The sequence below is a fragment of the Nomascus leucogenys genome, chromosome 9 (genome assembly GCF_006542625.1).
Source record: "Nomascus leucogenys isolate Asia chromosome 9, Asia_NLE_v1, whole genome shotgun sequence".
Lineage (NCBI taxonomy): Eukaryota > Metazoa > Chordata > Mammalia > Primates > Hylobatidae > Nomascus > Nomascus leucogenys.
The window spans coordinates 34,248,470-34,486,911 of NC_044389.1; the positions used below are offsets into that span (position 1 = coordinate 34,248,470).

At 42.0% G+C, this 238,442-nt stretch overlaps 2 protein-coding genes and 5 pseudogenes across 9 annotated transcripts; 4 read left to right on the top strand and 3 right to left on the bottom strand.

Moving 5' to 3' along the window:
* Positions 1–10,769: 10,769 nt before the first annotated feature.
* Positions 10,770–213,673, top strand: ZFYVE9 (zinc finger FYVE-type containing 9). Of its 2 annotated transcripts, XM_003264425.4 has the most exons (19): positions 10,770–12,210; positions 84,255–84,360; positions 101,008–101,113; positions 102,902–104,997; positions 128,996–129,095; positions 131,875–132,051; positions 133,680–133,849; positions 139,643–139,763; positions 143,494–143,616; positions 146,349–146,504; positions 157,780–158,004; positions 160,190–160,272; positions 168,194–168,298; positions 197,505–197,655; positions 201,379–201,459; positions 204,442–204,604; positions 206,803–206,908; positions 211,760–211,936; positions 213,047–213,673. In XM_003264425.4, exons 3-19 carry the CDS (start codon positions 101,044–101,046, stop codon positions 213,206–213,208), a joined length of 4,266 nt encoding a protein of 1,421 aa, XP_003264473.4. In that variant the 5' UTR covers positions 10,770–12,210; positions 84,255–84,360; positions 101,008–101,043; the 3' UTR covers positions 213,209–213,673. The 2 variants fall into 2 exon arrangements, with proteins under 2 accessions (XP_003264473.4, XP_030674658.1); XM_030818798.1 differs by lacking the exon at positions 131,875–132,051 and having other exon boundaries at positions 213,047–213,630.
* Positions 33,051–33,640, bottom strand: LOC100606314 (annotated as a pseudogene).
* On the top strand, positions 44,598–45,595 carry LOC100605985 (annotated as a pseudogene).
* Positions 117,313–118,010, bottom strand: LOC100601267 (annotated as a pseudogene).
* Positions 118,907–119,520, top strand: LOC101177136 (annotated as a pseudogene).
* CC2D1B (coiled-coil and C2 domain containing 1B) lies at positions 205,635–233,200 on the bottom strand. Of its 7 annotated transcripts, XR_004031708.1 has the most exons (26): positions 233,062–233,200; positions 231,520–231,602; positions 229,888–230,032; positions 228,798–228,904; positions 228,281–228,436; positions 227,732–227,857; positions 227,382–227,541; positions 227,012–227,190; positions 226,765–226,840; positions 226,556–226,663; positions 226,333–226,463; positions 225,992–226,064; positions 225,638–225,768; positions 225,088–225,205; positions 224,833–225,005; positions 224,308–224,433; positions 223,686–223,744; positions 223,488–223,604; positions 223,067–223,140; positions 222,899–222,957; positions 222,689–222,740; positions 222,133–222,232; positions 221,901–221,991; positions 220,823–220,952; positions 213,738–213,904; positions 213,113–213,190 (listed from the first exon to the last, which is right to left on the bottom strand). XR_004031708.1 is itself a non-coding variant. In XM_030818801.1 (25 exons), the coding sequence occupies exons 2-24, from the start codon at positions 231,586–231,588 to the stop codon at positions 220,824–220,826; spliced, it is 2,559 nt and encodes an 852-aa protein (XP_030674661.1). In that variant the 5' UTR covers positions 231,589–231,602; positions 233,062–233,200; the 3' UTR covers positions 205,635–205,671; position 220,823. The 7 variants fall into 7 exon arrangements, 6 of the variants coding, with proteins under 6 accessions (XP_030674661.1, XP_030674660.1, XP_030674659.1 ...); XM_030818801.1 differs by lacking the exons at positions 213,113–213,190; positions 213,738–213,904 and adding an exon at positions 205,635–205,671; XM_030818800.1 differs by lacking the exon at positions 213,738–213,904 and having other exon boundaries at positions 212,710–213,190.
* Positions 233,201–235,480: 2,280 nt separating this feature from the next.
* On the top strand, positions 235,481–236,599 carry LOC100600586 (annotated as a pseudogene).
* Positions 236,600–238,442: the final 1,843 nt, after the last annotated feature.

Consider the following 238,442-nt stretch of genomic DNA (forward strand, 5'->3'; position numbering starts at 1 on the left):
AGGAATGTGAAGGACCTCTTCAAGAACTACAAACTACTGCTCAAGGAAATAAGACAGGACACAAACAAATGGAAAAACATTCCATGCTCATGGATAGGAAGAATCAATATCATGAAAATGGCCATACTGCCCAAAGTAATTTATAGATTCAATGCTATCCCTATCAAGCTACCATTGACTTTCTTCACAGAATTAGAAAAAAACTACTTGAAATTGCATATGGAACCAAAAAAGAGCCTGTATATCCAAGACAATCCTAAGCAAAAAGAACAAAGCTGGAGGCGTGACACTACCTGACTTCAAACTATACTACGAGGCTACAGTAACTAAAACCACAAGGTATTGGTACCAAAACAGATATATAGACCAATGGAACAGAACAGAGGCCTCAGAAATAACGCCACATATCCACAACCATCTGATCTTTGACAAAACTGATAAGAACAAGCAATGGGGAGGCCGGGCGCGGTGGCTCACGCTTGTAATCCCAGCACTTTGGGAGGCCAAGGCGGGCGGATCACGAGGTCAGGAGATCGAGACCACGGTGAAACCGCGTCTCTACTAAAAATACAAAAAAAATTAGCCAGGCGTGGTGGCGGGTGCCTGTAGTCCCAGCTTCTTGGAGAGGCTGAGGCAGGAGAATGGCGTGAACCCAGGAGGTGGAGCTTGCAGTGAGCTGAGATTGCGCCACTGCACTCCAGCCTGGGTGACAGAGCAAGACTCCACCTCAAAAAAAAAAAAAAAAAAAAAAAAAAAAGAACAAGCAATGGGGAAAGGATTCCCTATTTAATAAATGGTGTTGGAAAAACTGGCTAGCCATATGCAGAAAACTGAAACTGGACCCCTTCCTTACACCTTATACAAAAATTAACTCAAGATGGATTACAGGCTTAAACGTAAGACCTAAAACATAAAAATCCTAGAAGAAAACCTAGGCAATACCATTCAAGACATAGGCATAGGCAAAGACTTCATGACTAAAACACCAAAAGGAATGGCAACAAAAGCCAGAATTGACAAATGGGATCTAATTAAACTAAAGAGCTTCTGCATAGCAAAAGAAACTATCATCAGAGTGAACAGGAGATCTATAGAATGGGAGAAAATTTTTGCAATTATCCATCTGACAAAGGGCTAACATCCAGAATCTACGAGGAACTTGAACAAATTTACAAACAACCCCATCAAAAAGTGGGTGAAGGATATGAACAGACACTTCTCAAAATAAGACATTTATGCAGACAACAAACATGAAAAAAAGCTCATCATCACTAGTCATTAGAGAGATGCAAATCAAAACCACAATGAGATACCATCCCATGCCACTTAGAATGGTGATTATTAAAAAGTCAGGAAACAACAGATGCTGGAGAGGATGTGGAGAAACAGGAACACTTTTACACTGTTGGTGGGAGTGTAAATTAGTTCAACCATTGTGGAAGACAGTGTGGTGATTCCTCAAGGATCTAGAACCAGAAATACCATTTGACCCAGCAATCCCATTACTGGGTAATGGGATTTAAATCATTCTAATGAACTCCTGGCCTCAAACAATCCTCCTGCCTCAGCCTGCCATAGTGCTGGGATTACAGGTGTGAGCCACCATGTATGGCCACAGGTGGTAATTTATTAAAGGTGAGTTGCAATGCGGACTCTGCAACCAAATCAGTGAACTTTTCATACTGTTACATTGAATCCATTGGTCTATATTACATTTTAAATAGATATTTTATCTATATGTACTTCTTTTTTTTTTTTTTCCTTTTTTTTCAGACAGTCTCACTCAGTCGCCCAGGCTGGAGTCCAGTGGTGCAATCTCTGCTCACCACAACCTCTGCCTCCTGGGTTCAAGCGATTCTCCTGCCTCAGCCTCCCAGGTAGCTGGGATTACAGTTGCCCGCCACCATGCCCCGCTAATTTTAATATTTTTAGTAGAGATGGGGTTTCACCATGTTGGCCAGGCTGGTCTTGAACTTCTGACCTCAGGTGATCCACCCACCTCAGCCTCCCAAAGTGTTGGGATTACAGGCGTAAGCCACTGGGCCTGGCCTATATGTACTTTTGTAACATTATACATTCATTATTTGAAACAATAGTGGTTAACGGCCGGGTGCGGTGGCTCATGCCTGTAATCCCAACACTTTGGGAGGCCAAGGCAGACGGATCACCTGAGGTCAGGAGTTCGAGACCAGCCTGGCCAACATGGTGAAACCCTGCCTCTACTAAAAATACAAAAATTAGCCAGGTGTGGTGGCATGTGCCTGTAATCCCAGCTACTCGGGAGGCTGAGGCAGGAGAATCACTTGAACCTGGGAGGGAGAGGTTGCAGTGAGCTGAGATCTGCACCATTGCACTCCAGCCTGGGCGACACAGCAAGACTCTGTCTCAAGAAAAAAAGAAAAAATACTGGTTCACTAAGTTATGCAGATCTTCCACATGTTGACACATTTCATTATACAATATTAAAAAAAAAACACCCCACAACAGTTCCAACGGTTAATATCTCCACCCATCTCTTCAGAAAAGTTTAGAAAGCTCTCAAGTTCATAGCGGTGAATAAGAGTTTTTCAAAATTCTAATTTATTTATTTATTTATTTTTAAGACAGAGTCTCACTCTGTTACCCAGGCTGGAGTACAGTGGCGCAATCTCGGCTCACTGCAACCTCGCCTCCCTGCAACCTCGCCTCCCTGCAACCTCCGCCTCCTGGATTCAAATGATTCTCTTGCCTCAGCCTCCAGAGTAGCTGGGACTACAGGCGCCCACCACCACTCCTGGCTAATTTTCGTATTTTCAGTAGAGATGGGGTTTTGCCATGTTGGTCAGGCTGGTCTCGGACTCCTGACGTCAGCTGATCCACCCACCTTGGCTTCCCAAAGTGCTGGGATTACAGGCTTGTGTCACTGCACCCGGCCTCAAAATTCTAATATTCATTTGAAAACTTGAATTTTATCATTGGCAACAAACACTGCTAGTTGTTTTCCTGGAAGCGACAGTCTTATTTTGTCCATTTTCTAGAAAATGTCTGCCAAATTTCCAACTCTGGATAACCATAGCTTGTCTGTTGTTCTTTAAGGTAAAAATGAAGTTCAAATAAAACTGGGGCACGTGTGTGTGTGTGTGTGTGTGTGTGTGTGTGTGTGTGTGTGTGTATTTTCTAGCTCTGCTGAGTGAAAGCGCCTAGAAGCAATGACATTATAGCAGCAATGAGCACAACTAGCACATAGGTCTTTATTTCTAAAGACCATTCTCTACTAAATGGAACTTGAGCTTTTAGGGAAATGGGTGATTCCAGGGATGGAGCTGGGAAAGTACAAGGTGTGCCTGGGACACAATGCCAGAAAGTAAGGGAAGTCTTAAACAATGATGAAGAAATGTTAAAAGAACACAGAAACCAGCTGAATCTGACACAATTTGAGCATCTATATGTAATAATAATCATTACATAATTCATAGAATAAAAATCAATGAGTTTATCTGATATAAAGTAATAAATGAATAAATGAAGGAGAATAAAAAAGCTCTCCCATACAGTAGAAAGACAAATTTAAAATATATAAGGAATGATAATGATGGAATTAGAAAATTATCATTTGGCAACCATTATAGTAATAATTGTCTCAAGCAAGACTCACCAGTGAATGTTAAAAGTGGGTAGTCTCAAATTATCTCCCACAAGATATTTATTAATTACAAAGATAAAAATTGTTACTTTACAGTGGAGAAATCTGGCCGATACCATTTTTTTTCCTTTTTTTTTTTTTTTGAGACGGATTCTCACTCTGTCGCCCAGGCTGGAGTGCAGTGGTGCGATCTCTGCTCGCTGCAAGTTCCACCCCCCCGGGTTCACGCAATTCTCCTGCCTCAGCCTCCCGAGTAGGTGGGACTACAGGCGCCCACCACCACGCCTGGCTAACTTTTTTGTATTTTTAGTAGAGACGGGGTTTCACCATGTTAGTCAGGATGGTCTCGATATCCTGACCTTGTGATCTGCCCACCTCAGCCTCCCAAAGTGCTAGGATTACAGGCGTGAGCCACCACACCCAGCTGCCGATACCATCTTAAGTGAACAAAGTCACTCTCATCAGTGATGAGACATACAAGTATCACATGGCTCTGGATAAGACACACTGAGAGGGACACAACTTCAATTGTGCAGTATCACTGCCCAAAATGCATAAACTGAATTTAATAATGAAGAAAAACCAGAAAAACTCAAATCGAGGGATATTTTACAAAATAAATGGCCTGTATTCTTCAAAAGTGTAAAGACTGTAAAAGAAAAAATACTGAGAAACAGTTCCAGATTAAAGAAAATAAAAGAAACTTGAAATTAATTATAATGTGTGATCCTGCACTGGATCCTGGACCAGAATCAAAAACTTATTTTCTTTTTCTATAAAGAATATTAGGCGAGGCATGGTGGCTCACACCTGTATCTCCAGCACTTTGGGAGGCCGAGGAGGGTGGATCTCCTGAGGTCACGAGTTTGAGACTGGCCTGGCCAACATGGTGAAAACCCATCTCTACTAAAAATACAAAAATTAGCCAGGTGTGGTGGCACATGCCTGTAGTCCCAGCTACTTGGGAGGCCGAGGCAGGAGGTGGAGTCTCACTCTGTTGCCCTGGCTGGAGTCCAGTGGTGTGATCTCAGCTCACTGCAACCTCTGCCTCTGAGGTTCAAACAATTCTTGTGCCTCAGCCGCCCGAATAGCTGGGACTACAGGTGTGAGCCACCAGGCCTGGCGAATTTTTGTATTTTTAGTAGAAATGGGGATTCACCATGTTTAGTATAAATTTTGTATTTTTAGTAGAAATGGGGTTTCACCATGTTGGCCAGGCTGGTCTTGAACTCCTGACCTCAGGTGATCTGCCCACCTTGGCCTCTCGAAGTGCTGAGATTATGGGCATGAGCCACTGTGCCTGGCCAAAAAAAAAAAAAAAAAAAAAAAAAAAGCAGGAGAATTTTTTTTTTTGGAGACAGAGTTTTGCTCTTGTTGCCCAGACTGGAGTGCAATGGCACAACCTTGGCTCACCGTAACCTCTGCCTCCCAGGTTCAAGTGATTCTCCTGCCTCAGCCTCCCAAGTAGCTGGGATTACAGGCATGTGCCACCACACGTGACTAATTTTGTATTTTTAGTAGAGACGGGGTTTCTCCATGTTGGTCAGGCTGGTCTCAAACTCCATACCTCAGGTGATCCGCCCTCCTCAGCCTCTCAAAGTTCTGGGGTTACTGGTGTGAGCCACTGTGCCTGGCCAAAAAAAATTTTTTTGTAGAGATAGGCGTCTTGCTATGTTGCCCGGGCTGGTCTCATACTTGTGAGCTAAAGTGATCGTCCCACCTTGGCCTCCCAAAGTGCTTGGATTACAGTTGTGAGCCATCATGCCCATCCAAGGTCACAGATTAGATCACAGTACTGTATCAATGTTAAGTTTTTAATTTTGATAATTATAATGTGATATATGTACTCTGTCTTTGTTCTGATGAAATACACAGAAAAATCTTTAGGGATAGATTAGAAGATTACAACGGGCCAGGCATGGTGGCTCAGGCCTATAATCTCAGTACTTTGGGAGGCTGAGGCAGGAGGATTGCTTGAGGCCCGGAGTTTGGGACTAGCCCGAGCAACACAGTGAGACCTCACCTCTACCAAAAAAATAAATAAATAAATTAGCCAGGTATGGTGGTGCATGCCTGCAGTCCCAGCTACTCAGGAGGCTGAGGCAAGAGGATTCTTTGAGCCCAAGAGTTCAAGGCTGCAGTGAACTGTGACTGCACCACTGCACTCCAGCCTGGGCAACAGAGCAAGAGTGTCTCTTAAAAATAATAATAATAGGCAGGGCATGGTGGCTCACGCCTTTAATCCCAGCACTTTGGGAGGCCGAGGTGGGCAGATCACGAGGTCAGGAGATCGAGACCATCCTGGCTAACATGGTGAAACCCTGTCTCTACTAAAACTACAAAAAATTAGCCGGGCATGGTGGCAGGTGCCTGTGGTTCCAGCTACTCGGGAAGCTCAGGCAGGAGAATGGCATGAACCCGGGAGGGGGAGCTTGCAGTGAGCCGAGATCACGCCACTGCACTCCAGCCTGGGCAACAGAGCGAGACTCCATCTCAAAATAATAATAATAATAATAATAATAATAATAATAATTAGGCTGGACACAGTGGCTCATGCCTGTAATCCCAGCACTTTGGGAGGCCAAGGCAGGTGGATCACGAGGTCAAGAGATCGAGACCATCCTGGCCAACATGGTGAAACCCCTTCTCTACTAAAAATACAAAAATTAGCTGGGCATGGTGGCGTGTGCCTGTAGTCCCAGCTACTCGGGAGGCTGAGGCAGAATCACTTGAACCCAGGGGGCAGAGGTTGCAGTGAGCCGAGATCACATTACTGCACTCTAGCCTGGGTGGCTGAGAGTCCGTCTCAAAAAAAAAAAAATTACAATAGCCTCTTTATACATCTGATATGGTTTGGCTGTGTCCCCACTGAAATCTTGTCTTGATTTGTAATAATCCTGTGTCAGGGCCAAGCGCAGTGGCTCACACCTGTAATCCCAGCACTTTGGGAGGCTGAGGCAGGTGGATCACTAGGTCAGGAGTTCAAGACAAGCCTGGCCAAGATGGTGAAACCCCACCTCTACTAAAAATACAAAAATTAGCCGGGCATGGTGGCGGGCGCCTGTAGTCCCAGCTACTTGGGAGGCTGAGGCAGGAGAATCGCTTGAACCTGGGAGGCAGAGGTTACAGTGAGCCAAGATAGTGCCACTGTACTCCAGCCTGGGCAACAGAGTGAGACTCCGTCTCAAAAAAAGAAAAACAAAATCTCGTGTCAAGGGTGGGACCAGGTGGAGATAATTGAATCATGGGGGCAGTTCCTCCCATACTGTTCTCATGATAGTGAGTTCTCATGAGATCTGATGATTTTATAAGGGACTTTCCCCTTTGCTTGGCACTCATTCTCTCTCCTGCTGCCCTGTGAAGAGGTGCCTTCTGCCATGATTGTAAGTTTCCTGAGGCCTCCCCAGCCATGCAGAACTGTGAGTCAATTAAACCTCTTCATTATAAACTACCCAGTCTCAGATATTTCTTCATAACAGCAGGAGAACAGACTAATACAATATCTATATCTCTCTATAGAGATAGAAGAAACATAGAGCAAGAGTGAGAGACAGAGAATGAGAAAGCAAATGTGGTTAGATATGGGTGAAAAGTATGTGGGATTTTGGGGAACTATTTTTGCAACTTTTCTTTAAATCTGGTATTATTCCAAAATAAAAAAATCAAAAAATTCCACAAACATATAACATTTTGAACTATTTCCTTCTAAGTATCATTTTATATATTTTGTAAGTAAATAAAGCACCTAATTAGGATAATAGTCTTTTGTACTTTACACTGTTTTTTTATTAACGATATTGAATCATAAGCAGTTTTCAATGTCATTTAAAATTATTTAAAAACAATTGTTAATGGATGCATAATAGTTCTTTGTGTAGAGGTTTATTTCATTTTAGTTTTTGATGGAGTTTCCTTCTTGTTGCCCAGGCTGGAGTGCAGTGGCATGATCTCAGCTAACTGCAACCTCTGCCTCCCAGGTTCAAGCAATTCTTCTGCCTCAGCCTCCTGAGTAGCTGGGATTACAGGCATGCACCACCATGCCCGGCTAATTTTTGTATTTTTAGTAGAGATGGGGTTTTGCCATGTTGGCCAGGCTGGTCTCAAACTCCTGACCTCAGATGATCCACTCGCTTCAGCCTCCCAAAGTGCTGGGATTACAGGCTTGGGCCACAGTGCCTGGCATGTGGAGGTATTTTAATTTACTTAATTTATTTAGGGTTTTCCTCACATTATGTTATAAACTTACAGTAAAACCTACAATTAACATTTTTGCATATATCTTTGTCCATATATTTATATTTGATTAATTACATATCTTCATCTCCTAGAATGAGAACTGCTTTGCTAATTTTTAAAAAATAATTTTATTTTTAGAGGCAGAGTCTCACTCTGTCTCTGAGGCTGGAGTGCAGTGCGGCAATCATAGCTTACTGTAACCTCAAATTCCTGGGCTCAAGCGATCTCCTGCTTCAGCCTCCCAAGTAGCCAGGACTACAGGCTCTTGCCACCATGCCTGGTAATTTTTTTTTTTTTTTTTTTTTTTTTGAGACGGAGTTTCGCTCTGTCACCCAGTCTGGAGTACAGTGGTGTGGTCTCAGCTCACTGCAACCTCCGCCTCCTGGGTTCAAGTGATTCTCCTGCCTCAGCCTCCTGAGTAGCTGGGATTACAGACACACACCACCATGCCTGGCTAATTTTTGTATTTTTAGTAGAGACAGGGTTTCACCATGTTGGCCAGGATGGTCTTGATCTCCTGACCTCGTGAGCTGCCCACCTCGGCCTCCCAAAGTGCTAGGATTACAGGTGTGAGCCACCATGCCCGGCCGGGAGTCTTATTTTTTGTGGGCCCTGAAATTTAAAGGAAAAGTCCTAAAAAGTCACTGAGCATGTGGGATGCAGGCTATCTACAGTCTGATGAGGGAGGTTCAGTTCAGCTTAACATCCTCTGGGGTGTACTTTGTGCTGAGACTGGTTCTAGGGACACAGATATGAATCAAACACTGAACCTGTCAAACAGGGGCTTACAATTTGGTAGGGGAGACATATAAGTAAATAGATATTGACTCTAGAGTGATGAGTAGTTACAAATTGGGAAGCGCAAAGGTTAATAGGAGCATGCAAGGGGTTTTGTGTCTTCCTTTAAACAAACTTTTATACAGTATTTTTTTTTTTTTTTTTGAAACTGAGTCTTGCTCTGTTTGGCGCGATCTTGGCTCACTGCAACCTCTGCCTCCCACGTTGAAGCGATTCTCCTGCCCCAGCCTCCCGAGAAGCTGGGATTACAGGCACTCGCCATCATGCCTGGCTAATTTTTGTATTTTTGTAGAGATGGGGTTTCACCATGTTGGCCAGACTGATCTTGAACTCCTGACCTCAGGTGATCCCCATGCCTCGGCCTCCCAAAGTGCTGGGATTACAGGCATGAGCCACCGCGCCCAGCCAGTATTTACTCTTAGATCCAAACAGAATACGCATTCATCAATTCTTCCTTTTTTTCATTCAGTTCACCTATAATTTATTGAGCATATATCCTAGACCAAAGTGAGTGGCAGTGGAGTTGGACAGGAGAAGAGAAATTCAAAAAGCAAAAAAGTAAAATTTATCAGGCTTTGTAACTACTTGCCCAGGAGAAAGACACAAGAGTTAAGAATGAATCCAAGATTTTTGGCTTGGGCACCTGGGTGGATGATGGTGCCATTCACCAAGTCAGGAAATGGGTATCTTTTTGGCCTGAATTTTAAAAACTAATTTTAAAGAGCAAAGAATATTTTGCTTGGGGTGCTAGAGCTTAAACTCAGTTGAAAAAAAATTCTTAGAATATTGTCTTTCTACAGGATGTAGACAGTATAAAAATGAAAGTGGGGAGGTCTACCAGGTTGGGAATAGACATTTTACAGTTGCTAGCTAATAGGGGAAATCAGTGCAAAATTGAGAGGAGGGTAGCCAAATCAATTGACAGAAGCCCAAGGTAGATTAAAATGAACAAGAGATTTACAGTACAAGAGAGGAAAACAGGTGAGAGACATTTCAGAAGCAGAGGGCCAACTGAAAACGATGGAATGAAATTGAAGAGGATGAAAGGATTTAAAGTGGACTACTCTGATCAGGGAGGAGGTGGTGATGATAAAGGCAGCTGCTTTCAGCAACAAGGAGAGAAAGTGTGAAGCAAGAGGAAACTGGTCTTGGGAACAAATGAATAATCTTCTTCATGTAGTAGCTATGCCCTGGGTTGCATGATTGTTCATAAACAAATGCAGGTTTCCTGTGGTGGCAGTGATCTAGGCATGAAAAATACAGTGCTAATATTAGGTTACAGCGCTAATGATCTCAGTTGAAGGGCCCATTTCTCTTGACTGAAAATTTTTTAGCAACAAATGACCCTTACAGCATTTTGTTAATATTTCTGAAAGGCCTGTTGCGGCATCAGGTTGGGGACTGAAGGGAATCTCAGGGTCTACTTCCAGCTTTTCCTTAGGTTGGATGTATTTCACATGTAAAATGGTGGTAGCATAGGACCTAACTCATAGAATCACTGCGAGAATGAATCATGGTTTCCCTTTGAGCCCCAGTGTCTCTTGTTACAGAAAGGGTATAGTGATTTTTTTGTGACTCAGGAGTATGTGGCAAAGGCACACTTAGGATTACACAGGAACAGCTTTCATTAAGAGAGCTACTAGGTGACATCTTCTCCATGGTGGCTGTTCAATTATTAAATGAATGATTCCTGGAGACCTTTTGTAGTTTCTCATTATTATTTATCATCATTAGGCCATAACCTAAGGTAGGGTGAGATTGCCTTATAACATTTTTTATACATAAAAAATACTGGTTGCATGCTGATATCTGCTGTGCAACAGAATGTCATAGGATCCAGTGTATGAGGCTCTATTCTTCCATGGAGGGGTGTTACATAAACCCATTAGTAAAATTTAGGGAAGTTTCACCCAGACTAGGGAGGATGAAGAATGGAGCATCTATCTTTTGATAGGAATACAGTTACACACACACACACACACACACACACACACACACAAGAAGAGAGAGAGAGAGAATGAGAAACAAAAACAGATGAGTACAAAATTGAGCCTAAGAACTGGAACCAATAAAAATTGGAACTAACATTTATTGAGTATCTTCTATGGGCCAGTCTCTTTATCTCCAATCTTCAACAACCAGCAAGGCAGGCAGGAGAAAACTGAAGTTCAAAAATGTTACATAACTGCCCCAGGGTCATAAAGCTATACATGACAGAACTGGAACTGGTAGTGTCGGTATGTGTCTGACACCAAAGTCACTACACATTCTAGTAAACCACTCTGTTAAAAAAGTGTATTTGGAAAATTTGGGGATCAGAGGATTTGGAGAATTTTCTTTTCCTACTTCCCCTCTAACAGTCGTGTTTGTTTTTTGTTCTGACGTTTGCACCCTAGAGGCTGACTGGGATCAAATATGGGGCATCTGTAAACAGAATGATTCCATAGCCCCCACTGTGTAATAATTTCCTTCCTTCAGAGCCTTACTAGGATTTGCCTGGGATGAGGGGTGGAGAGGTGGGAGAGAAGAGGATGGGACGGAGAGGGTGTTAGTAAAAGATGGGTGATTCTTTGCTTACCTTTAAGTTGTTTATGAATTTCAAGACAACCCGTTGGCTATTCTCTTCTCTGGCTTGGCATATATATATATATTTTTCATTTTTGTTTTGTGGGGGTGGTGGTTTAGGTGTTAAGGGTTTGGTTGATATCTGCAGAAAATTTCTTAATGATCTACGCAGTAGATAAAAAAAAGTTAAGGTCAAAGACAATTCCTTCGTCTGTTTTGGGAGAGAAGTGTGTATGTTTGAAAAAAAGGTTTGTTCTGGGTCACTCTTCTTTCATCCAGACGCATTAAAGGAATTAGAAGGGGTCTCCCCGCCACCCCCGAAACCGTGAGAGACAAACGAACAGATTCCCTTACATTCCTGCTGTCAGGTGCGGGTCCGAGTGACAAGAACATTCACGTATCTTTGAGAGAGAACGAAAAGGTGCTCGGGTCTGGCGGGGGGCGGGGAACGCCAGGGGTTGGTGGGAAGTGAGGGGCTTCCGGTTCCCGGGAAGTGGAGTCCCGGGCCGGCCGCGGGCTGCTCAGGGAGCACTGGGCCCTCGCCGCCCGCAGGCCGCGCTCCTTAGCGTTCCCTGCGGCTCGTGCCCGGCGCGGCCGCCGCAGTCCCGACGCCGTAGCCGGACGTGGGGTCCAGGGGGCGCTGTGGCCCAGCGGCGCCGGCGGCAGGAGCGGCCACCCGACGCTGGAGGCTTCGCTGAGGATCTCCGCCTGCCGCACCTCGGTAGTCCCGCCGCAGCCTTGCGCCCCCGGCCCAGCTCGGCGGCGCTCCTCCGGGATCCGCGTAGCTGCCGCGGCCCGGGCGCCGATGCGGCTGGGCGGGTGCCGGGCCTTAGCAGCAGTAGCAGCCGCAGCTGCAGCTACCGCAGCTCCTACAGGAGTGGGAGGTTTCGCGGCGGCGCCTGGGGCCGCGCCGGTGCCCTCCGGAGGAGGCTTTCGGCTCAGGGACGACCCCCCTGGCCATGCTGAAGCGGAGGCGGCTGCTGCTCGAGGTGAGTGTGGCGCGCCATGGTCCGGGGCTCGCCAGCCTCCCGCTGCCTGTGGGGGCCCTGGCGGCAGATCTCGGACCGGGCGGACGGGGCGTCCTGCCACTGCGGTCGCCTCCCCCACCCTGCAGTCCTGGGGCCTCAGTCCGTTCTCCCCGCGTCCCCCGGGAGGCTGAATGCCGTGGGGGCGACTAGGCCCCGCGCCGTTGGGAAGCCCTCGCTCCGGCCTCGGTTCCGGCGCGGCCCGGTGTGTGGAGTTGGGGGCCGGCAGGAGCACGGCTGCCTTTCGGGTTTGCACGGGCCGGGGCCGAGCGCAGCCTCTTAGCCAGGGCCCTGCACGTACATCCCAGAGGGAGGCAGATGACGCCTGTTTGCAAACAGCTTTGGTTTCCACGCGTCCCATACCGAGTCCCTCAGAATCCCGGTTGTGGCGGGGGAAGGGGGAGGAGAGGAAGGCCAGGGTGAGAATTGGGGGTGCAGAGAGTGCAGGACCAAGAGAGCCCCGGTACTCCTGGAGTGTCATTCATGGATCTGACTTGCTCGAGAACAAGCTTTTGCGTCTTATTTGAGGTGAAATCTCATCACCTGCCGGTTGCTCATCCCTGCCTCATATCTTGCCTCTAAGCGTGGTCTGCCTTGGAGAAAGCCCCATCGCATCTTTGCTATGCTGAGTTTTGTAGATAAACACTCACAGTTATAAAAACGTCTTCTACAAAGGTCTGTCCCCCGTCCTCCCCCGCCATAGGAAATATTTTTATGCTTCAGTGTTCGGTACAAAAATGTTCCACTTAAAGAGATCCAGAGAATTGTTGGCAAAAGGATTTTAAGTCCTCTTTAAGTGCCAGCTACCCTAATAAATACCTGAAGGAAATGGGATACATGCTAAATTTTAGAAATAAAATGATTTGTTCTGACATTAATGTTGAAAAATGTTAGTGATTACAGTTTGATACCATAAGTCAGATACTTATGTTTTGTGAGAAATGTGATTTAAGGTTATTCTTGTTTTCCTGTTATGTATGTGAAAGTTATAAGACTTACAGGTACTTGCAAAACTTTTATAATCATGAAAAAATATGCTTATTATAGAAAACTTGGGAAGTATAGAAAGGTACCGTGTTGGCTCTTAATAAATATTTAATAATAGGAGAAATCACCCATAATCTCACAGATTGTAAACAGTACAGGTTTATAATGGGCTTGTACTGACAGTGATTTTTAAAATTACTATTTCTGTATATTAGGTTTAAAATTATCTGACTGTTCCATTTTACATTGTCATTTGTATAAGACCTATAAAAATATTTTACTAAATTACATTGGAACCATAGTTGAATTCATCAGTTAAAACAGAAGAATATGGGTAACTTCCTAAAAGATCCCTGACTTAACATTCTATGCAGCATGGGGTCTCCATCTAGGGAGAAAGGTTGGCATGGTACACGTTTTTGAAGACCTACTGTGTTAGATGCTGTAGCCTTGCATTGTTTTTGTCAGATTTTAAGTATTTCTGTTAAAAATTGGCTTGATTACCAGTTATTTGGGTAGGTTAATTTAGATTTTTAAAAGTCTAATTCAGGCAAAGTGTGATGGCTAGGCCTACTAGGGAGGCTGAATGGGGAGGACCCCTTGATCCCAGGAGTTCCAGTCCTGCTTGGGCAACGTAAGCAAGATGCCCCTCTCCGAGGCGGGTGGATCTTGAGGGCAGAAGTTCAAGACCAGCTTGGTCAATATGGTGAAACCCCGTCTCTACTAAAAATACAAAAATTAGCTGGCATGGTGGCGCCCACCTGTAGCCCCAGCTGCTCGGGAGGCTGAGGCACAAGAATCATTTGAACCTGGGAGGCAGACGTTGCAGTGAGCCAAGATTGGGCCACTGACTCTAGCCTGGGCAACAGAGCGAGACTCCATCTCAAAAAAAAAAAAAAAAAACTTGAATACAGTTCTCAGTGTGTCCCTAAAGACCACCAACATTAGAATCAGTTGAGAGTGCTTGTTATATATAGAACATAAGTATTATATGTAATATGCAGATTCTTGGCCCCTTGAATTGAAATTCTAGGGATGACAATGGCCCAAAGAACTTTATTTTTATCAGTCTCCCTGATTATTAGACCTACTAAAGTTTGAGAATCACTGATACAGTAGGTTTAAAATTAACCTTGCTGAGCCGAAGGAAGGTGTCTATTTTCTAGCAAAACTATAAATCTTTAGTAGCAATAGTCATTTTTTTTTTTTTACTTCCTTGCAGCTCCAGCTCAAAGGATGTCATTTTTCGTAGTAAATAATCTTAGAAAGAAAAGTGTTATTTTGAGGGACAGCTGATCCAATCAGCAACCATTTATTGAGAGCCTCCTGTGATAGCTGTGGTGTGATAGAAGAATACCTCGTCACTTACTTTGGCACTTAATGGACACCAATGTCATTGTCTGTAAAATGCATATACTTCAGTTATTATGCTTACCTTGCAAGGCTTTTAGGATAAATAAATCTGAAAAGGTATTATAATCTGTAAAAGATTTTTATACAATTTTGGCTTTTAAGTGCCAGGTCCTGTTGTAGGTATTCCAGGAAACACAAAAATGACCAAGGGCTCTACTAAACTTGTCCTGTGGAAGCAGGATACCTTTAATTAACTGTTACAAGGTAGGTCAGACAAGTGTAATTGAGTAGAACTTGCTAAATCTCTGTTGAAGGCTTCTGTGTCTCATCTTGCCCTTTAAGGACATTGATAATACATTTTATATATGATTATTCCTTTCTCTTCCAATTCCTGATTCAGTGTTTTCTTTAAGGAAATAATTGTTTATATTGCCTGGCGATAGTTTCGTATTAACTCTTTTAGAAAGGTAGAGTGAGTAGAGATGGTAATTCCTTCCTCTGTTGCTAAGCTACCACTGTTCATTCCATTCAGTAAACTTTTATTTGGCACCTTGTTAACGTGCTAGCCACAGACTGGTTGCAAGGCACAAAGCTTGTTTAAAAGATAATTGCCTGGATTTTAGCTTAAGTTCTTATGTTCCTAAAGAGATGGTGTATATATGTGTGTTTTATGGTTGTTAATTGCATAATGTGGTACAGAGTATGGAGTCAGATGTGAGCAGGAATCCTTACTACACCTCTTAAAGCAATGTGACATTTAGATTCTGAGTTTCTTATGTACTATTGGAGTAACACTACCCCACCCAGCAAAGTAGAACAGGTTCCATGAGATAAAAGTAACCGAAAGCAATTAGCTCAGTGTTTGTCATGCAGGAGGTGCTCAATAAATGTACATTTCTTTCTTCCTTTTGGGAAAAACAAAAATCAGGCATTGGGATTTCTGCATGACTTAAAACTTGGTTGCTTTATTTTTTTTAGACTAAGTCTACTTTTGGGATTTGGAATTTTTTATGGAAAACAGTTTCGATTTTAGTATGTTTTCCATTTCATTTTTGGCCAATAAGTTAGTATTCCCTTTGTATAGGGTACACTTGTTGCAAATTATTTATTTTCAGAGTTTTACATTGATCTTTAATTTTACTTGTGTATACTTGACCTGCATTATATAGAGCAATATTCTTAGTACAGTCAGATCTCTGTATCTGTGGGTCCTACCAACCAAGGCTCAAAAATATCCACACACACACACACACACAGAAGTAATTATACAATAATAAAAATAATATAAATAAAAACCCAATACAGTATAACAGTTGATTTGCATAGCACTTACATTGTATTTGGCATTGTAAGTAATCTAGAGATTATTTAAAGTATACAGGAGGATGTGCATAGGTTATATGCAAATACTGTGCCATTTTATATAAGGGATTTGAGCATCCCCAGATTTTGGTATCCTGTGGGTTCCTGGAACCAATCCTCCACAGATACAGAGAGACAACTGTATATAATAATCATTGGAAAATATGTAGTTGCAGGCACTGAATAGAAATAGTTCATATATTTAGTTTTCAAAAAACTCAATTTATTACATTTACTTAAGAACTGTTTTCAGAACGTAGATTTTTCCTTATAAACTACAGTAGGCTAGAACTAGATTTTATAGCCTGTCAGTCTTTTCTTATAACCTTGGACAAGTTTGTTACCCTCTTTAAGTCTCAATTTTCTTTTCTGTAAAATGCAACTGATAATAGTCACCTTACAGTATTATTGTAAGTATTAAATGATATAATGGGTAAATCAGAGCTATAGTTCAGTCCCATGAGTCCTGGTAAATTCAGACTCTGGAAGTGGAAAATACATTTCTCTGAGTTTTGAAAAAAAGAGCTTGAAAGATTGTTAATTATTTATATAGTTTACTATTAATAAGTAAAATCAGCATGATCCAATTTTGAAGTATTAGAGATTGCTAAATTAAGGAGGAACCAAGGTGTCAGTAGAATTAGTATTTAGTTATGTAGTAGAATACCTTGTACTTTATAATGGTAAAATTTATTTAATAAAATAATTTGAAAAGTGCTGTTTTTACAGGTTGAGCATCCCTAATCCAAAAGTCTAAAATTCAAAATGCTCAAAGGTCCAAAACTTTTTGAGCGCTGACATGATCTCACAAGTGGAAAAATTCCACGCCTGATCTCATGTGATGGGTCACAATCAAAACGGTCAAAACTTTGTTTCATGTACAAAATTGTTAAAAATAGTGTATAAAGTTACCTTTAGGCTATGCGTATAAGTATACATGAAACAAATGAATTTTGTGTTTAGACTTGTGTCACAATTCTAATCTGTCCCAAATGCTTCTGTCCCAAATGCTTCTGGTTCCAAGTATTTTAGATAAGAGATACTCAACGCATAAACTATTTTCTATTTTACAAATTAATTAGTACTTATATTTTTCTTTTAAATTATGGTAAATAGCCCATTTACGGAACTGGAAAAGTTAGAACAGTATTATATATTCACAGAGTTGTGCAAACATCACTGCTGTCTAATTTTAGAACATTTTAATCACTCCAAAAAGAAACTTGTGTCCATGAACAGTCACTCCCAGGATCTCCCTAATCCTCCCAGCCCTAGGCAACCACTAATGTACTTTCTGCCTCTATGGATTTGCCTATCTATTCGGTACATTTCATGTAAGTGGAATCATAGATATATGATTGGTTTCTCTTACTTAGCATAATAGTTTTAGGGTTCAGTAGCAAGTGTCAGTACTTCATTTCTTTTTATTGCTGAATAATATTCCATTGTATGGAAATACCACATTTTATTTATTCATCAGTTGGGGCTGTTTCCCCTTTTTGGCTACTATAAATAATGTTGTTGTGAACATTCATGTGCAAATTATTGTGTGGAAATATGCTTTCATTTCTCTTGGGTATTTATAGGGATGGAATTGCTGGGCCAAATGGTAGCTGTATGTTTAACCTTTTGAGAAACTATCAGATTGTTTTTACAAAGTAGCTGCACCTTTTTACATTCCCACCTGCATTGTATGAAGGTTCCAATTTCTTCACGTCCTCACCAACACTTGTTCTCTGTTTTTTTTTATTATAACCATCCTAATGAGTGTGAAGTGGTAACATAAGGCTCTGTTTGCGGTTCATTAATTTTTTTTTTTTCAGTAGTGGCGAGGTTTCATTACGTTGGCTAGGCTGGTCTGGAGCTACTAACCTCAGATGATCCACCCACAGCCTCCCAAAGTACTGGGATTACAGGCATGAGCCACCATGCTCCTGGTTAATAACTTTTATTTACAGTCATTAGGTAAATTGTTGAAGCTTTTACTTGCAGATACATTGCCAGATTCTTTGATGATAAGGAATGTTTTTGGCCTGAGGATAAAAGTTGTAGACCAGGCGCTGTGGCTCACGCCTGTAATCCCAGCACTTTGGGAGGCTGAGGTGGGCTGATTGCCTGAGGTCAGGAGTTCGAGACCAGCCTGGCCAATATAGTGAAACTCCGTCTCTCCTGAAAATACAAGGCCTTCGATTCAAAATCACCACTGTATGGTGGTGGATACCTGTAATCCCAGCTACTTGGGAGGCTGAGACAGGAGAATTGCTTGAACCGGGGAGGCAGAGATTGCAGTGAGCCGAGACTGCACCATTGCACTCCAGCCTGGGCAAGAAGAGCGAAACTCCATCTCAAAAACAAAAAAAAAAAGCTGTAAACTTTCTAGTTTCCTGTTTAGTAAACAGTGAACTCTGGTGGATAGAACTGATTAACCACATTGGGTGGTGATAGGAACGGTGGTGTGAGGACTTCAGCTATATAAAAAGTGGTCTTCTATTAATATGAATATTTCTTTCTTTTTTTTTTTTTTTTTTGAGATGGAGTCTTGCTCTGTTGCCCAGGCTGGAGTGCAGTGGCACAGTCTTGGCTCATTGCAACCTCTGTCTGCCAGATTCAAGCGATCCTCCTGCCTCAACCTCCCTGGTAGCGGGGACTACAGGTGCGTGCCACCATGCCTGGCTAAGTTTTGTAATTTTAGTAGCGATGGGATTTCACCATGCTGGCCAGGCAGGTGTCGAACTGACCTCAAGTGATCTGCCTGCCTTGGCCTCCCAAAGTGCTGGGATTACAGGCATGAGCCACTGTGCCCAGCCTTAACATGATTTTTTTTTTTTTTTTTTTTTTTTGAGACAGACTCTCGCTCTGTCAATCAGGCTAGAGTGCAGTAGTGTGATCTTGGCTCACTGTAACCTCTGCCTCCCAGTTCAAACAATTCTCCTGACCCAGCCTCTCGAGTAGCTGTTGCTACAGGCGCCTGTCACTATACACCGCTAATTTTTGTATTTTGAGTAGAGATGGGGTTTTGCCATGTTGGCCAGGCTGATCTTGAACATGTAGAATGAAGGTCTAAAACTTGCACTTTGTTTACTCAAACAGTGGTTCCCTGTAGTATTTCCTAACTGGTTTGAAAAAAACTTTAGAAACATTAGCAAGTAATTATTGCTGACTTTGAACTGTGTCCTAAAAAACCTCATAGGAAGGCTTTAATACCTTGAATGAGTGCTGGGATTATAGACGTGAGCCACCGCGCCTGGGCAATATGAATATTTCTTAAGAAAAGGCAATTGTAATGCCTAAGTTTAGTTTTTCTTTAACTCTACTGAAACGTTTCTAAAAATTTACAGTCTAGTTTCATATTAACATTTCTAGGCAGTCAGGCATGAAAGATTTTAAGAATTGCCGTTACCTCTCAATGATACATAATTTTATATAAATACAAATGTCATTGTCTTGTATGTAGAATATTACCCGATGTTTTCGTTACTCATTCAAGGTATGCCCCGCCACCATGCCTGGCTAAGTTTTGTATTTTTAGTAGAGACGGGGTTTCACCATCTTGGCCAGGCTGGTCTTGAACTCCTGATCTCGTGATCCACCTGCTTTGGCCTCCCAAAGTGCTGGGATTACAGGTGTGAGCCACTGTGCCCAGCCTGTAGTGGTGATTTTGAACTGAAAGACTTGTTCTGGTTTATTATACAATCCTTTAGTTCCTTTGGATGGTATAGTTTCCGTATAAAGTTACAAAAACAGAAGTTCTGGAGCCTCTTTGGTAGGATTAATGAAAAGGTATGCATTTCTGTTTGCAATATAGTTTGGTTCTTTTCTAACCTTTCATGATTAAAGTTTGGTGTTTATCTGTGAGATTTCATTTTATTAAAATGAAGAAAGAGTAAATTGTACATATTTTTATGATTTGTTTCATAGCCCAACAGAGTCTATCTCAAAATTCTCTTTATTAAAATAAACTGGTGTGGTGGCATGTGCCTGTAGTCTCAGTTACTTGGGAGGCTGAGATGGGAAGATTGCCTGAGCCCAGGAGTTCTGGGCTGTAGTGTGCTATGCTGATCAGTGTCTGCACTAAGTTTGGCATCAGTATGATGACCCTCCTGGGAGGGGTTGACCTCCTGGAAGTGGGAGACCACCAGGTTGCCTAAGGAGGGGTGAACTGGCCCAGGTTGGGAATGGAGCAGCTCAAAACTCCCATGCTGATCAGTGGTGGGATCATGTCTGAGAATAGCCACTGCACTCCAGCCTGGGCAACATAGTGAGACCTCATCTCTAAATAGGTAGATAGATAGATAGATAGATAAGAGATTAGATAGATAGATAGATAGATAGGGCCAGGCACGGTGGCTCATGCCTGTAATCCCAGCACTTTGGGAGGCCGAGGCAGGTGGATCACGAGGTGAGGAGATCGAGACCATCCTGGCTAACATGGTGAAACCTCGTCTCTACTAAAAAATACAAAAATCAGCCAGGCGCGGTGGCACATGCCTGTAATCCCAGCTACTTGGGAGGCTGAGGCAGGAGAATGGCGTGAACCCGGGAGGCAGAGCTTGCAGCGAGCTGAGATCCCGCCACTGCACTCCAGCCTGGGCGAAAGAGCGAGACTCTGTCTCAAAAAAAAAAAAAAAAAAAAAAAAAAAATTGGGCGTGGCGGTGGACCCCTGTAGTCCCAGTTACTCAGGAGGCTGAGGCAGGAGCATCGCTTGAACCTGGGAACCCGGAGGGGAGGCTGCAGTGAGCCGAGATCGTGCCACTGCACTCCAGCCTGGGCAACAGGGGAACATCCTGTCTTAAAAAAAAGAACAAGCAATGTTAAAATTTTGTAAAAACACCCTGTCAGGATTTATACAAACTTTAGTCTCCATTTTTCATTTTCAGTTGAGCAGGAGAAACAGCCCCTAAAAGGTAATTAAAATAAAACACTGCCAGTTTGAAACTTGAACTTCACAATACATCATGTAGGCCTTTTTGTGATTCTGGTAATAATTGTCTTTTTTTTTTAGTAGTAGTAGCCTAGGTAAATTATTTTTGAAGTTATTGTGAGGTCACTCTTGGAAATTTCTGCTCAGTGTTTAAAACGCAAGGTTGAGATTCTTTAACCTGGCATACAGCCTTCATGATTTGGTTGCAAGGTGATCTTCCTCACTCCTGTTTTTGCATCCGGTTCTTCCAAGATTCCAGGTTTATGGAGTTTTCCTTGATTCTTTTACCTTGTATTACTTTTTGTGGAATATAAAAGCTTTCCCCGTAGTGTGCCATCTTTCTGGTAAGTGTTTCACATGTGTTATTTCTAACTCTTACTAAGGATATTATAAGGTCATTGTATTATTATGCATTTTACAGCTGAGGGAACTGAGGCTTGGAGAATTTTATTGCTTTTCCTAAGCTTAAGCCCACATTCATGATTCAAACTTATATATCAAGCTCATATATCTCTGACTAGAAAGTCCACACTTTTTTCATCCTGTGAATCTTGTCATGTGTCTATGTGTGTGTGTATGTGTGTTTTTTCTTTTCTTTTTTTTTTTTTTTTGAGATGGAGTCTCGCTCTGTCATCCATGCTGGAGTGCAGTGGTGTGGTCTCGGCTCACTGCAACCTCCGCCTCCCGGGTTCAAGCAATTCTCCTACCTCAGCCTCCTGAGTAGCTGGGACTACAGGCACCCACCACTACACCTGGCTAATTTTTTGTATTTTTAGTAGAGACAGGGTTTCACCATGTTGGTCAGGCTGGTCTGGAACTCCTGACTTCAAGTAATCCACCCGCCTCGGCCTCCCAAAGTGCTGGGATTAGAGACATGAGCCACCGCTCCGGGCCCATCCAGGATTTCTACAGTATGTTCCCTAGGAGCAAGGAAATGTTCTTTAGTCAAATAAGTTTGGGTTTTCAGCTTACTATATCCCTCAGGTAGAAGTTTGCAAATGCACATTAGTATTCTAAAGACTGAAGAGTAGAAGAAACTTGTTTAACTTTGTTCAGCTATGTATTACCCCAATTTTTTTTTTGAGATGGAGTTTTGCTCATTACCCAGGCTGGAGTGCAGCGGCACCATCTTGGCTAACTGCAACTTCCGCCTTCCAGGTTCAAACAATTCTCCTGCCCCAGACTCCTGATTAGCTGGGATTACAGGCATGCACCACCATGTCCGACTAATTTTTGTATTTTTAGTAGAGATGGGATTTCACCATGTTGGCCAGGCTGATCTCGAACTCCTGACCTCAGGTGATCAACCTGCCTCAGCCTCCCAAAGTACTGGGATTACAGGCATGAGCCACTGTGCCTGGTTATATTACCCAAACTTATTTGGTTGTGGAACCCTTTTTTTCCACGTAGGCCTTAGTAATTAACACCTTTTACTGTTGTAGGTCAACTTTTATCTGTTTTTTAAAGTCTCACCCTCACCATATCCAAGACTTTGAACTCTCAGATGATAGGCCCTGATTACTTCCTGAAGGTGCTCATTCTGCACGTTATTAGAATATTAGCAGTATTATTTCTTTTTATATTCAGCCAAAAATCTAGCTTTTCCTCTAGTGTATATCCTTTTGCTCTTTTACTCTTTAAAATTACACAGAATAAATAATCACTCTTAATATCTAAAGATGACAAGACAGTATCCTGTCTCTTCCAGCATAGTGATTAAATTACAGGCTCTAGAGTCAAACTGTCTGGGTTCAAATTTAATTCTCCTTTCACTTTGTGATCTTGGGCAAGTTAATAACTTCTTTGTGCCTCAGTTTTCTCACCTGTAAAATGGGACTAACAATAATACATCAGTGGGTTAAATGAACAGTTTACATGTAAATAGCTAATTACATAGTGTATTGGTTCAGGTCCCCTGGGAAGCAGACATTGAAATGGATGTAGTAGCGCAAGAGGTTTTATGGGATGGAATGCCTATGAAAGGAAATGGGGAGAAAGCAGAATTGGCTAGGGAGAGCCTCAGTCTGTGATGCAGATCTGAAAGCTCAGTCAACCTAACAAGGAACTTCAGAGCACATATTGCCTGTTAGAGGAGTCCTGCATGGGCAGAAATGGCCAGATTTTAGTACACCCACCATGTTTAGTCACTGGCTAGAGCTGCCCAAGGAGAGCATGGTCATGACTGGGAAGCTGAGATCAATTCTGAACATGCTGCAGCTGGAGGCTGTTAGCTAACCAAACTTCTTGGCCCTGAATGGCAATTCTTTTTTGAAGGAAGATCCAAGTGATTGCTACAGTCCATTTCTTATGATGCACAGATCCATATCTTCACAGTTTCTGAGAGCAGCTCCTCCAAGGGAGGAAATGTAGAAAGAGATTAGTGAGACAGGCCTCAGGCTCATCACCGTAGCTGGTCTCGGAGCCACAAGGTTCTAGAGCCATCTCCACTATGTAGTCTAAATTGCCCTTGCCCTCAGCTATCATTTCTGCTGGTGCTGGTTGTTTACCTAGTGGTTTGACCCAAACCCTCATTTCTGAGGAGTCTGAGACTGGAGTGGTTGCATTTGTCCGTTCATAGTCACTACTGGGCAGGGAGTATTAAGTGGTATTCTAGGGAATCATCTGAGTCCCACACATATTCCTTCTTGTTCCCTTTGTGTAACAGCAGCCCTACTTCCTCCTGAGGATGAGGGTTAATTAATCTTGCCAAGATGGGCATTCGTCTTACTGCTTTCTAGTCCTTGGACACAAGGAATACTCAATATTCAGGCTGCAGCTGTAAATTGTAGTTCACTGTGACCTTTCATGTGTCTCCTGGCAAAAGTTTGCCCGCTTTGGGTACCAGGACTTCTAACTCCACAGAGCCCCACATTGCAGAGATGGGAAGCACAAAGTAGATCATTGGGAATGATGGCAAGTAGGGGCTATTTCCCTTTCCACTTCTTGGTTCTCAGACCCATGTATTCTTACTGGGAACCTAGCTCTAAATCAGTGCATGTACTGCATACAAGAGGATAGCACACCGTTTTTGTCTCTGAGCTAGTACATTAGCTGTGCCTTCAGCAGACCATTCCAATACTCCCTAAGACTGGTCCTTTTGTATGGAACTGTTATGGATATAACTGCTGGAGCTTATGGATATGGGCCTACTGCCACAAATCTTTCACTGTGAAGTGAGTCCCTTGGCTGGATTCCATGTCTGTTGATTAAGTGCTGTATAAGTCCATATTTAGTGGTACTGGCTAGGTCTCTGGACAGGAAAGGCAAACCCATACCTGGAATAAGTGTCTAATCCTGTGAAGATCAATCACTGGCCCATCCAAGATGGAAGAGGCACAGTGTAGTCAGCTTGCCACTTAATAGTCTGTTGGTCTGCCTGAGGCATAACGCTATATGGGGGCTTGTTTTTGGTCTTTGTTGCTCATAGGTTGGATGTTCAGAGTTGGCCTTGGTAAATGGGAGTCCATGTCTCCTTCTCTGCTTCCATCTCTATTTCTGCCACAGTGACCTCTCCATTTATGTCCCCATCTTGCCACTTCTGGGTGACTTCTGGTCAGCTAGTTGAGTCATTTTGTCTCCTTGGCTGTTCATTGGCTCTTCTGTATTGGATACTTTCTGGTGGGCATTAACACATGAAACAAAGATTTTCATACTTTCCACCCACTCCCATATGTTCATTCATTTGCCTCCATCCATACCTCTTGCCTTTGTCCTTCTTCTTAAAGGCCTCTAACCAGTTGGCCAGTCTACCTGCCATTGCCTGTGAGTCTATATATTCTCACCCTAGGCCACTTTTCTTTCTGCATAAAATTCATAACCAAGTGCACGACTCAAAGCTCTGTCTGTTAAGGTTTTCCCTTTTCATTGTCAAGGTCACCCCTAAGTGTGGCTATAATGAACTCCGTTGTTTTTTTCAGCTTGCATTCACATACTGAGCTGACCTACTTATAAGCAAAACTTTGGCTTTTTTCTCCTTCTTAAGTTGGTCTTATAGGATACCCCAAACAGCTATAAATGTGAGCTGAGGAAATGGTGCTGGTATGGTGAGTGCCAGGGAAGTCTTGGCTGCCTGCTTATAGCAGTCTCCTTGTGCCTTTTGGTTCTGTTTCATTTTGATCCTTGATGTGCCATTCCTATCTTATAATGTGTTGCTGCTATGCTCACCTGGCTTTATGACCTGGCGAGTCCTAGTGAATGCAGATCATTATGGAAAGTCTGGACACATGGTGCCCAGTGATGAAGCATTGTATCTCTTAATAGGACACAGTTGCACACCAGGAGCTGTTTTTCTAATAGCATGGCCTTCCTGCAGAACTCTAGGGGCCTGCATTTTGATTCTCTTCCTTGCTATAAACGCTACACTGCATCTTTTCTCACCATTGGTACCTCCAGCAGCATAGAGATTGCTTGCACTACAGCCTGGACTTGCTGCAGAGTTGTTGCCCCTACTCAGTACTGGCAGCCTATCATGTCAACCAGTATATGGGCCACAGCAGTATTCCTGGGTATAGAATGTGTTACTTCTAGAATCTGAAGGAGCCTACCAGACATTGTGCTTCCTTTTTTGTAGCTGGGGATGCAAGATGCAGCAATTTGTCTTTTGCTTTGGAGGGGATGTGTTGGCATGATTGCCACCACTGAACTCTTAAAACTTCGCTGAAATGGTAGATCCCTGAATATTTGTAGGGTTTTTCTTTACTCTCTTTGGAACACATGTACCTCAGCAAGTCTTTCAGTATGTTAGCCACCTCTTGCGCATCTTGCAAGATCAGCATGTATCACTGACGTAGTGGATCTATATGCTGTTCTGAGTCCAGATCTCTGCAGACTGTATTATGATAGAGTAGAGTTAACATAGCCCCTAAGCAAAACCATGAATGCATTTTATTGTTTGTTCATTGTGAAAGTGAGCTGCTTCTGATCCTCTTTTCTGATTAGGATAGAAAGGAACTTACTTGCCATATAAATGGCTGCATGCCGTGTACCCAAGGCTATATTTATCTGCTGCAACAAACATACTACATCTAGCATGGCAATGTGGTCATGGCTGCTACTTGTTTGAGCTTGTGGTAGATCCAACTGGTTCCTGCAGGGGCCAGACTTTTGAATTACATGGATATATTTAGGGACTACTGCCCTTGAATCTTTGAGATCCTTAAAGGTGACACTAATCATTGCCATCCCCTTTACCTCTGCCCCCTACACGATTTTGGTTTTGATTTACACCCAGGGGATGGAGAGCTATTTTCAGAAGGTTTCACTTGGCCATTCTGTGTCTGTTAGCTCTTATTCCTCAGGTCAAAGACCCGGGGTGGGAGTTACCCCAGCTGCCAAGTATGCCAATCCCATTTATACATTGAGGGACTGGGGAAGTGACTGCTGGGTAGGTCTGTGGACCAGTAGACCCATTAAAAGCTAGACTTTGGCCAGGACTCCATTTATTACTTGGTTCCTGTATTTCTACTGCTATAATAGGGCCACAATGATGCTCCATGTTTCTGTATACCAATATCAAGTCAGACTCTGTGACCCATAGTCTTTGAAATGTCTGGGTATTTTCCTTTCCCCACTTTATAGTTGCCTGAGTAAATGACCGTAGGTTCCTTTCGGGATGGACTTGGGAATAATTTTACATATATATATGAGTTTAGATCTGAAAACTGGCTCAGGTCCAGGAACTGGGAAAGGGATGGTAGGTTTTTATTGGTGTAATCACCCTCAGCCTCCTGCTTATCCAATTCTTGCCTTGTTTTGATTGTATATATTAAGCAGCACTGATTTTGACTACCTGTCTGTTTTTTTCCTTATGGCACCATATTCTCTTTTTTTTTTTTTTTTTTGAGATGGAGTCTCACTCGGTTGCCCAGGCTGTAGTGCAGTGGTGTGGTCTCAGCTCACTGCAATCTCCACCTCCCGTGTTCAAGTGATTCTCCTGTCTCAGCCTCCCCGGTAGTTGGGATGACAGGTGCCCACCACCACACCCGGCTAATTTTTGTATTTTTAGTAGAGACGGGGGTTTTCACTATGTTGGCCAGGCTGGTCTTGAACTCCTGACCTTAAGTGATCCACCCACCTCAGCCTCCCAGATTGTGCTGGGATTACAGGAATGAGCCACAGTGCCCAGCCTGCACCATATTCTCTTAACTATCTCCACAGCTCCCTGAAAGTTAAGTCTTATTGGCTGTCTTTCTGCATGAATCATAATGGTAAGAGTTTACTAGCTTCTGGTGTTTAAGTGCCACCACCTGGCCCCTATTGCTAACAATGAGCCTTTCCTTTAGAGGAGCGCCACCACTGAACTTAGTGATGCTGGTGCCTCTCTCCCCAGTATATTCCTGATGGCTTTGATGAATGGTCTTCTCTCCTCACATGGTATACACAACTCTATCATACCCACTTTCCTGAGCCTTTTAATCCTGTCGTCTGCTCTCTGCTATGTCAATTCAGTCATTTCAGCCTGACTTAGGTTGGGCCATCATTTTCTCCAGGCTGCTAGGAGCCACCCTGACAGCAAGTTTATACCATCTCCCAGGTCCCTGCCACAGTGTTAATTCTCATATCCTGAGACAGCCCCTTTCTTAACCAGTAAACTTGACCTTAGTCAGTCTAATGTTCCTGCTTGCTTGATTAAGCACCTTGAAAATCTAGCACTGTGGTTTATGCCAGTCCTGCTGGTACCCTGGCTAATTCTTGCCATTCTTTTGGGGATTATAGTCCCTGTTCTCCTTTATGAGGTCCAAGATGTCTTTGGCAGGGTTAGCACTAGCTATTATCATGGCATCTAGGAATCCAGATAGGGACAGATCCTGAGGGAGCCCCTGTGTTGCCTTGCAGGTGACAGACCTGTGAAGTGTGCTTCTGCACAGCAGGGAGTGCTAACTCATCCCTGAAGACTCAGAGTTCAAAGGATTTGGAAATGACAATCTTTGGGGGCAGCCATCTATCCCTAACCAAATCAGGATCCTGACCTTGGCATAACAAACCTGCCTTGGCTGAGCATTCAGCCACCGTGAAGCAGTGGTCTGTAGCCATCCTGAGTTTGTTCTTCATCTTTTACTGCCTCCCTTCGTAGGTGATAAGGACCTGTTTGTCAGCTACCAAAGAGCCCTCTGACCTTCACGTGTAGTTTTCAGTTGTTTGTTAGCTGCCCTTTCTAGGGAGCCTGGGCAATCTAACAGCTAGCCAACTTTATTGTTCTTGTATTTTTTTTTTTTTTTTTGAGACTGAGTCACCCAGGTTGGAGTGCAGTGGCGTGATCTCGGCTCACTGTAAGCTCTGCCTCCCAGGTTCACGCCATTCTCCTGCCTCAGCCTCTCGAGCAGCTGGGACTACAGGCGCCTGCCACCATGCTCGGCTAATTTTTTGTATTTTCAGTAGAGACAGGGTTTCACCATGTTGGCCAGGATGGTCTCGATCTCCTGACCTCGTGATCCACCCGCCTCAGCCTCCCAAAGTGCTGGGATTACAGGCGTGAGCCACCGCGCCTGGCTATTCTTGTATGTTTTATGTTCCCCTTCCCAAATATCTGAATCTTTACACCAGTTTGAGTGTTCCTCTCTGGGAACATTCTCCCAAGTCACAACTTGTGTGTTAACACTTGGGTCACCAGCTTGTGCCAGGGCCTATCATGCCTCACGTACCACCTGGGATGAGAGCTTCATTGTCAGTTGGGCAGTAAGTTATCTAGTTCCTAAGCCCCATCTTACCTCCTGCTTTCTCAGTCAATTTCTAGTACCAGCTGTGCCAGTTTGAATCCTTCAGGAAGCAGCTGCTGAGACAGGACTATAAGAGATATATGAAGTAGGAGAGGACTTCTGCGAAAGGAAAGGGGGAGGAGGCACAATTGTCAGGGAGAGTCTCAGAGTGCGATGCAGGTCTGACAGAGTCTCAGACAACACAGTGAAGAGTCGAACAAAAATTGTTCAGTAAAGGAGTCCTGCATTGGACAGAAATGGCCAGGCCTTAGTGCCTATGTTATGAGCAGTCATTGGGTGGGCCTGCCCAGGAAGAGTGTGACTTCAGCTTGAAAGCTGGGCATCCTGAAGGGACTGCAGTAGGAGGCTGTCAGCTAACTGTGCACCTAGAAGCTTATTGGAAAGTTATTTCTTAAAGGTTGATATAAGCGACATACCTCCATGGCTGCCACATGTAATAAGCAAATGTTAGGTATTATTGTTAGGATGATTTTGATGACATTTTTCTTTTTCTTTTTTTTCTTTTTTTTTTTTTTTTTTTTGAGATGGAGTCTTGCTCTGTCACCCAGGCTGGAGTGCAGTGGCGCGATCTCAGCTCGCTGCAACCTCCGCCTCCCAGGTTCACGCCGTTCTCCTGCCTCAGCCTCCCGGGTAGCTGGGACTACAGGCGCCCGCCACCCCCGGCTATTTGTTTTGTATTTTTAGTAGAGTCGGGTTTCTTTTCTTTTTTTTTTTTCTTTTGTAGAAATTACTTTTATGTTAAAATATTCCTTAATAAGCTAGCAATTATTTATTTGGAGGAGCGTCCAGAAAACAGGTTCATGACTGAATTATCGTTGTCCTTGATTATAGAGATTCATGAATTACACACATAACACTATTCTCTGGAGTAGCTGTGAAGCTCTACGAGGCTATGAGGTTGGAGGCGCTTCTCCCTGCCTGTTAAGCTGCTCCCATCACATCACGATAGGATGGATTTTATTTTTCTCTTTTCAATTAAATCTTTACAACAGTTCGAATGCTCTTTCCAGAATGCATCAGTTCAAAGACTTTGTTGATTTCATCAAAAGACAGATTGTGAGTCACAAATTCATCAACATTATCTTTTTGGACATATATTCAGACACCAACTTTGGGACACTTTCTACACTCTTCCATCCTCCAAAGGCAGTGCCTTTCCATGTGCGACCTGTTACCAGTTGGAATGGACGAGTGGCAATTTCTTCACCTGAAGCAGCTACTCCAACCACCACGCTGACACCCCAGCCCTTGTGACACGCCTCATGTGCTGCTCTCATGACCTTCACATTACCAATACATTCAAAGGAATAGTCCATAGAGTCGGGGTTTCACTGTGTTAGCCAGGATGGTGTTGATCTCCTGACCTCGTGATCCGCCTGCGTCAGCCTCCTGCAGTGCTGGGATTACAGGCGTGAGCCACCGTGCCCGGCCTTGGTAACATTTTTCTAAGTTGCTTTGATTCTTTATGAATAAAAACCTTTTAGACATGTTTCTTATTTTCTCTTGAATATGTTTTTGTTTGTTAATATGTAATATTAACTGAAATTGAAAACAATATTTCAGTGTGGTCTGGCACATAGTAGGTGTCCAGGGAATGTTGGTTGAAATGAACCATGCAGTTGATCAGTATAGCATAGAACATTATAATCCCCACTCTCCTTATTCTGGACATTTTCTAGCGCAGTTTGAGATTGCATTAGGCTGTTTCCTGATGACTTTTTCTGTAACAGACAATTCAGTAGTTTGGGTCTTTTTATTTTATTTTTTCAAATAAGTTAACTTTTATTTGAAAGGAGACTACTTTTCCCCACATGTATCTTCTGAGGATTCTATACTATATGATAACCTGCTTATCCATAGTTCCAATACCAAAATTTCTAACAGCAAATTATATAGTTGCTCTAGGTAATAAATAAGGGTTGTCCTTCACTGATTAAGGGAATACTTAAACTTCAATAAATTTAACAAAGAAATCACACTTTAGTTTTTAAGTTTTGCCAGATGTATTTTATTTTTTTTGGAGACAGAGTCTTGCTCTATCACCCAGGCTGGAGCAGTGGCGCGATCTCAGCTCACTGCAACCTCCGCCTCCCGGGTTCAAGCGATTCTCCTGCCTCAGCCTCTTGAGTAGCTGGGACAGCAGGCAGGCACTACCACGCCCAGCTAATTTTTTGTATTTTTAGTAGAGACAGGGTTTTGCCATGTTGCCCAGGCTGGTCTTGAACTCTTGAGCTCAGGTAGTCTGCCTGCCTCAGCCTCCCAAAGTGCTAGGATTACCGGTGTGAGCCACCGTGCCTAGCCAAAGTTTTAACAGATGTATTTTAAATACATGTTTCATAGGAGTCTGCAAGCTTTTTATCTCTAAAAAATGACTTAATTTTTAGGGCTCAAAAATTCCATTCTTCAAAAGAAATGTCCAAGTGTTTTCTTTTATAGCTTCAAACTTTCTGCACTTAACTACTTGACTGTTCCATGCCACCCCAAACATGACATGACTGAACTACTTTATGTGTTACTGTCTTCCTCAAAAGAAAGTTTAAAAAGGAGTTATTCATAAATGCAGTTCTCTAATACAATATCTAAGACAAAAGAAGCTTTAAAAAGATAATTTCTTATTTGATTAGCTAGGAGTTTATGTTAGTAAAAGCAAAAAAAAAATTTACGGAGTATAACACTAGGGTTGTTTTTATACTCAAGATTTTTTTTTTTTTTTTTTTTATAAATTACCCAGGCTCGGGTATTTCTTTTTTTTTTTTTTTTTTTGCACACAAAACAATAAACATTTTCTAAAAGTACATACAAACAAAAAGATGCATATCAAACATATTAGGAAGGTTGCCCATGGGAAGATGGGGAATAGAAATGGGGGGTGGGAATTAAAGAAAATAAATGAGAGAGAGACTTTGTATGGATCAATGATAATAACTCAATCCTCTATTTGACAAAGAAGAAGGAGAAGGAAGAGGAAGAAAAAGTGGGATAAAGGATCAGAAAGGGAGGAAAATAGAAAAAATTGGAGTACGACTCCAGGGTAGACCTGTTTTGTTGTCGCTTGGTTGGTTGGTTGGTTTGTCAGTTGTATTTTTCATATGTTTCACCATGTTGGCCAGGCTGGTCTCGAACTCCTAGCCTCAAGTGATCAACCTGCCTCGGCCTCCCAGAGTACTGGGACTACAGGCGTGAGCCACCACGTCCAGCCCCCACATTGCTTCTGGCCTCTGTGGTAGACCTCCCAGAGGAGGCGCCGGGCAGAGGTGCTCCCCACATCCCAGACGGGGCGGCCAGGCAGAGACGCTCCTCACTTCCTAGACGGGGTGGCGGCCGGGCAGAGGCGCTCCTCACATCCCAGACGATGGGTGGCCGGGCAGAGGCGCTCCTCACTTCCCAGACGGGGCGGCCGGGCAGAGGCGCTCCTCACTTCCCAGACGGGGCGGCCGGGCAGAGGCGCTCCTCACTTCCCAGACGGAGCGGCCAGACAGAGACGCTCCTCACTTCCTAGACGGGGTGGCGGCCGGGCAGAGGCGCTCCTCACATCCCAGACGATGGGTGGCCGGGCAGAGGCGCTCCTCACTTCCCAGACGGGGCGGCCGGGCAGAGGAGCTCCTCACTTCCCAGACGGGGCGGCCGGGCAGAGGCGCTCCTCACATCCCAGACGATGGGCTGCCAGGCAGAGACGTTCCTCACTTCCTAGACGGGGTGGCGGCTGGGCAGAGGCTCTCCTCACCTCCCAGACGGGGCGGCCGGGCAGAGACGCTCCCCACCTCCCAGACGGGGCGGCGGCTGGGCAGAGACGCTCCTCATAACCCACACGATGGGCGGCCAGGCAGAGACGCTCCCCACCTCCCAGACGGGGCGGCGGCCGGGCAGAGGCTGCAATCCCAGCACCCTGGGAGGCCAAGGCAGGCGGCTGGGAGGCGGAAGCTGCAGCGAGCCAAGACCACGCCACCGCACTCCAGCCCGGGCAACACCGAGCACCGAGTGAGCGAGCCTCTGTCTGCAGTCCCAGCACCTCGGGAGGCCGAGGCGGGCAGACCATTCGAGGTCAGGAGCTGGAGACCAGCCTGGCCGACATGGGGAAACTGCGCCTCCAGCCAAAGGAGAAAAACCAGGGAGGGGTGGTGGCGCGCGCCGGCAATCCCAGGCAGCCCGCAGGCCCGGGCAGGAGAATCACGGGAGCCTGCAGCGAGCCGAGTGTACTGCAGCCTGGGCCACAGAGGGAAGAAAAGAAAGAAGAAAAGAAGAAAGCGAGGAAGGAAGGAGGAAGGAAGGAAGGATACTCAAGATGTTTACTCAAAATGACAACAATTACATCTTTAGGAGTGTAATGTAGATATTAAATAAACCAAAAATTTTTTTTCTTAAAGACTGGGAAGAATCAGAAGCTTGGGGACATCCAGAATTAAAAAAAGGAGAGAAAAAAGAAAATAAAGAGGAAAAAAAGTCCTTCATTGCAACCATTTCATTATCAATAGTGTCTTGGGCTGTAGGAATGAGATCTTGATTGTGATCTGTATCGACTATAATAAGGAGAAAGTGATCATCTTCTGTACTGGTAATCATAGTCTTCATATCTGTCATATCCACGATCATATCCTCTATCATAGTAAGAATCTCGACGTCTGTGACCACCTCCACTGCCGCCTTTACCACCACCTCTGCCACCACCACTATGAGTTGTTCTGCCCATATAGATGCCTGGTGTAGGTGTGTGCATTCTCTTGGTAATAGAAAAATCCACCCGAATTTCTTCTGTCATCCAGCTCCTTTCTATTTGCCCTTACCATAGCCTCCTTTGAGTCATCTATTCCCTCAAAATACACAAAAGCAAATCCTTGAGATCGCCCAGTTTGCTGATTGTAAACCACATTGGCACCATTCAAAGTTCCATATCGAGAACATACTTCACGAAGATCTCTGTCTGTTGTGTACAAACTAAGGCCAAACACTCTAAGGCAAGTGTTGGGATCTGGATTTGCCCTTCTGCCAGTATGTCTTCTCCGGTTAGACATTGGAGAATGACTTCGGCTCCTTCGCTGTCAGTATTCTGGTATATATGAGCTACTTCGTCTCTTGTGAGAGTGGGATCTGGATCGAGAGTGGGATCTGGATCAAGTGTGTAATGTTGATGAGAATGCCTCCTTGACATTTTGATCTTGATCAAGAATGGGATTCAGAGTGTTTGGAAACTCTTGAAGGACTACAAGATCCTGATCATCTCTCTAATTTTACACGAGCAGGAGTTCCTGTTGGAGATTTTGACTGAGAGTGAAGACTCATTTACTTAGGACCCATTTATTCTTCCAGATTATTTTAATTCTACTTCACTTTTGCTTTCTACTTCATTCTTGAGTTTTTCACTTTTTGTACTTTGTGTATTCTTCCCCAATTCAAACAATTCAAAATAGCCTTAAAAAAATTCAAGTGCTTCTATCTGACCAATCTTCTGTTCAGTTTTTTCCCCCATTCAATTTTAACTTTCTGATCCTTAATACTTTCCATTAGCCTTCTTTTATCTTGATTTATCTTCAACATTCTTAGAAAAAACTCTTCAGTTTCTTCATGAACATTAACTATGCCCTTGAAGTTGTTCTCCTCTACATCACTCATGTCTATGAGGTGCTCCCCAGAATTAAATATGAGACAAGTCTTGGCTTGAGGGCCAACGGCCTAATCAACCTGCTGACCAAACTGTGGGAGAGAGGAAAGAGCTGGCAACAATGGCCGCTCCACTCCACTCCCACTCGGTTGCAGGCTCCAGCAAAATGGTGCTGACCTATTTTATTTTTATTTATTAATTTTCTTTTAGTTTAGGTCTATTAGAGATGATTTAGTTTAGTATTCTAATATTCTAATTTGGTTAGATCTTTCGAATACTGATTCTTTGATCCAGCAGATTCAGCTGTCATAATTTTCTTTATATCCATCACATATTTCATTATTGTGCCATAAATGGCCACATCCAAATCATTAATAAAAATGTTAAACAGGACCAGGTGTGGTGGCTCACATCTATAATCCCAGGACTTTGGGAGGATCACTTGAGCCCAGGAGTTTAAGACCAGTGTGGGCAACATAGTGAGACCTCATCTAAATTATTTTAAAAAAAAAAAATGTTAAGTAGGATAAGACCAAGAATCAAGCTCTAGGCCATGCCATTGGTGATGTGCCTTCAGATGGATAGATATTTATGGTCAACACTATTCAGCCTGTTAAAAATTGACCATATTGAATATGACCCAAATTTCTACTTTTTTTTTTTTTTTTTTTTTTTTTAAGACAGGGTCTCACTGTTGCCCAAGCTAGAGTGTAGTGGCTCAATCACTGCTCACTGCAACCCCTGCCTCCTAGGCTCAAGCCATCTTCCCACCTTGGTCCCCCCAGTAGCTGGGACTATAGATGTGCACCACCACACCTAGCTAATTTTTTTTTTTGTAGAGACAGGTTTTCACCATGTTGCCCAGACTGAATTTCTACATTTATTGCTTAGAAGACAATGAGTATATATCTGTTTTTTTTTTTTTTTTTTAAAGATGGGGTCTCATTCCATAGCCCAGGCTGGAGTGCAGTGGCATGATCTCAGCTCACTGCAACCTCCGCCTCCCAGGTTCAAGTGATTCTCCTGCCTCAGCTTCCTGAGTAGCTGGGATTACAGGCATGCACCACCATGTCCAGCTAATTTTTGTATTTTTAGTAGAGACGGGGTTTTAACACGTTGGCCAGGCTGGTCTTGAACTCCTCACCTCAAGTAATCCACCTGCCTCGGACTCCCAAAGTGTTGGGATTACAGGCATGAGCCACTGCGCCAAGCCGACAATGAGTATATATCTTTATACATCTATCTATCTGTCTATCTGTTTGCACTGAGCCGACAATGAATATATATCTTTATACATCTGTCTGTCTGTCTGCGCCCAGTTGACAATGAGTATATATCTTTGTCCATCCGTCCATCCATCCATCCATCCATCCATCATTTGCAGACATGCACTAGACTAAGGCTAACAAGGCATTGAGGCAGAAAAGGAAATGAAGCTATTTGGTTATAGATGATTGCTGTTTTCCTTTCTAAGTAAGCGCTTGCTTTTGGCTTTTATCTGCCAGTAATCAGCTGGGTGATCTTGGAAAAGTGACTCAGCCTTTCAGGATTTGAGATTCTTAGCAGTAAAATAATATGATTGGGAAGTTTGTAGAGACAAAGCTGTGGGGAAGGGGAAATGGGGAATCACTGTTTAATAGGTAGAGAGTTTCAGTTTGGGAAGATGAAAAATTTCTGAAGATGGATGGAGGTAATGGTTGCACAACTGTGTGGACATATTTAATGCCACCAAATTGCACCCTTTTAAAAATAGCTAAAATGGTAAATATGTATATTTTACCACAATAAAAAAAGAAATCCAGAAAATAAATTAAGAGTAGGCTGGTATTGAACAATAGTAACAATAATGTTAAGGAACCCCACTGTCTGTCTTGTTTTTAATTATATAAATATAATAAAAAACTCATATCAGGCTTAATGGTGAAATACTGAAAGAATTTTTATTAAAGTCAGAAACAAAAGAAAATGTCCACCTTCACCATTTTCAGAGGAACTGTCAGTGTAATTAAGTGTAATAAAGAAAGAAAGAGATCATTAGAAAAAGGCAAGTGGTTTGGTGGAGGGGCCTCACTGAGATCTTTCAATATGAATTAGAGAAACGGAAGGGGAAGGATAATGGGACCCCTGAACAGTCTGTGAGGGAGTGTTGTGTGTGTACATGCATGTGTATGTATAAAAGGGAACAGAATAAATCAGTTGAGACCTGGGGGAAAATATGATTGAATTAGATGGCCTGTAGAATCACCATTGAGAATAGGTAAATGGGAGATAGAAGGCAAGTTTATGGGATGTGTGTATCTGAACTTTTCTATATGCTGCTTCAATCAGAGCACTTTTCTGTGAGCTCCTATTGGGATTCTGCTGTTAATAGAGGTTTTGCTGTTAAGAGTTTAGAACCATTGGCTTAGAACTCTGAATTCTTCTGACAGAAAAGTTTACTATTTCAGGTTCAATTCAATAGTTAGTGATCAGCATAGTTCCTAGAACATGGCAAAGTGATTGCAATTGTCAGAACAATCATTGAAGAGATGGGCATATAAATAATAACAGCAAATTTGTCTTCTAGACTGTGTCATCAATTATTGGAGGATTGGAAGCATATCTTGTATCCTACTTAGCTCCTCTTTGACTCTCCTGCTATTTGTGCTCTGTTTTAAGGCCCTCTATTCTTTGAGGCAACAGTAGTTACGTGGAAAAAGGGGTGAGTTTGCATACCATCACACTTTGGTATGCAGTAGAAGTGCCTTCATATTTCCATTTTGTCACACAATATTAAAAAGGCTTTACTCAAGAGTTGAGATTTAACAAAGTTAATAATTTTTATTGCTTCATCAGTCAAGTGAAACTGACATTTTAGAACAACTGAATGCATGGCAGTGAAGAATAAGACTACCAGTATTGTTTGGTATTTGCTGCCTTGATTAGTGCTAAGGTGCAAGCAGTTCTACCCATCATTGCTATTGTGCTTTCACTGCAGTTGTCAACATGGTGAAAAGGGCATACATACTAAGATGTGGATTCCCACGAGTCTGTGGACTACAATTTGAGAACCACTGGAGTAATCTGAACTCATCCCATTTTTTGTTTGAATGTTGCAACCTGCGCTTTACCTTGTAAGATTACCTAGCCTGTTTAAAAGTTTTTATAAATTCAACAACCTGGTTAGGTAAACTCTATTGAGTGTTTAACTGACTTAATCATTTAAAAATGTTTTAATAATACAGTGCTTAATCTATATCCTTCATGATTTTTCATCTGAACATTTTATTGTTTGCTTATATATACTAATTCTACCCTGATGATTAAAAAAAAAAAGTTTTAGGCTGGGTGCAGTAGCTTATGCCTGTAATCCCAGTGTGAGGAGGCCAACGTAGGAGCATTGCTTGAGCCCAGGAGTTCGAGACCAGCCTAGACAACATCTTGTCCCATCTCTACAAAAAACAAAAAAGTCAGGCATGGTGACACGCACCTGTAGTCCCAGCTGGAGGCTGAGGTGGGAGGATCACCCGAGCCTGGGGAGGTCAAGGCTGCAGTAGCTGTGATAATGCCACTGCACTCCAGCCTGGGTGACACCAGATCTTAAGAAAAGAAAAAAAAAATGTTTTAAGGCTTGCATTTCATACTTACTTACTCTGAACAAATCTTTTTTAAAAATGTATCAATTGATCTTTATAAAAAATAAGTCCCATTAGCAGAATAAAAATTACGTATTGAATATGATTCCAATATAATTAAAAAACATTTTGCAAAAGGAGTCATAAAAAGAAATGTCTGCTTTATTAAAGTTGCAGATTAATACAAACACATGTTATCAGTAAGAACTCTGCCATTGTCAGGATTGCTATAGTTTAGGCCTCTTGTTTCTAAGTCCTCAGGCAGCTGCAGTTCCTCTGTATATGACATTACATAGCTCACCTTCTGTTTCCCATTGAAGAAAAATGAGGCATAGGATGTGCAGTGATCTAATGTTAGGTACTTCCTTGACCCCATCAATCTTGGTGGATAAATAAGAAAAATACGTTTTAAGCTTTGAAGCATGATTTCAAGCACTTGATAGTGTTTCAGCAGTAGTCTTGGTAAGTGGACGAAGCCAGTGATTTGGCCTGCCTTGGATGGATAAATGAAATTGCAGGTTGCCGTGAAGACCCATTTCACTCAACAGCACATGAGATACATATGAATCCTCGCCTTGGTAACGTTCTAGAGGTGAATATTAGCATAGATGTAAAAATAACCTACCCTTTTACCCTGATATATGATGCCACAGTCACTTGTAGAGTACAAAAATGTATACAAATCTTGCCACACGTTGGTTACAGGACACCCACTTCTCAGAAACACCTCATCAGAAAGCACATGCAAATCATCAACTGTCATTGCTTTAATTTTGATGTGAAGCCAATCAAGAGTACAGTAATACTCTTGATTCTGCATATCCAAACAAAGTCACAGCAACAAGCAGATGAACTGAAGATAACTTCAAGAGAGCCTTCATGATACCAGGTCCAAAGCAATGACTTCTCAGCGGGCAGACAGCAGAATCACAGTTGATCTTTGGAACATTCAGATCCTGTGAGATGCTTGCAGCAAAAATCTTTGTTTCTGTAGCTTTTTGGAGAAAAGGCAAATATATTTAGGATTAGTGAAATATTTTCAGCAGGCTCTTGAAAGGAGTTAGAAGTAAGTTGCATTATAGTATTATATGCATTTTGTCATTGTGTAGATCATAGAGTGGTTTCTGTGTGAAATTTGGGGCTTCCTTAGGAGTTAGGAGGGACTGCTTTCATTTAGTATACTCCTTATTTAAGAAAACTTATTAAAATCTGTCATAAAGCAAATTTGAAAATAGAAACAAATTAAGTTTGTGTTACAGATTAGATTCCTCCTCCTCCTCCTCCTCTTTGTCGTCTTTTTTTTTTTTTTTTGACAGAGTCTCACTCTGTCATCCAGGCTGGAGTGCAATGGTGCAATCTCGGCTTGCTACAACCTCCACTGCCCAGGTTCAAGCAGTTGTCCTGTCTCAGTCTCCTGCGTTGCTGGGACTACAGGCGCACGCCACCACACCTGGCTAGATTGTGTATTTTCAGTAGAGATGGGGTTTCACTGTATTGGTCAGGATGGTCTCAAACTCCTGACCTCAGGTGATCCGCCTGCCTTGGCCTCCCGAAGTGCTAGGATTACAGGCGTGAGCCACTGTGCTTGGCCCTTTTTTTTTTTTTTTTTTTTTTTAAAAAGCAACAAGGTCTTGCTCTGTAGCCCAGGCTGGAGTGCAGGGGCTTGATTGTGGCTCACTGTGGTCTTGACCTCAGGCTCAAACAAGCCTCCCATCTCGGCCTCCCAAGTAGCTAGGACCACAGACACACACCACCATGCCTGGCTAATTTTTTACTATTTTGTAGAGACAAGGTCTTCCTATGTTGTCCAGGCTGGTTTTGAACTCCTGGGATCAAGCAATATTCCTGCCTCAGCCTCCCAGAGTACTAGGATTACAGGTATGAGCTACCACACCTAGCCAGATTAGATTCTTTAAAAGCAAATTCTAGATGCGGTATCAGGTTTCTTTTAATGTATTGAAATTTTGCTGTATTGATTTTTGCTGGAAATAAGTGGCAGTTGGCCAACCCTAATCTGACCCCCCTGGAAACTCCTTTCCTATCATCTGCTACTCTTTCCCTCCCTTAATCTCTGCTTTGTTCTTGCTGTCCCTCTGTTTTTAACTACCTTCCTCTGAATTCCAAGATTGCTCCCTGACATGCAGATCTCGATGTGACTCAGTGAGACTTTCTCTGGCTGTCTTATTTAAAATTGTAAATCCGCAGCCGAGTGCAGTGGCTCATGCCTATAATCCTAGCACTTTGGGAGGCAGAGGCGGGTAGATTGCTTGAGCCCAGGAGTTTGAGACCAGCATGGGCAACATGGTAAAACCCAATCTCTACAAAAAATACAAAAAACTAGCCAGACATGGTGGTACACACCTGTACTCCCAGCTTGGGAGGCTGAGATGTGAGGTTCACAGCCCAGGAGGTCAAGGCTGCCACGAGCCATGATTGTGCCACTGCTCTCCAGCTTGGGTGACAGCAAGACACTGTCCGAATAAAATAAAATAAATTTATAACCCTCAAATTTTCCTCTCTCTTTCTTTATTTTTCATCTTAACCCGTCATCTAGCATATCATATGTTTTACATGTTTATCTTGTTTATCATTCATTTCCATCCATTAGAATGTAATCTCTGCGAGGGCTCAGATTTTGCCTGTTTACTTGCTGTTTCATCTCCAGTGCTTATACTCAAATTCAACAACCTTGTTGGATAAACTCCACTGAGTGTTTAACTGACTTAATTATTTAAAAATGTTATAATAATAGAAGGCTTAATCTGTACCCTTGATTGTTGAAGGAACACAGTAACCAGGTGCTCAAGTATTGGTTGAGTGAATATTTATATAAATATGAATTATGTGGAGATTTTTATTGTAATTGTGTTGTAATGAGATTTGACCCCAAAACTTGCTATTATGAAGTATTTGTACCCTAACTCCTTGCTATCCTCTTATTTTCAACTTGATCTAGGCCTATAGTAAGCTAATACATTTGTTGAATGGATTTGTCAATCAGAAAGCCTCAATTTTTTTCCTGCAGGAATACATTCTTGTTATATGATGTAACAGTTATATACATTGAAACAGCCAAGAATTTGTTTTGACCTTTTGTAGACTTTACTTAAGAAGATTTTGAAAAACTTTATTGCTCTTTTTAAAAAAATTCTTCCTATCTTCATTTAATATTCAGTTCAAAGCTTTTCATGAAGTCTTGTCAGATAATTCTAAGCTGTAATAATTGTTTCCTCTTAGTTTCTATAACAATTTATGAACATACTAATATTTGTAAATCCATTGCATCGTTTATTCATTTGACAACACTTATTGACCCATTTACTCTAATTTGCTGGCATATAGTTGTTCATAGTAGCCACTCATGATCCTTTGAATTTCTGTGGTGTCAGTAATAATGTGTCCTTTTTCATCTCTGATTTCGTTTGAGTCTTCTCTTTTTTTTTCTTAGTCTGGCTAAAGGTTTGTCAATTTCACTTATCTTTTCAAAGAAACTGACATTTGTTTCATTGATCTTTTGTGTTGTTTCATTGATTTTTTGTGTTGTTTTCATTTTGAATTCATTTCTTTTTTCCTTTTAATTTTCAAATTCATTTATTCTCTGATCTTTATTACTTCTTTTCTTCTAATTTTGGGTTTGGTTTGCTCTTGCTTTTCTAGTACTTTAAGATGCATCATGTTATTTATTTGAAGGTTTTTCTTTTTTGATGTAGGCACTTATAGCTATAAATTGCCCTCTTAGTACTGCTTTTGCTGTATCCCATAGGTTTTGGCATATTGTGTTTCCATTATTATTTGTTTCAATAAAATGTTCAATTTCCTTACTGGCCATTCAGGAGTATATTGTTTAATTTCCATGTGTTTGTATAGTTTCCAAAATTCCTCTTGTTATTGATTTGTAATTTTATTCCCCTGTGGTCAGAGAAGATGCCTGATACTATTTCCATGCTTTTGAATGTTTTAAGGCTTGTTTTGTGACCGAACATATGGTCTCTGCTTGAGAACGATCCACATGCTGAAGATAAAAATGTGTATTCTGCAGTTATTGGATGAAATGTTCTGTAAATATCTATTAGGTCCATGTGTTCTATAGTGCAGATTAAGTCTGATGTTCCTTTTTTTTTTTTTTTTTTTTTTTTGAGACGGAGTCTTGCTCTTGTCACCCAGGCTGGAGTGTAATGGCACTATCTCAGCTCACCAACAACCTCTGCCTCCCAGGTTCAAGCACTTCTCCTGCCTCAGCCTCACCAGTAGCTGGGATTACAGGCATAAGCTACCAACCTGGCTAATTTTTGTATTTTTGAGTAGAAATGAGGTTTCACCATCTTGACCAGGCTGGTCTCGAACTCCTGACCTCATGATCCACCTGCCTTGGCTGCCCAAAGTGCTGGATTACAGGCGTGAGCCACTGCACCCAGCCCAAGTCTGATGTTTGTGTGTTGATTTTTTTGTCTGGGAGATCTGTCCAATACATGACCCATGTACTCTCTCAAGACTGTGCTTAAGTGCTAGATATAGAAAAAGGAATAAGACATCTGTGCCATCAAGGAATTAAAGGACTGGTTGGGAAGGCAAATATGTAAATGAGTAAATACACCGAATTCTGTGAAGATGATCAGTTCCATCTGGAGAGATCGAGGAAAGCTTGACTGAAATGGTGACACTTTTGTTTAGTATTGAAAAATTAACAGGAGTTCTCCAGATGGATAAAGATGAGAGGGGCGTTTTAAGCAGAGGAAAACCTGAGCACAAACGTGTGGCAGTATGTGGAGCAACATATGTTATCTAATTTGGGGAATTGCAAATAGTGTGTTATGCTAGTTTTGTAGGCTGAAAGGAATTGAGGGCAAGAGGTGAAGTACATACTTAGACATAGGAGCTAGATTATGAAAGACTTCATATACTATCAAAAGTAGTTTTGTTTTTTGTTTTTTTTTTTTTTTCAGCAGGGCATGGGGAACCAATGAAGAATTTAAAATAATAGGCCGGGCATGGTGGCTCATACCTGTAATCCCAGCACTTTGGGAGGCCGAAGCGGGTAGATCACAAAGTCAGAAGATGGAGACAATCCTGGCTAACACGGTGAAACCCCATCTCTACTAAAAATACAAAAAATTAGCTGGGTGTGGTGGCTGGCGCCTGTAGTCTCAGCTACTTGGGAGGCTGAGGCAGGAGAATGGCATGAACCTGGGAGGCGGAGCTTGCAGTGAGCCCAGATCCCGCCTTTGCACTCCAGCCTGGGTGACAGAGCAAGACTCCGTGTCAAAAAAAAAAAAAAAAAAAAGGCTACTTGGGCATATTTGGGCTTTTTTTTTTTTCATTTTTGAGACGGAGTCTCGCGCTATCGCCCAGGCTGGAGTGCAGTGGCACGATCTCAGCTCACTGCAACCTCCACCTCCTGGGTTCAAGTGATTCTCTTGCCTCAGCCTCCTGAGTAGCTAGGACCCAGGCGCCCACCACCATGCCCGGCTAATTTTTAGTAGAGACAGGGTTTCACCGTATTAGCCAGGCTGGTCTCGAACTCCTGACCTTGTGATCCACCTGCCTCGGCCTACCAAAGTGCTAGGATTACAGGCGTGAGCCACCTCACCCGGCCTATTTGGTTGAAGATTTAGAAAGATTATTTTGTTGTCTGTGTAGCAGATGGGTTGAACGAGGGCCAGAATGGATACAAGGTTATCATTGGGGAAACTTGAAGAAAACAAAGCCAGGGAAGATAATACAAATTAGAGTAGTAACATCTAGAATGGATAGGAAGGGATGGATTCAAGAGATAATTACTTATTTATGAGACAGAGTCTTGCTCTGTTACCCAGGCTGGAGTGCAGTGGTGTGATCATGGCTCATTGGAGCCTTGACCTCTTGGCCCAAACAATCTTCCTACCTCAGCCTCCTGAGTAGCTGGGACCACAGGCATGTGCCACCATGCCTGGCTAATTTTTTTGTTTTTTGTAGAGACAGGGGCTGCCTTTGTTGCCCAGGCTGGTCTTGAACTCCTGGGCTCAGGCAGCCCTCCCTCCGTGGCCTCCCAAAATGCTGGAATTATAGATGTGAGACACTGTGCCTGGCCACAAGAGATATTTAGGGTTTGAATTGTTAGGATTGATTGGTGGGTAGAGTGGTTCTTAGATGTCTAGGTTTGGATGATTGAGTGTGTCATTCAGGCTTAGATGAGGTGATGGAGTGCGGAAGACATACTAGGTTTTAGGGAGTAGTTAAAGCCACAAGGGTGAATGAGATCATCCAGTGAAACCATGTAGAGTGAAGAGAGAAGAGGTCATGAGAGAGAACATGAGACTGGATAAAAGTCACATTTAAGGCCAGGCGTGGTGGCTCATACCTGTAATCCCAGCACTTTGGGAGGCTGAGGCAGGCGGATTGCATGAGGTCAAGAGTTCGAGACCAGCCTGGCTAACATTGTGAAACCTGTCTCTACTAAAAATACAAAAATTAGCCGGGCGTGGTGGCGCATGCCTGTAGTCCCAGCTACTTGGGAGGCTGAGGCAGGAGAATCTTTTGAACCCGAGAAGTGGAGGTTGCAGTGAGCTGAGATCATGCCACTGTGCTCCAACCTATGCAAGATTGTGTCTCAAAAAAAAAAAAAAGTCACATTTAAGTGACACAGTGGAATAAAGTCCACAAAAGGAGACAGAAAGAAAAGGAGGAAAATCAATAGAAAGTATCAAGTTTTTATAGGAGCAGAGGAGGAGAGTTTTAAAAAGGAGTGTTCCTGTGGATAGGCTAAATAAGAAGGATTTAAAGTGTCTATTAGGGGGCACAGCTGGCTTGAGCAATTGGAAACAAGATGCGGGACCCCAACGCAGACACTGAATGGAATGATATCTTACACAAAAAGGGCATCTTAAAGTCTGAAAGAATTGGAAGAGGAGGCAGAAGAGGAGCAGCGCATCCTCCAGCAGTCAGTCGTGACAACATAGGAAGATATGACTTTGGAAGAGCTGGAGGATCATGAAGACAAGTTTAATGAGGAGGATGAACGTGCTATTGAAATGTACAGACAGCAGAGACTGGCTGAGTGGAAAGTAACTAAATTGAAGAATAAATTTGAAGAAGTTTTGGAGATCTCAGGGAAGGATTATGTTCAAGAAGTTACTGGCCGGGCGCGGTGGCTCACGCTTGTAATCCCAGCACTTTGGGAGGCCGAGGTGGGCGGATCACGAGGTCAGGAGATTGAGACCACGGTGACACCCCGTCTCTACTAAAAATACACAAAAAAAAAGCTGGGCGTGGTGGCTGGCACCTGTAGTCCCAGCTACTCGGAGAGGCTGAGGCAGGAGAATGGCGTGAACCCGGGAGGTGGAGCTTGCAGTGAGCCGAGATTGCACCACTGCACTGCAGCCTGGGTGACAGAGCGAGACTCCATCTCAAAAAAAAGAAGTTACCAAAGCCGGTGAGGGTTTGTGGGTCGTCTTGCACCTTTACAAACAAGGAATTCCCCTCTTTGCCCGGATAAATCAGCACCTCAGTGGAGTTGCCAGGAAGTTTCCTGATGTCAAATTTATCAAAGCCATTTCAACAACCTGCATACCTAGTTATCCTGATAGGAATCTGCCCATGATATTTGTTTACCTGGAAGGAGATATCAAGGCTCAGTTTATTGGTCCTCTGGTGTTTGGCGACATGAACCTGACAAGAGATGAGTTGGAGTGAAAACTGTCTGAATCTGGAGCAATTAAGATGGACCTGGAGGAAAACCCTAAGAAGCCAGTTGAAGATATATTGCTGTCCTCAGTGCAATTCTCTGTCCCCATGAAGACGGACAGTGATTCCGAGGGTGACTGAGGCTGCAGCTGCTATCACTTTCTTGTGACAAATTGTCTGGACTTTTTAAAAAAGGAAAAAGTAAGAATGAATTCTTCTGATTTTTAGTTTTGTACAAATTATGTTTCAAATCTTTACATTTTAGAAATAATCATTGCTGGGCCGGGCGCAGTGGCTCACGCCTGTAATCCCAGTGCTTTGGGAGGCCAAGGCAGGTGGATCACCTGAGGTTGGGAGTTCGAGACCAGCCTGACCAACATGGAGAAACCCTGTCTCCACTAAAAATACAAAAATAGCTGGGCGTGGTGGTGCATGCCTGTAATCCCAGCTACTCAGGAGGCTGAGGCAGGAGAATCACTTGAACCCAGGAGGCAGAGGTTGTGGTGAGCTGAATCACACCATTGCATGCCAGCCTGGGCAACAAAGCGTAAAACTCCATCTCAAAAAAAAAAAAAAAAGAAATAATCATTGCTGGAAATTCTGTTAAATATTTTGGAACTCTTTTTAAAATTATAGTATTTCATTTAAAACCAGCTATTGGTATGGCACATGTGTATTTTCCTTATTTATATTTTAAGTAAGCCATAAAACCTAGGCACTATTTTTTGACATATAACTATAAAAAGAAATATTTAGTTTTAAATAAATGTGAATAAATAAAAATAAGCTATCTATTAGGATTGGCAATTAGAAAGTCATTGATGACCTTAGGCAGAGCAGTTTTAGTAGATTGGAAGTAAGAATTGAAAGTAAGTAAGGGTCAGTAATTTTTTTCTTTTAAAAGAATGTGGCTGTGAAAGGAAGGCGAAAGGGCAGTAATTAGAGGGAAATGTAGGGTTGAAGGAGAGGTTTTAATGTTTGTTATCAAAAGACGTTGAGGATGTTTACAGGCTGTAAAAGGGAAAGGGTGAAAAGACAGAGGACCCAGGCACTTAGAGTATGTTGTAAAGTAGATTGTTTCAAAATTAATTAACGTATATATTGGTAAGTAAACCAGCTAAGTAGACTATGAATGTTTGGGATATATGTTTGTTGTAACTTATTAGAACAGCAGTCACCAACATATAGAATACTCAAACTCAATTTTAGAAGTCATAGGAAACTAAGAGATTTTCTAGACCAGTTTCTTTATTGAACGTATGAGGAAATTGAGACCTGTGTTTGTACTTTTGCCTTTTAAGTTATTTTATTCAAAATTATTTATGTATTTATTTGATTGTTTTTGAGCCGGAGTCTCACTCTGTTCCGCAGGCTGGAGTGTAGTGGTGCGCTCTCGGCTCACTGCAACCTCTGCCTCCTGGGTTCAAGTAATTCTCCTGTCTTAGCTTTCCGAGTAGCTGGGATTACAGGTGCGCGCCACCACACCTGGCTAATTTTTTTCGTATTTTAGTAGAGACAGGATTTCACCATGTTGCCCAGGCTGGTCTCAAACTCCTGAGCTTAGGCATTCCACCCACCTCGGCCTCCCAAAGTACTAGGATTACTGGCATGAGCCACCGCGTCCAGCCTCAGCTGTGTCTTTAATGTATAAGCTTGTCAGAGCTTTTCTTTTCTTTCTTTTTTTTTTTTTTTGAGATGGAGTCTCACTCTTTCGCCCAGGCTGGAGTAGAGTGGCATGATCTCGGCTCACTGCAATCTTTGCCTCCCGGGTTCACGCCATTCTCCCACCTCAGCCTCCCGAGTAGCTGGGACAACAGGCGCCCGCCACCACGCCTGGCTAATTTTTTGCTTTTGTATTTTTAGTAGAGATGGGGTTTCACCGTGTTAGCCAGGATGGTCTCAATCTCCTGACCTTATGATCCAACCACCTCGACTTCCCAAAGTGCTGGGATTACAGGCGTGAGCCACCGCACCTGGCCGAGCCTTTCTTTTTATAAAAATAATTTTTAAAAGACACAGTAAAGTAGAGTAGGGCTGCAGAGAGGACATCATGGAGTTATGTCATAAATTCACACAACAGTCAGGTGATTTGATATAGTTCACCTTTTTAGCTGGCAGCTTTAAATTAGGTCATTTCATGGTTCTATTTGTCCTTTTGGCATTTCTTTAATGACAAGTGTCATTTTATATATATATATATATATATATATATATATATATATATTATTTTTTTTTTTTTTTTTTTTTTTTTTTTTTTTTTTTTTGAGATGGATTTTCACTCTTGTTGCCCAGGCTGGAGTGCAGTGGCATGATTTTGGCTCACTGCAACCTCTGCCTCCTGGGTTCAAGTGATTCTTCTGTCTTAGCCTCCCAAGTAGCTGGGAGTATAGGCGCCTGCCACCAAGTCCAGCTAATTTTTTTTGGGGGGATATTTTTTAGTAGAGATGGGGTTTCCTCATGTTGGCCAGGCTGGCCTTGAACTCCTGACCTCAGGTGATCCACCCGCCTTGTTCTCCCAAATTTCTAGGATTACAGGTGTGAGCCACCGCATCTGGCCAGGAAAATAATTTTGAAGTCAGCCTTTTCCATTTTTGGGTGGCGGGTGGCTGGGTGGGGGTGGGTCCTCAATCAGATACTTAATGTAACAGCAAAGAAACAAATTCTTCCTTGACTATCCAGGACAATTATTCCAGATGACCATCCTTTAGATTTAAATAGCTACTAATGTTCAGTGTAAAAGAATTGAGAAACTGAGTGCGGTGACCTATAATCCCAGATGCTTGGGAGGTTGAGGAGGAGGGATCACCTGAGGCCAGGAGTTAGAGATCGGCCTGGACAACACAGCAAGACCCCATCTCAAAAACAAAACAAAGACTGGGCATGGTGGCTCATGCCTGTAATCCCAGCACTTTGGGAGGACAAGGGGGAGGACTGTTTGAGCTCAGGAGTTCAAGACCAGTCTGGGCAGCATACTGAGGCTCTATCTCTAAGCTAAACAAAACAAAAAAAGAATTGATAAAATGTTTTGCAAATCTGATGACCTACAACATTTTTTGTTTGTTTGCTTGGGAGTGCAACCTTTGGGTCTGCCTCCCCATTGCAGTACTATCTCCCCACTTGCCAACACTCATCCCAGGTTTATGCTTTTCTTAAGAGGTGTTCCACAATTTAATACCTACTAGTTGAGCTTTTTCATTGAAGAGGGAGTAATAATTACACCTTACAGAGTGCTTTCTTTTTTGATTTTCATAACAAAGGGTTGGAACAGATATTTTTATTATCCTCATTTAAGAAGAGAAAAAAACAGGTAGAAGCTAAGCAAGTTTTCTAATGTCACACCATGCTAAAAAATTGTAAATTCCCATGGAAAGACTTATTCTGACAAAATTATCAATGGTTAGTGTATTTTTTATGAAATTAAAAGTGAAATTATAAGCCTGGGAAATGTTATTGAGGAATGTCTAAAATTCTATTGCTTAGCTCTGTTAAGTAGTTGTAGAGTATTAGTCCCTAATTAATAAACCAAATAAGTAAGATATGCTGTTTGAGTTGGAAGTTTTAATATAGAGTATTGCTAAGCACTTTTAAATCCTTTGTTAAAAATAAAATTGGTTAGATGCAGAAAAGGCTCTTGATCTCCAGGCACGGTGGCTCATGCCTGTAATCCTAGCACTTTTGGAGGCCAAGGCGGGCAGATCACAAGGTCAAGAGATCGAGACCATCCTGGCCAACATGGTGAAGCCCCATCTCTACTAAAAATACAAAAATTAGCTAGGCATGGTGGCATTTCTGTAGTCCCAGCTACTTGAGAGGCTGAGACCGGAGAATCACTTGAACTTATGCCTGGGAGGCATAGGTTGCAGTGAGCCAAGATTGCGCCACTGCACTCCAGCCTGGGGACAGAGCGAGACTCTGTCTCAAAAAAAAAAAAAAATGCTTTTGATAAAATTCAACATCCTGTCTGGGTGCAGTGGCTGATGCCTATAATCCCAGCACTTTGGGAGGCCGAGACGGGTGGATCACTTGAGGTCAGGAGTTCAAGACCAGCCTGGCCAACATGGTGAAACCCCATCTCTACTAAAAATACAGTATTAGCCGGGCTTGGTGGCAGGCACCTGTAATCCCAGTTACTTGGGAGGCTGAGGCAGGAGAATTGCTTGAACCTGGGAGGCGGAGGTTTCAGTGAGCCAAGATCATGCTACTACACTCCAGCCTGGGTGACAGAGCAAGACTCTGTCTCAAAAAAAAAACAAAAACCCAAAAAACAACAACAAAAAAGCCTCTCAGTAAACTAGATATTGAAGGAACATACCTTAAAATAATAAGAGCCATCTATGACCAACCCACAGCCAACCTCATGCTGAATGGGCAGAAGCCGGAAGCATTCCCTTGAAAACTGGCACAAGACAAGGATGCCCTTTTTCACTACTCCTATTCAGCACAGTATTGGAAGTCCTGGCCAGGGAGATCAGGGAAGAGAAAGAAAGGGCATCCAGATAGGAAGAAAAGAAGTAAAACTATCCATGTTGGCAGATGACATGATTCTATATCTAGAAAACCTCATAGTCTTGGCCCAAAAGCTCCTTCAGCTGATAGCTTCAGCAAAGTTTCAGGACACAGAATAAACACAGAAATCACTAGCATTCCTAGACACCGACAACAGCCAAGTTGAGAGCCAAATTAGAAACGCAATCCCATTCAAAATTGCCACAAAAAGTATAAAGTATTAATACCTAGGAATACAGTTAACCAGGGAGGTGAAAGATCTCTATAATGAGAATTACAAAATATTGCTCAAAGAAATCAGAGATGACACAAACAAATGGAAAAACATTCCATGATTATGGATAGGAAGAATCAATATCATTAAAATGGCCATACTATCCAAAGCAATTTACAGATTCAATGATATTCCTATCAAACTATCAATGGCGTTCTACACAGAACTAGAAAAAAAATTTTAAAATTCATATGGAACCAAAAAAGAGCCCAAAAGCCAAGGGCATCCTAAGGAAAAAGAACAAAGCTGGAGGCATCATGTTACCCCACTCAAACTATACTACAGTGCTACAGTAACCAAAACAGCATGGTACTAGCACAAAACAGACACGTAAACCAGTGGAACAGAATAGAGAGCCCAGAAATAAGGTCCATACCTACAACCATCTGATCTTCGACAAAAGCTGACAAAAACTAGCAATAGGGAAAGGACTCCCTATTCAATAAATGGTGCTGGGATAACTGGCTAGCCATATGCAGAAGATTGAAGCTGGACCCCTTCTTTATACCATGCACAAAAATCAATGCAAGATGGTTTAAAGACTTACATGTAAAACCCAAAAGTATAAAAACCCTGGAAGATAGCCTAGGCAATACATTTTGGACATAGGAACTGGCAAAGATTTCATGACGAAGACACCAAAAGCAATTACAACAAAAGCAAAAATTGACAAATGGCATCTAATTAAACTTAAGAATTTCTGCACAGCAAACTACCAACAGAGTAAACAGACAGACTACAGAATGGGAGAAAATTTTTGCAAACTATGCATCTGACAAAGGTCTGATAACTAGCATCTAAAAGGAACTTAAACAAATTTACAAGAGAAAAACAACTCCATTAAAAAGTGGGCAAAGGACATGAACACTTTTCAAAAGAAGACATACATATGACCAACAAGCATATGAAGGAAAGCTCACCATCACTGATCATTAGAGAAATGCAGATCAAAACCACAATAAGATAACCATCTCACACCAGTTAGAATGGCTATTGTTAAAAAGTCAATTAATAACAGATGCTGGCAAGGTTGTGGAGAAAAGGGAATTCTTATACACTGTAGGTGGGAGTGTAAATTAGTTCAGCCATTATGGAAAATGATTCCTTTCCACAGCGATTCCCTTGTTTTGTGATTCCTCAAAGAGCTAAAAACAGAACTATCATTTGACCAAGCAATCCCATTACTGGGTATATACCCAAAGGAATATAAATTGTTCTAGCATAAAGACACATGCATGCATATGTTCATTGCAGCACTATTCACAATAGCAAAGACATGGAATCAACCTAAATGCCCATCAATGGCAGACTGGATAAAGGAAATGGGTACATATACACCATGGAATACTATGGAGCCATACAAAAGAATGAGACCATGTGCTGTGCAGGAACATGGATGGAGCTGGAGGCCATTACACTTAGGAAACTAATGCAGGAACAGAAAACCACATACCACGTGTTCTTACTTATAAGTGAGAGCTAAATGATGAGAACACGCGGACACAAAGAGGGGAACAACAGACACTGGGTCCTACTGGAGGGTGGAGGCTGGGAGGAGGGAGAAGATCAGAAAAAATAAGTATTAGGTACTAGGCCTTTACTTGGGTGAGAAAATAATTTGTACAATAAACCCCTGTCACACGAGTTTACCTATATAACAAACCTGCACTTGTACCCCTGAACCTAAAATATAGGTTAAAAAAATTTTTGAATAAAATTGCCTAGTTTATCCAACAGTTAGAATTGGCATTTGATGAATATTTTGAATAATATGATTTCATTAAAAATAATGGTTTTGTTAATTTTGTACAAAACATAGTTTTGTAGCCTATAAAATGAATTTATAGGTATGAGAGGACTGGCTGCTAATTTTTCTATCTTATAATTGAAGATGAATTGCATTGGTTTATGTAGTAGACTGATGGACATGGTAGAATACGCATGTTAAGGTCAGACGGATCAGAATTACAGTATTTCTAGTTTTAATTCTTGTTTTTAAAATAGCTTTATTGAGATACACACATAACATAAAATTCACCTGTTCAAAGTATAGAATTCAGTAGTTTTCTGTTGTGAATTACTTTCAGTAGTTTTCACAGAGTCATGCGGTAATCACCACTGTCTTATTTTATTTTATTTTTATTTATTTATTTATTTATTTATTTATTTATTTATTTATTTTGAGATGGAGTCTTGCTCTGTTGCCCAGGTTGGAGTATAGTGGCATGATCTTGGCTCACTGCAACCTCTGCCTCCCAGGTTCGAGTGATTCTTCTGCCTTAGCCTCCCGAGTAGGTGGGATTACAGGCACCTACCACCATGCCTGGCTAATTTTGTATTTTTAGTAGAGATGGGGTTTCACCATGTTGGCCCAGGTGGTCTTGAACTCCTGACCTTAAGTGATCCATCCGCCTCAGCCTCCCAAAGTGCTAGGATTACAGGCATGAGCCACCATGCCCAGCCTATTTTTTTTTTTTTTCTTTAGATAGGATCTTATTCTGTTACCCAGGCTGGAGTGCAGTGGCATGATCCAGGCTCCGTGCAACCTCTGCCTCCTGGGTTGAAGTGATTCTCCTGCCTCAGCCTCCCAAGTAGCTGGGATTATAGGCGTGCTCCACCATGCCCGACTAATGTTTGTATTTTTAGTAGAGATGGGGTTTTGTCATGTTGGCCAGGCTGGTCTCTAACTCCTGACCTCAAATGATCCACCCACCTCGGCCTCCCAAAGTGCTGGAATTACAGGTGCTAAGCCCAGCCTAATTTTTTGTATTTTTAGTAGAGACGGGGTTTTGTTGTGTTGGCCAGGCTGATTTCAAACTTCTGGCCTCAAATGATTTGCCTCACTCAGCCTCCAAAAGTGCTGGGATTACAGGTGTGAGCCACCGCACCTGGCCTTAGGTGGTGGTGGTGGTGGTGGTTGTTTTTTTTAACTTGTGCTTTTGGTGTCATATTGCTTAGTGCAAGGCCACAAAGATTTGCTTCTGTGTTTTCTCTGAAGAGTTTTAGCTCTTATATTTGGATCTCTTACCCATTTTGAGTTAATTTTTGTATATGGTGTGAGGTAGGTCCAACTTCATTTTTGCGCATGTGAACATCCAACACCATTTGTTGAAAAATGTTCTTTCCTTATGGAATTGTGTTAGTATCCTGGGCTTGAGATACGAAACAGGCAACACCTGGCCGCTTCTGAAACCTGCAGATGTATTTTTCACCCAAGAAAATTTGAATTTTGAGACCCATTCTCTTGGATAACTATGTTGATGAGAAGTGAGTATATATAGACCTCATTTTGGAAGCCCAGTGATCATGTTCTGTACATGACTACAAAAAGTGCAAATGGTAGCCAGTTCCCATTTTTCTACCACTTAACAACTTGGAGCTGCTACTTTTTGTTTCCAACAAGATTTTGTTTTACGTTGATGTCCCTCTGCAGGGTACCTTGGGGTTCCTTCATAATACCTGTGTGTTTCTTCAGAATGATGTTGACATTTTCTGGAATGTCAACAGCCTGATTGCTGAGAATTATTTTCATTCTTGCAGTAGATGTGGCAAAGCTTCAACTGTTATTGTTGAATTGTCTATTTCTCACTTCAGTTCTGTCAGTTTATGCTTAGTGTACTTTGGGGCTCTGTTAGGTGCTCTGGTTTTAATTTTATTGTGCATCAAAATTATGCACAATATGGATTGGATTCTCTGTATGTTAGTACTGTTGATAACTAAATAAAACAATGTTTCTGTCTCATGTGCTGTGACCAATAAGTGGAGCTTGTTTTGATATGGATTAGATGCTTAAAAGATTTTCAGTTTCATCAATAGTAGATTGTCATATCTGGATTACATAAAGAAGCACTTGTCTCTGAGAAGGCTCTTGACTTCAGTGGGGCTGTGGTTCATCATAAGGGCCTGTGTGTATGTGAGTTACAGTGAACTGCAGCACTTTAAACACGGCTGAGATAAAGTACTTAAATAATCACTTTGTCAGTATATTAATTTTTATTGAGATTAAAGGGTAGATGATAGTAATATTTCTTGACTGTCCCTAGAAGAATTTGTGTCAGTAACTATTAATAGCATCTACTTTTTATACAGCCAAGTCATAAACTATATCTGGCTTGACAGGAAGAAGCAAATAGATAAATATCTATTATATTTCATGGATATTCATTCATTCCCTCCCTCCCTCCCTCCCTCCCTCCCTTCCTTCCTTCCTTCCTTCCTTCAGCTGTAGTGCAGTGGCATGATCCCAGCTCACTGCAGCTTCAACCTCCGTGGCTCAAGTGATCTTCCTGCCTTAGCCCCCTAACCCCTCCAGTGGGTGGGACTATAAATGCATGCCACCATGCCTGGCTAATTTTTGTATTTTTTGTAGAGTCAGGGTTTCACCATGTTGCCCAGGCTGGTCTTGAACTCCTGGACTCAAGCAGTCCACCTGCTTTGGCCTCCCAAAGTGCTGGAATTACAGGCGTGAGCCACCATGCCAAGTCAATGAATATTATTTCCTTTTAATCTTCATAGCAATCTTTTGAGGTGGGAGGTAGTGTTCTTACTTTACAAATGAGGGAATTGAAACCCAGAGCCCAGAGATTTATTAATTTGGCTAAGGTCACTGATAAGTTCTCTTTTCATTCTGTCATTCTTTCAACAAATATGCCAGGCTTTGAAGGTGCAGCCATGACCCAGTCAGACACTTGCCCTCAGGAAGGGACTTGTCTGGTGGAGCCCTTTTACTGATACTTCTTTGAGCCATATTTCATATAGTAGTGACATATATTTGTAGAATTCTTTATGAAGTATTTCTGCATTGTCATCTAATTTTCTAATCCTTACCGCAGTCCTGTGACCCAGATGGGTTAGATATTATCCCCATTTGAAAGTAGGGAAACCGATACTTAGGGTTATTAAGGTCATATAGTTAGTAAATGTCTGAACCAGTACACAAACCCAGATCATTTGGCTCCAACAATCCTGCACTTTTTCCATTACACCACATTGTCTCATGATTTCACATGAAACTGTAAGCCTAGATCACCAAGAGTGATATCCTGGAAAGAAACCAGTCTAGCGGCACTTAGCAAAGGAGAGCTCAACCAGGGAATGGTATGTGGGAAAAGAATAAAATCCAGAGACCCAAAAGCTGTGTCTAGTGTGCTGAAATGGACTTATTGTTAAATAATGGTAGTGAGAAGAAATTTGGAGAGAGACTAAAACATGAAAAATATTAAATGGACTTGGTCTTAACAGCACCTAGACAGGCTTAGGACACAGTAATCGGCAGGGGCTTTTTTTTTTTCTAGAACAAACACCTGAAACACAGTGAATTTAAGAGGAAGAGGCCCAAATATCAGACTCTGTGCAGAGCTACATGCCGCTGCAAATCAGGGTGTAATCTTAGAGGAGGGAATTGCTTTGTTTTACATTGTTTACTTTGGCTACTTTCATGTATGTTCAGAGATGGTAATCTATCCTATAAAAACATTCGAGTGCTTTTTCTGTGTAAAAGCACTTTTAGGCATTGTGGGAGTGATACCAAGGTAAGTTTGACACCATCATTGCCCATAAGAAGTGTGTAACCTAGTAAGGAGATTTTGCTGCATGCAAATATGCTTGTTCATCTGGAGTCTATTATGTACAAGATCGTGTACCAGGTATTTAGGAGACAAGGGTAGATAAGTTAGAAATTGCTCCTGAGCCTTTGGCTTATACTCTCAGTTGCTTAGAGAGTATTTGCTACCTCCTTCCCTTAATCTAAGTAATTACAGACCTTTTAAAGTAGAAAGCAGGACTTGAAATTCTCTTGGCAAAACAGTAGTCAATTCTGCCATCCTTGTGATTTGGCCACAAACAAAACCTGACAGCCTATGGGTCAGAGCATAGGTGTCATACTAGAAAATATTTGCATCATATTTAACAGCCAAAGGATTAATGCACAGGATATGTAAAGACTCTGACAAATCATTAAGGAAAAATGCAAACATCATAACAGAAAAAAATGGACAAAGAATTTGAACAGGAGGTCATCGAATGGGAAATTCAAAAGGCTAAAAAAGTAAAAATGTATGTTCAGTCTTACTTTTTATCAGGAAAATGATGATTCCATAATGAAATATTATTTCTGCCTCTCATTGGCAAAAATAATAGTAATAGCAAACTTAAGTAATAAGAAATCTTTGAGTACTTTCTAAACTGTAGGCAGAACAATCCACAGCAATCCTGTGAGATAGGTACTATTATTATTATTACTGTTTTATTGATAAGGGACTTGAGGCACAAGAGTAGATGTCCAAGGTCAGACATCTCATGCTTATTGAACCCCCATTTGAACTCAGGCAGTCAGTGTCTAGAGCCTGCACTCTTTTTTGTTGTTGCCTAGGCTGGACTCGAACTTCTGGGCTCAAACAGTCCTCCTGCCGCAGCCTCCTGAGTATCTGGGACTACCCGGCATAGTTTAGAGCCTGCACTCTTCATCACCAGAGTAGTGCCCTTGTCTGGGTTGGCTATTATGCTGTGTACCCAGCCTCTAGAACAATGCCTAACAGAAAGAAAACATTTAAATATCTGTTGAATGAATGGATACAGGTAATTAATTTTTAAAACAAAAGCATATTAGGCACATCATTTTGGAGGGTAATTTGTCAGTATCAAAAAAAAAAAAAAAAAAAAGCTACACATGGCCGGGTGCGGTGGCTCATGCCTGTAATCCCAGCACTTTGGGAGGCCGAGGCAAGTGGCTTACCTGAGGTCAGGAGATCGAGACCAGCCTGGCCAACATGGTGAAACCCCGTCTCTACTAAAAATACAAAAATTAGCCGGGCATGGTTGCAGGCGCCTGTAATCCCAGCTACTCAGGAGGTTGAGGCAGCAGAATTGCTTGAACCTGGGGATAAGGAGGTTGCAGTGAGCCAAGATCGTGCCACTACACTCAAGCCTGGGCAACAAGAGCAAAACTCTGTCTCAAAAAAAAAAAAAAAAAAAAAGATACACACTAATGACTCAGTAATTCTGCATCTTAATGTCTTAATGTTTATCTTGCGTGCACGCACACACACACACACGTGTCCAAGGAGGCATATACAAGGGCGTTAATGGGAGCATTCTTGGCGATCATTGAAAAATAGGGGAAAATGTAAATGCTTATTCGTGCTTTATATAACTGATAAATAACAAGAAAACTACGATATGGTTATATTTTAGAATTCTATGTGTACAATTAAAACAAAGTAGTTGTAATCCCAGCTTCTCGGGCAGCTGAGGCACGAGAATTGCTTGAACCTGGGAGGCGAAGGTTGCAGTGAGCTGAGATCGTGCCACTGCACTCCAACCTGGGCAACAGAGCCAGACTCCATCTCAAAAACAAACAAAGTAGCTTATCTGGAAAGATATCTAGTATATATTATTGAGTGAGAAAAACAAGTTATAGAGCCTTCTCTACCAAAATAGATTCTAGATGATGAAAGAGTGAAGCAAACAAAAGTAACATGAAAATAGCATAGAAAACATGGGCTAATGTGTTCCTAATGTTGGTATAAAAAAGGCTTTTTCTAAGCATGATGTGAAATACAGAAGCCAAAAATGAAGATTGATGAATTTGACTACATAAAATGGAAGAACTTCATATAAAAAAACTCACTCAAACATTAAACTGAAACTAAGATTCTAAACATGATACATATAAGGAATATTTGTAGGCAATTTGCAGGAAGGCCAATAAACATATGAAAGATATAAATAGATGTTTAGCTTTTATTCATAATGAAAAATACAAATTAGAAAATAAAGTTCCATTTACTACCTGTGAGATTGGTAAAAGATTGATTTTATTCAATAATGATTAGAGCATGAAGGAAAATTCTTGTATATACCCCTTTGAGGAAATAAAAACAAACAGCATGTTTGGTGGAAAACTTGGCAGTATTTATTAAAATTTAAAATGTGCACTACCTTTCTCTCAAACTTTGCTTTTAGATATTTATTGCACGTTAAAGGGTAAAGATACAGGTACAAGGACATTCATTATATTGTTGATATGCATAAAAACATGGAAGCAATCTAAAGGCTTATTGATAGGGATAAGAGCTAAATTGTAGTATTATATGTCTATTTAATGGAATGCTATTCAGCTGTTTAAAAAGACAACAAGTCTAGATGTACATGCATAACTTATTTAATACTGCACTGTGTAGTGCTGATTGATTATAATGCTATGCTAAACAGCATGTATGAATATATTATAATAGTATATAACAATAGACATGTATATATTTTTAAAATCCATAGTAGTAACCTGTTAACCTATACCTCTCTCCCTGCTCTGTAGTGCTTACTGCCATCTGTAGTGGGAGTATTAATAAATTCAGATATACTATGGTGTTTATATGTTATTAAACTATATTTTTTTCTTTTCCTTTTTCTCTTTCTCTTTTTTTTTTATTAATTTTTTTTTTGCACACAAAAACAATAAACATTTTCTAAAAATACATACAAACAAAAAGATGCGTATCAAACATATTAGGAAGGTTACACATGGGAAGTCGGGGAATAGAAATGGGGGGTGGGAGTTAAAATAAGGTAGAGAGGTACTTTATGTGGATCAGTGATAATAACTCAATCCTCTATTTCACAAAGAAGAGGGAGAAGGAAGAGGAAGAAAAAGAAAGTGGGATAAAGGATCAGAAAGGGAGGAAAATAGAAAAAATTAGAGTATGACTCCAGGGTAGACCTGTTTTGTTGTCTCTGAGTTGGTTGGTTGGTTTGTCTGTTGTATTTTTCATGTTTCGCCAAGTTGGCCAGACTGGTCTCGAACTCCTAGTCCGAAGTGATCAACCCGCCTCGCCCCCCAGAGTGCTGGGACCACAGGCGTGAGCCACCACGACCAGCCCCCACATTGCTTCTGGCCTCCATTGTAGACCTCCCAGACGGAGCGGCCGGGCAGAGGCGCTCCTCACTTCTTCCCAGACACGGGGCGGCCGGGCAGAGGCGCTCCTCACTTCCCAGACGGGGCGGCCAGGCAGAGACGCTCCTCACTTCTTCCCAGACGATAGGTGGCCGGGCAGAGGCGCCCCTCACTTCCCAGACAATGGGTGGCCGGGCAGAGGCGCTCCTCACTTCCCAGACGATGGGTGGCCGGGCAGAGGTGCTCCTCACTTCCCAGACGGGGCGGCCAGGCAGAGGCGCTCCTCACTTCCCAGACGGGGCGGCCGGGCAGAGGCGCTCCTCACTTCTTCCCAGACGGGGCGGCCGGGCAGAGGCGCTCCTCACTTCTTCCCGGACGGGGCGGCCGGGCAGAGGCGCTCCTCACTTCTTCCCGGACGGGGCGGCCGGGCAGAGGCGGTCCTCACTTCCCAGACGGGGCGGCCGGGCAGAGGCGCTCCTCACTTCCCGACGGGGCGGCCGGGCAGAGGCGCTCCTCACTTCTTCCCGGACGGGGCGGCCGGGCAGAGGCGCTCCTCACTTCTTCCCGGACGGGCGGCGGGCAGAGGCGCTCCTCACTTCTTCCGGACGGGGCGGCCGGGCAGAGGCGCTCCTCACCTCCCAGACGATAGGTGGCCGGGCAGAGGCGCTCCTCATTTCACAGATGGGGCGGCCGGGCAGAGGCGCTCCTCACTTCCCTGACGGGGCGGCTGGGCAGAGGCGCTCCTCACTTCCCAGACGGTGGGTGGCCGGGCAGAGGTGCTCCTCACTTCCCAGACGGTGGGTGGCCGGGCAGAGGCGCTCCTCACTTCCCAGACGGGGCGGCCGGGCAGAGGCCTCCTCACTTCCCAGACGATGGGTGGCCGTGCAGAGGCGCTCCTCACTTCCCAGACGGGGCGGCCGGGCAGAGGCGCTCCTCACTTCTTCCCGGACGGGGCGGCCGGGCAGAGGCGCTCCCCACGTCCCAGACGGGGCGGTGGCCGGGCAGGGGCTCGGGAGGCTGAGGCGGGCAGAGCACTCGGCGTCAGGAGCTGGCGAGCAGCGTGGCCAACATGGCGACCGCGCGCCTGCAGCCAAACGAGAAAAAGCAGGCAGCGGTGGCATGTGGCGGCAGTCCCAGGCAGTCCGAGGCGCGGGCAGCAGCGAGCTGAGTAGATTGCAGCCTGGGGCACAGAGGGAAAGAGAAAGAAAGAAAGAAGGAAGGAAGGAAGGAAGGAAGGTCTCTTTCTCTTTTCTTTGCAAAACAGTGAGCACAGCTTCTAGCTCATGGAAGCATTTTTACACTGAAAATATTTCTAAAGGGTGAAAAGAGGTAAAGGAGGAATGTTGTTTCCTAATAGATACATACCTAGTGGTTAAGAATCTGAGATGTGAAACCAGATTGCCTAGATTCAAATTCTGGCTGTGTCACTGTGTGTGACCTTGTGCAAGTCACTTAAATTCTTCTTGCCTTAAATATTTCTTCATTATCCATACAACAAATATTTGAGTGCTTACTGTATATCCCAGACACTGTTCTGGGTGCCAGCAATACAACAAAGAGCATTAAGAGAAGATCTCTGCCCTCTTGTAGTATACATCTTGGAGGGCCTAATTATACCCACCATTTAGGATTGTAAAGAAGAGTAAAAGTTTAATACCTAAAAAGCACTTGGAAGAGTGTCTGGTACATAGTGGTCAATAAATGTTATTATTCCCTCTATTCTTTCCTGCAAAATAGACACAGAGTGTTTTTTACTTTTATTTTGGACACAGAGTATTAATGTATTAACTAGTTTATGAAAGTTTTTGATAAATGCAATAGCATTAAAAGATATATGAAGTCTGTTTCAGTATGGTCTTTTTTTTTTTTTTCCTCCAAGACAGAGTCTCACTCTGTCGCCCAGGCTGGAGTGCAGTGGCCCGATCTCAGCTCACTGCAACCTCCGCTTCCTGGGTTCAAGCAATTCTCCTGCCTCAGCCTCCCGAGTAGCTGGGACTATAGGTTTGCGGCACCATGTCCAGCTAATTTTTGTATTTTTTAGTAGAGATGGGGTTTCACCATGTTGGCCAGGCTGGTCTCGAACTCCTGACCTTGTGATCTGCCCACCTTAGCCTCCCAAAGTGCTGGGATTACAGGCGTGAGCCACCGTGCCCGGCCCGTATAGTCTTATATTTGTCCACAATCTGGGTGCTCCCATACATTGTTTGTCATTGAGCTCTAACTTGGTAGACTTGTACACTACTGGCCAGTAAATCTTACCATATGCCATGTTACAAAAGCTCTCAAACAGTGAGTGCTCTGTCACATATTTAGAATGTGTTAATGTCGAAGTGAAAATTTTACAGTGGTTCTTTTAAGGAGTCTTGATGGAAATGATAGAGAAGTCAAGAGTGTAAAGATCAACACATTATAAAAATTGGTAAGTTGGCTGGGCTCACGCCTGTAATCCCAACACTTTGGGAGGCCAAGGTGGGTGGATCACTTGAGGCCAGGAGTTCAAGACCATCCTGGCCAACATGGTGAAACTCCCTCTCTACTAAAAATACAAAAAATTAGCCGGGCATGGTGGTGGGTGCCTGTAGTCCCAGCTACTCGGGAGGCTGAGGCAGGAGAATCGCTTGAACCCAGGAGGCAGAGGTTGCAGTGAACCAAGATCACACCATTGCACTCTAGCCTGGGCAACAGAGCAAGACCTGGTCTCAGAAAAAATTAGTAAATTGGAGGTCATGATAAACATCAACAAAGCCTAGAAGGATTGATTATTAATTGTATAGCATTTAATAGGAGAAATTTTTTAGTGGTATTTATTAACTTGTAAATTTATAAAATCTCAGCATTTATTCACATGGATAAAGAATCAGAGGGGGGAAAGAACATGATACTCTTGAGGAATAAGATGTCAGTGTAGATGTAGAGAAGTAAGCAAAAAAGAAAGTGACAAAAGTATAAACTGGAGAGGTAGGCAAGTGTTAAAATTGTGCCAGACCTCATAAGGTCTTAGTGAGGAGTCTTGATATTATATTTAATTATATTAAGATATATTTAATATCAAACAACTGAAGAATTTCAGGTAGAAGAAATCACTTGAATAGATCTTTCAAAATATAAGTTTAACAGCTGAATGGAGAGTGGATTGGAGGAGGAGGCAGAAGTAGATATAAGAATATTATTGAAGATAGTATTTCAGTATTCCAGATGTGAGATAATAGTAGCTTGGACGAAGATAGTAGTTGTAGACAGAAAAGTAAATTGGTTTTCATTAAATGAGGACGTGATTGAATGTTGATTGTGAGCATTATGGGGAGAGGGAGTGATAAAGAATTACTATAGCATGAACAACTGGGTAGATGATATAGAGAATAGAGAAGAAAACATTGATTAGTATGAAAATAGATGTACGTGTTGAGATGTGTGTGGGGCATGGAGACATTGAGTAGCCACTTAGATGTATAGCTTTAGAACCCAGAAAAGAGGTCACTCTTTTAAATTGGAATTTCTTAACAGATGGTGTTTGAAGCAATCATAGTAGATACAATTCTCTTGGAAAACAGTATAAATTGAGAAAAGAAGAGGACTGAGTACAGAACTCTGAGGAATTTCAACATTTAAGATTGGGTAGAAGAGGAGTCAGGGATGAAGATGAGAGATAGATGTCAAAAAAAATAGAAGAAAGTAAGAATTTGTAGTATCACACAAGTCATGGAAGAAGAGTTTCATAAAGGAGGAGGATGTGATCTAATGTAATTGAATGTTGCTAAGATGTCAGATGAAATTAGGACCAAAAAGTGTCCATTAGTTTTAACAATATGGAAGTTATCAGTGACTTGAAACAAGAATGGTGGGGAAGCCAGAGAAGAGTGAGAGCATAAGTAGAAGGTGGAGAGGAGGATGCATGGAAAGTAGTTGAGAAAATATTCCTTTTGAATGTGAAGGGTTCACTGTTTGAAATTTGAGGTATAGTGGAACAACCAGATGGAGAAGTATTTCACATCAGATAGGTGAAGCTGTGGCCTCGGAATTTGAGTGAGAGGTGATGTTTATAGAAATCTGAGTCATTTGAATGGAGGTGGTAAAGACTTTAGAAGAAAAGGGAGCCAAACTGGTAAGAGCACCTACAGGCAGAGATTTTCTTTGGGATGTCATTAAATAATACTGTAGTTTTTTTTTTTTTTGAGATGGAGTCTCACTCTGTCACCCAGACTGGAGTTCAGTGATGCTGTCTCGGCTCACTACAACCTCTGCCTCCCGGGTTCAAGCGATTCTCCTGCCTCAGCCTCCACAGTAGCTGGGATTACAGGCACCCACCACCACGCTCAGAAAATTTTTGTATTTTTAGTAGATACAGGGTTTCGCTGGTCCTGAACTCCTGAGTTCAGATGATCCACCCTCCTCGACCTCCCTTACAGGCATGGGCTACTGTGCCCAGCCTGTAGTGTTCTTTAATACAAGTAATTTGAGCATGAATTTGTTTCATCTATTATCCTAAGCTTTGACTGAGACAATTCAGGTTATGTTCTTTTCACATCTGATGTGGTTAAAAGTTAGAAACAATGCCCTAAATGCTCGCAAAGAGTTGTCAAGATAGGAGCATACATAGGATCTAATTTTACTGCAAGTGTTAGGCTATATGATTTTGTGAACCTACCAATTTGGCTAGTTTTCCAATTGGTACTTTGTAAGTGAAATATATCACTTGCATTGACTGGATTAGTAGTGACTCATAACGCTGCTTTATATATACACTCTGTCTTTTTTAGTAGACTTTGTTTTTTTAGAGCAACTTCAAGTTCACAGCAAAATTGAGAGGAAAATAGAGATTTCCTGTGTACCTCCTGCCCTCACACATGTATAGCCTCCACCATTATCAATATCCTCCACAATTGTTTCAGCTTAAGAACCTACATGGATATATCATTATCACCCAAAGATGATTATTTACATTGGGGTTTACTCATTGGTGTTGTATATTTTATGGGTTTAGACATATGTTTAATGTTGTCATTTATCATAATGATATAATACAGAGTGGTTTTAACACCTTAAAAATCTTTTTGCTCTGCCGATTCATTCCTCTCCCCTAGTCTTTGACAATCACGGATCTTTTTTTTTTGAGATGGAATCTCGCTCTGTCACCCAGGCTGGAGTGCAGTGGCCTGATCTCAGCTCACTGCAACCTCCGCTTCCTGGGTTCAAGCAATTCTCCTGCCTCAGCCTCCCGAGTAGCTGGGACTATAGGTGCCGCCACTACGCCCGGCTTTTTGTATTTTTTTTAGTAGAGACGGAGTTGCACCATGTTAGTCAGGATGGTTTTGATCTCCTGACCTCGTGATCCGCCTGCCTTGGCCTCCCAAAGTGCTGAGATTGCAGGCATGAGCCACCGCACCCGGCCAATCATGGATCTTTTTACTATTTCTGTGGTTTCGACTTTTCCAGAATGTCACATACTTGGAATCATACAGTATGTAGCCTTTTGAGATTGGCTTCTTTCACTTAGAAGTATGCCTTTAAGGTTCTTCCATATCTTTTTGTGGCTTAATAGCTCATTTCTTTCTAGTGCTGAATCTATTGTATGGATGTACCACAGCTTTTATTTACCTACTATTCACCTAATAAAGGACATCTTAGTTGCTTCTAAGTTTGGCAATTATGAATAAAGCTGCTATAAACATCTATGTGCAGGTTTTTGTGTAGACATGTTTTCAGGTCCTTTGTGTAAATACGGAGGAGCACGATTGCTGGATCATATTGTAAGAGTGTATTTAGTTTTGTAAGAAACAGCCAAACTGTCTTCCAAAGTTGCTCACAACAATGAATGAGAGTCCCTGTTGCACCCACATCCTCTCTAGCATTTGGTGTTGTCGGTGTTCCTGATTTTGGCCATTCTAATAGGTGTGTGGTGGAATCTCATAGTTGTTTTAATTTGTATTTTCCATATAACATATAATATGGAGTATCTTATCATAATGCCTGTTTGCCATCTGTGTACCTTCTTTGGTGAAGTGTCTGTACAGGTCTTTGGCCTGTTTCTTGATCCAGTTGTTTGTTTTTTTATTGTTGAGTTTTAAAAGTTCTTTGTACATTTTGGATAATAGACCTTTATCAGATATATCTTTTTCAAGTATGTTCTCCCAGTCTGTGGCTTGTCTTTTCATCCTCTTAACAGTGTCATTTGCAGAGCAGAATTTTTATTTTTTATTTTTTATTTTTTTTAGACAGGCTCTCACTCTGTCACCCAGGCTGGAGTACAGTGGTGCAATCACAGCTCACTGCAGCCTTGACCTCCCAGGCTCAAACCATTCTTCCACCTCAGTCTCCTGAGTAGCTGGGACTACAGGCACATACTACCATGCCTGGCTAATTTTTATATTTTTTTGTAGAGACAAGGTTTTATCATGTTGCCCGTGCTGGTGTTGAACTCTTGAGCTCAAGCGATCCACCCACTTTGGCCTCCCAAAGTGTTGGGATTACAGATGTAAGCCACTGTGCCTGGCCACAGTGCAGAAATTTTTAATTTTAGTGAAGGTGCAGCTTATCAATTCTTGTTTCTGTAGATCATTCCTTTGGTATTGTATCTAAAAATACCAAATACCAAATACTTTGTATTGCCAAATCAAAGGACATCTAGATTTTCTTCTGTTGTCTTCTAGCAGTTTAATAGTTTTGTGTTTTATATTTAGTTTTCTGATTCATTTTGAGTTAACTCTTGTGAAAGGTATAGGGGTCTGTGTCTAGATTTATCTTTTTTTGTATGTTGGATGTCTAGTTCCAGTACCATTTGTAAAAATACTCTCTCGGATCCATTGTATTGCTTTTGCTTTTTTGTCAAAGATCAGCTAACTATATTTGTATGTGTCTATTTCTGGCCTCTCTATTCTGTTTTATAGATTTGTCTGTCACCAGTTTGACGCTGTCTTGATCTACAGTATGTCTTGAAGTAGGGTAGTGTTAGGCTTCGAACTTTGTTATTCTCTGTCAATAATGTGTTGGTTATTCTGGGTCTTTCTCCTCTCCATATAAATTTTAGGATCAGTTTGTCAATGTTTATAAAATAACTTTCTGGGATTTTGATTGGGATTGTGTTGACAATATTAAGTCTTTCCGTTCGTGAACATGGAATATCTTCTCATTTATTTAGTTCTTTTTGAGTGTTTATCAGAGTTGTTTTGTTTTTTCATATAGATCTTGAACATATTGTGTTAGATTTATACAGAGGTATTTTGTTTATTTTAGTGCTAATGTAAATTGTGTTTTTAATTTTAACTTCGACTTATTCATTAGTGGTATATAGGAAAGTGATTGGCTTTTATATATTAACCTTGTATCCTGTAACCCTGCTATAATCACTTATTCCTGGAGGTTTTTCGGTAATTTTTTTCAGATTTTCTACATAGATGGTCATGTCGTACGTGAACAAAAATAGTTTTATTTCTTCCTTCCCAATCTGTATACCTTTTATTTCCTTTTCTCGCTTTATTGCATTTGCTGGGAGCTTTCAATATGATGTTGAAAAGCAGTGGTGAGAGGGGACATCCTTGTCTTGTTGCTCAGGCTGGAGTGCAGTGGCTCCATCTTGGCTCACTGCACCCTCTGCCTCCCGGGTTCAAGTGATTCTCGTGCCTCAGCCTCCCAAGTAGCTGAGATTACAGGCATGTGCCACCATGCCTGGCTGATTTTTGTATTTTTAGTAGAGATGGGGTTTCACCATGTTGGTCAGGCTGGTCTTGAACTCCTGACCTCAGGTGATCCACCTGCCTTGGCCTCCCAAAGTGTTGAGATTACGGGTGTGAGCCACCATGTCTGGCCAACTATAGGTTTTTTTTTTATAGGTATTCTTTACCAAATTGAGGAAATCCCCCTCTATTCCTACTGTACTGAGAGTTTTTCTTATGAATCGGTTAGAATTTGCCATTAGGTTTTTCTGCAGCTGTTGATACAATCATGTGATTTTTCTTGCTTAGCCTATTGATGTGATGGATTACATTAACTGATTTTCAAGTTTTAAACAATTTCTTATTATTATTATTATTATTTTTTTTTTGAGACAGAGTCTTGCTCTGTCACCCAGGCTGGAGTGCAGTGGCGCAATCTCGGCTCACTGCAAGCTCCGCCTCCCGGGTTCACGCCATTCTCCTGCCTCAGCCTCTCCGAGTAGCTAGGACTACAGGTGCCCGCCACCACACCCGACTAATTTTTTGTATTTTTAGTAGAGACGGGGTTTCACCGTGGGCTCGATCTCCTGACCTCGTGATCCGCCCACCTCGGCCTCCCAAAGTGCTGGGATTATAAGCGTGAGCCACCGCGCCCGGCCTCTTATTATTATTTTTTATTTTGAGATAGAGTTGTTCCCTGTCACCCAGGATGAGTGCAATGGCACGATCTTGGCCTGCTGCAACCGCTGCCTCTTAGGTTGTTGTGTTTTCTTAGCCTGGCTATAGGCTTGGGTTCAAGTGATTCTTGAGTCTCAGCATCCTGAGTAGCTGGGATTATAGGCATGTGCCACCATGCCTGGCTAACTTTTTGTGTTTTTAGTAGACACGGGGTTTTGCTGTGTCGGCCAGGCTGGTCTCAAGCTCCTGACCTCAAGTAATCTGCCCACCTCGGCCTTCTGTGGTGCTGGGATTACAGGCGTGAGCAACCGTGCCCAGCCTGATTTTCAAATGTTGAACCAGCCTATATACCTGGAATAAATCCTTCTTGGTTGTGGTCTATAATTCTTCTTACACATTGTCAAGTTTTTTTGAGACGCAGTTTCACTCTGTCACTCAGACCCTGAGTAGCTGAGATTACAGGCGTGCGCCACCACGCCTGGCTAATTTTTGTATTTTCAGTAGAGATAGGGTTTCACTATGTTGGTCAGGCTGGTCTCAAACTCTTGACCTCAGGTGACCCGCCTGCCTCCTTGGCCTCCCAAAGTGCTGGGATTACAGGCGTGAGCCACTGCACCTCGCCCATTGTCATGTTTGATTTGCTAATATTTTATTGGAGATCTTTGCATTGATATTCATGAAAAATACTGGTGTTTAGGTTTCTTTTCTTGTAATGCCTTTGTCTGGTTTTGGTATTAGGATAATGCTGGCCTCAGAATGAGTTAGGAAGTATTTCCTTTGCTTCTGTCTTCTAAAAGAGATTGTAGTGGCTTGGTATAATTTCTTCTTTAAATTTTTGGCAGAATTTATCAGTGAATTCATCTGGGCCTGGTGCTTTCTGTTTTGGAAGGTTATTATTGATTACTTTTCTTTAATATAGTCCTATTCATATTGTCTATTTGTATTCTCGGGTAAGTTTTGGCAGGTTGTGTCTTTTAAGGATTTGGTACATTTCATGTTGTTATCAAATTTGTGGCCATAGAGTTATAAATAGTATTCTTTATCCTTTTAATGTCCATGGGATCTGTCCTCTCTTTTTCTTAGTTAGCCTGGCAGTAGGCTTTTGATTTCATCAGCCTTTTCAAATAACCAGCTTTTTCATTGATTTTTCTCCATTGATTTTCTGTTTCTGATTTCACTGATTTCTGCTATGATTTTTATTATTTCTTCAACTTAGTTTGGATTTATAGTGCCCTTATTTTTCTCGTTTCCTAAGGTAGATGCTTAGGTGATTGATTTTAGGTCTTTCTTTTTGAATACTTGGATTTAATGCTATAAATTTCTAAGTGCTGCTTTTGCTGTATTTTACAAATTTTGTTGTGTTTTCACTTTTATTTATTTCAAAATATTTTAAAGTTTCTCTTGAGTTTTCTTTTTGACCTTTGTGTTATTTAGAAGTATGTTTTTAAATCTCCAAGTATTTTGAGAATTTCAAGCTTTCTGTTATGGATATCTAGTTTGATTCCTTTGTGTTCTGAGAGCAGACATTGTATGATTTCTGTTCTTTCTTTTAAATTTGTTTCAAATTTGTTAAGATGTATTTTATGGCCCAGAATGTGATCTGTCTTGATGAATGTCCCATGTAAACTTAAGAAGTATGCATGTTTTACTGTTGTTGGATGAAGTAGTCTACAAATGTCCATTTTATTTATAGTGTTTTGAGTTCAACTGATTTTCTGCCTGCTAGATCTGTTCATTTCTGATACAGGGGTACCTGGTAGAGCTGTAACAGTGGAGACTGTTATTTGTCTATTTCTCCTTGCAGTTCCATCAGTTTTTGCCTCATATATCTTGACACTCTGTTGTTAGGCTCAAACATGCTAAGGATTTTTTTTTTTTTTTTTTTTGAGACGGAGTTTCATTCTTGTTGCCCAGGCTGGAGTGCGATGGTGCGATTTTGGCTCACGTCAACCTCTGCCTCCTGGGTTCCTTAAGCGATTCTCCTGCCTCAGCCTCCCAAGTAGCTGGGATTACAAGGCATGCACCACCACCATGCCCGGCTAATTTTGTATTTTTACTAGAGATGGGGTTTCTCCACGTTGGTCAGGCTGGTCTTGAACTCTCAACTTCAGGTGATCCACCCGCCTTGGCCTCCCAGAGTGCTCGGATTATATGCATGAGCCACCGCTCCTGGCTTGGATTGTTATGTCTCTTTTTTTTTTTTTTTTTTTTTTTTGAGATGAAGTCTCTCTCTGCCACCCAGGCTGGAGTGGAGTGATGCGATCTCGGCTCACTGCAACATCTGCCTCCTGGGTTCCAGCCATTTTCCTGCCTCAGCCTCCCGAGGAATTGGGATTACAGGTGCCCACCACCACTCCTGGCTAATTTTTTTGTTTTGTTTTGTATTTTTAGTAGAGACGGGGTTTCTCCATGTTGACCAGGCTGGTCTTGAACTCTTGACCTTAAATGATCTGCCTGCCTTGGTCTCCCAAAGTGCCGGGATTACAAGCATGAGCCACCGTGCCCTGCCTGTTATGTCTTCTTGAGAATTAATTGACCCCTTTGTCATTATGTAATGCTCCTCTTCATCTCTGATAACATTCCTCAATCTGAACTCTGCTCTGTCTGAAATTGATACAGCTACTCTTGTTTTCTTTTGATTGGTGTTAGCATGGTATATGCCTCTCCATCCATTTACTTTTAATCTATATGTGTGTACACTTGAAGCAGGTTTCTCGTAGATAGCATATAGTTGGGTCTTATTTTTTATTTATTTATTTTTGAGACAGAGTTTCACTCTGTTGCCCAAGTTGGAGTGCAGTGGTGTGATCTTGGCTCACTGCAACCTCCAGATGCTGGGTTCAAATGATACTTGTGCCTCAGCCTCCTGAGTAGCTGAGATTGCAGGTGTGTGCCACCATGCCCGGCTAATTTTTTTGTATTTTTAGTAGAAGCAGGGTTTCACTGTGTTGGCCAGGCTGGTCTTGAACTCCTGGCCTCAAGTGATCCACCTGCCTCAGCCTCCCAAAGTGCTGGAATTACAGGCACGAGCCACTGTGCCTGGCCTAGGTCTTATTTATTGATGCATTCCGACAGTCTATGCCTTTTCATTGGTGCATTTAGACCATTGACCTTCAAAGCAGTATTTTTTTAAATTTTATTTTATGTATTTATGTATTTATGTATGTATGTATGTATTTATTTATTTATTTTTTTGAGATGAAGTCTTACTCTTTCACCCAGGCTGGAGTGCAGTGGCATGATCTTGGCTTACTGCAACCTCTGCCTCCCAGGTTCAAACAATTCTCATGCCTCAGCCTCCCGAGTAGCTGGAATTACAGGTACGCGCCACCACGCCTGGCTAATTTTTGTATTTTTAGTAGAGACAGGGTTTTGCCACATGGGCCAGGCTGGTCTCGAACTCCTGACCTTAGGTGTTCTGCCCATCTTGGCCTCTCAAAGTGCTGGGATTACAGGCGTGATCCACCACGCACAGCCCAAAGTGATTATTGATATAATCTCCTTCACTTTTGAAGGACAATTTTATAGGGGTACAGATTTTTAGGTTGGTCTTTTTTTTCTCTTTCTTCTTGCTTATATGGTTTCTTCACTCCTCTTTCTTGTTTAGGTTTCTTAGGATAAATTGGTTGTAATTCTTTTCTTTACTCCTCTGTAGGTATAGTGTTTTTTTGTTTTGTTTTGTTTTGTTTTGAGACAGCATCTCACTCTCTCGCCCAGACTGGAGTGCAGTGGCCCAATCTCAGCTAACCTCAACGTCCACCTCCCAGGCTCAAGCAATTCTCCTGCATTAGGCTCCCAAGTAGCTGGGATTACAGGCTTGTGCCACTACCGTCCGGCTAATTTTTGTATTTTTAGTAGAGACCGAGTTTCACCATGTTGGCCAGGCTGGTCTTGAACTCCTGACCTCAAATGATCCACCTGCCTCGGCCTCCCAAAGTGGTGGGGTTACAGAACCATCTTTTTTTTAAAAAAAAAAAAAAGATTAAAAAATTTTTTTTTTATTTTCTATAGTTTGAATATAAGTACCTATAGGTTTTTTTGGCATTTTTCATGCTTGGTGTTCTCTGAGCTTTCTGTATCTGGGAATTGGTACGTGGCATTAATTTGGGGGAAATTTTCAGTCATTTTAGTTACAAGTATTTTTTCTCTTTCTTTTCCTTCTGGTATTCTTATTACACGTATGTTAACACCCTTTGTAGTTGTTCCACAGTTCTTGAGTATTTTGTTCTATTATTATTATTATTATTTCACTTTGCTTTTTCAGGTTTGCAGGTTTCTGTTGAGATATCCTCAAACTAGAGATTCTTTCCTCAGTCATGTCCTGTCTCCTAAATAAGGCTATCAAAGGCATTCTTCATTTCTGTTATCGTGTTTTTGATCTCTAGCATTTCTTTTTGGGTCTTTCTTAGAATTTTTCTATACTTTCATTGCCCATCTGTTCTTGCATGCTGTCTACCCGTTATAGCCCTTAGCATATTAATTATAGTTGTTTTAAATTCCTGGTCTGATAATTCCAGCATCTCTGCTATATCTGAATCTAGTTCTGATGTTTGCTCTTCTCCTCAAACTTTTTTTTTTTTAACCTTATGCCTTGTAATCTTTTCTTGATAGCTGGACATGATATATTGAGTAAGAGGAACTGCTGAAAATAGGCCTTTAGTAATGTGATAAGCTGTTGGGGGCAAGGGGCGCATTCTATAGTTCTACGATTAAGTCTCAGTCTTTTAGCAAGCCTCTGCCCCTGGACTGTGAACTTCACAACTGCTTCTCAGTTTTCTCCCCTGTTTAGAGGGGACAGGATAGCAGGAATGGGCTGGAGCTGGGTGTTTCCTTTCTCCAGGTCAGTTAGGCTCTCATATAACCCTAGCAGGTTAGGCTTTGGTCAAATAGTTTCTGCTGAGGGCAGACCGTATTAAGAATAGAATGCTCTTAGGCCGGGGTGGCACATGCCTGCTAATCCCAGCACTTTGGGAGGCTGAGGTGGGCAGACCACTTGAGATGAGAAATTCAAGACCAGCCTGGCCAAAATGGTGAAACCCCGTCTCTACTAAAAATACAAAAATTAGCTGGGCATGGTGGCGTGCGCCTGTAATCCCAGCTACTCAAGAGGCTGAGGTGGGAGGATCACTTGAACCCGGGAGGTGAAGTTTGCAGTGAGCTGAGATCTCGCCACTGCACTCCAGCCTGGAAAACAGAGCGAGACCCTGTCTCAAAAAAAAAGAAAAGAAAAAAGGGTAGAATGCTCTGGCTTATTTCAAAATGGTTCCCTTTCCCCTTTCCCTGCCAGAAGAATGAGGGGATTTCCCCCTTGATGCTGTGAGATCTAGGTCAAGCTTCCCACAAAAGTGTGGGAGCCCCCTTGAAGTTTTTAACTCACAGAGTTGTCCACACTAAGCCTCTAGCAATTTGTCAATTATAATTCAAGCTTTTCTGCCCGACCTCTGATTCCCACAGAGGTTCCTGCTTGTGGGTTTCTGCTCAGGTAATTTGTGACTTTTTTTGTATTCACCTGTCTGTCCGTTCAAATTTGGGTCAGGGTTTGTGCTGTGATTTTTTTTTTTTTTTTTTTAGAAGACAGGACCTCATTCTGTCACCCAGGCTGGAGTGCGGTGGCATGATCTGGGCTCACTGCAACCTCACCCTCCTGGGCTCAAGCAATCTTCCCACCTCATTTCCCCAAGTAGCTGGGACTACAGCCATGCGCCACCACACCCGGCTCATTTTTGTATTTTTTGGAGCGATGGGGTTTTGCGAGTGGCCCAAGCTGGTCTTGAGCTTCTGAACTTAAGCTGTCTGACCACCTTGGCTTCCCAGAGTGTTGGGACTACAGGGCGAAGCCACCAAACCCAGCTTTTTTTTTTTTTTTTAAGAGATGGGGTCTCACTTTGTTGCCGAGTCTGGAGTGCAGTGGTATCTCACTATAACCTTGAATTCCTGGGCTCAAGCGATCCTTCTGTCTCAGTCTCTTGAGTAGCTAGGTCTACAAGTGTGCACCACCATGCCTGGCTAATTAAATTTTTTTTTTTTTTTTAAATAGAGACTAGGTCTCGCTATGTTGCCCAGACTAGCCTCAAATTCCTGGCCTCAAGCAGTCTTCCTACCTCGGCCTCCCAAAGCACTGGGTTACAGGTGTGAACCACCATGCCTGGCCACCTCACTTCTTTTATGCATCTAAGAAGAGTTGTTGATATTTCAGTTTTTTTACTTTGTTGTTTGGACAGAATAGTGACTTCTAAGCTTCTTAAATGCTGCACTAGAAACTGGAAGTCTATGTATACTCTTGTTGTTACTCTCGGTTCACAAAATTTGTGGTATACAAATTCTATCTCCCTGTTAGACTGCCACCTAGAATGATCCGAAATATAAGACCCATCCCTCTTTCCATGAATTTATCCCTTGTTTATTATCTACTTGTAGAACATAGACTATCTCAGTTTAGCATCTGATCTTTGAAAGTATAGGTGCCCTATTAAAGTTGAAACTGATTTTGATGCAATTTGCCTCAATTTATATCATACTATTGGGATATATTAAGATTCTTGTTGTAGGTTAAGGCAATCCACTGGAGCTAAGTTAGAAAAAAAATAACAGTTATAAGGATATGACAATATCTCACAGAATCTAAAGGCAGCTATTGTATCTGTATCAGGCACAGCATAGAAGGGTCTGTAATTCATTCAGCTTAGGTCAGGAGCTCACACCAGGCCAATAAACTGGTTAGGTGGATAGGTTTCCCCTGAACATGGCATTTTATCTGTTGATGAAAGTGTATGTGTGTGTGGGATGGCGGTAGACAGTTCTATAATTCTATTGGCAAAGATAATCCAAGAGATGTCTACCATCTCAAAATTGGAGATACAGACTTTGGCTAATATGGTATTAATTAATATTTCAGTCATGGACAAACAATCTATATACTACCTTAGGTTCTCCAGAGAAACAGAACCAGAAGGAGATAGAGGTTTCTGGTTTTTTGTTGTTGTTGTTCTTGTTTTGTTTTGTTTTGTTTTTTTGAGACAGTCTTGTGGTGTCACCCAGGCTGGAGTGCAGTGGCATGATCTCGGCTCGGCTCACTGCAACCTCCACCTCCCAGGTTCAAGCATTTTCATGGCTCAGCCTCCCGAGTAGCTGGGACTACAGGTGCCTGCCACCACACCTGGCTAATTTTTGTATTTTTAGCAGAGGCGGGGTTTTGCCATGTTGGCCAGGCTCTTCTCGAACCCCCGACCTCAGGTGATCTGCCCACCTCGGCCTCCTAAAGTGATGGGATTACAGGCTCGAACCACCGTGTGCGGCCCGGAGATAGAGGTTTCTAGCTTGCAGACAGGAAATCATTAGATGTCTCAGCCTCCATAGTTTTGTGAGTCAGTTTCATTTGGTAAGTCTCATTATGTGTGTACACACACAGAGAGAATTATATATATGTATGTAGGCATGTATTTATATCATGGGGAGGGTAATCCGGTGTACTCAGTTCCATTCAAATACTAATTCTTCCGGAAACGTTCTCCCAGACACACCCAGAAATAATATTTAATCAAATGTTTAGGCATTCCTTGGCCCAGTTAAGTTGACATGTAAAATTAACCATCACAGGGATGTTGTATATCTCAATAGTTTCTGTCCCTATGACATGTATATACAAATTTGTGTCATTTTGAGTCTGATTACTCCAGACATGAGAATTAAACATGCTCCTTCTTTTAGTCCCAATCGCAGATCAGTTGCTGTTCTAGCGATTTCAATGCCTATGTATATTTGATACATCTGTTATCACATTTTCCAATATTTGTTAAACTACTCTGCTTTTTGTTTAGTGTGAACTAGGTGAAAACAATCACCTTGTTCTTTATAGCTCTTGACTGGGTATTTGATGTTTGTGAAAGATGCCAGATGGATATCCTGGAAATTGAAGCCCTGTGTGAATGTGGGGAAGCAACAATGTCAGCTTCCCAGATCCTATTCTCTTAATGTATTTTGGTCTTGATCTGCAGGAATAAAGCTCTTTTCAGAGCTTATTTCATTTCTTTTTTCTGCCACTGTGAGTAAGCGTGTTCATATTCAAAGGGTGCCTTTTTAGGATCAAATTTACTTAGCCTCTTCAGAAAGTTGAACATCAGGTTACTTTTCTGTTCCTAGTTTTCTGTTTCATTGCTCAGACTTGAGTTGATCACTTAAGACCAGTTGCCCTAATGGATTATTAATTGTATAAACAAACTAGTCCACTGGTTGGTTTCATGGTTCAAATTGCATCTTTGCCTTTCTGTTCTAATTCTTTCACACAAATTGCTTTTTTGATGATGAATAATAATAGCTATCATTTATTGAGCAGTTACATATCAGGTCTGTGCAAGGCACTTTATATAAATACCTTCATCATCATTAAAAATATCCTGCAAAGTATAGTTTTCATATAAAGTGTAAAGAAACAGATTCAGAGAGGTTATCTTGCTCAAAGTAGCAACAGCTATTAAATAATATAGCATGGGCCGGGTATGGTGGCTCATGCCTGTAATCCCAGCACTTTGGGAGGCCAAGGCAGGAGGATTGCTTGATCCCAGGAGTTCCAGACAAGCCTGGGCAACACAGCAAAAACCTGTCTCTATTAAAATATAATAATAATAAATAATAGAACATGAATTCAAGCCTGGATCAGCCAGATTTTTGTACCAGTGTTCCTTCCACCAAACTCCAGTGACTCTTCATAAAAGATGTTCATTTGGATTAAATATCAAGCCAGGTATGTTACATATTGCTAATGGTTGATTTAAAATTTCAGACTCAGTTTTGCCAGATATTCCATTGCTGTAGTCACACTCTTGAATCATACTTTTTCTTTCTTTAAAGGTACAATATTGAACTAATAGGAACTTTCTGATAACTTGTGATTGTGAATAGACAGCACAAAACCTTGAGAAAACATGGTTTAAGTCTGAATTGTTCTTTTTTTTTTTTTTTTGAGACGGAGTTTTGCTCTTGTTGCCCAGGCTGGAGTGCAATGGCGCGATGTTGGCCTGGCACAATCTCGGCCCACCACAACCTCTGCCTCCCGAGTTCAGGTGATTCTCCTGCCTCAGCCTCCTGAGTAGCTGGGATTACAGGCATGCGCCACCACCCCTGACTAATTTTGTATTTTTAGTAGAGATGGGGTTTCTCCATGTCGGTCAGGCTGGTCTTGAACTCCCAACCTCAGGTGATCCACCCGCCTTGGCCTCCCAAATTGTTGGGATTACAGGCGTGAACTACCATTCCCGGCCTTGAATTGTTCTTTAGTATGTGTTGGCATTAATAAACTTTGAAATAGTAAGTACACTGAAGTTTTAGTGGTCCCGGTACAACTCTTGGGATCCTTTGTATGGGACTGTTTCCTAGGTGGAAGTTCTTTGAAAGTAAATCCTTTAGTTATTTTAATTTGATTCACAAGTAGTGAGCACATACTCTGTGTTATATGTGGTATCGTACACTAGGGATACAATGACAAAAGAAGCAATCTCTATCCTGGGAAACCTTAATAGCCTGGAAGGAAGAGACAGTTTTAGAAAAATCATGAATCAGTTGATAAGTGCTCTGATAGGGGTAAAAGGTACACAAGATCGAAGGGGTACCTATCTCAGACCTAGATCAGAAGGACTTAATGGAAGAAGTGATGTCTTGGATAGAATGAGGAGGACAAGTAAGAGTCAACTGACAATGGCAGGGGCAAAGTTTGGAGAGGGTTCAAGGCTTAAAAATAATAATATGGATGAAGACTTTTTTTAACTGGTTTTTAAGATATAATTCATGTATCATAAAATTCACTTTTAAAGCATACATTCAGTGGTTTTCAGTATATTCAGAGTTGTGTAACCATCACCATTTATAATTGCAGAACATTTTCATCACCCCAAAAACTCCCTACTCATTAGTAGTCACACGCTATTTCCTCTTCTCCCCAGCCCCTGGCAACACTAATACACTTTCTGTCTCTGTGGATGTGCCTATTCTGGACATTTCATATTAGTAGAGCCACATAATATGTGGTTGTTTATGACTGGCTTCCTTCACTTAGCATAATGTTTTCAAGGTCCATTCATGTTGTAGCATGTATTGGTATGAAGGTGTGTTTTGGAAAATAGAGATAGGCAAGATTGAGAATTGAGGGTTTGTGTTGATCAAGATGACTACTGCATAGAGTTAAGAATCTGAGAATAGAGAATATGATGTCATACTAGAGAAGTAAGCCGAAACCAAATCAAACAGAACAGAACATTGTCAGCTATGTTATGGAAGTACGGACTTTATCCTAAGGGCAGTAGGATGACATTGAATGGTGTTAAGTACGGAAATGATACAATCAGATTTGGGTTTTGTATTTGTGTGGAGAATAGGCTAGATGGGTACAAAACAGGAGGCGGGGAGACTAGGATTGTTGCAAAAATCTAGGCAACAGAAAGATGGAGGCGTTATGGGATATGGCAGTGGGAATGGAGAGAAGTGGATGGATTTGAAAGATTTAAGAGGTAAGATTGATAAGACTTGATGTTTGATTGAATGTAGAGTTGGGAGAAGGAGAGATCCTCTAGAATGGTACTTAAGTTTCTGAGTTTATGAGACAAGTGGATGGTAATGCACATACTCATTAAGGAGCTGGCTGCTAGGTAAGTTCCTGTGGTGCCAATATATAAGTACTAAAATGGCACTGGAACATTAATGAGTCGGAAAAAATCCATTTACTGGAACTCTTTACTTAGTAGTAGTGTATGTGGGTTGGAGGAAAACTTTGATAAGCCACTGTAGATGGAGTAAAACCCCCTCTCACCTCGCTTTTTGCCCGAGTAACATTAGTTGTTTCCTAAACTGTACTCTTAAGAGACCCAAAGCTTGTTTTATTGAGTGGCTACCATCTGTGGGTCTTCTTTTTTTTCCTGTCCCTATTAAGGTTTTTATTCTTTTCTTTAAAATGTTTATATGAGATTGGTTTGAAGACGATCAGATTACTAACCTGCTGTTCCATTTGAATTACACCAAAATGTAGTCGCTTAAAATAACAATTTAATTATCTCTCATGGTTCTGGGGATTGATTGGGCTTACTTAATTAGGTGGTTCTCTCTCTGTGTATTTTTTTTTGAGACAGAGTCTCACTGTGTCGCCCAGGCTGGAGTGCAGTGGTGTGATCTTGGCTCACTGCAACCTCCACCTCCTGGGTTCAAGGGATTCTCATGCCTCAGCCTCCCAAGTAGCTGGGACTACAGGTGCCTGCCACCACACCTGGCTAATTTTTGTATTTTTAGTAGAGACGGGGTTTCACCATGTTGGCCAGGCTCTTCTCGAACTTCTGATCTCAAGTGATCTGCCCACCTTGGCCTCCCAAAGTGCTGGGATTACAGGTGTGAGCCACCGCCCCTGGCCAGGTGGTTCTCTCTTAGGGTTTTCATGCAATTGTAGTCAGACAGTGGCTGGTCTAGAGTCATCTTGAGGTTTGCTCATTCACATGTATAGAGATTCATGGGGCAGATCACCGAAATGTGGGCTTTCCGTGTGGTTTCTCTGGCATGGTTACTGGGTTCCAAGAGTGAGTGTCCCAAAAGGAGCGGTCAGAAACTGTATTGCCTTTTATGACCTGGCCTTGGAAGTTACATAGTTTCCCCCTTTGTTATGCTCCATTAGGTGAGGTAGTTGTGAATGTCTGCCCAGGTTTAGACATAGATTTCACCACTCAGTTGAAATCTCCCATCTCACATTATCTTCTTACTGTGACTGTGACACCTGAGTCACAGGTGCTATGTCACAATCACATTAAAAAATCATGTGGGATGGGAGATATGGTAGCAGCCATTTAAAAAAAATACAATCTGCCATCCCTACCTGAGAATCCTGCTCAGACTAAGATTGGGAACAGAAAGAGAGGACTTGGAAGATTGAATGTTATTTTGATTTTGTACCTGTTGAGTTTGAACACTTGGTCAGACTTCCTGGCAGAAATGTTAAGAAGTTTCTTAACTGAGCCGGGTGCAGTGGTGTGTACCTGCAGTCCTAGCTACTCCCAGCCTCAGGAGGCTGAGGCCGGAGGATCACTTGAGCCCAGGAGTTTGAGTCTAGCCTTGTCAACACTGCGACACCCCATCTCTAAGAAATAAAATTTAAGAGTTTGATTACTGGTCAGATACTGAATTTGTTTATAGAGAATAGTATTAATCACAGCCAAGATAGGAAACATCTTTAACTGATAATATTTTCTAATATATCATCATTTTATTTTCTTTTTGAAAATCTATGGCCAGGATTTTGGAAATTTTCACCCTCACAAAATAATTCTTCTGTTATAAACATGTTCATACCAGAGATTCCTATGAATTTCTTGCATTTTACATTTTAAACATCATCTTTATACCTGTCACCTTTCCTTAAAAGTTTATGTAAGAAATAAAATCTTTGTTTCTTAATTGTAAATGATGGTTCTTTAACGTTCCTTCGTATTACAGTTAAAATTTTAGTCTTCTGTTATACATCCCAGGGAGATAATCTTTTTAGATCCTTATCTTTCCCATTCCCTTTGCTTTTCAGTTTTTATATTTCAAAGTAAAACATTTATTTATTTATTTTTTTGAGACAAGGTCTAACTCTGTTGCCCAGGCTGGAGTGCAGTGTCATGATCACAGCTCACTGAAACCTCTACCTCCCAGGCTCAAGCTGTCCTCCTGCCTCAGTCTCCCAAATAGCTGGGACTACAGGCACATGTGTGCCTGGCTAATTAGCCACTATGCCTGGCTAATTTCTGTATTTTTAGTAGAGATGGGGCCTCGCCATGTTGGCCAGGCTGGTTTTGAACTCTCCTGGCCTCAAGTGAGCCCCCACCTTGGCCTCCCAAAGTGCTGGGATTAAGGTATGAGCCACTGCACCTGGCCAGATTTATGATTTATGATTTTAGAAAGCTATTTCAGTTAAGATTATGAAGGATATATTTTATAGAGAAATGAAGGCAATAACACTAGTTTGTTAACTATATGAACCACTCTAGACAAGAACTGATGAGGCAGTTGTAGAAATGGGATGAGGGTGATGAAATTAGGAACTTCTTTGGAATCCTTGCCATGGTAGTGTGTTTGATGCTATACTTAATTAAATAATTAAATCATTCCACATATTTTGAATACTACTATGTGAAAAGAATTGTGCTGGGGCCTTGGAATAAAAGGATGAATAAAAAGGGTTTCCTATCTTGGGTGAACTTATGGTTTAGTGTAGTTGTTTTGTAAAGAGAGAAATTACATGTAATGTGAAATATAAACATTATAAGAACACGGAGAACTATGTGATTAATTATTGTAATTATTAATTTCACATTGAGAGATGACATTTGAGTGGAATATTAGAGGAGTTCTGTGAAATTCTTTGTTTTCTTCTCGTGTATCTTGAACCGTATTTAAGACATTTGTACTGTTTTATGTTGTGTACCTATCCATCTATCCATTTACTAAACTTCTTTTGTTCCTTCCAAAAAATGATTCTATAAAGTCAAAAGGCAATGAATAAGTCATTACTGTAATGCTCATTCTGGGTAAAAAACACTGGAGTATTTGTCTCTTTACCTAAGAAGCATATTCTCCATGGGAGGTGATAGAATTCTTCTTTTCACTACCTATTGTTTATCTGTTTCTCTCTGTGTCTCCCTTTCACTTCCTTTATTTTTCTGAACTATTTCTTTATTTATTAGGGCATTAGCAACTTTAAGTCTACTTTTAAGAATGAATGCAATAATTTTATTTTATTATATGTCACTTCTCAAAGGTAAGAATGGAGACTTATAATTAAACAGGATGAGGCCAGGTGTGGTGGCTCACGTCTGTAATCCTAGCATTTTGGGAGGCAGAGGTGGGCGGATTGCCTGAGCTCAGGAGTTTGAGACCAGCCTGGGCAACATGGTGAAACCCTGTCTCTACAAAAAAATTAGCCGGGCGTGGTGGTGTGCATCTGTAGTCCCAGCTACTCAGGAGGCTGAGGCAGGAGAATTGCTTGAACCTGGGAGGTGGAGGTTGCAGTGAGCCGAGATTGTGCCACTGCACTCAAGCCTGGTGACAGAGCAAGACGCTGTCTCAAAAAAAAAAAAAAAAAAAGAGGATTTATTGACCCTTCCTCACACACCATTTATTTTCTTTCTGTCTTGAAACCCTCATAAAATGGTAAGAAGTAAGAACAGAAGAGGAGATAACAGTGGATGAGAGATTTCAGTAAATGGAAAGAGTGAAGGTCTTCAAACTGAAGACGCAATAAGCTGCTTGCCTGCAAAGGGAGATATGTTGAGAAGCCCTACAGCACCTTAGAGAGATTTGTGATATAGAGACTCCAAGGATCTCTAAGGGCTTAGGTGAGGTGTGGTACTGAAAGTAGATTGGTTGGAATATGATACAAGGAATGATTAGTTTTGCAGAATCCTATGTAGCCAAGTAACTTTCCCCTTCATCCTGCAGGGGTCTAGAAGTTTATTTTCTGGAAGAATTGAATAGAGGATACTTTGAATTGAAGGGTACCAAGCATATCAGGAGGGGATGAGGTGCAGGTCGAAAGTAGATTAAAGAAAATGTAAAGTTGTAAATGTGGCCGGGCGCAGTGCCTCACGCCTGTAATCCCAGCACTTTGGGAGGCCGAGGCGGGCAGATCTCTTGAGCTCAGGAGTTTGAGACCAGCCTGGGTAACACAGTGAAACCCTGTCTCCACTAAACATACAAAAATTAGCTGGGCGTGGTGGCAGATGCCTGTAATCCCAGCTACTCAGGAGGCTGAGGCACGAGAACCTCTTGAACCTGGGAGGTGGAGGTTGCAGTGAGCCAAGATTTGCACCATTACACTCCAGCCTGGGTGATTGAGTGAGACTCCATCTCAAAAATAATAAAATAAAATAAAATAGTAAAGTTGAGACTAGCCACTAGTGGTCTTGTGTGATTTTCCTCCAGCCAGATTTCAGCTACTTAGGGGAATGTATGTAGTAGGTGGTTGGTTGGATTTAGCTAGAGTTGAGGCTTTGCCAGCTGAGACTGGAATATAATTCCAGTAGAAAAGCCTATAATATTATTTGTATTAGTCAGGGTTCTGCAAAGAAACAGAACCAATAGTATATGGAGGGGTGTGTGTGTGTGTTTAAATTTATTATAAGGAATTGGCTCATGCATTTATGGAGGCTGAGAAGTTTCCCAATCTGCCGTCTGCAAGCTGGAGACCCAGGAAAGCTGGTAGTGTCATTCTGAGACTAGAGGGCCAATGATGTAAGTCCCATTCTGAGGGCAGAAGATTGATGTCCCAGCTCAACCAATCAGAGAGAACTCCCTCTTCCTCAAGCCTTATTTTATTCACGTCCTCAATGGATTGGATCATGTCTGCTCACATTGGGGAGGGCAATCTGTTTTATTCAGTACACTGATTCAAATGAGATTAGCTCATCCAGAAACACCCTCACAGACATACCCAGAAATAGTATTTAATTTGAGTACCCCATGTCTCAGTCAAGTTGATATATAAAATTATCTGTTGTATTATTGGACTTGCCTCACATATTGAAAAACTATATATATGATTTGACCTTGAATCTATAGAGTTAACTTTGTTTAAGAAAATCTTTAATTGGCTAGGTATTAGAGGAGTGGTTACTTTACTTTCATTCTCATTTTGACCTTGGTTTGTATTTTTATTCTTTCATACTTCTGATATGACTTAGTCCTTTATTTAATAGATATAAATCTTTTTCTTAGTGTCAGTAGCTCTTCTCATTTAGAGTATATCATAGCATGTGCATATTTTTCTAGTTCTCAAGACAGGGAAATCTTTTACCAGTGATTTTCATTCTTTATTCTTTATTGGGTCTTGGAAACTTGAATTTTAGGCCTTTTTCTTATTCTCTTATTTTTTTATTAAGCACATCATTTTCACATCTGATAATAGAATATTTGTAATGTCAGGAAATTTTTCTTGCTGCCTCAGTTTATCTTTAAAATTAAGTAGTGTTCATTAAATTATCTCCAAGATACTTACCTGTTCTGAAAATACTATGATTATGTGTTAGATATTTTATACTGATAATATAATATTCATAGTCTTAGTTTTATTCTGATTAGCTTCAACTACTAATCTTGTTCAAGGCTAAATTAGGCCCTTAAAGAATTTTACATTGTCTCTAAGCAGTTATAGTTGGGCTACCATAACTTAATGGATATTGTCGTATTTTCACAAGAAGGAAGTAATATTTGAAGAGCCTTTGTCTTTTGCATACACCCCTGATAGTGAAGGTTAATACTGGGTTAATAGATCCATTGCTTCTAAGCAGTTGGAGGAGGACTGGAATCAAGAGACTCCATTTGGAGAAAAAAAATAGTTTGGCAATAAAAATCACAACAGGAAACTTGTGAAACTCAAGAATTCTGTGTGTATAGAAAAAAAAGCGCACTAGAAGGACATTCTTGTGAAGCAGCAGTTTTCTTAGCTTTGGATTCTTGGAGGGCCTATTATAAGGCAAATTATATACTTAAGAATTAACATAATTAAAGTCATTGGGTAGAAAGTGCCTGCTGTTGATGTTTCACTTTGCATTATCCATTGAAAATAAACATGCAAAAACTCTTCTTTGTTGAAACATTTAACTTTTGGCCTTTTCAGACAATAAAATGTCTCTGTTGCTGCCTTGTATGCAAGCCAGGTCTTTGAATCCAAAGGTATAATTGTATTTACTGTTTCAGCCCCATTGCTTTCATTTGTCTGGCTATGATAGATTTATATGAAGAAAATGAGGGCTTATTGTTTCAGCAAGTGTAATAAGCCATGTGTTTTTCCTTTAGGATCAAACAGAGCTTACTGAATCAGCAGGACTGGCTGGTGGTGCAGCAAACATCATGAGTAAGCACCGAGAAGTCTGTTCCTTATCACGTGTATAAGGGGAAAAAGGTAAGAAAATGTTTTTATTTCTCTTAGAGATTGAACTTGAGAAACCAATGAGATCTATAGAAGATAATGCTGATGCATATATGTTACTTGCTTCATTTATAACATTGTATCTTATTAAATCAGGAGTATGACTTTTTTTTCAAAAAGATTTGACTTAAATTCAGAGGAAAAGGGTATTTAAAAATCACTGTTAGTTTGTGTCACAATGGTCACAATGTTAATTTCCCTCCCAGTGCTGGCTCCTTTGTTTTAGAGTTAGTTGACCATAGAAAGGTAATTTCAGAAGAAATATGGATTTGGGCAATATTTTAGCTCATGCAAGAGCTAAACAAGTAAAGCTAATTTGGGGATGGGGAATCAGAAATGTAAATTTAATTACGTTATTTTATTTTGTATTTTTAGATAAGTTATTATGTAGAGCAATAATTTCCAGCAGAAAACTGGAAGTATTCTTGTAGAGCAGGAATCCTTGTCTTTTTCCTAACTGGGAGTCATGTTGTTTTTTTTTCAAGTCTTAAGGTTACTTAAGGGTGTGAACCCCCAATATCTGTGTTGGAAACAAGTGCTTGGTGTAGCCAAAAGAAACCCACACTTAGACAGAAATTTTCTCAGCAAGGCACTTTTACTTCTGCAGAAGGGTGCTGCTTGCACCTGTTACAAATGCAAGAGCACACCGAACAAAGGAAGGAAGGGGTTTTTACCCTAACACAGTTCCTGTTTCTGTGTCTTTTCCCTATTGGCTGGGGTTGGATTGCACAATCTAAGCTGATCCCAACTGGCTAAGGCTTAAACTTTTCCAAATAGGGTAAATGTGAGATTTGTGAAGGGGCAGGGTGGGTAAAGAAGAAACCGTTAGGCTTAACAGAAGCGGGGGTAGGATTGTTTACAACTTATGACCAGGAAGTTGAGTCTTTGAAGAGGAACTCAGTTGTCCCAACAATTTCCCCTCTTCTGTCTTATAGTTCTTCATCTTCAAATTTCTTTAACAGGATCTGGCTTTGTTGTTCTTCTTGATTATCAAGGTGCAAGAGCTTATCTGAGTATGGAGGGGGAGAGGTTGGGGAGGTTTTTGTGAGAGCTGCTTTTATGAGCCTTTAGGTTAACCCATGAATACAAGGTATGATACAACAACTGACAAGGATGAGTACACCTGTAACAACTGCAAGGGAGGTAAAGATTGAGGTCATGAGTCCCTTCCATTTTCCAAACCACCTTTCCATTAGGCCTGTAAAGGGGTTGTCTATTCCAGAGTTTTTGGCTAATTCATTTGCTAGGGTGGTAAGGCCTTGTAAGGCTTTTATGATTGTCCCGTCGGGGGCTGTATTATTAGGAATAAAAGTAGAACACTGGACCGTGATCATGACATAGACTCTGCCTTTTTTGGCCAACACCATGTCAAGAGTTATTCTGTTTTCCCAGACCATCTGGCTGGTGGGGCCTAATTTCAGCAATTCCTTTTATGGCATCTTTGATATAATTGATGAATTGCTGCTGATTGTAGTATATGTGATTTATCCAGTCTACATTTTTGTTTATAGTGGACCACCAGAATAAGATAGACTCGAACCCGGTGGCTATTTGGTTTTGAGCTTTGAATTCGTTTGGTACCCTCCACAGGACCCTGATGCTGTCTATGTAAACTTGAGGGTCAAAGGACCCATTTATTGGGGCTTCCTTTTTTCTTCTGGTTACCTGCTTCCTGATGAAATGCCATGGTGAAAGGCAAGGCCAACTGGATCAGAGCACAAGTGCCACTCCAGTCACTTGGCAGTGTACCAAATATTGGTCCCCCACAATACCACCATACATCCTCTCAGGGATGGACTAGGGCTGACTGATTGGTTAGCTTTTGAAAAGGTTTAGGCCCACTACATCCCATCAGGTTTCCAAGGAATGTCAGATTTTCCCCTTGTTGTGAGAGACACGAGGTAAAATTGGCATCGAGAGCTGGAAGTTGAATGGCCCTTGGGGGCTGTCCCATACGGCTCCTGACCTTTGGGGAAAATAGTGAGTGAGTGGCACATGACATGTTTCCCCAGGCTGTGGGGTGCTGGAAGAGAGCTACCATACAGTCTTTGCCTGATGTATTGGCCCATCCGAGTGGGAGGGGAACAGTTTGGGTTTCTGGCCTGTCTGTTGCACAAGCGTAACAATCGGTTTTATTTAGGGTGCAAATGGAATATTTAATCAATTCCAGCTAGGCATTTACATCTTGATAACCGGTTTCTATGGCTAAGGTTTGCTGTAAATCCTTAACTTCTCCTATAGCTACTTTGGTTTTGTCTGTAGGCATGAAGCGAGAAATGGTTTGATTTTTGTGGTTTTGGGAAGCGAGTAATGGGGGGAGATGGAGGAGGAGGAGCAAACCTCATTTCAAAGATGCCTGTAGGGTCTTTTGCAGTGACATCTGCTCCTAGGCCATAAAGGTGCTCTAAAGTGGGGGATAGGGTCAGTGGAGGTGGGGATAGGAATAGAGAGAAGTACTGGGTTGCACTGGTCGTTTTGGCAATTTGAGGGGGTGGTTCCTTTGGTGAAGTGGAGGTAGGGTTTTAGGCGGTGCACCCCTCTGAGGAGGTCCAGCCCTGATATTTCGTGGTCCGGTAACATCTCCCCAACTATAACATAACCCCTGGAAGGCTTGTGGTTGTCGATTGCAAGGGTCGGGGGTGGTGCTGGTTTTTCTGGGGATGAGGGGCAGAGGTACTTTTCTGAAGAAGCTAGCTGTCTTTGACTGTGGAGGTTTCCGCAGGGTATGACAAGACAAGCATCGAATGTAATTGTTTGGGGGGAGGGTGATCGGGTTACATTGATGATAAGGTATCCTTGGGTAGCTAAAGGAAGAATAAAAAGACAGATTAAACCTTTTTGAATATTAGTTTGGAGGGCGTTGATCCCAGAATGATGGTCCATGACTTTGCAAGGGTTGCGGCCCCTTTTACCCCAGTGTGGTGGGTCCACCCTTTTTCGGCCATTCGGGTTGCTGTCTCAGTGGTTAGGAGTATTAGATAAGGTCCTTCCCAGGTTGGTTCAAGCTTTCCTTCTTTCCAACATTTGATAAGGACGTGATCTCTGGGCTGGTGTTGGTGAATTGGGAATTTGAGGGGTGGAGTTTGCGCTAGGAGGATTTGAGTCCTGAGGGAGGAAAGGGTGGAAGACAGACCAAATATATATATTTTTAGAAACTGATCTTTTGTTTCAAATGTAGGAAGGTCAGTAGTGGAATTTAGATAAGGCAGCCCATAGAGCATTTCAGGCCAAGATCTTTTTTTTTTTTTTTTTGAGACAGAGTCTCACTCTGTCGCCCAGGCTGCAGTGCAGCGATCTTGGCTCACTGCAACCTGCACCTCCCAGGTTCAAGCAATTCTCCTGCCTCAGCCTCCTGAGTAACTGGGACTACAGGCACCAGCCACCACGCCCGGCTAATTTTTGTATTTTTAGTGGAGACGGGGTTTCACCATATTGGCCAGGCTGGTCTCAAACTCCTGACCTTGTGATGCGCCCTCCTTGGCCTCCCAAAGTGCTGGGATTACAGGTGTTAGCCACCACACCCTGCCAGGCCAAGATCTTTTTGAGGGGCAGTTTGGATTCTTAGTAAGGCAATGGGAAGGCATTTTGTCCATGGTAACTGGATTTCCAAGATTAATTTGGTTAGGTGATTTTTTAGAGTTTGATTAATTCTTTCTACCCTCCCTGATGAAGGTGGATGCCAGGGAGTATGATATTCCCATTTTATTCCTAGTGCTTGGGTTAGCCCCTTAATGTTGTGTGCAGTGAAATGGGTCCCATTGTCTGAATCAGTGTTCTCTATAACCTGGATATGATATGTTCCAACAGTGCTTTGACTATATTACTGGCAGTTGTGCTTGGGAAGGGGATGGCTTCTACCCAGTGGGTGAGATGGTCTACTATGACTAGTAAATACTTGAGGCAGCCTGTTGGGGGCATTTCAGTTTAATCAACTTGGACGCTTTGGAATGGCCTTAACCCTGGGTTTCTTCCCGTGGGAGGCTGCTTCTTTAGGGTTTGCGTATTAGTTTTTCTGCACACGATGCAACCATCCTCCACTTGCCTAGTGAGGGTATATATCTCTACACATGCATAGACTCTGAGGGCTACATTGCACATAGCTTGAGGACCCCAGTGAGTTCCTGGATGAAGCTGTGACAATATTTCCCTCATGAGGGGCTTAGACAGCATTTCCCTTCCATCTGGTAATGCGTGCTTTCCCTCTGGGCTCTCCTGAGCTCCTGTTTTCTTTAGAGAAAGGTATGCATGGGAGAAGATGGGGATTGCAGCTGGAGGGGGAGACAAAGGGATAGATGGAAAATGGGTGCCTCTTTGGAAGAGGCAGCTTGCTTAGCTATTTGATCTATGAGGTTATTTCCCTGGCTTTCAAAAGATGGGTTCTTTAGGTGTCCTGGGACATGGACAACTGCAGTTTCTTCTGGCAGCTGAAGATTTTCTAATACTTGCAAAATTAATTCTTTATGGACCAAATCTTGGCCCTTACTATTGATGAAGGCTTATTCAGTCCAGAGTTTTCCAAAGGTATGGACTACTCTGAAGGCATACTTGGAGTCAGTGTAAATAGTTCCTTCTTGATTCTGCAGAGATTTTAAGGCTTGGTTTAATGCAAATAATTCACGTTTGGTCGGACCAGTTATTTGGCAGTCTTCCTGACTGTACCTCTGTGAGGATTTCCCCATCAACTATGGAGTACCTGTTGTACCTTTTTCCTTCAATGATCCAGGGGGAACCATCTATAAAGAGGTGATGCCCTGTTTGGAAAGGGGTTTCGCTTAGATCCAGTCTGACTCTAGTTTGAGAACTGATTAGATCTAAGCATTTATGCTTAGATTCTTCTGGGTTTGGATTTCCTGTTAGGAAAGCAGCGGGGTTGAGTGAATTGTCAGTGGTTAGTGTTAGGTCATCCTTCTCTAATAAGATAGCTTCATATTTTAAAATTCTTGAGTCAGTGAGCCATCTCCCTGCCTTCTGATTAAGAATAGTTCTGACTTGATGAGGGGTACTTATGATGAGGTTTCCCTCAAAGGTTATTTTCCTGCTTTCTTCTGTTAGCAAGGCAGCTGCTGCTATGGATTGGACGCATTCAGGCCATCCACGGGTTACGGGGTCAAGGATTTTTGACAGGAAGGCTGTGGGCCATCGGTGGCCTCCATGTTTGTAGGTGAGTACTCCTAAGGCCACCCCTTTGCTTATATTAACAAAAAGGTAGAATGGCTATTCTAAGGAGGGCAAGGCCAGAACGAGGGCTGTTACAAGTAGGTGTTTTAATTCTTCTACCTGTTGGATCTCTGATGGGGTCCAAAGGAGAGTTTACAGGGTCTGGTCTTTCTTGAGTGAGTTTTTGATATAGGGGCTTTGTTTTTAAGGTATAAGAGTTAGTCCACAGATGACAATATCCAACCAATCCTGAGAATTTCCTAAGTTCCTGCTTTGTTACGGGTAAAGGCAAAGATACCATACCTTCAATTTGTTTGGGTCCTATCTTTCGTTTGCCTTTACTGATTAGGTGTCCTAGGTATTTCACCTCAGGTTCTACGAATTGGAGTTTATTCTTTGAGACCTGTAACCCTTGTTCCCTTAGGAAATTTAGGAAGTTAACTGAAATTGCTCTTACTTGATTCTTGTTATCTCCTGAAATGAGCAGGTCATCCACATACTGGAGAAGGCCTATGGATGAAGGCAGGGAGAAATTTTCTAGAACTTGTTCTAATATTTGACCAAATAGATTTGGGGACTCTGTAAACCCTTGGGGCAAGACTGTCCATTGGTACTGCTGTTTTCTACCAGAGTCAGGGTCCTCCTACCCAAAGGTAAACATGTCCCGACTGTCCTCTGCTAAAAGGCAAGCCCAAAAGGCATCTTTTAAATCTATCACCATGAACCATTGGTGGTTGTATGAGATTCTACTGACAATGGTGTAAGGATTGGGAACAACAGGGTGGGCGGTTTGAACTATTTGAGTAATAGCCTGGAGGTCTTGCACTAGCCGGGATGACCTGTCTGGCTTCCTTACAGGCAATATTGGAGTGTTATAAGGGGGCATACAGGGTTCAAGGAGTCCATCGTGGACAAGGCTTTCAATTATACGTTTTAAACCTATCCTGGCTTCCAAGGGAATAGGGTATTGTTTTGTTTTTACTACTTCCCTGGGAGTTTTTAATTTGGCATGGATTGGAGGAACCTGTAGCTTTCCTCGATTTCCTTCCTTTGACCATACATCAGGATAGATTTGGCTTTCTTCCAAAATGGTGACCAGGTTTAAGGAAGGTAAGGAGTTTTCCCTAATTAACGTATAGGCCTATGCCTAATCTTAACATTAAGTCCCTTCCTAATAAGTTCCTGCTTTGGGAATTAACAAGAACTTAGTAGTGGTCAACTTGTTCTTATATTTGACTTTGGTTTCCTCTAGAATTTTTGCCCCAAATCCTTCCCCTATAAACCCTGAGACAGTATGGTTTTCTGCTGAACATGCTAAGCCTGATGGGAGAAAACATAGGGAAAGCGAGCTGCTCCTGAATCGACTAAGAAAGTGACTATCTCTGATTTGGGTCCCACCATTAAATTTATCAAGGGCTCTTGGTGGGACTCAAGATGGAAGATGTAGAGTCCCTGACCCCCCTATTCTTCTTCAAATGTCATGAGTGGAAGGACTTTCTTTTCCCTCTCCCATTCGGGACATTCCCTCTTAAAATGTCCTGGCTTTCCACACTAGAAACATCTGTTTTCCCTTCTCCCCCTCCCTGTTCCCTGACTCTCAGGTTTCATCCCTTTGCTTCCTGTATAGGGGTCAGACAGCCAGGTGCTTAGAAGGTCTACAAGTTCTATTTTCCTGGGCTCCCTGTTGAAGAGTTCCTTGTTGTAGGGTGGACAGCATAATCTTTGCCTTTTTCTTCTGCCTTTCCTCATCCGTCTGTGCATATACCTTTTGGGCCTCTTAAAAGTTCCTCTATGGGATGGTCTTTCCAATTTTCTATCTTTTGTATTTTTTTTGTAGTGTCCGGCCAACTATTGGTGACAAAGTGGAGCTTTAACAACCCTTGTCCCAGTGGGTCCTCTATGTCTAAACCTGCATATTTTCTTATCTGTTCCTTAAGTCTGTTTAAGAATTATATGGGCCCTTCATCTTTCCCTTGTTGTACATTAAATGCTCAGGAAATATTAGGATTCAAGGAGGTGATTCCTGAATCCCTTTAATTATCATATCCCTGAGATCTATCATGTTTTCTCAGTGGGCTTCGTTGTTGTTATCCCACTGAGGGTCCTGGGCCAGGAATTTATGCTCCGCTGCAAGGACATTTTGAACAGGAGGGTGTTTGCGCTCCCAGACTATCATGGCAGCCCTGAAGATCATGGTTCTTTCCTTTCCTGAGAAGAGAATACCTAGGATAGACATTAATTCAGCCTAAGTGTACGATTGTAGCTCCAGAAATTGTCCAATTTGATCTGCAACTCCAAAAGGGTCATCTAACAGTGATTTGAGTTCCTTTTTTAGATTTCTAACCTCTGAACTAGTTAAGGGGGCATTTACAAAGCCAATATCCCCTCCTCCTAGTGGTACTTCCCTTAAGGGAAAAAGGGTTAGGGGCAGACTTCTTTGAGGAAGAGAGGAAAGGAAAGTTTTGGATATCCCTTTGGCATTGTTCTATTTTCCACTGGAGCTTTCCTGAGGAAGGGGCATGTTCAGGTGGCTGTCCAGCGGGGATGTGGGGTGGCAAGGCCCATGGGGCAGGGTTATATGGGGGAAGAACTGAGTGTTCAGCTTGGGGTGGAGGGGTAGGCAGGTGAAGGACTGAGTGTTCTGCTTAGGGTGGAGGGGTAGGCAGGGGAAGGTGGTCTAGAGGATCCCATGCATCTTTAGATACAGAATTTGACTTAGGTAGGTCGTCTTTGGGAGGTATGGAGTTTGGCTTTGCTTTCTCATCCTTTAGGGGATAGAGAAGGACAGGTCTTTTTCTCTAACATAGAGCATCGTCTGTTTCCTCTTGAGAAACTGGACTTTTATCATTGACCTACTGGATCAGGAGTTGACATATCCAGTCCTCATTTTACCCAAACTCTGGCCAAAAGACTGAAGGTCTGAGGATGGGTTCCTTAGTCCAAATAAAACAGCAATACTTTATCATACGCTGTCTTTTCTTGTGTTTCGTCCTTTCATTATCCTTCTAGTATTTTAACATAAGGCATAGGGGACTGTCAGGGGGAATTTTATTGTCTGCTTGGCCTTTTATAGTCCCTGTCTTACTTGGGATATTTCCCATCCTGGCGGTTGGTGAGGCTAAATGTCTTGTATTAGAGATTTCTTGCGCTCCTGTGTCCTAGAAGCTGAACCTCCCCTTTTCCCACTGGAAACCACTGGAGGTTTCTTGCACTCTTGTGAGCACCCACTTCATCCTTATTGGCTGCTGCCCTCGTCGGAATTTTAGGTTCCTCTTAGTATTGGCGGGTTGTTGTAATCCCCTGACTGGAAAACTGCCCTAAGCTGTATAAGGTGACCACAGAACCAAGTCCGGACTCCACACTCGCTTCACACCCAATGGCGTGTCTCACTCACACACTTTCAACCTGCAGAGATCCCAACCACCAAGGAATACTTTGTCGCCCCAATAGCGACATTTCTTACCTTGGTCTATGCACAGAGTTATCTGGTCGCTGCGGAATTCTTAAGGATCCTCCCTATAGCCCATGTTGCTGAGAGTCTGGATTTATTCATCACCTTGGGTGGGAGTCGATCCTCCACTCCTGGGGCCACCACAACGAGGCAGTGGGATGCGTCTCCCCATGAAAGATAATCACTAGCCCCTCCCAAAGGAGAATGGGATCCTGGACAAGCTCCCAGATTTGTTGGAAACAAGTGCTCAGTGTAGCGAAAAGAAACCTGCACTTAGAAATTTTCTCAGCAAGGCACTTTACTTCTGCAGAAGGGTGCTGCTTATGCCTGTTACAAATATAAGAGCACACCAAACGAAGGAAGGGGTTTTTAACCCTAACATAGTTCCTGTTTCTGTGTCTTTCCCCTATTGGCTGGGTCGGACTGCACAATCTAAGCTGATCCTGATTGGCCAAGGCTTAAACTTTTCCAAATAAGGTAAATGTGCGATTTGTGAAGGGGTGGCGGTAAAGACGAAACAGTTAGGCTTAACAGAAGAGGGGGTAGGATTGTTTACAACTTATGACCAGGAAGTTGAGTCTTTGAAGAGGAACTCAGTTGTCCCAACATCTGGGACAGGTCTCAGTTTATTTAGAAAGTTTATTTTGCCAAGGTTGAGGACATTCAAGAGGTCGTGATGAAGCAACTGTGTTGTCTGAGGTATATACCCAAGGTTCATCGTCTTGTGCCAGGAAAATTTAGGACACTGACACACACAAGGAGTTTAGGAGCGGAGGTTTAATAAGCAGAAGAAAGGAGAAAGAAAAACAGCTCTCTCTATTGAGAGAGAGGGGTCTTCTGAGGGAAAAGACTGGCAGGTGGTGAATGCACCAGATTTTATAGTCCAGCTTGAGGAGGCGGTGTCTGATTTACGTAGAGCTCACAGATTGGTTCCGTCAGGTATGAAGTTTACATAGCATGCAGGGAAGGCTGGTTGCCCCACCCTAATCTTATTATGCAAACGAACTTTCTCCTTGGCAGGTGCCGTCTTATCTGCTCCTTACTGTACATGTGGCTGGCAGAGAAGGGAAGATGGAGCCTCCATCTTGAGCATGTCTAGTCCCTAGTTCCTGCTGGCATTCACCCATGCAAGCTCCCAGCTTGCTTGTTTATGTCTGCAGCTCGACTTCACAGACTGCTCTTTGTTAGAAAATGATTTCCAGCCTGGCCAACCTGGTGAAACCCCATCTCTACTAAAAATACAAAAATTAGCCGGGCATGGTGGCACAAGCCTGTAATCCCAGCTACTCGGGAGGCTGAGGCAGGAGAATCTCTTGAACCCGGGAGGCAGAGGTTGCAGTGAGCCGAGATCACGCCACTGCACTCCAGCCTGGGTAACAGAGTGAGACTCTGTCTCAAAAAGAAAAAAGAAAATGATTTGGGGCAGCTTTTCATTAAAAAGAAAAGCCTTACCGAGGACTCTCATACCCTTACTATCTGCGTAAGTGATTTCTTCTTAACTCCTGTATCACTGACAACATGTACCCAGGGTTCTCAGAGCACAACTTGGTTTTATACATTTTAGGGAGACATGAGACATCAATCAACATATGTAAGATGAACATTGGTTCTGTCCGGAAAGGCGGGACAATTCAAAGCAAAGGCAGGACTACTGGAAACAGGGAGGGGGCTTCCAGATCATAGGTAGATAAAAGATAAATGATTGCATTCTTTTGAGTTTCTGATTAGCTTCTCCAAAGGAGGCAACAGATGCGCATTTACCTCATTGAGCAGTAGGGTAACTTTGAATAGAATGGGAGGGATGTTTGCCCTAAGCAGTTCCCAGCTTGACTTTTCCCTTTAGCTTAGTGATTTTGGGGCCCCAAGATTTTCCTTTCAGAAGGGGTAGAAAATGGTGGAGGGTATATAGGTGAGAAAGGTTACAAAAACTGATTACACTACTCACTAATGGAATGTTGCATACCCTGGTTGAGTTATCTGACTTTTCCATGTAAGCTGTAAGGAAAGGCATGGGACCAGCAGTGTTTAATAGGAAACTGAGCCCCTTTTCTCTTCAGTTGAGGATGGAGCAGAGGTATTTGGCAGCAATGCCTTCTTCACCAAAACTCTGAGTCTGCAGTTGGCAAGCTATTTCTCCTCCTTTAGCCTTTTTACATGGGAGTGTGAGAAGAGAGTGCCCTTTTCTGCCTTCACTTGCCAAAATCTCATCCTTCAGGCGTTGCCTTTTTAGGAAGTTTCCACCCATTGTAGCAAAAGCTATCAGTTATCCACCAAAGTCACAAAAATCCATTTTTCCCTTCTATAGTAGCTGCAGCTGTGATGTCGCAGTCCAGTCAGCCTTCTTTGCAGCTGTGTATTCACCATCAGAGTTAAGATACAGCATAATTCTATCACCCCAGAGATCCTTATTGCTACTCCTTTGTAGTTGCATGTACCCTCTCCCCTGCCTATCTGATATTTAATGACTTTTTAAAGTTAAAAACATTGTTAAAACTCATAGGAAGAGCTGGGTTAGCATAAAGACAAACCCTGTTATGTTCCTGGATGAGAATACTTAATATCATTATTTCCCCTGAGTGAGGACTAGGTTAGGAATTCTAATTTCTCATGGTTGATTTTATTGGCACTCTATTCCATCCTGCTCCATTGCTGAGTCTTGGGACCATGGAGGGGACTTTTTCTGTAGCTCCTGGCTTCATGTAGAAAGCTCAGTTTGGCCCCTCTGGTGCATAAATTTCTATGTTTGCAGCCAGTAATTCTTATTCTTCCTGCTACCTTTCAAAACCCAGGCTTAAAGGTTGCTGTCTAGTTTTGATACTCCTATGGACTGCCACTCTTTAGTTCCTGCTTTTCTTCTAGGTTTATGGCATCTGTGTATTTCTCTTTCTTGCTTTTGAATTTGACTGTTTAAACTCTTTTAAAATATTTTATTTAGAATTTTACTTATTTATTTATTTTTGAGACAGGGTCTCACTCTGTTGTCGAGGCTGGAGTGCAGTGCTGCCATCGTGGCTCACTGCAACCTCCATCTCCTGAGCTCAAGCAATCCTCCTGCCTCAGCCTCATGAGTAGCTGGGATTACAGGCATGTGTCACCACACCCAGCAAATTTTTAAAATTTTCTGTAGATACGGAGTCTCACTATGTTGTCCAGGCTGATCTCAAACTCTTGGCCTCAAGCGATCTCACACCTTGGCCTCCCAAAGTGCTAAACTCTTTAAAATAATTAGTTTTGTCTAGAATTTTTTTATTTAGAGTAGGAAGGAATGTTTACCACCCATCAGCTCAGTGTGCCCTTTTTTCTTTTAAAAAATCTTAAGCCTACAGAAAAATGGAAAGACTAGAACAATTAAGACCCATATATCCTTCAGCTAGAGTTATCAGTTTTTACCATTTTGTCCCTTTTGCACACCTTTCTCCCCTTCCCACACATACACTCTCACATCATTTAAAAGTTAGTTGCAGACAACACAATGCTTCTTCCCTAAACACTTCAGCAGGCATCTCCTAAGAGAACAAGTAAGGGCATTCTCCTACAAAATCAGAATGCCATTATCACATCTAAGAAAATGATAATTAATTCAATGTGTCACCCAATGTATCGTCCATATCCAAATTTCTTCTGAGATTGTTCTCAAAACGTTATTTTATGCTGTGTGTGTGTATATGTGTGTTTTCTTGGTCCAGAATCAAGTCAGTGCCTGACACTTGGTTGTTTAATATTTTGTCTGTTCTAGTTGAGAATAATCTTTTTTCCTTTTTTTTTTTTTTTTTTAAAGACAAGGTCTTGCTCTGTCACCTAGGCTAGAATGCAGTGGTGCAGTCATAGCTCACTGTAACCTCGAACTCCTGGGCTTAAGCGATTCTCCAACCTCAACCTCTTGAGTAGCTGCACCACCATACCTGGCTAATTTTTATTTTTATTTTTGTTGATGTTGCCCAGGCTGCTCTTGAACTTCTGGGCTCAAGTGATCCAATCCTCCACCTCAGCCTCCCAAAGTACTGGGATTACAGATGTGAGCCACTGTGCCCAGCCACATTTAATATTTTGGAAAGTTCAGATCAGATATAGAATGCCTCACATTCTAGATTTGTCTTATTGTCTCCTCATGATTAAATCGGCTAAATATTTTGGCAAGAATACTGTATAGGTGATGTTTTATATTTCTCATTGCATCATATTGGAAAGTGTATAATGTCATCTTGTTAAACTGTTGTGGTGGTACTGAGTTAAATCATTTAGCTAAGGTGATGATTGCTATATCTCTTCATTGTAAACATACATTTCCTTCTTTGAAATTAGTGATTTACCTGTGGAATGATAATATGAGGCACTGTGAATAGTTTCTTCCCCAATAATAATTTACTTAATAGTTTAGCATCTCTTTTTAATGCTTGTTTGAATCAGCTGTTGTAACTGGAATTCAGTACAACTTATTGACCAGCTGCTTATACCCTGTTCATTTATTCACTCCGCAAGTATTAATTGAAATAGATACCACATTAGCACATCAGGCTCTATGTGAATCACCAGGAATACATGGTGAACACAGTCTGGTGGGTGCCCTTGTGGTGCCTACAGTCTGGTGGGAGAGATTGACAAATAATCACACTGATGTGTATTTATAGATGGTGATAAATATTTTAAGGATCAAGAATGGGGTGCCATGAGGGATTGTTGTTGTAGAAAAAGCGGGTTCTTGTCACACAACCAGGAAAGATTAGGCTCGCAGACACTTTTTTTTTTTTTTTTTTTTTTTTTTGGAGACGAAGTCTTGCTCTGTCGGCCAGGCTGGAGTGCAATGGTGTGATCTCAGCTCACTGCAAGCTCCGCCTCCTGGGTTCACGCCATTTTCCTGCCTCAGCCTCCTGAGTAGCTGGGACTACAGGCGCTCGCCACCACATCAAGCTAATTTTTTTGTATTTTTAGTAGAGACGGGGTTTCACTATGTTAGCCAGGATGGTCTTGATCTCCTGACCTTGTGATCTGCCTGCCTTGGCCTCCCAAAGTGCTGGGATTACGGGCGTGAGCCTCCGCACCCTGCCTAGGCTCACAGACACTTTGAAGGGTGAGGGGGAAGGCAAAAAAGGAAAAACTCAGCAAAGCGAGAGGGGTTCCTGTTAACAGGCCCCCATCTCACAGATTGAATCCCATGTTACCGCACAGGAACAGGAGAGGCAAACGGAGTGAACTTCCCAAGGCCCCACCCCGACCTCCCAGTGCGAAGTGCACAGAAAGAATCAAACAGGGAGGTGAACAACACACACCAGGGCCTGTTGCGGGGGTGGGGATCGTACTTAGAGGATGAGTCAGTAGGTGCAGCAGACCACCACAGCACACATATACCTATGTAATCTGTGTGTTCTGCACATGTATCCTGGAACTTAAAAAAAAAAAATCAGTTGGAAAAGGGCAGGCTTCATACAGGATGGGCAGTTCGGTTTTTCGGCCTTCATGCTGTTTTAAATTTGAAGGCGGGGTTTTGCTGGGGTACCCTTGGCTGCCTCCTGTCTCTATCTGTCCCCTTATAAGGGGAGCCATCACCTTTTCTGGGGGTTCACATAACACTTCCCTTTGAAAGTGATATTTGAGCAAAAAGATCAAATGAAGAATGATGAACTTAAATAACCTCTTGAACTTCTGTACTACTTATTCTGTAGCACTTATCTATTAATTTTATCTGACAGATTAATCACTTGCTATCTCCTGTGCTGAGTTATTAAAATAATTTATTATTTAAATTTTCCTACTTAGCCTTGTTTACTGTTGACTAAATTATAGGCTTTGTAATGTTAGGGATGATATCTGAGACTTGATTACCGTATAGATGCATATAGTAGATGCAGTAGGTAAATATGTTAATCTGATTATTTGTTTACTAATATTTTTATAATGACCATAAAATGCTGTTAAATATTGTAGATGTATATTGAATGTGTCAGATTGTGCGTTGTGAGAAATTTCATTTGCTCTTAGCATTAGTAGACAGATTAAATGTGCAACCTATCTGAAATGGCATGCATATGAAAATGATTTTGGCCTATAAATAACTAGACAACAAAGGTAGATATTAAAAAAATTCATAGATTATGGGCTGGGTGCAGTGGCTCATGCCTGTAATCCCAGCACTTTGGAAGGCTGAGGTGGGCAGATCACTTGAGGTCAGGAGTTTGAGACCAGCCTGGCCAACATGGTGAAACCCCATCTCTACTAAAAATACAAAAATTAGCCAGGCATGGTGGCACACACCTGTAGCCCCTGAGGCAGGAGAATCGCTTGAATCCAGGAGGGGGAGGTTGCATTGAGCTGAGATCGAGCCACTGCACTCCAGCCTGGGTGACAGAGTGAGACTCCGTCTCCAGAAAAAAATCATTCACAGATTATGTAGCTTATTTGCCTACCTATACTTAAATAACCTAATAGGAGCCAATCTATAAATGTTAACCAAGTTAATACTCTTGGGAAAATAGTCTTTCTTTTTTTGAGATGGAGCTTCACACTTGTTGCCCAGGCTGGAGTACAGTGGTGCAATCTCGGCTCACTGCAACCTCTACCTCCCGGGTTCAAGTGATTCTCCCTCCTCAGCCTCCTGAGTAGCTGGGACTACAGGCACACGCTACCACGCCTGGCTAATTTTTTGTGTATTTTTACTAGAGACAAGGTTTCACCACGTTGGCCAGGCTGGTCTCAAACTCCTGACCTCAGGTGATCTACCCACGTTGGCCTTGCAAAGTGCCGGAATTACAGGCATGAGTCACCACGCCTGGCCGGGAAATACTTGAATAAGTCAGTTAAATTCCCTGATCTTGTTTTTGTATTTGTAAAATGAGGGAAATATCATTGACACTTTTATATACCTCAGAGAAGAAGAAACTACCTTAGTAAGTCAAAGAAAGTTAATCACTTATTATATTTGACTTAAAGTTTACAAAGACAGGCTATTACATTTCTGATTTTCTCTCTTCTTCATGTTTCTTACTCAGACTTTTTGGAGAATTTGTAATTTGACCTCCCCTGCCTGTATTATATCAATAAGAAGCCAAGCAGAATTTTCAGTTTGGAAAGAAAAATTTGAAACACTAAGGAAATAGGTGTGGAGATCATGGTAATAGATGGAAAAAAGGAGATAATAGGTAGCATTTACTTAGCACCTATTATGTGCCCTTAGCATCTGTTAAGTCGTTGACACACCTAGTGTATCATCTAGTGTATGCCCGAGGATGCTTTTGGATCGATTAACATTAAAGAAATGGTTTAGAAATGGTACTCGAAGAGGGTTACAAGAATAACCAGGTCAGGGCCAAGTGCGTGGCTCATGCCTGTAATCCCAGCACTTTGGGAGACTGCGGTGGGTGGATCACTTGAGGTCAGGAGTTTGAGACCAGCCTGGCCAACATGGTGAAACCCTGTCTCTACTAAAAATACAAAATTAGCTGGACGTGGTGGTGCTTGCCTGTAATCCCAGCTACTTGGGAGGCTAAAGCAGGAGAATTGCTTGAACTCGGGAGGCAGAGGTTGCAGTGAGCCAAGGTGGAGCTATTGCACTCCAGCCTGGGCAACAAGAGTGAGACTCCGTCTCAAAAAAAAAAAAAAAAACGAATAACCAGGTCAGAGTCATCATTAGCATTTTGGAACTAGTATCCCTTACTCCTGTACTTAAACTTTCCTGTCATTTCCCATTTGGAAAAAATTCTGTAAGCTTTGTTCTTTAACAGAAACACAATTTTATACCAAACAATGATTCCTTTCCCAGCATCTGAAATGTGTCTGTTGAAGCATGAAATGATCACCAAGTCAGCCTTTTATATTTAGTTATATTTTGTTGATTGTCAGCTTACAGGTTTTTAGAATTTATTAGCTTAAAGATCTTATAATTTATCCAGTGGGATGCCAGGTTTTATAGTTTACCATTACCTGGAAAGATTTATAAGAGATTTTATCCTTGTGTATATACTTAAGATTTATAAATTATATTTTAGTAACTCAAAATGTAATACGCATTTACTTTTTAGGTTTAAACAAGTCTCTTAAGTGGTGTTTCCTCACCGATGGAGAATTACTTCCAAGCAGAAGCTTACAACCTGGACAAGGTGTTAGATGAATTTGAACAAAATGAAGGTGAGAATTTATATTGGTGAATCTGTTTGCATATGTGGTATAGAGAATGTGGGGATATAAGAGGATGCAGTATTTAAAAAAATAAAACCAGGTCTGATGACTTAATGATAGTAATATTAATTAATAATAATACAGGGGAAGAAATAACATTTTTTAGCACTAAATGCCAGATACTTAAAATCCCACAGACCTTCTTTTTTTTTTTTTTGAGACGGAGTCTCGCTCTGTCACCAGGCTGGAGTGCAGTGGCGTGATCTTGGCTCACTGCAAGCTCCGCCTCCGGGGTTCACGCCATTCTCCTGCCTCAGCCTCTCCGAGTAGCTGGGACTACAGGCGCCCACCAGCACGCCCGGCTAATTTTTTGTATTTTTAGTAGAGACGGAGTTTCACCGTGGTCTCGATCTCCTGACCTCGTGATCCGCCCGCCTCGGCCTCCCAAAGTGCTGGGATTACAAGCGTGAGCCACCGCGCCCGGCCCCCACAGACCTTCTAATTGCCATTTTATAGATAAGAATAGAGGCACAGAGAGGTTAAGCACTTTTCTCAAAGTTATCTTGCGAACAAGTGGCAGGATTAGAATCCAGGCAGTGTGACACTAGAGCCTGAGCTTTACCTACCCAATACAATGAATGTATGGTCAAGAAATGTGCTTGCATTTCCTAAACTAAGAAAAATAGCTCGTTCCATATTGATTGCCCAATAAAGTAAAGATACATTTAAAACTATTTACATCACAACTGCCTAAATGGTTAATTATATATTCTCAAGCATCAGTAGAAATGTCCACTTAAGATTCATTTCTTTTGTTTGTTTGTTGGTTGGTTGGTTGGTTGGTTTGTTGGTTTGTTTGTTTTTTGAGAAAGTCTTGCTCTGTCTCCCAAGCTGGAGTGCAGTGCTCACTGGAACCTCTGCCTCCCTGGCTGAAGCAATTCCCACGCCTCAGCCTCCAGAGTAGCTGGGATTCCCGCCACCCGCCACCATGCCTGCCCAATGTCCTCAGATAATAATATAAATATGAACCTGATTAATAATGTATTGTGACATGGTTACAAGCAGAATTTCACATACTGTGGCAAACGTTTTTTTTAACATGTGTTGGGCAAATTTAAAATATTTTTAAGTAAAAAGTATAATAAACCCCAGTGTACCCATCATCCAGCTTTTGCAGCATTTCATATGCAGCCATTTTGTTTCATTTATACCTTTATCACCTTCTCACTCCCTGCTTCATTCTTATTTTTTTACAGCTTTTTAAAAGGTAAACTTTATATACATTAGAATGCATAGATCTTAACTGTCCAGTTTTGGCAAATGGGTATATCTCGCAAACCCACATCCCAATTATGATATAGATTGTAGAGCATTCAGTCTCTACAGAAAATTTATTCATTTTCCTTCCTGCTTAATTACTTATCCTAGCCACTGTTCTAATATTTTTTCCATCTAATCCATTAAATTAGCACCTGTCCTGGCTTTGCTCAATCCAAGGGTGCTTTCCCCTTTTCTGGGTCCCATTCACCTGTGGGTCAGTTTAATTATGTTGCTAGATTGAGGTAGAATTCTTCTGTTGTTTGGAATAGTCTGAGATACTACCATTTGGTGACGTATAATTGCAGAGAATTGTCTGAAATATATTTTTTAAAATATATTATTTTTTAGCCCCAAATTAGAAATCTAATATCCTTGGAATATTTAATTTTCAAAGGATAATTAGAAATGTTATTAACTTAGTCATAAGCTTTTCCAGTGTTACAAGCAAACTTATTGTAATTACTTATTTTTTTCCAGATGAAACAGTTTCTTCTACTTTATTGGATACAAAGTGGAATAAGATTCTAGATCCCCCTTCTCACCGGCTGTCATTTAACCCTACGGATGAATCTGCAGTTTCTAATGAGTCACAACCACAACTGAAAGTCTTCTCCCTGGCTCATTCAGCTCCCCTGACCACAGAGGAAAAGGATCATTGTGCTAATGGACAGGACTGTAATCTAAATCCAGAGATTGCCACAATGTGGATTGATGAAAATGCTGTTGCAGAAGATCAGTTAATTAAGAGAAACTGTAGTCGGGATGATCAGTGCAGTGCTGTTGAAGTGGGAGAGAAGAAATGTGGAAACCTGGCTTGTCTGCCAGATGAGAAGAATGTTCTTGTTGTAGCCGTCATGCATAACTGTGATAAAAGGACATTACAAAACGATTTACAGGATTGTAATAATTATAATAGTCAATCCCTTATGGATGCTTTTAGCTGTTCACTGGATAATGAAAACAGACAAACTGATCAATTTAGTTTTAGTATAAATGAGTCCACTGAAAAAGATATGAACTCAGAGAAACAAATGGATCCATTGAATAGACCGAAAATAGAGGGGAGTTCTGTCAACCATCTGTGTCCTACTTCATCTGATAGTCTAGCCAGTGTCTGTTCCCCTTCACAATCAAAGGATGATGGAAGTATAGGTAGAGACCCCTCCATGTCTGCGATTACAAGTTTAATGGTTGATTCAGTAATCTCATCCCAGGGAACAGATGGAGGTCCTGCTATTAAAAAGCAAGAGAACTATATACCAGATGAGGACCTCACTGGCAAAATCAGCTCTCCTAGGACAGATCTAGGGAGTCCAAATTCCTTTTCCCACATGGGTGAGGGGATTTTGATGAAAAAAGAGCCAGTACAGGAGAGCACAACTGAAGAATCCCTCCAGTCTGGTTTACCTTTGCTTCTCAAACCAGACGTGCCTAATGGGTCTGGAAGGAATAATGACTGTGAACGGTGTTCAGATTGCCTTGTGCCTAGTGAAGTTAGGGCTGATGAAAATGAAGGTTATGAACATGAAGAAACTCTTGGCACTGCAGAATTCCTTAATATGACAGAGCATTTCTCTGAATCTCAGGACATGACTAATTGGAAGTTGACTAAACTAAATGAGATGAATGATAGCCAAGTAAACGAAGAAAAGGAAAAGTTTCTACAGATTAGTCAGCCTGAGGACACTAATGGTGATAGTGGAGGACAGTGTGTTGGATTGGCAGATGCAGGTCTAGATTTAAAAGGAACTTGCATCAGTGAAAGTGAAGAATGTGATTTCTCCACTGTTATAGATACACCAGCAGCAAGTTCTCTATCTAATGGTTGTGATTCCTATGGAATGCAAGGCCCAGGTGTTTCTTTTGTTCCAAAGACTTTACCCTCCAAAGAAGATTCAGTAACAGAAGAAAAAGAAATAGAGGAAAGCAAGTCAGAATGCTACTCAAATATTTATGAACAGAGAGGAAATGAGGCTACAGAAGGGAGCGGACTACTTTTAAACAGTACTGGTGACCTAATGAAGAAAAATTATTTACGTAATTTCTGTAGTCAAGTTCCATCAGTGCTTGGGCAATCTTCCCCCAAGGTAGTAGCAAGCCTGCCATCTATCAGTGTTCCTTTTGGTGGTGCAAGACCCAAGCAACCTTCTAATCTTAAACTTCAAATTCCAAAGCCATTATCAGACCATTTACAAAATGACTTTCCTGCAAACAGTGGAAATAATACTAAAAATAAAAATGATATTCTTGGGAAAGCAAAATTAGGGGAAAACTCAGCAACCAATGTATGCAGTCCATCTTTGGGAAACATCTCTAATGTTGATACAAATGGGGAACATTTAGAAAGTTATGAGGCTGAGATCTCCAGTAGACCATGCCTTACATTAGCTCCAGATAGCCCAGATAATGATCTCAGAGCTGGTCAGTTTGGAATTTCTGCCAGAAAGCCATTCACCACTCTGGGTGAGGTGGCTCCAGTATGGGTACCGGATTCTCAGGCTCCAAATTGCATGAAATGTGAAGCCAGGTTTACATTCACCAAAAGGAGGCATCACTGCAGAGCATGCGGGAAGGTAAGTTGCATGTATACGCTCAGAAATCGGGCATGCGCATTTTGTAATGCTGTATTAGATAGTAATAAAGGCAATGTAAGGTGAATATATGTCTGGTTGAGTTGACAAAAATAGCATTTTTGAAAACCCAGTTCTAGTAAATTTCTATATAAAAAATGACGTCACTGATTCTTAGATAGTATATGTAATTTTTTTTTTGTTGCCATGATTTATGCTGAATCAGTTTTTATGAAGAGATGAGAATTGAGGAAGTGTAAACTTTGTGGTTTCTGTATTGATAGCTACTTGGTTAATGTAATAGCTTGAAATAAGGAAGTTATTCTTTCAGTTTAGGAAATATTTGTCATTAACTTATTGCATTATTTATTGAAAAATGCATTTAAATACAAAAATAAAAATAAAAATTACATTTAATTTTTGAAAAATATTACACGTAGAATCTATCCCACTTTTTTCTGTGAGATTTTTGCCATTATACAAAACATTCTGGAACTCTTTATACACATGCACACATATTTTTGTCTTTTCTCCCATATAACTTTGATACAAAGTAGAGTTGAAGTCTGTAGATTTTTATGACAAGGTTGTAAGAATATTCCTTAGCTCTCCCCAAATTTTGTTAGCTAAAAACACATCTTTTTTTGTTTGTTTGTTTGTTTAGAGTTATAAATAAGGAAGGAAGGAGATTTTATATTTTTGAGATTTGGTGTCAGGTCTAGAATAAAATTTCAGCTTTGTTGCTATTAATTATATAACTTTACTAAGCCTTAGTTTTATAATCTGTAAAAACAAACCAAAAAAGATTAATAACTTTTATTGGGCTGTTGTCAAGATTAAATGAGATCTCAGAAGTCATAGTGCTCAATGATTAATCTCTATCTCCCTTCTTGCCTGATTTCTTGGTCCATCTGTATTAATTAGGGTGCTTTCAACTTCAAGGAACAGAGTGTTTGACCCCCAGTGACTTAGGTGAAAATAACATTTATTTCATGTAAACAGAAGCTATGAGACTCAGTGATTTATGTCTGGGTGCAGAGACAGGATCGTGGAAGTTCTCTTGGTCTTCCCCTCATGTCAGAAGATACTATCTCAGTTCTGATTATCAGGTCTCAACCTGACAACTTCCTAAGCACAAAGAAATTGGCTGGGGGGCAAAAGAGCCTACTCTACTCTTGCCACACACTTATCAGGGAGGAAGGGATCTCCAGCAACTTCCTTTAATTTATTGGCCAGTTTTAGACCATGACCAATTACAGGCGAAGGGAACTGGGATTATCTGATCAATCATGATTTATCTCCTGGGGCTGAGCACAATGTTGCCTGAAAAAAAGTGGGATTCTGTTAACAAAGGAGAAGGGGAAGTAGTAATATGTAGGATGAGTAAGTCTAGACGTCTAATATACAACATGAGGACTATGCATAATAAAATCATACTATATTTGGGATTTGTGCAAAATGAGTAGATTTTAGTTCCTCTTGCCACAAAAATGGGTAACTATGTGAGAATAGATAGGTTAATTTGCTTCACTATAGCACCCTTTTTACTATCTGGATGTGTCTCATAACATCATGTTGTATACCTTAAATGTATACAATAAAATTTATTTTAAAAAAAGGAGAGGCGGAAAATGGTTCCTAGGTGGGCAGTCACTAAGGTTTACTAGAAGATCCTAGCACAAAAGAACCAAATTACAGGGAGCAGAAAGAAGCTAAAGCTGACCCTGGGCTTGTTGGTTTCTGATTGCTAAAGTTTGAAGAAAATAATGTGTCTAATTCCTAAATATTTTCCAGTCTTCTTGTTGTTAGCTGAAGTACTATTTGGAGATTAGGTTCATCATTTTTATGTTGTTCTGTATTTTGCTTACTGTAACACTTTCTGAAATTTTTGCTTTCTTAAGTAAATAATGAAAACATTTTTGGTATAGGCCAGCACATCCAGTTATAATGAGTAAATAGGTACCTTAGATGGATTCAGAAAGAAAATGATGCACAAAATGCATCATAAATTGCAAAATGGTTGGAATTTTTGCTGAGTGGAATTTGTGGAATTTATGAATTCATGGATTCATGTGGCTTATGGATTCATAATTTCATCTTTTTCCCTCATTTACCTTGGAGATGTTATAAGTATTAATGAGATAATATCTGTAAAAATCCTTGAGCTTCTCAGAAGAAAAGGGCTTATAAACAGATACTAATTGGATTATGCTGAGAATGCAATTAGAAAAATACCCCAAGCGATGTGATTTTGTCAAATAATGTTATATATCGAAAAAAAGAAAGTTTGTTCCATTTCAGTAGAAATTAAGCATACGTAGTAATTACTTAGTATTTATAGCTATATTCCCTTTACTGCAACAAGCATATATTGTGTCTAATATATAAAAGGTTCTAGGCTAGGTATTGGGGATTCAGAGGTATATAAATTGGAATTTATGATGTCATGGGAATCTTTTTTTTGAGACAGAGTCTCTGTTGCCCAGGCTGGAGTGTGTGGCGTGATCTCAGTTCAGTGCAACCTCTGCCTCCTTGGCTCAGGTAATTCTCCTGCCTCAGCCTCCTGAGTCGCTGGGACCACAGGCATGTGCCACCAAGCATGGCTAATTTATTTATTTCCATAGTAGCGATGGAGTTTTACCATATTGGCCAGGCTGGTCTCGAACTCCTGACCTCAAGTGATCCACTTGCCTTGGCCTCCCAAAGTGCTGGGATTATAGACATGAGCCACTGCGCCCAGCCGATCTACTGACTTTCTAATTATGATTTCATTTATGTCTTATCTTAGTTTATTATTTGTTTTTGCAATTCAGTTCTAAGCTCCATGAGGGTAAGGATTTTTTCTGCCTTGATTGCTGCTGTATCCTGAGCCCTAGAACATATGGGTGCTCAGTAGATAGTTGTTAGATGAATGAAAAAATAAGTGAATACTATTTCTTAATGCAGCAGTACTTTTTTTTTTTTTAATCCAGTGCCTTCAATCTTTAGATGATGGTATCAAATTTAGATATAACGGGTGTAAGAACTTTGGAAAATATTTTAAATTAGTCATATGTATTGTTCCTACTTAAGAACAGATTCAAACCAAAATGTTTCTTTCCCTAGTTTCTTATTTACTTATGTACTGATGGGAACAAATAGATATGAGAGTAGTAAGTAGCTGCTTTAGAATATTACATGGCAATTCACAGTTTCCCTCATACTTTGCATGAAAATCTGTCTTGCCTTGTAATTATTGTGATTTTAGCCATCTGGCATGAAAAAAACAGAACCAACATTTAGATTAATCTTGGGTTCTAGTGAAGCTGAACCCAGGGAAGTATTTTCCATTACACACCCTCCGAAAACCTGTATTGGTTAAAAGTGGTCTCACCCATGTCATAGCACTTATCACGTAGTATTGTCTTTGTCTTTGTTCCCCATTAGGCTGTAAAGATCTTGAGATTGCCTCTGATTTATCTTTGTATCCAGCATCCAGCACAAATAACCTGGCACCTATGAAGTACTCAATAAATGTTTGTTAATGAGTGAGTAAATGAGTCTCAGATCATTGATTAATTTAACAAACACTGAGTGCCTGTTATTTGTCTGTCACTGTGCTGGGTGCCGAGCTTACACCAATGATGTTGTGCTCCCTACCCTCATGGTATGTACAGATTAGGCCAGTGACAAAAACCAAAAAAAAAAAAAAAAAAAAAAAAAAAATGACTTGTGGCAAGGGCTATGAAGGAGATAAGGAGGAATACTATAAAAAATGGGGGTGGGAGAAGAAGGTATGAGAAGACATCTGAGAAGTGACATAGATGACACATCAAGGTTGAGTCAGTTCTTCAAAGAACAGAGAGAAAAATGCTGCAGGAAGTAGAACAGCATGGACAAAGCCATTGAGGTTAAGAAGGCACCTATTCAACCAACTGAAGGAACTCCAGTATAGTGAACGAGGGAAAAGTCACATAAAAAGAGATGGGAAAGCAGGTGGGGTGGCACAGGCCTGTTGTCCCAGCTACTCGATAGGCTGAGCATGTTATGATCATGCCTGCGAATAGCTGCTGTATTCCATCCAGCCAGAGTGGCAGAGCTGAGACCCCATCTCCATTAAAAAAAAAAAATGCTGATGAGGAAGTTAAGGAATAGATGACGTAGAGCTTTGCAGGTCATGTAAGGAGCACAGTGGGAAGCCATGAGAATGGATGAGATTACCAAGGGAAGAGAATGGACTCAGGGCTGAGCCCTTGTGGTCAAGCAGAGGAGGACCCAGTACCAGTTGCCAAGGAGTGAGCAGAGAGGTACATAGAAAACCAGGAAAATATGGTCTCTTGGAAGTCAAAAGAGGAATGTAGTTTGTGAAAGGGGTTATCACCTTTATAAAATACTGTCAGTAAGATATGGGTAGGAAAGGGACCATTGGACTTGGCTATAACAGGGTCATTGAAAAAAGCTGATTGAGTGGAGCAATGTATACAGAAGCCAGATGGGAATGGGTTGAAAGTGGAATATGAAGGGAGGAAGTGGAGATGGCTTTTTCATGAAACTTTTGCCATGAAAACAGAAAAAAATTGTAGCCATTATTAGATGGAGATGGTGGTTATGGATGCCTTTTTGAGGATGGGAAATACTGTTGTATTTATGTAGTGGCATGGGTGATTCTCTAGAAAAGAAGTTTTAGGAGAAAGGTAGGATTAAACAAAGGAAGAGAAAAATCCTTGAGAAGGCCAAAGGAATGGCATCTACAACATGTTGAGGATTTGCGCTTCAGTGGGTAGGGCCAGACAGAGGTTGGTTTATGAAGTTAGTGGTGAGAGCATGAAGAATTTACTCCTGATTGGCTCATACTTCATTTAGAAAATATAAACATTGTGAAGGGTGAAATAGGGATAGATGATGAAGGTTTGAGGAGAGTGAGATAGTTACATTGGAGGGGGAAAGTAAAGCCTAATAGTGAATTGAAATTTCAAGAGCCCTTTGTGCTTGGCATCAAACTTTCAGTCAGTTAGATGAATTAAAAAATAATCTAGTCCAGTCCTGACTTAATGGGTTAGATTCAGTATTTGTCCTTGGAGATATGGTGAGATTGTTATATTATCTTTGCAATACATGCATTTTAGGTTGGAGAAGCAAGAAAAGTTCTGTAGGACCAGTCTGTGCTACTATGTATTTCCATGTATTTGTTCTTTTTTAAAAAAATTTTAGCTGGATGCAGTGGCTCACGCCTGTAATCTCAGCACTTTGGGAGGCTGAGGCAGGTGGATAGCTTGAGATCATGAGTTTGAGACCAGCCTGGCCAATATGGTGAAATCCCATCTCTACTAAAAATACAAAACTTAGCTGGGCGTGGTGGCAGGCGCCTGTAATGCCAGCTACTTGGGAGGCTGAGGCACGAGAATTATTTGAACCCAGGAGGCAGAGGTTGCAGTGAACCGAGATCGAGATCACACCACTGCACTCCAGCCTGGGTGACAGAGCGAGACTCTGTCTCAAAAAAAAAAAAAATTATGACATATTATTTGTTCTTTCATTCAGTGAGCATTTACTTATTGCTTGGTATTCTGTTTTTTACTAAAGAGAAGTGAAAAAAAAAGGAAAAGAATGGGCCTCCTGGTAAAACATACCACTCATGTTTCTGTAGATGACTTAAAGATATGAAATGAGAAATGAACAGTTACAAAGCTGCAGATGCTCTGCAGTGGGAAGCAGATAGATTGTGGTGGTGGTGGTGAGAATGAGATACTAATATTTATTGAGTGTTTACCATGTGCCAGGCTTTTCTAAATCCAGACTTACAGACTTTATTTAATACACATAACAATCCTATGAAGTAGCTAGCTACTGTTAAAATCCACATTTACAAGTGACAAAATAGGCCTAGAAAGATTAAGTAACTTGTTCAAAATCACACAGCCAGTAAGTGGAGTTAGGATTCAAACTCAGGGACTTTGACTTCTAGAAACAAAAGAGAGCTAGCATTTGTTTAGTGCCTACTCTGTGCTTTATTTATTATCTAACTGTAAACCTGTGTGATAGTTGGTGGTATACCTAATTAACGTTGAAGAAACTGATATGGTAGGACCCTGATGCAGTCTTGCTAGCTGTATAACTCATGCTCTTTCCCATAAATAAAGTTAAGAGAATAAAACAAATAGGTTTCTTTATGGTGATTTTTATGTTATTTTCTTTGCATTTCTGAGAGGAATGTCTGCATTTATACCATAATTTTTATTTTTATTTTTAATTTTTGGAGACAGGGTCTCACTCTGTCGCCCAGGCTGGAGTGCAGTGATGCAATCTCAACTCACTGCAGCCTCTACTTCCTGGGCCCAGGCAATTATCCCACCTCAGCCTGCTGAGCAGCTGGGACTACAGGCACACACCACCACACCCAGCTAATTTTGTGTTTTTTTGTAGAGACCAGATTTTGCCGTGTTGCCTGAGCTAGTCTCAAAACTCCTGGGCTCAACTGATACATCAGCCTTGGCCTCTCAAAGTGCTGGGATTACAGGTGTGAGCCACCATGCCTGGCCTTTATGCCATAATTTTTAAAACAAATGCCTTAAATACTATTTCAAAAAGAAAGATGAAAAATATCTAATATTTATTTTATTAGATATAAATTTCTTATTTTGAATAGTTATGTGTTAAATTAGTTGCAGTTTATTTTTGGGTAACTTGAGTTGAAGTCATTTTTGTTTAACATTTGAGAATTTAGATGTGAACAGAGAATAACCTTCATAAAACCTGAATTAGTAACACATTAAGACAAATAATGTTTTGGCTTATACCTTCAGAGATCAGTTTTCTTAAGGATTTTTTTTATCCTGTTTTTTTTCCTGGTTTTTTTTTTTTTTTTTTTTTTTTTTTTGAGACAAACTCTTAGTCTGTTGCCCAGGCTGGAGTGCAGTGGCATGATCGTGGCACACTGCAACCTTGACCTTCCAAGGTCAAGCGATCCTTCCACCTCAGCCTCCTGGGTAGCTGGGTCTACAAGCATGTGCCACCACGCGTAACTAATTTTTTTTTTTTTTTTTGAGATGGAGTTTCACTCTTGTTGCCCAGGCTGGAGTGCAGTAGCAAGATCTTGGCTCACTGCAACCTCCGCCTCCTGGGTTCAAGCGATTCTCCTGCCTCAACCTCCTAAGTAGCAGGGATTACAGGTGCCTTGCCACCACACCCAACTAATTTTTTTTATTTTTAGTGGAGATGGGGTTTCATCATGTTGACCAGGCTGGTCTTGAGCTCCTGACCTCAGGTGATCCACCCACCTTTGCCTCCCAAAGTGTTGGGATTACAGGCATGAGCCACTGCGCCCAGCCACTAATTTTTTAAAAAATTTAGTGTTTCCTAGGCTGGTCTCGAAATCCTGGGCTCAAGGGATCCTCTTCACCTCGGCCTCCCCAAGTGTTGGGATTATATGTGTGAGCCACTGTTCCTGGCTTCCTTTGATTTTAAAACATGGCCACTGGTTGGACTCCTTGGGAAGCAGAAAGGTAGTAGGCTCTCACTCAGTACCAAATGTTATTAACAGATAACTTAGGTGCAAAGTGGGATAAAACACATGTAGCTAGGAAATGTTTGCACTAAGTTCATGCTATTTTTTGTTTTTTGCATCTCTTCTGAAAGCCATCTCCCTCTCAATATCTAGTCTGCTGATGCATTCTAAATACTAGTCACAATTTTTTATTGTAAAATGTACGTAACCTAAAATTTACCAGTGTATATGGGTTTGAGGGTATATGGTTCAGTGGCGTTAAATGCATCACATTGTTGTACAACCATAACAACTATTTCCAGAATTTTTGTTTTTTTTGAGACGGAGTCTTGCTTTGTTGCCCAGGCTGGAGTGCAATGGCGCGATCTCGGCTCACTGCAACCTCTGCCTCCTGGGTTCAAGCGATTCTCCTGCCTCAGCCTCCCGAGTAGTTGGGATTACAAGTGCCCATCACCACGCCTGGCTAATTTTTGTGTTTTTAGTAGAGATGGGGTTTCGCCATGTTAGTCAGGCTGGTCTCGAACTCCTTACCTCAGGTGATCTGCCCGCCTCGGCCTCCCAAAGTGCTGGGATTACAGGCGTGAGCCACCATGCCCAGCCATTTTTATCATCTCAAACTTAATAACTTCCCATCTTTCCTTGCCCCTAATGCCTGGTGACTGCTATTCTACTCTCTGTATGAATTTCACTATTCTAGGTACCTCATATAAGAGGGGTTACACAATGCTTGTACCTTTATGTCTATCTTCACATTTCATCCATGTTGTAGCATGTATTAGTCAGAAGGACAGAACCAATAGGATATGGAGATATATATATATATGACTTTAATAGGTAGGATATATGTATATATACAAGAGTTTATTAGGGAGAATCAACTCACATGGTTAGAAGGTGAATTCCCACAATAATCTATTGGCAAGCTCGGGAAGGAGAAGCTAGTGGTAGGGCTCAGCCCAAGTTTGAAAGCCTGAAAAGCAGAGAAACCAACAGTGCAGCCCTCAATCTGAGGCCTAAGGTCTGAGAGCCCCCAGGAGGCTGCTAGTGCAAGTCTCAGAATCCAGAGCCCAAAGAACCTGGAGTCTGATGTGAATGGGCAGGAGGAGAGGATATAAGCGTCTGGCAAGGAAAAAGAGAAAGCAAGCCAGAAGACTCAGCAGGCAGGCTTATCTTTGCTTCTTCTGCCTGCTTTGTTTTAGTGCACTGGCAGCTGATTGTATGGTGCCCACCCCCATTGAGAGTGGTCTTCCTCTCCCAGTCCACTGACGCAAATGTCAGTCTCCTCTGGCAATACCCTCACGGACGTACCCAGAAACAATACCAGCCATCTAGGCATTCCTCAATCCAGTCAAGTTGACACTTAATACTAATCATCACATAGCGTGTATCAGAGTTTCATTCCTTTTTAAGTCTGAATATTTCATTGTATGTATGTACCACATTTTGTTAATTCATTTAACCATCAGTGCACACTTCAGTTGTTTCCACCTCTTGGCTATTACCAATAATGCTACTATGAACATGGGTGTACAAGTATCTATTTGAGTCCCTGCTTTCAGTTCTTTGTGTATATACCCAGAAGTAGAATTGCTGGATTATACGGTAGATCTGTGTTTAATTTTTTGATTAAGCACCATATTCTTTTTCCACTGCAGTTGCACAATTTTCCATTCCCGTCAACAATTCACAGGAGTTCCAGTTTCTCCACATCTTCTTTGGCTTTGTGTCCCCACCCAAATCTCATCTCGAATTGTAATCCCCGTGTGTTGGGGGAGGCGCCTGGTAGGAGGTGATTGAATAGTGGGGGCAGATTTCCCCCTTGCTGTTCTCATAATAGTGAGTTCTCATGAGATCTGGTTGTTTGAAAGTGTGTGGCACTTTCCCCTTTGCATGCTGTCTCTCTCCTGCTCCACCATGGTAAGATGTGCTTGCTTCCCCCTTTGCCCTTTGCCGTAATTGTAAGTTTCCTGGGGTCTTCCAGTCATGCTCCCTGTTAAGTCTGTGGAACTGTGAACCAGTGAAATCCCTTTTCTTCATAAATTATCCAGTCTCCAGTAGTTCTTTGTAACAATGTGAAAACAGACTAATACACTCGTCAACACTTGTTTTCTATTGTTTTGATAATAGCCATATTAATAGGTGTGAAGTGGTATCTCATTGTGGTTTTGGTTTGTATTTCTCTAATGATTAGTGATGTTGAGCATCTTTTCATGTACTTACTGATCTCTATATTAAAAATCTTTGGAGAAATGTCTATTCAGGTCTTTTGCCCATTTTTAAATTGGGTTGTGTTTTCGGTTGAGTTTTAGAGCTCTTTATATATAATTCTGGATATCAGTCTCCTGTCACGTAAATGATTTGCAGATATTTTCTCTCATTCTTGGATTTTTCACTCTGTTGTCCTTTGATGCACCAAAGTTTTTAATTTTGATGAACTCCAACTTACATTTTCTTTTGTTGCCTGTGCTTTTGGTGTCATATCAAAGAAATCATCTCCAAATTTGATGTCATGAAGTCTTTCCCTTATGTTTTCTTCTAAGTGTTTTGCAGTTTTAGTGCTTGTGTTTAGGTCTTTTATCCATTTTGAGTTAATTTTTTGTATATAGTATTAGCTTAGTTTTATTCTTTTGAATGTGGATATCTGGTTTTCTCAGTACTATTTGTTGGAAAGACTGTTCTGTTCCTATGGAATGGTTTTGGCACTCTTGTCAAAACTTACTGGACCATATAAGTGAGAGTTTATTTCTGGGCTTTTTTCTATTCCATTGGTCTTTAAGTCTGTCTTTAATGTCAGTACCACACGGTTTTGATTACCGTGCTTCGTAGTAAGTTTTGAAACCATGGAACATGAGTCCTCTGGGGTTGTTGTTTGTCAAGATTATTTTGGCTATTCTGGATCCCTTGAGATTCAATTTGAATTTGAGAATGGATTTTTCTGTTTCTGCAGAAAACATGGTTGGGGTTTTGATAGAGATTGCGTTGAATCTGTAGATCACTTTGGGCATTGTTGACATCTTAATAATAAGCCTTCTAGTCCATGAACATGGGATGTTTTTCCACTTATTTATATGTTCTTTAATTTCTTTTAGCAATCTTTTGTCTTTTGTAGTTTTCACAGTGTAAGTATTTTACCTCCTTGGTTAAGTTAATTTCTAGGTATTTTATTCTTTTTGATGCTATTGTAAATGGAATTGTTTCCTTAATTTCGTTTTTGGATAATTCATTATTACTACGTAGAAATGCAACGGACTTTTTTGTTGATTTTGTATCCTGAAACTTTGCCACATTTATTAGCTCTAACAGTTTTTGTGTGTTTGTGGGGAATCTTCAAGGTTTTCTAAATGTAGCATATGTTGTCAGTATACAGAGATAATTTTACCTTTTCCTTTCCAATTTGGATGCCTTTTATTTGTTTGTAATTGCTCTGGCTAAATTTCCAATACTATGTTAAATAGACATGGCAAAAGTACATATCCTTGTCTTGTTTCTATCTTAAAGCAAAAGTTCTGTCAGTCTTTTTTTTTTTTTTTTGAGACAGGGTCTGTCACCCAGGCTTGAGTGCACTGCCACGATCTCAGCTCACCACATCCTCAACCTCCTGGGTTCAAGGTATCCTCCCACCTCAGCCTCCTGAGTAGCTGGGACTAACAGGCATGCACCACCACACCTGGCTAATTTTTTTTTATTTTTAGTAGACATGAAGTCTACTGTGTTGCCCAGGCTGGTTCTGAACGCCTAGGCACAAGCAATCTGTTTGTCTGGGCCTCCAAAAGTGCTAGGATTGCAGGTGTGAGTCACCATGCTTGGCCAGCTTTCAGTCGTTTTTTGTTGTTGTTGTTGTTGTTGTTGTTTGTTTTTGTTTTTTGAGATGGAGTCTCGCTCTGTTGCCCAGGCTGGAGTGCAGTGGCGCGATCTTGGCTTACTGCAACCTCTGCCTCTCAGGTTCAAGCAATTCTTCTGCCTCAGCCTCCCGAGTAGCTGGGATTACAGGCACATGCCACCATGCCTGGCTAATTTTTGTATTTTTAGTAGAGACAGGGTTTCACCATGTTGGCCAGGCTAGCTTTCAGTCTTTTACCAGTGCATATGATGTTGGCTCTGGGTTTTTAATATATGGCCTTTATTATGCCGAAATAATTTACTTCTGTTACTAGGGGTTTTTTTTAAGTTTTTTTTAAATCATGAAAGAGTGTTGAATTTTGTTAAATGCTTTTTCTGTAAGAATTGAGATGATCATTTGGGGTTTTTTGTTTCATTTTGTTCAGGTAATGTGATTTCATTAATTGGTTTTCATATGTTGAATTATCCTTGCATTCCAGTAATAAATATCACTTGGTCATGGTGTATAATTCTATTAATATGTTCAATTCAATTTGCTATTATTTTCTTGAGGATTTTTGTATCAATATACATTCATACAGAATATTGGTCTGTAGTTTTCTTATAATATGTTTGCCTTGTTTTGGTATCAAGATAGTGCTGGCTTCACAGAATGAGTTAGGAAGTGTTTCCTCCTCTTCAATTTTTTGGAAGAGTTTGAGAAGGATTGGTGTTCTTTAAATGTTTGGTAGAATTTGCCAGCAAAATCATCTGATCTGGGGCTTTACTTTGTTGGGAAGTTTTTGATTACTGATTCAATCTCCCCACTAGTTATAGGTTTATTCAGATTTTCTGTTTATTACTGATTCAGTCTTGGTAGATTTTGTGTTTCTAGAAGTTTATCCATTTAATCTAGATGAGTCACATTTTTGTTGTAGTGCTGAGGCATTTTTTTTTACAAAAAATTGGTACTCATATACATAAAGTAATATGAACTTAAAATTCATACATTTACTTCATTTTTTAGCTTGACATTCTAGTAAATCTTTTGCTCCATTGATTTTTGGTTATGATAGAAGAAGATCTACCTGGATGATTTAAGAGTGTAATTTGTCAATGAGCACCTCTTATTTTCTCTTTATTGGCAGTAGTGCTTACAGCTACTATTAATGCTGCTTTCCATTTTGTCATTTCGGGTTCAGACATACTTCTGTAATAGCCACCACCAAAGGCAGATTTTGGTAGACTTTGAAAAATTTGGTTTTGGTTGTTGTTGTTGTTTGTTTTGGGGTTGTTTTGTTTTGTTTTGTTTTGTTAGAGACGGAGTCTTGCTCTGTTGCCCAGGCTGAAGTGCAATAGTGCAATCTCGGCTCACCGCAACCTCTGCCTCCCGAATTCAAGTTTTTCTCCTGCCTCAGACTCCCAAGTAGCTGGGACTACAGGCGTATGCCACCACACCCGGCTAATTTTTTGTATTTTTAGTACAGACGAGGTTTTACCGTGTTAGCCAGGATGGTCTCGATCTCCTGACCTCATGATCCGCCCGCCTTGGCCTCCCAAAGTGCTGAGATTACAGGCATGAGCCACCATGCCTGGCCGAAAAATTTGTTTTACTTGAGGTTCCACATGCCTTATATAAGGGTTGCAAAACATAACAGCCTGCAAATCCTGCAGCAGCAATGGTCAGTCCAACTGCTACCACTGTACTGGCCATGGCTGGGCTCCCCTGCTGCACCAGGAGCATGGCTCATCTCAGCCCAGAGGTCGTGGCCAACAATGACACACCTTTGCCAGAGAGTGACACAGGCACTGATGGCAAGCACAATCCACTGGATTATAATTTTTTTAAACAAGAGAATTATTTGGAAAACAGTTTAGGTGCGGTGGCTCACAGTTGTAATCCCAGCACTTTGGGAGGCCAAGGCAGGCAGATCACTTGAGCCCAGGAATTCTAGACCAGCCTGGGCATGGTGGCATATGCCTGTAGTCCCAGCTACTCAAGAGGATCACCTGAGCCCAGGGTGATCGAGGCTGCAGTGAGCTGTGCTCACACCACTGCACTCCAGCCTGGGTGACAGAGTGGACCCTATCTCAAAAAAGAAAGAAAAACACAGAGTTTATGTTGTTGTTGCATGTTGAGTCTTAAATCAATGCTTTCTCTGGCGGAACGAATCAGAAGTTGGTTATACAGTGTCAACTGGCAAAGTATAAATAATAAATAAAATAATAAATATAAATAAATAAATAAAATAAATAATATAAATTATTTATAATAATAAAAATAAAATAAATAAACTGTATAAATAAAGACACTAGCAAAATGTCTTTATTATTTACAGCATCTACATTAGTTGTTAAAACCATCACATTTTCAATATATAAATGGGCAAAAAGATGTTTAGGTGGGTTAGTAAACAATGGAGAAATTTTAATTTGATACTAAGAGGTAGAAATTAAAATTTTATGCCTATATAACAAAAAATTGAAAATATTGATAGTATTCAATGCTGGTGAAATTGACACTGGCATATTTACACATTTAGAAAGACACACGTGGGTCGCTGGGGAACCCAGGCTGTCCTAGGAAGCCAAGTGGGAGTGGCACAGAGCTGCTGGAGATCCTGAGAACCTGAGTTTTTTCAAGCAGCCAGAATATTTTAAAAATGACCACACCAAACAAGACACCTCCTGGTGCTGACCCTAAGCAGTTGGAAAGGACTGGAACAGTACGGGAAATTGGGTCACAAGAAATTGGGTCACTCTCATCTTGCAAACCAGGATTTGGAGTGGATCAGTTACGAGATGACAATCTAGAAACTTATTGGCAATCAGATGGCTCCCAGCCTCATTTAGTGAACATCCAATTCAGAAGAAAAACAACAGTTAAGACATTATATATTTATGCAGACTACAAATCTGATGAAAGCTATACTCCAAGCAAGATCTCAGCCAAAGTAGGAAATAATTTTCACAACCTTCAAGAAATTCGGCAACTTGAATTGGTGGAACCAAGTGGCTGGATTCACATTCCCTTAACTGATAATCATAGGAAGCCATGCACGTTAATGATACAGATTGCTGTTCTAGCCAATCATCAAAATGGAAAAGACACCCATATGAGACAAATTAAAATATACACACCAGTAGAAGAGAGCGCCATTGGTAAATTTCCTAGATGTACAACTATAGATTTCATGATGTATTGTTCAATAAGGTGGCTTTAAAATGATATGGAAGTCATTAAATGTATCTTTGTTTTATCCTGTCTTTAAATAGTATATCAGGTATCTGTATTGAAAAAAGCATCAGTTATTTGCAGTTTTGTATATGCTTAAAAATATTTTATTGTAATTTTGATAAATTTGGGTCATATTATCTTTCTTTAACATGTAATAAAGCTCACATATTTTACATTACTAAAAAAAAAAAAAAAAAGCCATATGTGTGGCTGGGCGTGGTGGCTCACACCTGTAAATCCTAGCACTATGGGAGGCCGAGGCAGGCAGATCGCTTGAGCCCAGGAGTTCAAGAGCAGTGTGGGCAACATGGCAAGACCTGATCTCTGCCAAACAAAAGGGGACGTATGTTCCAATTTTTTGAGCTAATGATTCCTTTTTTGAGTAAATAATTCTTAAAACAAATGCAGTAAACAAAAAGATGTGTATTTTAGTGTTACTAAACTAAATAGCAAATACATTTAAAGTAATTTGTGTCCAAAATCGGGCCAGGTGTGGTGGCTCATTCCTGTAATCCCAGCCCTTTGGGAGGCCAAGGTGAGAGGATCACTTGAGCTCAGGAGTTCGAGACCAGCCCAGGTAACATAGTGAGACCTCATCTCTACTAAAAATTAAAAAATAGATGGATGTGGTGGTACATGCCTGTAGTCCTAGCTACTTGGGAGGCTGAGGTGGAAGGATTCCTTGAGCTTGGGAGTTCAAGACCAGCCTGGGCAACATAACATCTCTGCTAAAAATTAAAAAATAGCTGGATATGGTAGGGCATGTCTGTAGTCCCAGCTACTTGGGAGGCTGAGTTGGGAGGATCACTTGAACCCAGGAGGTCGAGGCTGCAGTGAGCTGTGATTGTGCCAGTACACTTCAGCCTGGGTGATAAATGAGACCATGTCTCAAAAAAAAAAAAAAAAAGGTTAATGGTAAGTTAAATACAATACATACATTTGCTTCAGCCATTAAAAATTATTACAAGGCAGTGTGGAAAATGCTTATGATGGCATATGAATAGAATAGAATAGAATGCAAGCTTATGCTTTGTTTACAATTAAATTATTCTTGGGCATAAAAACAGATATGTCTGAAGGAAAACATATTTTTAAAAAGTAATTTTAGGGCCAGGCACCTGTAATTTACAGGTGGCTCACGCCTGTAATCCCAGCACTTGGGGAGGCCGAGGCAGGCGGATCACCAGAGGTCGGGAGTTCAAGACCAGCCTGACCAACCTATGGAGAAACCCTGACTCTACTAAAAATACAAAATTAGCCAGGCATGGTTGCACATGCCTGTAGTCCCAGCTACTTGGGGGGCTGAGGCAGGAGAATCGCTTGAACCTGGGAGGCGGAGGTTACGGTGAGCTGAGATCGTACCATTGCACTCCAGCCTGGGCAACAAGAGCAAAACCATCTCAAGAAAAAGTAATTTTAGGCTGGACACAGTGGCTCATGCCTGTAATCCCAGCACTTTGGGAGGCCGAGGCAGGTGGATCACCTGAGGTCGGGAGTTCAAGACTAGCTTGGGCAACATGGCAAAACTCCATCTTTATTAAAAATACTAAAATTAGCTGGGTATTGCGGCGTGTACCTGTAGTCCCAGTTACTTGGGAGGTCGCAGTGAGCTGAGATTGCGTCACTGCACTCTAGTCTGGGTAACAGAGAGAGACTCTGACTCAAAAAAAAAAAAAAATTTTAATTCATTGAGTTTGAGATAACTACGCTTTTCTCTCTTTTCTTTCTTTCTTTCTTTCTTTCTTTCTTTCTTTCTTTCTTTTTTTTTGTTTGAGATGGAGTCTCGCTCTGTCGTCCAGGCTGGAGTGCAATGGCGCGATCTTGGCTCACTGCAATCTCCACGTCCCGGGTTCAAGTGATTCTCCTGCCTCAGCCTCCCAAGTAGCTAACAGGCATGCGCCACCACCACACCTAGCTAATTTTTGTATTTTTAGTAGAGACGGGGTTTCACCATGTTGGTCAGGCTGGTCTTGAACTCCTGACCTTGTGATCTGTCCGCATCAGCCTCCCAAAGTGCTGGGATTACAGGCGTGAGCCACCATGCTCGGCTCTTCTTTTTTTTTTTTTTCTGTTTTGAGACAGTTTTGCTCTTGTCGCCCAGGCTGGAGTGCAGTGGCACAACCTCAGCTCACTGCAACCTCCGCTTCCCTTCCCAGGTCTAAGCAATTTTCCTTGCCTCAGCCTCCCGAGTAGCTGGGATTAAGGCATGTGCCACCATGTTCTGCAAATTTGTATATTTTTAGTAGAGATGGGGTTTCACCATGTTGGCTGGGCTGGTACAGCCTCAGTTGGGTATAATATTGAAAGTCTGAATTAGAGCCCTCTTTAACCCTTTCTGTAATGGACACTTAAAATGACTCTGATAATTGTTATTGTTTTCTATTAATAACAGTGAAGTTTAAACAGGTGTTTAGACAGAGGCAAGGGTCTGGATTTGTTTGAACTGCTTTAGATCTTATGATACTGATTTTTGCTATGTGCTAATAAGTGGAGGGATAAAGTACTCTTTGCATTTGACAATTTTTATAAGTTGTTACTTTCACTGGTCTTTGTGAACAGCTGGACATTGGTCAGTCCTATGTACTCTCCTCTCCTGTTTTTATTATTCTCACATCACAGTTATTTTTGTCATAATTATAGGGCTTTTTGAAGACCTGGGACATCATTTTTTGCATTTTCTAATTTGGAAAGAAATAAGTGAGCATTTGATGATTTGAATTTTCAAGAATTGCAAAGGAATAAGTGTTATTCACACTGTAAGAAGGTATAAATAGGCACAAAGTGGTACTTTGAATATAAAGCATGTTCACAGATTTAGCAGTAGGATTTGTTATGTGGAAAGCCTGCAGTGGGAAATTTTAAAAGGAAAGGAAAGGGAAATAAGAAAGGTACCAACATACATTTAGAACCTATTATATGCTACATTTTATACATATAATCTCATTTAATCTTCATAAAAGCCTTATGAAGGGAATACTGTATTAGCATTTATATTTTACATATGAGAAAAACTAAGACCTAGAGAGTTTAAATTATTCCCATAAGCTCATCTGACTAGAGAATAATCAAGTTGAAATAGGAACACCGAAGTACCGCATTAAAGAAAATTACATATAAACACACAAATGGAACCTTTTAACCAGTACTTAGCTGGAACATCGTGTAGAATATATATTATAAATTACCTTACTTTGTCTCTTTACACTTAGGCAGGTCATATAGATCCTGCCATATGATGTCAGCCGTAACCATTAGGCATACAAATCTTGAGGTCATTCTTATAAACAGATTAAAATGTGTTGTTGCAAAAGTTGAGTGGCTCTAAATTATTTTCTGAATTTGGATATGAATCATATAGTCCTTCCCAAAAAAGATTACATTAATGTTTGTTTCTCTCCATTCATACATTTATGTATTTATGTATTTATTTTTTGAGATGGAGTTTCGCTCTTGTCTCCCAGGCTGGAATGCGGTGGAGGGATCTCTGCTCACTGCAACCTCCACCTCTTGGGTTCATGTGATTCTCCTGCCTCAGCCTCCTGAGTAGCTGGGATTATAGGCGCCTGCCACCACTCCTGGCTAATTTTCTTATTTTTAATAGAGATGGGGTTTCACCATGTTTGACCAGGCTGGTCTCGAACTCCTGACCTCAGGTGATCCACCTGCCTCGGCCTCCCGAAGTGCTGGGATTACACACATGAGCCACTGCACCCAGTCCCAGTCATACGTTTATTTATGCAATAACTTTACTTTTCAAGGAAGCAATAAGCAAATATTTACTGAGTACTGTGTTTTAGACACAACATTGAAGATACCAGAATAATTTAGCTCATTATTCCATGGAGTTTACATTCTAGTGTGGGGAAATGGAGAATAAGTTCAATCAGTGCAGTAGACTGTGTTGTGATAATAAAGATATATGGCATATGGTAAGATATTTCAGCAGTATAATTTAAGTTCAGGTGTGCAAATACGTAATTCTCTTAATTTTTAGAACTGACTTTACTTTTTTACTCTAAGCCTGTAGTTTAGAGAACTGGAGAAGATACTTAGATGGTATTTGGAATATAGTGGGGTATTTTTAGTTGTCAGAATGACTGAGGTTGCTACTGGCATTTAGCAACCTGTGCATACCAAGACTGCCAAACTTCTTGCTATGCACAGGACAGTACTGTCCTATGAAGAATTGGCCCACCTAAAATGCCAAGAGTGCCCCTGTTGAGAAGCACCGACTAACCTGGCTCATGGTAGGCAATTTCATCTTGATCTTTTTAGGCAAATTGACTATTAACCAGTAATTTCAAATTCAGGTTTATTAAACTATTCCAAGCCTGGCTCAAATCTCTTAGATTCTGCCCATCTCCTCTGTGATACTAATTCTTATGACCTATGAATCTCACTACGTCATAGTCTGGCTTTGAAGAGTCATCTACTTTTCTAGCTAACTCCTGTGCTTTCCTCTAATCCCATTGGAAATGTAAAGGATCTCTCTATACTGTTCTTTGGCCTGTGGGATATTGAGAAAGATGGGTATTCTTGGGTTCTTCTTGTTTACTCTATTTGCTGCTCCCTTGCTTGCTTTTTTTTTTTTTTAAGATATTTTGTTCTTTCTTAAAAAATCATTCTTATTTGAGATTATTGTCCCAAAACCTAACTCACTACTTCTGACTGTTCCCAACTATATTAGTTTGCTAGAGTTAGCAAAATACCACAAATTGGGCAGCTTAACTAGAAATTTATTATCTCACAGTTATTAGAAGTCTGAAATTAAGGTGATAGCAGGGTTGGTTCCTCCTGGGTACTGTACGGAAAAGATCTCTTCCATGTCTCTCTCCTTAGTTTATAGATGGACATCTTCATGTTCATATGGTGTTCTTCTTGTATGTATACCTGTGTCCATATTTGCCCCTTTTATAAGGGTATCAGTCATGTTGGATTAGGAGACTACCCTCATCACTTCATTTTGATTACCTCTGGAGAGACCCTATCTTCAAATAAGGTCACATTCTAAGGTGTTAGGAGTTAAGACTTCAACTTAAGTATTTGTGGGGGATACAGTTCAACCCATAAAAGCAACTAATTTTATTTTTTTCTAATTTAAAAATAATAAAAAAACTAATCAGAATAAAATAAAAATATCCCAATACAACATTTAAAAAATTATATAAAGTAAAAGGAGAGGAAAAGATAGCCAGCTGTGGTGGCTCATACCTGTAATCCCAGCACTTTGGGAGGCCCAGGTGGGCAGATCACTTGAGGTCAGAAGTTTGAGACCAGCCTGGCCAACATGGCAAAACCCCATCTCTAATAAAAATAAATAAATAAATAAAAATCGCTGAGCGCAGTGGTGCACACCTGTAATGCCAGCTGTTCAGGAGGGTGAAGCACCAGAATTGCTTGAACCTGGGAGGCAGAGTTTGCAGTGAGCTGAAATGGTGCCACTGCACTCCAGCCTGGGTGACACAGCAAGACTGTGCCTAAAAATAAAAAAGAAAAAGGTCCTACTTCATTCCAATCTCATCCTCCAACTTGACTATATTTTTCTTTTCCATGTCAGTCAGTACATACAGAACTATCTCATTCTTTTTATGGGAATGGGATTCCATTTTATGGGTATATTGCAGTTTAATTAGCTGTTACACTACTGATGAACACTTGGGTTTACAACTTTTATTATAAACAATATGGAGATAATTCTTGTGTAGATCTCTTTGCACATGTGGATGTTTTCAGTAGGGTAAAATTTTAAAACTGTGTGCTGAGTCATACTGAATAAACACTTACAATTTTAAAAGATATTGTCAAATTAACCTACCAGCGTATATTACTACCAGCAGAATATGAGAGCTATACCCTTACCACTGTTAGATGTTATCAGTGTTTAAAAAAAACCTTTGCTAGTCTCATAGTAAAAACATACCTCATTGTTTTGTTTTATCATGAGTGGTATTTACTATATCTGTTGGCCATTTTATTTATTTTTTCTGTGTATTTACCAATGTAAGTTCTTTGCCTTATTTCCTTGGAGGTATTTATTGGTCATTGAAGCTCATGTTTTTATCATAAATTAATTTTTTTATAATAATTGCAGTAGCTCATTAAGGTTTCCTGAATCTATTCTTGTTCTCTTCCTTTTTTTTCCCCTTACACTGTGGCCATACAGATCTGATCATGTCTTTCTCTTTGATTAAAACACTCAAGTGGGGGCTGGGCACGGTGGTTCACGTCTGTAATCCCAGCACTTTGGGAGGCTGAGCCAGGTGGATCACCTGAGGTCAGGAGTTCGAGACCAGCCTGACCAACATGGTGAAACCCCATCTCTACTAAAAATACAAAAATTAGCTGGGCGTGATGACACACATCTGTAATCCCAGCTACTTGGGAGGCTGAGGCAGGAGAATGGCTTGAACCTTGGAGGCGGAGGTTGCAATGAGCTGAGATCGCACCATTGCACTCCAGCCTGGGCGACAGAGCAAGACTCTATCTCAAAGAAAAAAAATGCTTAAGGGCTTTCCCATTGCTCTATTAAAAAGGTCAAAACAGATCCTACAGAGCCTTTGCTTGGTCTGGTCTCAGCTTATTCCATGCATCCCTTAACTCTTGGGGCCTCAAGCCATATTAACTTTTTTAAGTTATTTGGTGGGTCCATGCTTCTTCCCCTAATAGGAACTGTGTACATTCTGTTTCCTCTACTATTACTGTCTCTTCTTGGCACCTCTTTGTGCACAGAAAACTCTTACCCATCCTTCAGATTTGATGTCTTGTCATTTCCTAAATAAAACCTTCCCTGACCTTGCCAATCTAGGCTAGAGCCTAGATTACATTATCTTATTTCACCATTTACCACTTTTGAAACACGTAATTTTATATTCACTTGTGTGGTTTTTCTTTTTCTTTTTCTTTTCTTTCTTTTTTTTTTTTTTTTTTTTGAGACAGGTTTTGCTATGTTACCCAGACAGGAGTGCAGTGGCTATTCACAGGTGCAGTCATAGTGTAGTTTGTCTTCAAACTCCTGGCTTCAAGCCATCTTCCTGCCTCAGCCTCCCATGTAGCTGGGACAATAGGTGTACTCCTTTATGCCCAGCCTTGTGTTATTATTTGATTTTAGGTTATAACCTGAAACCCTTGCCCTGAATTGCATTGCATGAAGGCAAGGACCATGTCTGTTTTGTTTTCTGCCACATCCTCATTGGGTAGCTTGGTGCCCAGTACATAGTAAGAGTTCATATATTTGTGGAATAAATGAGCGAATGATGGATTCTTGGTTTTGTCTCTTTATTAGAAAGGTTATTGAAGGATTTTAAGAAATTTAACATTATTAGATTTATTTTTTAGAAAGTTCAGTCTTTGTGTGGAAGATTAATTGGAAAGGCAGATGTGAAGATTAGGAGAACAGTTAGGTTATCATCATGATCGTTTAGTCCTCAGATAATAACAGCCTGAACAGAGGCAGCAATGTTAGAGATAGGAGAAGATGTGATTTTGGAAGAACAATTTCAGAGGAAAAACTAACAGGACTTAATGACTGACTGGATGTGGTCATGGTGAGGGAGAAGGAAAAGTCAAGACTCAAAATTTAAATGAAATATGTAATTTAGTATGAAGTAGTATTACAGAGTAGTTAACTACAGAGCCATTGCAGTCATACAGATTAATCATGTAATTTACTAGCTGTATGACCCTGGTAGTTTTACTTAATGTCTTAGTCCATTCGGGCTGCTATAACAAAATACCATAGACTGGATGGCTTATAAATAACAGAGATTTACTTGTTACAATCTGGAGCCTGGTAAGTCCAAGATCAAGGCAACGGTAGATTTGGTATCTGGTGAGGGCCTGCTTCCTTATAGACAGCTGTGTTCTCACTCTAACTTCACAGGGCAGAAGGGTGAGGAGTCTTCTCAGGCTTCTTTTATAGGGCACTAATCCCATATGCCCCACTACCTAATACCATCACTTTTGGGATTAAGATTTCAACATAGGAGTTTTGGAACATTCATCTGTTTACCCAGCTGCTAATTGTAAATGAGTGTCTTCATGGAATTTTTGAGGTTAAATGTAACACATGTAAAGTGCATAGTAGTCATATAGTTTGCTGTGAACTTGAGGAAGTCATTTAACCATCTAAACTCAGTTTCTTCTGATAGAAAATAAGGATAATATGTATACCCTTTGTTCTCCCTATATCACAGGGATATCTCCCTATATCACATTTAAGAATGTCAAGCCCTATAAAAATTGTAAACTGATAACAGTCATAGTAACTAGATATTAATTATACATAGAAGGATGGGAGATATCGAGCTTAACTTAGACTTTAATATGACCCCTCATCTCTTGGTTCAACTTTGTAAGGTATAGGATGCTTCTTGGCTGTAAAAACTGCAGAAGTAGAATTTATCCTACTGGGAACAGGCTTTTGCCACTGTAAGGCTCTATGTAGTAAATGACTGATGAGTTCTCAAGAAAATAAATCCGGCCGGGTGTGGTGGCTCACGCCTGTAATCCCAGCACTTTGGGAGGCTGAGGTGGGTGGATCACTTGAGTTCAGGAGTTTGAGACTAGCCTGGCCAACATGGCGAAACCCCGTCTCTTCTAATAATACAAAAAAAAATTAGCCAGGCGTGGTGGCTTACACCTGAAGTCCCAGCTACTCAGGAGGCTCAGGCAGAAGAATCACTTGAACCCAGGAGGTGGAGGTTGCAGCAGTGAACCAAGATCGCACCACTGCACTCCAGCCTGGGCCACAGGGTCAAATTTGTGTCTCAAAAAAAAAAAAAAAAAAGAAAGAAAGAAAAGAAATCTTAACAGGAACAAAGGAGATTGTTGTTGCCTGGTGTAGAAGGGAGAAGGAAGTGAGATTACCAGGAACCAAGCCCAGAAGGTGGAAATTGGCATGGCAGATTTTGATTGCCTGCTGTGATTTCCTGTAGCTAAAGCAGTGCATTTGTTTATGATCGAGTTGTATATATTGACCCTTGGCCTTCATAGCAAAAACAGTGAAAACAGCTGCTATGGTTATTATTCCACATATAAGGATAGTAACAAACAGAAGTTAAAACGCAGAAATTCCTATCTTTGTTTATTTCATGCTGCTATAATTTCTTTCCAAACGGAAATAGCAGATGTAACTATCTTTCAATACCCATGTTAGGTGATTGTGTGCATAGAAATCTTGCCCAAGGGTAATTCAGGTGGTTTTTTCCCCACTACTGTATATTTGCCACGTGATCTTAGCTAAGATTTTTATTTTCAGCCGACGTTTTCCATTTCTTTATTGTTGACAGACTTGTCATCTCACTCTTGCTTTTGAATTATCCAACTTCCTGAACTACATTTTCTTTGAAACTTTAGTATTGTAGTTTAATAAGTTTCACTGACAATCAGTATTTGTCAGTATTGGTTCACTCTCTTTGCACAGTAATCCCAAGTAAATTTTGTGTGTTCTTTTCCCCCCACAGGTTTTCTGTGCTTCCTGCTGTAGCCTGAAATGTAAACTGTTATACATGGACAGAAAGGAAGCTAGAGTGTGTGTAATCTGCCATTCAGTGCTAATGAATGGTAAGTATTAAAACAGGTTGATTTCATAGTTATTGAGACAGAACAAGGGAATTCCGATGAGAAGACTTTTTTTCCCCTGCCTTTCTTTACAAGTTGCTCACCTTCTCAAATGTCATAACTTTAACTGAAAATATTTAGCTAAATTTCCATGTTTTGAAAGTATCTTAGCATTTCAGAATTCCTATGCCTAATTTAATGAATAAATGCTAAAGCCAGGTAAGTTTTGCAGGAATAATGGAAGTTCTTTGGAAATCTGGTGCGAGATAGTTATTTGTGTTCCTATAAAATAACCAGGGTGAAGTGGGAATGGAGAGCTTTTGATCACCAGATGATGAGATGTTAAAATTGGGCTGAGATTTTCCTTTTAAGAGAAGCCATCTCTTTCTAAGGAACAACTTAATAACTTAGCATGCGTTCTTATCGACACCTTGTTTCATTCATCTTGTTGAAAATAACTATTTCAGCATCTAGGACCAAGTAGAAAATGCATTTTTAAAGCCCGTTTATCTCTTTAATGCTAGTTAGATTTGCTATGAGAATAATGGTTTAGAATCTAGTTGTCACGTGGTAAAAAGAATATGGCCGGGGAAAGAAAATAAAACTTACCCAGTGTTCATCTTTTGCTGGACTGGAAATGATTTTAAGGGCATATTAATTAAAAACCCTGAGTATTCTTGTACAAAGATACACTAAAATTGTTCAGGTTATAGTATTTTCTCTTTGAATGCATCTTTGTACGGTTGCTGGAACAATTACCAATAGACATAAAATGTTGAACTTGAACACCAGTACTACCTGTGCCAGGATAGTGTGCCTCCTGGAGGCTGGAACTTATCTGCTCTGAGACCCCTCCTGCTCTGTCTGTCTGCATTGCTGATGGTGATGTTTTCCTGTTGCTGGCTTATTAACCTATTGCATGACAGTTAATCTGATCTGTTCTAATTTCCTATGATCCACCCAGTTTCCTCCCATTTCTGAATTCTTACAATTTTGACCAAATATGAATCATTCTCTCCACTCTTAAGGGTTACTTTTTAAATAGTGGTTATTTCACTTGGTTGCTCAATTGATGATTTTTATTCTGCTGCTTTCATTTTCGGGCACATATTCACAGATAAGAGCATGCTGCTTAATTATAGTACCTAATACCTCTTTTATTTGATGAGATCTTCCAACTTGATAGCTAATTTTTTTTAACTTGGCATAGCTAAAGATGAAGGAAATGGCAGAGGATTCACATGGAATACTTACTTTTTATTAAGCCAAGGAGGCCCTTAACAGGGGATCCTAAGGTAATCCACTTTTCCTGGTTTTTCCAGCGTCTTTCCTCTCGCATGGCTTAGCCCGGTCTTTTTCTTAATATTTAATTTGATGCTTTTCAGTGTTCCCTATCCCTTTTTCCCTTTCTCCTTTTCTCTTCCTCCCCTCTTCCTGCCAGTGCTTTCAAAGGAACATAGTTTTTGTTACTAGCCTTGTCTTGCAGTTTGGAGGCAATAAATATTCCAAATCCCATGGATCATTCTTTGATGTTGAATGAGATTTTTGAAAGGATGCTTAAAAAGAGGGTGGCTTCTATTTCTGGGCATGTGGTATCACCTGAACCTAGAAGATAAAATTTGGTATCTTTCATTTCTGTAGCACCTTTCCTCCTATTTGCTTTAAAGACAATAGGTGATGTGTCAGTATTTAGTGAAATTATAGGGTACACAGAATCTTAATGTATTTGTGATCATTTATATTGGTTGATCACACTTATATGATATTGGCACATTTTCATGTTCAAATAGGTCCTGTGCTTTTGAGACACACCAAAGATGTGAAATGGTTGTTACTGATGGATACTTTTATACAGGGTGATGATTACATAAAAGCAGAATTCAGAAAAAGATTTGAGATGTGTCCTCCTGAGCTTTAGGCTTTAGAAATTTTTAATGAGATTTTATTTTAACTAACAAGAGCCTTAAAAGTTTAGAAATGAAACTTAAAATTATACAGTAGAGTTATGCTATTTTAGCCCCTGATTTTGCTTTTTGATAGAACTTTATAAAATGCATTAAATATTAAATGAAAAAAATGTCTAAATGCTATCCAAGTTTCAAATTCTTAAAGTTTGATGTTGTTTCACTCCCTCTTAAGGAAATATTTGGTCTTCTATAAAGAAGCCAGGCTCCAACCTTTAACTCAGACTGATCTGCTGTCAGTCTATCAGAAGTATCCTATAATTCTTTTTTCTTTTTTCTTTTTTTATTTTTTTGAGATGGAATCTCGCTCTGTTGCCCAGGCTGGAGTGCAGTGGTGCAATCTTGGCTCACTGCAAGCTCCACCTCCCAGGTTCACACCATTCTCCTGCCTCAGCCTCCCGAGTAGCTGGGACTACAGGTGCCTGTCACCACACCTGGCTAATTTTTTGTATTTTTAGTAGAGATGGGGTTTCACCATGTTAGCCAGGATGGTCTTGATCTCCTGACCTTGTGATCCACCTGCCTCAGCCTCCCAAATTGCTGGGATTAGAAGCATGAGCCACTGCTCCCAATCTAATTCTTTAAAAAAAAAAAAAATTCATGTTATTCTTATTTGCTCCAACCAAATAGTTTACTTGGCTAAATGGTCTCCTGTATTACATGAAATCACCTATCTCTTTAATACCTTCACTAGCTGGAAGAGAGACATACTATGAGTATTAATTAGGAGAAGCTGCATTATTTATCCAATATTGTGGAGGTCTTGATGTCCATATTTTGCAATCCATTCACATTGATTGTGTCTGTATTTGCTTTAGCTCAAGCCTGGGAGAACATGATGAGTGCCTCAAGCCAGAGCCCTAACCCTAACAATCCTGCTGAATACTGTTCTACTATCCCTCCCTTGCAGCAAGCTCAGGCCTCAGGAGCTCTGAGCTCTCCACCTCCCACTGTGATGGTACCTGTGGGAGTTTTAAAGCACCCTGGAGCAGAAGGTAGGGGATCATGTGCTATTCTCTCTCTTTTTCCTCACGAAGTTCCTCTGAAAAGGTGCTGATATGACTTTACAGCACAAGTCTTAAAAAAACACTGCAGATAAGTCTCTTTGGGTGGTTATTAAAATGGAACAACAAGGTGAGAAATGTGTCAAGACTATTTCTGGGCAAGTAGAGAATAATATTGTGTTGCTTGGTATTTTAGAGGCACCTCAGAATATATGTCAGTCTCCTCTCCAACTTAAGAATGGAGTAATTACACTGCTTGTCCTTAAAAAGAGGTGCAGAATTTGAAGTCAGTCTGTAAATTCCTAGCCTACCTCATGCCTGTCTTAATGTTCTTTGTAGGAGTTTAGTAAGTGATAAAAATGAGAGTTCTTCTTTCTGACCAGCCCATTCAAGTATTGCTTTTTGGAGTATACATTGCCATTTTCTCTTTTCATTTTTAATCTGTCCATATAAAAATATGAACATTTTTGTGTTAGGGACATAGACTTTAAATCTAGAACTTTAGTTCTGATTATATCATATGATAGGTAGAAAATTATAGGCTCAACTTACGTTGGTTTATTATATCTTTATGATGATAATATTGTCAGATGAAAGGCACTGTGTAAGTGCAGGGGATTATGAATAGTAAAAATAACATTTATTTCCTTAAAATGATCTTATCAAGTTTCCCTTGGTAATTAAAATCAGTCTTCCTTCATTAATTTTATCTTTTCATCTATTAATATTCCCTTCCCCTTGCTAAATAACCCACCTTCCCTTTTGAAGATCATAGACTTCTATTGACATTATCATACTCTTCCCCATTTTTTCTCTTTTCAGATCATCCCTTAGTCATACTCCTTGTATTTTTATGAATTAGGCTTTCTTAAAATCTTTACTCTCTTCATTTGTTGTTTTTGTTGTTCTTCCCTAGTCTCTGTGTTTTGGCTGTTTGAATTGATTTCTAAAACTGGACTTAAAGGGATCATTTCATCAGACTCAGTTTTCCAGCTTTTTCCCTGTCTTTTTACTAAAACACAAATTACTTTTGCACTACCAGATCAGTCTTTTTCTTCTTTAGTTACACTTCAGGCAAAGATCTGGTCAGTTTGCTTCCCGATTCTTACGTATCTGTGCCAGCTCTTCTGTTATAAATGAATTATTCTTTAACATTCTTCAGGGCATCTTTTGCCCTTTAAAAGTACCATATCACTTTACCAGATGTTTAATTTCTTTGGAAACCTCATACCTTTAGAAAATGTGAATGTCTATTGCTTTTTTCACCATGCTATTAATTTATTTCTGAGGCCCTTGAACACTTTCCTTAGTTTCTCTGTCAGTGATACGGGACAGAGTATGTGACATAATCATAGATGTATTTAAGAACTCTTACCATTTCAAAGCAAAGTATTTTACTCTTTGCATATAAGTTAAAGAAATAAAGAATATATTTAAATTTGTATTTTTAATTCATTTATAACCACTTTTATATACAGTTACATTTCTGATGTTTCTGATTGTAAGTTGCCAAGTAGTGATTTCTTTGTACATCTGGAATTGGTGACCTTCTCTTCTTTGATGTTAGAAAACCTTCCAATGTCACATTGATGCCTGTTTTATTTTTCTGGCCCCTCAAGTGGCTCAGCCCAGAGAGCAGAGGCGAGTTTGGTTTGCTGATGGGATCTTGCCCAATGGAGAAGTTGCTGATGCAGCCAAATTAACAATGAATGGAACTTCCTCTGCAGGAACCCTGGCTGTGTCACACGACCCAGTCAAGCCAGTAACTACCAGTCCTCTACCAGCAGAGGTAAGAAAACAAAACAGCAACTAAAATTGCATAGCTACTTTACTCAGCATTGTGCTGCCTCTGTCTTGCCTTTTTCTACGTTGAATTGCTTTTGTGTAGAACTCTGTAGGTTTTGGATACAACTTAGTGTGTAAAATCAGCTGTTGTTCTTTGCTGTATATTTAGAAGTTTTTCAGGAGAAAGGTTCTTAATGAAGATTGTTCTCAGATGAGCTCAGGTGCTCCACTTTAGCTAGCAGTTGGGCTGTAGGGAATTCTGTCCCCTTGCTACATTGGTTTTTAAAGCATGTTCCCCAGGTTCCATGGCAGCCTCTCAGGAGTGCTATGGTGAAGAAGAGCAGGCAACATGAAGGGGCCTGAGGAGCTGAGTTGAAAACCCTGGCTTATCAACATCCCCTACCAGAGTGGTACACTTGTTACACTTGTTGAACCTACACTGACACATCGTAGCCAACCCAAGTCCACATTTTACATTAGGATTGGATACTTTTTTTTCTTTTTTGAGATAGAGTCTCTGTTGCCTGGGTTGCAGTACAGTGGCGTGATCTTGGCTCACTGCAACCTCTACCTCCCAGGTTCAAGCAATTCTCCTGCCTCAGCCTCCAAAGTAGGTGGGATTACAGGCGCCTGCCACCATGACAGGCTAATTTTTGTGTTTTTAGTAGAGACGGGGTTTCACCATGTTGCCCAGGCTGCGTCTCGAACTCCTGACCTCAAGTGATCCACCCCCTCAGCCTCCCAAAGTGCTAGGATTACAGGTGTGAGCCACCACACCCTATCAGGATTGGATAAAAATTTTACTCCTGATGTTTTCATAGAATCGTTAGTTACTAATTATTTATATTAATGATAAGTAATATTTTTTCAGACATTTACATCCTATATAATTTGTGAGTTTGATTGTAATTGAAATTGCATGTTGTTAAGATTAGATTTTTTGACATGCAGAGCTGACTTACCTGTTTGGTGAGTTAATGAATCATGTTAATATCTGTCTTCAACTATTTCTATTTTTTGAATTTTTCTGTGGCTGCAGAGGGTGACAGCCAGAACTATGTCTTATCCTTCTTTGTATCTCCACAATGACTTTGTCAAGAAAGTTTTTTCTTTATTCCCCCCAACTGTTTTTTTGTTTGTTTTGTTTTTTTTTTTTTGAGACAAGGTCTCACTCTGTCATGCAGGCTCCAGTATGGTGCCGCAGACATGGCTCTCTGCAGCCTTAACATCCCAGGCTCAAGCGATCCTTCCGCCACAGCCTCCCAAATAGCTGGGACCGTAGGCAAGCCTGGCCACAACTGTTTATTTGGAAAAAAATTCAACCTACAGAAAAGTTACAAGAATAGTACAGTGAATACCCATATACTCTTCACCTATCTTCATCAACTGTTACCATTTTGCCACATTTACTTACCACTTCACAGTACACACACATTTTTTTATGACCCATTTAAGGATTGGTTGCACTTCACCACTTAATAGTTCAGCTTGTGTACCCTAAGAAAAGTCATTTTCTTCTATAACCACAATACAATTATCACATGAGATGGAAACTTAACATATAATTCTGGTTTCCCCAGTTGTCACAATAATGTTCTTTATAGCTTTAATTTTTTGTTTTGTTTTGAGACGGAGTCTTGCTCTGTCGCCCAGGCTGGAGTGCAGTGGTGCGATCTCGGCTCACTGCAAGCTCCACCTCTCGGGTTCACGCCATTCTCCTGCCTCAGCCTCCCGAGTAGCTGGGACTACAGGCGCCCACCACCATGTCCAGCTAATTTTTATGTATTTTTAGTAGAGATGGGGTTTCACCATGTTAGCCAGGATGGTCTCAATCTCCTGACCTCCTGATTTGCCCTCCTCGGCCTCCCAAAGTGCTGGGATTACAGGCGTGAGCCACCGCGCCTGGCCTATAGCTTTCATTTTTACATATATGTGTGTGCACAGATATATTAATTTTTTAAATAAAATTTATTTTTAAAAATCAAGATCTCATTAAGGACCACAGTTGCATTTAGTTGTCATATTTCTTTGGTTTGCTTTAATCTTGAATAGTTCTCTTACTTTTTTTTTAAAAAGTTTTTATATCATTAATATTTAAGTATTTGGGCCATGTTTTACATGATACTCTCAATTTGTATTTGTCTTTTTTTTTTTTCTCATGACTAGTTTCAGGTTAAACATTTTTTGGCAGTAATGACAATCCTACATAAGTGAGGGTGATTTCTTAAAGGATCACGTCAAGAAGTATTAGTTTGGGTTGGGTGCAGTGGCTCACATCTGTAATCCCAGCACTTTGGAAGGCCAAGGCAGGAGGATTGCCTGAACCCCGAGTTTGAGACCAGGTTGGGCAACATAGTCAGACTCTGTCTCTATATAAAATTAAAAAATTAGCTGGGCATGATGGCACATGCCTGCAGTCCCAGCTACTCAGGAGGCTGAGGCAGGAGGGTGATGATTTTTTTCTTTCTGTTAAATTTCTTTCCTATCTCTTAGTTTGTATGATGGGTTCTTAAACTGTAAATATTTTTGAAAGAATGAGGAAGGTCTAGTGAGTGAATTGTTATAGGGAAACAATTTTCTGCTCATTATAAGACAAGCTAAGCCACATTATTTTGTGCTCTCACATTGTGCAACACTCTAATATTTATGTGGTAAAATGAGAGAAAGCAAACTCTTTAATGTCAGACTAGAAAATATTAGTATTTTTCTTATTTTTATGGTCTAGTAGAGTGCCTGGCACTTAACAAGTGCCCAATAAATGAAGTAAATGTCTTATTATTATTATTATTGTACTTTAAGTTCTGGGATACATGTGCAGAACCTGCAGGTTTGTTACATAGGTATACATGTGCAATGGTGGTTTGCTGCACCCATCAACCCGTCATCTAGATTTTAAGCCCCGCAGTAAATGCCTTTTCACAGAAGGCATTCAAGTAGAGACCAACTGACTGCTTCTTATGATATTAAAAGGAGGATTTTGCACCATTCAGTAGTAGGTTAGAATAGATTATTTTCTGTACCAGGCCTTCAAGTCAGTTAATAGTAGTTTGCCAGTAAAATTTTATAAAGTTCCTATATGATGCCATACTGGAAAATTTTAGAAATCCCACTAAAAATGTATAGTCCTAAAAACTTTGTCCTAAGTAGAGACAAAAGTATGGCAAAACAGGGGCATATTTATTTTATTTTATTTTATTCTTTGTTTGAGTCAGAGTTTTGCTCTTGTTGTCCAGGCTGGAGTGCAGCGGCATGATCTCAGCTCACTGCAACCTCCGTCTCCTGGGCTTGAGTGATTCTCCTGCCTCAGCCTCCTGGGTAGCTGGGATTACAGTGCCCACCACCACACCTGGCAAATTTTGTATTTTTAGTAAGAGACGGTTTCACCATGTTGGCAAGACTGGTCTTGAACTTCTGGCCTCAGGTGATCTCCCCTCCTTGGCCTCCCAAAGTGCTGGGATTACAGGCGTGAGCCACCATGTCCGGCCATATTTTGAAGAAATAGTTTTAATGTTTGTTCAGGTATAAAATATATATAGCAAAATGCATGACTAAGGAGCATGAATCTTTGGGAAACACCTTGAATTTATACATGGTTTTATATATATGTGCATGTGTATGTTTACACACACACACACACACACACACACATATAAAATATGTAACCACCATCAGGTGAAGATACAGAACATCTCCAACACTCCATAAGGGTTCCTTATGCACTTTTTCTGTCAGTACCTTTTCCTTTCATTAAGGTAACCATTGTTCTCTCTTCTGTCCCTATAGATTAGTTTTGCTTATTCTTGAATTCATATAAATCGAAACAATAGTATATAATGCTTTCTGTTTAGCTTTTTAAGCTCAACTTAATATTTATGAGATTTATCAATATGCATCAAAAATTAATTTATCGCTGAGTAGTATTCCATTGTATGGATATACATAATTTATGTATGTTCTCCTGTTAGTGGCCATTCAAATTGTTTCCAGTTTTTGCCTATTACGAATGAAATGAAGCTGCTAGAAATACTCTTTTTTTTTTTTTTTTTTTTGAGTCTCTCTCTGTTGCCCAGACTGGAATGCAGTGGCAGGATCTCGGCTCACTGCAACCTCCACCTTCCAGGTTCAAGCAATTCTCCTGCCTCAGCCTCCCAAGTAGCTGGGATTACAGGCACACGCCCAGCTAATTTTTATATTTTTTGTAGAGATGGGATTTTACCATATTGGCCAGGCTGATGTTGAACTCCTGTCCTTAAGCAATCTGCCTTCCTTGGCCTCCCAAAGTGCTGGGATTACGGCGTGAGCCACTGTACCCAGTCGTATTAATATTGTTATACACGTTAAAAACAGCTTTTAAATATTTTTCTTTCAACTTTTTTTTTTGAGATGGAGTTTTGTTCTTTTTGCCCAGGCTGGAGTGCAATGGTGCGATCTTGGCTCACTGAAACCTCCACCTCCTGGGTTCAAGTGATTCTCCTGCCCCAGCCTCCCTAGTAGCTGAGATTACAGGCATGCACCACGCCCAGCTAATTTTTGTATTATTAGTAGAGATGGGATTTCACCGTGTTGGCCAGGCTGGTCTCAAACTCCTGACCTCAGGTGATCCACCCGCCTCAAACTCCCAAAGTGCTGGGATTACAGGCATGAGCCACCGCACCTGGCCTCTTTTAACTCTTTAAAAGCTTCTATTTCATATTTAAGTTATAGAGAATATACATCTGTATAGTTTGGGAAATAAAAGTTACAGAGAATGTAGAGAGGAGAGCATCATTTTAATAGATATTTGAGCATGTTCTATTTAATAATTAAGTGGATTTAACGCCAACCAACATGTTTTGCAACCTTATACTTCATTAAATATAGCCAATGTGATGTGCCTACTAATGAACTTCAGGCCAGGTGCGGTTGCTCACACCTGTAATCCCAGCACTTTGGGAGGCCGAGGCTGGCGGATCACAAGGTCAGGAGATTGAGACCATCCTGGCTAACAGGTGAAACCCTATCTCTACTAAAAATACAAAAATTAGCCAGGCGTAGTGGCACGCACCTGTAATGCCAGCTACTCCGGAGGCTGAGGCAGGAGAATTGCTTGAACCCGAGAAGCAGAGGTTGTAGATAATGCCATTTTACTCCATCCTGGGCGATAGAGCGAGACTGCTTCTCAAAAAAAAAAAAAAAAAATGAACTTCAAGATTTATTTTATTACATAGTAAATGAAAAATGATGACATTTTATCAAAGTTGATTTTTTTCCCTTTTTTATTGTGGAAAAATATTAACATATATAACATACGATTTACAATTTTAACAATTTTTAAGTGAATTCATTGGCATCAAGTACATTCACATTGTTTTGCAACTGTCACCACTGTTTTCAAAGTTAATTTTTAAAAGCAATATAAATTAGACCTTAAGTAGTTCCCAAGGTATTAAAGATTAAGAAATTATGAAATAATATTGAAATTTTGTTTCTTTGGCCGCTGCAGTTTTTAAAAAATATTTTTCTCTTATGGCAAAAGAAACCTGGGTAAAGGAAGCTTTAATGCAGGTTTTAAGGCCTTTTCTGTCATTACCATGATTTGATGGTACCAAAAGGAGAAACTTATACATTTGAAAACATTTTCATAGCATAAGCCTACTTTTTTTTTTTTTTAACCCACGGGTTAATGAGTATTTTGTGCTATCTTTCAAAAAGTATGAATTTCAAATTTTCACTTAAGTTCCCATTTATATTTTTAATTATGTCCTGCCAAAGTCTTGAATTCTTTGTAGTGCTCACTTCGTTGATTTGCTTTTCTTAGACGGATATTTGTCTATTCTCTGGGAGTATAACTCAGGTCGGAAGTCCTGTTGGAAGTGCAATGAATCTTATTCCTGAAGATGGCCTTCCTCCCATTCTCATCTCCACTGGTGTAAAAGGAGGTATGTGGACTACATATTTAAACAGTGATAGTTCTATCTGCCAAATGTTACCTTCTAATTAAGGTAGAGACAGAATTTGAGTGACATTCACCTTTCTCTTATCCAACAAAACAAACTCCCCCAAAACTATGAAAACAGTTGTTGCTGTTATTATTTTAGAGTAGATGCTTATGCTTTTATATTATGTCATTTTTATTTTTTGAATGGATATAATATTACTTATAATGTAAATGTAGTTTATTAGCAGTTTTAAAACATATTTCAAAGCACATAATATTCTCAAGGATTGCTTGTGGTTTAGGATGAACCCACCCTGATACAGTCATTTATTTAGCTTTTCATTTTGAGGTATAATATACATTCAGAAAGAACGTATGGTAAGTGTGAAGAGCACTGAATTTAAATGGCAATTTTACTGTTAAAAATATTTTTAGGGATCTTGGTAAGAAGTAACATTATTATCTAATCAAAAAAATCCTTAATATGTGAAATTTTATTTTTATAATTTCAACTTTTATTTTAGATTCAAAGGGTACATGTGCAGATCTGTTACATGGATATAGTGCATGATGCTGAGGTTTGGATTATGATTGATCCTGTCACCCAGGTAGTGAGCATAGTACCCAATGGGTAAATTTTTTTTTCTGTTTTTTTTTTTTTTTTTTTTTGAGACAGGGTCTCTTTATCCAGTCAGCCACTGATGGGCACTTAGGTTGATTCTATGTCTTTGTTGTTGTGAATAGTGCTGCAGTGAACATTCAAGTACATGTGTCTTTTTGGTAGAACAATTTATTTTCTTTTGGATATACACCCAGTAATGGGATTCCTGGGCTGAATGGTAGTTCTCCTTTAAGTTCTTTGAGAAATCTCCAAACTGCTTGCCACAGTGGCTGAACTAATTTACATTTCTATCAACAGTGTATACATGTCCCCTTTTCTCCACAGCCTCACCGGCATCTATTGTTTTTTGACTTTTTAATAATAGCCGTTCCGACTGGTGTGAGTTGATATCTCATTGTGGTTTTGATTTGCATTTCTCTGATGATTAGTGTGAAATTTTATTGCTGACATATACGGATCAGAATACAATTACTACATTTTTAGAAGGTGGCTTATTAATTAACTTCTCCTGAACTTTGTCCTAGGCTTTTACCTGGTCTCCTTGCCTTCAGTCTTTCTTTCCTTCATTTTGTCTTCCACACTGTTGCCAGTTATGTTTTTAAACATAGATATTATCTTATATTGCTTTTACTTAGAAATATTTAACAGATTCCCAGTGCCTTTAGTGTAAATTACTTATCTTAGCAGGCAATTTTTTTTTTTTTTTTTTTTGAGATGGAGTCTCGCTCTGTCGCCAGGCTGGAGTGCAGTGGTACAGCCTCGGCTCACCACAACCTGTGCCTCCCGGGTTCAAGCAGTTCTGCCTCAGTCTCCTGAATAGCTGGGACTACAGGCACACGCTACCATGCCCGGCTAATTGCTGTATTTTTAGTACAGACAGGGTTTCACTATGTTGACCAGGCTGGTCTTGAACTCTTGACCTGGTGATTTGCCCACCTCGGCCTCCCAAAGTGCTGGGATTACAGGCGTGAGCTACCGTGCCCGGTCTGACAATGTTTCTTATAACCTTATCTCAGCCTGTCTTTCTAGCCATTTATTATTAACTTTATTTCCAACCATTCCCCAGCACCTTACATGTATACTGCAGATTATTTGCTATTTTTTGAATATTTACTTTTCATTTTTCTGTACTTTTTCTTGTGCTGTGGAATAAAGGGAAAGAATGGACTTCAGAATTGAACAAACCTGACTTTTAATGCCAGTACCATTCCATTCTAGCTGTGTGATCCAGTTGGCAAGTCATTCATCCTCTCTGAATTTGTTTCCTAGTCTGTTTTATTTAAAAAAATTATAAAATTACACCTACTTAAGAGTCATTGTGGGTATTAAGTTAGATATCATACCTGAATAAGTACATACCAAGAAAGTATCTGGCATAAAGTAGGCATGTAATTAATATTTTCCATTTCTTCCTTTCTTCTGCCTAGAATACTCCTCTCTACTGTAGACTTCCTGAAGACCTCAACCTTTTAAAATCCAGCTTAATGGTTAACTCTTCTCTGAATCCTTATCTGGGCTGCTTAGAAAATAGTGTTTTGCTTCATTATCTCTGTTCTAATAGTGGTTCCGATAGACTGTTGGCTACATTAACACTTTTTCTCATTGCAATTTAGATACTGTATTTTCAGATCGTATTCTTTCACTTAGACTGTGAATTTCTTCATCTTATTTTATGCTTGCGTTTATTGCTCCTTGCATGGTGCTAGGCCCGTAGTAGGCTCTCAGCAAATGCTGTCTGTATTGTACTCTCAAATGCAGCTATGTCCCAGATAGTTCAGCAGTGAACTTTCACATACAGTTAAGCATTCTTTTGATTGCATAATGCTTTTGCTCCTTTACCAGGACCCTGTAAAAATATCTATTGTTAGTAAAATTGCTGCTTAGGGTTCAGATTTTTATTTTAATAAATCTTAGATTAACAAGGAACTAAATTGGCCTACTCTGTTGTTAAAAAGAGTCAGATTGTTGGATTCCATTTTCATAAAAAATTATGTCCATTAAATCTAATTGTCAAAACTTCTCCTACCAAGAAAGAACAGTAAATTATCTATATTACTTAATTAAACTATATTACAGTCTCTTCATCAAAATGTTGCAATTTTTTATTCCAGTGGGATGACTTTACTTAAAAAATTTTAAACTCAGAATTTCTCTTTCCAATAAATATTTGTAATAATGGGGTAGATATTTCCCATTGTAGCCAAAAAATCCATTTTAAAATTTCCATTAGAAAATAGGAAATGATGTTACTTTGTTCTACCTGACTGTCTCTCAAAGATGCATTTTATATAAGACCAACCAAAGCAACATTCAACTTTTAGGTTTTCAGTTCCTTTCCCATATCTCTAGATTCTGCAGTGATTATTACCCATGATTTGACTTCAAGCTGAAAGGACCACTGTCATTCAAAATGAGATGCTGAAGCACATACTGTGCTTCCAGAGATTAAATGGGAAGAATTACATTCAGTATTAACTTGTTCATGTTCAGAATCTTATGTGTGATTTACTGGTGATTTTAGTGACATATGTACTAAACTCTTGAATTATACTTAAAGGAATTGTTTTATGAAGCCAATCATGTACGATACTTTTATTTTCTGGGTTCATTTTTTAAAGTTTTAAGTTTTTAATTGTCAAAAATGCCAAACGGTACAAAAGGTCATAGAGTAAAAGGTAGGGCTCTCTTCTACCCCAACTATTTGACATCCTTTCCAGAGGTAACTAGTATATTATCACTTTCTTGTATATCATGAGTTATTTTAAATGCTGGTCTTGAACATTTATTATGTGAAATTCTTGTTACAATAGTTGGAAAATTTTTATTAAATAGAAAGATAGTCTTTAGATTGTGGCACAAACCACTGTGGGGAGAGGTCTATATAGAGGATAACCACATCCTTTAAAGTGGACTGGGTCACTTTTGAGAGTAAAAGGGGGCACTATTAATATGATACTGAGCCAGCAGATACAAACCATGCTCTATATGCACCTATTGATAAATCAAATGCATGTCTCTTTTCTGTGAATAATTAGTTCATTTCTCCATCTGATCTCTTTCTTGATTTGTCCCTTTAACCAATCTATTACATTGTTTTCTCCCCTTTCAGACTATGCTGTGGAAGAGAAACCATCACAGATTTCAGTAATGCAGCAGTTGGAGGATGGTGGCCCTGACCCACTTGTATTTGTTTTAAATGCAAATTTGTTGTCAATGGTTAAAATTGTAAATTGTAAGTTATAAATTTTTAAAAATTAAAATCAGATGGTTTACTGACTCATAGATAGTACGTAAAACTTTCAGATTTATTACACACAAGTATTTTTATATAGAACCACATCTTTTTTTTTTTTTTTTTTTTTTTTTTTTTTTTTTTGAGACAGAATCTCGCTGTGTCGCCCAGGCTGGAGTGCAGTGGTGCGATCTCGGCTCACTGCAAGCTCTGCCTCCCGGGTTCACGCCATTCTGCTGCCTCAGCCTCCTGAGCAGCTGGGACAACAGGCGCCTGCCACCACGCCCGGCTAATTTTTTGTATTTTTTTTTTTTTAGTAGAGACGGGGTTTCACCGTGTTAGCCAGGATGGTCTTGATCTCCTGACCTTGTGATCCGCCTGCCTCAGCCTCCCTAAGTGCTGGGATTACAGGCGTGAGCCACCGCGCCCGGCCTAGCCGCATCTTACTGAACACTGAGTTCTGAAAAAGTTGGTTTGTATAAAATAATGTATCCCAGAGGACAGCTGTGGAACTAACCGAAACTCTTACATTTAGTTACATGGGTGAGGTAGGTGATTTCTCCATGGACGAAAGCCAAACAAATCTTGAACTTATCTGAGTTAAGTTCTTCTTGAGATGAGTATGTTAAATCACAACTTACCACCAGAATAACTGGTGATAGATAAATTATACAGGCTACTCAAATAATTTACATGCTGTGTTTTAATCCCAGAAACCTCAATTATGGTGCAAAACTTTATTTAGGAAAAGTGTTAACTAACACACGGTAAAGCTTCAATACATCATAAATTGAGATTCAGAAGAAACTTCTCAATTGTTGGTGCTAGCATCGTGGGCATCAGGATGAGAAAGACGACAGCATTTCAGAATTTTTTGAGACAGAGTCTCCCTCTGTCACCCAGGCTGGACTGCAGTGGCATGATCTCTGTTCACTGCAGCCTCTGCCTCCTGAGCTCAAGCAGTCCTCCCATGTAGCTGAGACTACAGTTGCGCACCACCATACCTGGCTAATTTTTTTTGTATTTTTTTGTAGAGACAGGAGTCTCACCATGTTACCCGGGTTGTTCTTGAACTCCTGAACTCAAGTGATCTGCCTGCCTTGGTCTCCCAAAGTGCTGGGATTACAGATGTGAGCCACCGCGCCAGCTAGTAATTTTGAGAATTATTTAGAGAATGCATTTATTCTGAATGAGTGTTAATAGGCAATTTTAAAGGAAGGAACCTGTGGGGAACCATCCTGCAGTTCTCCATGTGTGCTTAAGTTGATTTTGGAAACCAGAAACATATACTACTTCCTTAGAAGTTCTACATTGATGAAATGTGGGTTTCTGGCTTATTTGCTAATCATACTCTTGTATATTTGGCCAGTTATTAATGCTTGCTACCTTTCCTTCTAGGATCAGATTTAAAATTAATTTGCTTGAAATTTCAATTTGCCATATCTAGTTTATAAATTATGCTTAGAAATTAGCTAACCTAAGACCAGGCACCATGGTGCACACCTGTAGTCCCAGTGCTTTGGGAGGCCAAGGCAGATGAATCACTTGAGCCCAGGAGTTCGAGACTAGCCTGGGCAACATGGTGAAACCTCATCCCTACAAAAAAAAAAAAAAAAATTTGGGCATGGTGACATGCTCTTGTAGTCCCAGCTACTCTCGAGGCTGAGGTGGGAGGAGTCCTTGAGCCCAGGAGACGGAGGTTGCAGTGAGCCGAGATCATGCCACTGCACTCCAGCCTGAATGACAGAGTGAGACGTGTTTCAAAAAAAAAAAAAAAAAATTTTAGCTAACCTAGATTCTTGAAGTATATACCATCATTAGGAATGTCCTATTTAGGTACATAAAGCAGGGATTCCCAAAGTAAAATAAAGATGTCTTTGTTTTTTTGATTAACATTTGTTTTGATTTACATGGTGGTATTCATAATTTTATTTGTATCCTTTTTCAGTTCCTTTGGGGATCCCATTGTGTTGGGGTATGGAGAGTAAAAATGTCAAGGATTAAACATTGTTTTTGACCACATACGGTTTCTGCTGTTCATACTCTCCGTATAGTCTTAAAGTGAAGGAGTGGAACTAAGTAGTTCAGAAAAGCCATCCTTTTCACTAATTTTTACAACATGAAGCCAAGTAAAGTCATGTTGCTGATTATCTAGAATTTTTTCCTGGAAAGCACTATAGTTAAAATACCTAGAATCTCTTGATCATATATTAAATTTAATAAATATACATAAAAATATATTTCTTTAGGTCACAACCTGAAGACAAAGCTGTATTATTGGCTTTTATTGTAATTACTTCTAGCCTTACATAGGTAATTACTTCCTTTGATGATGTGATTTTTTAAAATATAAAGGTGGAAGACTATGTTCTTCAATCACATTTGGCTATGTTTGGCTTACAATACATAATTTGGTTTTATTTTAGTATTAATAGAATGTTGCTTCTTTTAATAGGAGTTAAAAGTTTTAAGTGCATTTTATTATTATTTCTTTTACTTCCATTTCAATCATTTTTCTAAGTGTTCAGAAAAGAGCCAGAGGCATTGGCATGTTTTATTTTCTACAATAGGTTTTTGGCTCAATGCAGTGACAGTTCACAGTTGAATTATACAGACTCAGTGTGATCTATTTTAATCTTTGCTGTATTGTAACATAGATTTCTGTGCATCTTTTTTTAAGAGTAAGGATTGATAGGAATGTCTTTATTTTTGTGTTTTTATTCCATCTGTAGATGTGAACAGGAAGTGCTGGTGTTTCACAACCAAGGGAATGCATGCAGTGGGTCAGTCTGAAATAGTCATTCTTCTACAGTGTTTACCAGATGAAAAGTGTTTGCCAAAGGATATCTTTAATCACTTTGTGCAGCTTTATCGGGATGCTCTGGCAGGTAGGAATGCTTTATGGCTTAGTCTGCTCCCTTTGTAGATGACAAAAAAATTTTGAATTCGAATACAAAATAATAGTCTTAACTTTGGACTTAAGCATGGCAGGGGACTTTGATATTAGTGGCAAGCTAGAGCTTTCCATGGTTTGAGGAAATTATAAATTTTAGTATTGTACCTGGCATAGTTTTTATTTTACAGAGGCTGGAATCAAAGCTGTAAGAGAATCTGGTGACCTAAATGTAAGAATATTTTCTTTTTGGTGGCCTAGGGGTCAGGATATTGGTACCTGGTAGAAGGAAGCATATTTGTAACTTACTTCTTGTTTCTTTTGTTAACAATATTTATTTAATCATAGTGTAAATGTGAATGAATATTCAAATTTCAGAAACAATGAGCATAGATGACTTTATGGCTTCAAAATAAATTGTAAATATTAACTGTAACAATTTAAAAGTAAAGGCATAGAGGTTAGAAGTTGGGAAAGACTAAGGATATTAACATAAAAAGAAACTAAGAGAAAAGAAACACATTATTTATTTGACGTTACAGTTATTTATTATGACATTGTGTTATTTGACATTACAAAGTCAGCCTCCCTTTGATTTGACAAATGAGGTAAAAAAAATGGTGTAATTGAACTATTCTCATTTATTGTAACACGAAGTCAATATATAATATCTGTACTTGATAAGCAGGGTTTATCTTGAGGGTGACCAGGGTATTAAAACTATTTTCATGTATTATTTGATAATATTTCATACATATATTAAAACCATAAATTATTCAGACTTAATGCAATAATTTTCATTGTGGGATTCTGTGCCAAAGACGGTATCCAGAATATAAAATGCGCGTCTGTGAATGAAAGTGTTTATTGCAGCATTACCTAAATTTAACACAAAAATTCAGAAGCAACCTAAATGCCTTAGCTATAGGTGAAAAGTTTAACTGTGTTATACTTATTAGATGTGAGCATCTTTTTGAGAACTTTTTTTGACCATTAAAACAATATTTATGAAAAGAATGTAGTAACATGGAAAATGCTCTTTAAATAATTACAGAAGCAGGATATATAATTGTATTTTTAATGTGATGTAGATTATGCGTAAAAGATTGTGTCTTTATGTCTTCATTAGTCTACAATAAATTAGGTGTAGCATTACATAAGGGCAAGGTGATACATTGAAAACTGACCACATGATACCTGTGAAGTAACTTTTAGTGTTTACCCTGCCTGTTCCAAAATGTATAGAGTTAAATCTGAAATCACCCAGGTCCTCTAGGCCACATAATACCCTGGAGCTGAATTTAGTCCTGGAAATAACTGGGGACTTTCACTTTTCTCCTCAATCTGAATGTATTCACTTTTAAAAACTAGAAAAATGGCATTGGAGGTTCCAGTAATTGTAGATTCATGTGGGTTTTGAGAGGGTGTCAGAGACTAGGGTATGGGAGGTTCATGAATGTCTTATTTAGGAGCCCATGCTTTATTCTGTAGGCAATGAAGAACCATTGAAAGAATTTGAGATGATAAGTGACATAATCAGATTTGCATTTTAGAAAGATGACTCTGGAAGCAGGGTGAAAAATGGATCAAAGTCTGTGAGTCTGGTGGCAGTTAAGAAGCAATTTCAGGATAAGCAAATGTATATTCATACACTAGAATACTGCTCAACAGTAAAAATGAACTAACTGCTGATGTACACAACAACGTGCATGAATCTCACAGACATTATGCTGAGCAAAAGCCAGGCACAAAAAAGTACATATTGGATGATTCCATTTATATGATTTTCTAAAACAGGCAAAATTAATCTGTGGTGATAGAAATTAGGTCAGTGTTTGCCTAAAGTGAGGTGGGGGTGCAGGTGCTAGAACTGACTACAGAGAGTCCCAGAAAACTTTCCGAGATGAGAGCTCTATATCTGGATTAGGCTAGTGGTTACATGGGTGCTTGCCAAAACTCATTAAAATGTACACTTAAAATCTATTGCTTTTATAATATATAGATTATACCTCAGTAAAATTTATATTTTAAAAAGATATTGCAGGAATCCAGCAAGAAATTAAGAAATTATCAGGATTTAAATTAAATAATTGCAGTGGAAATAAAGAGTTTTGGAGAAATATGAAAGATGTGGTGCTTCAGTTCAGTAGGATTTGGTAACTAACTGGATATGGGGGGTTAGAGGGGACAAGTCAAGGTTGGTCTCAGATTCCTCGCTTGAGCACCTAAGTGTATGTTGGTCTTATTCATCAAGATGGTGAATAGAAGAACAGATTTGGCAGAGGAAAGGGAATTCTTTTTCAGTGTGCTGAATTTGAAATAATGACATCAGGTGAAACATGAAAATGGCAGATGAATATATGGGTATGGATCCCAGAAGATAGATCTGAGTTAAAATACAGATTTGGGAGACACAGCTTCCATGTGATAGTTGAGAGTATGGTTGTAAATGGGATAGGCTCGTGTGAAGAGACTACGGCTGTAGATGGAATCCTGAGAGACAGACATCCTCTCAAGGAGAGGATGTGAATTATTGCATGAATTATTAAAACATGTTTAGCATAAATGGTTATTTTTTAAAAAGGATACTTATATATCAGTTGAGTCCATTTTGAACTATTAAATTGCAAAAATTTTGAAACAACAAAAATACTTGGAACTGATTACAAGATACCAATGATAGTCTAAGGTCAGACTATAATACATCTAAGCCAACTAAAAGTATTTTCTGTAATGTAGGATAGGGACATGAACATATATATGTATATCTAAGGAAATAACATTTCAGAAGCATAAATGAGATGAAAGAGTTTTTCCTTGAATAGGAATCATTTCACAGCTCATCAAATATTGGGACTAGAAGGCATTTTAGATAATTTAATACAAACTCTTCATTTTTTAGATAAGGAAAATCAGACCTAGAAGTGTTAATGGCTCACCTAAATCACAGACCAAGTTGGTGGCAGAATTGGGACTATAGCTCCCAGATCAGTATTCTTTACATTATGTCAGTTGCCTCTGTGTATCCATTAATAATATATCAGTTCTTAAAAACACAGATATATTATCTATATACTATACATATTTATTAAGAATCCTATTTTTAGATAATCAGGGTAATAGCTTGATATATTTCACTACAAATTTTTTAAAAAGTAAAAGCATATTTTGAGTGTTCTAAAACAGGGGTCCCCAACCCACAGGCCGTGGACTGGTATTGGTCCGTGGCCTGTTAGGAACCAGGCCACACAGCAGAGGTGAGGGGCAGGCAAGCAAGTAAAGCTTCATCTGTATTTACAGCTGCTCCCCATCGCTCACGTTACCGCCTGAGCTCTGCCTCCTGTCAAATCAGCAGCGGTATTAGATTCTCATAGAAGCGCGAACCCTGTTGTGGACTACACATGTGAGGGGTCTAGGTTGTGTGCTCCTTATGAGAATCTAATGCCTGATAATCTGTCACTGTCTCCCATCACCCCCAGATGGGACAGTCTAGTTGCAGGAAAACAAGCTCAGGGATCCCACTGATTCTACATTATGATGAGTTGTATAATTATTTCATGATATATTACAATGTAATAATAGAAATAAGGTGCACAATAAATTTAATGCGCTTGAGTCATCCTGAAACCATCTCCCCTTCCCCACAGTCTGTGGAAAAATTGTCTTCCACAAAACCCATCCCTGGTGCCAAAAAGGTTGGAAGCTACTGTTCTAAAATGATAGCAGGCTGGGCACAGTGGCTCACGCATGTAATCCCAGCACTTTGGGAGGCCAAGCCAGGTGGATCACCTTAGGTCAGGAGTTCAAGACCAGCCTGGCCAACATGGTGAAACCCCATCTCTACTAAAAATACAAAAAATTAGCCGGGCATGGTGGTAGGCACCTGTCATCCTAGCTACTTGGGAGGCTGAGGCAGGAGAATTGCTTGAACCCTGGAGGCGGAGGTTGCAGTGAGCCAAGATCACGCCATTGCACTCCAGCCTGGGCAACAAGAATGGGACTCCATCTCAAAAAAAAAAAAAAAAAATTATCGCAATTTATTATTTTTCTCTTTTGTGTAGCACATTGAGTGAAATTGACAAATTGTATCTTAAATTTCTCCTGAGTGTGAAACCTTGAATACTGTATCACTAGCTTAGGGTTATTCTGCCCTAAATCACAGAAAAGCCTTAGGAGCTATTGAATGAACTTTTTTATAATTTCCTGTGAATTTTAAAATCTAAACTACAGGTATTTAATAACCATATGTGTGTTGTATATCTATATATGTGTGTGTATCTATGTTTCACATATATATACACACACACTTTTTTGTCATACACAGTTTTTGCATTCTGCAGTGGAGGGAAACATTATAATTTGTGAGAAATTATGTTCTGAGAGTTTCAGAATGCCTTCCAGTTATGACAGTGCCATCAGAGGTTCTAGATTATATATTGTTTCTCCCCATCTCCTATTCATTCCTCCATATTTTGTACCTGTTTTTTGCAAACAATCTATTCAGAACATAGACTTGAATGAAATTGGACTTGTTCTACCAGATTGTTATTTCTGGAGTTAATCTCTGGTTGTTTCCCTATCTTACTCAAAAGCTACTTTGGCTTCGTATTGCCTTTAGAATAAACTGTGCTCCAACATTCAGTATTCTGCATGATCTGTTCCTATATTTTTAGTCTCATTTCCTCCTAGTCATCTCTCCATACTTCCATTGTAGCCAAACGAAACATTTCTTGGTTCATTTTATGTATATTCTGATGATTTTCTATTCTGATGATTTTCCATTTCATTACCCATGGTTATGCTATTCCCAACTGTGCTATTTCCCAACACCCCAACTGTCTCAATCCTATCAGTTGTCCTAAATCTTAAAGACCACTTTCTCCATGAATTCTTTCTTGATGATCCTCCCAGACAGAAGTAATCTCTTCTGAACTCCCTTAATCTTTTATTTTTAATTTAATTAATTAATTTATTTTGAGGCAGAGTCTTGCTCTGTCGCCCAGGCCAGAGTGCAGTGTTGCGGTCTTGGCACCTTGCAACCTCCACCTCCCGGGTTCAAGTGATTCTCCTACCTCAGCCTCCCAAGTAGCTCCCAAGTAGCTGGGACTACAGGTGCCTGCCACCACACTTGGCTAATTTTTGTGTTTTTAGTAGAGATGAGGTTTCACCATGTTAGCCAGGCTGGTCTTGAACTCCCAACCTCAGGTGATCCACCCACCTGGGCCTCCCAAAGTGCTGGGATTACAGGCGTGAGCCACCATGCCCAGTCTAACCTTTTATTGTTAAGAAAGTGTTTGGTATTGTTATGGTTTCAATGTTTGTCCACTCTAAAACTCAGTTGAACTTTAATTGCCATTATAACAATGTCAGGAGGTGGGACCTTTAAGAGGCAATTAGGCCATGAGGGCTTCACCCTCATGGATGGGATTAGTGCTGTTATAAAAGGAGGGGGTTCATTCCCCTCTTGCTCTCTCTTTGGGAAGCTGAGGCAGGAGGATTGCTTGAGGCCAGGACTTTGAGACTAACCTGCTCAACATAATGAGACCCTATCTGTACCAAAAAAAAAAAAAAAAAATTAACTAGGCCTAATGCACATCCCTGTAATCCCAGCTACTTGGGAGGCTGAGGTGGGAGGAGTCCTTGAGCCCAGGAATTTTTGAGGCTGTAGTGAGCTATGATTGTGCCACTGCATTACAGCTTGAGTGACACAGTGAGACCCTATCTTTAAAAATAATAATAATATTAAGTCACGGTTCATGTTTTATTTTTCAAATTGTGAACCTTTTGGTAAATTTATTAGAATTATGGTATTGTAGCTTTGCAAAGTAATTTTTCAACTGATGAGAAAGTTATATGGAACTATTTATGAAGAAGTGATTTAAGACAAATCCCTAACATTTTTTGAACACTTAATATATGCTAAGCAGTGTATTCATTGCCTTATGTACACTATTTTATTTCTTCTTAAGTACAACTCAGATTCATACTGTTACTGTTTCTATTTACACAAGAGGAAAATGAAAGGCACCAAAGGCCTAAGTAACTTAAGATCACACAGTTAGGTGATAAGTGGCTGAACCCAGGTTTAAACTCACCTATGCCGTCTGTAAATCTCATGTTTCGAACCATAAGAAGTACTATAGTGTCTCTTGAGCTGTTTGTTTAAGAGATAGGGGCCTTGCTCTCTGTCACCCAGGCTGGGTAGCAGTGGTGCCATCATAGCACACTCACTGCAGCCTTGATCTCCTTGGGCCCAAGTGATCCTTCTTCCTCAACCTCCCAAGGGGCTGGGATTACAGGCATGAGTCACCTGACCTGGTTCCTCTTGAGCTTTCATGATCAATGTCAGAGATACACTAAACTGAGGACTAAACTGAGGACACGACACTAAACTGAGGACAAACATGCATAACTGCAGTTTGCTGCATTACAAAGAACTCCAAGAAACTTTCTAAATTCTTTTGATGGCTTGAGTTTTAGTCATATTAGCACTTAGAAATATTAGTATTTATTATTATTACAGGCCGGGCGTGGTGGCTCATGCCTGTAATCCCAACGCTTTGGGGAGCTGAGGCAGGCAGGCAGATCACTTGAGGTCGTGAGTTTGAGACCAGCCTGGCCAACAATGGCTAAACCCTTTCTCTGCTAAAAATACAAAAATTAGCCAGGCATGGTGGTGAGCGCCTGTAGTCCCAACTACTTGGGAAGCTCAGGCGGGAGAATCACTTGAACCCGGGAGGCGGAGGTTTCAGTGAGCTGGGATCACGCCACTGCACTCCAGCCTGGTAACAGCGAGACTCTGTCTCAAAAAAAAAAAAAAGAAAAAGAAATATTAGTATTTCTTGAAATGAATGAACCATTTGCTTGGAAATGGTTCCACTTGAGTTGATGTGAGGATTAATATGCTTTGAAACAAAAGGAAGCTATTGTCACATAGATATTTAAGTTATATTTGAATTGAATTTAAAGATGGCTGGTTACTTGTAAGCATTTGAAAAAGCAGTTTAAATTCCAAATTAAAGATGGAAAATTGTAAATTACTGTATCTGTACATTTTTTGAAAGGCTGTGTGACATACAAAGACTAGGAGATTGAAAGATCTGCTTTCTGCTTTCTAGGTTTTACTTTGCCACTTATTTATCTCATGTCTTTTCAGAGTCACTTCACCTCTACCTCTAAGCTTCAGTTTCTTTGTTTGTTGAATAAAACCCCAAATTTCAGGGAAATGGTACCGTTCTGCTTACCTACTAGCACTGATCTGATGATTACCTCATTAATGTTCTGTAAAATTACTTTATAAACCATTGATATAAAGCATTTAACACCTTTGACAGGTCACTTAAACTCAGAAGCAAGATTTGATATCTAGTTATATGGGTTCTTCACTAGTATTGGAGTATATATAAAATTAGTTCTGTGGATTCATTGCATTGAATGCAGTCATCGAGAAGTACCTATATAAATTAGTACATAACAGACTTTATGAGTTCAAGAGCCTCAGATTAGGTCTTCAGACGAAAGTCTTTCTTTCTTTGTCAAATTCTTATACCCACTGTTTTATTTTTGCCAATATCTATACCTGTGCAGTGTTACTTGTTTGTAGATGAGATGGTATGTGATAGTCTAAATCAGTTATTATTGGTAATCTACATTTTTTAAAGTGATTAATATTTAAAGGATAAAACATACATTTTATAATGAGAGGGGACTTCGTGAAGAATCTGTGATTGGGATGAAGAGAGTGTTAAATGGAAGAGGCGGAAAGGAAATCAATATCTGTGGAAAATAACTACCAATAGATTCCAGGCTCTAATAGGGAAATCGCAAAGGAATAATGAGTGAATGCCTTGAGTACTAAGCCAACATATTTTTCACCTCTAAGCTATATTTACTAGGACAATCTTTGTGAAATATAAACATTACGCTGTGTCTTAGTCTATTTTTGCTGCTATAATGGAATACCACAGACTGAATAATATGTAATGAACAGAAATGTATTTCCTATAGTTCTCATGGCTGCAAAGTCCAAGATTGAGGGGTAGGCATCTGGTGAGGACCTTTTTGCTGCATCATCCCGTGGCAGAAGGGCAAATGGGGTGGGGAAGAGAGAGAAAGAATGTGCATGTGCATGAGGGCATGTGCACAAGGGAGGCCAAACTTGTTCTTTCATAACAAACCCACTCCCAGGATAACAGCATTAATCCAGTCACCTCTCATGAGGCCTTGCCTCCCAGCACCAAGTTTCCAACACATGCTTTTTGAGGGATATATTCAAACCATAGCATGCCGTTGATAGAGTTAGAGGAATGCTGTCATGCACCCTACATTGTGGCGGGAAAGCATCTCTATTTAATTCTCTATTCTCTTCCTTATTCACCAAAGCTAGATAAAGAGATGAAAAAAAAATTTTTTCTCTTTGACAAATTATCTGTTGAATTTTGTACGAAGTGTCTCTTACATTGTATCCTAGAATTCCAGGATCTAGAGAGGTGGTAAAGAGGCAATGGTGAATTTGGGGATCTTATCTCCCTAAAGTTCCTGACACTCTATCCCTGATCCTGCAGTGGCTGCCAGAAAAAATTTAAATTTATCTAAATCTTACTCTAAAATCATTGAAAGTCCCCCCAAAGATCGTATATTTGGCTGATCAATATATGTATATTTGCATTAGAATAATAATAGTTATAATTTTTTGAGAATACAATGTTGCTGGTCCTGTTAGGCATTTTATAGATTTCCTTTCATTTATTCTTTATAACACATCTGGAATTTAATATAGTTTCTCCTCCCATTTAACGTGGACATTGATGCTCAGAGAAGTAACTTGCCCCAGATCCCACAATAGTGAATGATCAAACTAGCATTCAAACCTATATCTCTGGGACTCCAAAATCTGCAATTTATTTTTCAAAATGCCATACTGCTACATTGATACGACAATTGTTTTGTTTTTATAGATCTGGCCTAGCAGCTTAATTGTGCATCCAGACCTGGGTAATCCTGGAGCAAAAGTACTACCCCTAAATTCCTGAATGTACTACCTTAAATGTAAAATGTAAATGATAATGTTTAGGTGAACATGACTTCAGCCACAAAGCTTCCCTGAGTTTAATGGGGAGGTATTCCCTTCACTTGTGGCTCCTACTGTCAGGATACCTATCCGCTAAAATCAAGGATGCAAAGACCCATAACCATTATAAGAATAAACTCTAGTTTTCAAGAAAAGTAAGCATTAATTTCTCTGATGGAGATTGCTTCATTTGGTGTTATTGCTTTCAAAGGTATCAAAGGAAGCTCTTATGTGGCTAGTGAACACATTTGTTGTTCCATCATTGAGCAGCTCTTGTCAGAAAGTCCTTTAGCAATTCTAAACTGAGGAAAATGTCTCCTTAATGAAGGGTTGATATGTTTGTTACTGTTTCATTCACAAAAGTATTTTGAATTATAAAATGCCTTGGCCAGGCGTGGTGGCTCACACCTGTAATCCCAACACTTTGGGAGGCCAAGGCGGGTGGATTACTTGAGGTCAGGAGTTCAAGACCAGCCTGGCCAATATGGTGAAACCACATCTGTACTAAAAATACAAAAATTAGCCAGGCGTGGTGGTGGGTGCCTGTAGTCCCAGCTACTTGGGAAGGTGAGGCAGGAGAATTGTTTGAACCCGGGAAGGAGAGGTTGCACCGAGCTGAGATTGCACCACTGCAATCCAAGGTGGGTGACAGAGCGAGACTGTCTCAAAAAAAAAAAAAAAAAAAAAAAAAACCTGCTTAATGTGAATTTAGATAAGCCCTAAATTATAGAGCTATGTTTCATATTTGTCTCAAAAAATTATGAACAATAAATCCTGTCCAAGCACGGTGGCTCACGCCTGTAATTCCAGCACTTTGGGAGGCCAAGGCAGATGGATCATTTGAAGTCAGGAATTTGAGACCAGCCTGGCCAACATGGTGAAACCCTGTTTCTACTAAAAATACGAAAAAAATTAGCTGAGCGTGGTGGCGCATATTTGTAATTGTAGCTATTCAGGAGGTTGAGGTGAGAGGATTGCTTGAACCTGGGAGGCAGATGCTGCATTGAGCCAAGATCACACCACTGCACTCCAGCCTGGGTGACAGAGCAAGACTCCATCTCAAAAAAAAAAAAAAAAAAAAAACTTGTCTGTGGTACCATCTTCATAAATCCTCATCTTCCCTTAAGGTCTTATAACTGTACTTATTACCATAATTCATTATGTTCATGAGTTGACTTTGTTCGCCCAGTGAAATTATAAGCTTGGTGACAGCAGCTTCCTAATCTGAACATTTTTTTTTTTTTTTTTGAGACGGAGTCTCACTCTATCGCCTAGGCTGAAGCGCAGTGGCACAATCTTGGCTCACTGCAACCTCCGCCTCCCAGGTTCAAGCAATTCTCCTGCCTCAGCCTCCTGAGTAGCTGGGATTACAGACGCACACCACCACGCCTGGCTAATTTTTGTATTTTTAGTAGAGATGGTGTTTTACCATGTTGGTCAGGCTGGTCTCGAACTCCTGACCTTGTGATCCACCCACCTCGGCCTCCCAAAGTGCTGGGATTACAGGTGTGAGCCACTGCACCCAGCCTTGAACATTTCTTTATGACCTTCGAGGTGATAGTTCTTGAGACCTCTAAAGCAATTCATACAGTAAAGCTGTACAATGTAACCAAGGAAGGCATCAATATTTTTGGCTTTTACTGAGACAAACTTCAACAGTGTGATAATATAACTTAGTTTATGCTCATTAGAAGCCCTGATAAAATTGGAAACCAAATTTTCACTTAATAAATGCCATTTATTTAAAAATCAGCTTTTTAAATGTAAGTCTTTCATAGTGAAAGATTGGGAATTACTGTTTGGTAGTGTCCATCCAGCCCAGAGTTGCATAATGTTTATTAAAAATATGATTAATTGGCCAGGCGTGGTGGCTCATGCCTGTAATTCCAGCACTTTGGGAGGCTGAGGTGGGTGGATCATGAGGTCAGGAGATGGAGACCATCCTGGCTAACACAGTGAAACCCCGTCTCTACTAAAAATACAAAAAAATTAGCCGGGCGTGGTGGCGGGCACCTGTAGTCCCAGCTACTCAGGAGGCTGAGGCAGGAGAATGGGGTGAACACGGGTGGCAGAGCTTGCAGTGAGCCAAGATTGCGTCACTGCACTCCAGCCTGGGCGACAGCCAGACTCCGTCTCAAAAAAAAGAAAAAATATGATAATTTATTGATACAAAGTAACTAATAAACTTTTTTGTTTTTAGGGAATGTGGTGAGCAACTTGGGACATTCCTTCTTCAGTCAAAGTTTCCTTGGCAGTAAAGAACATGGTGGATTCTTATATGTGACATCTACCTACCAGTCACTGCAAGACCTAGTACTCCCAACCCCACCTTACTTGTTTGGGATTCTTATCCAGAAATGGGAAACTCCTTGGGCTAAAGTATTTCCTATCCGTCTGATGTTGAGACTTGGAGCTGAATATCGACGTAAGTAGTAAAAACACGTTTTTCAAGGCATGAATACTAAATAATGCCTGAAATATTCAGAGCCCTCTGTTTGGTGATATAATTCAGCAGAAATAGTCTTTTGAAATAGCTAAACTAAATTTTGGCTACTGTCTGCGTATATTGGGCATAATGGGAAGCACTGAAAATAACGAATGAGGAAGTTGATGATGTATTACCTTGTAAACTTACTGCTTTTATAGTTTATTGATAAAAAACACGATCATCTTTAGAAAAATGAATTTGAACTTAAGTAACTTTATTTTTTATAGTATCTGTATATGATGAGCATATTCTTTGTCACTTGGTTGGAAAACAGTTATGATCAATTATATTTTACTTAACATACTGGAAGCTAGTGGAATGGAAACCACTCTCAGTTGGTAAGATATAGGCTACAGAAGAAGAGCTTCCTTGCCCATGGCTTTAGCAGTGCAACTAAGATGTGATTTTTAAAAAGACATTAATGGTTAAATGCAAGCTTTATTTTAAGTTTTATATCTCCATCTAATTAAAAGTGCCCTGTGCTAGGAATCAGACCACTTGAGTAAGATTCTCAACTCTGCCACTTATGAGCTCTGTAACTTTGGGCAAGTCACTCAAGTTCTCTGTGTTTCTTTTGTAAACTGGAAATGATAATGCTTGCCTTTTATTTTATATTGGATTGTTAACAGGATCAAATGAGAGAATAAATGAAACATTATTTTATAAACCATAAAACAGTTTATGTTCTCAGCAAGTCAACTTCATTCTTTCACCAATTATTTATTAATTCAATAAGAATTTAATAAAGGCCTCCCATATATCCTGAATCCTGGGAGTTCTGAAATAGCTAAGACGTGATTATAGGCTCTCGGGAACTTTTATAAGGAATACATACAGAAATCATGATTATAGTGGTATATTGTGTTAAAACCTGTGCTCAAAGTTAAGTTCATTGGGAGCTCCAAGACGGGCTCTAACTTGACCAGGAATGAAGGAGTAGTTGGACCTTCAGTTTTCTTGGACCAGAGTGCCTCTGGATTAACTCTGAAGGAGGCATATGAATCAGCTAAATGAATCAGGGAAAGAGAAGGATTGTGTGCAGAAGAAGCAACATGTGTATCTTCCTATTTTATACAGACATTTCAAACCATAAAGTTTAAGAGATGAGCCAGACTGTGATTTGCCTCTCCTAAGGAGGATCCTGGTTAGGAGGTATAGAAGAATGAACTCTTGGCTGAGTGCGGTGGCTTATAACCTCTAATTCCAGCACTTTTGAGAGGCGGCCAAGGCAGGCAGATCATTTGAGGTCAAGAGTTCAAGACCAGCCTGGCCAACATGGCGAATCCCATCTCTACTAAAAATACAAAAAAATTAGCTGGGTATGGTGGCGCATGCCTGTAATTCCAGCTACTGGAGAGGCTGAGGCAGGAGAATTGCTTGAACCCTCCTAAGGCAGGAGATCATACCACTGCACTCCAGCCTGGGTGACAGAGTGAGACTCTGTCTCAAAAAAAAGAAAAGAGTGAACTCTTGTTGGAAAAAAAAAAATGAACTCTTAAACTTATTGAGCACAGAAGAATCAGGAGATGTTTATTTCCTGGATCGTATCAATTCAGTTTGAAGAAGATTGCTCCCTAAGACCTTGTGGGGTTTTTTTGTTTGTTTCGTTTGTTTGTTTTGGAGACAGGGTCTCATTCTGTTACCAAGGCTGCAGTGCAGTGGCACGGTCATGTCTCACTGTAGCCTCTACCTCCTGGGCTCAAGCCATCCTTCTACCTCTCAGCCTCCCGAGTAGATGGGACTACAGGTGCATGCTACCACACCCAGCTAATTTTTTTGTTTGTTTTTTGTAGAGACAGGGTCTCCCTAGGTTGCACAGGCTGGTCTCAAACTCCTAGGCTCAGCCTCCCAAAGTGCTGGGATTACAAGCATGAGCCACTATGCCTGGCTATTGTGTGTCATTTTTGAAACATTTACATCAAAAGGCTTATTCTGGTTATCAGAAGACTTAATATGGCTCAGCATTTGTCTGCTACCATGCCAAATACTTTTTGAGCCCAAAATTTGGTATGTTCTAATGAGCCATTATAATTATATTTTGAAAATTGTATTGGTCATGAAATCTCTTTTACCAAAGTTTTATGTTGCCAAACTTAACTTTGATCATTTCTCATTTCCATAGTTTATCCATGCCCACTATTCAGTGTCAGATTTCGGAAGCCATTGTTTGGAGAGACGGGGCATACCATCATGAATCTTCTTGCGGTAAGTTGGGAATTTTTTTTCCTTTGTCCTTACTGGAGTTTATATGGGAGAAGGAAGAAAGCAATTTTATTATTTTCTTGGTAGCTGTGCCCAAGCTGGTTAAGGCAGGTAAAGATTTATGCTGAAGAAAAAAACAGTATATATATGTGTGTGTGTGTATATATATATACTGTATATATATACACACACACACATATATATACATATATACACATATATACATATATATTCATATGTATACACACACGTATACACATACACACACACACACACACACACACATATATATATACTCTTTTGCAAACATGAAGTGAAATGGTACAGGATTCCAGCACCTGATTATATACTTACTGTCTAACCTTGCAGAATTATTGTGAGGACTAGAAGTAATACATAAATAAAACACCTAGCATTCTGTCTTGTTTTTAAGACTGGCATTCTATGAGTTTCCCTTGTGTCTATATAGGTTATTATCCAAGCAAAGATTGGTCAGAGATTGTACCCAGATACCCCAAGCCAGTAAGGGTACTGCTCTCTGCTGATGGATCTGAATATGGACTGGAATTTAAACTTCATTGTTTTCCTTTCTTCTGGGCTCTCTCATGTCTCCTACACACGTGCACAGGTTCTGACTCTGTTGGCCAAGATCATTGGTTGGCTTGAGTCCACTAAGTTCTCTGCTGCATATATGCACAGACTAGGATTGATCCTGGATATTTGGACAGTTTATGAAGCTCCCTATGGTTGTCTCACCTCCCAGAACTTGCCCCAAACAGGTTTAGTGAACTCAAGCTAATCAAGCTACTGGGCCTCCCTTTTTAATAACCACTGAGATTACCACTTTGACAATGTTCCATAGCAAGTAAACTCCTTCAAGTAGCAAAGCTCATTTTTTTGTTTGTTTTGTTTTGTTTTGTTTTGTTTGAGACAGAGTCTCTATCGCCCAAGTTGGAATGCAGTGGTGCGATCTCAGCTCATTGCAACCTCTGCCTCCCAGCAATTCTCGTGCCTGAACCTCCCAAGCAGCTGTGACTATGGGAGCACACTACCACACCCAGCTAATTTTTGTATTTTTTGTAGAGAGAGCATTTTGCCATGTTGGCCAGACTGATCTCAAACTCCTGGCCTCAATGATTCACCTGCCTCAGCCTCCCAAACTGCTGGTATTACAGGCGTGAGCCACTGCTCCCGGCTGGAAAGCTCATCGTTTTTACAAACTACCTTGCCCTAGTTGAACTACCTAACTACCTAATGGGGCTAGGGGGCAGCCCCAGGCAAGAAGGTCACAGACTCAATTCAAAGTTCAGTAGTTTTCATGAAAAAACCCTTCTTTTTTTTTTTTTTTTTTTGAGACAGAGTCTCGCTCTGTTGTCCAGGCTGGAGTGCAGTGGCGCAGTCTTACTGCAACCTGTGCCTCCCAGGTTCAAGAGATTCTCCTGCTTCAGCCCTCAGAGCAGTTGGGATTACAGGCACCTGCCACCATACCCAGCTAATTTTTTGTATTTTTCATAGAGACAGGGTTTTACCATGTTGGCCAGGCTGGTCTCAAACTCCTGACCTCAGGTGATCTGCCCGCCTCAACCTCCCAAAGTGCTGGGATTACAGGCATGAGCCACCACGCCCAGCCAAAACGCTTCTTAATGTTATATGCCTTTGATCTAATTCTGGAGCACTGAAATGGTTCTTTTTAAACCACTTACACAGCTTTTCGGTTGCTTTTTGAGGAGTGGGTTTGGTGATTTCCTCCCTCTGTGATGCTTAAAAGCTGTAATTCCAGTTGTCTTTTTCTAATTTCTTTTTTAAAAAAAATTATTTTTGTTTTTGTTTATGTTTTTGTTTTGGGACAGAGTCTCGCACTGTCGCCTGGGCTGGAGTGCAGTGGCATGATCTTGGCTCACTGCAACCTCTGTCTCCTGGGTTCAAGCAATTCTTGTGCCTCAGCCTCCCCAGTAGCTGGAATTACAGGCACGAAACACCATGCCCAGCTAGTTTTTGTATTTTTAGTAGAGACGCATGTTGGCCAGGCTGGTCTCAAACTCATGACCTCGAGTGATCCACCCACCTCAGCCTCCCAAAGTGCCTTTTGCCTGTTTTTTAATTGGGTTGTCTTTTTGCTGCTAGGTTAAGTTTGTTATATATTCTGGATATTAACTCCTTTTCAGATGTATGGTTTGCAGATATTTCCTCCCATTTCTGTAGGTTGTGTCTTCACTCTGTTAATAGTTTCCTTTTCTGTGCAAAATCTTTTTATTTTGATGTAATTCCATTTGTCTATTTTTGCTTTTATTGCCTGTGCTTTTGGGATCTTACCTAAAAATTCCTTGCCTAGCCCAATATTGTGAAGCATTTGCCCTGTTTTCTTCTAATAGTTTCATAGTTTTGGGTTTAAATTTAAGTCTTTAATCGATTTTTAGTTGATTTTTGTATATGGGGAGAGGTGGGGGTCTAGTTTCATTCTTCTGCATATGGATATATCCACTTTTCCAAGTACTATTTATTGAAGAGAGTCCTTTCCGCAGTGTGTGTTCTTGGCACCTTTGTCGAAAATTAGTTGGCTGTAGGTGTGCAAATTCATTTCTAGGCCTTCTATTCTGTACTGTTGGAGTATGTGTTTGTTTTGGCCACTACTATGCTGTTTTGGTTACTATAGTTTTGTAGTATACTTGGCCAGGTAGTGTGATATCTTTAGCTTTGTTCTTTTTGCTCAGGACTGCTTTGGCCATTTGAGGCCTTTTGTGGTTTTTTAAGAATTTTAAGGTTTTGTTTTTTTTTTTTTTTTCTGTTTCTGTGAAGAATATCATTGGTATTTTGATAGAGATTGCATTAAATCCGTAGATTGCTTTGGGTAGTATGGCCATTTTCACAGTATTAATTCTTCTAATCCATGAACATGGAATCAGTTTCCTTTGTCAATGTTTTATAGATTTCATCGTAAAGATCTTTTACCTCTTAACTAAGTGTATTCCTAGGTATCTTATTTTTTTATAGCTACTGTAAATGGAATTGTTTTATTTATTTTTATTAGCATATAGAAACACTACTGATTTTACATGCTGATTTTGTATCCTACAACTTTACTGAATTTATTAGCTCTAACAGGTTTTTGGTGGCATCTTTAGGGTTTTCTATGTATAAGGTCATGTCATTTGCAAACAAGCACAATTTGACTTGCTCCTTTCCAGTTTGGATGCCTTTTATTTCCTTCTCTTGCCTAGTTGCTCTGGCTAGGACTGTGTTGAATAGAAAGGATTAAAATGGGCATCCGTGTCTTGTTCTTGATCTTTGAGGAAAAGATTTCCACTGTTCCCATTCAATATGATGTTAGCTGTGGGTTTGTCACATATGGCCTTTATTGTGCTGGGCTGCTTGTCCGGCTGGGCACAGCAGGCCAGCCAGCTGTGTGTTGGTTTCTCCACTGTACAGGTCTGCCTGTTCCCTGGGGCAGGGAGGTGCCATGTGAGTTCAGTGCCAGGGCTTCCTCATTCTGTTGGGCCTAGGCTCTCAGCAGCTGGATGGTGGTGATGCAGCTACATGTGTGTGTTATAGACTGACAGTGGGGCTTCAGAGATGGAGAGATGCAGTGGCAGTTGGCCCCCAGGCAGGATGAACTCTAGCAGTGGGTCCAGTTTCAAGACGGCACCATGCTATGACTGGAAATGGGGGCTGTATGACGTGGGCTCCAACTCTGGAGCAGTGTAGTCCTGTGAACTGCAGGCAATTACAAACTGGATTCAGGGTTTGTGGGGACTGCGGGACTGTCCTGTAGCAAGGTATGCAGGAGGCTGCAGTGGTCATGGGGACCATGGGTCACCAGCTGACCCTTTCCCCATTAGAAGTAGTCCTTCCTGACTCCAGGACATTCCTTGCAGGGAGGCAGTGCGGCAGAGGCAGACTGCTTCGCTCCCATCTCTGTGGTGCTATCCGGGGCATCTGGTGCTCCACAGGAATTTCAGCACTCCCCTGGTGCTCTCCAGCATACTTCCACAGCCACTCCAGTTGAAATATAGTTTGTTTAGGGGGCGCAGTGGCTCACGCCTGTAATCCCAGCACTTTGGGAGGCCGAGGCGGGTGGATCACAAGGTCAGGAGTTCAAGACCAGCCTGGCCAAGATGGTGAAACCTCATCTCTACTAAAAATACAAAAAAATTAGCCAGGCTTGGTGGTGGGCACCTGTAATCCCAGCCACTCAGGAGGCTGAGGCAGAGAATTGCTTGAACCTGGGAGGTGGAGGTTGCAGTGAGCCAAGATCGTGCCACTGCACTCCAGCCTGGGTGACAGAGCAAGACTCGTCTCAAAAATATATATATATATATATATAGTTTGTTTATTGTTGTTTTGGTCCCTTTTGTTGAGTAGAGGGGAGCAAGAGCCAGACAACTCCAGTCAACCATCTTGCTGATGTCACTGTCTTTTAGAGAGAACAATAAGAAAAAAAAAATCTTGGCTGGCCGCGGCGGCTCATGCCTGTAATCCCAGCACTTTGGGAGGCCAAGGCGGGCGGATCACAACGTCAGGAGTTTGAGACCAGCCTGGCTGATATGGTGAAACCCCGTCTGTACTAAAGCTACCAAAATTAGCTGTGCATGGTGGCACGCGCCTGTAAATGCCAGCTACTCAGGAGGCTGAGCCAGGAGAATCTTTTGAACCTGGGAGGCAGAGGTTGCAGTGAGCCAAGATTGCGCCACTGCATTCCAGCCTGGGCAACAGAGTGAAACTCAGTTTCAAAAAAAAAAAAAAAAGAAAAGAAAAAGAAAAAAAATCTTGTAGATTTACCCATCTAGTTGCCATTTCCAGTGTTTTTCATTCCTTTGTATAACTCTGTATTTTCATCTGGTGTCATTTTCCTTCTGCCAAAATGATTGCCTGTAATATTTCTTACAGTGTAGGTTTGCTACTGATGAATTCTTTTAGCTTTTGTGTTTCTAACAACGTCTTTATTTGATCTTCATATTTGGAAGATACTTTTGGTGGATGGAGAAGTCTAGGTTGAGTTTTGTTTTTTGGGTTTTTTTTTTCTGAGACAGAGTCTCACTCTTTCACCCAGGTTGTAGTGCAGTGGCACAATCTCGGCTCACTGCAACTTCCACCTCCCCGGCTCAAGCGATGCTCCCACCTCAGCCTCCCGAGTAGCTGGGATTACAGGCATGCACCACCATGCCCAGCTAATTTTTGTATTTTTAGTAGAGACAGGGTTTCACTATGTTGCCCAGGCTGGTCTTGAACTCCGGACCTCAAGGGATCCTCCTGTCCTGGCCTACCAAAGTGCTGGGATTACAGGTGTGAGCCACCACGCTCAGCCCGAGTTTTCTTTGAGTATTTTTAAGATGTTACTCCACTGTCTTCTGGTTTGCATTGTTTTCCCTCTCATCTTTGTTCCTCTCTACATAACAATTTTTTCTTTTCTTAATGTTGTTTTTCTTTTTCCATCTTTTTTTTTGGAAATAGGGTCTCACTCTGTTGCCCAGGCTGGAGTGTAGTGGCACAATCATGGCTCACTGCACCCTTGACCTGCAGGGCTCAGGTGATCCCCCCGACATTGGCCTACCAAGTAGCTGGGACTACAGGTACGTGCCACTACGCCCAGCTAATTTTGTTTATTTTTTATACAGACAAGGTCTCACAGTGTTTCTCAGACTGGTCTCCAACTCCTGGGCTCAAGCCATCCTTCCACCTCAGCCTCCCAAAGTATTGGGATTACATGCATGAGCCACTGTGCCTGACCTTCTCTGGCTAGTTTCAAAAGCTTTTTAAAATTACAAGTTTGAAGCAAATTGATTATAATGTGCCATAGTGTAGTTTTCATGTTTCCCGTACTTGGGGTTTATTGAGCTTTTTGAATCTATGAGTTTATAGTTTTCATCTGGTATTTTTTCTGTTCATCCCCTTCTCTCCCCGAAGGAGATTACTCCACTTACATATATATCAGGCTGCTTGAAATTGTTTCACGGCTTACTAATGTTCTTTTTATTTCTTTTTCATTCTTTTTTGTCTCTGTTTTCATTTAGGATGGGTTTTATTGCTGTGCTCTCAATTTCACTGATCTTTTATTTTGGTTTAAACTGCTGTTAATTCTATCAATCTTTTAAACAATCTCAAATACTGTGATTTTCATCTCTAGAAGTTATACTTGGGTCTTTTAAGATCTTTTATGTCTCTGCTTAACATTTTGTACATGTAGAATACAATATAACTATTGTAATGCCTTTAGTAATTCTAACATCTTGTATAAGTTCTGGCTCAGTTTCCATGGATTGATTTTTTTTCCTTTATTTTGAATCGTATTTTCCTGCTTTGAATGTTTGGTATTTTTTTATTGGTTGCCAGACATTCTGATTTTACCAGTTGGGTGCTGGTTATCAATATTCTTGAGTTTTTTTGCAAGTAATGAAGTCAAGTTACTTAGAAATACCCTCCATCTCACATCATATTCTACATTTCAGTAAATGGCAGTTCCAGTCTTCTAGTAACCCTGGTTATAAAATTTAGAATCATCTTTAACGTTTATCATTTGTTCACATTCCACATCCACGGTGGCAAATATTATCAGATTTTCCTTTAAAATATGTCTGGAAACAGGCTGGGCGCAGTGGCTCACACTTGTAATCCCAGCATTTTGGGAGGCCAAGGTGGGCGGATCACCTGAGGTCAGGAGTTTGAGACCAGCCTGGCCAACATGGCAAAACCCCGTCTCTACTAAAAATACAAAAATTATCTGGGCCTGGTGGTGCATTCCTGTAATCCCACCTACTTGGGAGGCTGAGGCAGGAGAATTGATTGAACCTGGGAGGCAGAGAATGCAGTGAGCCAAGATTGCGCCATTGCACTCCAGCCTGGGTAACAGAGTGAGACTCTGTCTCAGGAAAAAAAAAAAAAATCTAGATCTATATATCTAGAAACTGACAACTTCTCATCACTTTTTAAACTGTTGACATCCTGGCCAGATGCAGTGGCTCACGCCTGTAATTGTAGCATTTTGAGAGGCCGAGGCAGGTGGATCACCTGAGGTTGGGAGTTCAAGACCAGTCTGGCCAACGTGGTGAAACCTTGTCTCTACTAAAAATACAAAAATTAGCCAGGCATGGTGACGCACATATGTAATCCCAGCTACTTGGGAAGCTGAGGCATGAGAATCACTTGAACCCTGGAGGCGGAGGTTGTAGTGAGCCAAGATCACACCACTGCACTCCAGCTCGGGCAACAGAGTGAGACGCCATCTCAAAATAAATAAATAAACTGTTAACATCCTGGTCTAAGCTCTCACTATCTCCTACCTTGATTGTTTTTATTGTATTTATCTGATTTTCTGTTCTTCCTCCCTTACCACCTATTCATTACCAAGAAGTCAGATCTGTTAAAACAGGTCAAAAGCCTCCTAAAGGCAAAAGTCCTCGTGGTGACCTATAAGAACCTATGAAATCTAGCCATTTGCTATTACTTTGACCTTGAGTCTACCACTCTTGTTCATTTTGTTTCACCCATACTGGATAGATGGTGTGTTAGTGTGTATACGTTTCCTTACAGATAATCATTGAGTGCCTAAGATGTTCCAGGTGTTAAGGATATAGCAAGAACAAAACAACTGAGAGTTTATACTCTCTTGGAGCTTCAGAGGGAGGAGACAGATAGTTAACAAATAAATACAGAAAATGTTAAGTGGTGGTAAAGCAGGGTAAACATTCAAAAATATTTTTTAATGTTGTGTATAAGAGGTATATGATAATGTTTGGTTTACTTATAAGAGTTTAAAGACTAAAGAGCTAAAATACATACAGTGGGGCTTTCATTATACATTTCCTTATTATTTAAATAAATAGGATCTTTCAATATTGACATTTTTTCAATTTGTGTTAATTTTATTACTGTAAATTAAACCCTACCATTGATGAATTAATTTATTCTGCTTCAATCTGCTTTGGCCCAGGACTTCAGAAATTACCAGTATACCTTGCCAGTAGTTCAAGGTTTGGTGGTTGATATGGAAGTTCGGAAAACCAGCATCAAAATTCCCAGCAACAGATACAATGAGGTAAGATTTACCATGAAGGCGTATTTTTCATAGTTGAAAACATGAGTGAAGGTGAAAAATGCATGATTATGTATAAATTTTACTTATAATTAATTAACAATGAAATCAGTTCATAATATTGTATGGCTTAGTTCAGTTATGGGGAATTTCATTACAGAAAGACAAGATGTCAAATTTGTGACCTAGTTGTTCATTGGATGTGTCATTTTACCTTTTAATGTTATGATAATTAGTGTTAGATTTGCATTTTGATTAGGTCATGAAATTAGCCTTGTATCTGTAATATTAGTGGTGAGATTTTTAAAATATCCCCCCTCCTACTATAAATATTTATTTATTTATTTGTTTATTTTTTGAGATGGAGTCTCGCTGTGTCGCCCAGGCTTGAGTGCGATGGTGCGATCTCAGCTCACTGCAACCTCCACCTCCTGGGTTGAAGCAGTTCTTCTGCCTCGGCCTCCCGAGTAGCTGAGATTACAGGCACCCGCCACCATGGCCGGCTAATTTTTGGATTTTTAGTACAGACGGAGTTTCACCATGTTCACCAGGCCAGTCTTAAACTCCTGACCTCAAGTGATCCACCCGGCTCCGCCTTCCAAAGTGCTGGCATTATAGACGTGAGCCACTGCGCCCGGCCAAATATTTATTATTTTCAACTGTTCTTAGTATTTAAGCACAGCTTAGTGTAAGTCTCAAAATGGCTTTAAATAAGGTTCCAAAAGCAAATGATTCATTTTGAATTAAGCTACATTTTGTAACTAAAGTGAAATTGTACATACTATACACACATTTAACAGAATTATGTAAATATTCTTTGCCTATTTGCACGTGAAGTCTTTCATGAATTTAAATATTTTTTAAAATCAGTTCTAAAATGTCTAATGATAATTATTGGGCTTTTAAAGAGATTTTATTTTTAAACTTAGTTTGGTATAATAATGATTAAAATTTGTTGTTTTATTAGGGTGATAATTCCACTTCTTCCACTATTTCTTAGATTTCTTTCTTTCTTTTTTTTTTTTTTTTTTTTGAGACACAGTCTCACTCTGTCGCCCAGGCTGGAGTTTTGCTCTTTTTTTTTTTTTTTTTTTTCAGTGGTGTGGTCTCAGTTCATCGCAACCTCTGCCTCCTGGGTTCAAGTGATTCTCCTGCCTCAGCCTCCCAAGTAACTGGGATTACAGGCACCCGCCACCATGCCTGGCTAATTTTTGTATTTTTAGTAGAGACATGGGTTCACCATGTTAGCCAAACTGGTCTCAAACTCCTGATCTCAGGTGATCCACCCACCTCAGCCTCCCAAAGTGCTGGGATTACAGGCATGAGCCACTGTGCTCAGCCGGGTTTCTTTGTATAAAATAATTTTTCTTTCCTTTTCTTTTTTCTTTTTTTTCCTTTTTCATTTCCTTTTTTCTTCATTTAGCCACTGAATCATTTATGCGTTGAATAAGCATTATGTACTTCGTATGCACGTAGAATCACACAGATGTTTTATTGGATTTGTGAGCTCAGTTCTCAGCATTATTATGAGAATGACCTCTGTGAAGAAAGTTTTTACCCATGACTTTCCACGTGATTTTTTTTTTTTTTTTAAGGATATTAGAAAATAGTAGCTAGAATGTGTGCTTACTTTTTTCTGGGATACAACTAGCAGTCTTCAGCATTTAGATAATCCTGCCTTGGAGTATCAAGGAGTAATAGATGAGACTAGGTAGAGTCAAATCTTTAAAGTGAACTATTTGTAGTTCACAGATCTTGCTCTGTTGCCCAGGCTGGAGTGCAATAGTGCAATCTTTCATGGCCTAAAAAGTTTTAAAAGAGATTGTGCTTTGAAAACCTATTTTATTTCTCAAATTTGAAATATTATTGTCTATTTCACAAACATTTATTAAATATGTTCTTTGATTTGAAATATAAAGATGAGATAAGAACATTAGGCCTGCTGGCCAAGCGCGATGGCTCACACCTGTAATCCCAGCACTTTGGGAGGCCAAGGCAGGTGGATCACCTGAGGTCAGTAGTTTGAGACCACCCTGGCCAATGTGGTGAAACCCCGTCTCTACTAAAAATACAAACATTAGCTGGGCGCCTGTAATCCCAGCTACTCTGGAGGCTGAGGCAGGAGAATTGCTTGAACATGGGAGGCAGAGGTTGCAGTGAGCTGAGATCTCATCATTGGACTCCAGCCTGGGCAAAAAGAGCAAAACTCTGTCTCAAAAAAAAAAAAAAAAAAAAAAAAAATCTTATGCCTGCTTTCTGAGAGTTTGCTGTCCAGTAAAATGATGCCATCAGTGGCCTGTCTGGAGTGGCTGCTGCCATCATGCTGGCTGCAGCAGGGAGGTGCTGCCAGGGCTGCATACTCCATGGAGCCTGTAGGAGCCGGGGACAAGTGGGAGCCCCACCCCTTCCAAGTTGGTGGGGTGGGCCTCCCGAGGTGCAGCTGCCCAAGTTATGGGTGCAGACCTGGGCCTTCTGCTCCACGGAGCAGGCAGGAGCCCCACCCTTGCAGGCGCAGCTGTAGCTACCCAAGTTGTGGCTACGGACCCAGGCATCCTCGCACTCTTGGGTGCCTGTGAAGGACCCCCTCCCTCACGGCCCTGGAAATGCCTGCTCCTACTGCCTGGCTTTTCCCTGCTGTCAGCACCCACTCCAATCTCGAGTAAAATTGGGGCAGTGCTGACACACCAGTGCCCTGCCACCTTGGCCCCCTCCGGACCTTGGGCACTGACAAACATAGGAGGGAAGCTAATGGGGGATGTGTGCAGCTCAGTGCTGGCCTGCAGACACCCCATGGAACCTACAGCTTGGGCACCATGAATAGCAGGAGGCAAACACATTCCTGAGCAGAAGAGGGCAGGTCCCCGATGATGTTCCACCTTCAGGCTAGGAAGGGCCTGAAGGCTGGGGGGCCAAGGCACCAGTCCCATGGACTGTAGTGGGAACTTGCGGTGCCTTTTCTCGGCCTGCCCGTGGCTGTCCATGGACCGGTTGGTGCACGCTTCCCCTCCTCTGAGGCCTATAAAAGCCCTAGGATCAGCCAGAGCTGAGCAGACATCGGGATGACCAGCTGCAGAGAGGAGCTACCCACTCCAGGGTCTCCTCTCTCCTGAGACCTGCAGACATTGAGATGACCAGCTGTAGAGAGGAGCTGCTCACTCCAGGGCCTCCTCTCTGCTGAGAGCTGAATACTCGATTTGACAACCTGCCTGTAGAGAGGAGCCACCCACCCCAGGGCCTCCTCTGAGCTATTATGTCACTCATAAAGCTCCTCTCCACTTTGCTCACCCTCCACTTGTCTGCATACCTCATTCTTCCTGGATGCAGGACAAGAACTTGGGACCTGCCAAATGGCAGGGCTGAAAGAGCTGTGACACCAACAAGGCTGAAACATGCCCCTTGTTTGCCACATTGCAAGTGAAGAGGAGAGAAGAGCTGCAGCCCTTTGGGGAGCCCAAGCTTGGGAGCTCCCTGAGCCAGGGCTGTGACTCCCTCTTTGGGGGCCCTGTGGTTACTGAAGTCTCCAAGTTTCCGAATGCCACCACATTCCCTGGTGGCAGCTGTGGAAGCTGCTTGCGATGCACCTGGTCCAGCCACAGCCTGGCAGAGAGCCAGGGCCTGTGCAGGCACCTGGAGCTACCTGCCTCACTGCAGCAGCCAGCATGCCTGACTGTGTGCAGTGGCCGGAACCCACACTTGCTTTCTCACATACCCCTTGCTGCTCCATGCCTGGCTCACCCTTGGCAGACATGGGATCCAGGCTGGTAGTGTAAGCCTAGCACAGCCTGCCAGGCTGAGTGGCTGGAACAAGCCCAGCAGGCCTGAGCAAAACTCAGGCAAAGGCACCACTGGCCACAGAGCTTTCCAGCCAGAAAAGCAACACACCAAGGATCCTGTAACAGTTAGATGATCAGATGTCATTCCCAAGCAAATAACATATATTGCTATCCTTGAAGTTTGCGAGGTAGTGCTGTGTGTTTAGAAATCTTATTTGTTTGTACAAGTATATCTGTAAAAGCTATGAGGCCCTCATAGTTATTGCTTTTTTTTTTTTTTTTTTGAGACGGAGTCCTGCTCTGTCACCCAGGCTGGAGTGCAGTGGCACAATCTTGGCTCACTGCAACCTATGCCTCCAGGATTCAAGCAATTCTCCCACCTGAGCCTCCTGAGTAGCTGGGACTACAGGCACACACCACCATATGCAGCCAAAATTTGTATTTTTAATAGAGACAGGATTTCACCCTGTTGGCCAGGCTGGTCTCAGACTCCTAACTGCAGGTCATCTACCCACCTTGGCCTCCCAAAGTGCCAGAATTACAGGTGCGAGCCACTGCGTCAAGCCCCTATAGTTACTTCAGTACTGACTGGACACATTCACAACAACAGCTCCTATTCATATAACCTGTTTTTATCTGAACTCTGCTGCCTCCATTTATGGTGTGCAGGTTCAGAATCCTTTGTTCTAAAAGAGTAACAGTATTTCCTGTCATTTATTTTATGGATTATGTGTCAGGTCTTTTTCTTACCTGATTTAGCAAACTGAATTTTCTTTTTTTTTTTTTTTTTTGAGACGGAGTCTCACTCTGTCGCCCAGGCTGGAGTGCAGTGGCATGATCTCGGCTCACTGCAAGCTCCGCCTCCCGGGTTCACGCCATTCTCCTGCCTCAGCCTCCCAAGTAGCTGGGACTACAGGCGCCCGCCACCACGCCCGGCTTATTTTTTGTATTTTTAGTAGAGATGGGGTTTCACCATGTTAGCCAGGATGGTCTCAATCTCCTGACCTCATGATCCACCCACCTCGGCCTCCCAAAGTGCTGGGATTACAGGCGTGAGCCACCATGCCCAGCCGCAAACTGAATTTTCCTTCTGATTAAATTTTTATTTTAACTCAACATAATTTTATCCCCTACAATCTCATACAGTTAAATTGTGTTGTGTCTAATAATTCCACTTCATTGTTGAAAAAGTGATTTCTTTTTTCTTTTCTTTTCTTTTTGGAAACAGGGTCTCACTGTGTCACCAAGGGTAGAGTGCAGTGGCACAATCATGGATCACTGCAGTCTCAACCTCCTGGGCTCAAGTGATCCTCCCACTTCAGCCTCCTAAGTAGCTGGGACTATAGGCGTGTACCATCACACCCAGCTAATTTTTGTATTTTTTTGTTTTGTAGAGAGAGGGTTTCTCCATGTTGTCTAGGCTGATCCTGAACTCCTGGGCTCAAATGATACTCCCACCTTGGCTTCCCTAAGTGCTGGAATTACAGGCATCACTACACCCGGCCATAATTTTCTTGTACATTTTATTTAATCACAATATTCTTCTTTTCCTCTCATTCATTTTTTCTATTTATACTCATAGTCTTTCTTATTATTGCCCATATTGTGTGCTCTTTTGTTTCATGGCTTTTGCAGAGCTGCTTCCTTATTGATTCATACTTCCTCTACTCTTCACCTGCCTAACCCCCACTCATTATTCAGGTGTCACCGTAAATGACATTTTTTTCACATATACTTTGATTTAACTCCCAACTGGGGTAACTCTATTATATGCATTCCTAGAATTCTATGCATACTATTTGTAATAATCAGTACATTTATAATTCCTTGTTGTGTGTCTGTTTTCTCTACTATACTGTGAGTTCCATAAGGGACTATGTCTGTCTTATATACCACAGGTATCATTAGCAAACACCCTAGTACGGAGTGGGGTAGCAAGAAATATCTGTTGGATGAAGACATAGAACAGAACTAATATAGATAAAACAATATGAAAACAAGTGGTGAAATTTATTGCAAGTACTCTAAAGGTACAGAGAAAGTAGATCTCTAGAGGATGAATAGAATAGACACCAATGTTTCTTAATTTCTTATTGACCCTGAATCCCTAACAGAGCAACACATTTCATGTAGGAGGTATTCATAAATGTTCACCAAATAACTAGACGAATGAAAGATTTGAAATGGATAATGAATGATACCTAGGCACTAGAAAGAGAAGGGCAGACTGGGCATGGTGACTCACGCTTGTAATCCCAGTACTTTGGGAGGCCAAGGTGGGCAGATTGCTTGAGCCTAGGATTTCAAGATCAGCCTGGGCAACATGGCAAGACCCCATTCCTACAAAAAATTAGCTGGGCATGGTGGCATATGCCCTGTAGTCCCAGCTACTTGGGAGGCTAAGGTGGGAGGATCACCTGAGCCCAGGAAGTCGAGACTGCAGTGAGCTGAGATTTCTCCACTGCACTCCAGCATGGGTGACAGAGTGAGACCCTGACTCAAAAAAAAAAAAAAAAAAGGGCAGAAAAGACCTTAAGCGAAAAGGGGGATAGATACCTGCCTACACAAAGGAAGGGAAGGAGCATATCTCATAGGTAAATGAGAGACAACAAAGTGCCTAGCAAAGAGGGGGTTAAAGCAGACTGATGGCTTTGTGGGATGTGAGGTTGTACTAAGACTGCTGGCTTCAAAATCCACTCAGAGGAATTTAGATTTTAATATGATAATTTATAAAGAGCTTTTGTAGGTTCTTAAGCAGAAAAAGTGACTTAATGAAAGCAGGATTTTGGAAAACTGAGTTTGGTGGCTATATGGAAAATGAGGAGGGAGGGAGGGACTAAGGAAAGACTTTAAGCTTAGAAAGCTAGAAGATAGTACTTCTGACAGCATGGAAATTTTAATAAATAAGCATCGTATATAAAATTTCTAATCTCTTTTGTCAAGGCCATTAAAGATCCTTGTTGGTTAAGGTCACCTGGCTCATATATATATATGTATTTTTTGAGACAGGGTCTTGCTCTCGCTCTGTTGCCCAGCTGGAGTGCAGTGGTGGTGTGATCTCGGCTCACTGCAACCTCTGCATCCCAGGCTCAGGTGATCTTCCCACCTCAGCCTCCTGAGTAGCTGGGACTACAGGCACACGCCATCATGTCCGGCCAAATTTTCTGTTAGTAGGGATGGGATTTCCTCATGTTGCCCAGGCTGGTCTTGAACTCCTGGGCTCAAGCGATCTGCTTGCCTCAGCCTCCCAAAGTGCTCGGATTGCACCACCGCACTGGGCCTCATGTTCTTATAATGAGATTATTTTCACCATTGTATTAACTAATAATAAATATTTAGTATGTACCAGGCACTATTCTAAGCATATATGTATCTTTACACTAACTCTATGACATGAGTATGCTAAATACCTTTTTACAGATGAGGAAATTAAGATGCAGAGAGCTTAGCTAGGTGCCATATTGAATGTGTATAGTCCTAGGTACAGGCTGAGGTGGGAGGATCACTTGAACCCAGGAGTTTGAGGCCAGCCTAGGCAACATAGCAAGACCTCATCTCTTAAAAAAGCAAAAAAAGACACTTAGAACTTAAGCAACTTGCCCATGATCATACAGCTAGCAAGTAGTAGAGTTGCCATCAAACCTAGGCGTTCTGATTCTGGTGTCCCTACTCTTAACCACTGCACTGTAGACTTTAGTTTAAATAATTACCAATTTAGTTTTAGGGCTGATGAGTTAAAGTGATTGTATGTGGTTCTATTTACATTTTGTATGTAACCAGATTACTGGCATAGCTAGTACATGCACTTGAATACTAAAGTCTCATGGAATGGTAAAACTAAAATTACCTCTGGGGCATTTCCTAATATGTGACTAGTTTTTTGTTGTTGTTGTCATTGTTTTCTTTTTTGAGACAGGGTCTTGCTGTGTTGCCCAGGCAGGAGTGCAGTGGTGCAATCGTAGCTCAGTGGTAGCCTCCACCTCCTGGGATCAAGGGATTCCCGCGCTTCAGCCCCTGAAGAAGCTGGGACTACAGGTGTGCACCACTATGCGCAGCTAATTTTCAAGTTTTTTGTAGAGATGAGGTCTTACTATGTTGCCCAGGTTGGTCTTGAACTCCTGAGCTCAAGTAGTTCTGCCTTGGCCTCCTCAAAGTGCTGAGATTACAAACATGAGCCACCATGCCTGGCCATGACTCTGTTATTTAATATGTTTGTTTAAGATCAGAAAAATGATGAGCCATAGTGAAAGAAAAAGAGATGTTAGAATCAAATAGACTGTGGATTTATTTATTTTATTTTATTTTTTTTTGAGATGGAGTTTCACTCTTGTCACCCAGGCTGGAATGTAGTGGCGCGATCTTGGCTCACTGCAACCTTCACCTCCTAGGTTCAAGCGATTCTCCTGCCTCAGCCTCCTCAGTAGCTGGGACTACAGATGTGCACCACCACACCCAGCTAATTTTTGTATTTTTGGTAGAGACAGGGTTTCACCATGTTGGCCAGGCTGGTCTCAAACTCCTGACCTTAGGTGTTGTGTCCGCCTCAGCCTCCCAAAGTGCTGGGATTATAGGTGTGAGCCACCACTCCCAGCTGGATTGATGTTTAACTACCAGCTGTATTACCTTAGTGGGTTAATCTCTTCTGGAATATGGGTATGCTCATATTATGAAGTTTTGTGACATTTCAATGATGTGTCAAATAACTAGTGTTGTGTATTAGCCTGGTATACTATAATTGTACATAAATTGTATGCTATTGTTGTTGTGTTTATTTTTATCATTCAGATTAATTGTTCATATGGTTAATTTTTATTTTTTATTTATTTATGTATTTTTTTTTTGAGATGGAGTCTCACTCCATCGCCCAGGCTGGAGTGAAGTGGTACAGTCTTGGCTCAGTGCAACTTTCGCCTCCTGGATTCAAGTAATTCTCCTGCCTCGGCCTCCTGAGTAGCTGAAATTACAGGCGCATGCCACCATGCCCAGCTAATTTTTGTATTTTTAGTAGAGACAGGGTTTTGCCGTGTTGGCCAGGCTGGTCTCGAACTCCTGACCTTAGGTGATCCGTCTGCATCAGCCTCCCAAAGAGCTGGGATTACAGGCATGAGCCACCATGCCTGGCTTCATTTGGTTAACTTTTATTGAACTTGTGTTACAAACTTCTCATTTTCATGTGGTTGTAGGATTTATCTAACTTCCCAATATAGCTAAATTCCTTTAGGAAGTACAGGGCATCTGGGTAAATCTACAAGAAGGTGAAGTGGTGAAGACTCAAAAAATCATTTAAAAATATATATATATTGAATCTAACTGTAGGTATTTAATATAAGGAAAAGAAGACTATAAAGGAATAGCACAGCATCCACCATTAATATGCATAGGCTCTATTACACTTTGAGACTCATGAGGTTATTTGGTTATAGGATATACTTAACCCTAGGGTTCCCATAAGGATGTAGAACATGAACCATAGCTTGATAGTAGTACAGTGTCAGGCTTTTGTTATCTTTGACAGTCTTTGCAACAACCCATGTAGCATCTGACGTAGCTAATTGGGAGCATCTTTTTGGGCCTTCCTCCATCCCCAGATAACTGCTCAAACGACAAGATTCACATCAGGCAGGTGTAGGAGCTGTCCTGGCTTAGAAGTCTTATTCCTGACAGCAACCAATATCTCTTGGAAAAACTTCATAGGCATAGATTCCAGGGTGTCTCTAGGGGACTTGCTCTGCTGCAAGAGTGACTATTCAAGTAAGACCAAAGTTATGGCTATCTATCAGGGGTTTATGGTTCTCCCTGTTCAAATATAATTTATTATCTTTCACTTTTGCCCATGTTGGAATAGTAGGGATTGATTGTATGGATTGAATTGTGTCCCTCTAAAGTTCATATATTGAAGTTGTAACCTCCCAGTACCTCAGAATATCACTTTATTTGGAGAGAGGGTCTTTACAAAGGTAATCAAGTTTAAATGAAGTCATTAGAGCAGGCTCAAATCCAATATGACTGGTGTCCTTATAAGAAGGGGAAATATGGAAACAGACACACATATAGGGAAGATAATATGAAGAGACATAGGGAGAAGATTGCCAACTACAAGCCAAGGATAGAGGCCTGGAAACAGATCCTCCTGTCACAGCCCTCAGATGGAACTATCTCTGCTGATGTTGATTTTGGGCTTGATTTTGGACTTCTAGCCTCCAGAAATGTAAGACAATGCATTTCTGTTATTTAAGCCATCCAGCTTGTACTTTGATGTAGCTGTGCACGCATGCTATCACACCAGTCCACCTTAAACAACTAAATATCAAGACAAAGTATGATAAAAACAAAAGATAATGGGCAGAGAAGGTGAGTCTTCTGCTTACCCTATCTTACTGCCTGTGGTTTTCAGGCCATAGAGCAGGTAGGGGAAACGCAAACTGACTTAGAGGTCTCCCTGACTTGAGGAGACAGAGTTGAGAAATATAGAGAGCCCACGATGGTTAGAATTTGCAGGACCAATTGCCAGAAGTTTTTTAAAAATTCAGGAGATCTGGAAAGATTTCTGGAGTCTTAGCTGATTACTTACTAGTCAGTGTGTCTATACGAGGAAAGCACTGCAAAGAAATGGGTAGAACAATTCTCACAGGGCCAGGAATAGTTTGTATTCTTACCAGCCAGAGTGAAAAAGGTTCTTGTACTACATGGGCACATTATGTCTAATGACTCAAATTATGTACAGATTCAAACTGCTCTGATCCTACCTAATAAGCTTTAAAGAAAGCTTGAAAAGGATGAAAGAATGGGCACATTAAGGAGAGCTATGGAAGATACAAAAAAGACCCAAATCAAGCTTTAAGAAATGAAGGTGGCAACGGGATGAAAAGTATGCTGGATGAAATTAAATGCAGATTAGACAATGCTGAAGAAAAAACTCATGATCATGAAAACATAACAACAGAAATGATCCAAAATGAAACACAAAGAGAAAAGGCTGAAAAATTAAATGAACAGCACATCATCGAGTTGTGGCATGTCAGGCAGCCAAATTCTGTAATTGAAGTACCCAAAGGAGAGAAAAGGTGGTGGACCTAAAAAATATTTGAAGAAACAGTGGTTAAAAAATTTCCAAATTTAATGAAAATTATAAACTTACAGATCCAAGAAGCTCAATGAACCCCAATTGCAAGAAACAGGATAAAAACTACATTAAACATTATGATCATAATCAAATTGTATAGAAATTCACATAAAGAGAAGAACCTTAAAAGCAGCTTGAGGGAAGAAATCTTCCTTATATACTTAGGTATTTTGCAAATATAAAAATGACAGCGTATTTCTCATGAAAACAGTGCAAGTTGCAAGACAGTGCAGCAAAATCTTTAAAATGCTGAAAAAGAAAAACTGTCATCCTGTATTTTATACCCAGTAAAAATATGTTTTAAAAATGAAGGCAGGCTGGGCACAGTGACTCACACCCATAATCCCAGCACTTTGGAAGGCCGAGGTGGGCGGATCACTTGAGGCCAAGAGTTCGAGACCAAACTGGCTAACATGGTGAAAGCCCCATCTCTACTAAAAATACAAAAGTAGGCCAGGTGCTGTGGCTCACACCTATAATCCCAGTAGTTTGGGATGCCAAGGTAGGTGGATCACCTGAGCTCAGGAGTTCGAGGCCACCTAGGACAATATGGTGAAGCCCGGTCTCTACTAAAAATACAAAACAATTGACCGGGTGTGGTGGCGCTCGCCTCTAGTCCCAGCCACTTGGGGGCCTAAGGCAGGAGAATCGCTTGAGGCAAAGGTTGCAGTGAGCCGAGATTGCACCACTGCACTCCAGCTTGGACTACAGAGTGAGACCCGGTCTCAAAAATAAAAAAAAAAGCAAAAACTAGCCAGGCACAGTGGTGGGCGCCTGTAGTCCCAGCTACTCAGGAGGCTGAGGCACGAGAATTGCTTGAATCTGGGAGGCAGAGGTTGCAGTGAGCTGAGATCATGCCACTGAGGCAAAGCATTTTCTCAGATACATAGAATTTATCACCAACAGACCTGTTCCACAAGAAATGTTAAAGTCCATCAAGGAGAATACCAAATATTGGAAATCTGGATCTACACAAAGGAATAAAAAGTGACAGAAATGATAAATTTATAGGTAAACATAACATTTAAGACAATTAACTGTTTCAAATTAAACGTTTGGCCGGGTGCAGTGGCTCATGCCTGTAATCCCTGCACTTTGAGAGGCTGAGGTGGGAGGATCACTTGAAGCCAGGAGTTCAAGGACACAGCTAGGCAACAAAATGAGATGCCATCTTTACAAAAAATACAAAAATTAGCTGGGTATGGTGGCACATACCAGTATTCCTAGCTACTCTCTAGGCTGAGGCAGGAGGATTGCTTGAGCCCAGTGATTGGAAGTTGCAGTGAACTATGATCACACCATTCCACTCCAGCTTGGGCAATGGAATGAGACCCTGTCTCTAAAATAAAATAACATATATTAAATAGTAATGTATTGTGGAATTTATACCATATGTAGAGACAAAAATGTAGAACAGTAGCAAAAAGGCCAGGGAAGAAGATATGGAAGTATATGACATGTGATGTGGTATAATTTTACTTAAAAGTTTATTGATAAGTTGAAGATACATAAGATAAACCCAAAAGCAACCACTAAAAAAATCAAAATGGGTAGGTATAGCTAATCAACAAAAATAGTAAAATGGAATCATAAAAGAAGGCTGAAAAAGATAACAAAGAAGAGATGGGACAAATAATAAATACCAAGATAGTAAATTTAAATCCAGCCATGTAAAAAAATCACTCAAATATAAATGATCTAAATACCTTCAAGTAAAAGGCAGAGATTGTCAGACTGAATAAGGAAGATTCATCTATATGTTGTGTAAGAAGCATATGTATAAGAAAAACACGGCCGGGGCTGGGCGTTGGTGGCTCACGCCTGTAATCCCAACACTGGGAGGCTGAGGCAGGCAGATCAGTTGCAGTCAGGAGTTAGAGACCAGCCTGACCAACATGGAGAAACCCCGTCTCTACTAAAAATACAAAAGTAGCCAGACGTGGTGGTGCGTGCTTGTAGTCCCACCTACTCGGGAGGCTGAGGCAGGAGAATCACCTGAACCCGGGAGGCAGAGGTTGTAGTGAGCCGAGATCCCGCCATTGCACTTCAGCCTGGGCAACAAGAGTGAAACTCCGTCTCAAAAAAAAAAAAAAAGAAAAGAAAACCACGGCTGGGTGCAGTGGCTCATGCCTGTAATCCCAACACTTTGGAAGGCCAAGGCGGGTGCATCACCTGAGGTCAGGCGTGTGAGACCAGCCTGGCCAACATGGTGAAACCCCGTCTTTACTAGAATACAAAAATTAGCTGGGCTTTGGTGGTGGGTGCCTGTAATCCCAGCTACTCGGGAGGCTGAGGCAGGAGAATTGCTTGAACCTGGGAGGTGGAGGTTGCACTGAGCCGAGATCACACCACTGCACTCCAGCCTGGGCGACAGAGTGAGACTCGGTCTCAAAAACAAACAAACAAACAAAAAACAGTAAATGGGTAGAAAAGATAGCACAGTAATATAAATTAAAAGAAAGCTGAAATGGCTATATTAATATCCAGGTTATTTCAGAACATATATTATTACCAGGGATAAAGAAATACATGCCATATTTATAAAGGGATCAATTTATCAAAATGATACAACAGTTTCAAAACATGTATCTAATAACAGAGCTTCCAAATGCACAGTGCGAGAACTGGTAAAACAAAAGGTTAAATGGAGAAACCCACAATAATATTTGGAGATTTCAATAACCCTGTCTCACTAATTGAAGAAAGTAGTAAATAGAAAATCAGCAGGACTATGGAAAACTTGAAACAACACAGCCAATTTTACTTAATTGATTTTTATAAAATACTCCACACAACAGCATCAGAATGCACATTCTTTTCCAGTGCACACAGAACATTTACAAAATAGACCATTTTCTGTGGTGTAAAGGAGGTCTCAATAAATGTAAGATGATTCAAATCATACAGTGTGGTCTGTGACCACACAGCTTTAAATAAGAAACCAATACCAGAAAGATCTCTAGAAAATTCCCAAATATTTGGAAATAAAGTGTACATTTCCCAATAATCCATGGGTCAAAGAATAAACCAAAAGGAAAATTATAAAATATTTTGAACTGCTTGAAAATGAAAACATGAGATATAAAAATTGGGGGATACAGCTAAAACAATGATAAGAGATAAATTTATAGCATTAAACCCTTATATTAGAAAAAAAGGCCAGGCACGGTGGCTCATGCCTGTAATCTCAGCACTTTGGGAGGCCGAGGTGGGCGGATCACTTGAGATCAGGAGTTTGAGACCAGTCTGGCCAACATGGTGAAACCCCATCTCTACTAAAAATACAAAAGAATTATCCGGGTGTGGTGGTGCGTGTCTGTAATCCCAGGAGATGGAGGTTGCAGTAACTCGAGATCACACCATTGCACTCCAGCCTGGGTGACAGAGCAAGACTCTGTCTCAGAAAAAAAAAAAAAAAAAAAAGACATCTCAAATCAATGACCTACTCGTCTACCTTCAGTAATTAGACAACAAAGAGTAAATGAAATATAAAACAAAAGAGAAGAAATAATAAAGATAAGCAATCCATAAAATAGAAGACAAAAACAATAAAGAAAATAATGAAACCAAAAGCCAGTTCTTTGAGAAGAGCAGTAAAATTGATAAACCTCTAGTTAGACTGATTTGATAGGGAAAGCACAAATTACCTTTTTAGGATGTAAAAGAGGGAAACTATCATTACAGGTCCAGTAGACAGTTTGAACATGTTTTGGCCAGTGTGCGTTCAACTTAGATAAAATAGGCAAATTATTTGAACAGTAAGTTTTCACAGCCCTCAAGATTAAATAGATAACCTAAATAGCCCTGTGTTTATTAAAAGAATTGAATTTATTGTTTAAAACCTTCCCACAAAGAAAAGTCCTAGTTCAGATGGTTTCACTGGTAACTTAACAATGAAGGAAGAAATAACACCATTTCTGTGCAAACACACCAAGAAAATAGAAGAGAAGGAATCTTACTCTATGAGGTCAGCCTTATACTAATAACAAAACCAAAAAAAGACATTACAAAAAATAAAAACTATACATCATACCTCTCATGAAGATATTTGCATAAATAGTTAACAAATTTTTAGTAAATCCACCCTAACAATACATAAAATAATAATGTGTATTACGACTGAACGTGGTTTATTTCAGGAATGCTAAGTTGGTTTAACATTCAAAACTCATTCCATAGTTTAGGATACAGGATCCTTTAACAGGATGAAAAAGGAAAACCATATGATACAGCAAAAGCAGTTGATGAAATCCTATTTCCATTCAAGATTAGAGAGAGCATGATTGTGTGTGTGTGTGTGTGTGTGTGTGTGTGTGTATGTATTGGCAATCTAAGAAGAGAACTTTCACAAGTTAGTGATTATCTGAAAAATCTATAATTAACATCTGTAATGGTAACAGACTGAGTGCTTCCCCTTTAAGATTGGAAAGAAGAAGGGGATGTTCACTCCTGTTTTTATTGAGCATTGTAATGGAGCTTCTAGCCCATGTAATAAGGGGAAAAAAAATAAGAGTCATAAAATTATATATATCAAAAAAGACTGTCGGTATTCATGGATAACATGGCTATGTAGAAAATCCTGTGGAGTCTACAAAATGGCCACTAGATCTACTAAGTGAAGTTAGCAAAGTCATGAGATTATTGTATAAAAATCAGTAGTATTTTGGTATACTAGCAATGAACAATTGAATACAGAAATTTAATAATACAGTAGGCCAGGTGTGGTGGCTCACACCTGTAATTCCAACACTTTGGAGGACAAGGTGGGCTGATTGCTTGAGCCCAGGAGTTCTAGACCAGCTAGGCAACACGGTGAGAACCTGTCTGTACAAAAAATACAAAAATTAGCCAGGTGTCATGGCACATGCCTGTAGTTCCAGCTACTCAAGAGGCTGAGGTGGGAGGATCACTTGAGCCTAGGAGGCAGAGGTTGCAGTGAGCTGAGATTGTGTCATTGCACTTCACTCTGGGTGACAGAGTGTGACCCTGTCTCAAAAAAAAAGAACCACAATATCAAAAATATGACATAATTTGGGATAAATTTCTTAAATTATCTATAATACTTATACACTGAAAACTACAAAATATTGTTATGAGAATTTAAAGACCTAAATAAATAGAGATATATAATATTTATGGGTTGGTAGACTCAGTACTGTTAAGATTGCAGTTCTCCCCAAATTGATCTGTAGCTTCAACACAATCCCAATCAAAATACTAGTAGGCTTTTTTAAAAATAAAAATTAGCCGGGCACAGTGGCTAATACCTGTAATCCTAACGCTTTGGGAGGCCAACGTGGGCGGATCACCTGAGGTCAGGAGTTTGAGACCAGCCTGACCAACATGGTGAAACCCCATCTCTGCTAAAAATACAAAAATTAGCCAGGTATGGTGGCGCATACCTGTAATCCCAGCTACTCAGGAGGTTGAGGCAGGAGAATCACTTGAACCTGGGAGGTGGAGGTTACAATGAGCCAAAATCGCACCATTTTACTCTAGCCTGGGCAACAAGAGCAAAACTCTGTCTCAAAAATAAATAAATAAATAAAAACAAATAAAAATTGAGGTACTGATCCTGAAATTTATATGGGGATGCAAAGAACCTAGAAGAGCCAAAACAACTTTGAAAAAGAACATAATAGCCAGGCACAGTGGCTCAGGCCTGTAATCCCAGAGGCTGAGGTGGGCGGATCACGAGGTCAGGAGATCGAGACCATCCTGGCCAACATGGTGAAATCCCATCTCTACTAAAAATACAAAAATAAGCTGGGCGTGGTGGTGTGTACCTGTAATCCCAGCTACTTGGGAGGCTGAGGCAGGAGAATCTCTTGAACCCGGGAGGCAGAGGTTGCAGTGAGCTGAGATTGCGCCACTGCACTCCAGCCTGATGACAGAGAGGGGGAGACTCCGTCTCAAAAAAAAGAAAAAGAACATAATTCCAGGACTTCTTAAATGATGTTAAGACCTTTATTTTTTTTTTGACAGAGGTTTGCTCTTGTTGCCCAGGCTGGAGTGCAATGGTGCGATCTCGGCTCACTGCAACCTCCGCATCCTGGGTTCAAGTGATTCTCCTGCCTCATCCTCCCGAGCACCTGGGATTACAGGCACGTGCCACCACGCCCAGCTAATTTTGTATTTTTAGTTGAGACAGGGTTTCTGCATGTTGGCCAGGCTGGTCTCGAACTCCTGACCTCAGGTGATCCACCCGCCTCGGCGTCCCAATGTGCTGGGATTACAGGCATGAGCCACTGCGCCCAGCTGTTAAGACGTATTTTAGAAGTAGAGTGATCAAAGCAGTATTGTTTGGGTGTAAATATATATGAATAGACCAATGGAACAGAACAGAGAGTCAAAACATAGATGCTCACAGATGCTCAATTGCTTTTCCATAAAGATGCCAAGGCAATTCATTAGGAAAAGGATAATCTTTTGAACAAAAATGATCTTTATAATTGTATAGCCAGTTGTTTGAAAAAGAAGATGAACCTCAACCTTTACCTCATACCATGTACAAAAATTAATTAGAAATGGTTCATAGATTTATGCAGAGTTAAAACTAAAACTTCTGAAAGAAAACATGAGATAAAAATCTTAGTGACCTTTGGCTTGAAGGAGGGTGAGGGAACAATATATTACAAAGGGGCTCAAGGAAATTTTGGGGGGTGATTGCAAGTGCCTTTTTATGAGTATATGTACATGTCAGAATTCATCAAATTGTACACTTTAAATATGTGTAATTCATCAGTTATTTTAAATATAACTGTAAAAGAAAATACATCTTTTTTTTCTGGTAATGTAATAGACATTCAAACTTTGATCAGGTCACTGCAGTGATATAGCCAAAGAGTTAACCTGTCGAAGTCTCACATAAAAAGGAACAAGGTTTTGTTAACTCTTTACTCAACACCAAAAAGATAGGAATAGAGAAGTTTATGTTGGTTGTGATACAAGAATCTGTGAAATCATGTATTTGTACAATTCTCCATCTTGTATAAGACAGGCTGAAAAATAGACTGAATGGCCTCTTGAGATTCTTTCCCACTCTAAGCTTCTAAAATAGGAGTTTTGGTTTATTTTAATTTGAAACTACACATATTCTTCAGAGAAGTGTGAAATTACAAAAGCATAATTTCATAGGTTCTTTGTAGCACTGGCGAGAACAGATGGCGCTAAAATCTGTTTGAGGAATGTTTGATTCTCTGGCCTTCAAGGAATACATTTCTTTTAGGGAATTAGGAGCTGATAGTCCTTTTCTTAGAGGAATGAAAGGAGTTGGTCAAAGGTCCTCTGGAGAATAGTGCAGACGAGAGAGATGATGTTCCATTGATTATTGGTATAGCTTTTCCTAGTTTATACATAAAAGACAGTATTTACCAATAGATATGTTCAAATAAAAGAATCCTTAAGAAGAAGCCCATGATGCTGTACCTCCACTGACTGCAAGAGGAGGCCACTGCTGAACCCCACATGCCCATGATAGTACTGTCTTCTCTCTTGTGTACATGCCCATTGACAGGAGTGGTTCTACTACACTGGACTTCTTTCTAGTCAAACTCCTGGCTTTCCCTGTCTCCCAGAACTCACAACCTCGCTGCCATATTTGTCCTTGAGACCATCAGCTTTAATCTCATTATGTGTATGTCAAGCACCACAGGAAGTTCTGGACTCCTAGGGCATTCGTCATTTATCATAATTTAATTTCTATCTCCGTACACCCTCCTTTCTGACCCCATTTTGTATTCATTTTCGAAAACCCAAGATATTAGTTCTTGTAAGTCTTATTTGCCTCTATACATTTCCTTGGTAATCTTATCCAGTTCTATGGGCTTAAATACTGTTTCTAAGCTGACACTTCCAAATGTTTGTTTTTAGCCTGAATCTCTCTGCTGTTTTGTAGACTTGACGGTCTTACTGCCCACTTGACATCTCCATTTGCATACACATTTCAAGCTTAGCAAGTTCACCTTTGACATGGTCATCTTACAGGCTTCTCTATCTAAATTAATGACAGTGCTGTCATCTTTCCAGTTACCCAGGCCCAAAACTTTAGAGTCATCCTTGAATCTTCTTTCCCTCATTCCCTGATAGACAAACCTATCAGGAAATTCTGCTGCCTCTACTTTCTAAATATATCTATAATCCAGCTGCCTCTCAATCCTGGGACCAGTCTGGTCTCTGACCTAGATTTCTGCAGTGGCCTCCTAACAGGTCTTCCTGTCAGTACCCTTGTCAGTCTGTTCTCAATGTAGCAGCCTAAGTGGTCTTTGCTTTTCTTTCTTTATTTATTTTTTGAGACAGAGTCTCGCTGTGTCGCCCAGGCTGGAGTGCAATGGCGTGATCTCAGCTCACTGCAACCTCCGCCTCCCAGGTTCAAGCGATTCTTCTGCCTCAGCCTCCTGAGTAGCTGGGACTACAGGTGCGCACCACCATGCCCAGCTAATTTTTGTATTTTTAGTAGAGACGGGGTTTCATGATATTGGCCAGGCTGGTCTCGAACTCCTGACCTTGTGATCTGCCCGCCTTGGCCTCCCAAAGTATTGGGATTATAGGAGTGAGCCACTGCACCCAGCCTAGTCCTTTCAAAACTAAGTCATAGCATATCACTCCTCTGCTTAAAACCTTCCACAGATTTTTCATCCCAATCAGAATGACACAAGTCCTCTACACCATTTGTATTTCTTGACTCATTATCTCTGTGATCTCTTTTTTTTTTTTTCTTTTTTGAGACAGAGTCTCGCTCTATCGCCCAGGCTGGAGTGCAGTGGCGCGATCTCGGCTCACTATAAACTTTGCCTCCCAGGTTCACGCCGTTCTCCTGCCTCAGCCTCCCGAGTAGCTGGGACTACAGGCACCTGCCCCCGTGCCCGGCTAATTTTTTGTATTTTTAGTAGAGATGGGGTTTCACCGTGTTAGCCAGGATGGTCTTGATCTCCTGACCTCGTGATCCGCCCACCTTGGCCTCCCAAAGTGCTGGGATTACAGGTGTGAGCCACCGTGCCCAGCCCTCTGTGACCTCAGTTTTTATAACTCTTCCTTTTCTGTCACTTAGCTCTGGCCACACTGTCCTCGATGTTCCTTGAAATTCCAGGGCATGCTACCTTACTGCCCTCCAGGGCCATGCACATATCCCCGTGCAGTGGGATAAGAGCCTTTGGCTTTTCCCTCACTTTTTTCAGTAAGACATCCTCTGACTCTCCTATTTAAAATTGTACCCACCAATACTCCCAGTCCTCCTTCCATGTTTTATTTTTCTCTGTAGCACTTATCATTGTATAATGGTTTTATGTATTTTACTTATTTGTTTATTGTTTTCGTCTCCTCCTTCTACACACACAAGAATATAAGCTCTGTGAGGGCAGAAATTTGTTTGCTTGTCTACTACTGAATAAAGCAAGCACTGAAACAGTGTCTGGCACATATTAGATACTCAATGCCCGTTGGCTAAATGAATAAGTATTTTCTAAATAAATGAGTGAAGGCAGCCTGGGCAGCATAGCGTGAGACCTCAGCTCTACAAAATAAAAAATAGGGCAGAGGGCCAGGCACAGTGCCTCATGCCTGTAATCCCAGCACATTGGGAGGCCAAGGAGGGAGGGTCACTTCAGGTTAGGTGTTTGAGAGCAGCCTGGCTATCATGGTGAAACCCCGTCTCTACCAAAAAATAACAAAAATTAGGCGGGCGTGGTGGCACATGCCTGTAATCCCAGCTACTCGGGAGGCTGAGGCAGGAGAATCACTCCTGAGGTCCAGAGTTCACAACCACCCTGACTAACGTGGTGAAACCCTGTCTCTACTAAATACAAAAAAAAAAAAAAAAAAATAGCCGGGCCTGGTGGCACATGCCTGTAATCCGAGCTACTTGGGAGGCTGAAACAGGAGAATTGCTTGTACCTGGTTGGCAGAGATTGCAGTGAACTGAGATTGTGCCATTGCACTCCAGCCTGGGCAACAAGAGCAAAACTCAAAAAAAAAAAAAAACCAAATGAAAATAAAGATAGCTGGGTATAGTGGTACATACCTATTGTCTGTATACCTGGGAGGCTGAGGTGGGAGGATCACTTGAGCCCAAGAGTTGGAGGCTGCAGTAAGCTATGATTATGCCACTGCACTCCAGCCGGGGCAACAGAACAAGACCCTGTCTCAAAAAAAAAAAAAAAAAAAAAAAAAACACAAAAAACAGAATGAATGAAGACTCATAGTTGTCGTCAATATGTAGATTCATAGGACTTGAAGATGGGGTCTAGCCTCTGGACACTAGTGAATTTCAGCTAACTGGAAGGGTACGTATTTACATTTTTCTTAAAATTACTCCAAGAAAGTATATTCTTCTACCTTTTCTTTCCATCGTTCTTCAGCTCAGTGTTTCTTTCTCAGTTCTAGTTCTGTTCCTCACTCATGCTGTTTCCTCTGTCCAAAATATTCTTTTTGTATACCTGATAGCCTTTAGCAAACCTCCCTAGAATTCTCCATCCCCTAGACAGTGTCATTGTTTTTCTCCTCCATTTTCCTGTTGTTCTTTATTTCTGTAACATGCACAGGGTGATGTGTATGAATCCTGTCCTCTGAATTGTGAGCCTCTTGAGGGCAGAGAGTGTCTTTCATGCTTCCCTGTATCCTTGTAGTTGTTCACTTTTCATAGATTTTCCACACCTTTATACTGGATCTTCCTATCTAAAGCCTTTGTTAATCACTTGATAATGTTTGTAGAATTGAATCACTAAAACTTATTTTATTTGGCCGGGTACAGTGGCTCACGCCTGTCATTCCAGCACTTTGGGAGGCTGAGGAGGGAGGATCACTTTAGTCCCAAGATTTGAAACCAGCCTTGACAACCTAGTAAGAAAGACCCCGTCCATACAAAATTAAAAATAAAAGAATTAGGCTGGGCGTGGTGGCTCACGCCTGTAATCCCAACACTTTGGGAGGCTGAGGCAGGCGGATTACGAGGTCAGGAGATCAAGACCATCCTGGCTAACGTGGTGAAACCCCGTCTCTACTAAAAATACAAAAAATTAGCTGGCTGTGGTGGTGGGCGCCTGTAGTCCCAGCTACTCGGGAGGCTGAGGCAGGAAAATGGTGTGAACCCGGGAGGCAGAGCTTGCAGTGAGGCAGAGCTTGCAGTGAGGCTGAGGCAGGAGAATGGTGTGAAGCCAGGAGGCAGAGCTTGCAGTGAGCTGAGATTGCACCACTGCACTCTAGCCTGGGCGACAGAGCGAGACTCCGTCTCTTAAAAAAATAAATAAATAAATAAATAAAAAATAAAAGAATTAGCCAGGTGTGGTGGCACATACCTGTAGTCCCAATTTCTTGGGAGTCTGAGGTGGGAAGATCACCTGAGCCCCAGAGGTCAAGGCTGCAGTGAGCAGTGATCATGCCACTGCACTCCAGCCTGGACGAGAAGGCGAGACTGTCTCAAGAAATGAAAACAAAAACAGAAACTTATTTTATTAGATACCCAATCTATGCGACACTAATTACAAGTGAATCAAGATTTCAAAAAAAATCGTGCTAACCACGTTAACTCTCAGTATAGTTTTATGACTATTACAAGCCATCCAAATCTATTCCTACTTACTCGGTTTACTAATTAGTATATTCAGCAAGTATTTATGGAGTGCCTGCCATGACAAAGGCCCTATGCTAAGCCTAACACATATACAAATTGTATCCACTCCTCAAGACCCTGCTTAAACTCCTCTAAAAATCCTTTCCAGTTCAAATCGAAAGGCTAAATAGTCCTTTTTAAAACATGAGATCTGAGAGGAAATTGAAGTACATGATGTGTTAACTCAAAGATGGATTAGATGTTATAACTCTCTTCATACACTTCTGCAGCATAATCATTCATAGAACTGTGTTCTTTTAATTAGCTCCTGTGATTTTCCAGGACTCCAAGGGTGGGAAACACTGGGAGGTAAAGCTCGTGCTGTTTCACTTCATGTGCTAAAATGGTTCTTTTGAGATAATACTCCTGTAGCATTTAGCTCAGCTTGCTCAGTGCCTGGCTCATGGTTGGTGCTCTGGAAATGTTACCTACTTTGCACATTCTGTTGTTACAGCAGTTGTTTCTCTGCCTTTTACTGGTATGTCATTCTCAATAATTTGTAAACTTTTAGGAAAGGTCCTTAATTTCGTTATCTTATAAGAGGTATAGGAGCTACCTGGTTGAATTATTTGCTGCTGATTTTACAGTTGCTTTAAGGTTCAGTAGGCAGGTAGGGAAGATAGGCATACAAATTTTATTTAACAAATTGTTTGTTAAAACAGTACTTATTATATGTTTGGTGCTGTCCTAAGCACTTTGTAAATATTAATTTATCTAACTCTCATAACTCTATGAAATAGTTACTTTTATTATCACATTTTACAGAAGAGGGTCCTGGGACACAGAGAGGTTAAGTAAGTTTACCGAAGACACACAGATAGTTACGAGCAAAGCCAGTATTCAAATACTGTTGGTCGAAGGCTGGGCATGGTGGATCATGCCTGTAATCCCAGCACTTTGGGAGGTCAAGGTGGGTGGATCACCTGAGGTCAGGAGTTCAAGACCAGCTTGACCAACATGGTGAGACCCTGTCTCTACTAAATACCAAAAAAAAAAAATAGCTGGACATGGTGGCACATGCCTGTGCCTGTAATCCCAGCTACTTGAGAGGCTGAGGCAGGAGAATCACTTGAACCCAGGAGGTGGAGGTTGCAATGAGCCAAGACTGCACCATTGCACTCCAGCCTGGGCAACAAGAGTGAAACTCCATCTCAAACAAGGCCGGGCACAGTGGCTCATGCCTGTAACCCAGCACTTTGGGAGGCCGAGGCGGGTAGATCACCAGGTCAAGAGATCGAGACCATCCTGGCTAACATGGTGAAACCCCATCTCTACTAAAAATACAAAAATTAGCTGGGCGTGGTGGCGTGCACCTGTAGTCCCAGCTACTTGGTAGGCTGAGGTAGGAGAATCGCTTGAACCCAGGAGGCGAAGTTTGCAGTGAGCCGAGATTGCACCACTACACTCCAGCCTGGTGACAGAGCGACACTCTGTCTCAAAAACAAGCAAAAATACTGTTGGTCTTGCAATTAAGCATTATTCAAGGTTGAATGTGAATGATGGCATATAAAAAGTACAGAGAATGTGCTGTGGCATTTCAAAGAAGGTAATGGTCACATTAATGTCTCATTGGGGGTTAAAGAAGTCTTCATGCTGGCCAGGCGCGGTGGCCCACGCCTGTAATCCTAGCACTTTGGGAGGCTGAGTCGGGCAGATCACAAGGTTAGGAGTTCGAAACCAGCTTGGCTAATATGGTGAAACCCCATCTCTACTAAAAATACAAAAATTAGTGGGCGTGGTGGCATGTGCCTGAAGTCCCAGCTACTCGGGAGGCTGAGGCAGAAGAATTGCTTGAATCCCGGAGGCAAAAGGTTGCAGTGAGCCGAGATGGTGCCACTGCACTCCAGCCTGAGCAACAGAGGGAGACTTGGTCTCAAACAAAAGTCTTGAAGCTGAAATTGGCATTTTCAGGGGACGACTTTTTCAGGTGCTTGGACATGGGAGAAGAAAAGAGAAGGTAGGCCGGGTGCGATGGCTCACGCATGTGATCCCATCACTTTGGGAGGCCGAGGTGGGTGGGTGACTTGAGGTCAGGAGTTTGAGACCAGCCTGGCCAAGATGGTCAAACTCCATCTCTACTAAAAATACAAAGAATTAGCTCGGCGTGGTGGCGGGCGCCTGTAGTCGCAGCTACTTGGGATGCTGAGGAAGAAGAATCGCATGAACTCAGGAGGCAGAGGCAGCAGTAAGCCAGGACCACACCACTGCACTCCAGCCTGGCCAACAGAGCAAGACTCTGTCTCAGAAAAAAAAAACCCAAAAAGAAAATAGTAATGCAAAGCCTCAGGGATGGGAAATGGTAGGCCATCAGGAAGCAGTATATAAGGATACTATAGGAGGGAGGCAAGACAGGAGAGCTGATCTGGGGTTAGAGCATAGGAAGCTTGAGATTCTAAATGGAGGACAAGCTGGAGAAGATGTGACATAGAGCTGTGCTTTGATAAGTACAGAAACATTGTATGTGATGAATCAGAACGGATAGAGATTCACTGTAAGAAAACCAGTTATAAGGTCATTATGTCCAGAAAAGAGGCAGTTAGGCCTTGAACTATGGTGAAAATAGGTATAGATACAAGAAACATTTCAGAATTTGAATTCACAGCAGAATAACACAACCAAAATGGATAGTCAAGTATTTATATCATTATATGACTAGTGTAAGTTTGTTTTATGGTCAGTAAGGTCCTTTGAATATCTTGAAAACTCTGCTCTTGTTGTAACTGAGCATTATTTTAAGAGAAAATGTATTCATTTATCTCTAAAGAAATATGAAGTTTCTTTCATTGGACTTGTAATTTACATCCAAGGAAATGATTTCCTTTGAGGCCAGCTAATTTATTCAGAATGTCTGGATTGAAAATGTTTCTTAGTCTGCTTAGTGTAGACAAAATTAGAAACCACTTTAGCCTAATGATTCGGAAGAAATGATTTCTTTAAAATTGTGATCATCTCAGTTTCTTTCATGTGATACAAATGTAAATTGCAAATGAGAACCTAAATGTGTCTGTCAGTTGGCTTTGCTAAGCAGAAATCTTCTAGCTGACTCATCCTATTTACAGAAGAATTATTTCAAAGTAACCTTTGGAAAACCTGGGTAGAAGTGGTTTGGATTAGTGAAGTTGATAAATGTCAGTGTAAGAGGAGTATTCAATTATAGTTTGGATACCTCTGGTGCTTTGGAAGAGTTATAGCATAGTAAAGCCAAGAGATGATGATGATGCCTTAGAGTTGTACTGATACAATACCGAGGAGTAAATTTAACCAAGGAAGTAAAAGACTTGTACCCTGAGAACTACAAAACGTTGCTGAAAGTAATTAAAGACCTATATAAATGGAAAGATGTTCCATGGATTAGAAGACTTAATATTGTTAAGATGTCAATATTAAAAGTGATCTATAAATTATTCATTGCAAGCCGTATCAAAATTTCAATGGCCTTTTTGCAGCAATGGAAAAGCTAATATTCAAATCATCTGTAATTGCAAGGGGCCCTGAATAGCCCTTCATGGATATTCTTGAAAAAAGAAGAACAAAATTGGTGGATTTATACTTCTCAATTTTAAAACTTACCCTTACCTCACATTATATATAAAAACTGACTCAAAACAATCAACCAACAAACTAAATATAAGAGCTAAAACCATAAAGCTATTAGACAAAAACATAGTAATTCTTCATGACCTTGGATTTGGCATTGGATTATTAGATATGACACCAAAAGCACAAGCAACAAAAGAAAAAAAATAGATGAATTGAATTTAATAAAAATTAGAAATTTTGTGCATCCAAGGACATTATCAAGAAAATGAAAAGACCTATAAAATGGGAGAAAATATTTTCAGATCATATCTCTCATAAGGGTCTTCAGAATTCTTACATATCGGCCGGGCGCGGTGGCGCATGCCTATAATCCCAGCACTTTGGGAGGCCGAGGTGGGCGGATCACGAGGTCAGAGATCAAGACCATCCTGGCGAACACGGTGGTATTTTAGAGACTATGGGTGCACCATAGTCTCTAAAAAAAAAGACAACCCAGTTAAAAAATGAGCAGGCCAGGTACGATGGCTTACACCTATAATCCCAGCACTTTGGAAGCCAAGGTGGGCGGACCACTTGAGGTTGGGAGTTCGAGACCAGCCTGAGCAACATGGAGAAACCCCATTTCTACTAAAAATACAAAATTAGCAGGTGTGGTGGCACATGCCAGTAATCTCAGCTACTCGGGAGGCTGAGGCAGGAGAATCGCTTGAACCTGGGAGCTGGAGGTTGTGGTGATCTGAGATAGTGCCACTGCACTCCATCCAGGACAACAAGAGTGAAACTCCATCTCAAAAAAGGAATAAAAGAATGGCTGCTCCATAGGCAGGGCAGTGTCCTGGGCTGCCTGACCGCGTATACTTACGGTATTTCCTGATTATATGCTAAACAAAGGGTTTTCTGGGAAAGGGGTGGGGAATTCCTGGAACTGAGGGTTCCTTCCTTTTTAGATCATATAGGGTAACTTCCTGACATTGCCATGGCATTTGTAAACTGTCATGCATGGGTGGGAGTGTCTTTTAGCATGCTAATTCATTATAATTAGCGATAATGAGCAGTGAGGACCTCCAGTGGTCACTTTCATCACCATCTTGGTTTTGGCAGGTTTTGGCTAGCTTCTTCACAGCATTCTGTTTTTATCAGTGGGGTCTTTGTTACCAGTATCTTGTACTTTCCTCCTATCCTAAGAATGCCCAACCTCCTGTGATGCAGCCCAGCAGGTTTCAGCCTCATTTTACCCAGCCCCTGTTCAAGATGGAGTCAAACAACTCTGACAGCACTACAACTTTTTTATTTTATTTTATTTTGAGATAGAGTCTCCCTGTGTTGCCCAGGCTGGAGTGTAGTAGCGCAATCTTGGCTCACTGCAGCCTCCACCTCTTGGGGTCAAGTGATTCTCCTGCCTCAGCCTCCCGAGTAGCTAGAATTACAGGCACCCGCCACCACACCCACCTAATTTTTTTGTACTTTTAGTAGAGATGGGGTTTTACCATGTTGGCCAGGCTGGTCTTGAACTCCTGACCTCAAGTAGTTCACCCACCTCGGCCTCCTAAAGTGCTGGGATTACAGGCATGAGCCACCGGGCCTGGCCCGCAACACTACAGTTTGTAGGAGGAAGAGGGGAGTAAAACAAAATAAGTTTCCAATTAGATGTTTAAAGGCTCAATTTTAAAGGATTAGATCAGAAAGTTGGACAAATGGGATGACATGAAGGAAAAAATGGGAAATAAAAACAAATTATCATTAACCCAGAGCTGGGCTAGGTGGCATGTGCCTATATAATCCCAGCTACTCAAGAGGCTGAGGTGGGAGGATCACCTGAGCCAAGGAGCTTGAATCCAGCCTGGACAACATAGTGAGATTCCTGTCTCTTAAAAAAAAAAAAGGTGTCGGCCGGGCGCAGTGGCTCACGCCTGTAATCCCAGCACTTTGGGAGGCCAAGGTGGGTGGATCACGAGGTCAGGAGATCGAGACCATCCTGGCTAACACGGTGAAACCCTGTCTCTATAAAAATACAAAAAAATTAGCCAGGCATGGTAGCAGGCACTTGTAGTCCCAGCTACTCGGGAGGCTGAGGCAGGAGAATGGCGTGAACCCGGGAGGCGGAGCTTGCAGTGAGCCACGATCGCGCCACTGCATTCTGGCTTGGGCAACAAAGAGAGACCCTGTCTCAAAACAAAAAAAAAAAGGTGTCAAACTCTTTATTTTTTTTAATTTTTTTTTTGAGACAGAGTCTTGCTCTGTCCCCAGGCTGGAGTGCAGTGGCGCGATCTCGGCTCACTGCAAGCCATTCTCCTGCCTCAGCCTCCGGAGTAGCTGGGACAACAGGCATCTGCCACCATGCCCAGCTAAATTTTTTTGTATTTTTAGTAGAGACGGGGTTTCACCGTATTAGCCAGGATGGTCTCGGGCTCCTGACCTCGTGATCCGCCTGCCTCGGCCTCCCAAAGTGCTGGGATTATAGGCGTGAGCCACCGTGCCCGGCCCAAACTCTTCATAGAAACAAATAACAAATTATCATTAACCTGTTTCAGCCAGGGGCTGGAGTTTAACATCAAGGTGAGTTCTTAAGTATTACATGGAAAACAGTGGCCTATGAATTTTTTTTTTTTGATTAGGTCAGAATTATCATGTTAATCTTTTGAGAAGAATAAAGCAAAATATTAGTAACTAATTTCATTGAAGATCTCAAACATAAGTTAGTAAAATTAAGAAACAATTTGAATTTCATATGTTTTTAGAGGGAAGATTCACTCCTTTGGAAGTTGAAAAAGAAAGCAGATGTACTTAAATATGGGACATTCTTTTGAACTTAGAATTTCAGATTATGTATCTTCAGAGAATCCAGTATATAGGAGAAACTACAATTAGCTAAACTAATTTTAGCTACTTGAGTTCAGTGCAGCAATAAGACAAAAAGTGAATGCAAAATGTATCATGTGCTTATTAGGTCATAGTACAAATCGCTTATAAAATGTACAGGGAATTTTTGTGTACATTGATTTGTTAATGGTGACTGATTTTTTTACTTTGTTTCATTATTTGGTGGCCCTTTTTGTCACTTTAATATGTAATATTCTGTTAGTTTTGTTTTTGAGAAGATGGAATTGCACCATGTCAGACAGAAAAATGCCCATTCTTGTCAGAATAAGGTTATCTCTTTGATTGCAGATGATGAAAGCCATGAACAAGTCCAATGAGCATGTCCTGGCAGGAGGTGCCTGCTTCAATGAAAAGGCAGACTCTCATCTTGTGTGTGTGCAGAATGATGATGGAAACTATCAGACCCAGGCTATCAGTATTCACAATCAGCCCAGAAAAGGTGAGCATTTGAGCTGGTTGAGATTATGATAATGGAAAATTATACTGGACTTGGACAGTTAGATTACTCAGTCCCGTAACATTCACTTTCCAGATAGGTGACCACAAACAAATTAATTAACCTTTCCAACCATATTCTTCAGGATTATATTGACTCCCCAAGTGGCCAGACTCAGAGTTGCAAATGGGATATGTGTTATTGAGGGAACAGTTTTGAAAATATGCCCTTTGGAGAGAGGGATAGCATTAGGAGAAATACCTAATGTAAATGACGAGTTGATGGGTGCAGCAAAACTAACATGGCATGTGTATACTTATGTAACACACCTGCATGTTGTGCACATGTACCCTAGAACTTACAATAATTAAAAAAAAAAAAAAAAAAAAGAAAATATGCCCCTAGGATATTGACAAGGGCCAGCACTGGCATTTGAAGGCAAGACTAGGCCCCATAATGAGAGTATGTTTAGGTAAATTTGAAGCTTGTTGGATGACCATTCCCACAGAATGCTAATTAACTTGACAGGATTCTGAAGGAGGGTTCAGTGCTATTCAGAATGTGGTCTCCACACCCCAGATTCACTAATCAAAATTTGCATTTTAACGAGATCTCTGTGTGATTCAAGTGCACATTCGACTTTGAGAAGCATTGCTCAAGAGGCATTACCCAAAGTGTTTTCTCAGGCTCTATGGTGTTAAAAACTGTTCACATGAAAAAATAAGTCTTGTTTAATACATTTAAGAAACGCTGTGTTAGGCCAGCCATGGTGGCTCATGCCTGTAATCTCAGCACTTTGGGAGGCCAAGGCCAGAGCATCATTTGAGCTAAGGAGTTCAAGACAAGCCTGGACAACATAGCAAGACCCTGTCTCAAAAAAAAAAAAAAAAAAAAAAAAAAAAAGAGCTAGGCATGGTGGCTCACGCCTGTAATCCCAGCACTTTGGGAGGCCGAGGTGGGTGGATCACCTAAGGTCAGGAGTTCGAGACCAGCCTGACCAACGTGGTGAAACCCCATCTCTACTAAACATACAAAAAAGTTAGCAGGGCGTGGTGGCACATACCTGTAATCCCAGCTACTTGGGAGTCTGAGGCAGGAGAATTGCTTGAACCCGGGAGGCGGAGGTTGCAGTGAGCCAAGATCACGCCATTGCACTCTAGCCTAGGCAACAAGAGTGAAACTCCGTCTCAAAAAAAAAAAAAAAAGAACAAACGCTGTGTGTTAAACAAGTTTAAACAGGCTTCTTTACTATGGGACTTTATAGACCCATTAAGAAGCTGATGTGTAATCTAATTTTTCAAAAGGAAGATAGCATCTAGCTATTCCCAAATTTATTTGAACCACAAGTCTTTTTTTCCTCAGAGTTTCTCCAAAACCAGTGTTCCTTCGTATGTTTTGTGAAACACTTGTCTATTAGGCATACAGTAGGTCACTGTCTTCAAGATCTATCTATATATAATATATAGATATGAAATATGATATATCTATATCTATATACAGCGAGCGAGTGAGAGAGAGACAGATAGAGGCAGAGTCTCGCTCTGTCGCCCAGGCTAGACTAGTGCGGTAGTGTGATCTCAGCTCACTGCAACCTCTGCCTCCTGGATTGAAGTGATTCTCCTGCCTCAGCTTCCTGAGTAGCTGGGATTATAGGCATGCACCACCACGCCCAGCTAATTTTTATATTTTTAGTAGAGACAGGGTTTCACCATGTTGGCCAGGCTGGTCTCGAACTCTTGGCCTCAAGTGAATCCACTTGTCTCAGCTTCAGTGCTGGGATTACAGGTGCAAGCCACTGCAGCCAGACAATATATTTTTAAAATCAATTGTTCAGTAAAGGTATAAAAGGAACTTAGCACATGTATATTCAAATGCAGTATCCAAAATAAGGTAGGTGTTGAGGATACAATGCTCCCTATTAGTCATGTTGTATCTAGAATATTCAATTAAGTTTTGTATATCATTAATGAAAATATAGTCATAAAACTAGAGGGTCTCCAGAGGATAATTCAAGACCTGTGAGAAATCTGGAGGTCAAAGGAAGCCTTCTTGAATAAAGTATGAATGTTTAACCTGGAAAGGTAGAGATTAGAAGAGGATGAAAGGTAACCATCTCTATTCTTACGGTGTTTTATTATGTAGAAATAAGGCTGAGCTTCTTCTCTATAGCTACAAAAGGCCAGAACTAGCACCAATGGGTGAAAGTTATAGGGAGCCAGATTTGGGCTCAATTTGAGAGCACAGTGTGTAACCCGGGAGTTATCCAGAGGTACAATGGGTTGCCTTGTATGATTGTTGGCTCCTGTCACTAGGAGTCTCTAACAAAACCTTGATGACCACCTCTTAGAAATATTGTTGGGCCGGCCGGGCGCGGTGGCTCACACCTGTAATCCCAGCACTTTGGGAGGCCGAGGCAGGCGGATCACAAGGTCGGGAGATTGAGACCATCCTGGCTAACACGGTGAAACCCCGTCTCTACTAAAAATACAAAAAATTAGCTGGGCGTGGTGGCAGGCGCCTGTGGTCCCAGCTACTCGGGAGGCTGAGGCAGGAGAATGGCGTGAACCCGGGAGGCGGAGCTTGTAGTGAGCAGAGACCATGCGCCACTGCTCTCCAGACTGGGTGACAGAGCGAGACTCTGTCTCAAAAAAAAAAAAGAAATATTGTTGGGCCAGTGGGTAGGAAATTGGATTAGTCCAGTCCAGTTTAAGTAAGATCTGGAAAAATCAGGAAAGTACAGTGAAGTTTCCATAAAGCTAAACGTAACTGGGTTTTTTTTTTCTTTTATGAAGAGATAGTGGTAAAAAGAGTTTGTCTTTTAAATAGATGCTTTTATTAAAAAATAACTCTACTTGGCCGAGTGCAGTGGCTCACGCCTGTAATCCCAGCACTTTGGGAGGCCGAGGTGGGCGGATCATGAGGTCAGATCAAGACCATTCTGGCTAACACGGTCAAACCCCGTCTCTACTAAAAATACAAAAAAATTAGCCGGGCGTGGTGGCGGGCACCTGTAGTCCCAGCTACTCAGGAGGCTGAAGCAGGAGAATGGTGTGAACCTGGGAGGTGGAGCTTGCAGTGAGCAGAGATAGCACCACTGCACTTCAGCCTGGGTGACAGAGCGAGACTCCATCTCAAAAAAAAAAAAAAAATTACTTAGCAGATAAAATAGTTGGCAACCATATTTCTATCTTCAGAATATATTTGATCTAAAAAAATCTGAAGATCAATGGATTAGATTGGGAGTGGCAAACTTTTTTTGCGAAGGGCCAAATGATAAATATTTTAGACTTTGCAAGCTGTGGTTTTTGTCAACAACTATTTGGCTCTAGTATTATAGTGCAAAAACTGCCATAGACAATAAGTAAATGAATGGACATGGCTGTGTTTCAATAAAATTTTATTTACAAAAGCAGGCTAGAGGCCAAGCAGGCTATAGCTTGCCAACCCCCTGACCTCAACCATTAAGATTCCTTTTCTTGTAAGATACTTGGATTCTTAATTAGAGGAAGAACAAAACAAAATGGGGGAGTGGAGTGTATCTTAAAACCTAGTTCCCAGCATTGGAATTGTTGGTTACATGTTTATTGTGGAATATAGATTTGATTTTTTTAAATTTCCTGTATGATGATGGTTGGAATTCTCAACTTTTAAATATTTTGTTATTGTTCTCAATCCCTCCTCCAGCTTAGGGTCTGTCTTACTAAACTATTTCTATTGCTGTTTTAGTGACTGGTGCCAGTTTCTTTGTGTTCAGTGGCGCTCTGAAATCCTCTTCTGGATACCTTGCCAAGTCCAGTATTGTGGAAGGTAAAGAATGAATTGTTCAGTCCTCATAATAAGGACTGAACTTATGTACATAAAGGGAATCCTTTACACTTCTGCTGTAGATGTCTGACTCCTACTGTTTTTTCAGTAGAATCTCTTCAGCAAATTAAAACTGCCATGAGAGTGCTTAGTTCTCTGAAGAAAGGAATAAGTGGTAGGGATACCATGTGACAATGACATTAAAACTAGGAGATGCCCTTTCAGAGCTCTGGGATAAGGTACCTGAGGGCATGTAGTCTGAGTTCAAATATATCATTGGGTGGAAATATTAATATCTAAATGTGTAGATGAGAGTCAGTCTGTCCTGTCCACAAGAATGCTGTGGTCATCATTTGGAGTACAAAATGGGATGTGCTTGCTGCTAGTGTGCTATAATTAGACATGACACATATGTTGGCAAAAGTTAAACTAAAGGCTAATTGGCACACCGTTTATTTTGTTGGTTATTCATTGTGTTGTGATTTTGTTACTCTTATTTCATAACAGATGGCTTAAAACAACCATTTTATCATGCTTGCTTATCCTCTAGATCAGGAATCTTGACAGGGCAATGCAGGGATGGCTTAACCCTGCTTCATGATGTTTAGAGTCTTAGTTGGGATGACTTGAAGTTATCTGATGACTGGGAGCTAGAATTATATGAAGGTTTGTTCACACACACGTCTGAGGCCTGGCCTGGGATGATTTAAAGACTAGGAGTGGTGACTGGGGTACTTACATGGGGACTCCTTAACATGGCTTGGTAGCATTGGGATAGCTGGACTTTTTACGTGGTGGTTCAGGACTCCAAACATGAATGTTCTAGCAAGAAGGTGGAAGCTGCATTGCCTTTTGTGACCCATCCTTTGAAGTTATATTGTGTCATTTCCACCATACTCTGGTGTTGGAAAAAGGGAGGGGAATTAGACTTCACTTCTACATGGGAGAATGGGAAGATAGCATCGTAGAAAAATGAGATGGGAGATATGGCCGTTTATGGAAAATGTAGTCTGCCTCACATGATGACAGGTTTTCATTTTTATGGTAGCTCACTCCAAAGCTCTGTGTAAAAACAGTCCTTTCTTAGGCCGGGTGCGGTGGCTCATGCCTGTAATCTCAGCACTTTGGGAGGCCGAGTGGGGGGCAGACCACTTGAGGTCAGGAGTTGGAGACCAGCCTGGCCGACATGGTGAAACCCCATCTCAACTAAAAATACAAAAAACAGCCGAGCGTGGTGGCACATGCCTGTAATCCCAGCTACTTGGGAGGCTGAGGCAGGAGAATCACTTGAACCTGGGAAGCAGAGGTTGCAGTGAGCCGAGATTGTGCCATTGTACTCCAGCCTGGGTGACAGAGTGAGACTCTATCTTTAAAAAAAAAAAAAAAATAGGTCCTTTCTTAGGGCTGGATTCCAGTGTGTTGATTGAAATACATAGATAATCTTACATATATTTATAGATACTGGCTTTGGTCTTCTTTTGGTAAATTTAATAAAACAGTGAATGAAAGAGTGCACTAATATTTTACAACTAAAATTTACAACTCTTGACTACAAAACAGAAACATGCCGTTAATAAATTGTTATGAAATCTAAGTTTTTGTTTTTTTTTTTTTAAGATGGAGTCTTGTAGCCCAGGCTGGAGTACAGTGGCACAATCTTGGCTCACTGCAACTTCTACCTCAAGTGATTCTCCTGCCTCAGTCTCCTGAATAGCTAAAATTACAGTTGTGCGTCAACACGCCCAGCTAATTTTTTTGTATTTTTAGTAGAGACGGAGTTCCACCATATTGGTCAGGCTGGTCTTGAACTCCTGACCTCAAATGATCCACCAGGCTCAGCCTCCCGAAGTGCTGGGATTATAGGTGTGAACCACCACACCCAGCTTAAAATCTAGGAGTTAAACGGTCATTTGGTCTAAAGCAACTAGTTAAAGCCTATATGATCAAGTGTTGACTATAGTTGAAATTGTGACTTCACAAGGTGATTTTAAAACACCCCTTAAATGTTGTTAAATTATAAAATGAGCTGGGCATGGTGGCATATGCCATAGTACCAGCTACTTGGGAGGCTGAGGTGGGAGGACCCTGTGAGGCCAGGAGCTTGAGGCTGCAGTGCATTGTGATCGTCCCTGTGAATAGCCACTGCACTCCAACCTGAGCAGTCATCTCTTACAAAACAAAAGGATAAATTGACCAGACACAGATCCTTACCAATTCAAAGCAGTGTGTTTAAAAATTATGTGTTTATGTGTCTGGGTTGGGAATTTCTTGGGTCTTGCATTTCATTTGTGTGTTTCAGTGGAGTGATTGGCTGACCATGAAATTTTTATTGAGACTCTTTAGAAATTATTTCATTATGTGTCAATGAAGCAGAGTAATTGCTCAGCATGTGACAACTTTTACTGTCAATTTCAGTGTTTGCCTTCAACTCAGGTAGGTAGCAGCTGAAAAAGTTACCATCTGTTGGTTATCTGGTAGCTCATATGAAACTCTGTGGTAGGTTTGCCTTATTTGCTAGTCAATAAATGGATTTATCTCCAAGCCCACCACTGTAATTTATTCAGTGATTTATTTAGCAAACATTTATTGGGCATTCACTCTATGCCAGGCAGTCATAGTAAGGTGAGAGAGATGGAGATGCATACAAATAAATATGATCAGAGGATGATAAATGCAGGAGTGAAAGTAGGAACAAAATGTTCAGTGTGTCCAGAAGAAGAATGTGACTGTGTTTAAGTTTTCCCCTTAAGTAGTCTCAGGAGAAATTCTTAGTTGTGTCTGAAGTGAAATCAACAAGCAAGTGTCTTAATCTTGGCATTGCTTCTCGCAACACTTTCAGTAAGAGGTTCAGCTCAAAGTGCAAAACCTCTGTATCAGTCAGCTTCGGAAAGCAGAGCTAAGGTTTACATTTAACTCGGAGGGATTTGCTAGATGCCAGGTGATGTGTTTCATTTGCCTCTCCTTTGGCTTTGTACTGATTCTTAGATGGTGTTATGGTCCAGATTACTGCAGAGAACATGGATTCCTTGAGGCAGGCACTGCGAGAGATGAAGGACTTCACCATCACCTGTGGGAAGGCGGACGTGGAGGAACCCCAGGAGCACATCCACATCCAGTGGGTGGATGATGACAAGAACGTTAGCAAGGGGTAAATGCAGCACATGTCCCCCCTTGTGGCTTTTAGTTATAGGTTAGGCTCTGGGTTTTGTCTGCTGTCTACATTGGTGTTTTATAGTTTTACTGAAAGCCCTGCCTAAAAGAAAGACTGCTTTGTATGCTTAATGTAGAATTTTAAATTTCTGGTTTTGTAAGTTAGTTTCTGAAGGAGTTTCTGTATGTATTTTTGAGGGAAGTATAAGTAGAGGCGTTGATGAAACAAAAAAGTCCCTCTGTAGTTATTGAGATAACAGTAATACCTGAGCCTTTTAAGATTTACAACACATTTTTGCCAACATTGTTTTGTTTGATATAATAACAGGTGTTAACATTTCCATTCTATAAATAAGTAAACAAGTACCAAAAGGCTAAGTGACTTTTCAGGTCTACAAAGCTAGGAAGTGATAAGTCTAGCTCTTAAAACCACCTTCTTGGGCTTCAAACTCTATATTCTTTCTCAGTGTTCGGCAACTCTGTTCTAATGGTTCAAGCCAAAACCTTGGAGACATCTTTGACACTTTTCTTTCCCCCTCACCCCTTTCTTTCTCTCATACCCAGACATTCAGGGACAAGCTGGAAAACATTGCATTTATACATTACAAACTGAACTTTGTATCCTTTCTCAAAGGATTCTACACAACAAAGGGTGCTCTTTTTTTTTGTTTTTAACTTTGCTATTTGATGAATTAGAAATTAAACTTAAATTCAAGTAATTTTGACTAAATGAAGTGAATGCCTGATATTGAAGTTTAAGTTAGATTCGACTTTTAATACACAGAGATTTGGCCGCGTGTGGTGGCTCACGTTTGTAATCCCAGCACTTTGGGAGGCTGAGGCAGGTGGATCACCTGAGGTTGGGAGTTCAAGACCAGCCTGACCAACATGGAAAAACCCCATCTCTATTAAAAAATGCAAAATTAGCTGGGCATGGTGGTATATGCCTGTAATCCCAGCTACTCAGGAGGCTGAGGCAGGAGACTCACTTGAATCGGGAGGCGGAGGTTTCGGTGAGCCGAGATCATGCCACTGCATTCCGGCCTGGGCAACAAGAGCGAAACTCTGTCTCAAGAAAAAAAAAAATAGAGATTCAAGAACATAAACAGGTTTGAAAATTGTTAGGGAAAGTTTAGAATCTTTGTGCCAATTATTTTGAATCCTAATCAGAATGGATGTGTATCTCCATGTATTTATACTTGTTGTATTTCAGGGAGGAAATTACTATCAGAAGTGGCCTTTTTGTTTAGGAATCTAGGAGTGATAATTTAGCACTAAAGGGAATGTGTTATGACAGATACATAGATACTTGTTTACACCAGCACTGTCATAATTAGCAAGCAACTTGGTCAAATAATTCCTTTTTTTTTTTTTTGGAGACAGAGTCTTGCTCTGTAACCCAGGCTGGAGTACAGTGGTGCAATCACAGCTCACTGCAACCTCCGCCTCCCAGGTTCAAGGTGATTCTCATGCCTCAGCCTGCCCAGTAGCTGGGATTACAGGCGTGTACCACTATTGCCCAGCTAATTTTTTGTGTTTTTAGTAGAGGTGGGGTTTTGCTATGTTGCTGATGCTGGTCTCGAACTCCTGAGCTCAGACAGTCCACCCACCTCGGCCTCCCAAAGTGCTGGGATTACAGGTGTGAGCCACCATGCCCAACAAATGATTCTTAATAAATATTTATTAGACTCCTAAGTTCCAAGCAGTGGGTCAGTAATGGGAATATAAGCACATAGAGGTGAATATATCATATTCCCTCCCCTTCAGAAGTTCATTTGTAAGTCAGGTATGCAGACATGAAGAATATATCATGACGAGTATGATTACAGAGTCAGGAGCAGAGTGAAAACAAGATTGAGTAGGTGACCATGCATTCACTGAAAGAAGGAATACTGGAAGAAGAGCAGGTTTGATTAATCAATTTCTTTACATTAAAGAGAACTAGCTCCTGGAAAAATGATTCCTTTTTTGCATGTGTGTTCTTTGAATTATTTCAGTGCATAGATTCTTTCCCAAGAGCTCAGTTCATGTATATTTTTATACAGTGGCTTCTTCTTGCTATGATGTGCTGCACAGGTGTGTTCAGCAGGGTACCCAGTGTAATTAGCAGGAAGACTTCTGCAGGAAAACGTGATAGGAAAAATGGCTTTTCTGACCTCAAGAGCTGCTTCTATCTTTCCTTTGCCTCTATTTTAGTGTCGTAAGTCCTATAGATGGGAAGTCCATGGAGACTATAACAAATGTGAAGATATTCCATGGATCAGAATATAAAGCTAATGGAAAAGTCATCAGATGGACAGAGGTAAGGAAATGAAACTTGGCATACTTGACCCACTTTGGGCACAACTTTTTGCTAGGCCAAGAGCCACATTCTGGGTTGACTCTGTAGGATAAGAAAAAAAAAATCTCTGAGAAAAATTTTTCTCGTTTATACTCCAATTCCTATCTGAAATCACCAGGAAGAAATGCTGCCAGTTGCATCCTGCACCCGTCTGATGTATCTTCCTTCCTGTGAACTAACTTTTAGATATTTCTTTGCATTGGAACTCAAGAAGAGTAGATCTCTGAGTGGTACATTCCATCTTTGCTGTATTCTTCAGAAAGCTGGGTCAGTTATTCTGTACTTATAAACTATCTTAGATAACACGACGGTCTTTAAAAAATAGACTTACTTCACTAACAAGAAAACTAGACCAGGCACAGTGGCTCACACCTGTAATCCCAGCATTTTGGGAGGCTGAGGTGGGCAGATCACTTGAGGTCAGGAATTCAAGACCAGCCTGGGTAACATGATGAAACCCCATACCCACTAAAAATATAAAAATTAGCCGAGGTGTGGTGGTGCACGCCTATAGTCCCAGCTGCTTGAGAGGCTGAGGCATGGGAATCACTTGAACCCAGGAGGCAGAGATTACAGTGAGCCGAGATCATGCCACTGCACTCCATCCAGCCTGGGTAACAGAGCAAGACTCCGTCTCAAAAAAAAAAACTAGGCTGGGCGCGGTGGCTCACGCCTGTAATCCCAACACTTTGGGAGGCCAAGGTGAGCAGATCACCTGAGGTCTGGAGTTTGAGACCAGCCCGACCAACGTGGATAAACCCCATCTCTACTAAAAATACAAAATTAGCTGGGCGTGGTGGCGCATGCCTGTAATCCCAGCTACTCAGGAGGCTGAGGTGGGAGAATTGCTTGAACCTGGGAGGTGGAGGTTGTGGTGAGCCGAGATTGTGCCATTGCACTCCAGCCTGGGCAACAAGAGTAAAACTCCGTCTCCAAAAACAAACAAACAAAACTAAAGCTCAGAGACTAATTAACTTGCTCAAGATTACAAGGCAAATAAATAATGATAAAATCCTGATTAAAACCCAGATCTGGCCAACTCCTAAGCTCTTTCCCACTGTATTAATTTGCTCCTTAACTTGAAAGCTGTATTAGAGGCTCACCTGGGAATGAGAGGAGCAGGGCAGTGACCCTTTTTTGTATGTACATATCATATAGATCAGAAAGTTTATTCTCTTTATCCCCAAGAGGTCTGAGAAAAAATAAAATATGAAAAAAATTTTAAAAGTTCTCATGAGTAAACAGGTAGATCTTAGATCCCTTTATTACTTTTGTACCTCATGTATGCTCATTTGTAAAGGATTAAATTATAAGATCTCTAGGATTCTTTTGAGCTTTGAAACTCTTATGTTTTTTTAAAAAAATTCTGTGACTTCTAGCTTTTCCATTTCACATGAAACAGAGACCCAGGGTTGTTAAATCTCTTACTCAAGTTCATATGGCTGGTCCCTGATAGCAGAGATGAGACCTGGTTCTCCAGTTCTGAGCAGTTGTCCTAAGGGACTCATCCTGCATAACAGGCTCCATGATTTCATATGCAGCCAAGGGATTTTAGTTGCTTGCTATGTAATGATTCATCCCTTTGACACATTTTGAGCAGTGCAGAGTCTAGAACGTGTAAAACACTTTATGGCTTATAAAGCAGTTTGACCTCTGTTCCCTCCTTTTTGCTCCCCAGTAGCAGTGAGGTAGGCAAGCTGCCCATCCTAAGATACAAATGAGAAAACAGGCTCAGACAGGTCATGTGACTGTAACTTTGGGACTGATGTTGGTTAACGGCAGAGCAGGGGCCAGCACTCAGGTCTCCTGACTCCCACTCTGTCATTTCATGCCACCACTCTCCAGTGCATCCAGGTACGGGGCTTCGGAGCTGCCTCCTTTGTAGTCCTCTCAGCGTAAGTTCCTTATGGAGCAGTAAGCTAGGGGTTGCTATATAGAAACATCGTGTATTTGCATTTCTGTATCTTTTATATTTTGCCTTTTTTTTTTTTTTTTTTTTTTTTTTTTTTTTTTTTGAGATAGAGTCTCGCTCTGTTGCCCAGGCGGCAGTGCAGTGACGCAATCTCTGCTCACTGCAAGCTCCGCCTCCCGGGTTCACACCATTCTCCTGCCTCAGTCTCCCGAGTAGCTGGGACTACAGGCGCCCACCACCATGCCCGGCTAATTTTTTTTTTTTTTTGTATTTTTAGTAGAGATGGGGTTTCACCATGTTAGCCAGGATGGTCTCGATCTCCTGACCTCATGATCTGCCCGCCTTGGCCTCTCAAAGTGCCTTTTTTTTTTTTTTTTTTGAGACTGAGTCTCGCTCTGGTCGCCAAGGCTGGATTGCAATGGTGCGATCTCGGCTGATTGCAACCTCTGCCTCCCGGGTTCAGGCGATTCTCCTGCCTCAGCTTTCTGAGTAGCTGGGACTACAGGCACGTGCCACCACGCCTGGCTAACTTTTGTATTTTTAGTAGACAGGGTTTCACCATGTTGGCCAGGCTGGCCTCAAACTCTTGACCTTGTGATCTGCCCGCCTCGGCCTCCCAAAGTACTGGGATTACAGGTGTGAGCCACCACACCCAGCCTTATATTTTGCCTTTATATAGTTTTATCTTCACAATAACCAGAGAAGTCAGGTGCTTTCCACTTTACAGAGGCAAATTAATTTTTTTTTTTTTTTTGAGATGGAGTCTTGCTCTGTCGCCTAGGCTGGAGTGCAGTGGCACAATCTCGGCTCACTGCAAGCTCTGCCTCCTGGATTCACGCCATTCTCCTGCCTCAGCCTCCCAAGTAGCTGGGACTACAGGCGCCTGCCACCACGCCCGGCTAATTTTTTGTATTTTTAGTAGAGATGGGGTTTCACCATGTTAGCCAGGATGGTCTCGATCTCCTGACCTCGTGATCTGCCTGCCTTGGCCTCCCAAAGTGCTGGGATTACAGGCGTGAGACACCACGCCACCGTGCCTGGCCTTTTTTTTTTTTTTTTTTTTTTTTTGAGACGGAGTCTCACTGTCACCCAGGCTGGAGTGCAGTGGTGTGATCTTGGCTCACTGCAAGCTCCACCTCCCAGGTTCACGCCATTCTCCTGCCTCAGCCTCCCGAGCAGCTGGGACCATAGGCGCCTGCCACCATGCCCAGCTACTTTTTTGTGTGGTTTTTTTTTTTTTTTTTGTATTTTTAGTAGAGACGGGGTTTCACTGTGTTAGCCAGGATGATCTTGATCTGACCTTGTGATCTACCCGCCTTGGCCTCCCAAAGTACTGGGATTACAGGCGTGAGCCACCGCGCCCGGCTGAGGCTAATTATTAAGTCTTCAGCCTGGCCAGCATGGTGAAACCCCGTCTCTACTAAAAATACAAAAATTAGTCTGGCTTGGTGGCAGGCTCCTGTAATCCTAGCTACTTGGGAAGCTGAGGCAGGAGAATCGCTTGAACCTGGGAGGCGGAGGTTGCAGTGAGCCGAGATTGTGCCATTGCACTCTAGCCTGGGCAGTAGAGTGAGACTCCATCTCAAAAAAAAGAAAAAAAAAAGTCCTTTGGGCCGGGTGCAGTGGCTCACACCTGTAATCCTAGCACTTTGGGAGGCTGAGGCAGGAGGATCACCTGAGGTCAGGAGTTCGAGGCCAACCTGGCCAACATGGTGAAACCCTGTCTCTACTAAAAATATAAAAATTAGCGAGGTGTGGTGGTGCACACTTGTAGTCCCAGTTACTTGGGAGGCTAAGGCAAGAGAATTGCTGGAACCCTGGAGGTGGAGGTTGTAGTGAGCTGAGATCGTGCCACCGCACTCCAGCCTGGGCAGTGGGCAACAGAGTTGAGACTCCATCTCAAAAAAAAATAAAGTCCTTTGGGCCAGGTGCAGTGGTTCATGCCTGTAATTCCAGCTCTTTGGGAGGCCAAGGCGGACAGATCACCCGAGGTCAGGAGTTCAAGACCAGCCTGGCCAACATGGTGAAACCCCATCTCTACTAAAAATACAAAAATTAGCCAGGCATGGCGGCACATGCCTGTAATCCCAGCTACTCAGGAGGCTGAAGCAGGAGAATCACTTGAACCTAAGAGGCAAAGGTTGCAGTGGGCAGAGGTCATGCCACTGCACTCCAGCCTGGTGACAGAGCGAGACTTTGTTTCAAAAAAAAAAAAAAAAAAAAAAGAACTTTAACTTCCTTTAGTCCTCTAAGGGACTTGCTCATGACCCTTCCTCTATGGTGCTAGGACTTGGGTCATCAGTTCCAAGTGTGTTCCACTTCTGTCTGTGCACAGTGCTGACACAGCGCCCGCCTCTATCGTGGCAGGGCTGTGTGGTGGAAAAAGCTCTGCAATAAAAGGCTCAGATGCCAGGCTCAGCCTGGCTCTTCCTCTGTCTTTTAAGTTCTTCTGTGCCCTTGAGCCAGTCAATTCCCTTCCAAGACTAATTGTAAAATAAAGCAGCTGGGTCACGTCAGCTATAAGGGCCATTCTCTTAGACTTAAGATCATTTTCTAGGTAAATTGTCCACATATAGGGATTACCTTTTAGTGGCATACAATGCAAAATGGAGGCCTTTTCTAGTTCTGAGAAGAATGTGCCATTGCAACCATGGAGGCTTGCAGGGAGTTAGGCAGGCTGCTGCTGCCGTTTTGTGGATGCAGAGACGGAGAGACGGATTTTTTTTTTAGGTGGAAGACATAAATGTCCGACTTTTCCTGGCCCAGGGACTTTATGGTGTCCTGTTCCTGTCATGTCTTCTGCACATCTTGAAGAATCAGGGTGCTCATATACAGTAAGCTAATCTACTTCTCCCAAAATCTAGGCACAAGTTTAAAAGTCTCTTTTGTTTGGGGAGCAGGTGTTTTTCCTAGAAAACGATGACCAGCACAATTGCCTCAGTGATCCTGCAGATCACAGTAGATTGACTGAGCATGTTGCCAAAGCTTTTTGCCTTGCTCTCTGTCCTCACCTGAAGCTTCTGAAGGAAGATGGAATGACCAAACTGGGACTACGTGTGACACTTGACTCAGATCAGGTATGACATGTCTTCCACAGCTTTTAAAGCTGGTCTTGGGCAGCATCTGTATTTCTGACATGTGAGTTTTTCTGCATCACCCCAGAGAGCTTAATTCTCCGACCTTGTGGCCTGACCAGATATAGTGTTCTGGCCCTCTCTTTAATAGTACTATACCCACATGTGATGCTTGGTCAGATTCTCTCAGAACCCTTTGAACTGTGGCTTCTTCACCTGCATGCCTTCCAAGGAGCTGGTTTCCTTCTTAGTGTGGGGTAAAGAGGGGAGCATGTGGTAGGACCTGCCAGGTCCTGCCTTGATGCTTACAAATCGCCAGACCTCTCTGTTCCCTCAACACTTTAGCTTCGAGTCACTTAGAACTTGGGTGTAGACTCAGCTTGATCCCCCTTCCCCACTGAGTATTAATTCTGCCCAGCAAGCTGCTTCTGGCCTGAGTGCTTATGAGGAGAAACTGGTTCCTGAGCACAGGGTTGTGCCATTATCAGGGAATGATGAAAGGTTCCGTGTCTGGCCCCAGTTCCTGACTAGTCATCAAGAAATATTTATTTTCTGCTTAACAGTTTGCCCAATGCTATACTAATGAAGTATTCTGGTCCTATCTCACGTAAAACAAAGAACAAGCATTTTTCTGCTAAATATGTGAGCCTCTTGAGGGCAGGGCCCTGATACATTCATCTTTGGATCCCTGTGTTTGTAGTTGCTCAGAAGATGGTGCATGGATGAACAGATGAATGCAAGAACAAATACTCAGTTCCTACCATGTTAGGGAGCTGTACATTGTGTATTTCCCATTTTAATTTTCACAACCAAAGATTAAGGTATTATTTCTGATACTCCATAACTTTTTACACACCTCTCCCCTTCCCCAGAAAACTAAGACCATAACAGGTTAAGTGGCTTACCCAGTGCCTCATGGTTGTCAAGTGGTCAGGAGGAGTAAACAACAGGATAAGTGACAATCCAGAAAAGAGGATAAATTTGTATTCACTGCCATATGTCTAGCCTATGGCCAAAAAGGACATCTCCTTTCCTGCTCAGCCTCCTTGCCCTCAGCCCTGGAGAGGCCTTCTCTGTTCAGTAACCTCTCCTCCTTTTCTCTCTCTGGTATAGGTTGGCTATCAAGCAGGGAGCAATGGCCAGCCCCTTCCCTCGCAGTACATGAATGATCTGGACAGCGCCTTGGTGCCGGTGATCCATGGAGGGGCCTGCCAGCTTAGTGAGGGCCCTGTTGTCATGGAACTCATCTTTTATATTCTGGAAAACATCGCATAAACAGAGAAGACTTCATTTTTTTTCTGTTCAGACTTGTTGCAACAGCAGTCATACCCAAATCATTTGCACTTTAAAACTGGAAGATTAAGCTTTTGTTAACACTATTAATGGGGTGGGGAATAGGGTGGGAGTGGGGGTTTGGGAGACGGGTGGGAAAGGGTGGTTGGGGGGACAGATGTTCCATAATTCTAAGTCTTCTATGCATTGTCCACCAAGAAGATCTGGGCAGCTTCTGTTCCTGCACAACAGTTATGCTATCCTCGCAGCTAATCCCATTCTGTTACTGTTTAGACAAGAATTCCGCTCCTCTCTCAAGATTTACGTATGGTCATGTGCTCAGAAATGCTCAAATGGGTACAACCATCACCAAGGGTGGGATGGGAGGGCAGAGGGAAATAAAATATGAAGCATCAGTTCTTGCACTCTTTGTACAGAATTGGTATAAAAAGGATAATTCCACACTGATCTTGTCCCAGTTATATCACAGCTGTTTATCAAGTAGAAGTCACACTTAGATTTTTGTTTTTACCAGATTATTCACTGAAGTGAATCGAAGACTCAAGGGCTTAATCTACTCTTCTAGTTTCGGAAAGGCAACTCAGTGTAAATGTCATATGGAGAGCAGAGCTGAGTTCAGGATTGCTGGAGATCTGCCCGTGTGGATGGCAGGTATTCAACTGGGTATTTCTGTGAATGCTGATGGAATACACCCAGGACATTTTTAGTTATAAATACTGGAGGAATTTAAAAATGCATTTTATTGAGAAATAATTTAAACTTCTAGGAAGTTGCAAGTACAAAAAAACCCATGCACACTTTACCCAGATTCCCCTCTTGTTCACTTATTAACATTTTGCCCCATTTGATTTGTTAGGGTTTCTCTCTCCCTTTCTCCTTCTCCATAAAAAATTGAGGCATTTGAAACTGGCCGGGCACGGTGGCTCAAGCCTGTAATCTCAGCACTTTGGGAGGCCGAGGCGGGCGGATCACAAGGTCAGGAGATCGAGACCATCTGGCTAACATGGTGAAACCCCGTCAATACTAAAAAAATACAAAAAAAAAATTAGCCGGGCATGGTGGCGGGCGCCTGTAGTCCCAGCTATGCGGGAGGCTGAGGCAGGAGAATGGCGCGAACCCGGGAGGCGGAGCTTGCAGTGAGCCGAGATCGCGCCACTGCACTCCAGCCTGGGCGACAGAGCAAGACTCCGTCTCAAAAAAAAAAAAAAAAAAATTGAGGCATTTGAGAGTAAATTGCATACATCATAGGCCTTTACTCCTAAATGCTTCTTTCCTAAAAATAAGGATATTCTCTTACACAACGGTAGGACAGTTCTCTACTTCAGTCAGACACTGATTTGATACGTTAACCTGGCATCTGCCCAATGATGTTCTTTGTAGCATTTTTTCCCTCCAGTAAACCTTCCAGTATAGAATCAGACATGGCTATGGCTGTCATGACTCGTCTTGATCTTTTATGTCATTGATATTTTTTTTTTTTTTTTGAGACGGAGTCTTGCTCTGTCACCCAGGCTGGAGTGCAGTGGCGCAATCTTGGCTCACTGCAATCTCCGCCTCCCGGGTTGAAGCAATTCTCCTACCTCAGCCTCCGGAGTAGCTGGGACTACAGACGCCCGCCACACCCCCAGATAATCTTTTTGTATTTTTAGTAGAGACAGGGTTTCATCATGTTGGCCAGGCCTGACCTCAAGTGATCCGCCATCCTCTGCCTCCCAACTCCTGACCTCAAGTGATCCGCCATCCTCTGCCTCCCAAACTGCTAGGATTATAGGCATGAGCCACCGCACTCAGTCTCATTGATATTTTTGGTGAATGTAGCCCCCCCCAACCCTGTTTTTTTTTTTTAACAGAAAACAACTCAGTTTGATATTTCCTCATATTTAGAAGCAGTTTATGTGTTTTTGCCCGTAATGACTTGATAGCCATCTGCCCCTTCATTGACTGGTAAATCTTGATCACTTGGTCAAGGTGTTGTCCAACTTCTCTGTATATCCGCCTACCTGGAGCTTATAACCAGTATATGTAGACTTTCAGACCATGCAAATATCTTGCCTATGAAAGTGTCCTGTTAAATTAGCATGCATTGATGTTTCTTACCTGCACTGATCTTTTACTATGATGTTTGCAAAACGATTTTCCAATTCTAGCGCATTCTCCAGCTTTACAGGTTGCATTTGGTAATCTACTATAAGCAGAAGCCCTTCCTTCCCAATTTATTCATTTAATTTTCATTATACACTCATGGCCTGTTTTTTTTGTTTTGTTTTGAAACAGTGTCTCACTCTGTCACCCATGCTGGAGTGCAGTGGCACAATCTTAGCTCACTGCAGCCTCAAACTTCTGGGCTCAAGCAATCCACTCACCTTGGCCTCCCAAAGTGCTGGGATTACAGGTATGAGCCACCAAGCCTGGCCTTTTTCAGTGGTTCCAGTTCATTATTTTGGTGCACAAATGATCTCAGCTTTAGCTAGACAAGAGACTCTTCAAGCTGGCTCCTACATCCTGGTGACATGCTATTTTTTTTTTTTTTTTTGAGTACTTCTTTTTTATTTCTATCCTAACAAGATGCTTCAGGCTTATCTTGTGCTTATCCTGCCCTAGCCCTGGAATCAGCCATTTCTGCAAGGAGCCCTGGCTTCTTTTAATGGGAGTGGTATTAGAAACCAAAATCTGGTTTATCCATGATATGTGTGATGCACTCTGACCTTTTTCTGTTTCATTAAAAATTTATTTTGATCTTAGACCAAATGGATTCCACAATGCACATTTTGAAAATACTGCTTTAGGGCAATGTACTCCATTGTCACTGGCGTCTTCTAAAAGCCAAGGCTAAACTAGTTTTTCTGCAGTATTAGTACAGCTCCAAGAATTCCCTGGAAACTAGTGCAGGCTTCTGGGACAGCGACAGGCTGCTCCCCAGTGGCTAGTGCTGGGTTTAGCACGAGGCAACAGCAGGCTGTGGAGCGGTTTGCGGCGGCAGCTGTTTTCCAGAGGCCTAAAGGCCTGGCCTGGGAAATGTCTGGGTAGGTTCATCCTGCTCTCTGAGGTGGGAGCTTATAGTCGACATCTGCCTCTCCAAAGGTTTTACCGGTGGTGGCTGCACAGAACTCTTACTGTGACCTTTCCCACAGGCTCAGAGGTACTCAGAGCTTCTAAGGGGGAAGCTTGGCCCACAGAGCAGCAGCTTCTCAGGACTGAGCCCTGGGAACCACTACCTCCAAACCTGACAAGAATAGGAAGCACTTGTTAACAGGGGCAGGTTATTTTTGGTCTAATAGCCAGCTTTGTCTGAACATACCTCAAAAGTTTGGAACTTCTACAGGGACTGGTCCTGTTTTCCTGTGGTTTATCTTCCTGCTTGCCATTGTACTTATTTATTCTGGTTCAGTGCAAGCTTTTAAATTCTCCCACTAAGGACAAACTCTGGCCCTCAGATCCTTTCTCAGCTGCATCAAATGTCCTCTGTGTTTAGTAAAATCATTTGTGGAATTGGGCATAAAATAGCCAATGCTAGTTAATTGTTTTCCTTGTTTATCCTTGCTTTTATACAGTGTATATTGTAAGAATTATATATAGCAAGGGGCTGAACCACCACATTTCGAAATAGGCAAATTTTCTGGATTGTAAACTTAAAAGATTGAGATACAGTGATCCTTCTATACTGAAGAGGAATAGAATTGCCATTCTGGTAATTTATTAAATTTTTAAAAATTATTAAATGCTTACCAAATGCTAGGCAATGTATTTTTATCAACATCTTCTGAGGAACTACTGGACTCTAGGGCTACAGATTTGAAATTATGCTTCTGTAAATTCCCACGTCTTGTCTTCCCCCAGCCACAGTGGTTCCTCAACACTGGTGGGCCCAAGATTTTCAGTTAAATTTACCTCTAGATAACTGGTCACCTGGGAAATAATTTATGCATTTAACACATTTCAAACAACAATCAACCTGCTGAACATAATTTCTGGAATTAGCAAGTTTGTAATGATGTTTCTTTTTTTTTCCTTGAGATGGAGTTTTGCTCTTGTTGCCCAGGCTGGAGTGCAATGGCACTATCTCGGCTCACTGCAACCACCGCCTCCCGGGTTCAAGTGATTCTCCTGCCTCAGCCTGCACAATATCTGGGATTACAGTCATGCACCACCACGCCCAGCTGATTTTGTATTTTTAGTAGAGATGGGGTTTCACATTGGTCAAGTTGGTCTCGAACTCCTGACCTCAGGTGATCCGCCCACCTTGGCCTCCCAAAGTGCTGGGATTACAGGCATGAGCCACCGTGCCTGGCCGGTTTCTATTTTTATAATGCAAAAATAATAATAATGGCAATGGGAATTCAGGGATTGTATGTAGTCAGAAGGGCTAAGGAGTGGGGAGAAATGATGCCATTTTAGAGCCTGGGCAGCTGAGGCAGAGAAGAAACAAATCCGTCTGTGGAGCTGACCCAGGTGCAAGCTCCCAGGATCTGCCAGTTTCAGTCGCATGGTTTCATCCTGAAAGCAGCTGCCCTTACTTAAGGGACAAAGTCTTTTAGGAGCTGCCCACAAATACTTGGAAAACAAGGCTTCAAAATCCAGAAGCAACAATGCAAATTTCAGAATGGTGCTATGAGAAAGGAAAAATGTTAGAGTCACAAGAGTTTGCCCTTTAATTGTAAGCAAGACTTCGTGATTCTAAAAAATTTCCGTAGTTTATTCAGTTCGCTAATTCAGAAGAAAGTGTGCATTGCATGAGATCAAAGAATTGAAAATTTTAAAATGATTTGGGTTGTAGCTGGCTCCGAACTGCAGGTGAGTCACTAATCTCCAGTGTTTGGTTACTGTATTTGTGTTTGTTTTGAGACAGAGTCTTGCTCTGTCGCCCAGGCTGGAGTGCAGTGGTACAGTCGAGGCTCACTGCAACCTCTGCTTCCTGGGCTCAAGCGATTCTTGTGTCCCAGCCTCCCTAGTAGCTGGGATTACAGGCGCTGGCCACCATGCCCAGCAAATTGTTTTTGTTTTTAGTGGAGACAGGGTTTTGCCATGTTGGCCAGGCTGGTCTTGAATTCCTGACCTCAGGTTATCCACCTGCCTCAGCTTTCCAAAGTGGTGGGATTACAGGCATGAGCCACCGTGTCCCGCCTGTTTACTGTATGTGGATAAATCTCAGGACAAGATGAGGCTGGGACAGGCTCCTCCCACTACCAGTGACACATGCATGCCTTTGGCTACAACAAAGGCCTTTTAAGAACTTCAGTCTCCAAGTCTGGTGGGAGGCTTTGTCTTGCCTCCTCAGCCTGGAGGTTCTGTTTTGAAAGAGCAAAGAAGCAGACTGAAATTGAATGGGTTGCAAAGGAGAAACCTTTAGAGCCATAGAAAACTTTGTATCTATAGACATAGGCCATTTACAGCAGAGGCCTGAATTTAGAAACTCCTAGAGCTGGCCGGAACTTTAGAGGATAACCACAGTGTTCCCTAACCCTCTTAAAGGGAAGCACTGGGTTGGATACACACCCTAAGGGGAGTAGGTTGGGTCAGGAACCCTTCCAGCCACCTTTCTTTGCTCTATAGGTCATCTTATGAAGGCTAAACACCCTCCTTTTCATTCTAGATTATTGCTGTGTTGCATACACGTGACTGCAATTAAGTGTTAAATCTCACATCTGTGTTAGTTTTGGTAGCTCACTTCTGATAAGATTGGCCAGCTGGGTGCGGTGGCTCACGCCTGTAATCCCAGCACTTTGGGTGGCTGAGGTGGGCGGATCACGAGGTCAGGAGTTCGAGACCAGCCTGACCAACATGGTGAAACACTGTCTCTACTGAAAATACAAAAATTAGCCGGGCATGGTGGTGAGTGCCTGTAATCCCAGCTACTCAGGAGACTGACGCAGGAGAATCGCTTGAAACTGGGAGGTGGGGGTTGCAGTGAGCTGAGATCGTGCCACTGCACTCCAGCCTGGCCGGCAGATACTCTGTCTCAAAAAAAAAAAAAAAAAAAAAAAAAAATTGGCCAGAGGGCTCCCAGGGAAAAAGAAGTCACTTGTGTGTAGTTCCCGCTCTGTGACCCACTAAAAGCTCTGCGTTTAAGGGCAGGGAAGCATGGTCCAGCCCTGTTATCCCCCAGAAGGACACACATACAAAGCTCAGTTCTTGAGCTGTGCTTATGCAATACTATAGTGATCAGTAAGCTGAATGTATATTTGCTTCACTTCTAACCTTTTTTAAAAGTGATCTTGAGGAATGCTTTGTTGATCTTGAATTAATGATTCAAAAAGGGGGTGGGGGAAGATGGGGTATTTCTAAGAAATGTAGAATATTTCAGTTTTGAATATTAAATCTATTACAACTCCAAACCCCTTCATAGTCTCCATCCATTCAGAAAAACAAAGCCAAAGGAGAGTTTCTTGGAAAAAACTAAGGAAGTTCCCCAGGTTAACCAGCTGAAGAGGAAAGGCTTTCCCTGCCCTCTCTCAAGAGGAAGCCACAGCAGCCGTTTGTCACGTTACTGCTACCCTGGCTTTTAAAAAGTGACAGGGAGCAGGACTTTTGTTTAGGACTTTGATGGATACTCTGTGTAGTTGAGTATAAAATCCCTACAATGAGTTAGACTTAGTTTCCTAAATAAATAAACATGTCTACATAAAATTTTATATATATATTTTTTCTTCCAGTTAACAGTCTTTTTTCCTGGGTGGGTGGACCAAACCCAAGATCCAACCTTCCCCCTTACTTCCCACCAAGTAGTACCAAAAACAAACAACTTTCCCCCTCCACTAGGTCCTTAGGGAAGCAGGAAGGCTAGTGCAGCAGCTGTCAGGGATAAAGGCACAGGCAGAGCTGGGGTGACGGAGTTGTCTGGGACAGGCTACCACTGGCCCACTGGAGTCACGGAACCCTGACATCACCCTCAGTAGGGGAGGTTCCTGATCACCCTCAAGTTCTCCCATCCCATAGTTACATCTTTTAAAGGCACATCTATAGAAGTGGTGCAACTGGAGGCAGGTGTAAGCTGTACACAGTTGCCACGCAGGGGTTAAGGGGCTGCAGGACTCCATGGTACAGAGGAACGAAGGTGTCCTTGCCCTCTTCCAGACTGGGGGCAGGGGGGGACAGCGGGGAGATGGGCTCCTGGAACCCAGCCTGTTTCTGTAGAGGCCCCAGAGGGGCCAACAACAGGAAAGACTAGGGTTGTGGTCAGTAGCGCACATGCTTAACAGGTCTTTGGTGCTTGGGTAGCAGCATCTCTCTTATGTACAAAGGCTTCTGAAGCCAGCAAAGCTGGGAAAGTCAACTCCTGCGCAGTCGCGGCCTGACTCCTCTCCTGGTGCTGGCCATCGGCTACACGGGTGCAAAGCACAAGAAGTCAGTCTAAACTGCAGTGAAAACACAAAGATTTTAGAAAGGGTTTCCTAAAGATAGTTAAACCTTGGAAGGTTACCTTCTCTTCCCAGTTCTACTGAGGAACATCAGAAACTCAGCCCATAAGCCCTACCCAACAGTTTGGCCTCTTCGTCTTTCTCACAGATGAGAAACTCCTAGGTTTTCTCTCCAGATACGAGTTGAGTAGTTGAGTAAAAGGAGGGGGCAAAGGTTCTGAAGGCCCAGAGAACTGCCCACCTCACAAGCCCCTGGGCTCCAGAACCAGCCAGTTCTCAGTGACCATCTGCACATCCTGGCCACTCAGAGGCTCCCGCAGCCTCACCTTCACCTCCAGCTTCCCCCCGGTGGGCTTCCTTCCATCCAGGACCTATGAGGACCACAGAGAGGGAGATGGTAACTAAGGGGACAGAGATGGGGAGCAGGCAGGTCCCTACATTCCCAGGAAAGAAGTGAGAGGAGCTAAGATGTCCTGTAGCATGAACATAGGAATCTCCATTCATGACAACCCTACCCTCCCAGTATTTGGAGGAGGAGGTGGTGGTGGTTTTAGGTGAGTCTTATTAAAAAAGTAATAAATCTAGACAAGCATCCTAGAGCTCTGTTCATTTTCTCCTCCATCCCCACAGCAACTTCTGGAAGAAACATTGGCTTGAAGAAGCAGCCTTCCACTGACCCAAACCCTCACTTCACAGATGGCCAAGAGAGAGAAGCAGATGACTCTATGTGGCAGTCAGCACTGGAACCCCACGCCCAGGGTTCCTTCCCATTCACCACGCTACTCCCTCTTCTGGGCAGAAGATGAGGCAGTTAGGGCACAAAGCAGTACAACAGGCCCAAGAAGTCCAACCACCCTCAGTGGCTCCAATAGAGACCAGGGCCCACATAAGAACAACTTCCCCAGGCAGGTAGTAGGGGCAGGTGTGCTGCAGTGGGAAGAGCTCCAGCCTACATAGGTTATCAGTAAGGAGCTGGCCATAGCTCTGCCAAGGACACACCATATGAGCTTACAGAACCCCCTTTCCTCTCGGACCTGAGTTTCCTCATTCGTCAGAGGCAAGGTCGTATAGTCCTTGCCTATGGAATCCATTGAGTTCATGGAAACAAGGAGGCTGCCTTCTCCTGGGTCCCTCTGAGATTTCTCAGACCTTCTGAACCTCTCCATCTGTGAAATGAGGATTCCACCTACTCTAAGCACACTTGTGGAGAATTTCAAATTAAGTAATGAGCACGAAAACCTACAACAAAGTGTGGCGTTCAGTGCATATTGGCTCTTCTTGTACCAACCCCTTTGGCTTGCCCACACCCCAGCCCCTACCTCCACAATTTCTCTGATCTCACACTCATTCTCCAGCCGCTCCAGTTTCAGGTGTGCTGTGCCAACCAGCTTGTCGCTTCTGAAGAACGACCTGGGGAGCCAAGAGGCAGCAGAGGATTGGACTGGGCAGGGAAGGCAGGAATGTGCTGGCTGAGCCCATGCAGGGGCAGCAGTGACAAACGCTCTTCCCTCCTCCCGGCCCGTGTGGCAGTGTGACCGATGGGAGCCTCACCCTTTGTGGAAGATCTCAAACTTGATGCCTTTGCTCTGGATCACCCTCTTGAAGCCCCGGTGGTTTCGGTTGATGTTTAGTTTGAAGAGTTGATCAAATTCTGGCAAAGGGGGAGAAAGCAAGGAGGGGCTTGGCTCTCGGGATTTCCTGAGGAAGTGGAAATGGAGGCCCAGGGCTGGCAGCCTTCCCCCGATCTCTCCACCTGCATTTTGGGGTGACTGCCTCCAAAGGGTGGTAGAGCATCGAGGTCCTGGCCTTGGAAGTGAGGTTTTGTACTCTTTTTAGACATAGATTATAACAAAGTAGGAAAGACTTGGAATTGGGATACAGAATTCCTGTGTTCATATCCCATTTCTACCACTTCCTTGCCATGAGGCCCCAGGCAAGTCCCTGCACCTCTCTTCGCGTTTCTCCAACTACAGAAGAGGCATGTTAACAGCACCTTTATCTCCCAAGTGGGGTGGATCAAGTTAAGGGCGTAGATGGGAACCCACTCTGGAAACACCAGTGCTGCCCACACACTGAGGGAGGAGAAAGGCCCACGTGTGGCCCTCACCTGGAGAGTTTGTGTTCTTCACCACAGCTGTTTTGCTTTTTTGAGCCTGGTCCTAAGCAGTGAGGAGGGAGAAGTCAGGACAGCATATAAACACAGAGGCACACAGGGCAGGCACTGCAGCCACACCTCCCAGGGATGGGAAGAAAGTGAGCACAGGGTCCTGGAATGCAAGGCGGGTTTCAGAGGATCCTACTTCTACCTGAACCTCACCGAGTTAGGGTAGTGAAACTCAAACCGCACAAAAGCATCCAGGTCATCGGGAGTCACCCCTGGGAAGGAGAAAAGGGAGTCAAGTCAGAGGGAGTGGTCAGGAGCCTAGCACTTGGAGTGGAGTGTCCGGGCAAGAGCCTCCTGGAGTAGAGGTGGCCCTAGGGTTACCTGGAGGGGCTGGGAGGTTCATTCCCCGGACAATGATCAGATGCATTTCTGTGCTGTTGAGTTCTGAGAAGATCCTAGAGCCAAGAGGGAAGGAGAAAATGCTCAAAAGTGAAGGACAGTGGTGGAACAGGGTCCCTTCTTCCAGGGCCTGTCTGCCCAGCTGGGTGGTGACAGGAGGGAGGGAAGGCAGAGCTGGTAGGCAGACCTTGGTCTCTGACTTCTGGTCCAGAGCTCTTTCCACAGCACCCAGACAGCTGTGTGCTCTCCACTAGCATGCACCCTGTCCTACTCCTCAGCAGCTCCAGTGCCCACAGCGGGGCCAGGGTTGGGAAGCCTCACTAAAGGGGAGAAGTCTCTGGCCTGGGCTCCCAGCCTCCTGCCCCGCCCTGCCTGGAGCCCCTGTTTCCCTAGGCCATGGTACCTCACAGTCTGGAATGTCTTCAACTCAAAGTGGTGGCTGGGAGGGTCGAGGCCCTGAGCCTGGGCCAGCTGCAGGATCTCCAGCTGTTTCTTACAGTCCTGAGCAAGCTTCTCAAATCTGACAGGGATGGGTATGCCAGCATGATGGTGGATTTTCTGCTCCCCACCCCATGAGCCCAGCCCCAGCCCTTGCACTTACCGGGTGGTCTCAGCCACATTGCCTTGATGCATGAACTGCTTGGAGAACAGCAGGCACTTCTGAAAATAGAGGCCCAGAATGACTGCCGAGCCCAGAGCAGGACCTGCCTCGGTTGGCATTCAAGGCTAGACTTCTCAAAGCTTCAACTTTCCTCTGTAGCCTCACCTCTCTCCTCCCACAACACAGCCCCAAGGGCACTACTCCCAAGTCCCACCACGTTTCTCTGCCTACACTTTTGCCATTTTCTCTTCTGAGGACAGCCATTTCCCAAATTAGCAACTCTTTCCATCAAAACCTAACTCAGACATCTCCTCAGAAGGCAGCCTTTCCAGAACAGGTGGCAGTTCAGATAGATACATACATAAACATACATGCACATCACAATGTTCTTTCCCTCTTCTCTGTTGTTTGAACTCTGTACCACCCCGAAAGAGGGGTATTAACCCATCTCACAGATGAGGAAAATGTAGTTCAGAGAGGGAAGTGCCTTGCCCAAGTCACACAGCGAGTAAGTGGAAGAGCTAAGAATTTGAGTCCAGGGCCGTGTGGTCTGAGCTCCAGGTCTTTCTCCACGGGGAGGCTGTGGGCACAGAGGGGAGGAACAGACGAGGGGCCTGCTGACCTCTTGTTGCTCCAGAAGCATTTTTTGCAGCTGGGCATACACCTCCTCTGCCTTCTGGGAGAGTCGCAGGTCCTCGTGGTGGATGAGGATGAAGTCACCCTCCTCATCCGTCAAGGGCGAAGGCACCTACCCAGGTCACAAGGCCCCTCGGGCCCCAAGAGTCAGATTACTCCTCTACCAAGTCCAACAAAGGCAGGAACCCAAACTAAATAATTCCTCAGCTTCTACTAAAGTCCAGTGATGACAACTCATCGCCTCCCATTCTATCCCAAGATAACACTCTTGCCTCCCATGGCCTGGCCCAGTCTTGTCATCTCTGACCACGGGCAGCCCACCTTCCCTTCTCCTGGTTTCCTTTGGGGCCGTGACATAGAGGGGTATGAGCAAAAGGCTCTTTCCCAGCTGTCATCATGTCCTGTCCAAACCCCACCTCATCCCAGAAGCTGCCCTCGTTCATAGCCTGTCAAGCCCGCCAGCCACCTTCTCCGCCTGAGAAGTCCTGGTGGTTAACCAGGTGGGACTCACCTTGGACAGATCAACAGGTCTGCCAGATCGGGCCTGGATGATCTGAGCCTCAAGACATTTGGCCACCCGCAGATGGGCTTTGGCCTGCTCCAGGTCCTGGCTGCGCTTGGCCTGCAGGGCTGCCCGCTGGTACTGCAGTTTCCGTGCCTCCAGCAGTGCCAGCTGCTCCCGCACTGAAGGGAGAAGGCCACTGGTTAGGGCCACAGCTGCCCTCTCTAGGCCCTCGGTTCTTCACCCTGCTTGTCCCCAACTCACCAGATGGACTCGGTGACTCCTTAGAACTTGAGGCCCTGGGCTCAGGCAGGCGCTGGGATGAAGGGACTGCGGGCCGTGCAGGTTTCTTGGCCACTGGGGCCTGTGCTGGGGGCTCACCCTGCAGGTGCCCAGAAGGCTGTTAGGAGGGGATGTCTTCCCCAGCATGGCCATGGCGGCTCCCAGACTTGGGCTGTCTTCCTAACACTGTACTAAATTGCTGTGTGACCTGAGATGGGTGGCTTCTCTTCCTGGGCCCTAAAAGATCTGAGAGCTAGAAGCAGCCTCAGAAGCTCTCACATCTAACCTCCCCAACAGGAGAGAGACTGCAGGGTAATGGGGACAGAGCTGGGGCTCTGGGTTCAGAAAGACCTTGGTTTGAATCCTAGCTCTGCTATTTCCTAGCTGGGTGTCCTTGGGCAAGTTTCTTCTCTGTACAGTGGAGGAAAGGATATGTACCTTATTGGGCTTGTTAGTATGGACAACAGGGTCTGGGTTTACCCCTCACCTGCTATTCTCCCCACCAGTCCTGGAGTTGAGCCCTCAACCAAACCTCATCCTCGTCTTCATCAGCCGGGGCTGTATCCTCTGCGGAGGCCAGTTTCTCTGCAGCTGCCAATGTCGCTGCCACTGCGTCCTCCTCAACACCCATAGTGGGCTCCAGGCCAGGGATCGGGGGAAATCCTGTGGGAGAGAGACGCATGGGAGGGGCAGGGAGCAGCCTCAGAGAAGCACAAAGTTACCCGGGGCCCTGTCTGGGGCACAGCTCTGCTAGGGCATGGCTGGGATGGATGGCTCCACAGCGGGGAGGCAGACGCATGAGAAGTCATCCCCACTGGCTGTCCCCTATTCCCTTCTTGCCCAGGGACCACCTCCTCACAGAGCCCCTAGGCCATGCCCCACTCACCTGGAGGAACAGGCAACTCAGCAAAGTTGACTTTCCGTCCTGCTCGGTGTGCTCGAATAGCATCTTGATATTGCTGCAAGGGAAGGAAGGGAGGGGCCTGTGGTCGGCAGCAGCCCACAGGCCCTCTGCCCAACATGACACACAGTGGAGCAAGGAGAGGGAGACTGGTGGGAAGACAGCAGCCAAGGGAAAAAAAAAGATCCCTAAGGCAGCAAGAGCCCCAGAGAGACAAACAGATGAAGGTTCAGAAAAGACAAGGACTAGCCGGAGGACCAGGGAGACAGAGCACCCAGCCAGGGAAGAGGCCAGCACAGGCAGGGGCTGCACAGCCACGGGCCCACCTTGGCAATTCGCTCATGCATCCGAGCCTTGCGCTCGTCCCCACCACTCCGGGCCTGGATGCCCGCCTCGCGGTACTTGTTCAGCCTCTGCTGCAGGGCATCCAGCACTGTCTGTGACTCTGTAGGGGCCACTTGAAGGAAAGAAGGAAGAAGTGGGCATCAGCTCAGCCTGCCCCCCAATGCCTGCAGGTCCCCACGCCACAGTCCCACCATCCTGCCCTACCTGGGGTTGCTGGGACATCAGGGGCCATCACTGGCTGGACTCGCTCCACGGCTGGGGGAATGACTGAGGGTGCTGTGGGGGCCTGAGAAGCCTGCCGGGGCTCCAGATCTGGGGGACCCAGGGTAGAGATGTAGGTGGGAGGGCCTGGCCAGCCCCAGGCCTGCTACTCCTCCCCAACCCCACCACAGCCTGAGCAGATGCATACTGACCCTCAGGTGCCGGGGGCATGGCACTGAGATCCACAGGCTGCCCCTTCTCCAGGGCCTCCAGGACAGCACCAAATCTCTGCAGAAGTTGGAAAAGCAGGTGTGGGTGAAAGCCAGGGGACCCCAAGAGCCTGGGCTGAAACAACCCCCACTCAGGCCAATCTCACTCAATCTCAGTCTAGCTCCCTTTCTGAGCCTCAGTTTCCCCATCTATAAAATGAGGGTGGGTGCCCTGAGCCAGATGCCATACCTTCCCAATCCTCATGAGCTCTCGGGCACGGTCTAGCTCTCCAGCCCGCTTGGCACTGAGGGCAGCCACTTTGTACTCTCTCTGTCGGGATGACAGCAGGGCCCGCGGGTCCGGGTCTGAGTCTGAAACGGGCTGGGCAGAAACGCCAAGGAGGCTGGTCTCAGGTTGGGAGGGGTTGTCTATAAGGAAACAAACAGTCCCCAGAGAGCACATGAGGGTCACAGAAGAAGGTGCCCATGGACCTCACTGGCCTGAGGATGTCCTGGGGAGGATGTGACCAATGGTAATGAACAGTGGTGGCAAGCTGGGGACACAGGCTGTGGGCTATGACCCCAGGAACTAGAACAGGATTTGGGGCATCTGCAGATACCTGACTCCAAGACGGGGGGAGCTGGAGGGTCTGCCTCAGGGCTCCTGTTGGCTGGTTCCTTGGGGGCCAGGGGCCGCTTTCCTAAGGCCACTGGAGGTGGGATCTCATCCTCACTGATCTTTCTGCCTCTCCTCACAGAGGCTAGCTGTGACTCCAAGGTCTGAGGGAGAGAACTGGTCCAGAAACCCAGCCAGCCATCTCAGCCCAGACCCTGCTCCAAGACAGCCCAGGGGTGGCCCCCTAACCCCCAAAGTCTGGTGGGGTGACCTCCCCTCCACTGGTGCAATCTCCACCAGCCACCATTCATGCAGCCCCCTCCCCTGCCCTGCTCCCAGCCTAGCCCAACTCACCTTCAGGCCACGCTCACAGCGCCTGGCTTTGGCTGCTTCGCCTGCCTCCTTGGCACTGGCCACAGCCTCTTGGTAGTTTCGAATCCGTTCCTCCAGCAAAGCATGTAGACCCTGAGATGCTCCGGCCTATGAACAATTCAGCTAAGGGCCTGGCCACTCCAGGGCCTGCTAGGCCTACCATTCTCCCTCCGCAGAAGCTCCCCTAGAAGATGGAGCTCTGGGACTCCAGGAGAAAGAAGAGCCTAAAAGCCTTAAGGCAGGAAGCAAAGGCTCACTGGAGAGGCCAGAGGCCATGGCAGAGGCAAATACAGAGCCCCAATTAGTGGAAGCCAGGAAGTGGCTCCCGGGGGTGGTCTGGGAGAACAGAGAGGCCTTTGAGGCTGGCAGCCACGGAGGAGTTTCTTGTGCTCAGTTTCTGTTTGGGGCGGCTACTGGAGGAGGGTCCTGGAAAGGGTGACTGCAGCCTTGCTGTGCAGGCCAGGCCACACATGTGTTATGTCTGGGCACACAGGAGCATCAGACGCACAGGGGCCCTCCTCCAGAACCCACCTGAGCTGCTGGGGCTGAAGCTGTCAGGACGGCTGTCTGCACTGGAGGTTCAGTGTCTTCTAGGCCGTTCTCCTCAGAGCCGCCTGGGTCAGCTACCTCATCACCATCCAGGGGCTCAGTCTCCTGGTCCACACCTAAGACTTCCTGCAGCTCCGTCTAAGGAGACAAAACACAGCCCAGGAGCTTGGGGTCCTCAAGACCATACCCACGACAGGACCTGAGAGTAAAGGACCCTCTCTCTCAGCAATATTCCCTAACATCAGTCACTGTGCCTGAGTCCCCTTCACCAAAACATTTCTTTAATCTGACCGAGGATAGCCTTGAAAACAGTAATTACTCCAAACCTGAGAATCCCCAACTGCAGAGCTTAGACCAGAAGTCAAAGAGACACGCCACCCACTGTACAGCAAGCACTCACTCAGAGTCAGAGAATAGAGGGGCACCCCCAGCCTCCTCTCCACTGCCCTCTCCTCCACCAGGCCCAAGCTTGCCTGGGATACCAGCCTGGCAGACACACCAGCAGCTCTGCATCTTCCTCCAGCCCTTCCTCCTCCTCCTCCTCCTCCTCCACATCCTGCATACAGTCTGCCGCCAACTTCTCGATGTGGGCCATGGGCAGGGGGGCTGGGGGAAGAAGGTCACAACAAGTCAGCACAACTCAGATAAGGTTGGGGATGAGTAAAGGAGGGGCTTGGTAGATCCACCCAGGCAGAAATCCCCCTTCCCTCCCACAGCAGAGTCCCACCTGGAAAACTGTTCTTCCTTTAAGACCCAGTTCAAAAGACCCTCAACAGGGAAACCTTCCTCGGCCCCCCACCAAGCAACAAGCTGTTCCTTTCTCTGCACCTCCGCCTACAGTAGCCTGACATAGACATGGCCATCCACTCTCTCCAACCTCCAACAACACCTTTCACATCTGTAAAGATTTTCAAAGTCCAATTGAGCTTCAAAACAAATCTGCAAGATGGATAATATCCCCTTTTCGTATACTGAATAAATTGAGAAACTTCCAACATTAATTTTCCTGTCACTGCAATCCTAGTAAGTGGCAGAGCTAGGATTCAAACCTAGGCTTGTGCCACCCCAAGGCAGGAACAGTGAGCCCCTTCCTAGGTCCTCCCATTATCCTCAGCTCAGGGACACACAGGATGGTGGAGGATGATGGGGGGATTCTCTGAGGGTTCCTGGTGAAAAGAGAGGAAGATTTAGACCTCCTGATCCTCCCAGGCCTAAAGTCTCTGTTCTCATCTGGGCTGTGGAGGGAGATTCCACTTAACTCACTAGACACCATTTCTATGTACTTCCTACGTACCCAGTTCATTCTGTGCTAACTGGGCCCCTACCCTACACCAATACCGTGGCTAGGGCTAAGGATGGGGACCTGAGTCAGTCTGAGAAACACATTTGTCCATAATGGGGAGGGGCCAGCCCAGGCCATGACACAAGGTGGGGAAGCAGGGCGAGGCCGCCTCTTGGTGGGAGTGCTGCAGAAGGTACATGGGTATTGGAAGGACCAGGGGATCTGGCTGGCTCCGTCCAGCTGCAAGGTACCACCAGCCTGTGCCCATCTTGTCCAGCACCAAGCCCAGCCCTGTGTCCAAACTCACCCTGCCCCTTGGGTGCTGGCTTCTTGCCTGTGGTTTGTGCTTCCCCTGTGAGAGCCAGCAGCTCAGCTTCCAGGTCCTCATCATCTTCAGCCTCATCCATGCCCAGCAGCATGTCCTCAGGGCCAAACTCCACAAAGAGCCCCATCTGAGAGCAGAGCAGGACTCTTAGGAACCACACAACAAGCAGGGTAGAGCCCAGCTCCAGAGCCAGACTTGGGGCTCTCCAAGTCCCAATCAGTGGCTCCTTCAGTCTGTGAGGCCCAATGTGCAGAAAGAAACTGAGGCCTGCAACATTACTCCTTGAGACACTTACCTTCCTAGGGTCTCAACAAAAAACCCAGTAAGACCACACTGAAACTGAGACAGTCTTGTGAGAGAGTCAGAATTTAAAACACACTACCATTATTACGACTAACAGCAATAGCTGCCACGCACTGTTCTTAGCGTTCTATGTGATTATCTTAACTACCTCAGTTAATTCTCACAATTCTGAGAAGGTGGTCCTATTTTTTAAAACTCTGGTAAAACACATACAACATGAAATTTACCATCTTAACCACTGTTAAGGGTGAGTTCAATGGCATAAGGACATTCACACTATCCTGCTACCATCGCCATCATCCATCCACAGAACTGTTTTCATGTTGTGAAACAAACTTTCTACCCATTAAACATTAACCCCCCTTCCTCCCCTCCTTCCAGCCTCTGGTAAGCACCATTCTTCTGTTTCCATGCATCTGACCTACTCTAAGTAGAGGTACATCCTTTTTTTTTTTTTCCTGAGACACAGTCAGGCTCTGTCGTCCAGGCTAGAGTGCAGTGGCGCTATCTTGGCTCACTGCAACCTCTGCCTCCCGGGTCTAAGCGATTCTCCTGCCTCAGCCTCCCAAGCAGCTGGGACTACAGGCACATGCCACCACGCCCAGCTAATTTTTGTATTTTTAGTAGAGATGGGGTTTCACTATGTTGGCCAGGCTGGTCTCAAACTCCTGACCTCAGGTGATCCACCCACCTCAGCCTCCCAAAGTGCTGGGACTACAGGCGTGAGCCACGGCACCCAGCTCACATTCTGTTTTTATCCCAATGTTCAGATGAAACTGAGACAGTCTTGTGAGACAATCAGAATTTAAAACAAGCTCTTTGCGACTTGAGTCTATGCCCTTTACCCCACCTCCTTTCTTACCTGCCTTTTTAAAGACAGTAAAAATGGACTAAGAAGTCTCAAGACGTAGGCCCAGAAGAAATAAAGGAAGAAAACTGGAGAGGAGACCCCCCTGTTCTTCCACTTGGGGCACAGCCATCTGGCCCTAGGCAGTGAAGTCCTCCCACTGACTACAGCCCTCATGCCCTGGCATCCCTGGCTAACAAGCAAAGTTCTGACCCTATCTAAGGAACCTTTGAGAGCACTGAGGTCCCATCAGAACATCCTAAACTTTGGTGATTCCTGAACCCTCTCCCCACTTGTATGTGGCAGAGACGAGTAGGAGGGTGTCTAAGGACTCTGCCACCTCCAGGAGGCATTGCTCCGTCTCTGAACTAATGGGGGAACTACACGTGATCCAGTTTGCCTAAGCTGTCTAGGGACCCCCATCCCCAAACTGACCCAGTAGCTTAGAAGGCTAAGTTCCATACCTGCTTGGCAGCAGCCACTCCTTGGCCTCTGGCCTGAGGGCCCTTCCGAGGTCTTGGCCCTGGCATCATGGCAGCCTAGATACCTATGGAAGAGTTACAGAGATTCAGGCTGGAGTAGCCCATAAGCCATGCCCCCAACAGTGCTACCTGTGGTAAGGTGTGGATAGTAAACTCCCAAAGAAGGCAATGCTGAACACCAAAGGATGGGTTACCTTTAATTAAAGCACTGAAGCAGCACAGGCCACGGGAGGGATGGGGGATCACCTGTTAATGGGTTTACTGGGGAGTGTTCTGAACGGACTCAAATTTAAAAAGCACACTCAGGGAAGTACTCTAGGTTCAGGGTGGGTGGAAGGCTGGGTAGAATTCAGAAAGGCTCTAAAGCTGTGCTTATGGAAGTCACAGCTGGCTATTTAATTTTAAATTTTAATGAATTAAAATGAAACAAAGCTAAAAATCTAGTCCATAAGCCACAACAGACACATTCCAAGTGCTTAACAGCCATATGTGGTGAGGGGCTATGACCAGACAGCACACACACAGAACATTCCCATCATCCAAGGACATTTCATCAAAGTTCCATCTCACAGCTGTGCTCTGGAGAAAGCTGGCTCGGCATTCTGATTCCCATAAAGATCTCACAGTTATTCACAGGACCTCCTGTGTCAGACCTTGTGCTGGGCACTGGGAGCGCAGAAATGAATCTAAAACGGTCTCAGCCTTCAATGACCATTTACAGGGTGGAGGTAGACTACAGGGGGTTGCCCCAGGGGCCATGGGTGCCCTGAGGTGACCCTTTCTTCAGCACTGGGAGAAAAGGCTCCTCCTTCGAGGCGGTGACGCCTGGGCTGAGTCACGCAAAGTTGGGGGAAAGAGGGGAATAGGATTCCAAGCCCAGGGAACACCTGCCGGCTCTGAAGTGGGGAGCAGCTTGGCCTGTACAATGGAACCTGAGGCCTGGTATGACTGGGGCATAAGCAGTGAGGCCTGAATGCACAAACCGAGGTGCAAATGTGAGCAAGCAGCAGAACACGAAAACCTCTAAGCCGAAAAGCGTTTGGGCATTATTCTGAGTGCGCTGGGAAAGAAGTGGCGGGATTGGATCGGTGTTTCAGAAACCCCATTCTGGCAGCAAAGGGAAGGTGCACAGGAGGTAGGGGGTAAAGGCAGGAAGCCGGCGCATCTCGCCACAGCCCAGGCGGGGAGACCAGCTGACGGGCGTGGAGGCGGCGGGGAGCGGGCGGAGGAGCTGGCTGGCGCCGCGGGGGACTCTGAGTGTCAGATTTCGGGACTTAGGTGAGCGGCAGGGCCCCCGGAGTGACCCCGGCTCAAGTGAAAGCGAGGCCGGTCAGACACTCCAAGGCTGCGGCCCCAGTGACAGGGCCAGGCCTCAGGAAAGGTGTGCAACAGAGTCCGTAGGGGGAGGCGACACGGGACCACCACTCCCGCGCTGCGGGACGCCGCCCTGCCCCGCCCGCGCCGCCTCCATCTACCCCGCAGTCCCCAGAGCTCCCCACGCCGAGAGGCGGGGACGCGGCATACCTCGCGGTGAATCCGAGCCAAACCCCGGCCTTGTCCCACCCGGCACCGCCCTGGGCTCCCGCGGGCCCTGGGCCGCAGCGGTAGCGACAGGAAGCGCCCGCCGGGGAGGCGGCTCGCGCGCAACACGTGACCCCACTGGCCGGCGGCCGGCAGTGCGCATGTGCACGGCTACGCGGGCGGGGGGGGCTCCGACAGGTGACACCAGGGCGGGGTTCGCAGCGCGCAGGCGCGTTCGGGCAGGTAGCGCAGGACGGGAACGCTGGGCGGTTCCGCCAGGGCGTCCACCGGCCGGCTCAGATGAGGTCTCTGCGCCCAGCCCTCGCCCACTTGCAGCCTCTCCACCGAACCTCCTCCCTCACTCAGCCCGAGGCGCTGGGCGCTCGCTCGCTCGCTGGACTTACCCCGCTTCCAGCCCTCGCCCCGCCCCACCGAGCAAGAGGGCGGGGCCTGCCCAAGCTCCGCCCTGGAAGCGAGACAGGGGCGGTGCTCGCCTGCTTGTCCAGGTCCTTTAAGTCTGGGGAAATGGAAATGGGGCCCACCATATTTTTCTTAATAATTCAGCACCTGAAAGTATCCTTTTCCGGTCCGTTGAAAACTTAAGACAGGCAGAGCTCGCTGCACATCTTAAATACTTTAGAAAGTCTAACACTAAGTTCTCACTCGCCTACCTTGCTGTGCAATCAAATGGCATGGAGGGTATTAAGGAGAGAAACGGAGTGTACCCGTTTTCTGCCAAGCTTGTGGCAGTCACTTTTCATAATGGAGCTTATACCAGTTCTCAATCCTGCAAGATGGACATCATCTCTAGAAGAAACGGAGGCTCAGAGAGAATTATTTGCCCAGGGAAATACAAAACCAACCTCTTTAGCATCAGTAAATATGCTCTAGTCTAGTTTTCTAAGGAATGCACGTTTCTCCCTGCGGCTTGCAGAGTCCAGTTAACAAGAGATTGAGCTCAGGAGTCCGAGACCAGCCTGAGCAACATGGCGAAACCCTGTCTCTACAAAAATTTACAAATATTAGCTGGGTGTGGTGGTGCGTGCCTGTAGTCCTACCAACTGAGAGGCTGAGGCAGGAGAAACGCTTTAGCCCCGGAGGTCCAAGCTGCAATGAGCTGTCAACTGCACTCCAACCCGGGTGACAAGGTGAGACCCTGTCTCAAACTAAAACAAACAGAAAAACCGAGAGAGTAATGGGGAAGTGGCCAGATTCCCATCTAAAGTAACCACTTCGATTTTTGGGGGAAAGAGAAGGGCTTAAAAGGAAAATTTGATATGGGAAGCATGCAAGAATTGTACAGAGTACAACGTCTATGTGTCTCGTTCTGGTGGCTATCTCGGGTCCCAGCCTACCTGGAGCGTGGGCTGGTCTCATCTCCACAATGGCCCCGCTGTTGACTAGCCACCTTGAAGTAATCTTTGGAATTTTGCAACTGTGTCTCCAGGCTTGGTTTGTCTGTCTCAAGATTAGCCCTTGGAACTTCTAAGAAGGCAGATAATTAAATACTAGCATACAGTAAGATAAATGTGAAGGGTGTATATACAGTGAGAAAGGGAGGGATATGGGGTCTACTTTACGGCTAAGGGAAAAAGGCTTTTGTAGTTTGCTTCAAGGTTATATCTTGAAACCCAAGAGAAAGGAAAAAAAAGTTTTAAAATGTGTTTTAAAGTTAAACTGCTGGATTAGTTTCTTCTGTCTAAAACATTGCCATCTCCCCTCCTGCCTATGGCTTGAACTTTTAAATTATGTTTTGTAGTTAGCGGTTTCAAAGATCTCCCAGTTTACTTGGACAAAGGGCTTTTCCATCTCCTGATTGCTTACTTTTTTTTTTTTTTTTCTTGAGACAGGATCTCACTCTATCACCCAGGCTAGAGTGCAGTGGTGGGATCTCCGCTCACTGCAACCTGCACCTCCCAGGTTCAAGCAATCCTCTCACCTCAGTGTCTTGAGTAGCTGGGACCACAGGCACGTGCCACCACGCCCAGCATTTTTTTTTTTTTTTTTTTGTAGAGACATGTTTTTGCTATGTGCCCAGGCTGATCTCAAACTCCTGAGCTCAGGGGATCCACCCACATCAGCCTCCCAAAATGCTGGGATTACAGGCGTGAGCCACCATGCCCTGCTCGTTACCATTTTTAAATTGAGGTTTCACATCCATATTTCTCATTCCTTTTAAAATTATTTAAAGATTTTTATAATGAAACATTTAAGATATACACAAAGATACACAATATTTAACATTTACTAGAATGCAAGCTCCAGAGGGAGAAATTTTTTGTTGCTTCTCCAAGTGTCTCGTGTCTACAGCAGTGCATGGTACATAGTAGGCACTCAATAGTTCCTTGTTGTGTGTGTGAATTAACTACGTGGGCATCTATTACCAGTTTAAGGAAAAAAAAAAAAAACAGGTGAGCGGGCGCATCCCCGCGACCGCGCTGCCTCCCCGAGGCGGTTCACGTAAAGCCAGCGAGGCCCTGCCGGCCAGCCGGGAAGGAGGCATGGATATGGAGCTGGCGGCTGCCAAGCCTGGGGCCCGCGCCGCTGCCTAGCGCGTCCCGGGGACTCTGTGGGGACGCGCCCCCCGCCGTGGCTCGGGGACCCGTAGAGCCTGGCGCTGCGCGGATGGCCCTGCTCCCGCGCCCCGCGCTCACCCTCCTGCTCCTCCTCATGGCCGCTGTTGTCAGGTGCCAGGAACAGGCCCAGACCACCGACTGGAGGGCCACCCTGAAGACCATCCGGAACGGCGTTCATAAGATAGACACATACCTGAACGCCGCCTTGGACCTCCTGGGAGGCGAGGACGGTCTCTGCCAGTATAAATGCAGTGACGGATCTAAGCCTTTCCCACGTTATGGTTATAAACCCTCCCCACCGAATGGATGTGGCTCTCCACTGTTTGGTGTTCATCTTAACATTGGTATCCCTTCCCTGACAAAGTGTTGCAACCAATACGACAGGTGCTCTGAGACCTATGGCAAAAGCAAGAATGACTGTGATGAGGAATTCCAGTATTGCCTCTCCAAGATCTGCCGAGATGTACAGAAAACACTAGGACTAACTTAGCACGTTCAGGCATGTGAAACAACAGTGGCGCTCTTGTTTGACAGTGTTATACATTTAGGTTGTAAACCATATCTGGACAGCCAATGAGCCGCATGCAGGTGTCATTATGAGGAAAAAACCGATCTTTAAAGGAGATGCTGACAGCTGGTGACAGATGAAGACAGAAGAACATAACCTTTGAGAAATAACTAATGTTTTTACAACATAAAACTGTCTTATTTTTGTGAAAAAAAGAAAAAAACAACGTAGTTGAAGCTACCTGTACATCTCCCATATTGCAACACCTCCCTTTCCCAAAGATGTACCCATTATCCTAAATTTAGTGTTTATTATTCCTGAGCATTTCTATTTTTATGTAGGTATTCTTAAGCAATACATAGTTTTTTTTTTTTTGCAAGCTTTTAAAAATTATATCATTGGTTACATACAGTGTAATTCTTCAACCTTTTTCTACTCAACCGTTTGTAAGCTTCGCTCAAATTGACATGTATACTGTTATCTAGGTAGCTGATTTTCATTTCTGTATATGATTCCATAGCATGAAAATAAGTCACTTTCCCAATGGCTTACCATTATAGAGTGCTATGAACTTTTTGTATATGACTCTTGGTGTACGTATGTGAATTTCTCTAGAGCATATACTTAGAATGGAATTGCTGGCTGCATTAGTCAGGTTTCTCTAGAGGAACAGAATAGGATATCTATGTGTGTGTGTGTGTGTGTGTGTGGTGTGTGTGTGTGTGTGTGTATAGTCCCACAATAGGCTGTCTGCATGCTCTATTAACCATCACACTGGCTGATATGGTTTGGCTCTGTGTCCCCACCCAAATCTCATCTTGAATAGTAATCCCATAATCCCCATGTGTCCTGGGAGGGATCTTGTGGGAGGTAATTGAATCGTGGTTTCCCTCATGCTGTTCTTGTGATAGGAGTGAGTTCTCACGAGATCTGATGGTTTTATAAGCACCTGGCACTTCCCTTGCTGGCACTCATTCTCTCTCCTGCTGCCCTGTGAAGAGGTGACTTTCACCATGATTGTAAGTTTCCTGAGGGCTCCCCAGCCACGAGGAACTGTGAGTGAATTAAATCTCTTTTCTTTATAAATTACCCAGTCTCAGGTATTTCTTCATAGCGTGAGGGCAGACTAATACACTGGCTCATACAACTTCTTGCATTTCCTAGGCTAAGATTCACCAAATAATCTTCAAAAGTCATTCTACCTCCATCAACAGGGTATTGGGGTTCCAGTTGTTCTGTATAACCATAGAAAGGTTTTCTAATAGATGTGAAATGGTTTTGGTTTGCATGCCTCTTTTACTGCATGCAAAATGGATTTTCTCAGTCATTCGTGTTTCTTCTTCTTTGCATGACTTGTTATTTACCCATTGTTTTCTTTTTCCTTTTTTTTTTTTTTTCCTGAGACAGTCTTGCTCTGTTGCCCAGGCTGGAGTGCAGTGGCACGATCTTGGCTCACTGCAACCTCTGCCTCCTGGGTTCAAGCAATTCTCCTGCCTCAGCACCCCCTAGTAGCTGAGATTACAGGTGCACGCCACCACCCCTGGCTAATTTTTGTATTTTTGGTAGAGATGGGGTTTCACCATGTTGGCCGTGCTGGTCTCGAATTCCTCACCTCAGGTGATCCACCCACCTTGGCCTCCCAAAGTGCTGGGATTACAGGTATGAACCACTGCGCCTGGCCCATTTTTTCTTTTTCATTGCAGAAGTTTTAAAAATATTGATATTGATCCTCAATCCATTATATGTAATTATAAATATATATGTGAATATAGAAATACATTTTTGCTAAATGATTTGAGAATGAGTTGCAGATATAACACTTCACTTATAAATATTTCATTATGAATCTCCTAAGAACAGCATTCTCCTATATAATCACAAATTTATCATGCTCAGGGAATTTAACACTTACAAAATACTGTTGTCTAATACATAGTTAATAATAATGTTTATAATTGTTTATATTTCCTAAATCCAGGACCCAGTCAAGGTTTATATAGTGCATTTAGCTCTCATGTCTCTATTCTCCTTTGGTGTAGAATAGTTCCTCCATGTTTTATGTTTTTTTTCTTGTGATATTAGTATTTTCAATGAGTTGAACAGCTGCCTTGCAGAGCACTCCTCCCTCAATTTAGATTTGTCTGATAATTTTCTCATCAATAAATTTAGGACAAGCATTTCTGACAGGACTAGTACACGGGTGAGGCTGGTTTTTTTTTCAGTACCTCATATTAGGTTTTATTTATTTTTTTTCAGACAGAGTCTTGCTCTGTCGCCCAGGCTGGAGTGCAATGGTGCGA

What these genes read in the sequence shown, in the direction of transcription:
- ZFYVE9 (XM_003264425.4), top strand. Translation starts at nt 101,044, where the DNA reads ATGGAGAATTACTTCCAAGCAGAAGCTTACAACCTGGACAAGGTGTTA. An exon ending in CTCCACTGGTGTAAAAGGAG is followed by an intron (nt 139,764 to 143,493) that starts GTATGTGGACTA and finishes CTCCCCTTTCAG; the next exon opens with ACTATGCTGTGGAAGAGAAA. An exon ending in TGACACTTGACTCAGATCAG is followed by an intron (nt 211,937 to 213,046) that starts GTATGACATGTC and finishes TCTCTGGTATAG; the next exon opens with GTTGGCTATCAAGCAGGGAG.
- CC2D1B (XM_030818801.1), bottom strand. Translation starts at nt 231,588, where the DNA reads ATGATGCCAGGGCCAAGACCTCGGAAGGGCCCTCAGGCCAGAGGCCAA. An exon ending in AGGAAGATGCAGAGCTGCTG is followed by an intron (nt 228,437 to 228,797) that starts GTGTGTCTGCCA and finishes TTGTCTCCTTAG; the next exon opens with ACGGAGCTGCAGGAAGTCTT. An exon ending in TGCTTCTGGAGCAACAAGAG is followed by an intron (nt 223,745 to 224,307) that starts GTCAGCAGGCCC and finishes CTCTATTTTCAG; the next exon opens with AAGTGCCTGCTGTTCTCCAA.